The following is a 245,737-nucleotide window of genomic DNA, read 5'->3' on the forward strand; positions in this document are numbered from 1 at the left end:
TTTACGCTGACTACAGAGAACTGTTCAGTCTCTTTTAAAGTTACGTAAAACCTTCCACTTATTTGGACACTATTACCACCACCCTCCTTAGCCTGAGCTGTATTTCAGTTCCTTCATGCTTCCTTATTAGTCTCTTCAACAGTGCTTTCAATGAGACTGTATCTTATACAAAATTTAGTGCCCAAAGCTGGACAAAGGTTTTCAGCTGAAGCCTTACGAGAAATTAACAAACTGATTACTTCACGTTATAGATCATGTACCCATTACTACACACCAAGACAGTATTTATCTCTTCAGAGCAAAATCTGGTTAGCTTATGTTCTGTCCATGATTTGTTTTTACTTTTCTCCTTCAGTCCTCTAATACAGTACTGCTGCTTAGCCTTAGTCTTAACTGCTGTAGACAATTTTTCCACCTGTAAATATAATTTCGTAGATCTTATTTCTGTCCTGTTTTCTGAATCACTAATTTGTCAGTATCTGGGTGAGGTAAAATCCTATCCTCCAGCACACTTGCAACCCCTGCTTGCATGACATCACCTGAAAATATTTTAAGTAGATCTTCTAGGCAAGAAAAAGTAGTATTTGTCAATAATGTTTTTTAGGGAACAGTCATATTTGAAATGGACATCGCTGAGCACCGTATGAAACTTAACTCCCTATAGACAGACTGAGACCTCAGAGATTTGAAGGTGAAGAATGTGCAAGCAGGGAATCACTGCTTTCGTAAGCTTGTTAATTCTAAAGCCATGTAGCTATTTGGGGTAGTAGCCAAAGGAAATAATGTGATCAGATATACTTACCCATATAAACCTTTTCTGTATTTATGTGAATGTTTACTATCATGCCGCAGAAGATATAAAATAAAAAGGATTTTGTGCATCTGGTCTTATTGTATAAATGATGAGGAGCCCTGAGCAACTGTAATCAACCTTTGGTGTCAGGAAAAAGCCTGTATTCCCATCCACGTGCAGGAGAATGTAGAACAAAAAGTATGTTTCCCCGAAGTGTGAATCAAAGTTGCAAAGACTGAAAAGCTACATCTAGGTTTTGTTCAGGTTGCTGGGTCTTGATTTTCCACAACTTAGTATCTCAAAAAAGCCACAGTGACATAATGGTTTGGAGAGTAAACTGCCTTTTAATCTTCTAATTAATATTTTTTACCTAATAAAACTGGATATGCTTACATTGCTACACAGTTGTAGAAACAGTAGATCTCTTTTTAAAATAAAAACTGATTAGAAGACCTGCTATTGTGTACTCGGAATTTTTCTTGGGAATACAGCAGCTGATATAATGGATAATGAAAGTCCCGTTCCGTACTTACTTCAACAATAAAAATGAATATTACCAAAATAAAAATTAGGCATGATTGCTTTTATATTTTGCTGATATTTTTCTTCATTCCATATTAATATTCCTGATGATTTATATACTTACGGAATTGAGCATGCTGAGTTGCACCACACCTTAGTTGAATTTTATAAGTGTCTTTATGATTTTGGGGAGGGAGGGAGAAAAATGAATGAAAACAAGCTTCCCTGTCAGTGTATAATACATTCAAGTTTTTCAGTCAAAACACTCAGATGACACCAAAAAGTCACACCCAAAACATTACAGAACCCAATGTTCCAGGGCATTTAATCTTTCAGCTGTCACAAAGACAAGGCAGTCCAAGTTTAATGAAGCTATATTCAGAGGTATATTGAGCCAGTAAAACTGGCCTATGACTTCCTGTGAAGGTAAGCATTCCCTTCTGCGTTAAATCAACAAGTTCTCTGTACCATCCTTACCACCATTCTGAATCTACCTTAAGCAGTATGGAAGCAAAGGAGAAAAAGCTCCAGGCCACTGCATTCACCCTGTATTTAACTAACCGGCCTATCAGCTAAGCAGCACTTGACAAGATGGGGAAGGGAAAACAGTCAGGATTAAAAAGTACATGTATATCTGGGAGAAGTGATACCAAAGGTATTTGTACATCACCCAGTAACTCAGCAAGGTGGGGGCCTCCTGGCATAGTTGACATTATTAATGGCTTACAATCTACAGGAACACTGTAAAACTACCAGAGAAAAAGGTTCCTTCAATAATACATATTTCTGTTAGCCTTACGCATGAGTAATGACTTGAATCCTAGAAACAGTATTGCTTCTCCTGAGGAAATCTTTTAATTGCTTTGGGGAAAAATTACATCTAACTGAAGACAGATTTACAGAGTTATCTGGTAAAACTGGGCCGAAGTCCAAGGGTCCTTGATCCCTCTACTGCATTAACAAAGCCTTCCCATACAGAAGCATTAGAGAATTTCTGTTTCCAATCCAATGCTATCAATAGACATTTAATATTTTGGGCAGTCGCTTAGAAAAGATATCACACACAAGTTTTTTCTAACACATATGGTATGGTATCAACATTTTACTTCTTGTTCTCCAATCTTCTCTATTTCTGTTCTATCTAAAGCCACATATTATGCTATTAATATGAAAAACCCCCTCACACTTCTGAAAGAAGCAAACCAGCCTCATGCCCCTTGGCAAACTGCCACCTCCAAACCTGCCACTGCTTGTAACTGTGAGTTTACCTAAGGTCAGATTGCAATATTTTAAGATTGACTCAGGTATTTTCTGAAAAGCACATAACCAGGTAAAACAGTGTAACCCAGACAAAGCCAGCAGTCACATTTCAGGAGGCTTATTAAGTAAAATCTAGCTTCACAGTCATGTAAGCAGCAGAGATCCTTATAATGAATGGGCAGAATACGCTACAGCAGATCAGGAATTATAAAACTAAATTAGAAGCCCAAATCTCATTTGCTATAAAAACAAACGGCTCTTAGCTCTTGAAAAGGAAGTTGCTAAGATAATGCAATGAATCACGCTTCTGCAGTCAACTTCTGATGCTTAATCCTTTCTATATTTCTATTAGTTAATTATGCATGCATCATACACTTTAGCATTTTATAAAAAAGAGAGTATGATTAACATCTCATCTCACAACTTTATGAAGTTAAATTACTCAAAACTGCTCTTCCTCAAAATAGTGGACAGTAAGAGTTAAAATTCCATGGCACATTTCAGGAAAGGATAGGGAATGTATTAACTTCTTTCTCTTAAATTAAAACATTCCAAGAATCAGAGTTGTGTGCCAGTGATGACTCTACCTGAATTTGATGAGAACAGATACTGCTGTGGCTTGCTAGAGCACCATGCATTACATACACACACATTATCTCTGCTTGTCATTTTACCTTTACACCTGCTGTACTGGGTCTGTTTAAGATGGTGTTAAACTTCCTTCACATCACCTTTTAAAATGCTGTGTTTTACATCTGTGACAAAAAACACACAGACAACACCCTCATGTTTTAGCCTTCTCTGTTTCTCACTCTGTGCTCTGCCCCCCAGAGGTTAGAAGTTGGTAGGGGACACAACCAGGTCCCCAAACTAACCGAACAGATACTCCATGTCAGATAATGTCATGCTCAGCAATAAAATGGGGAGGAGGGAGTGCTTCATCTGTCACTCAAGTGGAATAAGCAGTGCTCTCTGAACAGAACAACTTGAATTTCAGATAAAACTGATATAAGGCTCTCAGCAGCCCAGTTTGCAGTAAAGAGACAAGAGTTAATTTACTGTTGTGGCAATACAGTTGGTGAAACTGTATGACAGAGCTAGTGCATAAATTTTATCTGCCACTGCAGGTCTTTTTCTGAAGCGTTGCAATATTGATCAGGAAAGAGAAACAAATATTTTTGCACTGAACATCAAAGTCAACAGAACAAAACCTGGGTCTGAGGCTGAGTATTTTGCACAAAGCCCTGCTTTTTTCTAGACAGCACCTCTCTCATCTTTATGAACAGCTAAAGCCTTGAGATTTGACCTTTTCTTCTTTGCAGAGCACCTAGGATTTGCCTGTGAGGCAAAGGAGGAATGTACCCATTGGCATAATGTTCATTGTTCAACTTAGACTTTTTTCTTTTTCTTCATCCTGAGATTTTCAAATAAGCTTCCAAGCCTTACAACTGAAAAAAAAAAAAATATTCAAAACACTGTCACAAGTGGTTCTTATGCCCTAATTACAGAGCATATAAGGGGAGGAGAGCATTTGTGACAGAGTATGATATTATTAACAGGAGAATTTAACTGAGAAACACTTTTGCATCTCACATTAGGTGTGACTTAGTTATGTGATATGTTCATGGATGACAGGAAAATTATGCCTTACACCTGTAGAGATGTGTAAATGCCTCGTGAAGGTTAATAAGTATCTGTTAGGACAGTTCCACAAGATAATCTCTCCTACTGAAAAAATAGAAGCAACAAAATATAACAACATTGCAATTGCATCATCACTGACCTTGCTGAATTAATTCATCTTCAGCAATATTTTTATAAACATATTAATAATGAAATATTGTTAAAAATGCATGGCTGGGAACACCATGAAAAGGCTATCAAGTAGCCCATGAAAATAAGACACTATATTTTCAGATTTGAGCTCAACTCAACCTGAGTTTGTAAGTTAATTCATATATGACAGTAGAAGAAAGCAGAACGTAGCAGAGAAAGGACATTTCCATGAAACATGACACATAAAAGGAAATTTAAGAACAACTTTTAAATCAAAAAGTGTATCATCTTTGACAGACAAAAAACTAGAATATGACTGATTCCACAATGTTCTCGATACATACAAACCCAAAAAAACCCCAAAAGGAACAAACAACAAAAGCAATCAAAACAATCCCACCACAAAAAAGAAAAAGCAACCAAACCAAACTAAAACACTCCCCCCAAAAAAATTCCCCACCGCCTTCCAGTATGTAGCAGAAGGCAAGTTATTCGAACAATAAAAAGCTCTCAAGAAAAGCTATGTTATTCCGTTCATAATGACAGCTCAGTTTTAAAGCTAAACAAAGATTATACAAAGCTGGGAAAGCAACACAGAACGTTATCAACATGTGCTCACAATGAGGCGGTTAGGCAAACGAAGCACTAACTTCATACTAGCCAACAACGCATTTTGACACATCATTAAACAAAAAATTAGCCAGTTTATTATATTTAACATATTTACAAAATACTACAAATTAAAGTACTGTAATTCCATCATTGCATGACAACAAAACCTCCATACAGGCAAAAGCAGCACATGAAAGAGACACTGCAGAATATTTAGGAAGTCTTTGGTACTCAAAATATAGTTTAAGATGCAGCATTAACTCAATCAATACAGGGCATTAAACACAGACAAAGATATGTAGATTTTTGCCAGAAAATAAGTTTAGCTATGGCTTTCATTCTTCTTAAAGGCTGAATTGCTTAAAAGCTTTACAGCAACTTTAGGATGGAGACACTACTCAAAATTATTCCAAAACCAAGCTGTTGAAAATGACTGATATATTTCTGAACTCCAATTAAACTGCCTCTTCCCAGAACTATATGACAGCAAAGCACTAAACACTTCACAGCCTAGAGCCTATTCCTCTCCTCCTTGAGCAGGCAAAAATGTGAAAGAAGCAACTTTGTCTGCTCAAGGAATTTAGGATCAAGCTCACAAGAGACAAGAGTGCATAGCAAAACATGATCAAAGACAGTATACCATAGTCTACACTGCTATACACACATTTACAAAGTATGTTTTATGCATAATCTACATATTTACAAATGTTCTCAATTATTCCATCAAGTAATGTACTCAACACACTCACAGTTTACAAAATTTTGAGGTAAACCTTTGAAAAGTTAGAACATCCGCAGAGTTTCATCTGCAAAGGTGAATCTCACAAGTGGAGGATTTGTAATTAGAAGATCCTCTCTTCACCTGGTCACTCAGCAGTGTATTCTAGGTGTAGCAAACGAGTAAAATGGTTGCAGAGATTAAGGGGATTCTTGTGCTGTGCTTGGCTCCTCCTGATGGCCAGGAGGCCAGGAAGAAGCAAAGAACACAGGGGACAGACAATAAGAATCTGAAATATGTACTGGCAGATTCTGCTCTGTTGGACAAATAGTGATATTATGTTGCTTGTAGAGTGGGAAAAATTGCAGTGTTAAATTGTGCAGTGTCTATGCACACTAATTGCAAGATGCCCATATGAAAAGACAGTGGGGAAAGGGAAAAGAGAGAATGTGAGACAAGATGAATTAGCTTTCTTGATTGGTCAGCACCCTAGAAATTAAATGCATTTAAGACCTTCATTTTTCTTAGAATTTTTAAATTCAGGTCAGACATAATCTAAATATTCAAAACTGCACATCTGAAGACAACACCCATGTTTATTTTAGCTTGTAACTACAGCACCTGACTCAGCATAAATGTATCAAAATGCTATCTCCCAAACGGGTAGACACTACTTTACAAGGCCTGATATTTCAAGCTAGGTAACCTAGACATATTTTTCTTTGGTGATGTTTTCAAGAAGGTAACAAGATCACTCAGTCATTGAAATGCTGTTAACATCGCAGGGAACAAGAGAAAAAAGGGCAAAAAGAAGTCTGAAAGTTCCCTCTGCATTATCTTATAAGAGCACAGATGGTGATAGAAACTCCTTTCTAACTAGGAAAAGACAGTTTGCAGTTGAAAGCATTAAAGTTTATCTGAATCAATCAAGAGGTTAAGATAAACAGTTTTGCTCATGAGAAGTGACATCTTGCATTAGTATGTTCTCTTACAGAACAGGTTTATGGTATTTAATATCAGCACTGAAAATTTTAAAACTGATCTTGTCATGAGTTTTAAAGTCCTCAGTTGCACTTTTAGGGTCAGCTGCTTAAATGAAAAAAACACTCACACAAAAGGACTTGGGATAACAAAGAAAGAATCTAACAGTTCCGCTTTGTGGATGCTTTTTTAAGCAATACTATATCATCACCACATATTTTTAAGATGCTGTCTTTAAACAATTTGGCAGAAGATTTAGGCAGGACCTCAAAGTAGTCAGTCAACTAATTATATATGCATTAATGCTATTCATGTTTACTATGTATTTCCTTCAGAACGTTTTTGTGAGTGTAAAACTGTTTGTAAGATGATAAGTAAAGTAGTTTGATGTTTCAAGACAAGTCTACTGACTATACTTTATACCCACATGGAATGACTGAACTCTGGTTTCTGCATGCAGTGATAAGGAATAATAAGCCTTCATCTTCTTATAGAATCACAGATGTTAGCTAAAAGAAAAGAGACTTATTAAATATTCAGCCACAGCTAGTATTTCATGGTGTAGTACAGGGTGAAATGAAAAGGAGCATAAAAAAAACTTTGTTTTCCAGAGATCTTGCAGGAAGGTAAGGGTTGGACTTTGTACTGATCCCCAGTGATGGCAAACCAGCAGGTTTGTTTCTTGAACAGCTCTGGGCTAGGTAATAATCTGTCAGCACAGACTTCTGTATAAGTCCTAACATTAAGACTGTAAGGTTCAGACAGACAAAAAAATGCTGCTCTTTAAATACTTAACAAGACCAATAATACTTTGAACATATTAAATTTTTACAGTCCCTGAAACTGCTGGTCAGCAGAGGAAAATTTTTAATTCATTCATCCTCTTCTACATAAGTTGATGGAAACCAGCCCACCTAAAAAAAAGAGAAAAACAGAACAAAATAACACATTAGATGCATTTTTTCTTTTCTTTTTACAAAAGTGGCTGAACTAGGCAAAAGGATGGATATGTTAAGTAAATACAGGAATAAGATTACAAAGATAAACTTGACTGACCTGCTACAGGCCAGTACCCTAAATTAAGGAATAACTTGCAGATATAATGATTTGGAGACTAAACACACAACACCCACACCATCTCCTGCCCAAAATATGCCCAAATTGCAAGTCTTAAGCATTCAGATAGACATCTAAAAATGCCAGAAGCAGTAGTTTTACTATAGGAAAGATGCTTCTATTTTTTGAATGAGCAGTTAAATATTTAACAGGCTTCAATCAGGTCCAGGGAACCCTTTTACAAACCGAATAGTGACTAATTTGATTGCATTACTTGAAGTTAAATTCCATTGCCACCAAGAGGAGTTTTAAGTATGAGAAAACTGGAAGACAGAGTGCAGTTTTTTACACTTCATAAGTTATAATATTATCTCCATTCTGAAATTAATTATGTGTCAAATAAGGATTATATGAGACATAAAGGGACACATAGTCATGTATTTCTTCTTGTCTTCTCTACTTGATTTAGGTTTTTCACTCACACTTCTTTATACCTAAATTTAACACTTATGAAAGACCTGAAAACCAAACCTAGACAATTACTGCAAGGAGTAACTGCATAAATTTTGGTTGAGACTTGTTGCCAAAATATCTCCAGAAGCAAGCTTAAGATCTCAAGTCCAGGCTGTGAAAGCTGTCAGGAAGAATGCTGGCATAAAACGGGCATCCTTTAGTATGTGGGTAGCTGCATTAGAATGAGGTGCTCTGTTTTCTTCACATGCAAAATGTATATATAAGATGATCACTGCTTCCCTACTCCTTGTCTAGTTGACTTTCCAGATCATAGCCAGTCTCATGTACATAAAAAAGTTCTTCTAATTGCATAAAGCAGTAAATCCGGACATCTGTTTCAGCAGGACTTTCAACTTTAATTTCCAGCTTCCAGCTTTCTTCCACCTTGCATTCCTTGACCCTGCATCTCTGCCATTTAGACATAGAAACAGTAGCCTCAAATACTTCTGACCAATCTGCATTAAAGAGCAACATACGAAGATTGAAACAGTATAGCCTTTATAAACCAAAACTGAAACCTCACTTCCACACAAGTCTTACAGTGCAGTGTGAAGTGACTTTGTGAAAATACCTGCTAAATATATCACTTCCTATGAGCCACATCCTTTGACACCAAAGAAGCAGCCTCCTATAAAAAGGTGGCTGATTCCAATACATTGTGGTCTGGCAGAAAGGTGTGGAAATCATTCTGTGTTAAAGTGCTAAACAGAATTCCACAACGTGAGAAACCTGAGCTTTTGACCCCAGATACAAAGAAACAGTTCAAAAAAGTTCAGCTGTAGCTGCATTATTAATCCTGGTTATTTTCCAACCATATTATCCTGCCCAAATATTCAGTCTGGTAGTTCATATTAAATAACCAATTAATTTAGATGCTGGGAAAGCTGCCTGGCAAGATTTTGCCTGGCTTGTATGAAAGAAGGATGAGAACATGTTCTATCTTGTGACTTCAAATATACAAAGAGGGTTTATAATTTAGGAGCACACCTTTTTTTTATTATCTTTTTTTTTCCACAAAAATCACTCAGTGAAGGCAGAAATAAGACAAAGGAAAAAAATCAGACAACCTTACCCTTCCATTTACTTCACCTCTCCACCAGCCATTCGCACTCATCTTGGTATAAATTTTTACAACATCCCCTTTTAGCAAGGATAGTTCTCTCATGTCTCTCGCGCAGAAGTCATACCTGGCAATGGCAATGCCTATCACCTTTGGGCTTAGCACTGGAATGAAACAGATGTTGATATTATTAGGGTTTGTAAATTGAAGGCTACCAAAATAAGGTAGAGAGAAGTATTGTAAAATATAAAACAATGATTACACAACAACATACACTGTCGTTATTTTTATGCAAATATGAAAGCATCTGCACTAAATAGATAAAGGTTCAAACATGGGTGAATGACACAAAAGTTGAAGGGATTTTATGTTATTTTTTCAATTGTCTTTTTTGTTTTCAGAGAAGAATCAAACTACATGAACAGGAAATGAAATCTCCTACACCAAAATTGCTGAATATGTTCACAATTATTGTATTTTTTTTGCTTCATAATAAAACTTCTTGCCAGTTACATGCAGCAACGTATTTTACAAGTCACTAGCTTCTTTCCAAAAGAATTATTAGCATTTACAGTTGGTTTAACTTTAAACCTCTAATGAAGCAAAACAAACACAATAAGGTGCTGCTCTTTCAAAAACAACTCCAAGTTAAATATTAATGCACTTATAATTGGAAGCTAACATCAGCATGAGCAAAAAAAGTAAAGAGTTTCCACAAGAAATTTGTATGGATCATTTGCTACAGCCTGAATTAACATTGGCTGATGTAAATCTACTCTTTCCATGAGTTTATTCTGTAAATAAAAAAAATAAAAAAAATATTAATTTCAAAAAAAAACCCGCTATTCCCAATTTTATGGGAAATTATGTTTTCAACTCTGCTACAGAATGTCCAAAATTGCAAAAGAAATCCCTGAATCTTCCAATGAAAGGCAAGTGGGCATGGCACCTCAGAAGTAAAGACCTTGGACTTGAACAGTTAAGATTTTAGTTTTAGCAATGCCTTCAGCGATGTAACACTAAAAGTTTATAGCTAGTTGCCTTTAATTCGAACCAGGAACACAAAACATGGCAAATGAGCTAAAAAAATCTTGACAGTTTCAGCTCTGCTTGTATTTAAGATTTCTTCTGACCCCACTGGGGACATTTCACAGAAACAGAGGCTTTTTGCATAATCATACTGAACATATGAAAATCATATACCCCAATATTTTTATCTTATAGACACAAATAATTTATTTCAAAATGAAAAATATTATGTTCAAAATATTATTAGATATATCACAAAAACAGAATACCTAAAAAACTGGTTTGGAGACAGATTATGCCCTCTTTATATTATGCTATTAAAATTTTATTCTAACATATCAGGCTACTTATGTGGACTGTGCTTATCAATACTTGAAAGGATGTACAGGATGCCATGCAAAAGAAGCAGCATCTCATTGCTTGCATTTGTCATAAAATTTTAGGTGATATAATATTAAAGTTCAAACCTACTTTTTCCCCTCAAAGCAAGTCAGATACAAATGCTACTTGTTTAGATCCTGACATGAATGTTATGTCCTACACCTTTATCAGCATTGCTGTAATCAATTTTACAGGGAAAGAGCACATCATGGACAGCAATTGTTTTGGAGAAAGAAAATAAAACAAAACCACACAAACAAAAAGAGCAGCTATTGATTGCAAGATCAGTAACCATTTATAGGTGTGCAGCAATATCACTGGCAGATTCAGGGAAGCATCAGAGGATGGAAGGAATGATTCTGGGGAGCAGGGTATTATTTCAGATTCTAGAAAGGAAGCCCGAGAAGAAAAGGAGAAAGGAGCAAAATAAATCCAGAAAATTAAGAGATATAATGATAGGAAAAGTATAAAAGGAAGTGGTGGAATACAGGAAAATGAGAGTCTTAATTTTGGAAAAAAATGTCTGGAGACACAGTCGCAAAACCAACTTTAGTAGAGACTGAATTTCCAATCAGAGCTCTCCCAAGATAAATGAAACTTGAGAAACGACAGCATTTGGAAAGGACATCTGTACAGGTGAGAGAGAGAACAAACACTGAGTGAATGAGAAAGAGAAGACAGCTACAGAGAGAATGAGAGAATGGGATTAACAGCAGAGACTGGTGTAAAGAAAGTGCCCAACAGGAGAATGTGAATGAGAAATTAAAGAGGGGAAAAACAGAAAGTGAGAAAAAAAGAGAAAAACATTGAAAAAGCACTAATAAATAAACCTTGTGTATTAGGAGTGAGATACTCAGAGGATTAACAGGAAACAGAGTGAGAAATCTCACAGATGTGAATAAAAAATGCAGTCGGGAATGAGAAAAATACACTTTGGCTTAACCTAGCAGGACAGAAAAAGCTAGCTTTGATTTACACTAGAATATGTTGGAAAAGTTTCTCATTGACAGAGAGATAGATGTGCTGCAAATGAATTTCAATACTAGTTTGGGCCACTGATGAAGGAACTGGGGTGCAAATAAAAGAGACCCCATGTGATCACACAAAGCTGGTCTAGATCAACATTTCTGCCGGTGTTTAAATTCCACAAGGGTCAATGGATCATTTTAAAAGCTGTGAACAGTTTTTTCTTTCTCCCTGTGGTATGGTCTTCTCATAATTCTGCAGCCATATCCCCTAAGAGTTGTTCTTGTGTACTTGTTTCCATGCTCCTTGAAGTAATGTGCATTTACTTGCACTCTTTAACCAAACCTCAGTTCTACTATACATGCATAGGCAGCACCCCCAGTAGTGCTCAGTAATCAGTTTAACCCTTTCTCCTGTGCTACCAAATTCCATATCAGCAGAACTAAGCCAGCTTTGAAGATCCTTCTGAAGAAAGTATCTGGTATCATGAAATAAGAATTTGTTCACTTACATAAGCAAGTTATTTGGCTCTTTAAAAAATAAAACAACCTGGTTTTACTAAGAACATATGAAGTAATGTAGCCTATTAGGTAATGAAATCCCATTAAAAAATGTACATAAGCTCAAATTTAAGTAATTCTTAAGTTAAGAATTACTAATCAACATCTTCCTTTAATATTTTGTACTTGTATAAGGTAATACTTTACACAGTTTATTGTGGAATGCAAGAAATTGAATCCTTGCTTTCTGTTATGGTTACTTCAGAATTTCTGATAAAGCACTTTTTCACAGGAAAAAAAGGAACATAAATATAATTTGTTGACTCCATGTTGGGAATATATGGAATGTGTGATAGGCTTAAAGTAATACTGAGTCTTGTTTGCTGCTCTATTACTGTAGGCCACTTCACCATGGAACAGATGGAACATGTTTTCATGGAATAGAGACCAGTTTCACTAACAATGGCCCTTACAATCAAGTACTGTGAAACTATATGAAAAAGGTCATCTTCTATCCTCACCCAAAAGAATAGAAATACACAGTATTTACCTACAAACAAGAGCCAGTGTTCTTTGATTCAAATGAGATGAGTGCTTCAGAAATTCCACTGAATGTCACGACCACAGAGTGAACAGCTATAACAGTATTCTATTAATCTTTTCTACAGATGTGTCCCTTTATATTGCAACTGGAAGAATGCCTTAAAGCTTGAATTGTCCATCAATGTTTTGACTACTGAAAGGAAGAAAAAGTGTCTCCCCAAAAAAAATCTGTATGTAAAGAGATAGAAATGGAAGAAACATATTCCAAAACAGTGAACTACTGAGGGGCAAAACATACAAGAGCACTATAGGACATTGAGATTTAAATCCCTGGGATAAATTGAGGAAGAGTTCATTAGAGATAATCTCAGCACAAGAACATACACTAGCCATTCTACTACTCAGCTGCTACCTACGTCCTTTTCACTTCGAGAAACCATAGAAAACCTTAAAAAACCATCTCTGAGCACTAAATGGTTTGGACGACTTCTGTGGGGCAAGTGTAAAACTTACTGCCCACTCAGATCTTAATTATGATTATACCCACATTCATGCATACTATAGAGCTCCCTTTACTTAGTGCAAAAGCCAGCCTCAATCCCAATTTGCACAACCTCGTTCCCCACCCCCTGTACAGAGTTGTGTCAGTGTAACCTGAGTAAACGTTGCATTCCCAACAGTGGTTAACTCTTCAATATGATTCTGAAAGGCTTTCACCTTCCTACTAGCAAAATTCTTCTTAAGTTGTCCAGCAGTGCAGTTCACCTCTTTGAACACAGAGCAAGTCATAGACATACTGATGCACCAATCAAGACTACAACTGCTACCACTTGAAGCATTTTATGCAGTCTGTTAATTTAAAATATTTGAATCTATTAAAGCCAAAGATGATTAAATGAGAATAAAGGAAACAGTATTTAGAAAACAGATGGGTAAAATTAGTTAACAGTGTCAGTGCAGAATTTAAACAAAGCATTTTTTACAAAAAAAAAAGAAAAAAAAAAAGAAAAAAAGCTATTGCATTCTAAGATGCCACTGCACTATGGTTCGCTGCAGGGATGGGACGAATATGTTAATTGTCTACAAGCAGTGAAATTTTCAGGTTTGTGCATTTGAGCAAATACATTAAAATACATATAGCTTATAGATGTCAACTACGTAGCAAAGTAACACTATGTGATTAAGTGATCATTAATTAAATCTGCTGTGACTGTTGAGCTTTGCAACACCTATTCAAACTGCTTATTGCAATATACACTTTTCAAAAGTTTAAGAGTTTGATTTTTGTTACACTCCAAGAATAACATGTAATAACTCAGTTTTTGGAGTCTGAGAAGAACTGCAGTATTAGATTCGTCCCTTCCCTCACTTGCTGCACACAGAAACAACAGAAACAAATTTAGAAGAAATATAAAAGCAGTAAAGCAGTACCTGACCAGAAAGGAGTGGAAGAAGGGGGAACAAAGCTGTAGTCTGGAGGAGTTACAAAAGAAAACCCACAGAACAAAGAAGGGGCTTAGAGAAAGAAAGAGAAAAAGAGAAAAGCAAAAGAACATTGAAATATTGGCACAAGATTTAAGTAATAGTTTTTTAACTATATAATTCATTGATAATAAGGAAACTAAGGTTCCCTACTAAGGATGTCTGGAAGGAAACTGACTATTATAACTAGAAAATTTAGATCTATGATTTAATTTTTAACAATTGCATTTTTCAAAGAGTAAACTAGAAAGAAGACACCCACATTCAGGGTTTCAGAGAAGCAAATTAAAACTGCAGACTCCTGTAAATATTTTCAGATCTAATAGATAATTTTTTTTCTTCTTTGATTTTGCGTGTCTCACTTCTTAGCAGTACAAAAGCAGGAACTTGCACATAGGAAAGAATTCCTCCTGAACCCAGGAATATTAATCACACCCCCTTAATTAGGAATATAGTTTAAGTACCAGTTGAACTGGGGTCTCATAACATGCATGGGAAAATCTATTTATTTTGCCCTGGCAATTATTAACGTCAATAGGAATTCCACAACTAAACTACATCCTCTAAGGCTCCAACAGTATTGCTTATCTTTGCCATTTTTGATGACTTGAGAGAAAACCCCTGAGCCAGGAAAAAAAAAAAAGATTAAGTTTGGCCTAGGCAGAGCCAGCACATATCCTATTCCCTGCAACAGCTCCCATAGATGAAAAGTCTGAGGTGGACCCGAGCACCAACAAACCTAGGGTCAACATATTTTTAGAAAACAAAATCAGATCAAATGAACTAAAATAGCTTCAAATGTAACTACAGTTTGTTGACATGTTCTCATATTTTGTCCCTCTTTTGAAGAGGCAACTATGATATGTAATGTACAAACTTTAATAAAGTTGGAATCTTTGCTCCCAGCTAAGATTTGGAAAGGGAAGTCCATCCTCAAACAGAGAAATGATGAAAGTAGCATTTAAATTATGCCTAATAATACCTATAATTACTGACCAAAATGTTTCTTGAAAATTTATCAAGTTATATACATCACATATGGCTGATTGACTGAATTTATTCTTGTGACTACATATGAAACAAAATCACTTTGCTTCAAAATGGCTATTTGCAGGAATGATGACTAGAACTATTTCATGCAAAGAGTTAACAAAGAATCCATTGTGGAAGTAATGATACAGTTTTGTGCCTCTTACCTGGATGGAGATACATTTGTGACAATGAAACTACCAGCATAAATAAAATAAACAGGACCAATGCTGTATTTTAATGTTCATAAGCAATGGGTTAATTATTAAATAATAATAATAATCATCATCATCCTACAACACAAACCAACAGCAGTTTAGGTTAGTATCTCAAAGTACTATGAAAGAAAGGTACTCAAGGGCCTCTTGCGTACTATGAACTCCCTTCTGAACCTTCACAGTTATGCTCTTTTCTCTGCCTGTAATACTAAAAGGATTACCTGAGAATGCATGAGGTAACCTGAGGTACTCCTTTATACTAAGAGTAGTAACCCCAGGTGACAGATGTGAATGGAAACATTAAACAAACCAAAAGGGCAACTTGACTGAAGTAGTGTGCCCATTCTTAGAGACAAGTAACTGTCTGTGTTTCTACAGAAGCATAATGATATAGTGTAAAAGCAGTGTGCAGGTATAAAGACAGCTTATGTGCTATAGAGGGGGTGGCTGATCCTTTCCTGTGTATACATTATCTTAATTTTTTGAGATCTTTCTGTCAGATATAACTGGAGGTTTGGTTTTATGTGTCAAATGCTGGACAACTAAATCTGTCTGGGCAAGGAAATCCTAATAGACTTCTACAGATAACTAGTCTATTTTTAAACATCACTGATAAGGTCTTTGGTATTGGCTTTTAAGGAGAAAGGCTGGAGTCTTTTGGTTCCTTTAAGGTCAGAGTGATATCTTTATTTTTTTTTATTTTACTTTATTAACAGATACTTTTGTAGAGTTCATGCATTAAGTAAAATGACATGAAATAATTAATGTCCCTAGTCCATAGATGATGAAAACCAGCCACTCAGTATTTGGCTTCATGATTTAGGTTACAGTAAAATCTAAATATCATAAAGACTCTGATTTCTCACTATGACTGTGCTCCGCATCAGCAGAATGGAATGAAGTGCCAAAAATTATTCTGTAGAAGAACATCAACTTTTCTTCCATTTTTGTCTTTATTTCATTAAATGGTCGATCACCACTCTAATGTAAGAATTAGTATTTCTCTGTGTAGCAAAACAAAATTTGATGATACTATGTCTAGAAAAGCCTAAGACTGGAAAATTAAGAAGAGCAAATGTACCCATTTCCCAGAATATCTTCATAATTAAATCTCTATATTGAAAAAGCTTAATGTCTGACAGCTTTTACAGCCACATTAAAAATGTACAATAAATATCAGAATAGAGCGGGTGACTTATTCAAGACCAGGAAACTAGAAAGTAAAGTTCTAATTAAAGGCAGAATTCAAGTTAACTATCTTCATAAAATGAATTTTTGTTCTAAGAATACAGTAGCTGCTGAAAGGAGAACCAAATTTACTGAAAATTTAAGAAGTTTCAAGGTGATTTATTAAGATTCATATCAGAAACTACAAGTAAACTTAAATGCTACTTAATTTTCTTTCCTTTGATTGGTAAATGAAAAACATGACTGTTACTAAAGATTAACATAATCCTCGTGTTATTCTAGAAAGTGTATTTTGGTACTGCCGTTCAATTTCACAGCAGTACAAAGATTTTGGCAGTGGAGAATGATACAACTCCGTCAAAGTCTACAGCGGTTCAATTTATGTTTTTTAGAAGTACATTTATTCTGTCAATTATATAGGCTATGTCTTTCTGAAGACGACCTCATTAAAAAAATCCAGATACAGTCATGTGAGCAATATAGTGCAAAAAACTGAGTGGAAACCCAAAAGCTCCTTGAAATCAGCTTCAAGCTGCCCTAATCCATTGCATTCACTGGTTTCAGCCCTGAGCTTGTTAAAGATATGCTGAATGTGACATTGAGTAGTTGCTTAACAGAAAAAAAAGGTAAAGAGTCCCTCTCTCTCATCAGCTGACTTCTCTGGCTTCCTTTCAACAACTGTTTTTCTTGTACTCAGAATAAGCCTGAAGAGGTAAAAGAAACCAGCTGTGTGGCAGTTCTCACTGAGGGCTGTGAAGTCAAATCAGCATCTAACTCTGCCCCATGAGTTGTTTCCTCTACAAAACAAAACTACAGCCTAACATTTACCAACTTCTGTTCAAATTCAGCTCAGCAGGATTCACACAGCCTAGATATATAGTTATTCCAGCATCACCTTGATAAAAAACAAAAGAACAGCTTTAAAACTATGGGGACACACCCACAGGGACACACTAACACTTCAAAAGAAAAACGGTCAAAACCATTAAATGAAAGTGTCATCCAGAGACAATACAGGTAGTCTAACAGAATTGCAGAAATCTATTATTTTATATGAGATACTTGAAAATTGAGAGGCTTTCTGATCAGTTTGGCCTGAGACAAAACCTGCCAGTTCCTACCAGCATAGCTTGTAACATTAAACGACTGATATTTATGGCAGTGGAGAGGCGATTTCTTGTCCCCTTGACTAAAGTAAGAGCATCCCAGACTTATTTCTCTTACTCTCCCATATACTACCTATAAGATCTTGTCAAAGGAGACGTGTTCTTTTCTTTTGTATGTGGACTGAAGGTAATGAAGATGTACTGTAAATCTTGTATCCTGTAAAGCATGAAACAATTGGGCTAATATTCTTAAAGACTAATAAGTTGCTGGACAGTACAGATAGATTCTAACTGGCCTAAGAATGAAAAACACACAAATTGGTTCTGCTTACAGTCAGTAATAATTAAAATAAATGCAAAGCAAACTAAGTGGGGCATATCCTCTCAAGAATTAAGGCCTCACACGCTATGAAGAGGCAAGGGATGAAGAAAGCACGAGAGATGACAAGAGGAGGAAAGAGGCAAAATGAGAGGGCAAGCTAAAGAGAAAAATAAAGATGCAATGGAAAAATTCACCAAGAATGGAGATGTACTGAGGTAAAGCATAGCAGGGAGACAACTGAGAAGTCCTAGGAAGCAGTGAAAGAAAACAGAAATGGAAGGAATAAAGAGGAAATGGGAGATGGAGGCAGAGTAAGTGAAATGCACAGACACACTGGTACCTACAATCATCTGTCCTAAATTACCTTCACTTTAATTAAGAGAGGAAGAATGTCTCCAAAGTTATACAAATGTTATGGAACAGAGGCAAGTGAGTAAACAAAAGCTCACAAACAGCAAATGAAAATAACACATCCAACTTCATCATCACAAAGACTAGACTAGACCCTATGGTCTTTCACATCAGTCTTCGTATCGTTAAAATCACCATTAATTTTTATTTTCCTCTTATTTTATCTGTTGCAGTACAAAGATACAGCCATTGTCTGCAAAACTGCAAATCTATCTGCTCCTTGACAGAAACATTATATACCTTCCAGAGACCAGCCATGTGGTAGTTTTTACCATTAACACTGAACTTGTACATGTCCTAAAAATCATGCTAACATCAACTTAAGTCATAACGTGTTAAGAATAGCATGTGCATTGTAGATCTTCTCAGTTTATTTCTAAACTTCAAAACTTTTTAACTGTTATTTACAGTGTACAGTAGTTCATTAACTGTCGAAGCCTAGAGGCCTGTAATAAACATATAAGGTTAACAGGCAGGCATAGAAATAATCATGATACAGTAAATGTAATGGTGGTTTGGGGAAATTTATGTAATATCATTAAGAAGATACTGCATAAGGCTACACTACATGACTGATTTATTTAAATCCCTTTTTAAGGATTAGAAATTGTCACAGATATTATTAACACTAGTATCTGCATGCATGCAAATGTCTCAAAAAAACCTAGGCAGGATGCAATTTAATCTCTCACCAGCATGCTTAATAGATTTTTGACTATCAGGGAGATATTCAGTTTGGCAGCAAGACAAACCTGCTAGACATGTTTATAAACCTCCTGGCAGATCTAAATCTGCTTAGCTTCAAAAAATCCTAGCTAAAAGCATTACCATATTAATTGGTTATATGTCAAAAATGGAAAATGAAGATGTTCAAAGTACCTTGTCCTTTTAATATTTATACGATAGAAAATAACATAAAACATTTATAACACTCACAGTTGCCACCTGTTCTGTTATTCCTTTGTCCTGCTGAATTTTCAGGTTCTTTGTAGGGAAATTGGAGAGTAGTATCCAAACTTCGAAAGCCTTCTTTGAGAGAGTGGTGCTTGTAATATTCTACAAGTTCCTTTCAGAAAGGAAAAGTACTAGGTCATTGGAAACTGAAATCACATTCTTGTCAACATTCTGGTGTACAGTCAATGAGAGTTTAATCATACCTGTAACCTTATTTTATAATACTATACCCCACAGTACATGTTTATTTTGTTTAAATAGAGTATCCCAAATACTGACTGCTTTTACACTTCCTTAACTGATTTTTTTGGTCTGGGGGTTTGTTGTAGGGAGGGGAGTAAGTAAAACCTTGTTGTCAGAGTCAACACTTACTGCTCCTTTGTGCCAGGCTGAGCAAGTATTTGCTTTTCTGAATTCAGGCAGAAGGCAAGGTCAGCTGCTTGATAAGTATATAATGGTAACTGTCTTAGTTTTCTCAAATCTCTTGTGCAGTGATAAGTGATGCTTATCCACAAACGCATTTGTAAGTATACACAGATCCAAATTCAAGCATAAGGCTTGCATGTAATTCAACAGCAGCTTACTTAACAGATACATGGACCATATAAAACTTTCAAGGCTCTGCCATTAAAATTCAGGGGAGTGGATGGTTGTGGAAGTGTCGTTACCTTTTTGTTGGTGTTCTGGGTTTTTTTTGTGGGGAGTTCTTTTAGATACCGCACACTGACTGAAACATACAGTATTTCACACTCTCCTGGTGCCCAATCCAAAAATTTGTCTGTACGTGTACATATATATAAACATACATATGCACACATAAAAAAATTATATGTATATATCTATACATGCACAAATTTTATATATATGTATGCACACATATATAAAAATATAAAAAAAAAAAACTATCTCAAACAGTTCACGTAACCAGGAAGGTAAGTTACTTCAGTTTCTATTCTAAAACACACCCATTTTAAATAAACTGATAGCTCATGTTTTTTCCTTTGCAATCTTCAACCCCTGCTATTATCTCATACATTTGCATTAGCAAATAATGATAATATTACACAGTTTGTAAACAGAGCAGAATAAAAGTGACCAGACAAAACAAATTGTTTAATTTGATTAATAGTACTTCAACTGTGGAAATTCACTGTTCAGAAATGCAAGCACAAAGCAATGTATTTACTGTGAATCCTTCACTCCTACCAGTAATTCTGTCATTCCATTCTACTTACGTATATTCAGATTTTTGAAACCAAGGTTGACCAAGCCAAGCTTAGGTCAAAATAAAGAAACAGTACTCTGTTCAATCATCCCTTCTAGCTAAAAATTAACAAAATTATAAGCCTACAAGAGACTACATCAGTGACGAATTAATTCCAGCCAAATAAAACTCTCGAATTATGTAGTCCAAGATCTAGTACATACACTGTAAATTCTTGAGAATAGTCTGAAGATTATTTTCTGAACTCTGGAGCATTTCACTCCCCACACTGTAAGCTGTTGCATGTCTCTGAGCCTGCTCCTAAGGCAGAGTCCAAAGATAAGTAAAATCTACATCTGTTTTAACAGTTCATAATCACAGACCCACCAAGCAATTCAAGTGAGCAGAAAGGCCACGAGACTATGAGCTGTTTGGGCTTTGCTGTCTGATATCAGCACAGCATGCAAGCTACAATGTCAGCAACCAAATTTTCTGTCACATATCACCACCAAGTACCCAGACATTCAAATTACCAAGGCAACAGAGAGGGTGATTTGTAAGTAAGCAGCATGCAAAATAGGATTTTTGGATAAATGGAAAAATAACCAGTCTGAACCTTTTGTTACCTTTTTGCACTAAGTCTGTAAGAATTATGCTATTTGGTAAATCTAGTAACAATTTCAACTGGAAAAATCTTAGTTATTGGCAAACTAAGTAAAAAGGTTCCAAACTAAGAAAATTTTTACTTTGGGTCACGAAGATTAAGTTGCTTTTAAAAGCTAGCTTTTAAAGCCATACTTCCACGAAAACAGTAGGCAAACAACTGGCCTCTAAAACACTGATCACACAAATTACAGTAGCAAGCTCACAGGTAAGCAAGGTAAGTAGCCCCTGCCAGTGTGGACGGGGCTCCTCAGGAGTCTGTCACATTACCATGATACACATCAGCAGCAGAGATGACTCATCTCTACACCTTGGCCTGCTTTACACTCAGCACATTTTAGTTACCCATCTGAAAGTTTTTAAAATGTACTAAGAAAACTGTACAAAAGCTGTTCTGTTACCCTCAAAGTAGTACAGAACATTGCGTCACTGCAGATCACTACTTCAGGCTTCCCTGGCTGCTGGCTTTGTCTCTTTTGCTCCCTGTTCTACTCAGACTGCTTTTTAGTTCCGTCTCTTCTTCCAGACTGTTTCTTTTTCTCTTGCATCTATCCAGAGTAAATCAGTTGTTCCACAGCACATGCAAACAGTACTTTCACTACCACTTCCCTACTTAACTCCCAAGGGCAGACTTCATAATACTCTAAAAACTGAGTTAGGAAATTACTTTTTCCTAACTGAATGTTGGCAAGGCTAAGTCAGTAGCGATGAGGCCTTAACACTGGCAATTTCTTTTCTCAATTCTTTAATGCAATGCACATTCTTTTTGTTTCTTTATTGTGCAAGTTTGTGTCTTGTGCTTATATCTCTGATCAGCTCCATTCTGAAACCTGCATCAGTGCATTAAACTGCATCATTGCCATAAACACGTATCTGGCAGCACGCAAATCCAGCTCACATGCTTTGTCAAGAGCCTGACAGTGCTCATATGTCCAATGAATCCATTAATGTTATTTGCAAGAATAAGTAACTGCTTCTTGCATGCATTTGAGGAACGCTGTAATTTCTGTTGCTACCCACAAGATCCCCAGCCCTAACACTAACACTTGCTGGGTTTTAAGTGTCAAATGAAGACATTAGAGTGTGGAAACAGTTTGGTGCATTCTTTATCAGTAAATTTACGTTTTTCCTACTCTAATGAGCACTTATTTCAAAAGGGTCAAGCAAAGTATAGATTTCTGCTTGATTTACCATGACCTGTAGTATGTTCTTGCTTTACAGAGTATCACTGGTTAAATTAAAATAATTTCTAAGGCTTTCTGATTTTAAAGCTTCTTTTCCTGCTATTGTTTTGCACTGTGCTTAAATTTTATTTATGATTTTAGAGTACTCTGATAGGCTGCAGCATACGTTTTAATGCAGCTGACTGCACTAAATACACTGAATGAGCTTCCTTTAACAATCCATCAAAAATTGCTTAAGCAATAATATTTTACAAATGCACTAAGGTAATTTATTCAGACACCTTTTATTTATGAGTCTTGTCTGAGCATAATAAGGTATCAAGAGATAATTTCAAATTAGTTACAAAAAAAAAGAAGAAAAAAAAGAGGAATTTCCTACCAGTAGATCATGACTCTGACATAATATTGAAAACTGATTTCCGGGAATAAATAATTCCTGTAGTTAGAATGAAAGCTAACAAGAGCCTATGTTTTGTGTGTGAGCAGTTTGCTGCCACAGAGTATTAATTTTGAAGTAGTCACACAGTTGCTTTAATTAAACTCACTGATATTGACTCCAGATTACTATCATTCCAACAAGGATTCCTGAGCTATTAGCAGTTTAGACAGCCCCATTCTCTATCTGCTTCTCATTGCCTGGTGCATCAGGACCAGGAAGACTAGTCTCCCCTGAGTTTCTCTGGGGTCTCTGACACAGCTCCACCTTATACCCTTCTCCCTCTGAACTTACACATCTGTAAGCATCATTATGTTCAGCAGTACACATGTACATGTGCTAGGCTAAAAAGGAACCTTCACCTAGCTACTTTTAGGGATCCTTACTTTATAGAGAAAATTGCCAAAGACATCAAATTTTCCTTTCAATATTCAGTCTAACTCCATAATGGGCTGATGCATAGGATTCAAATTCCTCCTGTCTTTCACATCCCTGCAAGGGACACAGTCCAGTAGTATGTAGTTTTAAGCACATTTTACTATCACTTGGATTCATAACTACCAAAAATTATACTATTAGCAGGTATGGACGCAATTCAAATCTCTCACGGCCTTTTGTAATTTCACAAACTAAAGTAGCTCTCACTGACAGCAACATCTACATAGAAAATCACACTTTGTTAGAAACCTAATCAATGCTTACCATTAAATTTTTAAATTTTCTGTTTTCTGCAATGTGGAAAAAGCCATCTCTTGTTAAAATCTTGATGTGCTTCACTTCATTATTGTACCTGTGGGCAATGAATAACTTACGAATATAAATGTGGTTTTAATCAGATGCAATCAATAATTACCTGAGGGCATGCCCCAATAACACCACACAAATAAATTCTTGAGACAAAATGTATATCTGTGCCAAAGCAAAGTTGACATCTAATTAACTAAAAATATTTATTAAAGGACAGCTGAAGAGGTAATTTGCATTCAGAAAAAATCACAACTAACTGCTCATTCTGTTTAGGAATTCCCATATATTTCTTACTTTTATATTCATGGTGAGAAATCACACAAAAGCCAACAGGACCCTCACAATAATTTGCATCCATAGAATTTATGAACCCATATTTTACTGTAACGTCTGAGATGCAAAGGACTTTCACAAGTTCTCACTTAAGTCAACGAAACATTCACTTCAGAGAAGCAGATCACATTACACTCCAAACACTTGCCTACTCTGACCAAATATACAAGATCATTATTTTTGTAGGCCGTTTTCCTACACCAGCATTATAAAACCATTGTTACCTTCCTACTGTAAATCCTGTGTATTTTTGTCAGCAACTTCAGTTTTCGTTTATTAACTCTTAATCCTGTGTATGATTATACAAATTGAAACAGGATTTTCTTTATTTATTTCAAATACTATCTAGACATAGATGTGAACATTAAAACTTGCCGTAGGAGATCTTGTTCCACTTACTTAATACTAATTGCATATTCTCCTGACTCCTTGGTCCTGTGCCGTACCAGGTAAGTGCTATTTACTCTGTTAATAAGTTCACTTTCTGCTTGCAATCTTTCCATTGCTCCTGCGAACCTGTAACAGAGAATAACAAAAACTACTTATAATTTTTAAAAATCTATGAGGAAAGGTCTATCAAATAGGCAATGCAAAGTCCCAGTATACTGCATATGATGGGGACCTAAAAATACATCAGCTGCAACTGAACACCACTTCCAGATCTTTGACTGAAGAATAAAAAGTAAAGAAAAATCTGCACGGCAGGGGGTGGTGGGGTAGAATCCTTAATTAGAAAGGTACTTGTGCACATGTTGAACACAGTGCCTGGTAAGGAAAGTACTTGAGCCTGATCATTAGCTGAATGACTACTACTTTGAATAGCTCAGAAACCCCCAAATGTTCTTCAGAATCATGTGAAACAATAAACACTGGTCCAGAACCTTTGAACCTCCATCAAATCTAGTGGGATTTATCTCAACAGAGTGGAGAATCTGCCTCCAGCAATTTATTAGGTAAAAAAAAAAAAAAAAAAAAAAAGACCCATGCAAAAATTTGGTATTCACACAAACACGCTATTTTATTTGGTTTCCTAATTACTCATAACCTCTAAAGGCTAAGTGCAATGGGTAGACTGCACATCCACAAGGAACAACAACAACAAAAAAGGTCTTAATATATGCAAGTTTGGGAGACCTGATACTAAGAGCTGAAAAGTAAGACAAGTCAATAATTCTGCAACCTGATTGCATAAGCAGATTTGTGCCCTTGCTCTGCTTTGGTGCCTTGGTAGGACTTCATGAGACGTTGTCAGCACATGTTTACTTGCAAAACTAGAGGATAAACTGCTAATTGAAGGAAGTGACCTGGTTTCCAGGAAATTATGCTTATTTTACAATTTTACAAAGTAGTCCAAAGGCAGTCAACATCACAGATGATTACTATGTAAAAGTTCACACTAAGACACCAATTACAAGAGAGCTTTAGTCAAAAAATAGTTATTTTTTGAAACACACCAGGAAACACGCATTTTGAGGCTTAGCACGAAATACGTGATTTGTTACAACATAGCAAGTTTCATCCTAAAGTCACTTTTCAGTAAAGCCCTACAAATTCTTAAAAGATAAAGACTGATCCAAATGATACGCTTTCTTTTAAAAATAATTTAAATAGATCAGATTTAATTTAAAAATACCAATTTTACACATTAAACATTATATCTAGCTTGCTATTAAAAATATAATAAATCTGTAATTTTTTAGTTCCAATTCTGATTTCACTTTTGGCAAACTAAAGGAAATCATAAATCATGTCTAAATGACAAAGCATAAGAAACAGTGAAAGCAGGTGATGCTTCTTCAGCATCACCAACCATGTCTGTTCAAGTGAGCTGAATTCTGGTAAAGAGTTCACACACTATTTAAGCCCCAAACCAACAGTAACAGTTTTGCTACATTCTTCTCCTTTACCTCTACATTTGTATGCCTCACCCCCTTGAAATAAAAGGGAATGCAGAATAATTTACTAGATAAGATGTATTTAACATTATTCTTTCTCTTTAGTCACTTAACATGTAAGATCTACTTGCACATTTCGTATTATACTCATCTCTTATTCTGTTTCAGACCCCTGGGACTTAGGCTGCATATCTACAGACTTGTAAACAAAATGTCAGAATCTTTAAGTACTTAATTGCAACAGAAATGCTTCTAAGCTATTCATGGCGTTGCTTTTAAAAGCCTAAGAAAATTAAACCAATACAAATTAAACTGTAATAAATACAGTTTTCTTTCTGTAACTGCTTCTTTCAAACTGATTCCTGTAAAACTAGACAGGGACTCACCACAGCTGTGAAGAGTAGTCTACTGGTTTAGGAACCTAAGACATAAAAAGATAGAGACAATGAAGAGCAAGATCTTTTTCTAATCAACACAAATTAGAGAGCATTGATTTAATTGTCAATACCCAGATGAAACAAGTTAAAAGAAACAGATATCTAATTAGTCTGCAAGTCTTTTTTCTTCTGAAGGAAGTTATAATAAAGGACAAATATTCCATACATTCTGAAAGCAGTGCAGACTATTTTAACTCTTTTCTGCTCTGACAGGTTGGATTTTTTTGCTTAATAGAACTGTTAAGTTTTTCTGACTGTGTCTACATTCAAAAAATACTCCAGTGGTGGTAGTTGGGCACCTCCATTTCTAATGGCAAGATCTGGAAAAAGTTAACATATGATGAATATACTAACAAAGAATTCCTATGAGAAATGTTTTAGTGAAGCAACCAAATGAGATGTTTCAAGGCCAACTAAGTACTTATGGAGTCATTACACGCTGTGAGATATTTCAATAAAACATTTCATCTACAGAGGAATTGCACCTTTAATGATTTATACTATCCCCCATAGGACTAATTAAATAACATGCACTCTATCAGCAGCAGGAGAAAAAAGAATAGTTAAAAAGAAAAAACAAAAAAACCCTAAAAATAACAAAAAAAAACCCCCCCACTTATTTTTTCAAGTGGTCCTACTATGTTGGAAAGTATATAAAAATTCAAAGATGTTTTAAGTCAATATTCCAGAGCACTTAACCAATAGATGAGTAGCCCTTTTCACCATCAAATGCTGTTTCATTTTCTTGGCTCATACTGTGCTATGTATCCAGTAGCTCTATAGAAATGAGAAAACTGAAGGAAAGCTGAAAGAACCAGATATTACTCAGCTGACGCAGAAAATGTCTGCTGACATATACTACTTATTGCAAAGAGGAAAAAATTGTTTATAGGTACACCTGTGATAAGTCTGGAATATAGATATTCTGAAGCTCAGCAGTTTTACATTCAGTATTCATTCCTAAAGTCTTTTGATGTATGTATTTTATGCTGTTTCTGGGCATTTTTATATCAGCCAGTTGTAAAGACTGTTAGACTTAATAATAACAGTAAGAGTTATAGTATGTTTAAAACCTGATTGATGTTTCAGTATCTTTAACTGCATCATTTATCATAATAACATGTTTATATTTCATCCTTCCACGTTAACAGTGGTGAAGCTTCAATTTATCTTTTTGTTCTGATCATAACACTAGTTGGAAACATTTCATGAATAATATTTTTTCATTCTGTAAAACTGTATTATTTTCAATAGTCCTCTAAATAGTATATTTTAAATTTTGTAGAAAGCTTTATCACTAGAAAGCAGTCTTCACAACACCCTAGTAGTATTTTTCTAGCTTTGGATACCCTGCTTCCTCTACTTTAAAGTATAGTGGTGGTTCCTAAAATGTTGCTGCTGTTGCTCTCAATGACACTACAAAATGACTGACTGGGTGGCTCCAAGAACGTAACAGAAAGACATAGGAGCTACTGCCTGTGTCCAGGACAGTGACACCATGGTACAGGAAATCCACAACTTCTCCAATAACCAAGGGATGGAGAGAGAACAGCTAAGTTCACATGACATTTTTATCCTTATTCTAGACCTGTTCTCATACCCAAACATACAAATACTCTGTGTGTCCCTCTTCAAAATCCTGAAATGACTAAAGATGTCTCAAGATACACCAATGTATTTATAGTGTTTAGGATCACATATATATTTGTTTTAGAAACAAACGCACAACATAAGCCTTAAAGGCATATCAAAATGCAGCCACTAACAGCTGATTCAGCCTACTTAAAAACCATTTAAGTAGCCTATCTTGATGTTGTAATGAAAACAATTCTATTAATAAAGCCAAACTATTGTGAATCAAGTTAAAAGAAGTTAAAGCTGCCTTAAAGCAAAGTAAGGAATATGATTCATCACTAGTTTTATGAGTTTACATCAATTAACCTCAAAGAAGGGACACATAGTGATAGATGCACAGTGTTATAGAGAGAATGAAGGGGCAAGTGTACAGTATATTAAGGCACCATCACATATATACATGAAATTCCTGAGTGTACATGACTAAATAATTTCTCTGATTGTTATATCCTGAACTTTTCTAGATTTCACCCTTGGGTGAAATAAAGGCAGATAAGAACCTAAAGAGGAAAAAATTATTTGAGCCACTTGAATTCAAAGTTTTATATTGGTTTTATGCATTTTTAAACTCATTGTTTATAGTGTAATCCTTCTCTTTAACCCAAAGTGACTGGGGAATAGATTAGAATCACAGCATTCTCACCTTACTGCTTGGGAAAGAAGAAAGTTCGCTTTCACATAAAATGTGTTCTATACTCTGGAAACTCTTCAAACATTTCAATTTATTAATATTCCCAAAAGACAAATCTGCTTCTCAGACATGTTTTCTTGACATGTCCTATTTAAATCTAATAACCAGAAGTTTTGGAATGCTTTATTTTAAGCAATATTGAACGTATCATGAAAACACAGAGTAACTAGAAACAGTAAGATTTTCATAGGGTAAGATTAATAAAGCAACTGTATGAACTAGATATTTTTTCTGCAAGATGACAAACAGAATTAAATAACTGTACTTACACATGGGCTAGGCTTTACTGCATCACTTGGGAAGAATCCAAGCTCTCCTGTTGTTAGATTTCTGCCCTAGAGAAAAAACACACACACACACCAATATTAATTTTTGAAACATAACGAGGGTTAATCATAAATAACTATACATGCACAAGGATTCAGGACAATAAAGGTATAAAGAGTATACAAAACACAATGTTGTTTCAATAAAATGTTACTTAACAGTTGTGTGCGTTTTGTTGCTAGGGGTTTTTTGTTGGTTGTTTGGGTTTTTTTTAAGAGATATACAATTAGGTATTAATTATAGCTGATAAACATGAAAAGTCTGAGACATGGGATTCAAGAAGGGAGCTCAGAGCCTGGTTTGCAATCCCAGTTCTGTCAATGTCTGCCAGTGCCAGGTATCCTCATTAACGTTATCTCCTTTCAAGTTACTTACTCCTCAGTTGTGATCACTCCAGTGAGAGCTGCCACATTGCAACATTACAGATCCCCAAAATGACTACGCCACCATGCAGCAGCAGTTGCAACACCTGAGAAATCATGCTGACTCCAATGGGAATTTACGCTAATAATCCATCAACCAATTCAGGCACAAAGTTCTATAGTTAAGGGTTTCCATAAATGATACAAATCACAGGAAATCACACGGGCACAAGATATTAACAGAATTAAAGATTAAATCCCTGTCTATGAGATATTCACAGCACAGAATCATAGAATGCCAGGTTGGAAGGGATGTCAAGGATCATCTGGTCCAGCCTTTATTGGCAAAGCATGACCTAGACTAGATGTCCCAGTAACTTGCCCAGCCAAACCTTAAAAGTCTCCTGTTGTGAAGAATCCAACACTTCTCTAGGAGATTATTCCAGTGGCTGATTATTTTCATTGTGAAAAATTTTCCTCATGTCCAGTTGGGCTCTCCCCAGGAGTAACTTGCGGCCATCACCACTTATCTTTTCCAAGTGAATCTTTGTAAAAAGGGAGTCTCCATCTTTTTTGTAGCCACCCTTTCAATACTGACGTACGGTGGTGAAATCTGCCCTGAGCCTTCTCTTCCCTAGGCTGAACAAACCACATTCTCTCAGCCTTTCCTCATACGGCAGGCTTCCCAGTGCTTTGATTATTTTATGGCCTTTCTCTGGACCCTGTCCACATCTTTTGCATGGCAGGGAGCAAAACTGAATATGTTTTAACATGTGCCCATAACTGGGAGACCAGCATGGCCTAAACCAAGCCTTTTATGCAACACAACTGCTGCCCAAAGTTGCAGGATCACCAATTTACTCTGGGATTCTAAGGGCCAACAATGACCTCAGAGGCTCACAATTCACCACCTAGGTCCCCTGAAGAGTAGGTCCTCAGACAGACAGACCAGCAAAATCTTTGGCTAAACACGTTTTTCAGAGCAGAGCATATAACTAAAATTTCTGAACACTTACATAAAATGAAGCATCAAAATGTGTATTTTGACAAGAAAAAAGTGCAGCACAGATTTTTAGAAGCACATAAATGCCTAAATTTCATTTATTTCATTTACTAACTGTAAACATAATATTCTATGAGCATTTGGTGATTAGAGCAAGAATGAGTACTTCACAAGCACTGTAACTTTGAAAATTGCTGTTGGGGTTTTTTTTATATGGCATACCTGTAACAAAAAAAAAATTAAAAGGGGAAAAATGCTTCAAGAATAGACATGGAATTTCTTTGGGGTTTTAGTTCATTTTTTTTCCTAGAACACTGTGTAATTGTACTGTAGTGTCACCCCACAAAACAATTCAGTGATTTCAAAGAGTGTGGAGTTGTTGAGGATTTATGAAAGAAAGAAAACCAGCTGTGATTGTGATACCCTAAGTACAATAAATGAGTGCATCGTTTTCCTAGGGAGATCATTATCCAATTTCTCACACACAGCTATTAACCCCAGTAACTGCCATCTTAACCAAATTCACAGAGAAGTGCAGAGAAGGCAGAGGACAGAGAAAAGCAACTAAGCAGTATTTAAGCTATAGTATGTAGAATAGCAATGATATTAAAAAATAAATAAATATGGTCAAACCAGTGAGAGTCTTATAGATCTGAACCTGTATTCAGCAAAACCTCCTTGCCCTCTTTTCCATTATCTGCCCAAATACAGATTACCCTGTGCATCCATATACTCTATTTATTCCCAAAACATGAATTCCTCTGAGGTACAGACACAGCTTATAAGCAGAGCTTTGACACAGTCTCCCAAAGTAATACTTATTTGTAATACTAATTTTACCTGAATAACAAGCAATATCACAGTCTTTAAGACCAGCCTCTAAATGAAATATGTTCAAGTCTCTGAAAATACATTGGTCACACTTAAGCTACAGCTTAAGCCTTCCTTAGTAATTTGTGTGGTTTATTTGATGTAAAGAATGAGAAAATTGTGCTTAAACCACGCATACTTATCTACTACAAGCATCTGATTTTCTAAACTGAGTGATGGTCAACCTAAAAATCCAATCTAGTATTTGTCTTGCAGGTCAGCTGTAAATAAGTTTAAAATGCCTCTTGAATAAAAATTAGATATTTTAATACAAATTGTTTTGCAGGTTTTTTTCTAATATACATTTTAAAAAGCAGATGTCGTTACAAGGCTTAAGCAAATCTGTATTAAGCAGTATGTGACAAGACAGCTTGTGAGAAAACAAAATTTCCCGAATAATGCTAATGGGGATGACAATTTTCATTAAGATTCAAACCTATTACAAAGCTTCTGGGGAGAAAAGCCTCACATGCCTTCTGGTTTCTGCTAGTTAAACACAGTTAAATTCTAGCTAAATTCTTTAGCATGACAGGTACAAATAATATCTAAGACAAATTCCAGTAGATTGAGTTGACAGATGTATATGAACACGGCAATAGAAGATGCCCATAATCCTGGCTTGTACTACATGTATTAGTCAGATGATTACATTCTAGCTAGTCCCAGATCAAGAGTGTGCTTAAATGCCTCTCTGGATCAGAACCCAAGACCTTGCAGGGGGGAGGCTGTTGCTTTGTTTGATTGTTAAGTTTGGAACATTTTGGGTTCTTTTAGGGAGGTCTTCAGGGTGCTATTTACATATTTTTAACTAGATAAAACAAGTCTATTGTTATGTAAAATAAAACATTCATTAACTTATTATAGCCTCAAAGAAAAATGACAAACACATGAACAACAAATCAAAACAACAACAAATGCTTCCCAGTTGTTGTTCTATTACTATCCTGAAAGTTCTTCTATTTAGCTGTTTCCATTTATTCAATAATATCAATAGCATGCAGGACTCTGGTATGAAAAAATCAAGAAAACAATCAAGAAAAATAAGATATGCTTTAGTGCATTTATATTTAAAGTGAATGCAAGACAGCATTTTGTATCTGTTTATAATTGTCTGTTAAAAAGAAATTTCAGTAACAGTGGTAGTGATGTGAATCACTTGGTACTGAATTGTACCATCAACAGAATATAGTTTTCCCATATACATAAAAAACTGCTTAATTGAGCTGAGAGGTTATCACAGCGTTTAGGTGTTGTTTTGTTTTGAGGAGCTATTTCTCTCTCTATAAATCTAATACTTGTAACTGAGTTTTCCAATATAGCTTTTAGTTCTGCTACATTAAAGAAGCAGTGACTGAAAATTCACAGAACTTGGCTCTTTATGTGCCAGATGTTCTCCTTAATTTTTATAATTTCACTAGACAGATTACTACCAGTGCCATGTTCTTGCAGACTTATCACCATGAATTTCATTTAAAGGCTGCAAGAACGAAGTTTTGCACAACATACGAACTACTGGCATTTTAAAAGTCAAAACACCTGTATAAGACATTTATTTTGGGTAAAACACAAAGATATTCTTCTGTTATTCAAAAAGGAAAAAAGTCACAAGAGCAACATATCAGTAAGAATTTAATATCTGGGACTAACGGAATATAGCCATTTGCTAAATGATACAGTACCTGCCAAAATAAGCTATGTGCATCTCCTCTTATTAGTTCAATAGTGTCACCAATCTGAATATGCAGTGGTGGCCCATCTTGCGTCGCTGGCTGTGGTATTCCATTGTAGTTTCGAATTACTTGCATTTTTGGTAAACCTGAACAAACAAACAAAAGTCACCATATATTTTTAATGACAACTTATAAAATCTGAAAACCACAAAAGCAATCAATCAAGAAAGAGACACTATGTCTTCCATATAACTAAGGCACTAAGGCAATGCCTTAATACTACACCGCATACAACTTAATAGGAAAGACCTACCAAAAATAACATCTTTGTCCTCCCCTTCTTCTTGGGGTAAAGTTGACTTCATGTCTACAGAGGCTCTTTCCTCTACACACACAAACACACACACACACACACACGAATCTACATAAAGTTCATTATTAATGCTATCTTTGAAGCTCAAGTCAGAAATTATGATCTAATATTAAAGAAACCAATATGGATAACCTCATAAGCTTTAGACAACTATTACCAAAAAGCCTTCTCTGACATGAAGATGTCCAAGAGAGTAAAGAATAACAATCTTTCTAGGCTGCTCGTAAGACCTTTTTTATATTTTTTATTTTTTACTTTTTAATTTTCATGTTTTGACAGTGTTTCTGGACACACAGAGCAAAGCCTGGGTCAATTTCAGGTTCTGATATGGGATTTTAATTTTTTTTAAACAGCAAACATTCCACAAAATTTTCCCCAAAGACCGTATAAGGAACTAAATCACTGGTTATAACTACTCAAGAGTCCACAAGTATGTATCAAATATGGGGCTGGATTTCAGCTGGAACAGAGAACTGTGGGTGCTATACCTCCATGTTCTTGTAACTATAATGGCATTTTTAAAAACCCACCTAGGCCATTATGGACAGCTAGAGTAGTGCACTTAAAAAATGTACTGTTGTACTGTTCGAATACTTGAAAACAAGCAAAGTATGCACCTACTTCATAACAAACATAGTAGACTTTAAATCTTCTAGAAAATTTTTTTTTCCACTCTTCATACTATGAAGGAAAGCTCTATTTTTTGTTACTCTCCTCTATGTTTAAATAAAACTTCACGTAATCATTTCTGTGGTTTTAATTGCACATGGGATGTTAAAACTGCTACAATTAAGTGGGCATATCCATTTATAATCTTAAATAGAAATTTTTTGGTTAAGTAAGATTGGTAATAATGTATATTAATAAATACAAGTAAGAGTGAAAACATGCAAAGTCAAAGTAGTTGCGATGCCGTATTTAACTAGTTTCTTGCTGGAGGGTCAGGATTAACAACAAAGGATCAGCAGGCCTACAAAAGACATTTCTATTGCAAGATCATTACCGTAGTTTAGGTGGCAAGAAATACAAATGTCCATGATCTCCTTTAAATTGTATGAAACATAAAAGAGATCACTTTCAGTAATTACTAGTCTCTGTATTTAAGAATACTAATCCAAAGTGCTAATGAAACATTAAGCAAAATAATACAGCTCTTACGTTACTCAACCCAAATGACACCATTACTACTTCTTCAAGTTATTTGGCATACTTAAAATGAGCACCTAATTCTTAGTAAGCCTTTATTTCATTTTGGTAAACACTAGACTTTGCTTTATTTCTCAACCGAAGGCTGTCATATTTTCAAATACTGATTCAGCATTAACAAATGTTGCATCTATTGCACAGCAAATAGAAGCAGTGCTGCACACAAATACCTTCTCAAAGCTGCCAGCTTTGGCCTAATGCTAGGAAACGCCCTTATCACAACATAAATGATAGCTCTGTATATGTGGATAAACAAACTGTAGGCATGCACTCATCTTACAGACATACTTGTAAGTCAAAACAAATGTACAAGAAATTATTCCTGCAATGAAACCTTGTAACAGGTGATTTAGTTTATCAATTTTTTATTGTGCAGATACAATATACTTAAAATACCAGAAAAACAATATACTTAAAACATCAAAAGATGATGAAGGAACACTCTCATGCACTTTCCTGTGGAAATCCTGGGGATTTTTTATAGATAACATACGGGTGAAATTAGTAATCATAAAATAACTTCTTCCCCCTATTTCACTACTAATTACAATTACTCACACCAAGAGAACATGAGAAAAATACTGTGCTTTGTCATCTAGCAGAATTTTTCAAGAGGTAATGCAGAATTAATCATGTTAAAACATACCATGCCTAGAATACTTGCGTATAAATCAATATGCTTAATTCTGTACAATCCTATAGCATTTTGATTACAAATTCCCCTCAGTAGATAAAATGTTGGAAGAGTTGATCTAATGCCTCTTGACATCACTAGAAATAATCCTATTCATTTAAACAGGCTTTTGGATTACTCTTAAGAAAGTTCACTACCATACTTCAGATCCATTCTTAAAATTTCTTTGCCATAATGCCTACAGAAACTGGTATATCTACAATGTTGTCATGCTACAGCTGATCTCCACTTTGGTAACAAACAAATCTTATTCTTCCACAGGAATTTTACTATCAACATTTATCCAATTATTTTCTTGGGTCTGCTTAGGAGTTCTTTTTGTTTGGTGATGTCTTTGCTATGAATACACACTGCCTAGCACAATGGATACACACTATCACCAGACCCACATAAATCAGCATCTGGAATAACAAGGATACATGGCTAGAATAACCATACACTGCAATAATTCAGAATAACATTGTGATTTCATTAGTTCACTCACTTTAGTAATGATATGGTGTACTAGCTTCACATCACTGACCAAAGATACATGTATTAACAAGGCAAAATATTTCTGGTGCTAATTATCTAAGCATGCATTAGATTTGACTCAGATTCTGAAAAGTTCTTTGTACCTCGAAGTGTAACAACTGAAAGTAAATTCACTCTCCAACAACAGAAGTGTCTGAGTCACAGAGAATATATTAATTCAACATCAGCAATACAAGACATGCACAGACAGCCTGTATATTGATCAAAGATACAAGAGCAGTGAATGTGCAACTTGTGTGTTTTAGTCATTGTATAAAAATATCATCCAAAGGACCTGTCCTTACATGATTTGAAACATTTCTAAAAAATGAGTTCTTTTCAGGAACAAAAGACTAGATGTCATCACTGAATCAATCAAACAAATACATCCTACACTGGAACAGCTACGTGCATAAGTATTCTTCTTTCCCTTATATCTCCATATAGCACAGAAGATATAACTGGGGGTACAGAAAAGTTAATTAACTGAGTTAGAGTCAAAAAGCTCCAAACAGAATATTCAACTCCCTTTTCACAGTATAATTAGAGATTTTATAATAATAGCTCAGAAACAGTTTAGCAGATTAACAGTGAGATGGTATATATTTAATTAGACAGTGTTTCACCTCCTAACCTATACAAAGCATAGGGGTACGGATGGATGAAATCCCATACATCCTTATCACAGGAATCAGGTCATACAATCTTCCAGCTGTTTAGCAAGCTCTCCTAAAACTATTTTTTTTATTTTAGAACTTTATTCTCTGAGATTTAGAATCTTCTACTTTGTAGTGTAAATTCAATCATGGCTAACTTAAGCCCATCTAGAGGCAGCAGCCTGAATAGTTCTTTTGCTTGTCAGCATTAATTTTTAGAATGCAGTTATAGAGAGCAATCATGCCCCCTTTAGCCTTCATTTTGTTCGGCTAAGTGAGCCAAGTTCTTTCATCCTTCTCTCATAAGAGATGTTTTCTGAGGCAGTATACGAACTGCTTTACTGAAGTCCAGATAGACAAAATCTAGAATACTTTATCTATCCTGAAATATTCATCATTGGCACATGGATCCACCACAAATATACATATTAAGAATCCTGAGTACTTGCTGTAATAGAACAATGTAGACAAAAACAAAAGCAAAACGAACAAAAAAAAAAAAAAGTGGTGTGTTACAGAAACCTGGAATGTTTTAATCATAATTACAGATTTTTCATGACAGAAACAGTATACAAACATTATGCATTAATGACTAAAATGTGCAGTATGATACGCACTAGAGACACTGCCATTACCATGTACACAGCTGCAGTACTGACAACTGCAGAAACCTGGAAACCTATCTGGCACAAAAATGTTATTCATGAGTATATTTGAAAGCAGATAAAATTCCAACACAATGGACAAGGTCAAGATTTCAGTCATACATTATTATAATTAATGATAAAAATCCCATTGACTTCTAGGAGGTCAGATTTTCACATGATTAAAAGCTTTTGTCAGGGAACTACCTAATTTAAAGATGCAAAACCAGCCTGGCAGTTTCCAACCTTGAGATTAAAAAGCAAACTGATCCAGTTATTCCACCATTGAAGGACTGAAATATATTTCATTTGAAAACCAAGAAAAACCCCAGATTCCCAGAAAAGTCTTCATAACTAAGCTCTCGATCACAGACCTAACACAAATTGACGATCTAAACTGTAGCTGTTGAGAAAAACAGAAAGCATACTACGGTCCAGTTTACAAATGCTCAATTTAGTTACATTACAAAAAAACCCTATATATGTATGTGTGTGTGTGTGTATGTATGTATATAACTAACAAAAAACAAAAACAAAACAAAATATAAAAACACCACCAAAAAACCCTACATACACCAAAAAAAACACCGAAGAAATAAACAACTTTTCATAAACCAAGTCATGCATTTGAGTATTTAATCTCATAGCTAAATCAAAGAAGGTTATATTTTAAAATTAGCATAATACATGAGTTAGAACACCCATTACATATGAAATGATAAGAACATACAACTAACTTGTATCCCTTACAGCAGTTCTGCATTTATGAATGGCATTGAATGACCCTCACAGTTTCATGCAGAAATTAAAAAATGTTATTTTTTGCTATTAACATGCAGAATGCATGCCCTATGGTGACTTCTACCTGTCAAAATTTACTCTCGCATCTGTTATTTCCAAGCAATGGGGAACATGGGTTATGCATTGGGCAGGGATTATTTTAACATACAGAATAATGATACAGGCTATAGGAGAGCAGGGTTCAAAGGTGAATTTGTGGATATACTGTATACCATTAGCACATAAATACAAAACAGCTTTGTCTGCATTAAAAATCCATTCCTAGTTAATATGAGACTTGAAGAAAGACTTTCTTTTTCTCTAGGAAAAATATAGTCTAGTCACTAAATATTTGTAACTTGATCTAAAATACACTAACGCAATGGAAGAAAGCCTCCTGACTTCATTTCAATTTGCATCAGAACTTTAGACTATTTGACATGGCCACATTTTACTGTTTCCAGAATCTCAATTCAATAACATTTGCCTTTTTTTTTTTTTTGACATTCAGGCCAAGGACATACAACACAAAATACACAACTGGTGTACATGGAATACGCCAGCAGTTTTTTAAATGCAGTTTTCAGAGTGTCAGTGATTTAAATAATTACTAATGGACAAAATACATAAAAAGAAAAAGTACATTAACATACCTTAAAGAAGATACTTGAACTGAACTTTTAATTTTCCCAGTCTCAAGTCATTATTTTTTTATGTCATCAGAATTTAAATTCTATTTTTAGATATTGCTTGTTAGCCTTACATTCAGGCAAGATGCTGAAGTGCTAACAGTGCCTAAGAATCAGCTATGAATATTTCACTTGTTTGTCTTCTTCTTAGCTGTTTGGTCTTTGAGTACTGTTAAATAAAGTCTCAATATTTTTCAAATCACTAACCACAACCCCTGAGTTTGCTGTTTCACTCAATTTCAAGTCAAAAAGCTTCAGAAGGCTGATTATTAAACCATTTAACAGCTACCATGAGCCTTAACTAGCTGTTTAAGATTCTGCTTTAGATATATAAGTAAAGCAGCCCTGGCAGAGCTTTAATCCATAAACAGACCTAGCAGAGGGAGAGAGAAGAAAGAGGGAGATGTAGAATCTCCCTTATTTCCTTATTTAGTTGACAAAATTATAATGCTCTCCAAACCACATCTGATAAACATGCACATTTATCTTCCACAGAAAAAGAAGATTTAATGACTGTCATCATACAGAACAAATAATACTACTGAAGAGGTCGGGGTTTTTTGTTACAGACCTAGCCCTGCCTTCTGTGACTGTTCTCCTTTAACTGTTCTTACCATTTGTACCTCCTTAAAAAAAAAAAAAAAACCATATTGAAGCAACATTTGGGGTTCCCTCCAGTCCTTTAGTACCTGTCAAATCTTCTATCAGACTCAATTTTTCTACCACTTCTTTTCACTGCTACATATATAAATTGTATTCTTGGCAGAGACCTCTGCAAAAATGGTCAACCATCAACTAAAATGAAGACGAGTGGGAGGAAAAATCTGTCTGCTAACAATCTGATCAACAACTTGTTATCAGAAACAAAAACACCACAATCCAGGAAGTCCTTTTTCTTCTCTGGGTTCTGTAGGCCTGATCATTAGCAAAAAAATCCCAAAACTTGCTAAGTAGCTGTATCTCCATTTCCCAGTTAAGAGCCACAGAAAACTCGGATTTGTAGGAAAATCCTACATGGCAGATCATAGCAGGAGTTCATTACAAGGAAAATAAACAAGTCTAGATATGTTATTCACTTTACATGGTTGCATTTTTGAAATAGTGCGACTTGTGAAATATTTCTATACAGATTATTATTTTTTTTACATTACAGTAGTTTATTTTGCTTGAAGAACAATGTATAGACAAATGGACATCTCCTCCTGCTCTGAACATCATATTTGACTTAACTCAAATGTCTTTTTAACAAAGGTATTTGAGGATAATTTTCTTTTTAAGCTTAGGGACAATATGAGCAGCATTAGTAAAATTAGCATCTTGGGAACAAGACACTCACTTAAGCGAACAGTCCCCTCTCAGCAGCAGCTTTCAGATATTCCAAGTCAAGACGAAAATTAATGATCAGCTTAGTGCTCCTGTAAATACAGCTACCATTTATTTTGATCAGAAATAAGCAATTTAGCTAAGAAAATTCAGAATCCAAACTGAAGTTTCAGAATCAAAATTTTATTTAGAAAAATAACAGAAGGCATTCTCTTAACTCCTAAGCAGGGACATTTGGCACATCATGACATTAATTTTAAGGAATTTGGAAGCTTGCCTCTTTACAAGAAAAAACAGGCACTGCAGAAATGCTTCTCAACAGCCATGTTTTTAAAACTGACAAAGTTATAAGGGCTGCCTTTAGGGAAAAGAATGAATCTATCATTATTTAGATGACCGATGACCATTTGTCTCTCATGCCCTTAAGGGTGGTTCTGCTCACAACACCCTCAGATTCACTGCTCAGGTTTAAATTTCCTTTTGTTCCTCAACAGAACAGAAGGAAAATAAAGATTTTTGGGGAAGTCAGGGGACAAAATGTTACAATAGAACAAAAGCAATCTGAAAATTATTCAAGTACACTGCAGAAACAATCTACTGACATGCACATGCCAACCCATTTCTGTTTGTACAGCAAATGTTTTCAGAAACTGTCCTAGCCATCATTCAAACACTGGAGTCTTCTCTTAAAATACACATACTTGAGTTTGTACATCCATATGTAACTGCAGCAACAAAGGAACCCATTTTCAGAAAGTCAAATACCAAACACTAGAAAGATCAAGTACCACAAGCTCCAGCTGCACTGTCAATTTTGGTTTTTTAAGCGTGACACAGAAACTAGCACATTTATTTAAAAAACCTGGGCATGCCCTAGGTGGAAAACTGGACTGCAAATGTAAGAAAGGATGTTTAAAATACTAGAACTTAAACATGCAATTCCAATATAATGTCTTAACACTTATACTCAAAACCAGGTACTTGGCATTTAAAACTTTGGTGTCTGCAGTTTGTCCTCTCTCAAAGAAGAGGGCTCTCTCCAGCACTGTGCTGAAAAAAGCAGAAGACAGCCATGAAGGTCACTGACTACAATGGTCAGTCACACAATTTTTGTGATAAAGTACAGTGAAAACTATTTTTCTCTTGCACACAGACCTTGGTTTCCCTTTCATAGCATGTCTTCCTCCAAAAAAGTATTAAAGACAAGCTCTTGTGTTCTGGGCAATTTTAATTTCAAATACTTATTCAGGCAACTAGTCCTTACTTGCAGTGACATAGGCAGCTATTATTATAAGAGAGAGGATTTTGGAATATTCTAGACTGAGAATAATCTCAGCACTTGGAACAAGTGTTAGAAATTGCTGAGTGCTGAATGTCTTAATTATGTGAATAAAGATAATTAGGTTTCAAAAACACAGTTTTCATTTATTTTGACAAAGTAGTGAATTCTCATCATTTCAATTTTGTCTATTAGTTGAATGGGAATAAAAATTTTAAAAATAATGTTGCCTCAAAGCTATGAAGCATCATTATTTTCTTTAAAATTGAGCAAACTAGAATTCTGGTTATATGAATTAAATAGTGTAGTACATGAGATGTTGCCTTTTTATAATAGCACACAGTATGAAAATTAACCTGTGTTAATTATCACATCTTTTAATGTGGTGCCATGGCATTCTAAAATGTCTATTTGTTCAAACAAGTACCTGCCCTGAGGAGCTAACAACTTACACTGACTGGGCAGATACTATAGATGAGCTATGAAGGTGTGTCCAAACAGTAGTAGATTACGTGCAGCAAAAGGTTCTGAGAAACAGGGGTGAATCTTGAAAGATAAAAATCCACTATTCCACAGAATTAATTACTTTGAGCTATATTTTTAATACTACCTTCTGTCTGCCCAGGGATGATTTTGCAGCAAGCACTAAGAGGAAAAAGCTGGAAAACAAGAGTACTTGAATTTACTACTTGTGAAACCTTGTATCAGTCTTGTTGAGGACCTAGATATTTTTCTGTTGTTCAGCATTCACAGATTATATAATGTCAAAAAAAACTTGATACATATAAACAAACTTTGTTCTTTCTGAAAAAGAAATATACTGCAGTAAGAATATGATAGTCCAACCTTACCTGCAGCCTGCCTGAAAGCGTGGTGTGACAGAAGGCAGCCCTACCTTTTAACAAGTCTATTCAGCACAAATGGGATTAGTCATGCTACCGAACACACTGAACACTTCAACACGCATACTGTACATTAAAATAATAATAATGTATAGCCAAATGGTAACTGTGCACAATATAACCCATGAAAACACTTATGCTACCTAGAATGTTTCATAGGTCTCAAAATTTTAAAACATACATTACTGAAAATGTGCTGAGATTTTATTCATCAGCCATTGTAAAAATTAAAATTAAATTCTTTCATGCAATTTCTTTTGTGCTCAGTATTAACCAATAGTATCTGCCTCCAAAATAAATAGTTACTTTCCATTTTTGCTACTTAGGAGAAACAAATCCTGTGACAAGGGAAGAATTTTAAATTTTTACATAACGTGAAGGCGAAGTGGCTGATGCCTAGCAAAGCAGGCAGGTTCCAGCAAATGAGAGAATAATCTTGCTTGCACGAACCATCTTTGTAATGCTACATAATCCCTCAGCTTTTCAAGTTAAATGCTCTTGTGATCTTCTTTTTCAAGCAATTTTTCTTTACTGTGACCTCTACCTTTGTTATTGCAGATACCTCTTTTACTTCCCAACTGACAGTTCTTAACTTACATGCAAAGAAAATTCAGGCCATATAGACCTTCTTTGCATGGAAGCATCATAGATAAACATGGCCAAGAATTACGCCATTATATTTAAGCAATGAAAAGACACTTGCTTTGACTGAAACAAATCTGCAAACAAAAAGTATGAATACTGTTTTCTGGTTTGCATATGTTACAATGAATAACTTTTTTGTCTTCTGAAAAAGAGAACAAAACTTGCTTTCATTACAAAATATTTGTGTTAAAAAGGAAAAAGGATAAGTACATATTTCACTGTTACCACAATGTAAGGTTGTTTACCCCTAAATATATTGTTGTACAATTTTATTTTTTTCCTTTGTTTGCTTGTTTTTATATGGCATACTTTGCACATCTGAAGCATCGGCAATCTATGACAATAATGTGTAGGAAATCCAAAAGGCATAAATACTTTCAATTTCTTCATGCATTTGTAGTATCCCTAGCCTCATTCAGTTGATATACACAAATATTCAGAGCACATTTCAAGTATCCACTGAGTACAAAAATGCATGTATTCTAGAATCATAGAATGGTTTGGGTTGGAAGGGACCATGTATGTATTCTAGAATCATAGAATGGTTTGGGTTGGAAGGGACCATCACACATATTACCCCATCTCACTGTATTCCTTTAGAAATTACCCTTCCTTTTCTTTTCTAGGAAGATTGGCATAGCAAAAATTATGTACCATACAGATGCACTAAATTTTCCAGAAACTCCCCTCCATTTTATCAAAGAAAAATATTTTTAATTTTTAGTGCAAATTGTTTTCATTGTTTAAAAATTAAGCAGCTTAATTTCCTATGATTATGTATAAGTCCTTAATGTAAAGATGGATCACGAGAAATAAATAATAAGCAGGAAACAGGTGTTGTTTTAAAGAAAAAAATGAAAACATACAATAAAAACATCCATGATCACTTGATCTTTGGTGCAAAATCAAGAAGTTATTGGTAAATTATCATAGACAATAACAATGGGAATTAAGTCCCGTGTCCTGTTGTCAGTCCTACCAGAACAACCAGGCTTCATCTTAAAACCTTTTTCTATTTTCCCTTTCCCCAGAGAAAACCCTCATATATTCATCTCCACAATAGTGAAAGTTCTCCTTTTAGTTTTCATTTCCAGTCTGAATGTGGATAATATACTACTCTGGCAAGCAGTGGGTAATTTGTTAGGACACAAACCATACCTGAAAGCAATAAAGCATATGGGTTGATGTTCTGTTTAACCCAAGATGCATGTATTCTCTCACACCCACACCAACTGTGCAGCCTCAGGACTGAGCTGGTTCAGCAACCCAGTTAGAAAGATAATCATTTATTTCCCCATTGTCGCCATCACCGCTGCCTCCCATGACCAGTTCTCCGTTATCTTATTGAAGCTATTTAGCCCTGCAACTGGATGATTGCTAGATTCAACAGAAAGAGCAGGGAAGGGACCCCTGGGTGGGAAAAAGCACCCTGTGGCAACAACTTCTAGTTAGCTTGAAGAATGACCAGAGATCAAACTGACACCAGCAGAACACCCGGAGCTGATTCTTTCTCCCAGAAATACTGCCCTGACAAAGAATACCCCTTATGCACTCAAATCCCAGCATCAGCTCCTTGATATCATTTGATCATTCAATGTTTTTCAGATGCCTGAGCCATGCACAGAGCAGGATTTAAATCAATACCAACAGAAATGGACAAATAACAAAACCATCACACAACGCACAAAAGCAGTCAGAGATTTAAGTCTCCATCATTAAGCCTCGTAACTCTTTTCCTTGTTTATCCTTTCTTCTCCCCACAATCAAGCAAAAAAGGGAGAGTGGGAAAATTACAGAGCAGACTTACAGAAAAAAAAAAAAGGAGGAAAAAACAGGAAAAAAACCCATAGAAGATGTAGTGTCATTAAGTGAATTCCACTTACTAAAATGATCATTGCTACTTTGCAAAAAGGTTGATACTGCCAGGGGTAGGATGCTATTCTGGGAAGAAAGCTGTGATCCATACATGCATACTTTTGCTGCTATATCATATTTCACGTGACTTGTCGTTGTCAAACCCAAATAAGGAAAAATCCAAGAAGAGTAAACATGGTGCTTTATCATCTGAACCAAAAGATATAGTGCCTCATGCTTTGTCCTCTCCCCCCTTCTTTTATTCCAAATGTACTGGTTAAAGAATAGCTTCTAATGTTAGTGGAACCAAGGCACAATTTCAAGGTATCAGATAATCAAGTTACTATTTAATTCCCTGTTACACACTAAAGCTTAAGAAATACAAGTTATGAAATGTGCAAGACTGAACATGTCTTCTATTTATTTGCAGGTCAGCAAGAGCAGCAATGAGGGCTGAACTCAAGTGCTTTCTCTGAACCCTTTATATCCCTTATATAATCCCTTATAAAGTTACAATACCTTTTTCCCACCAGATAAACCATGAAAAGGTCAAAACAACGGGGTTGAATGAATTGATTCTGATGAAAATCAATCAGATCAATTTTTATGCTGTCACTTCTTGGAAAGACTAAGCACTAAATAAATTCTAATATGAAATTGCTGAGTTGTTTAATTATGAACTGCAACCTATTTCTTAAAACAGTCTAAGTACCATAGAAATAGGAGGTTAAGTGTCAAAGCAATGTTTTAAAGCAACTCAGCTGTAATCAGTAGACGTCCCAACAGAGATATGGGACATGGATACAAGTTAGGCTGGTAAAGCCTACTCTAAAAACAGAATTTACAAATATATGGATAAAGACTAAAAATACTTTTAAAGGAAAACTGGGGGCACTGCTTTGAATTCTTTACAGTAGAAAAACAACATGAAAATCAAGATTATGCATTAATAAGGATTAGCAAAACAATTTTAACAGGACTCATGATGAGGCTCTCCCACTGTTCACAGTATGAGAGGCAAAGGTTCCCCCGAGAAATAAGCAGAAAAAGGACATGAAGTAAAAGGTTGAAACAGCAATATTTTTTTCAAATCAAAGGTATTTTTCAAAAGGGTGACCCCAAGGAATCAATGCTTGGACTTCCATTGTTCTAAACATTAATAAACAGTATTGAAGTATGGTAAAGGTGGGTTAAGTTTTGCAGAAGGTGCTAAACTGTTGCTTTAAAAACCCCACTACTTTCAAATAATGGCTCTTCAGGCTAGAAGAGAGATCACTGGAGGGGATATGACAAACAAGTCATAAGTAGCATAGAGACAGTGACCAGGGAAAGTATTTATTATTTCTTTATTATTCACTGTCTCAATTACAAAAAAAAAAAAAAGGAGGTGTCAAGGTAGTAGGCAGCAGGTTTAAAACAAACAAAAAGAAGTACTTGATTCACACACAATTAATAATGAAAGTAGCAGTTATATGATGTTGTGAATACCAAGATTTTAGATTGCTTCAAAAAATGGTAGTACAAATATGTGGAAGAAAAATTATGAGCCAAGAACAAAAACATGAGATAGTGGGGAAGTACCACAACATCTTACCCCATATTCTATCCCTAAGCATCCATTCAACTGGCTACTGTTGAAGAAGAGATCGTAGGTAGCTTGAGGTAGCTTGGCCTACAGCCTAACTCAGCCTCATTATTCTCTTCTCTGGGAAGCAAAAAGAGGCAAGCAGATTTAAAACTTTCCTGAAAAGCAGCATCAGTTTCTCAGGCTCTTGCCTCTGGCCCCTTTCACCAAGCTGTAAAACCCTCCTTAGGCAGAAGCAGTTCTGGGAGTTTCTCTTCTGTGGATTTTCAGCACTCTTTTTTCTCCCATGGGATGGCTGCTTTCAGTTTTCCAGTGTTTCCCAAATTCTTTGTGTGAGAATTACTTTGAAGTACTGATCAAATACTGATTAAGTTAAGTGAGTAAGCCACAAAAAAAGAAACCATAGGGTTTAGAGTACTGTTAAAATTCAGTAACTTTTTTACTATATTTAATCATTCATAGCATTATTAACTTTGGTTTACCTTCTGAGCATGACAGTACCCTGAAGATTAAAATCAGGTGTGAAAACAGATGAGTAAATGTAATACTCTTGAAGATGAGTAAGAGATCTATAAGTCCCAATAAACTTAAGCAAAATACTATGGCAACTAAAGGCAACTTTGGCCTATATGCTTTCTGCACACGCTTTTCTATGGGAAATGCTGCACAAGAAGCTGTGCCAGCAGACCTGAATGAGAACACGAACATCCTGACCTTCATCAGCTGCAAACCATGGGAGTCAAGAGAAATTGAAGTTAAAACACTGAGATGATCTCTGATAACTGTAGATATTGAAACAAAGAAGTTACTGGAGACAAAGATGAGATGTTGTACCTGGGACTTTCCCAGTAGCAAATGAAATTCCCCAATGCAGATTGGCGGACAAAAGAGTGTGTGTTCAAGGAAAATGTAAAGAAATAATGTAGCGGAAAGTGGTAACAGAAAAATGTACTTATACATCCGGGTACAAATAAGCTATTCAAACAAAAGTATGTGGACAGTAATGTGACTGGTTGAAAAGGCGCATTATCAGTAATGCCATTGGCTGGAAAAAGTGATGTTGCAAAAAGTACGGAAAAGAAAATAATAGATACTAGCAATTACTAAGCGCTAGGCAGGGGTCTATAAAAAGCCTGTAAGTTCACTCAGTAAATGATTTTGGTTGCACCACAACTGGAGTCCATGCCTCAGTTGCCACATTTCTCTTTTTTTTTTTTTCCTTTTTTATAATAGTTTTTATAATATTTATTTAATAGTGGTGTACTATATTGTGTATGCATAAAATACAAAACAAATAGTAGCCCTGCAGTATCTGAAGGGGACCTATAAGGATGCTGGGGAGGGACTCTTCATTAGGGACTGTAGTTACAGGACAAGAGGTAACGGGTTAGAACTTAAACAGGGGAAGTTTAGATTGGATATAAGGAGGAAGTTGTTTCCTGTTAGGGTGGTGAGGCACTGGAATGAGTTGCCCAGGGAGGTTGTGAATGCTCCATCCCTGGCAGTGCTCAAGGCCAGGTTGGACGAGGCCTTGAGCGATATGGTTTAGAGCAAGGTGTCCCTGCCCATGGTAGGGGGGTTGGAACTTGATGACCTTAAGGTCATTTCCAACTCTAATTATGCTAAGATTCTATGATCATACTTGTGTGCTCATTTTGTCCAATTGTACCTATTTTCCATTTTTCTGCCTGCCAGCTTCCTCATAGTTATCTGTAAACAGTGATGTTTTGTTGTTTAGAACAGTCCATGCTGAGAATGTTTTTATGCAGAAAGAGATACTGTAGGTTTTTTAACTCACCTCTCTTTAAAAATTATGCTAATAGATGCTGAGCATGGATTAAACACCATTGTTTCTCTCAGAGTAAAATAAAATACTAGTTGCTCAAAATATAAAGACACTCCCTAAAACACATCCAATAAGACAAAAGAGCCTAAATTACTTCAACTACGAACTAATCTTGCAATCCAACCAGACAAGGATGAAAGAGTTTGACAAAACAAATATATTTCACCCTTTGGCATCTGGGTCTTCTGATGTTTAATTAAAAAAAAAAAAAAAAAAAAAAGCTAAAGGCTACGTTCTTCTCTGAATGTTAGCTCATTGCTGAGACGCCAAGGGGACAGGCACCTTTCAAAATACCTCTCCCCAACGGGAATGTAAAAATAATTTTAATTTAAAATATAACAACCCAAACAAAAATCATTAAACTGCATTTGAAATGCTTCATTGGAAGACATAACTCTGCTTTGCCTTCCAGAAATGCATTAGTGGAAAAATTCTCAGTGCAAAACATTAGACATGTTCTTTCTTGTAACGCAACAGAGATGAATTCAGTATTTTGGGAAGCAACAACAGCTCAGCACACAGCATTAGCATTGTAGCAAAAAAAAAAAATAGAACCTGAAAGTAATATGTATTTTTAATAAATGTGTGAAATACATTAATTTGATCTCACAAATTAGGTCAGTGTATTTCTGAATGCATTGCAGCTGAAGTCTACCTGGAAGAAGCTGTCCCATTAACTCCCGAGAATGTGGTGACCACGAAAAGTTCACTGACTCATCTCAGACCCCAGCACCCTTCCAGCCACATGCTGTAAAGCATGTCAAAACACATCTATCGATAGTGTAGGTTTTGTAACCAGCTGTAACTGGTCATGTTACAGCTGCTGAGTCCCTGAAGAACTCCAGAACATTCAGTGTTATACAGCACGTCAGCAAGCAGTACTGCCTCTATCCTCCTAAGGAACCTTCCTTTTGCAGCAAGAGGGCTCCTAGCTGCCCTGTTAAACCAGTTCTTCCCTGCAAATAGCCTGGCTCACAGAGATTCCTAGAGACATGCACTCTATACTTCATATGCAGCTTAAACAAAGTGCTCAGGTGCTGCATAGAAAAGGAATAAGCATCCATAACCCAATAAAACCCACACAAAAGTTAAGCTTAAGTATACATACACATATATATATACATATGTATAATCAAAGCTCATTCTCTGTTCTGTAGCTTAATATATTACCGTATAGAGAAGTCTTTAGATACTTAGCGAATCTAATGATCCACAAAATATACAAAATTGCCTCTGGGGAAAACATAAAAAACTATATATACTTCCTTATGATTACTAATTATTAGACGCAATTTACTTCCAATATAAGTAGACATTAGAGTCCTTCAGGTCTCTAAAACTGTAATTTCTCTCTGTTTCTTTTTAAACCATACAGGCTGCCTTTTTTAAGCCATGGGATGTATTTTTATCTGTAATAGGAAATTGCGAAAACTAAATCAGAAGGACATAAATGAGCATGTCATTCTGATTAGTCTGCATGCAGCACGTCTCCAAGTCTCCTGGTCAGTTACAGGATGTGATGGACACTTTGCTAGTATGAACTTTATTCGGGTATCCCATACCAGTGAGGAGTAGGAAAGACCTCAACCTTGTAAAACAAACTCTTTGCTAGAGAAAGTTTTGTTCAGTATTTCTCTTTCCTCCCGTATTCCTTCAGGCTTTCCCTGATTTAATTTTCAGCCAGCTGCTCCTTCCTGTATACATCCGTTTTGACCAGCCATTAAAACCCATGGTTATGCTCAGTGTATCTCAAGCTGAAAAGAATGTCATATATATATTTTAGTATTTCAGATCATGCTGTCACATCAACTCCCCCAAACAATTTTCCTAGATACTTTAACAAAGAAATAAGCCTCTGAGACTCTTAGCAAAATCCTGAAGGAAGATGCAGAAACAAATGGCCTCTAATGGTTTGCTCTACTCAGTCTGAAAGGAAAGACAAGAACTATTAAAAAGGGACTGCTATTCACTCCTACATTATATTGACAGGAAAAATAATTAAATAACACTAACACACACCTCAGCAAAACATTTATCAATATATTTCTTGATTCTATACACAGAAACTCATTTACTAAAGCAAAAAAATATTACTTTGTTTTAAACCATCTTGACGAAAATCACAGTAAGGAGATATTATTAGTCATGTCAGTCATCTCCTCCCTTCTCATCAGAAAACTAAGTACAAGGGTCTTGTTTAGTGCTGGATATTTATTTTTGGCAGACCTTTTTCTGTGGCTTACAGCCAAGATAAATTCTTGTTCTCAACAATGATATTGACTGACAGCAGTGGACCACCAGAGATGCAGCTAGATTCACAGTTAACTGCCCCCACTGATGAAATGGAGAAATAAAGTGCTGAATACCAGATTTTCAGCATGAGGCTTCATCTTGCAGAGGTTATCTTTTCTTATCCATGAAATCGGGTATTGTCTATACTGGGCTGAACAAGACAGACAAAAGTCATTCAAGACTACCAGCAACTTTCCTGGAGAATTCATAAAATGAGACACACAATTCAAACTCTCAGTTAGACAGTAGTTTTATCTATAACAACTACATGCTTGGCAAAGTATTATATGCAGCTTAGGATATCCCAGCACTTGAATTCGGGCCAGATTTTGCTTTTGGCTGGACATATGGTTAGAGTGCACAGAAATGGAAATCAGAGTTAGACTTCCATATCACAGAGCACACTGTGTTAGAATTTGTTGAAATACCTCACAGTCTATTATACCTTATTCTTAAGTTAAAAGGAAATTTAAACTGCCAGTATTCCACTATCCCTTAATTTTTTACTATGAAGATGAGATGCAATCATTACCATGCTACACAAACATCTGAAAATCATTTCTCTTCTTATTAATCAAATACATATACACCAATGACAAAACCTGGTTAAAAGATTCCACAATACAATTTCAACAAAATATGAAGCACACAGTAGCTCATTTCCCACTATGTCTAATTAAACAAATTTTTAATGCTTCAATGCTTTACATGTTCTTGCACAGATTGTTTTTAAAAAGCTATGTTTGAGGCCATCAGCCAGTTATTCTCTCCACATATTTTAATTTTTTTTAATAATCTGCATAAAATCTACACTACAGGGTTGCTTCACAAACCACGTGTGGACCAGACACCAACCAGAAATACAAATACCCCTTTTTAAACCTACCTGAACTTTGAACCCCCAGACTGAAAAGCAGCTTTGCACAAGCTACTATATTGCATACATGACCTGTTAATATTGTCTCTTCCCCCCCCCCCCCAAAAGTCAACATTTCACTTTCTTTGAAGGGAAAAGAGCTGTTGGTTTTGTCCCTCAACTCAGAACTAGGGTTTTCTAAGCTTTAATCCATGCTTATAAAGAAATCAGCTAAGTCAGAACATGCCTAGTGACGTTCTTCACAGATCATATTTTGAGTTTAATCTGCAATGAATCTTGAATATAAGGCTTCTAGTTTTCTATTCTTACCAAGTTTACCCTTGTAATATGAAATAGACTTTCACACCTTATGAGATTAAAGTTCCAATGTTTATATTAGCAAAAGCATTTTGGGTAAAACTAGTTTTAAAAACACTAAGCTGTAAATCTATCACATTTAGACACTTCATACCATTAAAAAAATACGTAGACAGCAAACATACACTGTATTATTTCAACAGCTGCAAAAGAAAATTTTTAGTCTTATTAAAATGTATAAAAATTATTAAAAATATTAAAGGCTTATAAAATTTCAAAGTTGGATTGAATCATCCTTCTCAAGAAAACAAAGCCTTAATTTATGCTTATGAATATACATATGAATTTGTCATTTAAGTCAAGAGTGCAAATAATTTCCTTAATATTAAACACATGCATAAACATTTTCACGACATCTTACACAAGAAATAAAATGTTTTATGACTGTCATTCCATATGCCTATTCTAGGCAAAAAGTGACACCAATCTAATCATTTCTCAAATACTTTTAAGCAGAATCATGTTATTCTACAGTAAAATGCAAACTCTAGACCAAATTTTTCCTGGCTGTCTAGGTGCAAATGCATTTACAGGTTTATTCTCTTAATGGCTTTTATCTGCAGATTAAGCCAAAGAAATGTTATGTAAAACCTCTCTCCCCTGAAACTTACAGATGAACTCAGGAGGGTTTCTACAACTGGAACGCAGGCTGAAGTCACAGTGCCCAGCATACAGAAAAGACAGTCATATATTGTTTGGATTTCCAATTTGTTCTTGCACACCTTCCACACACGTTTCTTTTTGTACAGTTTCTGCATGTATTTCTTTGGACAGTTTCATTTCCCAGGAATTTCTCTGCCTCAACATCCACTAATCAGTTTTCTTTCTACCCTTCCTTTTAATTCATCACAAAGAAAATACTGAGGAGGGAATTATTAATGTCAAAACTTTTAGTCAAACTTCAAAGAGAAACAAATGAAACAGCCATGAACAACTTATTGCTTTTAGGGTACTTCAGCTAGAAAGGATCCTCCATCAGTAAGTTTTACCAGCAGACAGCAAGAGATATTTTAATCCAGTATTCCTCCATTGTTTTGTTTAAAGCATCCTTCCACTTGCAGTACTTCTCAGACTTAAATGAGTTTTTTCATTCAGGTTTAAGCTGTATCAGTAAAAGTTGGATTTGGTTCTAATGAGCATAAAAAGAAAAGCACAACACATCCATTTGACTATGCTATGCCTCCCACATTCATTATTCTTTACTAAAAAAAAAAAAAAAAAAAGAAAAAACAGAGACAAATAAGGACATGAATTTGAAAAGTTTGTGCTAAAATACTAGGAGCTGAAAATCGCAGACTGTGATTCAGATCGTGAAAATAATTGTAATTATTGCTTATATCAAACTTCATCAGTATTTAGACAATGTAGGTGCTGGTTGATGACTCACAGTAATTGCATGCTTTCCTAAACTAGTACCATAACTAGCACCATAACATGCAACAAGGTAGCAGCAGCATATTATACCTCCTAAAGACAAACCAATCTGAGCAGCGAATTTCTTTTTCACCTTTTAAAAACAAAACACCACAAAATCAAAACCAAAAAAACAAACCACACAGCAAACAGCACACACATAGCCCAGTTAAAATTTGAATGATATCTCTGACTGTGACTACCTCTCCAGCAAAAAGAGCACGATGGTGCTAGGATTTCCAGAGCTTTATATGCCTCTGTTCTTGAAAAACTCAGTGCAGTAATATATGCTGGAAAGAACTGATCTTTTACAAGTGCTGCTCTCTGGATAGCATCTTCCATCTCTCAAGGCAATATGCAATCTGATGAACAATGTTACTTAGAATATGCATAGGAGATGACAAGAGTTTACTGAAGGCATCCATGTTTTTAAAAAGTTATCTCCACCAAGCTGCAGCAGGACTGAGAATGCATATGCTGACAAAATGCAAATGAAAAAGCTCATTTAATTTGAAAACTGGCAAAGTGTATGTACAGAGCATGTTCTTATGCAACATCTTTTTTATTATTATTTACTGATTTAAAAAAATCAAATTGTCAGAAGGAATTCTGTAAAACAGTCTGCTGCAAAGCTAACTCCAATAAAGGCACCTAAACATAATGAATACGTTCTGCATTTCTACTGTCTTTCAAAAACACAATGGGGACTAAGACTTTTATTCAGTAAGAACACCCTACCTCCTCAAAGAACTGTAAATGCACGGGTTGGGAAGGGAGCAGAAACGTATTTTAAGCACTGTTTACATACGGCTCTTATACATCTATTTAATTCAATGACTCTGGTGATTTGAATGGTACTTAGTCTTCAATCAAACCTAATTTTAAAGTATCATTGTATATAAAGGTACATATGTACTTCTTTCAGACTTAAACAGCAAGTAAAACTGCCAGTATACTCAAATGGTTCTCAAAGCTGAGTTTCTTAGCCTTTTAGGAGTTTACATGAGACAGCGATGTTTAAAGATCTGGACCTATAAGAACTATTTTGCAAGAACACATTACACTTCACTGCAACATATGCCATTGAACGTGAGGAAATCACAACAGTCCCCTTGGACTGTTGTCATCCTTTTCTGTATTATTTAATTGACGTTCTTGATGTTTTCCACTCTGACTATATTAATTTTCAGAGTTACAGGGTGCTTATTTTTTTTCTTTTTTTTTTCCTGTTATGCCTTCAGTCAACAACACACAGAACAATTTAGAAGCATCATGAAGAAATTTTTTTTGCTACAGGGAACTAAATGACAATATGTGTTCCAAAACATGTCAAAGGTACGTGATTAAGGAAGGTGTGGTCTGCTTCAGCTAGTTACAACATTCAGACTTTCAGACCCAAGGCAGCTGCAACGCTACTGGCACAACCAGCATTCCTACTTTTTGAAAACTGCTTAGCTCTGCCAGGCTGTAATGTGGTATACAGAGCTGCCATTCTGTTTAATGTTTGACTCCAACTATTCTCAGGTGTCCACATCTAGAAATATTTAATAATCCACAGCTGAATTTTATTCTACATATCTGCATAACAAATCTTCAGTAATTAAACTATGTAAGAAACAAAGGACAGAAATGTAATTACTGTAAAAAAATTACACTAAAATCATCACAATTACACTGAAAACCATGGAGTATTTTATACAGAAATACAATAGGTCTCCAGAGAAAATGTTCCCCCACTTGAGTACACAGCATGTACGCAAGCATTTAATTTCTCAAGGGCTGCTCTTACCATGATTCCACAAAAGCGTCTGTTACAAACTAACAAAAAGAATAAAATCACTTTGAAATTATACCTAAAACTGCAATTGCTTTATTTTGGCCTTTTAGAAGAGCAACTTGTGTTCAATACAGCTAAGCACTTAACACCACTACAGTTAAGAGGGTTGAGAGTACCAACAACTTTGCAGATAAGAACTGAAGCCTTATAAGCAACTGTCTGCTTTTCACCATTTAGTTATTTCTTTTAAATAAAAAGCCTGATTGTCCAAGTTCACTGATTAAAAAATGAGTAAATAAAAGAGTTCAACCAGCTGACCTTACCTTTGAAATCACAACCAGTACAGTTGCTTTAGACCTTCACAATTTTAGCAACACAGTTCTCAACATTTCACAGATTAAATAGCATTCACAATGTAACTCGATGAAGTCAATTAAAGCTTTCTCACTCTTTTCCCTTAATGTTTAACTTCTAAAAAGCCATGACACAAACCTGGGTCCACGTGCCTAGAATTTCTCCTAATTCCATTCGCCCGTTTCTGCAGAACAAAAACACAAATGGGGGATAATGAATAAACATGTTTTCATGTAGGCACACTGCACTCCTGAACATTCCCACAGTTTACTAGGCAGAGCTGGTTTTCTTATTTCCCCCCAAACACCACCACAATTATCTTTATCTTGTAGAAAGATCATCCTTTGAAAAATATTCTTAATAATGTAGGTTTTTCATATATTCCATTTTTTCTGATGCTAGACTCAAATGATTCTTAGTCCACAGAAGGTTCGCTCATAGATCCCTGTCTTTTGATATCAAGAACAAAATTATTTTTAATTGTTTATGGATAGGATAGAGGAAAATACAGAGCTTAGCACTACCTGCCCCAGATAATGTCCACAAACACTAAAGTATTAAAGCAATGTAAGCTGCTCTGATAAGGTCAAAACTTTCACTATTCCTACTTTATACTTCAGGTAGCTAAAACTTCCTATGGCATTCTTAATTTTTTCTGGGCAAGTACTTAAATATATTTAGTAACTCCTTTGGATCAATCAAAACTGTGTGAAATCAGAAACTCTCTTACGAGACTAAGACTTTCTTTTTCAATGTATTATATACTCAAAGGCATTTAGTATGGATCCCCGAAAATTTAAATGTGAAATAACACATCTCTGTGAACTACTAATCTGGTTTTGCAAACTTGTTTTAACTGGTAGCTTGCATGAAGATTCATGCATTTATTTATTTTTTAATCAAGCCATGCAGAGAAGAGCATGTTGCATAACAAAGGGAGCAATTAGGTTGCTCTGATTTACTTGCAGTTGATATAAGCCGATGCAGGACACACACTGAGGCAAGCCAGAAAGCAGTAACCTGAGGCACAACCAAACCCTGTAGCAAGCTGGCAAAATCAAAAGCTTCATACAAAAACAGCTTTCAAACTCCCAAGTCTCTGGACACACTCTCTCTGTACCCCACAATCCTAATTTAAGAAAGGATGTAAGTTTTTTCATCTGCACTGGAAAGAAGAAAAATATAAAATTGCTGCTAGAATGAAGGTAATATTGATGAATAAAAACAAAAGGCTCATTTGCATCCTAGATATTTAATTTTATATGTAGGCTGTATTGCTGATAAGGATTGGTGTAGAGTGGTGAGTAACCACAGAATTGCATAGGAGAAGGAAAGGGGCAGGCATAGGAAAAGCTCTCATGAAGGAAGATACAAAAATGTTTAATTGAAATGGAAAAAAAAATATAATAATTCTGTGACAACATAAATCATATACACCAAAGGACCAGACAGAAATAATTCTCACATTGTATGAAAACATGTTAAATACCCTCAAATGTTACTGCAGCAGCAGCAGATTTAATTCCATTACTGGTATGAAAACTAAATAGAGATAGATCCAAATCTACACTCAGGTTTCCTTCTGCACAGAGAGAATTAAAGCAGGCATTTATACAAGAGTCTTGGCAAAAATAGAAACAATCCTGATGTTTTAGATCAACTCAATAGTCAATTGCAAATCAGTAGGTCTAGAAAGGAAGCCATTTTTTTCCTCACAAAAAAAAAATTCCAAATTAAGCTCGGGAGTGAGAAGCCAAGGAGGAAGATAGATTAAATGCAACCAGTATATATATTCTCTTCGTCCAGCCACAGTACGCTCACCACAGTTAGCTTTAGTAGGTCTGGCAACCTCTTCCACAAGACCAAGTAAGCAATATGTTTATGGGTCCCAGCTCTGCCCATCAGCTGCAGTACTGCTGAGAGTTAGGCTGTAGCTTCTGTATTTTAGAATGCCCTAAGCACTCTAAAATAGCAGGTATTTCTAGGCACAAGCATGAAAGGACAGGCAGCACCAGGTAGGACACACAGCTGAGGGAGCCATGAGGAGAGCAGGCAGGCAGCAGCACCTCGGGCAGGGTCAGTGGTGCCAGTGCAGCCCTCTATTGACCCAGAGCTCCTCCTGAGCCACCTCACCCTTCCCCTGGAGGCCTGTGGCCAGGGAGCTTGCCAGGGGTCACAGTGACACCAAAACAGCTCAAGCATCACCGAGCACAGATGTGGTCAGCCCTGCCTACGAATCCCCCTGCACCGGTCATGTCAGCAATAACATCCTTCCGATTCCATCACCTGTTTTAGTGATAGCATCAAATACAGACATGCTTATGGAGAGAAGTAACATACACACTCATATGTTGCTCATAAGCAGCATGTCATTTAAGCAGTTTAAACAACTTATTACCATAAACTTCTCATCTAAAATAGACACTGGAAACTATCATATGTTACTTTTGAAGTGCAGCCTCTCCTTTATCAGAGGTGGCAGACAAAACCCAGCTGCCATGCCCTTCTGTACTACAGTGAAGAGGCACCAAGGGAGAAAACATCCCAGGGTAGCTTAAAGCCTTTTTGGCCCGACTGTAAGGTACACTACGTGCACCATGGTAGCTTCTCTGTACAGTGTCCATTTTATCATTCTCTCCAGATTATAGAAACTCCATAATCACTCATTGGATAGCTTTAAAACAACTAAAGTCTTTTTTAGATGAAGAGGCAAACACTGCCCTGCTGATCTTCCATCACGCTGCGGTCTGGCATGGCAAAGATTGGTATACTAGTATTCCAGCAGGACTCACTAGTATTTAAAAAGGAAAATGAGAGGCTACTTTTAACTCTACTACCAGGTTTGGTCTAGGAACAGTAGGGATCTAGACACCAGTGTATGTTTACCTGTAACTTTAAAAAACAACTCGTCTCTACCCCTTCCAGTGCTCTCAGCACTAAGCCATTTCAACCGAAAATTGACTCGCACTTTTAACGGAATACATTTATATTTCATTATGAATCCACTGGTTTTTAGACAATTTCTATTTGCCACCACCCTAAAGAAATCTGTTGTTGAAAACAAAAGAAAAACATACCTGCTCCAACAGCACGTGCACAACATAAATAAGGAGTTCTTATGTCACTGACAAAATGAACATTATATGCAAAGGAAAAAAAAAAAGTCCTTACCTCGTGTTTCAGGTTCCCGTGTTCTGAAACATAAGTGAAAATTGGCATTATTGGTGATTGTAAATTGTACGCTGTTTATCTAGCAATCTCAGTGCGTGTCTTGCTGTGTTACAGAAACACCACTGCCTGATGCTACCTGATACCTGCAGCCGCCCCGGCAGCCTGGGGCTGTTGTGAAAACCCTGCTGTGCGCTGCTCTGCTCTCCTCTCCTCCCCGCCCATCGGCCCTGTGCTGAGCTGGCCAGGAAGCCTCCTTGCTGCCAGCTCTGCTGCACTTTCCACTGGCGACACAGCAATCCGAAATTCACGAATTTCTACAACTTTTCCAAAGTACTTTTTAAATACCGACTTGTTGGGAATTCAAACGCTATCGTTCACTGCAAGTCGAGCTCACACCTTCTCGTCTCTGTCTTCATAGCATGCCAATGGAGACCAAGATAACAAGTATACCTTTAGCTTCAAAATTGTCTACGTTTTTTAAGATCAGTTCAGCATTGCATTAGTATACCATAAACTCTGAAGCCATTGGTGTTTCATCTGCATCTTTTGCTATGAATTTGCTTGTACTATTTAAAAACGAGGGGAAAATTATACAGTCCTGTGGGCAATAAGGACTGCATCAAGACAACAGCCCATAAACCACTACACATCACACAAGATACAAAATGAGTATTTTCTCAATTTTTCTTTGAATATCTAATCTGGTAACAGGTATTTGGGTGTACACTAGATATAGCTCTGTGCCTTGTCAAAGCATATACAGCTGTATTTACCTGTGTGCGCTCCAGCACTCTGCGTGCTGCTGAGGCTAAGCACAAACTGCACACGCCTAGTCTGTACATCATCATATTTGAAAACTTTTACTGTAATATCTTATAAGCAGTAAGCCATATTCAGAGTAAATGAAGTAAAATGCTTTAACTACAAGTAGATTTTGTTCTACTTCAAAAACAAACAAACAAACAAATAAATAAATAGAAAAAATGGCATCAAAGTGTGGGAAAAAAACCCTTTGGCTTTTAGAATTTTATGCAAAGATGATAAGGCATGCCGAGACTGAACACGCCAGCTGAGGACTCTGGGCAGGGCCGGGGAAGCACAGCCTGTTTACCACTGGCAGAGCTCTCTTCTCACGTAGGCTTTCAATCACTGTTTCCTCTCTCATGCAGCACGCCAAAGACACATCATCATGTCATCGGCAGAAAACACTTTTATGATCACCTTTCCAAAGGCATTAATTAGCATTTGTATAGTGAGCAAAGAGAAGAAAAATAAGCCAGCCCCAGAGGAGATGCAGATACACTATTAAGGCTTCCTAAGGAGCCTGAGGGAATTAATTGCCTAAATGCTGCTCACATTCAATGTAATTTTGATATTTACTTTGGCAATTTGACATGCCTTCCAGAATTTTTGCCAAAATCTGAATAGAAACACCTTTCTGAATGTTTCTTCTCAGCATTATAAATGACTAGACATGAAGGGAAATCATTTAGGGAAGTATCTGAGGGGGGGCATACCTTCAAATCTGTGGGGTTTTCTGTTGGGGCTGGGTTTCTTGTTTCCTTGCTTGTGCCTTTTTTTTTTTATAATGGCCTATATTTAGTACAGCAGATCAATTATCCAAAAAATTAAATGGAAGTGTCATTCTATCCTCCAATGGGAATAAATGAATCTGATTTGTTGATTGAAGCATCCCAAAACTTTTCATAATAAATAATTAGGAAACTGATTAGTTCTCAATAACTGGATTTTATAAATCACTACACAGGCAGCTAATAAATACAGCTGCTAATTTGCATGAAATAAAATTCATTAAAAGGGAGAGACGGGGTGGAAAAAAGCCCCAAACTTTGGTAACTGATGGACCAAAATGTCATTTGTGATTTTGCTATTAAATGCATCAGAAACAGGAAAAATACACATTACCTCTATTTCCACATGGAAGTCTATTCAACAAGTAAAACTTAGGCTTATCTTGTTATTTCATTACAGTTTAAATATTCCTGTATTTCAGAATATTCTTTACTGAATTATGTGAATTGCTTCTTCATGAGAGATCTTCTTTTCAAATCTTATACAAGTGCAAGAGGACAAAATAACAAACCTTATTTCTATTTTTAGGAAAAAAAATGGATGTCTGAGAATATCTACCAACAAATATTTTACACATGACAATTTTAATTCAAGATCCTGCTCATCACCAATGTGCTGGTGAAACTATTGAGTTCTCAGTTCTGACAGCAAGCTACTTTTACTGCCATAGTTCAGCAAAACTTTTATATTTTTTTGTTTATTCACCGAGGCCATGATACCATTGGGTCACATTTGGATAATTCTATTTTACTGCAAAAGCAACAGGAGCAACAGCTGGCCTCAATAAGTGAGGGAACACAGATCGGAAAATGGGAATAAGCTGCTCCTCAGGGATGCAACAGAGCAGCTAGATTTACATGCTAACTAAATGGAGAGTAAATAAAACGGATCTGTTGTGAACTACTCACCTTCCTATTTTAAAAGAAAATTCAAAATATTTAAAATGCAGGAACTATAAAGCAAGCCACTTTGAAGGAGCTGTGGGACTACGTGCTCTTTCCCAGTCATTTAGCCAGTTACTGCACAATCAGAACAAAAGCAAATCATGACATAGAAGTACCATAGTGTAGGACTCTGCAAAAAACATCAAGCCCCCTAAGTGACTTTTGTTCAGGTTGAGCAAGCATGGTGAGTTACACAACATAGCACAACCTTTGTTGAGGTAAAATAAAAAGTGTCATAACTCCAATGAATGTTCCGGGATTTGAGCATTTAGTTGTTGACGTGATAGGTTTGAAGGAGAGCCAGCAATTTTGCAACTACTGATCTAGCCAGCAAAAAGGTAAACAGTGAAAGCTGCTGGTTTCTTTTTACCTGTCAAAAATACATGCTTTTTATAAATAATCTCTAATGTGATGTAGCAAGCAATTATTACATAAACAGCATGAATTATATTATTGGGCAACATTATCATATGAAACAATACCAGTATTATCATATGAAAGCAACGCTAAATTTGACCCAATCATATTTACAAACATATTACACAGCATTTACTTTCAAGTTCATCACACAGTTGAAGAAACGTCTTTTCCAACCAAGGAAGTGTAGCACTTTTTCAAATAGAATTATCCAAAAGAGAAAAGAACCATGCATAAGAGAAGTAAAATTTACTATTAAAATTCCCAGTTAACGTTTTTCTAACCCATTTACTCCTCAGTGAGACATGCTTCTAACATTCCCTGGGAACAGCAATATAAAGAAGAAAATTATGTGGGTTTGGCACGGTACTTAAAATATTCAAAACATTTTCAGATTCTAGACCCATTATTGGAGGCTCAACTAATTGAAATATTCAGTAGTCTGTGGAAACAGGAAATATTTGCCTGAAAATACTTAATTCAATATAATTGGACAGACTTGGAAAAATTACATTCTGACAATAGAAATCAATTGTTAATTCTGCTGATTTAAACTATGAAACAGACTACAGTTCTGTAGCATATTCTGGGCAGAGTGATACTGTTTTATCTATCCTGAGGACCTCTGCAAAAATTGTAAGAGCCCCAGAATAACCTGTACAGTGAAAGTGGGAATTATGGGAGAGACAACTTCTTGCTTTGTCTACTAAAAACATGCCTTAGTCATGCTTATTGAGCTATTTCCATATGTAAACCCTTCCAACTAGAGGAAGAGCTCCACCAGATAAGTATAATAGTGCAGTGCATGGAAATAAGGCATAGGAATGCAGTTGAGATGGCAGAAGAGGTAGAAAGGGAAAAAAGACCTCCACATCAGCCACCAAAGAAAAGAACACCATATATGTCCTCATAAATGCAGCTGTCAAAAAATACGTGCATAAATTTTATAAGCCTTGTGATTAAGGGTTTCATAAGGCCTTGTGTTTAAGGCTGCACAGACTTCATTAGAATACTAGCAGAAAAGAGAGGGCATGGAGGATTTCAAGTCAAAGAAAAATTAAGTGATAGGACATAAAAGTAAAATATGTGAAGATGCAGAGGACTACTTGAGCATGTACAGGGCAGAATTTCAGGGGAAAAATAGTTAAATCATTAATGACAGAAATAAGCTCATAAAATTTCAACCAGCTCTGCTGATTTACAGTGACAGTAACCAAAACATCAAGAGATAAATAGACACTTTCTTCTATTTATTAATTCAACTGATTAATTCTGCATCTATTATCACTGTAACATCTACAGTCTGTTTAACTGTCCTTCTTTGAAGTAAAACATCTGAAAAGCTGACATATGTTTGTGTATAAGGCATAGCATGACAACAGAGCAATTTATTTTCAGATTTTGTCAATGTTTCTCTCATAAGTGTATCATCTAAATCTGACACTTGTTAAATTTGTCATTCTAAAACTTTTATCTGTCTTTGGATGTCTTTTGAATTTTCACAAACTGACTCGGAATGAAAGCAAAAGATAATAAATCCACTCAGGGAGGTTCTAAGGATCATTTCAGGAAGGCTAGCAAAAGTATCTCCTCAGTGGTCTAAAAAGAAAACAAAATCTTAAACAACAAAACCAGAAGACGGTGAGAAAAATGAAAATGCCTTTATGAAACCTAATGGTATATTCTCATTGCAGTGTTTTGAATTTTGATCACCTGTTTTCAAATAGACTTCTAGAAGCAGATCTACAAAATGGGAAAGAAAACTGAGGTACAGAAAAAGTTCCAATTATGAAAACACAATGGGAAAAAAGTTAAGACTAGTCAGTTCACAGAGTATACTAATCTGAAGTCATGACAAGTTATAAAATAATCTATCATAGAGAAGCAGCCTGTCAAGACCTCCCATTGACTCTTCTCACAAAAAGCCACAAAGTCACACATTAAACTAAAAAGGGCAAACATAACCAGGGTGAGATATGCAACCTATGAAAACAAATACCAAAAAATAAAAGCCAAATTAAAAAAATCTACAGAGCTCACTGTTGCAAAACTCCTGAAACACAGCCAGGATTTTCTATCAGCAAAACTTGGGAAGCTATGCAAATCCATTAACAAGATGTAAAAACTCTTAGAACTCCAAAAAGGCAAGAAGAAAACTTAATAGGTTTAAGAAAGTAGTAACATATCTGGGCATTGACTACCACATGGAGAATTCACTCTTTCTTGTGAAGCATCTGGAATCAATCATTGCCAGAATGACAGAACAGCAGATTACACAAACCACATATCTATCGTAGTGTGTGTACACACACATATATATATATATATATATATGTATTCCATGTCTGTGGCTGTAACTAATACCACATGACTGGGGAATAATGATGTCCAGTTTTCTAAAAGGATTACTGTATTTTATGTCCACTCTACCCTGTGAAAAAGGCTATAATAGTCCCCTAGAAACAAAAGAAATATATAGCAATACAATAAATGTCCCAGGCATTTTGCTACTGTAGAAGCATTCTGGCTATGCTCCACAACAGCTTAGATGCTCTCACTCTCAGGCTACCTTTGCTAATTTCACACAGGAGCACCACTAGAAAAAAACGAATTTATCAGAAATTAATTTCTCTAAAGATTTAAAAAGGAAAAAAAATTACAATTAACTCTATTTTAAAATTTTGTGCATGCAGAGCATATTATTTCCACAAATGCAATGAAAATTTTAAATTTTACATAATTTGTGTTGGAAGGCATCTTAAAGATCATGCAGTTCCAACTCTCTGCCATGAGCAAGGACACCTTAAAACATAGCCCCAGAAAATCATTCATACACAGGTTGCAAAGCCAGTATTTAAAAGAACCTGAATTGTCTCATCCCCTTCTGGACCATATGGGGAAGCAGGAACTGGTAAAGCTTCTCCTCCTTAAACCTCCCCTTACCCAGTGCACATTATTAATGGGCAGCACTGCTCAATCACTACTACTTCTTTCTTTGAAAAGACATAGAGATGGAATAAAGACAAGAAAAATGGAAAACAGTAAAGAAAAAACCTCAAGATTTCCTTTCCTACTCTAAATAAGGAGTTATTACTTAACAATGAGGGCCAAAGTCCCTCACCACATGGAAAAAGGACACATTTTCATCAAAGTGTGAAAAAACATTTAACCCTTCCATACTCCACTCACAGAGCAAGGGGGAGAAGAGCAAGAATTGTAATTCCAAGTTTGCTCCTGCAGCTGTGATCTACTCTCAGAGCAGGCTGTAAGAAAGCCATAGCTTAGCATCTCCTGTCATTCTGCTTTATAAGCAGGTGGAAGATACACAAATCTTCGAGTTTGTACTAGAGCTACAGAAAACTGGGAGCCTTTACATAGAAACAAAATAGACCGAAAAGAGAAAGAGAAGTTTGAAGAGATTGCAGAGAGCAGAACACCTGGACATGAGCCCACCCCACAAGACAAAACAGTATCTTAACAGTCCAGTTACTTCCAATTTCACTCAAAGATACAGTACATTATAATTTTACAAAAATCAGAGCAATGATTTAAAGTAAAATTTAAAATAAAATTATGCTCATTTAAAGCTAGAAAATTATAATTTATTCTATTTATGAATTTAAAAAAAAGTTATTTAGTTTTGAGGGGTGTTTTGTTGTTGTTGGGGGGATGGATATCTTAAAAATCTGAACGTGCACAAGTCCATGGGTCCTGATGAAATCCATCCGCGGGGCCTGAAGGAGCCAGCAAATGAAGTTGCTAAGCCACTGGCCATCATATTTGAAAAATCATGGCAGTCAGGTGAAGTTTCCCAGGACTGAAAAAAGGGAAATATAACCCCCATTTTCAAGAAGGGGAGAATGGATGACCCAGGGAATTACAGACCAGTCAGTCTCACCTATGTGCCTGGCAAAATCTTGGAGCAGATTCTCCTGGAAGGCATGCTAAGGCACATGAAAAACAACAAGGTGCTTGGGGACAGCCAGCATGGCTTCACTAAGGGGAAATCCTGCCTGACCAATTTGGTGGCCTTCTATGAGGGGGCTACATAAATGATGGGCGGGGTAGAGCAGTTGATGTCATCTACCTGGATTTGTGTAAAGCCTTCGACAGTGTTCCACACGACTTCCTTGTCTCTAAATTGGAGAGACATCAATTTGATGAAGGGACCACTCGGTGGATAAAGAACTGGCTGGATGGCTGCACACAAAGATTTGTGGTCAATGGCTCAATGTCTGGCTGGAGACCAGTGATGAGTGGTGCCCCTCAGGGATCGGTGTTGGGACCGGTCTTGTTTAACATCTTCGTCGCTGACATGGACAGTGGGATTGAGTGCGCCCTCAGCAAGTTTGCCGATGACACCAAGCTGTATGGTTTGGTTGATACGCTGGAGGGACGGAATGCCATCCAGAGGGACCTTGACACACTTGTGAGGTGGGCTGATGCCAACCTCATGAAGTTTAACCATGCCAAGTGCAAGGTCCTACACCTGGGTCGGAGCAATCCCAGGCACAGCTACAGGCTGGGCAGAGAAGAGATTCCGAGCAGCCCTGCAGAGAAGGACTTGGGGGTGTTGGTCGACGAGAAAATGAACATGAGCCGGCAGTGTGCGCTTGCAGCCCAGAAAGCCAACCGTATCCTGGGCTGCATCAAAAGGAGTGTGACCAGCAGGTCCAAGGAGGTGATCCTGCCCCTTTATTCTGCTCTCGTGAGACCTCACTTGGGAGTACTGTGTGCAGTTCTGGTGTCCTCAACATAAAAAGGACATGGATCTGTTGGAACAAGTCCAGAGAAGGGCCACGAGGATGATCAGGGGACTGGAGCACCTCCCATATGAAGATAGGCTGAGAAAGTTGGGGCTGTTCAGCCTAGAGAAGAGAAGGCTGCGTGGAGACCTCATAGCAGCCTACCAGTATCTAAAGGGGGCATATAGGGATGCTGGGGAGGTACTCTTCATTAGGGACTGTAGTGATAGGACAAGGGGTAATGGGTTAAAAGTTAAACAGGGGAAGTTTAGATCGGATATAAGGAGGAAATTCTTTCCTGTTGGGGTGGTGAGGCACTGGAATAGGTTGCCCAGGGAGGCTGCGAATGTTCCATCCCTGGCAGTGTTCAAGGCCAGGTTGGACGTGGCCTTGGGTGATATGATTTAGAGCGAGGTGTCCCTGCCCATGGTAGGGGGGTTGGAACTTGATGACCTTAAGGTCCTTTCCAACTCTAACTATTCTATGATTCTATGATATGACTGTATTGGGGGTTTTTCTCCCCTTTATTTTTTCCCCTCTAATAAATCCACAACCATACTTACACATATATGCACGAAAACTGCAAGAAATCAGACTTGTGTTATGTGGGCATTTATGGTCATTCTTACTTGGCACCATGTGTTCACTGATCTTTACAAAGGAACAGAAATACAAGCTCCTGCCTCCTGGGGTGCCAGCTATCCAATTAAAATAAATACTACGAAAGCAATTAAAACAAAAGGTACAAAAAAAAAAGAAAAAATAAAAGAAGTACAGGTGGTTTACAGCAGGGAAGATAGTCCTCTTGTGAAGAATACTGCTTTTCCACTCTATTTATTCAAATGTAATTGCTCTAAAATAGTCAAATTTTAATAAAATTTTAAATATTTTATTTAGGCTATCTGTAGGGGGTTATATGAAAAACCTGTGTTTTCAATGAAAAATACTGTGGCTGCTTATACAGTTTTCACATCTGCAAAATATTATTTGTCCAAGTTCTGCACATAAGAGTAAGCTAAGGGCTATGAGAACCATGCAAGCCCATGCACCAAAGATGAGATAAAGGGTGCCAATATCTTTATAGTTAGTTGAGAATAGTCATTGGTTAATGAAGGTCACAGGTAAGATGGCTAAGTGTTGACACATCGGACTGTAGGCATTTTTACAGAGATTTGATTTCTCTTCTTAACTCTGTAGTGAAGTTCAAGTTTAGTTGCAAGCTCATTGGTATGCATTGAGAGTGTATCAGCCTGGTAGGCAGAAGCCTGTTGGTTTAGGCATCTAGCACTTAAGTAGAGTTTTGTGAGATTTAGCCCATCTGTCCAGATCAGATCCTACCTTAATTAAAGCATCTGGATTGCATTCAGGAGATGCAGGTTACTATCCTGTGGATCTTAGCAGAAAATAGGAGTGCTTAATTCTTGTTTAAGGCTTTGAAGGCATTTGGTTTCAGTTATTCAAAGTTTTTATGTGGTGGTAAAGTTTGTAGGAGAGTACGGTAGGAGATAGAGAAGTGAGGATGGCAATTAGGGTGTTAGTTGACTTGTTAACATGTCATTGTTTTATTTGGTTTGAGGAGTTGGGTGGGAGCATAATTGTTGAGCAGTATGTGAGGTGGAGGTAAAAGAATAATTCTAAAACATGGAGATTATTGTGGCTGTTGTGGTTATTTCTTGTTGAGTGAGTTCTTGAATGATAAGCCATTTGGGCAGAGTTGGGGCATAGCATGAATAATCACCAATACAGGAAAGCAACTGAGAAACCAAAGTTCACAGAGTGCACCAGAATGTCAGTACCTGCCATCCTGATGACTTCATGAAAGAATGAGGCAAGCAAATAGCACAGTGAGCTAAAAGGCAACTAGAAGTCCGGAAGTAACACAAACAGGGACAAAGACATGAACAAGCTTAAACCAATTTGAAAGGACCAAAGAGCTAGAGGCAAAACTCTTGAAGCGGCATCTTACTGAAGAGCAGTGAAGGAAGCCATGGCGTAATTCAAGCAGTGGGAGAGAGATTATCTCTGCAACAACATTTTGCAAAGACTGTAGATAGTAATGTCAAAAAATAAAATAACCCAATAGAGGAGGTTGCAGTAGCTTATGTGGGATATGCAAGAAACTTCACAAACTATTATGAAATAATTCTGGAAAGGATTGTGCAGATTTTATAGAAGTCAGAAGGACACCTAATTAGAAACTTTGCCAACAGATACAACTGTGCTTTCCAGAAATCTTCCTTCCTTACAGCTTTTCGCTTTCAAACATATTGAAACAATAGGAATTTAACTGTATTAATGGGGAGGAAAATTCAGGGGTGGGAAGGTATACCTTTGTCAGTTACGGTCCCCTCCCATCATCATCAAATCATCTCTAGAAAGACTAGTTAAGAACCCAGATAGAGGGAAGAGTCAAAAAACACTATGGTTACGTGATTTAGCTGGCTGAAGCATCACAAACTTATTGCCACCAATTGAACAGGAAATAGAAGAGTTAAAAAATGATCCTTAGATGTGGGAAGTAAAGAGCCATCAATCACCTTTTTGTGAGTATTGAGAGTGGACAGAAACCATGGAAACCAAAGAGATGAAAGAGGAAGCTGAGGCACACAAATGAACAGCTTAGGAGCTAAGAGGAAAATATGAAAATTAACATAGACAGAAAGGGAGAACCACAAGGATGATAGATGATATGCCATACAGTAGGCGTTACATATGAACAGTCTATGATTAAAATGGGAGCAATTCTTTGTTATATACGACATTGACGAAGAAATTGGGTTTGACCTATAGCAGTTCTGTCCTGCTTTTGAACATTTCAATTTCGTAGCAATAAAAATCCCTATGAATTCTAAATGCAACTCTAATTGTGCTTATGAATGGTAGTTTCACAAGTGTGTATGTTACAATAAACACAAATTAGAGGTAAATTAAACCTTAATTATATCTAGCAAGTTTTATGTCCTAATTAAAAATGGTATTCTAACAATAAAAATGACTTACCACCTGAATTAGCTCTGCCACAATTGTCTAATCTTCCTAAACATTCTTTGTGTGCTCCAGCTCCACACTTAGAACATAAATAGCCTTGATAAAATGTTCCCCTGTAAAATAAAATTAGGTAGTGATACATTAGAGTGACAAATTCCACACATTAAGGAAATAAGAGACACGGCAGACGGTATTAGAAGTCATTTGCTGTTCTGCATAATAAAAGTCCTTAAAGACTCAAAAAAAGTGACAAGTGACAAGCAGCTCATCTGCTTTTCGTCTGTACTAACCATTTAAAAATCAAAACCAGACAGTTCTTCTGGACTACTTGTAGAATAACAATATCTATTTCAATTTAGCCCAAAGCAACTTTGGCTAAGTATGTCTAGTACACCTGAAATTGCACCATTACATATCTATCCTACTATAGATCTACAGTTCATTTCATTTCAATGGGAATTTGCCTAGATGCCATGAAAAGTAAGATCCATTTCAAGAGATTTGTGAGTTTGAACATGTATTAAATCATTAAGGAGTTTATAGGCTCTATTGCAAATATTCTTAACTTTAAATCTGTTCATAAAGAAAGCGGGGGGATAGAAAAAAAGCCGCTAAATAAGGAGTCACTTTCCTTATTCTAAGTGTTCTCTAATTCCCCTTAATGAATTGGAATCTGAATTTGAGTCTGAGCAAATGGATTTGTTTTCAGATTTGTGCATGCGGTTTTCTCTTAGCTATGATTCACTGAACAGCTAACAGAGAAGCTGTTTTTTACATGCACCTCTGAGCAATTCTATGAATTCCATCAGTTGATCTGCTTACTATTCACACTAGACTTGTCTGTCTCCAAGATTATCCTGACCAGTTTGGAGTGATTATGCATCCTAGTCTAACACGACGCCTTCATCTTCAAAGGAAAATAGAGTTCCTCAAACGGAACACCAGACTGAACATAGTAGACCTATAATGTACAGCAACTGCTATTTACTACAGTAGAAAGTATAAAAATCTTTTAACACAGTCTTCCATTTTTATCTTTTTCCTTAATGCTACCCAGGAAGGCAAGATTCTTTAGATGATAATTCATAATGACCTAATTGTGTTCTATAGGACATAAGAGTATCCTTCACTACAGAAGCTCTCAAGACAAGGATCTTATCTCTACATAAAGATTAGACACTAACATTCACATTTATTTTGTTTTCCCCACAATATTTACACATTAGTTCATGTTTGAAGCTTAAAACAACAATCGTTTAAAAAGTGATTTAGGCACTTTATGAGGCTAAGTCCAATAGGCTTTCAGTACAACTTAGATATTCAGAGACATGTCTATATAACACAAGGTAGCACTTTGGGATACCCAAGCTATCTTCAAGCAGCTGGCTTGCCTACGTAGAACAATGCATTTTTTCGCCTGTACTGAAAGAAAGGCAGCTGTTTCTCAGCAAGAGCTGTTAGCGAAGTATCAGAGACACAGTGACTCAAATACACTGCTTCAAATTCAGAAATTATCCCTGCCAACAGAGAAATCCTACAACTTGAAAATCTTACCTCAGAAGCATCTGACAGACTTTGCAAGACGTCACACGGCTGAAGGTATGCATTTTGAAATCATGAAAGCTTGTATCTGCGTAGTCTGGCCGTATATTTGACCTAAAACAAAAATTGCCAATCTGCTTTAAAGCAATGAAATATAGAACACAGCACAGCATTCACAGCAGGAAAACTGAATCCAGGAGCAACTGGCTTTATTTATATTTTGATGTTTTTCACAGAGTTAAAACAGAAATATGGATTCTATCACACTTTATTTTATTATTTTATTTATTTATTTATTTTTATTTTATCACATTTATTTTATTACTTGAAAGAAAAATCTAAATTATGATATTATGCAGACCTGGTCCTTAAAATACGCCCTGTAACTACTTTAGCTGTCACAATAATTGGAAAACACATCAAAACAAACATCATCTGTTTTTTATTGCTGTTTGAGTAATTAGGATCATTTTACAGACCTTAAGAACACTCTCTTCTTCATTCTCAAATATTTTGTATGTGGATGTACAAGGAAGAGCAGCTCATACTGAGAACTACCTCATTTGAAGACATGATCAGGAAATTCAGAACAGTTAAATCACAGTTATGCAGGAGTACAGTGAACAACACAAGTGATTTCAAAAGCAACTAGAAAATACTTACCTGGTTTGGCTAGTCTTTCTTAAATGCATTGCCCAGTGCCTACAGCTGTTGCTACACACACATAAATAAAATAGAAGAGCACTATTCACACTGCTAAGATACCACCCACACCACTGGCAAGCTTATTTCCAATGCTCAAATTTATATATAAAGCACTGGCCCATTACTGTACTGTTTATCCTCCCTACTGATCCTTTTTAAAAGCAGGACTATAATTTAAAAATGACCCACTCATTATTTTGTTGCACTGGTGACTGTTTGCAAGTTTATTTTATTAAGTAATCCCTCCAATTTTTCCTGTCATTTTCATAATTTCCTGGACTGGGGGGGGGGGGGGTGTTCCATTGGTTTTTGTTATTGTTGTTGTTGTTCAATTATAGCTTCAAACTAGCTTCACACTTTCAAAAACAGTAACATTAAAATGCTAGGGGCATTATTTAATGTTAAATTAAACAAACAGATAACAAAAAAAAATATACATGGATTTTTAAATATTGATATAGGATTACATAAATTTCTGGTATTTTTCTATGAAAAAACATAGGAATATACGATACACAGGAATTAGAGCAGGAAAAATTCCTGAGGGTAAGAATTCAAGAATCTATGGTGCTCAAAGGAAAGACCAATAGCATTTTTTTCCAACACACAAAACTACAAATTTATGCATTAGAGATACTTAATAGATAAGTTTCATTTATGTGTGTTATAAATAACTTCTAGACTAAAACACAGACCAGCCTGAAATCGCAATGAAACATAAACATTGGTAACCATGCAATCCTCAGTCTCTCCTCAACTGAATGAAAATGCTCATGGAAAAAAAAAAAAAAAAAAAGAAGAACACATTCAAACGAATGTATTTAAGTACCTAGTGTCAGAAAGGTCAGTCCTCTAATCCACCAGCTGAAAATCAATGTGCTGAAAATGAAACTGTACTCAAAAAGCAAATGGGATTTCACTTTTATGCTTGAGAATAACCTTATGCTCGGTACTGGTTTAAGTACATCATTTGTGTTTCTCCTTCAGCTGTGATACACAAGATGTCAGTATCAAAACTCCTGCTAACTGAAATGAGCATAGATACTACCATTACAGCAAGACAGTACAGGTATCAAGAGAAACAATCTCAGGAAAGTAAAGAATGTTTTAAGCCAGGAGAAAAATGTATTATACATTTTGGGGCTGTTAACTCTTCAGAGCAAATCCTGTATTTTGCAACATCTTTGTCAAGGGGCTGCTAAAACCTCTTAAGCTGCATAATTAACTATGGTCAATCCTAAAAATCCCCTGGAACAAATTACAGTACTTACACTCCCATTTAGTTGACCATTTGGTTCAGACCAGGATAACTTGCAAAACCATGTCAAAAAAGTCAGCCTATTGTGCAGTCTCATCAGATCTTAATTCATATCAAATTAATCCTAACCACCTGAAAAATTTTCAAGAAAAATCAAAGAAAAAAATCCATTTGTTTAATTAAAGCAGGATCAACCTTCAAAAATAAGCATAATGGATGAAAAAATTGACAACTGCATACAGACAGCTGTTTAACTGTCTTGTTAAACACAAGCATATTGCTATATAACTTTTGTATATAAAAATTCTCTTCTATTCTTCTTTCAAGCTATCTTCCACAAAGACAAAATATACCTCCTATTAGCAGAACAAAGATGATACACTGTGTTCATTCTTCTTTACATTAAAAGTAATATTCAAGTTTCTTTATATTTAATAAAGCTTTCGGTTTCATTTTACAGTACTTAATAGGAAAAAGTATTCTTGAGAGGAAAAAAAGCATAGTGCTAAAACAGCAAAGAATGAAGCTCTGCCTCACGAAAGAGCTTCACAAGACCTTCTGCTTTTCAACATAAGTTGTTTCATTGCACCTAAAGGCTAAACTACTGGATTACATTGCCCTAAACAAGACAGAAGATTTATCTAGATAAAGACTTACAACTTCAGCTCTCTACTGTATGCTAAAACTTGGATACATGCATCCTAATTGCCTAAGTAGAGGAATACAAAACTGAAAATGTAATACAAGATAAACTTTGGAAACAGTCCCCACAGTGTTGGTATGAAAATTCACACTTTATGAAGCAACTTCTGTAGCTAACATTAGGAAAAACTAATTTAGGACTTAAACTGCATCCCTTCCCCACCACAGGTGAACAATCACCAGTCAAGCACTCACAGGCCCCTCAGCCTTGGTTCCACAAAAATTTTTACTACAGGGTGCATGAGGCTCACTGTAAATGAAATGTTTTATCTATTTCTGCTGTTGAACAATCTTGATGAATGGCTGGAGCAGGAAGATACACATATAAAGGGAATACTTAATCTGAGCTAAATAACGACAGAGAACATGTTCTTCATTTCATGGTAAAACTCTTTTATTTTTACAAGCAGTGTGGGGAGTCAAAAGTAGTTTCCCTTCCTCTCTTCTACTTTTTCCTCAGGCTGCTTTAACTCCTACACTCTACCAGAGACAAAATGTCAGGATACAGGAACAGAGTGAATCTGTAATTAGAATTTTTTTTACAATTTTCTCCTCAATTCAGCAGCTGAGTTTTTGCAAGGGGCAGCCACGAGTGCCCTCTTCTCCACAGTGCTATTTCCCCATAGCCTGGTTTACTCCAGTTGCTACAGCAACGTCCTTGGGCTGCCCCTGAGCCTTTTGAGTAAAGCTTTCTCTTTCCAAGGTACTTGTAGAATATTAGTCACACTGGGACCAATTCACTGGTACACCACCAACCCAGACACCTACAGATGCTTGTCCTGCTAATCTCCATCATTTGTACACGCAATTCTCATCTCTGCACCAGTCATTTGATCTACCATTCAAGAAGAATGACCATTTTCTTCAGTCAATCCTGCATCTCTGAACAGATCTTTTGTCTGTAAAGACTGCGGAGTCCAGCATAGAAAAAGTTATCCAAATATCTTACTTGATAGCCCTTGATATCATCAGACTTCAGAGCACTCCATTTTTGCTGACCTTGTGCACATGAAATACAACCCTTTTACAAATGCTTCTCCACATTTGCAGTTCCACTTCACTTTATTGACTTACTTCTAAGAATAATAAATTGATCATAGACCAGCTCTGCCTTCAGCTACCCACATAATGCAACACCTTCATAAACGGTGTCAGAAAGTGTCATGCTATCAAGTCCCCCACAAGCTTTTTCAGTCTGAATTTATTCTAGTAATAATCTTCGTCTAGATTAATGGCAGAGTTGGCCCGAGAGTAATGGTACAGATTGCCCAAAATTATCTTGTCAGACAAGACATCTAGGTGCCTATTCCCACACCTATAGAATAGGGAATAAACTCTCTCTACTATCCTGCCCAAAAATACCAAAATAATTGTGTAGATAAATAAAAATGAAACTGTTTAAGCTAGTTTCCTAACAATCCTATAGCAGTTGGAGTAATCTGCTTAATTCTTAGCCTTCAGGGCACAAATATGTCACAATCAAAATACTAATACTCAAGTAAAATAAACCAGTGAACCCTGGCGATCTTTACATATCCAGTTTAAGTTCTGTACATCATCTTACAAAACTGAGCTTTAATCATCTTGGGTCTAAAGAATTTCCAGGATGCATACTGCAATGAAAAGTGAAGATCATTAACATCAAGCAGCTTAGATGGGATGTGATACTATCATTTCCTTAATCAAAGCCATATTCTGATGAGAAAACATTAAGATTAGAATGTGCCTGGTATAGCAATATCATACAACAGGCATTTGATTACCTTATAGCAACAATTTAATTTTTTATCAACATTCTTACATGCACATTTGTTTCCAAGAAAAACTGTATGAAGCACCTCTCAGAAGAGGTTGGACAAAACAAATTGTAATTTCTTCAGTGGGCCAGATACAAATACGATTTCTTGTACTGCTGGTTTAAACTTCTTCTACACAGTTGTGGCTTCCAAAAATAAAATGAACCAGGAAAACTACTAAACTTTCAGCCCCAAAACTCCATGTTAATTCTCTACTAAATAGGTAATTACTAAAGATAATGTGATGCAAGGAAATAAATAACAGGCTAAAAGACAGATTACTATAGCTCTCTAACTCCTCCAATTTTCACATGTGAAGAGTAAGTGCATTAAAGTGCAAGTCTTCATTTCCAAAAAGGCCACATTTCTAAAGATACCAGCACTGAAAAAACCCTTCTTTCACAAATGTTAACATAACAAGTACATCTTCCCTTGCTTACTTTGCCTTTCAGATGTTTCTGAATAGCTTTTAAGAACTATTGCCTCAAGTTTGTTTTGCATTGACATATTACTGGAAGACTACTGACCGCCAAATCTAACAAAAATATAAAGTATTGCATTGATTAAATTCTTATGGCAAGTTTCAATTTTAACAGGAAATTAATGTAACAAAAGCACACTTCCTCTACTGTAAAAGAGTACACAAATGAGAAGAGGCGATATTATAAAAATATAGAGTAAAAGCAACTAGGATCTGCTGTCTTTGGCCCCTGATTACAGGTGTCAACCTCATAGGGCAGCACTAGCAATAAGAATGTATCCAGCAGCAGAGAGCACTGAACATCTCCCATCCTGTGGCTTCACATTCAAGGAGTTAAAGAAAGTAAACTTTGTAACACAGCACAAAGAAAAATTCTCCTCCTTTTTTTATTCTAAATCTATTTACTATTACCTTTAATGCTACCAGTTAGAAACTTCAGTTTAAACAACCTGCCTGAAAGGTCCAGTGCTCTTCTCCACTAGTGATCACTTCTGTCTTTCTTGCTGTATTTTGAGTGCCATTTCTTTCAATTGTTTCCTTGGCAGCTCTTCCATACTAGCTTGACTTGAGCAATAAGACCTGTACAGATTCCCCCCTTCCCTTGGTCTCAGTCACTGGAAAGGTGTTGCTTATACCCACTATAAACATTCCAATTTATGCTGAGAAAGTGTTTCTGTGCAGAACTTAATTAAAAATTTGGCTTCTTCCTAGACATCAAGTATCTTTAAACTAAATTTTTTCTTCAAGTGGAAGGAAAAATTTATTACAGAAGAACAGGGGGGAAAAAATGTTCTCTATTCCTCAAATATATGCACAATAAATAATGAATACATCACCCAAAGAGAAATGCAAAAGTAACCCATTGCAAATGGATTAAGGGGGCTTCTTTCAAAAGTCAGTTGGCTGCAAAGCAAGACAGGGTATCAACAAGAGCAGGTGCTGATTTAACACTGTTGAGTAGATCCTTGCTTCTGTTAGATACTGAGAAAGCAGAAGTATTGTAAACACTAACTGAATCAAGTCATTCCTCTCAGGGGATGATAAACCTCACAGGTGTCATTTAAGCCCAGAGACGTTCTGACAGATTGTCATAACTCAGTGGGACTGTAAATTTGGTTATAAGAGGAACCTTGTCTTCCCCCAGGAGCAATCCCACAATAATGTTTTTCTGAGTGACCTGGAATGGCAGCAAGAGCCCAGGTATGGATACTCTTGGGTGGAAACAGGCTGTCCAGCAGAGAGACACAGCTTCTGCAAAACAGCACAGTGATACAGCTGTCCTTCCTTTGGGGTTAATAGGGGAAAAACATGCTAGGAAGATCTACTGACTTCTTATTTTTGGTTCTGACTCATTTTTGATTAAATGGTACATAGGCCAGGTTTTTAAGATCTTTTCCCCATACCAGTCTCTTCAAGAAATGCAATCACGTCACAAGAAATTACACATGGTTCCACTGTATGTAAATGCTTGCAAAATATCCCATAATTTAAAAAGTGCATTTCATTTGAAACTGAGTAGCCATTTCACTTGATTGAAACTTGGATTTAGATAAGCGTTAATGTATGTATGCCCACCTGTGAGCCCAGAGGCATAACAAATAAGCAGATGCATGAAGTATCGGATAAGGAGCCTGCAGTGAATTGCAACTGTTTTAAGTATTAAAGCAAGAAATACTACAGAGAGCTCAGATAAAAATCAATACCTTGAACTCAACTCTCAACCCCAAGTTAGACCTTTGCATTTTAGAGCTGTTATTATTCTGCACTTCATGTTATGCTTATAATAATTTAAAATGCTCCATACAGAACTGTTCAGAATTCTGGAAACCCTGAGCACAAACTGCTGAAGAACGTTTTAAAGTGTATCTGACATGAATTCTGATGCTGTCTTCATGCAGCATAGCCTATAAAAGAAAATGGTACAGGTTGATACCCAATGACACTAAAAATAGTCATTCCAGGTTTACTTATTGAATTTATATTTTACATCATCACAAAAAATTCATCAATAAATGTAGAACTGCCATAAGTATTTCTAAATTTTTAACTGCTAACACAAATTATTTATGAAGATATCTGAAGTTAAAATTCCTGGTTTGTGCCAAAGTGACCTCCTTGCGAAATTGTAAGCACTGCAGAAGTTAGCCATGACAAATGGTACTAAGCATCACAAATTTTTGGGAAATCTAATCAGGCAATAGCATATAGCTAACATTTGTCACATGTTCAAATGTTTTCAATAATAACTTGGACAGCAGAAGTTAGGAAACAGAAAACCATACATGTTACTCTCATCATTTGACAAAAAGCTTTCCACCAAACCTCATATGAAAAGTTACATGCAAAGTCAGTCCTGAAAGATGTTCAACCTCACTTACTGCAGCAGACTTCCCTTAGAACCCTATTCCCCACAAAGAGCACAACCAGCCTTAGATATGCACTATCCTTTTCACTCAAAACATTTTGGCTCAGTGCAACTATTTTCAAGGGATCACTTCGTACAACATGCTGTCATCTAATATAAAGGCATTTGTGCAAAAAAGTAATGTAAGCATGAAGAGACAACCACTAATAAATAATGCTTTTTCAATCTTTACAATAATTTTATTATTTACTGATAAAACTTGGAGAAAATGGCATTCTTAATAGAATTAGTCTCACTAAATGTGAGAAATGCCATTCCACAAAGGATGATTTTCAGCTTCTTTTCTACCTTCTCCTCTCAGAAGCAATGGTGATTACTTACAGCTAATTTATTTTCTCTGTTCCAGCTAGGCTGTTATATTTTGGAATCATCTTTGAAGATGCTATTTACTACATTAATCAATCAATCAATTCTCCATATGCTAACACTCAAGCATTCTGAGTTGTCACATCAAAGAGTCTCCATCAAGAAGACAAGTTATACAATTAAATTAACCGTATCACAAGTAAATTGTACTTTTAATGAAGAACACACAACTTCTAAGACTCTGCTAGAAAATTTGCTTATTTGATCATATGATGAGTGGCTTTTTTGAGATCAAGGAAATTATCTTGTTAACTTTTTGGAAATGTACTGCATTGTTTCAAACAAGATAATGGCTTTCCTTTTTTCCTACCAGTCTACTCCCTGAAAAGGATGGGAGACAGACTGCTTTGAGCACATCTATTCCTACATAACATTTTTAAACACTGCCTGATAGGAACGAGGCTCTGTCACACATCAGTATTTGTAAATCAAAAGCATCAATACCTTATATACCTTAATACATGACTGAAAGTTCTAAGTCTTTCAAATACAAATTTACAAAGTCACTTGTCTTGATAAGCTTTAAGTATTTCATCCCATACTTACACTTAACTGAAGACAAATGTCAATGTTTTGGAGTAAAAAAAAAAAAAAATGTAAAAATATAGGATTTATATAGCCATAACTTGCAAATTACTGGACAAACACCTAAATCTCCTGAGAAAAAAGGCAGCATTGGATTGCAGGGAGAAACTAGGGCATCTGTTTATATAGCCAAAGCAGGAGGACATGCATGCAATGCCAGCAGTCTGTGTTTGAAGACTGGAAAAAACTAGCACCTTGCACAAAAAACAATATTTAGATGTTGATATTCTATTTTTATGATGCAGTGTCACTACAAATTTATTTCACTGAATTTTAAGAAACATACATTTTCATTGTAATATACCTCACATGTTGTAAGGTTAAGTTGCAAATACATAAGGACTGGGAAATCTTTTTACACATTCTTTACATAAATTGTTTTGCTTTCACATTCTACACTGTCCTTAGACTGTGCTTTTAATCATGTACACATACAGTTCTTGCTGTGTCTGGAATAACCTAAAGGAATGCATGACTGTAAATGTGTTGTGAATGGTTGCTTACAACCCTGATAAACATTCGACCAAAACCAACTGGAGTCATAGCAAACAACAGGCAACTTTTCTTCTTTGGCAGGCATCAACTTGGCATTCATTTCTGCAGTACTGAAGTATTTTTACTGATGGAGAAGCCCAGCAGACATATTTGTTCATTGCTTTGGTAACCTGTGTGAGGCTGGTACAAGTGAAACATCTTTCCAAGCTATTTGAAAAATGCATCAGATATCTAAAGCTTTTAAAGTGCTGTGATAAGAAAGCTTTAATTTGTCAGTGTTCAATATGTCAGAGCTCAAATATTCTCTCAGAAGAAGTCTTAATGCATATGCATTATTAATGCACTGTCTGAGGGAACAGATCTATTTGAGCTGAATCTGACCAATGTCATTAGTCACAGAGTGCAAACCAAATCTGGAAATAGGTAAAGCAATAGGGAAGAGAACACTTTTCACCTACCTGCTTTCTTGTACTACTTTTCTTTAAAATTTAGAAAACCAATGAGCTCTATCTACAATTCATCTAGCTTGCCTAACCTAAAATGTTGCACACATACCTATCAGGTTTGAGAATCAATATTTCCTTATAGTCAGATGTGTTCTGCACCCCTTGAGTTACAGGTCTTGAATTAATGTCTAACTTAAATGATAATTTTTTCAAAAACATGACACACTGTACCCAAGCTGCTGCACAGAGTCTTTAGTGACCTAAAACTTAAATACAGTATGATTAAAATTAAAACCACTAATTATTTTTTTTAGGGCTTTCATGCCTGAAATACCTTTTACTTGGATATTAAGAAAAAAAAAGAAAATCATTCTCATTAAGTCCATGTAGTTAATGCATACTCTAATCACTGTAAAGATCATGTGTTTCCCACTGATTTTTCAGGCATTGCTAATTAGACATGACGCTAATATTGCAACTTCAGTAACAATGTCAAAGCAGAACTACAATTGTAGCACTTCTGAAGGTGAATTTTTAACTAAGTACTTTAAAAAAACTGCTCCTCTGCCTTCAAGAGGTTTTCATGCACTTCTTAGTTTGTGAAAGATGTTGAGTAAAGCCTAATTAAAAGGTGTGCTAAAAAAACTGTTGCAAGAACCTTGCAATATTTGTTTTGTGCATCTTGAAATCCAGTAGTACTGAATTGAGCAACTTAAGCCCTGCAGAACACTGAAGCAGACAACCTCCACAGACCCTTTCCAACCTAAATTCTTCTGTGATTACTTTTTAAAATACATTTCTGTCTAAGATGTTACCAGCTAAGAATATATACTGAAGCCAAGTTTGCTGATGGCCATTTTTAGAGTGAATTAAAATGCTCAGTTGAGAAACCAGAGAAAGACTTAATTAAATTGGCAAACTGGCCATCATGATGACAAACTAAATTTGGCACAAACCTGCATAAGATATTGCATGCCATATTACACTAATGGATTCAGCTATTAAGTCAGTGGGAAATTATAATATGTGGCCTTTCATGGAAAAGTTCTCTGCCACTGTGAGTAAGACAAGACACACCTGACTCCATGCTGTGATCAAGAAACAAACTGCATGAGAAGAAATATAAAGAGACCTGGGCATCCTGGTGGACAACAAGCTCAATATGACTGAACAGAGTGCAGCTGAAGCAGAAAAATACAGCAGGATGTCCTCAACAAAGGCATAACCAGCAGAAATAAAGATGTCATTGTCTCACTCTACTCAGCACTTACCAGGCCATACCTGGAATACTGAGTTCAGTACTGGTGCCCACTCTACAAAAAAAGATGTGAAAACGCTCAGAAGAGTCCACAGAAGGACCACAAAGATGATCAAAGGACTGGGAAACCTGCTGTATGAGGAAAGGCTGAGAGAATGGGGGCTGTTCAGCCTTGAGAAAAAAAGGCTCAGGGGAGACCTCACCACCATGTTGTTCCAGTATTTAAGAGCCTCCTTTTTTACAAGGATTCACATGGAAAAGACCAGTGGTAATGGTCACAAGTTACTCCTGGGGAGAGCCTAACTAGATGTAAGCAATTTTTTTCACAGTTTTCACAATTCTTTTGAGGACAATCAGCCACTGGAATAATTTCCCTAAGAAAATGGTGTCCAAGGCTGGGCAGGGTGCTGAGACATCTAGTCTAGGTCATGCTTTGCCTAGAAAGGTTGGACCAGATGTTCCTTTATATTCCTTCCAACCTGGTATTCTATGGTTCTATGAAATATTTAGTGGACTGAAGCAAATGCTTAGTGTTAACATGAGACAGTTGTAGTAATAATCAACATGGGTTTTTTCAGCATTTATTCTATCATCTCATGATGAAATAAGAGAATTAAATTCATCACATTAATGACAAGGAAAGCAATTGCCACATAATAAGAAATTAAGTCTGATAATTAGTGAGCTAAGTAGTTCCAGAGTAATATAACTGAGGCAAATACATGAATACAATAGAGAACAACTACAAGAGTTCTGTCTTTTAATAAAGAATAGTTAGTACAGATCCATTGAAACATATGTTAGCTAACTATTTTTAAAAGCAAGCATTTTTTAAAATAGAAAAAGTATCTGTAGGAGATATTTGGGGGGGGGGGGGAAGGGTGTGGAGTAAGGATGGGTAGGGGAAGCAAATACCAGTCAATGCTACCTTTTAAATTAAGTGTCAAATATTTTCTGTAATTTGTAGGTATATTATGAAACATTACATATTTTTTCTGATTCTTCTGGTTATTTTTAACACAGAAGAACAGAGATTAGACAGGATATGCTACTAGAGATCTAACAAAATTGTCTCTCACACTCCCAGTTTTTGAGATTTTTAATATCTTAGTCACAGCAAATAAGCCATGCACATTAACACATTGCTGACAAACTTCACGTAATACATGATGTCTCTAATTTGGCTGAGTAATTTGGCTATACACTTCTATTAATATTATCTTGAATATGGAATGATTTTGCATTTAAACCAGTGTTATTTGATATGCTAGATTAAATTTAAACATTCTGTGTCTACTACAGCAACGTATTTGTACTACTATCTTTTGTAGAAGTACTTATTTACCCATACAGCTATAGGCTCATCCATTACCATGAGCAGAATTCCAAGAACAAATCAGCAACTACTTAAATAAACCACTGTTGCTGTTAAGCACTGCACCTCTTCGTGGAAATATTCAGTTACACTCCCCTGTGCATGCAAAGCTTCCACTCACATCAGTGAGGGAACAGGCACACCAAGAAAGAACTCGACCCTTTCTGGTATGACGGCTCCCATTGAAACATCCTCCACTGGTCTCTGTCTGCTAGCTTTACAAAAAGCTCTCAAATTCAAATTCACCAGATTTATGAGTTCAGTCACAGTTTCAGCTTCAGGAGCTTAAGTGTAATGTTAACCATTTTTCCCCAGCATCTTACTTCATTTCATCATCCTGTAGAAAATCCAATGCTCCCAAATTATCAGCAATTTTGAAAAAACACACACACACAAAAAAAAAGGGAGTAGGAGGATGGAAATCAGAGATGACACAGCCTCAACTGTAGTGATTACTGTGAATAGGTCAATAGCATCAAATTCGGTGCAGCTGAGCCACAACATCGTTGCTGCTGAGCATGTAAAATATGAAAGATCTTCATCAGTAAGCCTCATGAAATTCTTGGGAAAAGTAAGAATTTAGGTATTTTAATATTATATATTTACTAAATAAAGCAATACTCTCAGGAAAACAGCAAGCACATACTGTAGCAACAGAACTGCCATATAAATAAAAACTATTTACTCCATTTCTTATGACCAGTAACCCATCGTTCCTAATCTCCCTCATTAAAAAAAAAAACAAAAAACACCCAAAAAAAAAAAAAAAACCAACCCCAAAAAACTTGCCATATACCACGGTAACAGAGCTGACAAACAGGTAGAGTATTTTCACACACTTGCAAAACTAGTTTTCTACCAGTAATTTCCTAGTGTGCAAAACACCACTTTGGAAATTGCACTGGGATTTCATCCTTCCTTCTTCTAAAGATTTTCCATCTAACATATTCCTGCCCTCCAAACATAAACCAAGTCCAGCCACCAAAGCAGTTTTCTCCTCTATTTCATATTTCACCAGTAACATAAGGTTCCCACAACTGGAAACAAAAATCTCTTCTCAAGACCGTCAGCATCTCAACAGAAGATGCGTTTTCAGCAATATAACTATCACTATTATTCATATACTGGTATAAATACCCAAGCTCCAAAAAAAAAAGGGGGGGGGGGGGGGAGAAAAAATTATAGCCTAGCTAATGTAGTTATGCCAACAAAACTGTTCTAGTGGCACCAAGGTTAATGTTATGTTCTTATCACTTGCACAGAGGTGACTTCATACAGATTGATATCCCAAAGGCAACAAAAACTGCATTGAAATTTCTGTCTGGAACTCAGTAAACATCATTATTTCTGATAGTCAAAAAAGAATGCAATTCACCCCTACAACTGTGCTGTTTTTGCAGTCTCAGAAAAATTTTCAAGTAATGAGAGGTATTCTGCCCATACAGGTAGCAATTATAATTGAGTATGATGAATAATAGCATAATTTCAGTCACAGCTACTTTTCAAAGTAGATTCACACACAATCTACACAGCAGACACCAAGACCTATGGAAACAACAAATCAAACCAACCCACCAATTGCTCAAAATACTTGACTTAGTATATTCCCCAATACAAACTCTTGTGCCTCAGCATGCGTAATTATTTGTACATACACCAAGACATGTTTTAGAAGAGCTGCTGAGGGAAATATGAAGTCAAACCTATGTAACAAATCTGGGGAAAAGCTATGAAAGCTTCAGAAAACACAAAAGCTCCCCGTTGTTTTCAATCCTAGTGGTTATAAAAGTATAAGACAGCAAAAGCATTGCCCAATAAAAATAACACCACTATGTCATGTTGCATCTCAGCCCTGACCTGCAGCAACCCTGCTACTCCAGCTCCCATACCTTTGTGCTATAGCATTTAATCACACAGGAAGAGATTAAACCAGAGGTATGGTTTCACGAGAACATGCAAGACAAGGCTGACACCACCACTCATTTTCAATGAACAACTCCATCTACTCTGAAGGAGAACATTAATTTGTCAACACTTGAGGTCCTGTTTGTTCTGATCACATAGGGCAGCACCAGTAAACCCTTGTTCTCAAAGGCACGCTCAAGAACAGCTCATGAGCACTGGGTGGTGCCCAACACTTCGTAAGGCTATGTAGTGGCACTTACTATGCATACAGTGGTGGCAGGGGTGGAGAATCCTGCACAGAACCATAAAAATATTTGGGAAGAACTAAGGATATGCTCGTGGGAAAAATCATAGTTCTCCTACTGCTCTCTCTACCTCCTCAGCTGACTTTTGCTTTGTTTGGTTGGCTGTTTTGTGCACTAGGACAGGATGACCAGAGTGATCAAAAAATGCAGTGCTAAAACTAATAGATCTGAGTTGACATTACAGGAAGTTCAGCAGGGAAAGTACAGGGGCAGAAAAAGGCGAAGTACTCAGCTCTCTACACACAAACAAACACCTCTTCCTACCTCCCACTATGCAAACCCAAAATTTTTGCTAAAACACAGGCCATTTTTGTAATCAGTAAAAATCAACAAGATGGGAACCCTAGCCAACACATCTTAGATATCTATCCAGCCAGACTCTCTTCCCTTCTGTTTTCTTTTAAATCATTAGCACCCATCATACTATGGTTTTAAAAACATATAAGTTTCACTCAAACAGAATCATAAAATCATATGATAGTTAGGGTTGGAAAGGGCCTTAAGATCATCTAGTTCCAACCCCCCTGCCATGGGCAGGGACACCTCACTCTAAACGATGTCACCCAAGGCCTCGTCCAACCTGGCCTTGAACACTGCCAGGGATGGGGCATTCACAACCTCCCTGGGCAACCCATTCCAGTGCCTCATCACCCTAACAGGAAAGAGCTTTTTCCTTATATCCAATCTAAACCTCCCGCTGTTTAAGTTTTAACCCCTTACCCCTTGTCCTATCACTACAGTCCCTAATGAATAGTCCCTCCCCAGCATCCCTATAGGCCCCCTTCAGATACTGGAAGGCTGCTATAAGGTCATAATAGCCTTTTTCCCCAAATTCACATAACTTTACAGTCACATCCAAAACAATCTTTACTAATGCTTTCTCCATTTCCACTGGGAATATCTCACTCCTCCTCACTCTTTGTTTTTTTGTTTAACCATAAAGCAAGCATCACCCTGTAATCTGATTCCCTTGTTCACACATTTTAAATTTAATCAGAATACCAGAGGTGTCAATAATCATGTTGGTCTTTGTGACAGGAATCAGAAATGGAAATAAAGCTCATGCTACAGAACAATGTAATCTGCAGCGCTGCACTGAACAGCTTTCTTTTCAAGAGGTCTAAAGTAGTCTGCTCTTTTAGTTGAAAACATATAAGGGAAGTTTTGAAACTAAATTTAAGAAGCCAAGCAACTTTTTCCAAGTACTGAACAATAAATTGGTTACAAACCATCTGGAAAGATGGCATGGCACCCTTCAAAATAATCAGCATCACCTTTCAAAACCATATTTTAATTAATCAACATAAAAATGGTAGGGGAAAATGTCACCATTAAGTTATATATTTATTGCTAAATTGGTTGCTTAAGACAATATTCTTAAAACAGTCTTAACAGCAAAGTTGTAAAGTAATTCATAGCCTAGAGTGCCCTCTTTCTTTCCCAAGAAGAGTTTCAAGGAAATATTCTGCTCTGAAGATGTTAGTTATTTTTCAGAAAGTCAAATAAAATAGATAACTAGTCTGTATTTAAAAAAACTATACATGAAAGCAGTTCAGCATAATTTAAGTGATATCCTTCCACTGGTGAGGAGCATAATTCTACCTTAGTAAAAATATACTTACAGAGCCATCTGAAACTGCTCAAGCCATTTTTTCTTCAAGTCTTTGGTTTTGCAATAAACTTCCAAACCATTTTCACCTTGGATATGAATGAGGTAGAATCCGTAAGACCACTGCATAAATAGATTGACAATACAAAAATCATCAGTTATAAAAAAAAAAGGAAAAGCAAGACGGAAAAAAAACAACCGATCAACAAAAAAAAAAAAGCAAACCCACAAACCACTAAAGGATTTGTATGTTCCTTAATTCCGTGATTTAGGAACAGAAATACCACATTATTGTGTTCACTTAGGTATGGCTAACTCAAATATTTTAATTACAAATAAACAAAGTTTAAATCCCTAAATATTCGCGCTTCCGTTTACATTTGAAACACAATAAATTGTGTATATATTCTTAACTCCTGCAAAATTGCTGCAAAAAATATACATTTTTATATGAATCAGCAACAAATATTTACCTTCTTATTTTCTTTATCAGTAGTGGGGTTATTTGTAATTTTGTATTTCTGAAGATCTATTATTTCCTTCATTTCATAATTATCACCTCTCCGTTTGCAGACAATTACAGCTAGATCAAACAAGAAGATGTGCCTATAAAAATTCAATATAAAGACGGTTAAAACCACTTCAGAAATCCAATACCTAAAGCATTATTTTACACATCTTTGCTTGTGGCACTTAAAATTTTGAAGGTGAAAAACTAAATTACGGCATAATGAAAAAAAAAAAAACCAAACTCAAAGTACGTTTGCTAGAGATCTAGTATTTACAAGGGACTTAGGTGATCTTAGATCTTCACATAATAGCTAACTTGCCATGAATCACTTTGTAAATTCACTCGGTAAACAGTGGATAGGTTCTGTGAATACACAGTGAAATGGAAAGTACTCTCAAGAATCACTGGGCTGACCTCAAATTTAAATAGAGTTACTTCAAATGCTTTTTAGTAGCAAACACTAGATGTCATATCACCTGTCTTGCCTCGCACGTTTGTCTAATGTAGTTATCCTTATTTCCCCATCACCTTGAGGTCTTCCATACTGTAAGAGGGAATGATTCTGAAACAGAAGCAATACACACAATTCAATAGAGCAAAAGTGTCAAGATGATGACATGTTCAAGTGTTGGATCACTTACTCCTTTTACTTCAAAAAAAAAAGGACTTCTAGGGCCTGAAAATGTATTTTCCTCACTATCATCTAAACTAGATACAATAAAAAAAAAAAAATCAGTCCATTCCATTTCAGTCTTCAAATGGGAAAACTCCCATTACAAAACCACCTGAGTTACTGTACAAATACAAACCTTTAACTATGTAAACATATTTATCTACAGACTGACCCCCAAAATAGCAATCTCTGCACTTAAATATTCATGTTTTTCTAAACCAAGCAAAGCATATTTGTACTTAAATGTTACCAAGAGTACTATAATATTATATTAAATGGGGAAGAAAATACATCAATATATTTGATCAAAAACGATTTTAAGACTACATATGAATGAAAATAAAAAAAAAATCACATACCAGATTCTCTATTGATAGTTGAAACTGTCTAATTTCACGGAGTGTTTCATTATCTCTCTTCACTTCATTTACATATTGAGCCAAATCCTACAGCATAAACAGATAAAGGGAGCAAAACCTTTCCCATAAGAGGCCACTTTAATACACTATTTTGGCAAATTTATTTCTGATTTTGCCTTTGAATTATATGTTTATTTAGCACATTTAAAAAATATATATCTCTTTACTGTTTGAGAATCCCAATATATATGCCTAAATAAAGAAGGAAAAAAGCCTCCGCATGTCTTCAATCTATTTACAACTTTCTTCATATCTATTGAAACAAAAATCTAGCAGCAACAAAGAGGAAAACATGATAACTGTAAAAAGGGGCTGATTTATTCTGAATTTCATTAACGTCTTATTTTCAAGATTAAAGATGGAAATGTAATTTATGCAACGCACTACCAAAAGAGTCAACAACATCCAGTATCTGAGAATAAGACAGAAGGTAAATTAAGCATATAGTACAAAACATGTAAGGCAGCTCAAAAGCACCGTGTAAGGTCACAAACATCTCATAAGCATGTATCACATTGCACGCAGATCATATTACATATGGTAAACCTGGCTGCATATTATGAGAGAAGAAGCTACTGCCCCAGGGGAAGGATCTTGCTCTTACTGTTGCACAGCAGAGAGAAGCCATTACACATCAATCTTTTAAAGAGGCTTTTAATGGGATATATTACCTGAAGTCATAGGTTGAGATCACTATTGCCCCCTTTACCAGAACATGTACTGTACACACTTCACTAAAGCCTGTAAAATGCTCTGAACATGTTTGAGTAATAGTAACAATTTTCTGGGGCTTCTCTGTTTATGGCTAGAGATGAGGAATGAGCAATAATGACAACTGGTAGGGCCAGGAGTGCTGAGAGCAGCAGCTGGAAAAGGCATTCTGATCTCACAACTTGCTTTTACAGTACTCCTTCAGTATGGTCACTTATTTGGAGGGTGGAAGAAAGATACATCTTCCTAGGACATTTTTTATCCAAGTCTAATAGCTGTAATCATTATGCTAAGCATCCCAAATGAATCTCTGCAGGATAGATTCAAATCAGTCTTTAAAGAGTTAGTGTAGAAATTAAATAACCTCTTTCCTTGCTACTAAAAGAAATCTGACAGCATAATCCTGCCGAGAATTTTCTTTCTTTGGGAGCAGTACCACTTAGCTGGCAATTTTTCCAAAGACATTTTCATTTTCAAGCAGACACACCAGGATTTTTAGAAGCAACATACCAATGTTGCACAGTTATATCTACTAGAAGGATATACTAAATCAGGAGGGAAGCAATGCTGCACCCTTAAGGAGAGCTGCTCATACCTTCAGAGAGCAGGGGTATTAGGGTTGTGGAGCGGAGGGAGGTGAGGTGTTGGGTTAATCAACCCAATGGTTATGGTCTGCCTGCCAGCACATAACTGCCACAGCCACCCTGGCAAAGAGATTTCTTAACTGGTCTTTTATTTGCAGTCCAACTGCCACCAAAAACAATGAAGCAAACCAGGAAAGAAAAAGGGGGGCAGGAGTAAATAAAAACCAGGGTTACTTTACTAGCCAATTAGAAGCAGTTGGTGCATGGCTTGCTACTAGGTGGAAGCAACAGTGTGCCATCCCATTTCAGGCATCTCTCCCTGGGAGATTATTGTCATGGCATGCTCTGCATTCACTGCACAAAAGGGATGACAAAAAAATGAGAGCCAAAATTCTCATTAGTGGGTTGATCTGTATTCCAGGCATTCAAGGCAGACAATTGCATAATACAAGACAACTATGTGACCCAAAACTAACTTAGTCTGACTTCAGCATCTTCTGTTGACCATATAGATTACAACAGGAAATATGACCTATGTCATGTTGACTTCTTTCCCCTTTTCCCCCACAAAAGACAGACAAAAAAAAAATCACAATACAGCACAAGAATGTCACAATTCATGCTGTGAAGCGAACTGCAGCAGAACTGTTTCATTTTTGAAGCTGTGCAAAAGAACACATATTACCTTATACATAAGGCAGAACACCTCTTCTATAAAGCATTTGTTTGTACCAATATACAGCGACAGATATTCTATCTCCAGACACTACTGCTTTCTAAAGTAAAGCTACAGAGCTCATATTAAGGGAAAGGAAAAAAAAAAAACAACTTGTGAAGAAAGAGAACTGTGTTCATCTCACTAGAAGTCTACTCACCTTGATTAGAATTGACTTACAGTGATAGAAATATGCCTAAATTTTGGAAGCGAGACCCATTATTGAAACACCTGCTTTTCACCACAAAAATGACAGCAAAATGATGTAGAAGTAAACTTAAGTAAGGAAGTTCCATCTTATACACCCTCCACTTCATTAAACTACTGAGCTTGTTTCCAGACTTGAGCAAAGCCCTCAACTATATACTTACCCTGATACATAGGTCATTGTGACCTGTGAAAACATGCTTCATCTGCTGTGAAAAACATTATCTCCCACAAGAAACTGTTCTAATATTTTAACTGCCAACAAAGACAAATACTTAATTGCCATGAATACCTACCTTCATTGCATCAAGTGCCAGTTTTAGATTTGCCTTCTCCATGGGATCAGTAGTGTGCTTTACAAGCTCCTGTGAACAGTTAAAACTTTTCACTCACTGTCAGAATTTATAAATTGACATTGTCATTGCTCATCCCCACCCCAAAAAAAAAAGAGGCCAAAAAACATAAAATACAACCTTAGAATTCACACGTTCACCCCCATAGTGATCCCCCTATTCACATATTTCATCCCCATAGTGAGCACCTTAGAACTGACTGGGGACCACTGCAAACTTATAACTGACAAGTGTTAAAGAATGATAGCTATATAGCTTAAACACTGACTTTAGCTGCTAATGAACCATCATTAGAAGCTAATTTGGTCAGTCTGGCACTTAAAATTTGCCAAATCAGATCATTAATGTATGTGTGTGCTGAAAGCACAGGTAAACACTTAAGTTCATTTGCACATTAGTGTGTATCATCCCATTTCACAGCAAGCACTTTTCTGCAGAAGGGGATGTACACTGGCAATAAAATCTCTGCTAAACGGTGTACTGCTTAAAAGAAGTCACTGTCTCATTACACTTGACTCAGCATGCTGCCTCAGAAGACATATTTAAATCAAATGTAAATGTTTAAAGAACTTTTTTAGCCACTTCCATATGGAAAATAAAGGGGCTGGTTTAGTTTTTATGAAGTGAAGAAGTAACCTCTTGGGGAAATGGGCTATTTCTTCTTTATAATTTGAGAAGAGAATTAAACTTATCAAGAAACATAAACTGCTAAAATCATAGGAAATGCAGAAATAACTATTTATACTTCATATTACAATGTTAATAATTTACTGTTTTTTTCTTTCAAAGTCCATTAAAATATTTTTCTTGTACAACGTACAATATCGTTTCACACAGAGCCCAGTGACATACTGTATATCATCTTTTCACAATATACAGATTGATTATAAAATCATGACTCAGCTCTCTTTAAAAAGCAGCTGTACCATTCATTTTGTTTTTTTCCAATTTTCCACTGATCAAAATATTGATGAGTCATAAAAAATAATTCAAAAAATTTAATATTACATAATGCATGTTGCTCTGCAGAGTCAAAATTGTGCTTCACATACAAGTAGTAGATCTTTTTAAAATGACATTTTACAAGCATCAGCAGGGTTGACACTCTAATAAAGTAATATATTTCTTTGCAGCTGAACTAATGAGTCTCCTGGCACAGCTATCAAATTAAATTTATAAGACTCTCCAACCTTATTACAGAACTGCAAAAGCTAATGCTTTGTGGGTTATAACAAGTAGCATTTCAAAGTTAGTATGGCTTTATTGTAACTCATGACAGCAAAGCATCTTAAAAGTATGTTGTAAGTACGGCCCAGCTTCCTCTTTCTGGGGGTGATGGTTCACATTTCAAAATACCATGATTATACTTTGGTACTACTAACCATGTTAAACATACCAAGAACGAAACATTCAGATACTGAGGAAAAAATTATGGTTTATTCTTTTTCCCCAGATGTTTCAGCTCTGAGGAATGATCTTTGGAAGAAAACCCACACTTGACTGTATTTTATTTTGCAGCAAATCAGCCTCAAATCTATGGAAACATGAATCACCTCCCTTTGATAAAGACCTTTAACTCTCATTGTTACAATCCACTGATGATACTCAGCCCCCTTCAATTTCAAAAATAAAATACCTGGAGCAGTAGGTGGTATTTTAGCACTCTCTGCATTGGAACCACTAAAAGATCCCGTAATGTAAATTTCCCGTTATTTGCCCTCTTTGAACATTCCTAGTTCAAAGGAGAAGAAAGAATAAGACAAGAGAGTTAGAAAATAAAAATATTCATGGCCGTAAGAGCTAAGCAAAAAAAAAAAAGGACTGGACCTGGACACTTGTTCTTAGACATTTCAACAGCATGAGAAAGAATAGAATAAACATCACAAAGACAACAACTTGCTGAGGGTACACTCCATCCCTTCATCCAAGTCATTGACAGCAATCTTTAGCAATGATCTGGAGGCAAAGACACGACACCCACAGCAAATCTTAAGCCACCAGCAGATTAGAGGTGCAGGAGACACTCTTCAGGGCATGTCCAACAGGATCCTCATATTAAGGCAACAATGTGAAGGCAATGTCTACCTGCTGTGCACTACCTAGGGACACACTAACCCTCAGGGCTGACCAGCTAAGGAGCAGCTCTGCTTCAAAGGGGGTCATGCCAGATAGCTAGCCCTGTGAGGATGTGGGACCAGAGCTTGTTTAGCCTTGAGCCTGTGTTCTCAGCTGAGATATTATCAAGATAAACAGAAGGGTATCACTGATGATCACTTCCCACACCCTCACCAAAAAAACAAAAAACAAAACAAAAAAAAGGATAACCTAGCCCTATCAATGTCAGGGGCAGAACTTTCACTTCAGTGTCAGGACATGTACTGCAGGAGTTCACATATTCATTTGATTAGGGCTCCAAAACAATGAAAAGGAAGAGAAACACATTCAAGTTTCACTTAAGCTAGTTTCTTATCATAAAGTTTTTACTTGGATGAAAGTGAGGCATATTCACAGAAACACATGCTTTTTATATATATGTATATATACATGTTAATACTAATACCTCCAACTTCAATTTAACATCTTCTTTGGTTTTAGAGATGTTGTCTAAGCATGATATTGCTATCTCCACTTGACTGCAGTACTGTCCATAAATAACCAATCTAAATCAAAGCAAGAGATAATGAATAAGAGTAATGTTTCAATATATAAGAACAATAATTTTTGTCATAAATACATTGGTAACAATCCTCCTTTCAAAAGGAGCAGTGCCTAAATAACCCAGGATAGTATTTAGCCATAGACTTCGATGAGCAGCATGAAGGATATTGAGAGGAATACAATTTTTGTCTGCCTTCAAAATGCTGTAAAAGCATTGCAACATCCTTTAATATTCACATACGCATGTGAATATGAAAGGACTTATTGAAAAGGAGCGTAACTGCTATTTAACTGATCAACAGTCTTCAATATTGAGAACATCAGATTTTCAAGGTTGTGATGTATAAATTCTGTAACAGACTCAAGAGGATTTTTTACAGCTATCCATTAAAGAACTTACAGGTTGCCCAAACTGATCCATCTCCAACAGTTTCTACCAGAAGCCTTCAGATCAAAATAATAGTGTGCAGAAACTCAAGAAATTTTTGATAGCTGTCAAGGGCATCAATGCTTCTTGAAGGAGCTTAGGTTTACAACAGAAGTTTCTTGTCCCTCTTTGGAGTGCTTCTTTCTACTAGTCCCATTGCAAAGAGTGCTGTTTCCTTTAATCTGTTCTTACATTTCTTGAGGCAATTACTTCTGTATGCTTAAAATCCTTTTTTGGGGGGTTCCTGTGAGCCTTCCACAGGGGTCTCCCAGATTCTTTTTTCTCTCACCTAATATTTACCATTTTTTTCCCCTCATTCTTTTTTCACAGTTGAAGTGATTAAAGTGATTTAACACCACTTCTGATTAATTACTACATGGTTAAGACACTAAGTCTACCTCCTTCTGTTTCACTGTTCTATAATAAAGTTTCCTCTCAGTGTCCTTTGTTCCCCTTTTAGCACACATTTCAGAACCAGTTTTGAAAGATAAGTGTTTCCCAGAACAACTTCTTGTCCCCTAAATCTCTCCTACAAAAGCAGAATGTCTAGCAGCCTGGGAAATAAATATGTCCTGCTCCGATATAAAAGCTGGACAGAGGGTCTCTGAAGGCAAGACTGTTTGTGGGCAGCCTGGGACACCCTCCATGCTTAGAAAACAGCTCTAATGTTTTCTGGATGCTGCTGTCCAGTTTGTCACAAGAATATTATTACTGCAATGATCTTGCTTCCCCGTCACCCTTGAGCAAACCCAATTTGCTCCCAGAGGTCTTTCCTGCTCCAGTCCCAGAAGGAACTGACTTTTAACCACAACCTAAGGGTTACTTCAAGGTAGATCAACACTGTAGCCCACAGTTACAAGTGTTTTCCACCACATACATATGCCACAGGCATGTAAGTTCATCTATACAGTCTAAAAGCTGTTCAATGCTGGCAGGAAAAAATAAATCCGAAAAGGTGAGTAAAAAAATGGCAATTAACCTACAGGACATGGCATGCTGCCACAGTTATCCTGTGAAAACCTTGGCTGGTTTTCAGTTTGAAGGTAGAACGTTAGCTTTACTGTCACACCTTTGACTGCAGGGTAGGCTAAGTCCCTAGTCTCTCTTGTCTGCAGTCCCTTCTGCTTTCTCTTCTTCCAAATTGTGGCTATTTCTGTTTTACTTAACCTGGAATAGCCTTTATATATATCCTTACATTACTTTGCCCCTTCTTCCATTTTTATAACATTTTAACTGTTAAAAAAAAACTGGGACATGCTATAAAATACCCAGGATTTTTTTGTATGAAAAAATGTTATACAGAATAAGCTATTTTTGTCCAAAATATAGATGTTACTTGCCTATGTAACAATATTGCCAAAACTGAGCATAAGAAGAGAGAGGGCTCAATACATCAATTAGTTACATTTTGACTTCCAGGCTCAAAATAACAAATACCAGCTTAGTAATTATACTGACATAAAATGTAACCCAGTTTCAAAAAAATCTACCAAAAAAAAAAAAAGGTAAAATATCAAATTGATCATAAATTATCACGATTAATAAGAGTGCATAAATCTTACCTTTCTTTGTAGCTAATAAAAATTTGATATAGGTTCTGATCATTTTTGTTTACAATGGAATCATTGATGTCCTGTGTTAGGTTCCTGTGGATTTTCACCAAATCCTTAAAAAAAAGTAAATCGGGAGAAGAAAAGGTTTTTGAAAACAGAAATTTAAATATAAAAATGAATTATTTCATGTTAGATCCACTAATTTCAATAAATTGTAAAACAGATAATTTGAGTACAACCTGGTTTGCCACAACTTCCCTATCACGCAACAAGGACTACCTATTACAGGCTAATTTATTCTAGGTTAGAACGTGCACTGTTAATTCATCTTCATTTTATAATAATTTTCAAATTAAGCAAGTGAAGTAAATGCTTTAGTGACAAGATAAAGTAATGATTCACATCCCTGAGCTGTGAAAAATTAGTTTTGTACATTACATTGGTCAATTACTGACGCTCTAGTATTAACTGCAATCATAATGGATTTCCTAATTCAGCTGGCAACTAACGGCTGACAGAAAGGCACAGCTATTGCAGAAAGATTTGCTCTCTGAGTACAGTTGCAACTCACCTTGTCTGTTCACTGCCATACAAAAATCTGTAAGCAACTATGGAAAACTACATCAGCCTTAATACCAGATAGATACTGTCAGAGGATTCACTAGAAATTAACTCAAAACAAGTTAAAATGTTTGGAAATCAAGAACTGTGCACAGACTGTTAGCAAAAAAAAAAAAAGAGAAAAACAAAAAAAAACAAAAAAAAAAGAGACATTGAAGACAGATTTGAAAACACTTGAGGCTGGCATTGTTTAACTTCTTTGTCATCAACACTATCACCAAGTCTGCCAGCATGGCATGGTGAAAGGAGAGGATGCCATTTAGATGGACTTAGACATGGCTGAGAGGTGGGTCCCTGCAAATCTTGAAGTTCAACAAGGCCAAGAGCAAGTTCCTGCACCTGGGTGAGGGCAATCCCAAGCAGCATTGAGAATACAGACTTGGGTGCACTGGTGAGTAAGAAGGTTAACATGAGCTGGCAATGTGCACTTGCAAGCCAGAAAGCCAGATATAAACTGGGCTGTATCAAAACGTAGTGTGACCAGCAGGTTGAGAGAGGAGATGCCCCACTCTCTGCTCTTGTGTGACCCCATCTGGAGTACTGCGTCCCAGCTCTGGGGCCCCCAACATAAGCAAATCCGCATGAGGGCCACGTAGATGATCAGAGGGCTGAAGCAACTTTACTATAGAGACAGGCTGAGAGAGTTAGGGTTGCTCATTCTGGAGAAAAGAAGGCTCCACAGAGACCTTATAACAGCCTTCCAGTACCTAAACAGGTCCTACAAGAAAACTGGAGAGAGACTTTTTACAAGGGCCTGTGGTGACAGGACTAGGGGAATGGATTTAAACTTTAAACAAGGTAGATCTAGTTTATATATTAGGAAGAAATTCTTTACTATGAGGGTGGTGAGACACTGGAACAGTTTGCCCAGAGAAGCTGTGGATGCTGTAACTGGCAGTGTTCCAGGTCAGGTTGGACAGGGCTTGGTGCAATCTGCTCTAGTGAAAGGTACCCTTGCCCATAGCAAGGTAGTTGGACCTAGATGATCTTTAAGGCCCCTTCCAACTCAAACCATTCTATGATTTGATGATTAAGATGTTGTGGCACAGTGCTCCACTCCTCCAACCTGGCCTTTATTTCCCATATCTCTGCTCAAGCAAGAACCACCAGTGCGGTGAGTGATGGTTAGACATAGTGGAGTTGTCTGTTGGCTGCATCCAGCTTGAAGTGGATTCAGGAGAGGGAGATAAGAAAAATAGCCAAGAGCTAATCTGAGCAACATAAGTGCCTGCTACCCATAGTCCTAGTCAAGTTCCAACTCAAGCCAAGTTTGGAAAAAAAATAACTTCTGTAGTCGATATGCAAATGTGGCTATGAGTCAATTATCTTACTCCATAAATAGTGGGCAGCCCAGGGCCCATTGAGCTTCCGTGCATGGCAGTGGACAGCACACAGGATCTCCCCCTGAGTTAGGATGCCTCTCAAGGTTACTCTTCAAGGTTGAAAGATTCCTTACCACAATAGATTATTGGTAAGTGAATAATACAATGCTAACCTTTGAAATCTTAGCTCATATAAATAATTGGGTTTTGCATTTATAATCCATTAGACATAAAGTGTTAGGCCAAGTCTGGGACTAAGTCTGAACCCAGCCACACCTAAACTACCCACTGAGAAGTTCAACAGACCAGAGGGTCCTTTCTGAACCTTGTGACTCAACGTGACTCTCCCTGACATTTCTGCCTGACCCTGCCCTAGCTGCAGTAAAACAAATGTACCTTGCCATAAAATGTTAAATCATTGTCCTATTAGCTATCAAACTTTGTTAAATTGCTGGTTTATATCAATAAACATATTGTTACTTCTCTCTTATGAGCAAACTGCGTTGCTTCATCTGCAACAGCTGGTTTCATGCAGTAAATGATACACGACAAAAATAAAACACAATATTGAGTAGTGAACTAAGTGAACTTCACTCATCAGAGGTGAGGGAGCAAAAACTTAAAACAGATCAAATTCAGCTGCTAGCAACCATATGGCCATATCCTCAGAATCTTAAATTGCAGCAGAGGTATTAACATAGAAATGTTTCCCTACTAACATATTACAGAAGCACATTTTCTCAGAAACACACAGACTCAACTAAGAAACATTCTCGAAAAACAGCTTAATGCTAAGGGGACAAAATGTCTTTTTGAGCTTCTATTTCCAATTCAAAGTCAAGCTTTAACTGATATTAACATCTGCCATGGTTTGAGTCCAACTGGCAACTAAGTACCACACAGCCGCTTACCCACTCCCCCACCCCTCCTCAGTGGGGTGGAGAGGAGAACTGGCAAAAAGGTAAAAAAAAACACAGGTTGGGATAAGAATAGTTTAATAAATGAAATAAAAGTAAAATGTCATATTTATTACTATTATGACTAAGATGACATGATTATGGGGGGAATAAATAGCCCCTTTTATCCCCCTGACTGACAGAACGTGGGACACTGAAAAGTCATTGAATTAGGGTAAAGGACTACTTAGCAACAACTAAAACATTGGTGTGTTATCAACATTATTCAGACTAAAAGCAAAACACAGCACTGTACTAGCTGGGTAAAAAAAAAAAAACTAGGGAAAAAAAACCTAGCTCTGTATACAGCATCACCCTAAGCACTGATCCTTTATCAAAACCCTTTAACAAAGACAAATTCATCCTGTTCTGAGAACACTGCACTTGCTTTCCATGTCACAGTTTGCTGTAGAGCTCTGTGTAACAGCTGGTTTTAGTCTAAAACAAGCTTCCAGTGCCCTCCAGCCTTCCTGCTGAGGAATTGCTGCAGAGACAAGGTCTGAGCAGACAAAGCTTTTGCACATATTTTTAGCTTAGACAAATTTCGTATTTCTTTCAATGTTTTTAGATGTCTATGAAGTATTACTGGAATCAGAAATAAGCATCATCTCGTGACAACAGAATACTGAATGCTGATAGAGAAAAGCAAAGTAAAACAACAGAAATAATTTATAACGTGTCTTCCTAGTTTCAAACAAACATGTTTTATTCTGTTCACTCCTCTTACCTGATCCCCTTATATTTCTTTAATGAGTAGTGATCAGGCCAGCCCCTGAGTTTGTGCTTGAACTGTGTAAGCCCTTTTTATACCCCTGTGCAGTGTTTCACATTGGCTGGCTTTAGGTCTTTCAATGGATGTAAGTCAACTAGCCTGGGCCCACAGAGCCTTAGGAAAGAGGTTTACACTAACTTATGTAGGGCACATCATGGCCTTATTTGCAAAGAATAAGGAACATTTATGTAGGACAGAATATAAATATGTTTTCAAAAGCAAAGGGGTCTCTACAGGCAGCTGACATACTTCAAGAAGTATGGTCAAGTTAAGTTAGTGATATCTGGCAATATTTTGGACTAATACTCAAATAGAAAGAAATTACAGCAACTGAGATTCAGAGTAAAAACTTCAATAGTGAGAGCAATATGGCCACACTCTGGGGACTCTTTCTTTACAGTGTGCCTCATAAAAGAAGATTCTTTTCATTTGTCTCTTGAGAGAGGCTTCAGACCATGTCTGATATCTTTCTCTGAAGCCAAATAAAGACATCTACTGAATATTTACACCAACTAAAAATACATGTAAATTGTCATACTATTATTTTTAGGCCAAAAATATGTGCAACAAACTAATAATCACAGAAATCTTTATGTTTTCAGTCAAGCATAAAAAAAAGCGTGCATATTCTTTTTTTATCAACTACCTTAATATCTACATACATACATTGTGCACCATATCTCAAATAATAATTTTGTGCAGTAACGTACAACACAAATGTATCAAACCCATTAAACATGCAATTACTTACAGGAATATTGATGAAAACAGTATCAAACTCTGACGCAGACAGAAACCTTTTCAGTGGCACCATGAAAAACTGCAAGAAAAAGTTTTTATACATCAATTATGACATATTTTCTAGACTGTTATAAAAATACATAAGTTAAAATGCTATAAGTAGCATCTTACTTTCTCTATAGATTCCAGAGTTTCAGTGTATTTCTCTTCAGTTTGCTTTATTTCAGCAAGGCAACAGCTTCTTATATCATTTTCAGTATATTTCTGCAATTACAATAAAGTCAAGTTTAAGTCATTAACAGGCACATAATGGATAACAAATGTATTTATTTGTTTAGAATTAAGCAATTAGGATAGCTGCTTCCTGAAATTCTCAGTACTGCAGCCTCCAAATATGAAAGAAATAACCAAGATTATTTTAATGTGAAATGAGCTGATGAGTTCCAGAGTTTTACTAAAATTCAGCTTTAAAGGAATATTATGAAAAGTTCATGTTTGGACCTAAAACATCAAACTTTCTGCATGTGCATTGAAAGCTGAAATACAAGGTCACATTTAATTTACATCCAGACTTAGAAATCTTATTTAAAATACTCAGCAGTTAATAATTCCATTAAACTTAATGGCACTAAATCATCTAAGTAACTTTCAATGCCATAAATATTGGATTCAGTCTAATCCCTGCTCTTGTTTAGGGTTTTCCCTTGTGGTTCTCAAGGGGAGCTTTCTCTTCAGACACAATATATGTCCTTCAATTGGGAAGCGCGGTGACCTCTAAGTTCAGCTCTTACATATGTATGCGTGGGTCTTCAATGAGATCCCAGGATTTTTCCATGTAAACCACCAGATTCATAGTTAATTGAAACCATTATCAGCACAGGACTCGAAAAATAGATTACAAGCACTCTTGCTGAAGATCAGATTTACAGTCACAGCTTCAATAACTTGGAAATCTGCCTTCAAATAAGAGTAAATACCTGGAAGAAGGTACACAAGCACTGTGTCAAGCAAGGCTTAAAACATCTGGAGACATACAGGTCAGCTTGGAGACCAGATAGAGTAGGTTGCTCTTACAATTAAAAGCAGTAATTGATGCAAAATGTTTTCTCCAAGACCAGCAAAAACAGTGGCTTAATAAGCGAAGTACTACTACATCCTTTCTGAGGCCTACTTATCCTTGGAAGGATGCATAACATCCTTCCAAGGCCTCTTTCAGTATATCCCTGACTGTATCTTAAATTTTTTCACCCAGTGTAGGGCATCCACATACTCCACATAATAGACCTGATGACTATGCATTACTCAAATAGAGGGAGAGTCGGGACTAGAAATCTAGCACTAATGTTCTTCCCATTCAGAAGAAGACTTAGCTTTCAAACAAAAGACTTTTCTGTTCCAGGAATAGCAAAATTTTTAGATTGAAATTTTAACAATTAGCTCTTAGTGTGTCTAAGAGCTACACTCCTTCCACTCCCCTCTCTTTGCTAGCAGTCCACTTGAGACAACCATTATACATACCACAGCAAACAGCAAGCTGCACTTATTAAATTGTCTACAAGCCACATTAAGCACCTATAATATTGTTTGGCCAGCTGTGAAGAGCAGAAAACATATTCCTACCACCTAAACTAGATGCAGATTTGCAAATCAGACAGGCACAAAAATTTTGTCACTGTTCAGACTTTTTTTTGTTGTTTGGACATATCTCCTTTACCCTTCCCTCTGTTTTTCCCCACGTGACTCTACAAGCAGCTCCTGCAACTGGAATATGGCTTCTCACTCGTATCTACCATGTACTGCATTATCTCAGAAATTACTCTTCAAAAGGCAAATTTTCATTATTGAATGAAATAATTGAGTAACACGGTTATTCATTTTCCCACAACAAGCATTAAAGTGCCATTCTTATCAGCTGCAGACAGAAGTAACCATTTTGCAAAACTACAGTCTGTCATTACAATTAGCAATGTACTTTGTGAGCATCATCTGATGACCAGCATCATCTCATAATCTATCATTTCTTCCTGAATTCCATGGCAGGGGGAAACAGGCACTGTCACGGTTAACTACAGCTAATTATCATCTCAATAAAATACTAGAATTTTACATTACTCAGGCTTCTAGTTATTTTTCACCTTTACCTTTGTGAAGGTGCATAGTACTTTTCTAAGTGCTTGCAGTATTTGCACCTAGTTGTTGTACCCAATAGGAGTTCACACCAATTTGTAATAAGTGGGGATTTGTTTCACCAACTCTGGCATAACCAAGGCAAACAAATTGTTGGAATTCCGCTTAAAATCATTCCCTTCAGTTTTGTGCTCACCTAACCAAAACAAAACATTCACAGAGGTACTTTTGGCACAAATTTACATATCCATTTCCTAGCTTTACTACAGACTTCCAGAATTTAAGTGCAGTAATGAAAAGGAGAGAGGAAATAAGAAATAATGTGTGAATACCAGTACAAGTGAGAAAAATTCCCTTTGAAGGTCAGGTACTGCTAGAGATAATTTAGTGCAACAGTTTACTTCAGAAAATAATAACAATAAATCAAAGACGAGGAGACGCAAAGCATTCTGGCTGCTATGGGAGACTCTGAAAAGTATTTGGCAATTCAAAAAATCTACTTGGAGATTGTTCTGTGCTAGTGTTTACATGTACAAGGAATTCTCACGTAGGATTCAAATCAAAGTACTGCGCAAAATAGTTACGTTAGCATGCAGTGTATTTATAAACCTGAGAGGAAATTATTACAAACCACAAATAATTACCACATTCAAGAAAGCTGTCACAGCAAAACAACTGTAATCTCTCCATTCATTACATGTTGTGGAAAAATATTTTGCTGTACTAATGTTTTCAATTTTCATCTATTTTCCATGAGAAGCAAAGGCGAGTCTGCTCAATCTGAAGTATCTAGCCTAAGATGCAACTAAAATTATAATGTGAGAGTCCCAATCACTATATTAATCATTTGCTAAACACACGGATATGCAAGAGTGACATTTACAACAGGAAAGAATCAGAGAAAGTTTACATGCTACTAAACTGGCAGAGATTACTAACTGCTACAGTTGAAGAAAAAAAAGCCACCTACACTCGTTATGTGAAACCCTGAACTTAACGCATTTTGAGTTTCAGCATAAAATGAAAACTCAAAACAAGATCACAATAAAGATTTCCCACAATTCAAAGACTTTTGCCAAGCATCCTGTCTGCAAGTGAATGCTACTTCACTTAGATATAAAGAAGTGGGGTTTTCCAGCTCTTTCTTTTTTGGTTTTCACTGAATAACCTAAACATTAGAGGGTAAATAAAATTATGCAAAATGTGAACAACTAACATAGCTTTCTGCTTATCTTACCATTGATTTGCATACATTACCTGCAAGATTTTGTAGTAGAAGAAAAACAGGCTTGAAAACAATACTGTTATACTCAATAATGATTAAAACAAGGCAGTAACCTTCCCAAAGACAAAATAATGGTAACTTTAGGGAATTGCTGTAAAAGCTAAGAACACAAATCACATTAGCTGTTGTCTTTCAATTAAAAATGACATTTCTTTAAAAGAATTACCATAGTTAACAATCTTTGCCAAAACAGACTGCAAAGCCTTACACAGGAGATTATGCACTGAACAGGACAGCTCTGGATGCAAGTGAGTGAAGTTTCAATGAAAAAAAGCTATAAAGAGACAATTTCACAAATATTAATTTCAAAAAATAAGTGTTATTGTTCAAAAATAGATAGGAACTGGAAAACGTACAGGTTGCTGTGCTGCTTCATCTTTCATTAGGTCTTCATAAACCTCCCCACCTTCATCTTCTCCATAGACACAATCATACAACTCCTCATCTTCATCAACACCAGTTTCACTGAAAGTTAAAGACAAAATAAAAAGAAGCTGTGAAGCACTAGTAAATTACCATCAGCTCTGCAAGGGACCATTCCTCAGGGGAAAAGATTTCTCCAGTAACCAAACGGATCAACTAGCAGAACTATCTAATGAAAAGAATTCATTATGGAAATTAAGTTAATTAATTTTCTTTCTTCAACACATTTAAAAAAAACAATAACTGTACTAAATCAACACAACACTGAAGACTGTGTGAATTCAGAATCACATGAACACTAAACCAGGCACTGAAAGCAGCTTGTGAGGACAGTTCGGTCATGAGATACCATCCAGTTACCTTCTTCCATCCCTTTTCTCACCACATCCAGTGAAGAGGAGCTGCCTTTCCTTATTGCCTGGCATCCTACTGCACTAGGATGTGAGACACTGGTAGGTATTTCTCTCCTGCCTAAAAAAAGAATTATCTAGGGTAAAATACATTAAACTATTTTGATAACCTCAGCTACCCAACAATGAGAAAAACAACCTTTCAAACAAAAAAAAAAAATCAGTTCAACAAAACTGAGTATGCACAAGTATCCTCCTATTACCCAGTCTACAGAAACACCTCAGCATAAAGTCAGCACCTAACTCTACAATCAGTTAATTCAGTTTCATAAGGGTAAGTCCTACTCGAGTTTTGCTTACTTTGCACTAAGACAGTACCAAGCCCACAATACCTCTTTTCACCCACATTTATTAGGGTATGTCTACAGAACTCTAAAAGATATTGAAAGTAGTCTGGCCATCTTAATACAGGAACTTGATTACATGCGCTGATAACTGAGATTTTTACTGTTGGAAGACAATACTGAAATCCTTCAGAGTAAAAAACAAATAAAGGATCAGTCCACCAGCCTAGGAAGGACAGCCATTTCTATATGTGGATCATCACTACTCAAGAACAAGACATCAGAAGCACTACTGGCAAAAACTGATGATTTCAAAGAAAGCAAAATTAATGAGAACTGCTATCACCACAGTCGCCACATGGACTATTTGGAAATGCCAGACAAAAATCACTATGTTTATAATCAGGATTTTATACAAAAGCCAAGTCAATTTTTTATTTCTTATTAAATATATTTTGTTTCTTTTGTTCTTTTTAAGTCAAGGACATCAGAAGGATAAAGCAAGCAAGCATTAGAAGTTTCAGTAGATGGAACTATTAAAAACATGTATTTGGGAGGTTCAACAGAAGACACAAATTGCTCACATCCCTTCCTTTTCCAACAGATACAATGCCCCGGGACAGCTAGAAAGCTCAGGTGCTCCAGGTTAGTCTAGCATTTGAGCTTGCACCAGTGATGATGATGTGCTACGATTTCACATTTAACACTAGCAGCCACGTCAGATGCAGCACAGACACATTGCACTTTACCACATCTGCTCCAGGAAACAAAAGCTGGCAAAAAGGCAGAGTAAAGGTTGAAATATTTAACTACTACAGCCCTTTCTGACAGAAAGCTTTAAAGTCATTCTAAACTGTTAAGACACCATTTAAACTCAGGGACAATTACTTTCAGTCAAATCCATACTAATTCAGAGAAGCTAAAAGATGTGGGCCATTTGCATCGTTCACTGACACTTTTATTTCTTTTGAAAAGAGTAATCCTTGAATTGTTTCCTCCACAACTAAGACAGCATCTAACTATCAAATTTCATCGACTAATAGTTGTAATTTAACAAAAAAAAAAAAGCTATGAATCTCAATTTGTTTGGTATGACTTGTTACCTTTTTTTTTAATGAAATTGTGACTCCCAGCACTGAATTTGCATACCTGCATACATGCAAGGACTGATAGAAATATTCTTTTCAAACAGTGCTTATGACAATACACCTAAGACATAAAAACACAACCTCTAGCCCATGTGGGTCTCAGGAGTCTACAACTTCTACCTTCTGCGCACTCACCTACACGCAGGAAAAAGCAGTTAGCTATGAAACAGCCAGTGTGCTGCAAAGACAAGCTCTGCAGGGAAGGCACTAAATTGAGCAGTGCCAGCCATGGTGGCGTTTCCCTTCTATGTAGGCAGTAAAGAAATAAATTCCACTGTGTGAACAGCAGCTACTTGATCACATCACAGCAAGTGACATACAGTGTGGCCAGAGCCAAGATAGAGCCAAGTGAGTACTAATGAGTTGAGCTTTGGGACAGTGAGTTCTGATCCCCGGTCTAGCCAAACAGGATTCCTAACGAGTCTTGAGAGATCCTAGCCATAGCATGCAAATGTAGTTCTCCCAAACAGTTTTATGCCCAGATATATTTATCTCACCTGCGTCTGCAAAATAAAGCTGCAGTTTATCATTCACTACTATGTAATAAGTTCATATGTCTGTCTAACTTGTACCTCAAAGCCAACACGATAATTGGCAATAATTAATAATGCTGCAAACACTTACCCAGAGAGGTAAATACAGTCATAAAAAGAATTTCATTGACTTTAGGAAATAACCCTCTTGAATTATGATCCAAATATGCATTTTCTTTGCAAGTTCTAGACAATTTCCTTGGGTGCCTTACAACTGATACTGTAATTCTATGAAAGCATTCTTACAGTTCAGGCAATTAAACACATTCATTGCTTACTTTGCTACCAACCCCTCCATGAAACATGCTTCCTTACATAGGTAAATGGATTACAATCATTCAGATAAGCTTCCTTAATTGCTTGTTCCAGGTCAGCATAATGGCTAACAAAATCTTTTAAAATCAAATAAATATCCAGCTCTCATTAAAACTATGTGCTCCTTAACATTATATAAATAATATCATGTAAACGAAGGCCAACATCTTCAACTAAATATTTACAACATACTCTATTAAATCAGGAAGACATTTGTAGATATCTTCATCATCAACGCTTTCTTCTGTAGGGAATGGCCTATAGAAAGAAATATAGCATGAATTATAGATAGCACTAGTCTAGTCTTGTTTGGTTTCTAAACTTTTCACACAGACTGATGTATGTTAATGTGGTTCTGTGTTCCTCTCTCTCTGATTAACATTATATGTGTTTTTAGACATATATATGAATCAATACTCATTGTAAATTAAAAAAAAAAAAATAGATGGTGGTGTTGTAAAACACCACTAATATACATCATTGTCAGTTTTTCAACTAGAATATTAGTTATACTTTTTAGCACAGGACATGTATTAAAGGACTGACTAGGGAATTTTGTCCATTTTAAAAGCCATTGTTCATTCATATGTAATATGATTGCCAAATCAAACCATTCAAAAAAAATGAAGAACACCAAAGCATGAAGTCCTTCACATTCACTCACATCCCATAAACATAATTCATGAGGTTAGGTTTGGTTGGGATACTTTGGTTTCTTTCTGAAAATACAAATCTCACAAACTTGGCAGCTCCACTGATTTTTAGAAGAGAGAAGGAAGAGAAAGCCCATTTCTACTTACATACCTCAGCACTGCACCAGCCTGACTTTATGATCAACGTGTCATAATTATCATACAACTTCTGTAATACTGTTTGTTCACTTCATGCTTCAGCACAAGAAGTAAACACAGTTCAAGGCACTTCAGTAAGCATATCAGAGGTAGAAAACACCTTCTGGGCTCCTCAGAGGTCCAAAGCCTTAGCTAGCCAGAGAAGTTCTTACTGGGGAACACTGCCTGCACTGCCTCTAACAATTTTTCTGAGGAGCATCATCCAAGAAGCATTATTCCCACCATTCCCTGGGGCAATAACATACCTTATTCCTGTGCCTAATGCAATAGGAGTGCGAGAAAGTTTTGAAAGTGTTTCTATCACCTGGAGAAAAAGGAAACAGAAGCCATGATTAGTTGTAGAACAGAAGCAATAAAACATTTTGTTCTCAATTTCTTCATTATCAACAACAGCGTTTCACACCAAACTAAATAAAACAGACACAGAATATGGCTGTGTCAAAAACTGAGTGCACTGAATTTTCACGTATTTCCAATGACCTGGTCTTCAGTGTTTTTGTGCTGGGTGATGTGATGGAAGCACTAAGAGAGGAAAAAGGAAATTCTCTTACTTCAAGTTTCAGCATAATTAAAAGCCAATTTATGCGGATTTTAAACGAGATATTTTTGTCACAAATCAAGCATACAATTTTCAACTGGAGCTAGATGGAATTGTTATAAAATTTTATCTTACAGATTGTTCTGAAGACTTATTTTTTTATTGTACCTCCAGAAAGAAAATCCGAAAGTATTAATTTGAGGCTTTTCCAAACAATAGCCAGAAGAGGGAGCCAAATGCCAAATCAGCAGAAAACTACCTCTCCAGGACTGCCTGTCGAAGGAAGGCAATGTTTGATTAACCGAAGAGTTAAAGAAGATGCACATTTGATCCCATAAGCTTTGTATGTTTTTAGAGGGCAGTAGTAGTCTGGAAGATCTTATTTTAAGAAAACACCTTTTGTAAGTGCTCAAGGTTATATAGTAAGAGAGGGAGAACATTAAGGAGGGTAGAATACATGTACATATGATCACACATATGGAGTTAATTTTGCCATCAGCTATAGTAATATAAGACCAATTCGTACTATGCCTACCAAATCATCATTGTCACGAGTATTTTCTATTATTTTGAGTACTATCACATAGTCAAGTCTTATTTGCTAGAAAGAGAAGAAGTGTTAAAATTACACCCCTTCTGAATTCCATATTCCCAATGATAAGGTTCCCATGAACTCCCCAGAAGTTTCAGATTGGGTCTTCACAACTTAAAATCCATATTAAGCTGAAGTGAGATCTCATTTCAGTAGTACCAAAATTCATTATAGAAATTCTATATTCCATGGGCATTTGGGAATAACCTCTGCAATTCAAAACGTTTATTTTTGAAGTTCTAAAGAGAAGACTAACGTGACCATAAAACACAGAGTTAACAGTACATCTCTGAAAGGAAGGACAACGTAGTTCTTACACAGGAAAATGAAAAAGTAAAACCCACAGAGAATAACTGCCAGCTACAGAGCTTAAACTGCAGTTACAAAATCTCTAAAGTGAACAGACTTCGTGCAAAAAAGGAAAGAAAATTAGAATGAACTAAGTTATACTGCTTCTGTGAAAGGAACATTTTGGGTTTGTTTAAGCTGCTGTAAAAATTATTGTCACACAAAATCTGGTTTTGCCTTACAGAAAATTCGAATAATAAAAGCAAATGAATACAATATGAGCATAATCAAAGTTGCAGACACATAAGTTCCTTATGAACAGAACTGCAAAACAGCCTAGAATAAGTTTTGGAAATTGTGGAAAAAAAGATGATTGAATAAACCATAAAATTAAAAACTATTTTCTGTAAGTCAAAAGGTCAAAAAGGGAAAAAAAAAGACTCCTGTAAAGAGCCTTGGTTTTGCAGGGGAATTCTGGTTTCTGCACCAGAAAAGAACCTGCCTCTGCACACCTGTAAATATCCCAGTGCAGGACTGCAAGGACTGCTAAACAGCATGAGACAAGTATGGGAAGTTAACTGAAAATTCAGTAGCTGGCAAAAAAAAAAAAAAGATCTGACTGGACATACAGGTGAAGACCGATTGGCAAAATCATAGGAGAAGACGTTTAATGATTATTGCGACAGAGGTGGGCGAGTCTGATGAACTAAACATCCCCTTCTTGTTCCAGCATGTTACTTTCCAGCACACAGAAAATCTTTTGCAAACTATTCCACCCACACAAACCCTTTTCCTTAAAGGGATTCGCACTTGTCTAGCACAATCAAACCCAGTGGAATTATTTCTTACTCTTCACATGCTTCAAGACAACACAAAAAAAAAAAGGTCTTTGCCAAAAACCAGAACATTCATTTTAGGAAGATGACTTAGCAGTGTACCTCTAAATTACATGCTACAGCTACAATTTGAACACAAACAAAAGCAAGACTTATAAATAAAACAGAATATAAAAACCATTTCAGAAACTGATATGACAGCTTTGGGAGGGGGGTGGATGGGACTCCACACGCAGAGAAAGCCAAAGAAGTGTTTATGTGAGCATGCACACACAGAAAGGACCTATAGGACTAGAGACATCAGAAGACTACTAAGAATTTTAACTGCTCTTACAATAGGGACCTTCTGGCACTGCAGGAAGAGCAAACTAGTACGCTAAGAAGCCAGCAGGAAAAAAAGAAACACTGGATAATCTACAAGGAAGAAAATGGCAACCACCATGACAACTGTCAGTACCTCATCAGAGACACATAGCGAGCGTTCTGCAGAAGTACTAAAGCATGGCTATGCTGACATCACAATAGAGAAAAGGTAACGGGCAGAGATCACTATTCTTCTATTTCAAAACAGAACAGTCAAGAACCTAAGACCAATAACCACCACAGTGTGTATTTAAGACTAAAATACGTAACTGAAAACAGACATAACTTCCACAAAATAAAAGGTAATGCTTACTCATTGATGAGTCCTATTAAAGCAGAACAGTGCTCTGTCAAGAAACAGAAGTTTCTACTGAGGGGGACTTTATCTGGCTTTTTAGTTTCCTTAAAGAATGCTGAGAAAACGTCAGGAACGCTCACACAAGTAATTGCATGTGAAACTATTACTTCTGGTCACCACACTACTTCAGCATCACAGATGTGTAAATATATTTGCTCCAACATGAATTACAGCAAATTTCTTCCACATGGAACTGAAGTTCTCAGATTCTGACCCACTGCAGGAAGTCTTAAAGAGTTTCCAAACTTCTAAGTCAATGGGGAAGGTCACAGTCATGTTTGTAGTTGCCAGAAAAACAAACAGAGTTTCAGTAAACATTCAGCAAAACAATCAAACTAACCCCAGCAAAATATCTGGTTTTGAACAAACTGACTTGGGAGTTTTTCAGAACAGTACTGGTTTGAAGCCCTATGCAGTTTATGTGAAGGAAGCTACAATATAGCATGATTCTGAGCTCCAAAATTGCAGTGCACCATACAGGGCAGTCCATAACATTCTATTTAGGACTTTCCATGTGCATTGTTTTTTGGGGTTTTTTTTCTTTTTTTTTTTTTTGTTTTGCTCTTTTCCTTTCAGTGGAGCCTTAAATCATTTTACCCGTTTAAGCCTAAATGACCTATCAGTTCTATTCCACAGCAAGGATTCTGACAGATGCTCCTGTACCTCTGAACGAGGCTAAATTTGATCTTTAGTGCAGAAGAGAGCTCTTTGCTTATTCAAAGTCCAAAACAACTGGGCTTCTGTGGCTGCCTCTGCTCTCCAACCAACAGATGCACAAAAGGCTGTAGGGCCTTTGCACACACACTCTGAACAGAAGCAGGCATTGAAACTATATACCAAGTAAAGACTCGTATTTATGGTCCGTCCAGCTACCACATGTGAAAAAAAGAAACATTTATATTCCAAAACATCCTGCAACAACTACATTTCTTCACAACTGAAAACTCACTAACTGTATGACTCTCTTACAACACAGCTCAAACTCGGAGATGTTAGCAAGAGACTTTTAGACATAAAAGGAAGATGCACCTGCATCCACCTCAATATAGCTCTTTTGCACTAATGCCATCAGACAGAGGTTAAGCAAGCCTTTAGAAGTCACATCAAAGCCACACTCACTTCAGGATAATGTGAACATCCAAGTTGTTTTTTCAGTATATAGCCAGTTTATGCAAAATGTGACATGAAATTCAAGTCTACTGCCCTGCAAGAGGAACCACAATTCAGCCCACACCCTGGCAAATGGCTCTGCTCCTCACTCGTGCATCAGGCAAGACAAGAGTCTTGCACTATACTAACTTCTTACTTCATGAATTACTCCTACAGCAAAATTTCATTTGCTTGGCATTTATTGTTCCTTCACTTCATTTTGTAGGTTAGACTGTTCAGTTCATGTAAGCACTTTCATTTCCCTGGTCAAAATGCTACTTTGCTATTTTCTGCAGCCATAATCTTCAATCACATCAGATAGTTTTACGCATACTTACAGCAGCAGTACACTAGAGGGACTATTTTACTTCTTTCCATAGCAATGGTGTGTCTGAGTTTGAAAACTTGCAAATCATTCCATTCAAGAACAAAGTTATTTTAAACATACTTTTCCACTTTTAGAAGAAACAAAAAGTACATCATTTTGCAACTCCCTGTCTCCCCAAATAGGCAACATTTCCTTGCTATTGACAGCTGCTGTCATATTTATATTTCAGATGCTTATCTAAACTGAAAACTTGAAGAGATCAACAATACTGATGGCATCATCGATTTCCTAGTTTATGCCAATAAAACCTAGAAAGACTCACTTGTGGGTTAGATCCTCAAAGCAATTTGCATACACGCACCAAAATCAGGGTATGTTTTTCTGATACACAGTAGAAGTCACCAAGAATACATATACGATATGTCAAGTCAGCTTTCAAAATCTGGGCATCTAGCTTAGTAATTGAGAATTGCATTTTGTTGAAAACTTCAATTCCTCCCTTGAAGTGAATTTTTTAGCAGGTACATAGAAACAGATTTCACAAATAGGTAGAAACAGATTAGCATAGCATAGATCAATTATTTGCCAATAAAAAATATTTCCAATACCAACCTACATGCTACTTTGTTGATACATGCACATAGGTTTCTTCCTAAACAGGTGTTTTACTTCATTAATTTAATTTTTTTTTTTTGGGGGGGGGGAAGTGGGAGGAAATAGTCATTAATCATAAAGGAAAACTAATCCTTCAGAGAACTGGTAACATCCTTGGCTATGGTCTGCCTCCACTCCAGTCTCTGTGGTTAAAGGACTCATCTTAAGCACTCAAGTTCAAGAAAACTTTAGATCTTTAATGACATGCCTAACATGCCTCCTCACCAACTGACTTTGGCTGAATTTCAATAATTTTAAAAGTCTATCAGTATAAACAGCATTTAAAAATTACACCTGGCTTACATGTAGCTGTTAACTTCTTTCAAGCTAAGGTCTATGTGTGAAGCTAAGGTATATGTGTGATGAGAACCTAATGGCTGCATGAGACTGGTTTAGGTACCACCATCTCAAAAGAAACTACAGACTTGCTATTTGCTTTCTCAGAGAAGTGAGTCTACCTGTATTTTGTTATTCAGAAGGGATGTTGTTCCTTGCTTGCCAAAACCCTAACATCCTCCACTTTTGCATATAATATCAATACCATTAACCATTATAATTTCAAGAATTAATTCCTTCAAAAGACATTCTGAAGGACACCCAGATATCGTACTAGAAAAGAGGGCATATGTTCATTTAATACATGATGTCTTACACAAAAGAAATACTACATTCCATTTCACCTGAACTTCCAAGAGGTTTCAAAGTAAAGCTTATCATAGAATCATAGTATAGTTAGGGTTGGAAAGGACCTTAAGATCATCTAGTTCCAACCCCCCTGCCATGGGCAGGGACACCTCACACTAAACCATATCACCCAAGACCTCGTCCAACCTGGTCTTGAACACTGCTAGGGATGGAGCATTCACAACCTCCCTGGACAACCTATTCCAGTGCCTCACCACCCCAACAGGAAAGAATTTCCTCCTTATAGCCAATCTAAATGTCCCCTGTTTAGGCTTTAACCCATTACCCGTTGTCCTATCACTACAGTCTCTAATGAAGATTCCATCCCCAGCACCCCTATAGGGCCCCTTCAGATACTGGAAGGCTGCTATGAGGTCTCCACGCACCCTTCTCTTCTCCAGGCTGAACAGCCACAACTTTCTCAGCCGATCTTCATATGGGAGGTGCTCCAGTCCCCTGATCATTCTTGTGGCCCTTCTCTGGACTTGTTCCAACAGATCCATGTCCTTTTTATGTTGAGGACACCAGAACTGCACACAATACTCCAAGGGAGGTCTCACGAGAGCAGAATAGAGGGCAGGATCACCTCCTTCGACCTGCTGGTCACACTCCTTTTGATGCAGCCCAGGATACGGTTGGCTTTCTGGGCTGCAAGCGCACACTGCTGGCTCATGTTCATTTTCTCATCGACCAGCACCCCCAAGTCCTTCTCCACAGGGCTGCTCTGAATCTCTTCTCTGCCCAGCCTGTAGCTGTGCCTGGGATTGCTCCGACCCAGGTGCAGGACCTTGCACTTTGCATGGCTAAACTTCATGAGGTTGGCATCAGCCCAGCTCACAAGTGTGTCAAGGTCCCTCTGGATGGCATTCCTTCCCTCCAGCTTATCAACTGAACCACACAGCTTGGTGTCATCAGCAAACTTGCTGAGGGCATACTCAATCCCAGTGTCCATGTCAGCGATGAAGATGTTAAACAAGACCGGTCCCAACACCGATCCCTGAGGGAAACCACTCATTACAGGTCTCCAGCCGGACATTGAGCCATTGACCATAACTCTTTGTGTGCGGCCATCCAGCCAGTTCTTTATCCACTGAGTGGTCCCTTCCTCAAACTGATGTCTCTCCAATTTAGAGACAAGGATGTCGTGTGGGACAGTGTCGAAGGCTTTACACAAGTCCAGGTAGATGACATCAACTGCTCTACCGCTGTCCATCAGTTCTGTAGCTCCATCATAGAAGGCCACCAAACTGGTCAGCGTCCTGGGTTCAGCAGTAGCAGTCCTTTTTCTCCTTAGTAGCTGGTGCAATGGTATGGTTTTGACTTTCAGCCTTGGAACAGCGCTGATAACACTGATGTTCTTAGTTGCTGCTCAGTAATGTTTAGTCTGACCAAAGACTTCCTGAGTCTCATGCTCTGCCAGGGAGGAAGTGAAGCCGGGAGGAAGCAGAGACAGGACACCTGACCCAAACTAAATAAGAGGTGTTCCATACCACAGCGTGTCTTGCCCACCATATAAAGAGTGGGCAGCTACCCAGAAGGGCTAGATCACTGCTGGGGTCGGGCTGGGTATCAGTCAGCAGGTGGTGAGGTGTTATATTCTCTTCCCTTGTTATTTCCGGTATCATTATTATTATTGGTGGTAGCAGTAGTGGTTTGTGTTATACCTTAGTTACTGGACTGCTCTTATCTCAACCTGTGGGAGTTACATTCTTTCGATTCTCCTCCCCATCCCTCCAGGAGCGGGGAAAGGAAGCAGGGGGAGTGAGTGAACGGCTGCGTGGCACTGAGTTACCGACTGCGCTTAAACCACAACAATCAGCAAGACAACCATGAATACAAAATGGTTACACATACTTACATATAAGACTACTTATCAAGGCTACATTACATTTTGCGTGGTTTTCCCCACTTCATAACCTGAAAACTTTGATTGGAAGAAAAGCATATTGATTTTGATATAACAAATACCCAATGGCTTAATTTAGTAGGAGAAATTAACTCCAGAACTTTTAGAGACTCGGACTGAGAGTATTGAAAAATAGAGTCTTGAGATATCTGTGTGCACATATTAATCATCTGCATATACAAAACGCTGCCCAGAGTTCAAGGCAAATTATGAAAAACAAACAGCTAATGCAAACAGAAATCCAGTGTTCCTAGAGAAAACAAAGACATAGATGCTCTGCATCACTGGGTAAGGCTCTTATGAAGCCATTCGAAGTGTCTCACATTCAGGATACTTCAAAGACACAACTGCTACTCATGCCAAGGTGCTGAATGAGTTTTCATTAAGCTGTTTTCACTCATACCTCAGATTGGAGAAGAGTAGGGGAAATAGAAAAAGATAAACCATTATTGTGTGTCTCTGTCATTTAGAGATAAGATAAAATTGCTATACTTAAATGTATCTTCAAATGACTTGCTTATGCAAGAAGGTTTATCATTTGGTACTGTGTACCTCACCAGGCCCCAGACAACCCTGGATCAATACTTGACTTGTCATGGGGTGGAGGACAAAGAGAACATATCTGAATATTTTACTGTAATCCGTTATTAACTTTTGAACCAAAAGACCTCTAGGAACAGTTACGTTTAAATGTAACTTGGCTGACAGACACAAAAAAAAAGACATGTAGCCAGACAACTCCAGGATGATTACACTGCTGCCGATCTAATGAGCATAGTATTCCAGGTAAAGGGTGTTCCCAAGTTAAATCAAACATTTTCTCTCCATGTGCCTTGTTCTGGTATCATGTCAGTACTCTGTGTTGGTTCAGGTTAGCTTTAATCAAATCACAAGCCTCTGGGGAAAGAGAAAAGATGAGGCCTTTTCAAGAAAGGCAGAATGAATGAAAACTCATTAAAAAGAAGGGGGTGAACGGGGAGGGCTAAAGCAAACCCTGAATTTCACATAATGGCGCCTCTAAAAAACCCCTAAAACCAAAAAGCAAATTTCAAATACCAGCTCTGCAAATATGCCTCTAATAAATACTGCTATGGCATACATTGAAGTGTCCAGGTCATACAGACACAAACACATCAAAGAGAATATACAGCCTTGGCATGCACACCACATTTCCTTGGAAACACAACAGTCTGCAGACCTCCAGCAGAAGGAATTATCTAATAGTCTGGTTTTGATTACACAAACTTTCACATATAGTTGCATAGTGATGTCCTGATTTTCATTTCAGTCAAATAACAAAATCCAAGCTTTAGGTGTAGGACACGGGCAGCTGCAATTCAAAGGATAGTCATAAACTTACTTTCCACAGGGGTAATCACGACCTGCAGGATGCTTCCTGTTTCCTCACTGGTGTCACCTTCACCTACCCCGATCCTGGCATCTCTCGCTATCCACGCCCATTCTTCCATTTCCACTGAACTACATCCTCAGGAAATACACCTGAGGACTACTCCAGCCTTCTTTACCATCAAGGCTTAGCTCTGGCATAGTGGCAGTAAGGAAAACAGTCCAACTGTCCATTAAAACCACAGCAGAAAAATTCACACCCCCGAGCCAAGTTTTTTTGTGACCCACAGGAGCCTGCTAGCAACTCCAAAGCACAGTCTGAAACCAGGTGCCAAATGCTTTCATGCAGAGGCAGCAAGGGTAACATCACTGCTGCACAAGCTGGTTTTGGCAGTCCAATGCCCTTCCTCCTTACAGAGAGCCCCAGCTCCCAGCTGAGACAGGAGGGAGACCACAGAGGTGCTGCTGGGGGAAAGCCTGCCTGGCTCCGACCATGCAAAACCCTTGCCATGCATACATTGCCCTAGGGAGGTCTCATTTGCATCCATTTTCTCCAGTGTCTCTCCACAGTGCCTTCACGCATAAAGTGTCAGGAATGTTTTTCTCCAGACTTAAAAAAAAAAAATAAATAGCCAAGACAAAAAAAACCTCCTGGGTGTTGCCTCTTTCAGTCTGTAGATAAGCTAACTACAGCGATGCAAACTGCTGGCACATCAAAAGCCCTGGGGAATCAACAACTACAAAAGATGCTACATTTTCTCCAAAGCCTGGAAAGGAGAGCTGAGGCAGGAAGAGGGCAGTTTGGCACCGGGAAGTCAAGCAAAGCCACTTTGGAAGATTTAAGAAGACAGGTTATTTTCCCCCTTACTAAAAGTGAAACACCTGACATTAAGAAACATCCAAAACTAAAGAGTTCTGTTGTTTTCTTTTCACATCTATAGCACTTTTCTCTAGGACAGTAGTTATAACAAAAGCATAAACGTAGTTTCCAACTAAGGGCAGGTTGGATCCCTCATTAGCCAAACCCCTCCTCCACCCTTTTTGCACACTGAACATTTTGAACATTTTACCTGAGTGATACCTCCGATCATACAAACTCCTGAACTGGAATAATGGGGCTGTCAGACCTAACTACGCAGGACTGCACACACAACTCCTAAGCATTACTCACAGACAAACAAAGGAGAGAGAAGCAAAACTGAATGCTGTCCTGGACTTTGTAAAACTCAGTGCTGTATTACTAGGACTATAATGAGCAGGTCTTTAATCATCAGTATCCAATTATGGACATAAATGTGTATGCATTAAACAAAAGTTGTGCTTGTAATCCCACTTTTTAAACTTCAGGTCAGTAGCGATGCTACAGTTGATAGTCCAAGATCATAAAGGGCTCCCTAGACAGTTCTGCTCTTAGGAGGAACTGCAAAGTCCCAACGGCATAGACAGCACAGTCCTGTTAATCTCTTGGTTCATTTTGTTCAAAAGGCCAAGCACCTCACCAAAGCAAGAACTGGGGGAGGGAGTGTTAGCAGCCTCTTCCTGTCTGCAGCTCTGTGGTTTTGGTTCTGTGAATACCTTCCAGCCCTCACCGTCCCTTCTGGGGGGCTGGGTTTGGAAGTTTAGTTTCTTTTTAGGGTTTGTTGGGTTCTTTTTAGATATTGCTTAAGGAATGAAACCTAACTTCAAGCACTGCCATGGTATAAGCAGAGCACTTGAACACTGTGTCTTAAAGTGTAGTATCCTTTTGAAAGACTGAAAACTAAACAGGAGTTTTTCTGGTACATTTATTACATTTTAGATAGGAATAGACACAAATGAACGCTGTGTCGTTTTCAAAGTTACATTTCTTTTGCCACTGTCCTTTACTAGACTTTAAAAGATTTTTTTTTACATGTTTTTACATAAGTTTTTACATGTTTGACAAGAACAGGCAAATTCTCTAAACTTCCACCATCAGTCTGTACACTATGCATACATTTTGGGTGTTCTTGACCTTGGATGTTTAAATTAGCATGTGAATGTTTTAGAAGGAAACGAGTGTTTTAGTACTCATTATTGATTGCACCTCAAAAATATTGCTTTAGGTATGCATCCAGGAGTTTAAGTGAAATGTGGTTTCTTCACTCCCACTATTATTTCACTTCAATATTTAAACAGATTCCTTGTCAATTTTGATATTAACAAAAATGATACTTAAAGGACACTGCACAATGGAGCTTTCCTTCCTCTTTTCTGCTAAAAACAGAGGGAGATCTTCCTCTTCCTGTCTTGAGTGAAGTAGTCACTGCCACACTTCTCCCTTTTCTAAATTTACTTTAACCATTGTCTATATAAATTCAGCTAGATCTTTGCTCTAGCTTTGCTGAGTGGTACCAAGTCACACTTTAACTATAAAATCAATTTATTCCAAAGCACAATATATATTAGGGGTAAACACATGCTGCTATGCCCCCTTGCTCTCTGAGAGAAATTTCCCTTGCTACAGTGGGTAGCGTGAAGGGAAGTGAGCTGTTCTCTTTGGTGCAATTACCCTCCAACTCTCTTAGGGCTTACAAAAGCCCTAGGCTATCTTCAAGCTTCTAACTCTACAGGGAATGGATCAATCCATCGGAAAAGCATTGCACTTACCTTCAGCCCTACAACAGATACACAGTACACAGGGTGGCATGACTCACTTTCACTATCTGCCACTCTTATCTTAAAGATCGTCATCTTTGATACAGAATAAAAAAGTCTTCTCAACTTGAGAAGACATCATGCAATGGGAATGGCAATACTATCATCTTCCTTTATAGAATCCTGATAAGAACAGGTGTTTTGTTTTCTCCACAACCATCTGTTCATTTACATAAAAAAATACAGCTACACTTACAGTAGCAAAAGAAAATAGAGAGATTTACATTTTCATTATGTTTGTACCTAATTCTCCTTGAGCTAGAACCTTATACAGAAAAGTACAAAATGAACAAAACTAATTTTAACTAATGAACAAAATTTATTTTGTTACTGCTTAATTATTCTTTTGCTTTACTCCCTTGAACGTGTAGTAACTTTCAAATTTTATTAACTATATTTACAGTTTTCCCCTCAGAAAGAGGACTGCACTGCCATAATGCCACTGCAGAGCTGCACAAAGGAAATGAGGATTTCTTTTTTTATGTTTCTAATACATTTGTGCTTAACAGCAACAACCTAAAAAATACAACTTCCCTACTAGACAGTGTCTGACATCATATCCTCCTTTGCGCTGACACTGTTGCTGCCTATGATAAAATTAATCTAGACAGACCTCAGAGAGCTTACCATCTAAAAGATGAGTTAGAACACAGAAAACAAGCAGAACACGTAAGGATAGGTCTTTTAAATTTGTTTTTTTTTTTAATTTTTGCTTTTATCTAAAATACACATCTATCTAGGTCAGTGTTTCTTTCCAAACCAGCTACCTATTACCATTGTAAAACAAAGTACAAAAGTATTTGAATACAAGCAAAACAAAAGTATTTGAATATGAGAATCATTGCAGAAGATCAAAAAGTCCTCATCCCCATACCAGGCATAACATTGTATTGGGTGTTATGCCTATAATATTGAAAAACAGAGAGTCAGAATCGGATCTTTTAACAACTCTATGTCCAAAGTCCTCCCCCCAGATAGAAAATAGAGGTACAACTTAGGCACTTCACACTCTATGACATGATGTCATCTCTAGTTAAGATAAGCAGTATTTGCTCTAACTTTTGCTGTTATTTTTCAGGGGAAGTGGGGGGGATTCAGGGATGCTTTATTACAACTACTGGGTTTCAGGCACTGTTTAAATTTCATGGAAAAGAAAATAAAAAATCTTTAAGTACTACTTTGACGAAAGCTTTATTCTTCTGCTGCATCAATATCTGAAGATGCAAGGCAGCCAACCAGTCTGATACTAATCCAAGAACTGCAGCACCAGACCCTAAATTGCAGAGAGGAATCAAATTTCTTTTTAATGCATCTAACAATGTTAAGTAGCTCATATGAGATACCCTTCAGATAGGGACTTGCTCCTCAGTTTTCACCTCTCTGGAGATCTGAAAGATTTTAAGTTCAAGTATATGATAGGGATCATAGTAGGTGCTTTAGATGTAGATACTGTGATAAATAAGAGCTAACCACAGATACCTATCATTTTCCATTTAGTTACATGTAACTTTAAGATGTTTCTTACTGTTTCACTATTGACTTCAGAAATTTCTGTCTTCTGCCTCATGCTCTTCATCTACTTGTTTCTGCCCTGCACTTCAGTTTCCTACTGTCTTAGCTGTGCTAACCCAACTGTTAGCATGGTCATGTCATAAATTACATCAGAGAATTGATATGCAGAAACAGAGGGAGAGACTAATTTCTTGAAAAAGCAGATGATCTCTGCCTATTTCCGAGCTCAGGTGCACCAACAAGTACGATGGCATGACAATGAAAGCACAGCAAAGGAGCAGTAACTTCTGACATTAATATTGCCTCTTAGAGTGCCTAAGACTGTACCCCACTTTTACTCTGCAGGGTTCATAAGCATTTCTAAATAATTTGTTTGAAATTGTGCTTAAAAGCATTTGTGAAAAGGCACATGACTGAACACATCCCAGATTGGTAACGGATTATATAACATCTTCTAAGGCCAACTTCAGTGCTAATTATTCATGACAAAAACACCAGTAGCACATAGGAGTTCAATAAAACTCTTGGGCATTTCATTCCAATACACTGTGTCCAAATCAAGCACAATATCCACCCTGTTATTTAGTACCTTACAGTCAATCTTGGTAAAGGCTTAACAGTGAGTAAACACAAGATCAACTGCAGGTGAGCAGATGCACCTAGATAACACACCTTGAGTGATGCCGAAAACTATTCTCTGTCCTAAACAAGAATAAACTACCAGAAGCAGCCATGCCTTACAAACAACAGGCTCCCACATCTTTTGTGGTCAACGCGTAAAATCATTCTGGAGAGATAAAACTGGATTAAAGTATACTGCAACCAAAAAAACCTTGCATAAGTGCTCTGGTTCAAACTAACATACAATATGAAAGAAAAATTTATTGTGATACCATTATGCTCCTAGTAGTTTGTCACAGGTGCTATGGCCTCATTGCAAAGCAACAGCTGTGGTAAAGAGAAGTAAATTTTTATGGGTCAACTGCCCAGGGGCAGTGGGGGGACAATTCCAATAGCTAAACCTTTCTTCAGGTCAGCAACAAAATTCATGAGCTTCACTATAAGCACAGGTTGGGAGCAAATATCTTCAAGATGTAGTCCATGTCCAGTAGCAACCTATCTAGAGTTACACCTCCACCTTCTACATTTTTTAATATCAAACTTGAAAACTAAAACAGAGATCAGTTAAAATGTACACAAGTTGATAAATGCTAAGCAACGTGACCAAAACAGCCTCAATACCAACATTTCAAAGAAGCTGTTAAGAGCAAGTGCTTACAGTTTATTCAATGTTAACGGTAATGTTTCTTCAAATTGTGTCCCTCAATATGTTTTCCTTTTTACCTGACAAGAACTAATTCTACTGTTCACACTATGTCGAACAGCACAGAAATTCCCTTGCTGAACTCATACCAAAAATAGAGGCTTCAGGGATGAAACAGCATAAAAAAAAGTACAATAAAGCAATGCTAAACTGAGGCAGATGCATGAAATGTAATCTTCAGACAGCAGTGGAGTCAGAAGAATTAGGGAGAAATTTGGAGAAAGAGGAGAGGTGTCAGAAGGTGAGAGATGTGAAAAAGAATGCTGGTGGAGGGAGAGTGAAGCAATGGAAAAGGAGAAATCTCGTTCTAGGAAAGGAATATTGTCTGCTTCTGAAATGGTTTGGGATGACAATAACATAATCTCAAAAACTAGGAAACAAGATAAATAAGCTGAAACCAACCCTGGAAAGCAAGTGAAATATAAAATAAGAATAAAGAAAGTCACAGTTCCTTCAATGTTAATTTGTTTCCAAAAAAGATGCTTCAATTTTTCCACAGAAAGGAACCAAAATGTTAACGTATGACTCTTCATTAGCTATATTAACATTGTTCCTGTAGCTCACCATGTGCAGCACACACAACATAGATTTTGTGATGTGTGTGGATCAGCTCAGGACAAGGTATAGTATTTGTTCTCAAGTTAGATTTAACTTTGGAAGTTTTAATTAATGATGTTCAAGAATGACACAACTATTAAAATCACTCTAATATAGCACTTTTTGGTATTGCTTGTACCATAGACTATGGAGAAAAGTTTTTAAACTTTTAAGAAAAAGATTTTAAGGTTTAAGACCATTGCAACAAATTGTACCTATTTTGTATTAAGAGGAAGGTCTAGCTCTCAGTCAAAATTTTAGTTTTACATATGTAACAAACAGGCCAGGCTACTGCAGTACAAGTTGAATTTTTCAGTGGATTTTTGATTACTGATGTAATTAGGTTCCTCCTCTCTGTAACACTTTGAACATGCACCACCACATGGTCTCCATCCTCAGAAACCTACTACAATTTATTAACATCTGACAGAGCAGCCACGAAAAAGGGCTTCTGACAGGATTAACTGCCTTGCTAGCTAAAGGCTCCTCTGGCTATATGAGAAGCTTCACAAGGGGATTTGTCCCTTAAGAAATTAGTCCACCAAGTGAACCAACATAGATCAATCGTAAGGTTTGAGACACAACTGACAGACAGATTCTTCACTACCAGCTGAGCAGCTTTGATGCAATGGTACCAAGTCACAACACTTGCTGAGAATGCTGACCTTTAACATTTCACTTAGCATTATGAAACAAAATTGTAGCAGGGTTCCCCTAGGTACCCAGACCTTTGCATTGTAAACATGGAAGGACAAGCAAGTCACTTTGATACCATACCAACATGAATGACCAATTTCACTGAGCAAACTGCTTTCAACATGCACACAAATAGCAGAACAAGATCCAGTATTAGTAACTTTACTTAAGTAGCTTCATCTACTAGCTACTACGTATTAATGAATATATTTGTCATTATATTAGGGGACTGAAAAAGTTATTCAAATAATCTCATGATTTAGCATAAAAAACTGCTCAACTTCTACATAAGCGTACATTATTTTTACTTGGCAAAATAATACTTCCTCTCAAATGCTTGTGAAAACAGCTGCCTCTAAGCCAGCACCTGGATTCATCTTCACTTCCCTCTTCTGGGAAACCACTTGTTAAATAACATCTTGGATTTTCTTTGTCAACAGAGTAATGCAATAAAGCATCTTTCATGCCTCCCAGAAAAATATATCTAAGCAGAAAAAAAGCTTATGCTCACTAATTCTTATTCACTCTCCTAAATAGGACACATCTTTTCTCTTAGCCATAACTAGGAACATCCAGATACATTCCCAGTTGGCTTACCTCCACATACTGCATCTACTTCAGCAGTAGGAGCTGAAGACCTGCCTTTTAGTATCAGGCTGTGCCTATGTTATTAGGCACGGGTGCCCAAATTAAACAACAAACCAATGCATCATCATCCAGATTAACTTCTACACAAATGAATGAATATCATTAGCTTAAGCATTCTATTTGTCCTAACCCCCAAAAACTAGGCAGAGATTTAAAATCATACTAGACCTGAACAGTAACACACTTAACCTTGATCACAGAATGTGATCACAGAATGTGAACCCAATAAATGTCCCATACTTCTGAGTTTGTACCATGGGGAGAGACATGCTCTTCTACCTGGTATGATCATTGCTTTGTTAGCGTGACCTTTATACCTGCTGGAAAGTAGCGAGGGGAAAGGGACCTGGGGGTCTTGGTGGATAGGAGGATGAACATGAGCCAGCAATGTGCCCTTGTGGCCAAGAGGGCAAATGGCATCCTAGGGTGGATTAGAAAGGGTGTGGTTAGTAGGTCAAGAGAGGTTCTCCTCCCCCTCTATTCTGCCTTGGTTAGGCCGCATCTGGAATATTGCATCCAGTTCTGGGCCCCTCAGTTCAAGAAGGACAGGGAACTGCTTGAAAGAGTCCAGCGCAGAGCCACAAAGATGATTAAGGGAGTGGAACACCTCCCTTATGAGGAGAGGCTGAAGGAGCTGGGTCTCTTCAGCTTGGAGAAGAGGAGACTGAGGGGTGACCTCATCAGTGTTTACAAATATGTAACGGGTGGGAGTCAGGAGGGTGGAGCTAGGCTTTTTTCAGTGATATCCAGTGATAGGACAAGGGGCAATGGGTGTGAACTGGAGCATAGAAAGTTCCACATTAACATCAGGAAGAACTTCTTTACTGTGAGAGTGACAGAGCACTGGAACAGGTTGCCCGGGGGGTTGTGGAGTCTCCTACATTGGAGGTATTCAAGGCCCGCCTGGACAAGTTCCTGTGTGACAAACTCTAGGTTACCCTGCTCTTCCGGGGGGGGTTGGACTAGATGATCTTTTGAGGTCCCTTCCAACCCTTGGGATTCTGTGATTCTGTGATAAGTAGCACCTACTGTTTAGGAGACTGTTCAAGGCACAGGTGGACTACTCATTTCCACAAAGGAAAGACATGAGGAAATACCTGAAAGCTCTACAATGTGAACAGATATGTTCTCATAAACTCCCATTTAACTCCACATACAGCATCAGCATGCTTAGTGCTGCTGAGCCAATGGTTAATCTAATTAATACATACAAAGACAAGATTTAAAATCAGTCTGGTTGTGGATCCTACAGATTCCAAATTTATGCCACCCACATGTGGGTGGCAAATCTCCATTAAAAAAAGAAAATGTAAATGAGAATTACTCTGTAAAAGTTTAAAATCATGTTATGCTTAACTTCCCAGTATCTGAGCTCTTCTGCTGAGTTTTAGATGATATTATCTAATACTTGCTAGACATGAGAAAATTACTGTGCCTTTCCCATGTTCTGAAAAAAATAATTCGTATTCCATTTTGTTTAATTTTAAAATGAAAATGAATATATAAAGTGAGACAATTTTGTGATTTTCATTTATTGAGAATCAGATGCTTGGTCTAGAATCCACTTTTTCAAATCACAAATTACATCCTAAAGTGTGTTAATAGTATTATATAAATAAAAATATTTATCTAGTTTAAACTAACCTTGTAAACCAGGAAAAAAACTTGCTCATTTTCTAATTAAGGTGCAATCATGCTTTAAACAAACACTTTTGTCACCAATCATGCAACTGAGAAACACCATCTTATAATGCAGTCTATATCCAGCCCCCAAGTTCACGTATGCAAAAATGTAGACCTCACCACTTCGGTATGATGACATTTCTAATCAGATTATTTCCCACAAATCACACAGACTGTGTCCATCTGCCATGCAGTGTACCCAGGTTGTCCAAATTTTCTTTTTAGCTAGCCGAAAAACTTTCAGGTAGGTTCTCATCCACTCCAAATAAAAACACATTGAAACTCAGTCTCAGAGTAAACCCAGAACAGCATTGCTCAACAATGTTTAGTATACCAGATTAAGCTGTAAAAGACGTCACCATATACACAAATGCTTAAATCTCAAAAGACGTGATATACTGTACTTTTTAAATAAACCAGCAGTGACCGAGAGATGAGATAAAACAAGAAATCACAACAGACAAGTAAATATCTTAAGCATGAAAGAAAGTGATCAAGAAAAACATGCACAACTATTCCTGCTGTATGTTTGTTTCAAATAGTTATGAAATGTCCTATTTCACTGCTTATCCAAGGAGGGAAACATTTAAAAGAAAACTTAAAAGTTAAAAATAAAACTTAAGAAACTTGTTCTTACCCCGCATTCCACTGCTTTTGAAAGGACAGCTTTTGAACGCAAGGATACATCTTATAACATCCTTACACCACTGCAAGCTAGTCTCTTACCAGGATTTTGACAGTGATAATATTTAGGAAACATGCAGAGACCACTGTCTGGAGAGTAGCTGCCACAAGCTTGGCATTATTTCCTTTCCTAATTCCATGCTTTAGTTTGCAAATCTTCTGTGAAGTACTGAGTGATGTCACCTCCTAGTCACCTGCTCAAGCCCAGACACATTCCCAAGGTATATTCAAGTACACCAGTCAGAGGGCAATATAGCTACTTCTATGCCTCCTAAACATTCAGGAAGATTATTCTATTTTTACCTAGAACTGAGGGAGGAAAAAGCTACATAATGTACTACTGAGTCACTCTGAAATCAACAGCACCTCTACTTGACACATTAAACTACACTGAGTGTTGGACAACAGCATACCCCAGTGAAGGCTGAAAGGGAAATTATGGAAATCTCCCCATCAGTGACCTACGTTCAATTTTTGTCTCTATATTCCTTCACATGCACAGGCAGTAAATCATCCCACCATATTCATATACTTTGGGAGAAAAATGGATTGTATTGTGCACTGAATTACTCAGCTAGTATCAACTAGCCACTGCAGGAAACACATCTGCTTGCCCAATGTCACTGACATTTTTGCTGAAATCAGTTCTTCTTTAGAAACACTTGAAACATTTCAGGATTTTTAATACATTTAATTCTCCTAAAATACATTTCATGAGAATTAGCCCTCAATTGGTTTTCTTAAGCAATTCCACCAAGTATCCTTTAGATATTCACAGATCAAAATGGTTTTCAGCTGAAGATATATTCAGAGCTATACATAACTCTGTCTGGGTAATTCTATTTTGTTAAGCTTAAAATTTGCATATAAACATACTCTGAATAGCACTTTCCAAAAATTCAAAAAGCGTACTTCTGTCAGCTTCTTTAGCACCACCCTGTGTTATGCAGAGTACCAATGCTGTTACTTCATATATAAAGCTCTTTACAGGCAGTTTTCAACTGTAATTTGAACTGATTTACTTGCAGAGCTTAGCAGTAGCTCAAGTATGTAATTTCACTTTCGTTAATCATTTTATTTGACAATACTTTTAATTTCTTCCACAATACCACTTTCTGTAGAGCAACTGTCATTATTTATAACTGGTTTTAAAGAGGTTCCTAAGATTATCAGTTATTACATTCATCATTATACTGAATGATTTAGTTATTGAATTGTTATTTTGGAAATTAAATCCTCAATTTTCAACTACTAATTCCTACAATTTTCACCTTTGAAATCCCATGAAGCCATGAAAATACAACCCATTTAATAAAACTTTTCCAAATAAATCTCATCCCATGCTTCACAGTTAAAAACATGTATGATCCAATACCTAAGATCTAGCATTTCTGCTGTAATATTTTTTGACCAAAAGAAAAAGCTATCTCCCTCAATAGCTTCATTTTTGCATACAAAGATGCATTAATTTTCACAGCAAGGTTGTCTTAATGATTTCAATCACCTATAAATGACAGAAGCTTTTCAGATTTACAAGTTAACTATTCTGGAATACACTGTTTGGATTTGTTTCCTCATTAGCAAGCTGGTTAAGTACCTATCCTTTTTAAAGGCCTGGAGTAGCCGTGCTGAAATTAACACAACTGGGTCAGAAAGGAAAACACAAGGACACAATTGTTCATTAGCAAATACCTCTCTAGCCCTGTTACCAACAGTTCAAGTAAAAACCCTCCAACACATTTTGCAAACATTTCTCGTTAATTTGTACCTATTTCCTTTTCATGAAATATACAAACGTTTCCTGCTGCAAGCCATTCACTGCAGGTTTCACTTTCTATTGAAATTGGACAGAAAAAAACAGTGAATGAGATTCCAACCAGCCTCACTACCAGAGCATTCTTCAGGCTAACAAACCCTGATTTTTTAATACTTACAAAAAAAACAAGAAGTAACTTTCAAATGCCTTTGAAAATACATTATTACTTGGGACTTTTCACTCAAGTACACTTCTGCTTCAGACATGAACAGCTGCCAGGTGGTCATTCACTTGCCTGCACTAAGAGAGGGACTCTACAGACTAAGTAGAAAAATCACAGTCCTGCTTTCCACCAACATACTAACAGCCCCTGGGTTCGACCCCACGACAAACCCCACCAGTCATTAGCAGCTAGTCTTGGAGAATGTTTAGACACCCTTAACTAGCTCTTCACAAGAAATCCCAACACTGCATGTAAGACAGTTTAAGCCACTATCTCCCTAGCTTGCAATTTGTACCTCTTGGGTATAGTTCAAGAGTGGCCTAAATCTCTTTGGTGCATGTTTAGCACAGACACCCTTCAATAATATTTTAAGCTAAATACTTATATTTTTAAATTTTATATCTATATATATATAAATATATATAATATAAATTTATATAAATACTTATATTTATAAATATTATATATATATTATATATATAAAACATATATAGACTAGAAGGCATCTTTCAGTGAAAGAGAAATTTATCTATTTCAAATCATTCCAACAGAAAAATATGAGAAAAAAAATAAACTTGGTAATTACAGTTTCTGTAACTTTCTTATATTGGAACAGAGCAAAGAAAGTCCCTGAATTTATTATTTTTAAACTAGCAAAGATAATGTCTCAAGTTAATCTGCTATTGTCATTAAGTGAGGAAAAACTGTAAATCATTTCACTCTACAACTGTGCCCTACTTCAGTCTATGAGTTGAATATTTAATTTGCACAACTGATGATGAAAATAGAAGTGCATTGGTCCAAAAATCAAGGACTAAACCTTTATAAGTTCTGTGGGAAAAAATAAACCAATCTTACATCTTAATGAGATGTGAAATGCAAGCACAATTTGCAACAGGCTTTTTAGGCTGATGTCAAGCCTGTTTCATGTAACTGGAAATATCAGAATGACCAAGAGATCCAGGTAACTGCAGCAGCCATGTTCTATTGGTTTCTTACATTGTGATATGCCTATGTCATTTGAATCTTAATTGAGATTCAAAATCTCTGTCCCAGAGCAGACAGAGAACAAGAAGCAGAGAACCCAGGCAGCATGCAGGAGATCTAGGTCAAAGTGGGAGAGGGATTCTCTTAGAAATTATTGCAAGCATGAGAGAGCACAGAACAGGTTATATAAACTGTACTTCATGTTCTCTTCCCACTTCTTCCAGCTATCTGTGGGACTAACAGAAAACTGTCATGTTTTTCCTCTTTGGAAGCCTCCAGGCTTTTCAAAAGAGGGAAAGAAAAAAATGTGAACAAATTTAGTATCATAGGAAAAAAGATATACACAAAACACCTCAAAATTCATATGAACTTCATCTGCAAGTCACTCATTTATTGCCTTCTCATTTTATTTCTAGTTTATATTTCTGTTACCTTGACCAATATCTATAAATTCAAGAAGTTTTGTGTTTCATTGTCACCTTCACTGTCAGCTTTTGGTTACTAAATGCTTGTATGGCAAGTACTGCAGGGAATTAATTCCCTGTTTAAAAATAACCTTTGAAACACATCTATAAACAAATGTCTAAGAAGACAGAAATCTTAAGCCCTGTTTAACCTACTCAAGATGCCACTTTCTTCCTCCAAAACTGCTTCCACCTTAACGAGAAATGGATTCTACCAGAATTCAATGCTACAAGTTCAGCATCACCAGGATATGTGAATCAGGTACACCTACCATTTGGGCAAGGTCATCATAACAACAGAAAAATGTGCTCTGAAACTCAGTTTTATTCTTTCAGATTAGTGGTTTCTCATTAATCTTCAATTTCCAACCTCAGTCACATTTGCCAAAAAGCTGAACAGAAAAGTCTGCTACTTACAAAATATTCCAAGAACTCCCTGGGTGAGAATTTCTCATTAATGATCAAATACTTGAGATATGTTCAACAGTTTGTGATGTAGTCAAAAATTATGATTATCATTACTTTCCATTACATGGAAGCAATTACAACTTGAAACATTATGACAAACCTGTGAGAAATTCATGAAGATACATTTGGAAAGACTAGAGAGGTGACAGTCTGAACGTATGCTGTCATAAGAACATTCAAGACCAAATCCTGAAATATTGAGGCCTAAGTGCATAAGCTCATGTAGAAGCTCTAAGTTCATGCTGTCTTTATTTCATTACATGTTATATATTATAGTTATATGCCTAAGAATTTGTACAGACTCTTTGCTGGTCATCACTGCAACAAATTATTACAGATAAGTAGATTAAATTTATCTAGTGCTTGTAATGGTTTTCACTGTCACACAATGTCTTCTGTAAACTTTCAAAGACTTTTCAGAATGGTGGTTAAGAGCTACATACACCCTTTTCATTCCACTTGCTCACCCACCTCATCACTTTGCCCAAAACTGTGATTTACGTTCTTTGGGGCTCAAAGACATTTTTTGTTATGATTTAAGGGAGGCTCTTTTAGGGAGGCTTAACCTTTATGTAACTCTACACAGATAGAAATAATATCTAACAATTAAAATCTTCCACATATGCCAATCATTTTAGCAGTCTTGCAACAGCCTAGTGTTTTGTGTTTTCTTGCTCATTTTTTTTTTCAATGCTCATTTTTTTCCAAAGCATTTCCACAGAGAAGGAAGCTGGAACCTGTCTGTATCTTCCATACTTTCATTCTTCCACATTCACAAGTACACTTTGAAAGAGTTCCAGTAACATTCATCCCAAACGAGTCCATCTCGGTGACGCACCTGAAAACATTGAAATCCTACTCCTAAAAGCAACTGTACAGCTTAGTTTCTTGAGCAAATCACTAAGCTCTTTCTGCCACTAAAAAAGCTCAGAAAATGAAGATAGATCTGTTAATAATTAAAGCTTTGTTTTTACCTGTTCATTTCTCTTTCTTCATTTTAATTTTCTTTTAAAAAAAAAATATGGTATAATGTCTTGGCATGTTCCCCAATGTTCTCTAGTTTTCACATGACTTTATTAGTGAAAGTGCTCATATTTTGCTCTATTACCTCACTCATTAAATTCACTAAATAAAACATCTAACAACAGAGGTTAATCTCAACGGCTTCAGTTTTATTGATTATTTCCTAAGCATTTTTCCTCCTCACTCTTTCCTTAATGGTATATAATTTTTTATAATAACTGTTGTTCTTTGTTGGGTTGATTTTGGTGTGTATAATTCACGCACATCTGCCTGACCTTCCTGGAATCTGTTAAACCGAAGGGAATACTAACACACCAGGATCTTCAATTTCAGCATGAATTTCTGCTTCATCACAGCCTGGATTTCCTTTACACTAAGAGAGTGACTAAAATGATCAACAAGCTTCATGACCTTAGTATATGCATTCGATATTTTCACAGTAGTTTCTTGCTTTTACATAAACTATTCTTTTAAGTGCAACTGGATAGTTAGCTACATTAGACATTATGGTATATGCTTTTAAACAATTAGGTATTTGTTAGATTGGTATTATTTGATATTTGATCATCCCTCATACCCCCCCCCCCCCGTTTTATAATCAGGATTGAATGCTCTATGTTATTTCTAGACAACTGTTGCAAGATCTCTACTAGGAGAGTTTATGGCTGTGTTCATGTTAGATCAGTTATGTCATAAAAAAACCACTGTGTTCAGTTATATGTTGCTTAGAATATTTAAAAGCAGAGTACACAAAGTTCTTTTTCTGACAATATCTGGACACTATTTTCCCCCATGAGACCTCAAACACAGCTCTGAGGCCAGGGAGCATCTATCAACACCGACATGCACTAGAACTAATCCTCAGATTCCCATTTCTGCAACACATTAGTTGCAAACTTCCTTCAGAGAATAGGGATAGCAACAATTTGTTGTGGCATACCAAACAGCAAAGGCTGCTGTTGGCTGTGCAGGGCTCAGAGAGCTGAAAGAACAAGTATCAACATTACTTGTTGATTCTGGCACACAGGTAGAAAGGAAGAACCTGACAACCCTGTGGTAGTGAAAAATGACTCTCCAACGTGGAATTCATAATGAAAACACTGTCTGGCACCCCATGGGCGTGGGAGGGCATTTCATGCTCTGTCAGGAACTTAATGCAGTAACAATGAAATTTACTGATAGAAATGTGACTGAGAATGGGTGAATACTGTAGAACCCCAGGAAAAACAAGTTTTATGTCATTTTAGAAAGTATGATTTAAGAACCCTCCTATTTCTGTCTAATGCACCCGCTCTTTTTTAAGCCCAGTCTCAAAAATAAGAAAATCATTGCTGTTATACATGAAAGGGAAGAAAACCCTCATCTTGTAGCAGCTGATATCAATATTCATCAAGAATATAGGCATTAAAAAACATACTCATGAGGTTATCGGCTTTCTTGTTTCTTTACATATTCTCTGACTATTTACATGTTGCCTCTTCATGCCTGATCCCTACCCCCCACCATATACACGCTTCTTTTTCCTCTGATCACAGAAAGATCAAAGAGTCTCTGCATAGTGAAGCACAAAGTTCAAGTCACATTTTCATACATTATGTCAAAGCATCTGAAAACAGCTCATTTAGCCCTAACTATTAGCTGTAAGTTTCACCATTACAGCAAACATTTTGTAATCCGTATTTCACAGAGCTGTCAAAAGTCTTAAAATTCTACAGGCAGCGTACAGCTGCTACTTCTAAGAGAAACAGGGGTTTGCTGCCATTTTCTTCAGCATTGAAAAACATCAGAATATGACAGTTTCCATCACCTGGCCTCTCATCTCATTTTTCCTGTCAATCTTATCTTCTGAAGGTTCTTTGTTCCTTTACATATTGCTCCAATTCCCTCCATTAGCATGCTTAAAAGTCACTGAAATCTGTTATATTAAGCAGAATACTCCATCATCCAATGACAAATTCAGTAATCATTTCTTCATAAATCCAACTGAAGCATTTAAAAGTACCAAATACATACGGCTTATGGAGTCATTTCAGTTACAGTTTATTTACATCTCACCACTTATGAGTAGCTGCCAACTTCTGACATTGCAAGACAACTTTCAGTATATTCAAATGTGTTAGAGGCTGTAGACATTGCGCATGCTCATTCCATCACCTATTTGGTCAGCAATTGGAAAACAGAGCATTTCTAAACTTTATTATACTTTTTTTTGTGCCTATAATCAATTTAAGATCATTCATATTTTGTATTAAGGAATGCAATTCACAGAACTCTTAGAAACAGCACAATGACTTGGCTGCAGTAGCAGGAAAAATCTTCAGTACCTGTTTTTTGGCCTTTTGCATATAAGCAATTTCAATTCAAGAACACTACAGATTCAGGACTACATTAAGGTTGTTATTCTTAGAAGAAAAAAAAAGGGGGGGGAGAAGTTTACAAACAAATATCAGCTTGAAAAATACAAGCTTTTTCTCACTGCTGCTACTAGCAAGCAGAATTTCCAAAGTACATTATCAGACATGAGATTTAAAACCCATGCCACTTTACAGATATACAAACAATATACTTAAAACTACAGAATTAACTCAGCAAAGGTCTGACCATACATTTTAATCAAGTTGTAATTTCACCCTTCACTATCTTAATGCCCCAAACTTGACCAACTTCTTTAGGAAGCTTAACAACTCATTTGCAGAGGCTGGTAAAACATACAGATCAGCCTATCTAAATACAGTATACTGCTACCTCCAGTTGTGTGTGGCAAGCTTCCACATAAGCACACAGTGGAAACAGCTGAACAGCAGAGCCATTATGAACCTAAAATCATGCCCATTTCAGCTATTGCAATGATTGCACGGGCTTGTTCAGTTTAGCACCTCCACCTCTGCACAAGCAGATGTTACTATGCACATAGTCAGCCACATTAAAGGAGCCCACACACAAGTCTTGTTCAAATTTGTCACTCTATTTTTATTTGGTAGCTTTCCAAGAAAGGTGACAAAGGCCATTAAATTGTCCAAGACTAGAGAAACTTTTGCTTACAAGCACTATCACCATTGCTAGCACTCAAATACCACCACCGGGAATAATCAGTACATTTCTGCTATACTGTGGCAACAAACATGGCCAAAAAAATAAAATCTCTGCATTTAACTTTACTTTGGAAGAGAAAAAATAATACTAATATCATGAATGGAAAATGCTTGGGTTTTTTAAAGCAAATAATTCTATGTACATGAAATTGTATTCCAAAATCAATTTTGTTAAAATGAGTGCCAGAAACATTTGTTGGGTTAAATTCAGCTTTAATTCTGAACTTGTTTACTGGGTATTCAGTGATGCTGCAATAATGATTTGCCCTGCAAAAGACTTCAAAACTAGACTGTGTTAAACAAGCTGGTTATGTTTATATGGCACACAATTTGAAACTTTCAGCAATTAACTAGAAGATACAATTGTTAAAAAATTCTATGCATTAAATTTATGTATTAAAGATTTGAAACAAGCATTAAGATACGTGACTTTACTAAGGTCACATATCTTAAGATACATGATTAAATAGGAGACACCATAAGTAAGACATTTCTAGCACACCAAAAATGTCAAAACCAACAATTTTAATGCCTCTGCTATTTGCACAAAAAAAAATAAAATCTCATTTTTAATAAGCAATACAGTGCATTTGCAAAAAAAAAAAAAGGTCATGTTTTAACAAAAGCTTTATCTTAAGTGTAATTTATAAGGACAAAATATGTTCAGCATGACTAAAGAACAAGTGGATTTAATTGTCTAATTATATACTCAAAAGGACTTAAAACCAGACAAAAGATTCAGAAAAATAATTAGACATTTTGGTTAACAGTAATCACTGAACCATTCCAAATAGTCATACTGCAGCCCTGATTCATGCTTCCACTCTTACATCATCTTTACCTCTATGTCTACTTATAAGAAGAGCAGCACATAAAAATTTGATAGTAAAATTATGATCTCTTTTAAAAAGCAATAATACTTGAAATACACTAAATTTGAGTAAGTCAATATTGGTGCTGCTTCAGGTAATTTTTAGATCTCTCCTATGAAATTAGGGTAACAATACCCTATGACTCAAAAGCAGAAACCAAAGCAGAACTGAACATATGCTGGCAATGACAGATCAAACAGGTATGTAGGAGGTTGCGAACAATGAACTGGAAAAAGCTTTTACATGCAGAATAACTAATCATAGACTTACAGAATATATTTCAGGCTGTGTAAATGAGGGTAGTCACATTAACCCACCATAGTTATGTCTGAGCTTTACAGCAGGTTAGAAAAACCATCAGATTTTAAACCTAACTGCCAAAAAAGAAAACTTACAAGGGCTAAATTTACATAGGTGAATTCTGAGCACTTGAGACAATGGAAAATTGTGCTGTGCCATGTGTCTACATTGTGTAGGCCCAGCACCCCTGATTCCACACTACTTATGTAAAAAATTATTCCACTAGACAGCACTTGCCCATCTTCACACGTTTCACGTATCTTTAACTCAGCAGGTTTCAATCAGGGTTGGTGGTTTTTTTTGCAGGGAGGGGTTTGGGTTTTGTAGGAATTTTTTTCTGTTTGGTTGGTTTTGGTTCTGGGGCATTTTCTAGGGGGGGTTGTTTTGTTTTTTAATTTAATGCTTTTCACACCTTCAGAGCTTCCCTACCAGTGATATTTCTCTGCCCTCAATTAGCCTTTCTAATGTAACTCCGATTTTTCTGCTTTCTTATTTCTCCCACACTGCATTTTTACTAGTGAATGCACATCCATTACTCACAGCTTCTTAACTCCCACACCACATATACCATGTGGAGTTCTATACTCAAGCACTCAAGCAGTAGACCACAGGCATCACTCAGGATATAATTAAAAGGATCCTTACCTTCCCAAAATCTCTCACATCGAACAAATCGAATGCTTCAAAAAGTTCACTTTTCTTCATCCCAAATATTTCACAACACGCCGAAAGAAAAGTCCTTATATTCTTCAAGCAAAGAAACTACGGGAAAGAAAACAGAAATACTAAGCATCAAGTATCAACTAACAGCATGTATGCTCCCTTTGGTAACAAATATTCACTGATATAAAGCATGAAGTGTCCTTAGCAACTTGTATGCTTGCTTTTGTAACAAATATTCACTGCTACTAAATATCAACTGTCCATTAACAACTTGTGTTCTCTTTTGGTAACCAATATCCACCCACGCAATTATTTTTAAGTCATCGCTTTCACTATGCTATGATCCTCCACGGGTTCTAGTTCAGCCATAAAAGTTACCTTCAGGTTCAAAAGCATTAACCAAATTCTGAGAAGACACTTTGTGAACAGAACCTATTTTCTCTCTTTTGACATAAACAGTAAGAAAGGAGGTTATTCAGAAGCTGTGGCTCTCCCATCCTTGGCAGTGTTCAAGGCCAGGTTGGATAGGGCTTGAAGCAACTTGGTCCAGTGGAAGGTGTCCCTGCCCATGGCAGGGGGGTTGGAATTGGATGAGCTTTGAGGTCTCTTCAACTCGAATCATTCTATTAATCTATGACAAATGACAATATGCTACTAGATACAAATTATTCTAAATACAGACCTACTTTTCAGGTCTCTACAGACAGTGTAGAACAAAACTAATAAATAATATAAATAAATAAATACTAAGGTGAGAAAGTTATTCTTCATACATCAAGCTCTTAACATAAAAGTCTAGACTGAATGCTTACTGAACATATATGCACTATTTTAACACACTAAAGCCATTACGAATACATATTTTCCATCTGGAGCACAAAAGCAGATTATATACGCAATCAAGAAATCATTTACAATTTATCTAGTGGAGATTAAAGATTCCCAAGCCACCTTGATTTCTGTACTGAATCGAAGTACAGAAGTTAAGCAACCTTCACTTGAATTTATCCACATAAATCAATGATCATCCAAGTCTTGAAAAGCACAACGCTTCTGCCATAGTGCTCTCCTTACAAGAATTTTAATGCATTTTCCTGTAGACATTCATTAAAAATAAATAAATAAATAAATAAATAGATAAATAGATACCTCACCAGTACAAAAGACAATACCTATTAATAGCATTGCAATAACTAGAGGCATAGCTAAAAGGTGCAATATCCACTCTGGATAATGATTAGCACTGTAGGGTACTAGTACCTTACGAAGACACTAGCTCCATAAAGGTGCTGCTCAGGAGTCTTACAACCCACTATGCAGTACAGCACAGAAGCAAACATAACATTTATAAACAACAAATTACCCAGCACTGGGATTTGGATGTGCATTTTGAAAGTACGGATATAGCAACTCAATATTAAAACTGAGTTGATAGATTTCTGCCTCTTATAACAGATTTATAAGAATGAGGATCATTTACATTAGGAGAGATCACAGAATTGCTATATGGTCCAATTTAATGTTGTTTATAAAAGCACTATTTTTCACCTTAATACTGACCAAATGTCACAGACATATGTCTTCTGAGCACCAAGTAACCCAGACTGCTCGCTCAGATGTAATGTCACTGCTTTACCTTCAACATGAGACAACAAAATATCAATTCAACAGGGAGCCCTAATTCCTGTCTTACATAGAACTAAGCAGCCAGACACAAAAAAAGACAGAGCACCTGATAGATCCGATTTAGAGATAGGTTGCACATGTAAGGCTCATATTCAACAAGAGTAGCTTCAAGAGTAGACAACTCTAGTAGACAGTTGTTGACATCAAGAAAACAGCCAACAGACTCAGCACAAATGCAATCTCTGTACAAGGTGTAGCTCACAGGAAGGCATCTGTAACTGACAACTGCCACATCAAGTGTAAGGGGCCACAGATGTACCAGGCAGAGGTGTAGCCTCCAACCCTCCCTCCACTCCCAAAACCCCCATCTGCATATGCTCCCAGCTCAGATGGGGCAGTCAGTGCCATGTTATATACTGGGCTGCTCTAGGACAGGCCTATATTTACACCAGACTGCTTTTATACCTGGCAAAATGTGAAAAATGAGTCTAGCTTGCTCAGTCAAAATCACAAGCTTCTCTGTTTTGTGATTATAATTTTCAAGTCTAAAGTGCAAGGTTAGAAGACTAAGAAATGAGAAACATATATGCCATTTCCTCCATGATATCAGCAGAAAGAACCAGACCATTGCCTGGTTTGTAAGTCTGCAGCTTTTAAAACAAGATGGCACATACAGAGTGATTACTGTTTTCCAATATAGTTTTTCCCCACTGCGTTTACTGTTTTTCTTAAAAGCCTTCAAGGGCCAGCAGCTTGGTCCAATCCAGAATACCAGTTCAACTTGAATACCAATTAACTTTCTTCAACTGAAATTTCCACCTCCACTCAATTTTTTTTCCTCATTGTAAAATTCAGCTGCCTCTTTAAAACCTACATTTTTAATTTACGTTTTGAGCTTAGATTTGTTGGCCTGCCAGTGCAAAGAAAGTTTACAGCTGCATTGTTTATCTCTAAAGACAGCAAAAACTTAAGGGAGAGACAGGAGCTGTCATGGGCATAAAATCTGGCCTAGATTTGCTAGAGAACATATCAGCAAGTTGCATGCAGCTTCTTAATACAGCTGAAAGAAGTGTTTAATCTATTAGCAGTTATGCACACAGTCTGCTTTTGCTTCTCATTCCATGAAATTCTTCCAATTATTCTTAACAGATGTTTCCTACAAAAAAGCTGGCAGCATTTAGTCAAGATTTACTGGTTACTTCAAATTTGGAGGGAATTTTGTGACATCAGCCTTTTGTGTTTAAATTATTATGAATTTTATGCAAATAAATGGGAAAGAGTATTAATGAGAAATTAGGTTTCTCTTAGCACATGGGTTTCAAAGGAAATACAGTGCCTACACTGCAAGCAGTAAATTAAATTCTTTGGAATATGCTAACAGAGAGACGAAAGAAGAACCTAATCCCCCACCCTCTCACCCCTTTTTTCTTTCTTTAAATTCTCGCTAACTTATTAAGCAACAAAGTGCACTTAACATGTATCGTATGTTAAAGAGACCTGACACAATTATAACCTCATATTCAATAGCCATATGGCAATAGAGCAGTTATATTGCGTTATTTTGTAGATTCTAGAAACCACAGACAAGCATTTGCCAAAACTACTTGCACCTGATATGGGACATCACCAATTATCAGTGGAAAAAACCTCCTGACAAAACAGTCTAAACCCCCACTAGTTCAAAGACTGCTTAGTGAGTTTAGTTGGACATCTAGTGTTCTGGTATCCATTAATTTTCTCTTGTAAAATGAAAGGCTCATTATTAAATTGTTAAGCTAAACACAGTAGTTGCAAGGATAATGCTGTGAGACTACTAAAACTGAAAATATGTTCACATTTATATGCACTCGTTTGGCAATAAATTATATGACCAAATGACAGAAAAACAAAACCAAACTAACAAACAAAAAAACCCTACCACTTCATTATATGCTACTCATGTTTTGGAGAAGTTATTTGATTACATTACCAAGAAAACTTTCAGAAATATTTCCAAAACTTCATATTGTAATCATCTAAATAAACGATTTTCTCAGTGAAACCAAAGATTTTTATCCTTGTGGTTATTGTATGAAGAAGTACAAATTTGTAAGAGAAACCTTCAAATTAAAAAAGAGCACACACCTAAAATCTAGGAAGTTCCATAAAAGACAATTTTCCTCTCTGGCAATAACAAAAAGGCACCATTAGTCTGCAGTCTCTCATTAGTAAGTACAGTCCTCAGGATATTTGGAAACCAACTACATTATTGTGTTTCTTTTTCAAAGTAAAACATTATACTTTGGTACACCGCAAGGGAGATCATTAAAAGCATAAAGAGCAGTTGGATACTCAGTTCTCAGAGATGCAAGGAGATCTAGACATCCCTCAACTTGGTCTAATCTCCAAATGTCTCCTCCACAGGAAATGTTGTCTTTCAGTACAAGAAAAAAATTCTCTTCTTTAAAAAATAACCTAGCTAGAAAACTGTCTCTTGAAAAAGTTAATGCTGCCCTTTCCCCTGCCCCTTTTTTATTTACATGGCAGTATTAGTAGATGGCAGTCTGAAATTCTTACTACACAGACCACTAAAAATATTGCAGTAGTGTAGTATAACCCACAAGTCCAAAAATGTTTACACTACTGGAAAATACATCTTGTGCTTCACTCATCTCCAGATGTACCATGAGAGGACAGCATACTCAGCACCCAGAGAAAGATCAACAATATCACAACCTGTTGGGGATCAAGGTCCATTTTGAAGATGAATACCTATGGATTATCAAGACATTTCTCAAGCACCTTAATGTTTCAGAGCATAAGTAGTTACACATACTACAAACCAACAACGCTGTCATCATCAGAGCTGATGAAACCCTAAATCTCTTGTGATAAACCACTATATTTTTTGGAACAGACTAGAATTTTAGTGGCCTCTGGCCCATTCTGCATTGAATTTCATTTTATAAAAAGCATTAACACAACATTTATTGAAATAAAAAGCATGTTTGAAAAGAAAAAAAAAAACAACTACCACCTAAAACAAGTACGCTTTATTTAATTGGGAGTGCATCTGTCTGAACTTGAAGGGAAAAATACTGAGAAAACCTGATTATACTAAGTTCCACAGAAAAATCATGCTGTTTTCTACCATAACATTTGCCACTTCACACAAAAAGCAACATTGATTTGAGGGTTTTTCAACACAGTACCTGGTTATATGTGCTGACAGAAATGTATAGAAATATTTTACAAAGGGTACTGAATAGAAATTACTAATTAGACACAAAAAGCACAGACAGGACTATAGCTGCCCACAGGGAAGACGGATTTCTCTAACCAGGCCTCTAATGAGGTGAAAGATGAAATGCCAAAGAAAAAGAGAAAAATAATTTTCATATATACTCTATTCATATAACCTTACAAGTATTTCTCAGAAAATGTTTTAGCATTGAATTACTTCAATGGAATAAAGATCTGTTCGGTACAGACTAATATGCAGTATCTAAATGTATCTTTTCTACTAAAAGCACTCCTAAGGGTGTTCAGAGATCAACACAAAGAGCTCTAAAGATCAAATTCTGCCGTGAGATATTTATATGAAATTCCAGCATAGCAACACCAGTCAGGCAAGTGAAAATTTAAAGGCCAAGAAATAACTCGTATTTAGGAAAGACAGAGTTTTAATCCACTTTCAACTTACTTATTCTTATTATCATCATTGTAGAATAAACCAGCTATTTGTATTTGTTTTAACCTCAACATCCTTTTTTATTATGGTTGTTTAGTCACAAGCAAGGAAGACCACTTGGGTACTTGGCAGTTTCCTGGTCTTTGTATCTGCATCAACACACAATCATTCGGCATTTAGGACAAACCAGAGAACACACTGAACACCTGAGATAGTCTAAATAGATGCCAAGATATAAAGGGGTATTAAAAACAATATGAATCACTGTCACTATGTCAGGGAAGGTGGCTTTTTCCCCTCAGTATGATTCACTTTTACTGACATTGTATACCCATTCCTTCATCATCATACTTCCCAGGCATTTTTGCCTGTTGCATTCATAGCCCAGCACAGACTTCAGGAGGCTCCCAGTAACTGCACAAGAACTGAGGCCAGGCACTCCTAGCCACCATCACTAGGAAACTATGATGAAAGAGTAAAAACGTAGGAAAAAAAAAAAAAAAAAAGAGGACTTTGCTCAGCCAATTGTTCACTAAATCTGCTTTTCCTCTTGTGGGAGAAACAAGGCACATCAATCAAAACTATTCCAGAAATCTTCCTCTTCTATTCTTTTTCTAAACTGCACTACTTTCTAAACTACACAGCTGCAGCCATTTGTCTTTAAACAGCCTTATAGGCATAAAAAGAAAATGGTAGGATTTTATGTAACAGCAAGCATTTTATGACAAAAATAATTGAGGAAAGGCCAGACATTCAAAACAAGTACGTAAAAGGAAAATAATCAGATGGTCAAGTTTGGCTTCAATTTATGCATCTCAGAAGTCACACTTTCTTTTTAATTTGTGAAATACTGATGTTATATGCAAGGAGGCACATACAGACTTGTGACAATGGGAGATTCCTTTATTAGTTATTTATGGTCTTAGAAAAATACACCAGAACAGAAGGCAGAAGAACAGATCACTGCCGTAACACCTACATGCTCTTCCTAAACCTCAGCGCTTCCTGCAAAATGTGGAGTCCTGAACTTCCCTGTCCATTTCTGGGATGCTGATGAGAACAGATTAGCTGGGAGTATTTCATTTTGATTTCCACCCTGCTCCTGAGAATATATATAAAAAGGAAAGTAATGCAGTTATATCTCTTGAGTGTGAGAAGAAATGTGAACATTGTCATAGTGGATTTAACTGGAAGAATCGCTTTTCTACATTTTGTCACAACTATTAATATGTGCAAGTTGTTTTGGTGAAAGAGAGCACTGAAACAGAACTTGTCTCCTAAATGTTTCCTTCAAAGACGATGGTTAATGCCCTGAGGGTTGAAGATTTTTCTCTTCTTGCTTGTTTCAAAATTGCAAAATCTGTGTTGATAGGAGTAACATAACTTCCACACTGATGCTTGAATCCTGCTAAGTCTAAATCTAAGAAAGAGATTGCTACTGTGGCCAAACAGCACCATTACCTCTTCTAGCCATGAAGTCAAGATACTGTGACTATAGCGAAGCTATACAGCAGAAAGACCAAAATTGCACCTTTATCCTATATGCATAAAAAAGCAACAGTAACTAGAGGGACCGACCTCAGGGTTTCACCAGCTCTTACATAAAACATGCGCACAGGAAATATCTAGCTTCCTTTAAATTCTTTCAGCCACACCCAATAAGGAAAGAATATTAGGTACTTACAGACACAGCTGCTCCTATATATCAAGGGCTCATTTATGTAAACCAGGCTGGACTATTCCCCAGTGCATGACAATTCAGACAAACCAATCCCAAAAGAGTACATACCAAAACAGGAGGATGTTATACTTCTATTAGATGACATGTTTATTTTAATTTTTTGTTTTAGTATCTTTATGTCCATTAAAACAAAATTACTAGGTACTCAGACCAAGCAAGGGCCCATTGTGGTACTGACAGTATTGTACACTCAGGGTTAACAATTCAACAGAGAAATCATGCTTGGCACCTTCACAAATTTCAGCAGCCAAAGCAGATTAGATTAGTTCTGCTCTGCCAACAGAGTAATTATCACTATATGCAGTAAAAAATAGTTGTAACGATTTCTAAATGAATGAAGTACAAACCTGCTGATGAAGTCTTAATTCAACATCTATTAACATCTTTTCCTAAGCCAGCAAGAAGGGAAAGAGTCAAGAAGGTGTGTATGTCACTTTTCTTGTAAAGATCTTTAAATCCAGAGTCTTACTGAGGGTAGGCAATGCAAAAGTCCCATAATGAATTTAGAGACCAAGTCAAAGCAAGAGGATGAGTGCTCTTATTTTCAGTAAGCTAGTTAAACATACAAGGCTGTCTCCAGAGATCTTTTGGGGGGTTTTAAGTGTCACAACACCACAAGCAACCATTACCTTTCCTCACTCTTTAGATGAAACCTATTAACTTTCAAATTACATTTTCGAAAGAAGCTAGGGCACACAGGAAGAAGATATCCCTCAAAACAAAGAAATTCAGTTTTAGTTTCTGCTGTTGGCCTCTTGTTCTGTGAACCATCTCTGTCACTTAGATGATCAATATTCTTAAAGCTCTAAACAGCAGCAATCAAACCAAATATTAAATACCTCCTAACTCTCCAGCAGGTTACAAAGCAGATACACTAATAAGGATGAAAGAGACACCATACTAAGTTCTGGAAGAGGCAGGCTCATTATTAACATCTCAGCAGATTACAGTCAATGCCTTAGCTCTTTCCATAGCCACTTAAGAACCATTTTTGGGTAACAAAACACGCAAGACTAGTACCATCACATAACTGTGAGGAGTTTTGCTGAGAAGTGTGCTATGCAAAGAACAAAAGACATTCCTTAATTCAAAGAATTAAGGAATAGCTAGGGAGATCTGGACTTTTATTAGCCCACTAAATGTGATCATTCTTTGAAGGCCTACACAACGCCTAAGATGCTCTATGAACTGTAAAACATATTAAATTCCTTTGAACCACTGCTAACACCATATGAATATTAATAGCATGCTCTTTATTTGCTCTGTTACTGTAGAAATTAAATATTCATAAAAAGCTCTTCTTAAAATTCCTCACTGACTACTATTCAATTGTGTCTACTACATTTTGGCTTGAGTAGGAAGATTTGTTTATGTATATTTGCTCTTCTCTGAGCTTCAAAGACAGAAAATGGAAATTGAAACCTGAGAAAAAGCTGAGGAAGAACAAAGGATGCTCAGCTTTTATTTAGTACTGATAGAGTGAACAGAGGGCAATGGGGGAAAATAAAGCTCCTGACTTGTTATGCATTCCTGACTATCTCCTTGACTATGCTGGCAGTAGAGCATTGGTTAAGCAAGTGAGGATAAAGAAGCATTTGAATTCTGTGTTTCTTAAGTGCTCCTACAAGCCATGAAACTGCAGCTTCTACTCAATGATCACTGAAACACATCTGGCAAGCACCTTCCTCATCCTAATATGTGCATCAGGAGTCACTAGGCTGCTAGAAGAAGCAAGAAACCTTTTATCTTTACTTATTACAAGATGAAAATTAAGAGAGCATTTCAGAAAAGCACAGAAAAGAGAGCATTTCAAAAAAGTCACTAAACAAATGAGAGCTCCAACTACAGTAATTCCTCAAGAGTAACTGGCAAGAGGCCTGGGTCCGAGCTCAGGACATCTCTTGCAAACGGCAATTTTTTGAGTAGTCTTTTGCTCCCTGCTAGCACGACTCAACAGTCTGCTCTGCAGTACTTTTGTCAAAAAGAACAGCAATCGGAACACAGTACTAAGTATGCAGAGCACACAGATTAGCTAGGGGGTTCCTGTGCTTAATTACCTTTTCCAATGACCAGCTCTATCTGTCTTACATCCTGAAGCTGAATCCCTAAAATGTCTTTCACTAAGGATCTTGGTGTATTCCAACCAAATCCAAAAAAAAGAAGGAAGACAAAGGGAATGCGGAAATCAGTCCTGCCTGAGGAGAACAAGAATAGGAGGAAGACAGCAGCAAGGAAATTAAAGAGGACTACAGGAAAAGAAACAGGAAAGCAACAGACACACAGTGAAACAAAAGAAAGATCCAGTGAGAAAGACCACTGAAGTAAAAAAAAGACTTGACTTCCTAGACTGTGGGAGAACATGAAAGTCAAGCACAAAAAAAAGGTGTTAAAATGCTTCAGGCAAAACTACTTATGAAACTGCCATTTAAAGTAAGACAGCAGTCAACGTGCTGCAAACTGTGTTTACAATTGTGACATGGTAAACTGCTTCTGTAAGAAGAAGCACTGTAAGAGACTGGTTTTTTTACCCAAACGCATTGTCATTGGTCCTAACAGGTTTTCTCACCACTCACATTTGAACTTAGTTGATGAAATATTAGCACTTGCATTAAACCATTTTATAGATAGACAGAGAAACGTCAAAACCTATGCCTATTTTACATACTTTAACAAGCGGGACAGTGAAACAATCCTAAAACCTACAGCCTGTTACAATTAAACAGCAAAATGAATGAGAAACCTCAAACAAATTAACATTCAATGTTTTCATTATCAGAGGAAAAAAAAATAAATCATACACATGCTCAAACCAAGACAAAAAGCTTACAGATATAGTATGAAATACAGATCTTTACATCAGTGTTAAAGAGAACACCCAATGCATCTGTTTCATGTTGCTACTTTGGCATACTGAGATGTTGCTTCCATTGTATCTTGGTATCTGACTGTGCTTGATTTTTACAAGTTAGTGTAACAACATGAGAAGAAATATTACTTTGCCTATAACTATGCAAGGGAAATTAATTTGATGGTGTAAGGAGCCCTATGGATGTGTGGCAAAAAAATACCTGCCTTATAAGCTAAAGGAACAGAATTCACCTGAAGGATCCACACTTGTCTTCAATTCCATTAGAGAAACACAAAGCCCTTTCACTATTTCTGCAAGCACCATTTAATATATCATCTGAACTGGATCTCCTTGATCCATAAGCTATGACCCTACTGATCTGAACACAGGCCCTACAAGGCCAGACCTGGATCTCAACTATGCAATTCCTTTACAACGACCTACCGTGTGGATTAAGATAATTTAAGTTAGCATGTACTAGCTTGTTCTCTTCTAAACACTTTTTAAAAGTCTCAAAAGCTGTCAACGCTGAATCCTGTATGGAAATTCAACACACCAAAGGAAAACAACATATCCTCACAGAGCTAGGTAATGCTTTTAAAGGTGAACCTAACCCAAGTAACTCCCATGTTCTTCTATTTCTTACCAGAAGATCATATAGATCACGTACTAGGTATATGATTTCCAAAAGGAAGGAGCAATATTCTTAGTAACATTCATTAGTGTTTACATACATGATTCATTGGCTATTTTAAATGTTTTCTTGACCATTTGACTAGTTGTCCTGGGTTCAACTGTAACAGTTATTTTTCTCCTTCCTAGTAGCTGGTGCAGTGCTTTGTTTCAGCTTCAGCCTGAGAAGAACTCTGATAACACACCGGTGTTGGGTACTGCTCAGTACTGCTTACTCTGATCAAGGACTTTTCAGTTTCTCATGCTATGCCAGTGAGGAGGGGCACAAGAAGCTGAGAGGAAGCAAAGACACCTGACCTGATCATGGAATATACTTCTGGCAAGACCTTAAGAATTTAAGTACAGCTCTTGACAAATTGCCAAATATGAATATGGCTGTCCTCAAGTTACCTACTGTAAAAATCCACTGTTCTATTTTTGCTGGTGTGTCACTTCAGGTTTGCAGTTTATTAGACCATGCTCTCTGTGGCAAGGACAGGGATTTCTGATATACTCAGAGAACACTTCAAGGATTGCAAGTGAAGTAAGTAGAACAGCTAAGTCCAGAAGCACAAACCACAGACCAGTGGGAATAGCCATGAATGAAAAACAAACCCTACCAATATATTTGCAGGATTGGAAGCTAAAACTCAGTGGTCACAGAGTATACAGTCTACATTTTTACATGTTGTGATATTCTGTGGTGCTTCAACATATTGACTTGGCACCAAATGTCATATTTCACGCGTTGAGTGCCATACAAGTCAGATCGCAAAAGTCGAGAAAGGAAGACAAACTCTTTTAACTGCTAAAACTTATCATACACTTATTTGCACAGAGCTCCGTCTTATCAGGCTGATAAAGGTAAACGATTCTGCAATCTTTATTACCACATATACTGCATCTGAGCGTTTCACAGTCGCAATGAGTAATCTATTAAAAGCATATTCAGAGATTGCTTTACTGGTCCCATATGCACACGCCATTTTAAGTAGAGCAGTAGGTACCAGACACATCACCATTTTCTGCTCAGTAGTAAAATGAAATAAAATGACACAGGCCAGTGTGTGGCAGAAAACTCACCTTCATTCACAGAGCAAGCACCTGGTGTTCCACCTGCATTTGTCTTCAGTGAAGTCAAGGCTCAGACCAAATGCTGAGCTCTTCTGACAGCCAAATAGTCAAACTGTGACAGAAGGAGATTTAGCAAGCTCTCATTTTTTCTCCCCACTCTGTAGGAGGGGCTTGCTCTCCCACTGCTTCATATTAAAGAAAATGAAGAACAGACAGGCTCAACACTAGCCAAAATAAAGACAAAAGACCATACTTGGTGCAAAATCCTCCAGGGCCCCAGCAAGCCTCATACTTCAGAGGTTTATGAAACAACTTCTAAGTAGCTGATAAAATTGGCTGTGATGAGACAGGCCATCCCAAACATCCATAAACCGGTTTTCCAAAACACCTGGCTTTGTGACCAGAACCACAGGGCTTTTCTTCCCTCTTACCATTTGGCCTCAACCCAAAAGTTTTATACAAGTTCAGGAGACCTTGCTACCAGGGTCACCTACCCCTTAGGAGATTTTGTTGATCACACCAGGAGAATGGGAAGCCCAAGGCAATACAACTCCATAAATGTCTCATGCTTCCAGATAACAGAGACTAGGTAAAGCAGTACTGAAATCAGATTGGTACTATACTACAATTGGTTTTGTCAATGAGATTTAAATACACAACTCTGCACAGACCATGTTTTCAACCAGCACACACCTCCCCTCCAAGAATATGCTCTCAAACAGATGGAATCATCCCAGGACCTGAAGGATCCACACTTCTTATGGAAACCTAGATATTTCAAATAAAATATATATGTATTTCAACCTACAGCAAGGAAAAATATTTAATATCATTTATTCCTTAATTACAAAAATGTATTATAACTCTGATGCTATACACTACAAGTCTTTCAAAGGAAAAATGTATTTGGATGAGTTCTAAGACTGATTTTTATTTAGCCCAATCTTTTGTAGTACTATGTCACCTTAAACAAGAGTTAAAAACAACTGCACTGTTAATGGCACAGCTTTTCAAAAATACTTAAAAGCCATGACATAGACTATGCACAATTTGAAGTTTTGTTTAAATAAATAAATAGAGAAATCAATCAGTCAGTCTAGCAGACTTTGCAAGTCAGTTTAGTGAAGTATCCCCTCTTGCTTGCTTTGAATACACTACCTGCTATTTACATTGAATACCCCTCTGTTTCCACAGTGGGAAGGACAGCAAATAATTCTCTCTTTTCCAGGGTTTTACAGTCTCCCCCTATGGTGCCTCTTTCCAAAGCTGACAACCTTTCTTATGGAGCTGTTCCTTATTTTTTCATACCTTTGAAAAATCTCTTATGCTCTTCTCTGCACCTTTCTCATTTTATTACATCCTTTTTAAAACAGGAGACCACAACTACATAATACAGAAGCACTGTGGCTTATGCAGTAGACTGCAGTGGCATAATGAGCCATAACACATAATAGCATAATGAATGTTTTGGGCACAAAGCAAACCTCTGAAAATGCACTTTGAAAAAACCCTTGGGTGCTACATCCTCCACAGAAGTCTACCAGAACAGATTACTGTTCTGAAGAATCTGGTCTGGATGATGACGAGATATGGAAGAAGATAAAACACTAGTTTGATCCACAACTTCAATTCCTGTGATAAACATGGCAAACATGCTAATAGTTCTCAACTTAAAAAAAAAAAAAATCTCTGAGGGAAAAATCAATTAAAATACAACTCTAAAAAAGTAGAAGCTAAAGTCTTTGTACCCACAACTGTTTTCCACAGAGTCACTCTTAAACCCATCCAGAGTTAGGCAAACCACCCCATTTCTTCAGTGACCTTCTTATCTACGGAATTTGAAGTGAAATATTGGTATAAGGCAGGAATCAGTAAGTTTTAGAATAAATTCTACCATTAGCAACATTAATTTACACAATCGCCTTAAAGTCAGGTGACTTCTTATGAAGCTGCAGTAGGTTTCCTTCCTTAAGAAGGCTGACAAACAATAAAAGGTAAACCTGACATTAACTGTTTCAGCTGTCCATCATCATAGGTCCTTGCTGTCTGAAAGGCTTCATTCACTCACCCCAGCTGTCTGCTGAAATGAAACACATCATTGAAGACAACCCAAATTTATTCGGGATATACATCAAAATCACATAAACACTTACTTGCACTAGTATGGATTAACAGCTGTGATCATCTTGGCAGAGGGAAATGAGTGCATGCTCATGGAAATTCAAGTGTCCCCTCTATATGCAGACCGTCTGATGTCACAAATATGTTTTGATGAATCATATTGTTTCTTTGCTTTACAGTAACATTTGAAGTATGCCAGTGAATGGTTGAAAACTGCATTTCAAAGGGTTACAATTTAGCACCTCACAACGTGAAACATGAGTGCGGTATCATGAGAAAGAAGGATATTTATGAAAAGAAGAAAACCATTTAAAATCCTAGAGTACAAATCAGTATTTTATTATACAGCTTAAACAATCAAATGGTGAATAAACCAAATATTATGAAAGCTCTGCAGCAGGGTATAATTTAGATTTATCTGGACTTCCAGTCTGCTGAGCAATTTGCAACAGTACAATCGGTTTCAAATGGAGTACATGGGCGCCAGGGTTAAGTCTGCAGTACTGAACCATACTATGTGCTAAGTCTTAAAATACTAATATTGCGTTTTTTCCCAATTCAATTAAGAAAATTATTCTTAAGTTACCATAACATAGATGGCTGTTTCAAACAGCTCATTATAATGACATCAAAGCACATTCAGTGAAGAACCCAACATAACTGTTAAAAGACCTTGTCCTGTCTTCAGCAGGTAAAGTTCATGGGAGATTGTATGAGACCACATATGAAAGCTGCCTTGTCAAGGAGAGAGCAGCATGGAGCCCAAGATGGGATGTAAGCTCAATACCTCCACACAGACTCCAGTATGTTGTCTCAGATCCCATAACAATTAAGTCCATCAGCAGTGCAAAAGGCAACCAACACACTGCAAAAAAAGGTTTGTTTTTACTTTGACAGTTCTGGCAATAGAGATTGTAAAGTCAATCACCCCTGAAAGAGGGCTGCATAAACTGTTACCATTAATTTCATGCTCATATTTTCATCTCTCAAATTTACAGATTATAGACACATCAGTGCCAGAAATGTTCTACCACAGAGGGTACCTGAGAAACACTAGCATAGGAATTCCTCACACAGTGCTCTGCTGGTCTTCTGAACTTAGTGAAGAGGGCTGGATCCTGTCTATTTTATTCATAAAACTAATTCTACTACAAATCATAAGGTGCTTATACACATGGCACAAATTAATTAAATATTTACTATTTTAGCAACATTGTACGCTAGCAGGACACAATTTACCTTGGTTTCATAAATACCTCCTTATCATCTTGAACGTTACAGAATTAGCAAAACTAGATTAAAAAAAGGCATGCTAACAGCACAGCAAGATACTGGCTATTTGCATTAGTCTACATTAAAAAAAAAAAATAACAGCTGTCATTCTTGTCATGGCTAAAAAATATTCCGCATGAGCAGTAACCTGTTACTGGTTTTGGCACTAATGCATACGTAAAGAAAAACATAGCAACATAATGTAGGGACATGAGAGCATCTGGCTACAAGCTGTAGGCAAATATTTTTTAAACCTATTATACAAAAGAACACATACAAAAGCAATACAAACAGCTGCTAAAACAGACTTTCAGACTTTTGAACACACGTCAGTTTACTGAATTGCCTAACAGAACATCACTGCCACACAAATGATTCCTTGGATGGTTTTTTAAGTAATATATTGAATGCAAACATTGGAGCTAAGCTGCAAGAATATCTAGGAAGCCTAGGCTTTGTCTAGAAAGCCTAGTTTTATGTCTGAATTTGTTTGGTATTATTTAGTTCTACAGACTATTCAACTAAATACAATGATATATAAATAAAACACAATATGATTCTGGATGAGTTCCTGTCTTCTAAAATACACAAAAGCTTGGTGAGACAACAAAGCAGGTGGAGAGTAAAAAGAATAACAAAATCAATATATATGCAACTAGTAACTGAGAATTTGTAACAACAGATCTTCCTCTGCCTCTCTGTGAAGGTGGTTCTCAGCACAGGAGAGTGATTTTCAGACAAGTAGACATGATAGTACTGCAAGACTGATTCTTGCCTGTAAGTCAGATAAGCAGAATAGCAGCATGGAGTCCCTGTAGCAAAAGACAAACTTGTTTCATTTGCTGAAAGAAGATAATATAGTGTGAACAACTACACAGGAAAAATTTCTCAGCAGCAGCAGTTTTTTTAATGGATGAAAATGAGGCTATGTTAAATAAGGGCAGGAGATTAAATAGGCAAAACAGTCAGAACAGACCCTTGCAAGCAGCTTTGTGGCTATATTATGCAGGAAATATTTATATTAAGATCCTGTTTACTTTTCTCAGAAACAAGCATTTTTCCATTTGTGGCAATATGATGCTACTTTTCAATACGTGAAAAATACCAGCAGTCGTCATACAGTGGGTATCTGAAATATACAGCACGGATCTGAAATATACAGCCAAATGACTTAACTTTTGCACAGCTCATTTATTTCTGAATGAAACCACAAGAGCAGCTACATGGGTATTTTCTATACCAAGGATGGAAACTCACAAGTTTATGACTCACTGTTCCCCAGCTGATAAAGGCTGTGCCACATTACAACTGACCGAACTGACTTATCCTCTGAACGTGACTCACAGCTCTACCAAAAGCCGTGGTGAGATCTGCTACCAGCCATAGGCCACCCCATCGGAAGGCAAGCCTGTATGTGTTCTTGGCAAACCCCTCCCAGTTTCTCTGTCCAAGCCTTCCCACCTGCTTCAAAAGACTCCTCAGGGCAGCATGGAGCAGCAGTCTAACTCATGGAGACGGAAGTTATCCACATGTGCTGAAAGCCTGTTAAATGTATTCACTGTCAACAATAAGCAATGCAAACTGAAGTTTGCAGAAGGCTGTTCTCTGTAATTCACAAAGAAAATTACTCTGTAAACATGGCAGGGTAAATAACAAACTGTCCACCATATATGTTATTTATTACTATGTCCACCCTAGGCATTTAGAACAGCAAAACCGGAGTTAAGAGTCACTTTCTCTACGTGGAATTTATTAAGTAAAAATGAAGCAAAATCATCAGTTGGATATCAGGGGTAGAATCTATCAGTCTACATAAGCAATAAATGATAAATGCAATAACAGATCATTTTACTTCATTTTCTTACATCACTAGGTCTAAGCAACAGGAAATAGTTTCATCCTCAACAGAATTTAGACTTTCAAAACCTTTGAGATAAGTTCAAAGCATATTTTTGGGGAGAGATCAATTAGCACAATTGCTACTGAAAGTAGACTGAAAATAACAGTTTTGAGTTCAGACCTGTAATGTCATCAGAGAGCTAGAGCAGAAAATCACTCTTGGATGCTCCAGTTCAAATGAAATTCCCTTTTTAACACCAGTAGGCCTCCCACTGGAGAGCTTTTCTGATTATTTTTTTTTGGACAGCTGCAAATAACTACTAAAAAGCAAGTTGTCCTGTCTCCGCTTCTGTCAAAGCAAGTCAAGTTACTGCCCAGCCTGTCTGCTAAACGTGGTAATTTCTTGAATGCAATAAAGGACATAGAAGAACATGCATAAGAAATTCCAAAGACTTCCTAACAACTGCATGGAAATCACTTCTCCATTTTGTTGACCATTACTGTTTTTAAAACTTGAAGTTTGATGATTAAAAAAAAAAATCATACCCATTTCAAAGCCAGCTGGGGGGCAAGGGGGAGGAAAAGGAAACATCTGCCATTCATTTATCTGCTCCTTTTCATTCTTGGAAGAGTTCTATCTCCAAAGAAGGTTTTAGTCACCCTAAGGCAGCCACCAGTGCACTATGATTAATACTAAGGGAATAGACACAACTGAAATAATTTTTCAAATGTTGATGAAAAACCCATGCAATATTTCGTCATCATGTGCCCTTACATTGAATCTGTAGCTTCTCAAGATCCCTAAGTAGAACACTGCAAAAACTGAAGCCAAAACTGCACATGTATTCAAGGGATGAAATGAAAAGTATTGAAATAAATTCTTCACTACCAGGGTGATGAGGCGCTGGAATAGTTTGCCCAGAGAAGTTGTGGATGCCTCATCCCCGGAAGTGCTCAAGGCCAGGTTGGATGCGGCTTTAAGCAACCTAGTCTAGTGAAAGGTGCCTCTGCCCGTGGCAGGGGGATTGGAACTAGATGATCTTTAAGGTTCCATGTAACCCAAATCATTCTATGATTCTATGATCTTTAGTTCACTTTGCCCTTGGGACATGAACAAACTTCCAATCCGTAATATTTAAAAAAAAAAAAAAAAAAAACAACAACCTCAGACATAGACTAGAGTACATCACTTTCCAAAACACATAAGTACTATCACAACATCGTAGCCCACACCTACCATGTTTGTTTACAGGAAAAGGGAATCCTACTGAAAATGAGTCAACGCCACAGAAGCAAGCATCTCAAAGTCAGTAAAACAGACCAAAGGTGTACATGATACAGGAGGAACAGCATCCCAGTGACAGAAGGAAAACAGTACAGACACTCCTGCCTGCACAGAGACTTACAAGACTAAGCACACAAATAATTGTGCACATTCTCGTGAATACAGAAACGTGATAATGGTTGGAAAAGAATATGACTAAATTAAAGAATACAACAAATTTTTAAAGTAATTTCCCTAGTTAAAAATCACTCTCACAACTACAAGAAGTGAATAAAGTTGATGGAAGCATAACAGGGTGGGACAGACTTTACAGTGGAAAACTTTCATGATGGAAAGCACTGATGCAACTGGAAAACTAAGCAAAAGCCACCGCTCCCCCAGCAGTATATACCAGTTCTGAATGGGTATGTGAGGAAAACAATTCTTAAGTTAGGAAGGATCTAATATTAAAATAAAAAATAAAAACAATTAAAAAAAAAAAATCACTGACCTGGATTAAGTTCTCATAGGTATCTCTCCATGAAACAAATAGAGCTGTTCTAGTATTTCAAATGATATGAAACAATAAAATCAGATGGCATAGTAGTATGAATATCACTAATTATTTTGCAAACACATGTCCTCCATTAAACCAAGAACTGCATGACAAAATTTTAATTTATTCCCATGAGAACTTTTATAAAAACAACTCTCAAATGGTACTATTGAACTGCTTCACTCTGACAAGGGAAGAAACGCTGTGAAAAAAATCAAGACAAGAGGTATTTATTACAGGACAGTTACCATCCATTTATGCCTTGACCCTACAAAGCTTTCTCAATTACAGCACATCCAGAGACTTAAGTGCAACAACCAGGTGGGCATTACCTCCTTCTCTGCCTGTAACACCTAGAGTTATACCAAGTTTATAAAGACTGTGTCTGTTTACAGACAGCAAGAATGCAGAAACCTGAAGAAACAGATTGTAATCTGAATTAAATAAAAAGAGAATTTATAAGTAATCTCTGATAAAGTTATTCTTAAATTTCCATCTAACCTGATTTATAGCTGCCATTAGCTATCAAGACAATCCCTCAGGGACACTAAGTTGCAAATTCTTTTATCTCACAATGCAGATATTTAGTTGTAGTGGTTGTTTCACCTTGAGTGTAAATAAACATCTCACCTTTAGCCTGCTAAGCAGTAATAAAATTATCATGCCTATCAGCCCCTGAAGAGTAAGTGGAGTTCACTGGGAAAACGGAGAAAGAAACCATGGAGATTGATGCCCAACACTAAGAAGCTGCATGATGAGCATGCTGGCTGGCAGGACTGGCTATTTCTGCCTTGTAAGCAACACAGATAATCAATCTGAAAAGAGGTTAAAAATAACTACTGATCTCATCCGCACCTGATTCCTCAGGATACAATCCCAGAATAATATTTTTTAAGCACGGCCACAGTGGCACAAACCTCCAGATTGGGGGGAAGGGCAGGAATCAAGTGATGCTGCCTTTGAAAAGGACAACTTTTCAGCATCAGCAACTGATTCACCCTGCAGACTCCCAGCACTAGCTCTCATCCTCACTGGTCCCCACAAGAGTGGTTTGCCCCCAGCAGCAAAACAATTTTGGGGACATGCTCCCATGTGTTGGAAACCACTGACTGCCATGGAAAGGATGTAGAAGATTTTTTAATAATGGGTTAAAAAATAAAAAAAAAAAAAAAATAAATAAAAGCAATCACCAGTTACAAAAAGTAGCCACTGAAAAGCAGCTAAAAACAGCCCAACATGCATTTGCTGTTCAAGCACTGCCTGGTCCCTTGAAACCCCTGCGTTTGCTGGCCCTAAAAGCCTAACGTCCACTCGAGTTTTCCTGTCCAGTGCTGTCACCTACATTGGAAGTAGCTTCCAGAGGAGACGCGCTCTCATCCATGTAGGAAACACATTTCAGAGGATCTGCAGAGGGATGAGGCCAACAGGAACAGTGAAGACAACAGGGCAGGGAAAACAGCTGAAAGGAAGAAAGAGCATCAGGAAAGAAGCAAAAGAGGAAACAGATGCACTGGAGAGAGAAGAAAATACCAGAGGGAGGCAGAAAGCAAATGGAAAAGGTGAAAGTAGTAAAGTCTAGATTGAGAAGAGAGAGCACAAGCACAGAACAAACTGCAGGACTGAAATGAATCAAAATCAGGGAGAAGTAGAAACAAGAAGTGTGGAGGAAGGGAGCCCAGACCTGTCAGAGCAGTACCTCTTACTAATCACAGAGCAATCTGGGTTTCCAATAAATAAGATCACAGCACCTGAGTCAAGGTAGAAAAATGTGAGAAACAAAAAAACAGAAAAGACATTGCCACTCGAAGAGCTGAGAGGAAAATGCGATAACCTACAGAAAACCTGAAATTTCAAGATCTGGTGCTTGTTCAAATCACAGTAAAAGGCATTTTAAGTTCATTAAACTTTAACATGACTTTACTGAAGCACAGGATTTTGAGGTCAAACACTAATGATATTCAGCACAAAACAGGAAAAGCTAAATACTACCGCATTTTTTTTTCCAAACATTTTAAAGAACATCTCCCAAGAATGGCATTCCTGCAAAACCTTTTGCAGACTAATTTTCCTGTATAACTGCTGCACCACAAATTTTACAATCATTAGATGGAATCACTGTTCCTTACTGGAACGAAACAGATACATCACTTAGGAGTCTTGTTTCCAAACATAAATGGTGTAGAAAAACATATATGTGGCCCTGCATGTTGAGCCACAAATTTTGAAATGCATTTTTGAGACTTAGAAAGCCATTCCCCATGCCTGCCCTCATATAACATGGAAATGACCACGGATTCTGAGCCACAGAGACCAATTCCTTAATTAATATGACAACAACCATCAGTTCTGCCTCAAAAGAGTACATCTCAGCCTTTCTTCACTGCTAATCACAGTCCACATGAGTTCACGGCCACTGTTATATTACTGATGGAGCAAGGATCTATTCCTCAGGCCTGTTCCTAGCAAGGTGTGCTAAGAGACATTATAAAACACATACCCCCTCCTTCTCTCAGAAGTTTTTAATTAGCAGCTCTTTTCTTAGTTTTTCCCATTGCTTATGGCAAATAACATTTCTTCACAGAAAGAAAAAAACCTCAAAAAAAAAATCAAATACACACCTCCAGGAATACTTGTCATCGTAACTGGGGATCCCACACTCAACTCCAAGAGGGTTTTTTAATATTATTATTTCATAATAGGCATTTTTAGCACTACAGAAATAACCCCATTACATTTATTACTGCTAGAGCTTTGTGCTCTTGAAATAACGTGATGTGCTATGGGGTTTACAAGCTACAAAAACCTAAATTCTCAGAAAATAGAATGCAGATATTTTAAATTAAGCAGATTCCCCAGGGGTCCATGAATCTGAGCAATTATAGCTGGGAAGACACACAGTTTGAAATATGCTCTAGTCTGCTACTCAGGAGCTTCTCATGAACAGCAGCCCCCCTGTTCTGTGGTTCATCCATTCCTACACCTGCACCCTCTCTCATCACCATGTCAGCATTAGCATGCAAATCACATGGGTCTCAGTCAACAAAGGCTTTCATCTTGGCTAATCAATTTACCAGGGTCTTCCACAGGAAGGGAAATCTATAGGACTCCAATACAACTGTAGAGGCATTCCAATAGGATTACTGGAGTAATTTCCATAACACTTCATAAAATCTACAACAGCACAGAAACAGTAGCTACAAGCATTTTCTAAGGCACAATCCATTTAACCAACAATATCACTTAAAGGCACCACTGAGAGCAACAAATGTGGAGTTAAACCTCAGCTTTCACCAAGATTGCCATCTGTTCAGTATACTATACAGTGAAATCAGTGGCCTCAACACTATCCACAGAGAAGATGCATCACCATATTCAGTGCTGCCAGCCGCAACTGCAAACTGAATGAACACAGACCCTGAATAACTTACCTATGATAACTTGCAGTGATTCATATCTAGGCACAGTGGTAGGCAAATTCACACTGCCTTCTTTGTGATGGATAAAAACTATCACGGCACAACAAGGATAGGCAGAACTCAAAACAAAATGGCTCAGCTGGACCCCATTTAGGACTCCCACAAAATCTCAGGACATTTACACACCTATGAAAAGACCACTGAAGCTTTTAATACATTCTCTGCTATTCTTAAGTGTTCTGGGAATTCTCTAGAACTAACAACTCTAATAGGACACACATCCCAAATGAGCCCTCCGGATAAGGCCCAAAAATTATTACTTCATACCAAACATCCCAAAACCTAAGCAAGATCCACAAAATAAAGTAAGACAAAAAAAGAAGGCTGGGAAACCAAAACTCAGCAGGAATTTTCAGCAATATTTAAAGATAAGCAATTGCAAATTTAGAGAAGTATCTGATACAACATGAAATCCTGTCTCACTTTGAGCACTCGCATGGAGGGTAAACCACTAAGAGAAAGTGAAACTTAAATGTTTCCTCACACAACTTGGTGCAATTTAGCAAAACTGTTCTGAAATGTGAAACTTGAGCTGCAAAGTAACATGAAGAGGCTTTCAAAATATCTGCCTAAATATAAGTTAGGTTTTTAAAGCTTAGCAGAAATCTCTTTCCAACCAACCAGACATGAACTGACCATAAGCCCAAAGACAGCAGCCTGCAAGGGCACTCCGGGGAGTTTTGATCTTTCTATTTTGAGAGTAAAAGAAGCTACAGGCAATAGCAATAGTTTGAACATTCTCTCTGGTCTTTCCAACTTTCTACCTGTTCTCCAGGTAAAAAATAAATTAAGAGCTTGATCTAAATCCTGCAGAGATCAGTAGGATTAATGAGTGTTTACCCTAGGCTAGGGTAATTCATCCTTCCAGAGACACCTAAAATCTGAAGAGTACACTAATGCAGTGAAGGTGTGATTTTCCATCTACCTTTAACCATGTCTGCACTGATATGAGACATATTTATGCATTAAGCCCGAGGGATTCAGAGGGGAATATAACATAGCCCTCATGGACTTTCATCAGCTGACATAAGGCATCACTGCTACATGAGGTAGCAGTTAGTAGGAATTTGAAGTCAATCACTGGAGCATAACTTAAGTCTTGACTGCTAACATGCAAGCAGAACACAAGGAATTACACAGGCTGTAATAATACTGTCATTATACGATGAATTTAGAGTGCAGGAGGATAATATAATGCATTAACTTTTTTAGCCTATACAACAGTGAAGTGAGGCTGCTTTGAACATCAAAATTTTCAAGGGTCAAACTCTAATCCTTTTGTTTTAGTTGATTATAAGGCTTGTTTCCATGTAGAAACAGTGTGAATATAGGAACAAGCAATGGTACAAAGTAACTTAAATATGGATTTTACAGCACATGCCCTTGTGTAACTCAGAAATAAATGGGTAAATTTGATTGTATAGAAGATTAAAGGGCATATCTAAGGATTTTGGAAATAATCTTGTCCTCCTAAGCTTTAAGTTAAAAATAGACTTTAAAAATATTTTAATTCTGAGGTTTGATCATAGCAACAATGGCAAATATATATTTTGTTTGTTTCTGTAAGGCAATCACACCACATTCTTGATCACTTAAAATAACCTTCAAGCGATTTTTAGAGAGCTAAGACTAGTGAAAAACAGGTAATAACACATTAACTGAATCCCTACTAATCAATTACAAAATAAAATTATTATTGAAAGTAAAGGCAATTTACAGACCCAAGATATTTTGGACTGTAATACAAGGCAGATGAACTTAGTTTTCCCAGTTACTTTAGTTTATACCTGTAGGTCTGCAAGGGCGTTTTAAATGAGCAGCTGTAATACAAATTGCTACAATACCACTATATTACACAATTTGTGACTAAGGTTTCATGTTCTGAATATACAAAGAATCAAATATCCTGTTAATACTCCTTCAGTTTCACATTACCAACACATTCACTGTTGTCATTTAATACAGGATGAAAGAAAGGGTCATTGACTGGCATCTTTCTAAAAGATATATCACATTTGACAATGTGTTCAGCTGCAGCCAGAAGCATTCACTGAGCTCTGAGGGGACATCTTTCTCCTAAACATAAAAGTTCAATATGTTACTATAAAGATGGCATTTTGGATTATATTTTACACATGGCAGCTCTTAGCAACCAGCTGGTATTTCACAATGCCCAAAGTCTTGGCTTGTCAAAGTAAGATAAGAGGAAAGAACAAGGTAGCTCCACATGCTACTGAGTAAACTGGAAAGTGCAGAAAAAACATTTGAAAACATAGCCCATTTGACAAAAGACACATCAACTATTAAGTTTTGAAATACTGACATAACACTGTTTTAGGTAGTACAAGATATTGCTACAAGAATAATACGGAAGTACTGCAACACCATTTTGAAGCAACAGAAAGAATAAAATCAAAGGGGTTTGATGGTGTTGTTTTTTTGTTTTGGGTTTTTTTTAGAGAACTACAGGTGCAATTTTAGTACAGGAGGAACAAGTTAAAAACCTTACACACCTATATCAAGCAAAACTTATGATAAATAAAACTGTCGGGGTCCTAACAAAACAATACGTCTCCCTTCATGCTCAGAGACACCCACACAGCGCAGGGCACAAGCCGTAACTTCCCTACCTGCAATAAGCAGTGACACTTTTTGTTCTGGAGGTGAGCTCCCCTCTCCCCCCAGACAGTGTATAGAAGGGAGCACACTTGATACTTTTGCAGGCACTCATCTTATTCCCATATGGGCCAGCACTTGTCAGGGAGACAATATCACATCAGCAGATAACAGCCTTTCCCCCACCTCTGTTTTACCAATATCAAACTGTGTTCCAGAAGTCCACTCTCTGCCCCTGCTTAGCCCTCCTTCCCAGTACCTACACCAGTGAAGCCCTGGCTCAGCTATGCCATGTCTCCACTGACATGGCCACAATGGATGCATGCTCCCTGTGGGCTCCTCCTCATCACCCCTTGCCCACCAGCAGCCGCCTTGCATCCCTTTCCTTCCGCACCCTCTGTATTTCCTTCTTTACATCTATGACTTAGTCTTCACACCTACACTTGATCAATTCTTTTCACCTTCAAAGGAGAGGAGGAAAAGGATGTAGGCGAGAAATCCAAGATCCTCTATCTCACAAACTGTAGCAACATATTGTACTGACCCATCTGGATGTGCTGCAGCCTCGTAAATAACCTCCTGGACATCACAGTCCTAAGACAGGTGTTATAACAGAGACAAGGATGTCACCATTAAACGGTAACACCATTACCATTAAGGAAAAACAGCATATCCAACACTGGGTTTCTGTACTTATGCTGGGATAAATCTTACATGGTTTTTCCTGTCCTCTCTCAAAACCCTTAAGTGGCTTTCTTGCTTACACCTCCTTTAGTCCAGCTTCCCAACTTTTCCTGAACATTCTCTCTAGTTTGTATTTGTTTCTTTTGATTGTTTTGTTCCACTTCTTAGATATTATTCTTCCTTATTTTTGTCTCTCTGCTTGAGCCCTTTTGATTTATTAGCTTCTTCTCATAATCAACTTGTCACTATCACAGGTCTCCCACCTATGTCAGACTAGGCTCAGAAAATAACAGCTTCTCCTACATAACACAGCAGCATGAAATACATAGACATTCACTTAAATTATCCACTGGTGGCACACACTATAGCCTCTGTAAGAGGCCAGTACTAATATTTTTCCTGTAAATGCATTAGAAGGCTTCCAGGGCACTAAAATCTTGTGCAGGAGGGGACATTTGAGACAATTCCCTGTAAGATGCATACATTGTATTTAATACCTGAATGATAAATATAGCATGTAAAATAAGATTTACAATACAACTGCACTTTTCCCTCCCCCCAACCCAACCAAAAAGAACCACTGTGAATCAATAACAAAAAAATAAATTATAAACAAAAAAAATCACTACATCAGCTTTCAAGTACTATTTTTTCCATCTTCTTAAGGTAAGAAAATTACCTAGAAAAACTGGGTCACTGCTTCTTTGTCAGCTGCTTTTCTTAGCACAAAACATAGAGGACATATAAAGGTTTTGCTTTGAATAAATATTTGTTCAAAATATTTTATCAAGTCCAACATGTATAAGATACACATACGTATACACAACATACCTGGATATATATATTTTACTTATAGTGCATCTTATGGCCAATACAGTTTTCATTTAGATGAATCATGGATATCAAGTTAAATGTGCTAAAGACCTTTAGTCTACCAAAGGACCAAGAAGTAAGCAAAGAGACTGAAAAAAAAATCTAGAAAGTTAAAAAAAAATATTTTTTAAAGAATTACATCAATTGCTCACAGTCAGTTTTAAATAATTTAAAAAAATGGGGTATTTGAACACATCTTTCTACACATGCATAAAAATTGAACCAGTTCCCAGTCTTGGTACAAACCCCAAAAGTATAGCAGTTTCAGATAAACTATTAATGTAAATGTATCTTTGTAGTACTTCCTTAACTCAATAAGCTAGCACCTAACATAACAAGCAAACATGGAATAAGAGCTATTTTGTACACTAGTTCCCTCACATAACTCTCTGCCCAAGGAAAACAGGTTATTACTGATATCCCGTGGCTCCCGGGAAGTGCCACCCCTCCAAGTCCCTTTTATTTTCTCATTCAGCTCACCTGGTCCCAGGCCTAAAGCACATTCTTATACATAAAGGGTCAGCACATCCACTCACATATCGCTTTTTCTCTTTAAGACAACATGCAGAGTCAAAAGTCAATTTCCATTTCCACATTTGTAGAGCTACGTGGCGCACAAAGTTGGGTACCCTGGCATTTGGCATGCTCTCCTTGGCTAAAATTTGGAAGGGAAAAAAAAAAAAAAAAAAGGCAAAACCAAGCAGTGTGTCTGCAGGGAGGCAGGCAGGCATCAGTGAAAGCATGCCTGAGTGTACCCACCTGAGGGAAACTTTCAGAGTTGGGATACACACTCACTGATTTCGGGGCAGGAGATCATGGTTATCATTTGTGAGAGTGTGGAAGCCCTAAGCCAAAGGCAGGATCAAAGCAAAATCAGAGGTATGTCACTCTGTACACCCACATCCTGAGGCTACCTGATATCACTGTAAACAAGAAAAATAAAGTCCTGCTCAAATGCTCAGTTGCCACAGTAAGATATAACATGGATGACAAAGATAATGAACTTCCTTTGGACTACTTGGTCACCACCAAAAAAAGCAACTCCCTAAAATTAGAACGTATTTGGACTTTTAATACAAAGTGAGGGATATTTATTTTTATTAGAATAATAGGAAATAGTTATTTTTAATATTTAATCTATGTCAACATCCCTTTCAGTAAACTCCCAGTATTGCATTAAATGTACTTCTCCTGTTTAGCAATCTCTCATAAGTTAACTAAATGCCTTGCAAAAAACATTTCAAAACTAGTTTGCAAAGTATTAAAGATGAAAGATAAGCATTAAACAGATGACATCATCTGCAAATCTATCATAATCCATTGGTTTAAATTTTATATTTCTGGTGATAAATTATTAAAGTTCTTGTATGATTATGACTAAACATTAGGATTAGTAGTCTCTGTTATGGATCACTTTTATTTGTATTATTTTCACCAGCCTACATCAGCCAAGAGGCAGCATCTGAGAAAAATGAATTGCTACAGTGAAGAGCTCCTATGGAAGACTTAGATGCTGAGCTGCAGTGCTCCATCATCCATCTCTGTCACCAGGCACTGGTGGCACACTTCGGGGGAAACCCAACAACACACTAGCATGCCAGTCACATCTCTGTGATTCAGTTAGCACATTCCCTCTTCCAGCAACAATCCCAGTTGCTGCAAAGTTTAACATTTTTTCACATGGTGGCTGCTGCAAGACAGCTTTCACAACACCAGCTCTCAAGTCTGTCTCAATCAGGCAGACTCCTCTGTAGTTAAAGAGCCAAAAGACATTAGTTTAGCCTTCATCTAAATTTTCTTTTCTGATGTCACATGTGCTGCTTCAAAATAGCAAGTGATGTTGCTAGCTCACGGGATTTCAAACAGAAAAGCTATTTGTGGCCTTGACACAAGACCTCTTAACAAAGCCAAGAATCTGCTGTTCTGTTCAGTCACTGAGAAGAAAAGCCTAGACATAAACGTCCCTGACACCAAAAGTTTCCAATCTCATACAAAGCCCATGTGTCATTTTTCACATGGGACTTCGCACTGAGACATACAGACTTCTCAGACAGGAGCTAGGCAACATTCAGCTGGCAACCCAGAGATGGAGCACTCACTGGCAAAGCAAGAACACTGCTTGTCCTTTATATATGCAAGGTTTACACTTTCACATCCGAGGCTTACTTTCTGGAAAGTGTAACTGACTGAATCAGCTTCTGTTCTTCAAAGGACAACTTCCACTAACCAAATATAAATATTTTCATAAAAGTAAGAAACACAGACAAAACCAGATAGCATTCAAATAAATCTCTAAACCCAACGTTTTGCAATCTAAAACCACTGAGGCATTTCTCTTACACAGCCATTGTTAACTCCAAAGAGGTAGGGAGGCCAAATCCGCAGGTTTCAAATGCATGAAACAGCCTACCCACAACAGCTGTGACACAAGGTGCATGGCTGGTGGTGGGACAAAGGCATTCAGTTCCCTGTGCTAGCCAGCCCATAAAAGAGAACATATCCACTGCCATTTGGTAAAGCACGTGTTTTTGTTGCAATGCTGAGCATCACCAGTCTCAATTTCTATTCCTGCCCCACAAGCCAGCAGCAGTTGAGTGCTTAAAAGCAAAGCAACAGTCCTCCTCATTCGACTGAACGAGGTTCCACCAAAAAGCAGCATCTGAAGCAGTAGCACCAGTCATGGTCCCTCTACACTTCTGATGCAGCTTATAAGGGCTACACCAAGGTCTACTGAGCAAAGCTGATGAACACCACTGATGTCTCATCTGCCACACTGATTCTGAAAAAAGTATGTAGTGTAATGGAAGAGACTTGAATCTTTTCTGTCAGAGGCCTGACATCTACTTCCACGTCTGCCTGAGGCATCATGTCTCATACTTCTATTCTTTGGCACTGCTGAATTTATAACTAGTCCCCAAGAAACTAAAACTTGGTTCTCAGACAAAAGCCTGACAACTGTCAACAGCAGTAAGAGACAAGGCTAAAATTATACAAGACCCATTCATGAAGCCCTCATCCATCCTTCTCATTCTCTGTGTTAATTGCTCAAAAACTGTGTGTGATAAGAATCCTCCAAGCCATTCCAAGGTTTTGCAGCAGAAAACACCATCAGGGAGACCAGGAAGCTTTTCAGTAAACCCTACAGAGCCTCGCTAAGATAGCCAAATCTTGATCTCACAGCAAGCAAATGTAACATTCCTTGTAGTGCTGCATAGAGTTATCTATTATCAGTTTTGATCCACCAAAAATACCCCCTAATTCAAGGGTGAAATCGCTGTAAGGCAGAAACATACTACTGGAGAAAGCAGTCCGTAGCACCATGGGGTGCAGGTTCCTCAGTCAAAATGCAGACACACAGACAAGGAGGCAACTATCACAGCTGTGAAACAACTCCAGTAGCTACATTATACATACACAAAGCTCAAGTTCAAAATATTCATTATAAATCATTCAAAATATACAGTTATAATCCATAGCTCAAATGCACTTGGAGAAATAAATACTCACCTAAAATCCCAATGCTGTTATAAGAAAGAAGACAGCAGTGCATTTTGATATTTATTTTTAGGAAACAGGAGGAGACCACTATGGTTTCAGTTCATCAAAAATAAAAGTAATACTGGTCCAAGCAAGCAACATCACTCATCTCTAACTGAAGTTGATTCAGTGAGTTAGCTACCCAGAAGGTAGTGTAGTATCATGAGAGAATTTGGTTCCATACATTTATCCCTTATCCCTTCTAAGCAAGGCAAGAAACCACTTCCAACAGTTCATATGCAAAATATTTCTCATTCTGCAAGCTAAGGTGAAAAAGGGTCCGTTTGGAAGCAATCAAACTGGAATGAAATACCAACCAGGGCTCTGGTACAGACCAGCAAGTCCGGAAACTCTCACAGAGTTTGTACACTGCAACAAGAGAACTTGTCTGGATTGATTCCATTTGGAGGAGTCCACCCTCTGGGTCTCTCAGTTGCTCAGATAAAGCATTGCCTCTGCGTATGCAGTTCAAGCAGGCACTTGGGCTCTCAAGTGCATGGGGACAGCCTTTATACCATTCACACCCAGCTCATCTATGGTCTGGGAGTTTGTATTCTGACCAGCTGAAACACACCCAATAGGTTTTTCCCTTTCTGTACTGCGGGCTTATGGAAAACGTCCTCTTGGTAGTAAAACATAGCTGCTAAAAAAAGGAATTAAACCATAGAAAATAACTGGCTTTGAGAGTAAATGTGTACAAAGAATGTTCCTCCCAAAAGTGTAATTCACTACCATTGCTTTTTGCCAATGTCCTAAACAGGAACAGTAGTTTTTATTCCTCCAGATCTAAAACAGAATCGTAACACTGATGTGTTACAACGTGTCCATTTCTCAATGATTTCAAACACACAAAACACTCAGAAGTTAAGCTTCCTTTCAGACGACATCTGCTTGGGTGCTACTGTCTCTGCGGAGCCATAGCTGCATATGAAACAGTGACAGGAAGTCGTGTATCTAGAGAACCTCTTCTCATTGAATTATTGATATAATCTTATCTCAATACCTATAACTAGCTTTATAAGGCACAGTAGCAAAACATCAGTCCCCACTAAAAAAAATGCGCTTAAAAGGGGATGAGTTTGGAAAACATTGCGTTACAATTTAACCAAAATACTAATTTACAAATCTACATACCAAAGGGTCTTAAGAAAAAAGAAATGCCACTCTAACACAGGCAACCAGCTGCCAAGAACACGGTTTCTCATCACTGATCATTCCTTAACGGTCAGCTTCACAGGTACCAAAAAGATGCAGAGGCCTCTGGTGAGCGCTGCCCCCGCTTCTCTTGCCCAGGTCCCCGCAACGTGATCAGGGCAGGCCCCTCTCCCCCGGCCACCCCACCCACCCTCCGGCGCCAGCACCACCTCCCCGCTCCCTCGTCCTCCCTTCCCAAGCTCCCAGGTATATACAGAACAGCTAGAAGCAAGAGATCACTTTCTACTATAAGGTGTTCATACAGATTATTAACATACATAGACACGTTATATAGCTGACGCTGGGACTACCGCAGGGAACTTCCCAGCGCAGCCACCCCGACCGGTGGAGGGGACGGGAGGGCTCCCACCAAAAACCGCCCCAGCTGCAGGAAACAGTCCCTTACGGGGGATTTGGGGGGAGCCGCCGGCCCGGAGCGTCGGTCACGCACTCTCCCACCACCCGGGATGCGCCGAGCCCGCGGGCCGGCCGCACTGCACGGCGCAGGGAGGGGAGAAAGGGAAAAGGAGCCCTAGGTTAGACCTGCCGCAGCGGCAGGAGCTGCTCCGGGCTGCAGCCGCAGGCGCGTCCGACCTCCCCTGCCCCGCGGTTCCCCCTCCGAGCGGGCAGAAGCCTCAAGACAAAGCACGCGGAGACCCGCGGTCGCACCTGGGACATCTGCGGGCGCAAGTTGATCTCCTTGAGGTTGATGGAGTGGCTGCGCAGGTTATTGAGGAGCTGGCAGAGCAGGACGCCGTCGCGCAGCGCCTGCGCCAGGTCGAAGACCTGGGCCGTATCCCAGGTGACCCGGTGGTTGGGCGGCAGCACCTTGCAGCTGATCAGCCACTGCCCGCACTGCTTCCACGGCTCCATCCCTGCCACCGCACCGCGATGCTGTGGCCGCGGCGGCCCCTGCTGCTCCCTGCCGCCGCCACCGCGGCCGACCTCGCCCGCCTCGCGTCTGTGTCCGCCCCGCTCCGCCCCGGGAGGCGGGCCAGGCCCATCTCGCCCGCCCCCCGCATCTGCTGGCGGGGAAACCTGTCCTGCGGCTCCTTCCTCGGGCACCTTCAGGCCGCCTCGCTTGAGGGGCGAGAGTAGATGCAGCCCCGACGGGCAGCTCTGGAGGGCAGATCGTGAAGGTGCTCTTTTGCTTGCTCTCTGAGATGGCAAAATCGGAGCACCTGTGGCAGACAAGAGGCAGCTGTAACGGGTAAGTCTATAGAAGGGCATAATGTTATTAATTAACATTCAGTCTTCTATCCATGCCCTAAGAAAACAGGCAAGTGCCCAGGAGAGGTCAAATCAGTCACCTGTTGGGTGTTCTGAAAGATGCTCTCAGCTACTACTAGGAATTATAGAGAACACATCATGTCATTGCATTGTTTTCCCCTCAGTCCACCCCTTAAGTATTTTGCACTGACTTGAATTTTATTTGCAGTTTAAATAGTGTTAAAAAAAAATGCAATAGCCTTCAATGTGCATACAGGTAACTTCAAACAAAAAGACATATACAAGTGATGTTACTGAAGGCAGCATACTCAAAAAATAGACTATACAAAAGTTCACTGTATCTTCTGTACCTCAGAAACTATTTCCCTTAGTTTCTAAAGCTCATTGAAGAGAAACTCACTTTCTCAAAAAAAAAAAAAAGTAAACAACAACACCAAAAATACCAAAACTGGTTCTCTCCTCTATTAAAACTTTTTTCTTTTTTAAAACCAGAGAAGACTTTTAGAGTACTATTAATGTATAATTTACAAAGGGAAAAAACACAGCTCAGGGTGAGAAAGCTTTCTAGCAGCAAAACACTAATATGATTATTGCAGATAGGCCAGAACTATCTGTGTTTTTCACATCTTTGTTAAAAGCCTGACACTTACTGCTTTCTGAGCTCAGAATAATCCCACAAATATTTTTAGTAATTTCTGAAAGAATTACTATAGAAGTTCTGGGAATTTATTTCAGAAACAGAGGCTTAGCCAGTGATTTGAAGGTTTTGCTAAGCTTAAAATGCTGCTTTACTCTCTTTTTAAACAGGTGATATATCAGCTATTCCAGGCATTTTCCTGAGCAGACAGTGAATGCAGAACATGCCACAGTCCAGCTCACAGCTTCGCATTGTATTCACCCAAAAAGAAAAAACATGGCCCTCAAAAAATAAGTAGGCTTCAGCTCCATCATCTGTAGCACCTGTGCCACCACCCGGCAGACAATGGGATGGGAGAGGTGCGATTTATCGCCTAATTAAAAGGGTTGATCAAGGTCATCTGGAAATAGCACTTGGTTCCACTTGTAAAGATACACGAAGCTGCGAGCACCTGGATTGCTTTTCAGACCTCTGCCTAACTTATCCGGTCTCACAAAATAAAGAGGATTCCAGCTTTGACCCAGCACAGGTGGAGACCACAAAGCTGCTCTCAGCCTGTCAAAGCAGAAGCACATTTTAACTTAATATAAACTCCAATTAGCGGTAAATGGTTTTGCATGACTAAAAGGAGGGATTGATTGGCAGCACAACTGAGCTTAAACTCTCCACAATAATTCACCTGGGAGAGCCCAACTTCAGGTTGAATTGCCTCGGCAAGGCTTCCTTTCCTGCATTCAGCAGGTCCCTCCTGCCCCAGGCAGCTCCCATATCTCAGGAGAGATGCGAATTCTCTGACCACCTCAGCCCAAACTGTCACCAGTATAGGTATATCTGCCTGCTCAGGACAACACTTGGATTGTTTTATGTGTGAGCAGCTGGAGGAGAGGTAAGACTGCAACATAAACATACTGTCAAAATATTGGACTGCCAGATTGAATTAGAGATAATTTAATACCTCATCTAAATCAAAAGGGAATTAACAGCCTGCCCTGTAATCATTTGGATATCATCGTCCATCAAAATTAACATCAGAGCAGTTTGATCAGGAGTACAATAAAACAGTCTTGTAGAAACATACTTTTATCTGTGACTTCAACATTAAGTAATTCAGTTGTACCCATAAGCCATCCACTCTCAGACTGACAACCACCATAACACTGAAGCAAATGCAGAAGGCAGAAAATATTAGATAAAAGAAACAGAAAAGCATCTGCACTACATTATCCACATCCCCACTTAAACTGCCTCCAGCCAGGATCAGTGAATGGTACACCACCCTGAAAGCAGCGTACACTGTCAGGATGCCTTTGCAGAGATACAGAAAAACAAGCATTGTTCCAATTCACAAATACCAATAAAAAAGAACTTCAGGCTAGTTGCTCAAATGGATCTAATCTTTTTTTTTTATTGTTTAATAGGAGCAATCAAACACTCCTTAATCTAAACTTTATATCCAAAGAATGTGTATGCTTTATGGTGGTCGTTAGAATTCTAAGTATCTGAAAAAAAAACTACACTGTAGCTCATAAAACTTTTTATAATTGCTTATGAAAGTCATAGTCTGTTCTACTGCAACATAAGAAGTAAATTTCATTCAGAATACATGGGTTTGTTTCTCTGCTGTATCTCATGTAATCAACTGACATTCCTCCAAAAGGAAGGGAATCCACATAAATTCCAGAAAATTACCTGTGAAAAGTTACATGGTTGAGAGAAAAGACAAATGGATTCATAGCTGAAATTCATGGTCAGAAGAACCTTGATAAAGCAAAAGGCTGCTTACTGCTGGGGTTGAAGACTATCTACACGCTCCCTCTCCCTCTCTCTTGCCATACTCTTCACAACCTTCAGCTTCCTACTTTGTCCACGGTCATTTATTGGAAGGGAATTAAGGGAACATTTCCCCTTATACTAATTTTGTTTGAGCTAGTTTTACAAGGACTTCCTTTTTGCTGTTGATAAATACAAAATGCAGAAAACCTATAGCTCAAACATCAAGTACTTGAAGTGAACCAGATGCTGAAAAACATACTGAAAGTTTGACCTATTTTCATTCTCCTCATAGTCCAAAAATTGCTTATAGATCATTCTGGTTGCAGGATCCTCTGGATTCAAATAGGGACTGCATTAAAAGTCAATTCAGTCTGTCTCCCTCAGTTTCAATAGCACAGACAGACATTCATGAACCTGGCAGACAGATCTCAGTTTAAATTGCTCAAAAGATTCAATGTATAACATGCTCTTTTTTTCCTAATGCATAATTGAGCCTGTCAGTGAAACAGTTTTATCTGCAAGATTTTTTAATAAAGACACCGGTAACATTTCAGACATACCTTCCTACTTCCAAAATAGTGCAAAGCACCAGCATAAATACAAAAAAAAGTAATCTCTATTAAAAGAACAGCAAGCCTGAAGGGGAAGTGTTCACCAAAAGGCACCCAAAAATAGCTTCTGCATGGTTTTTCTCTCCTTCCAGGAGACAACCGTCTCCTTACTGGAGACATCATAATAAATTTCTTTTCTTCGCTTCTTCTCTGTGCTGCATCTCTGAAGGTGGCAACTTTCCAATCATTTTCTTGTTGCTTTATTTCAAACAAGAAACTAGATTACTTTTATAAGGACACATTCGGAAACTTTCTGAAACAATTATTTCCCCACTGTCACACTTTCTGGGTTTAAATTATTTACATTGCTCAGGTTGGGGAAAAACAAGTAAATAGATTTTTACAATTAATAAAACCATAAATGTACACACATTTCCTCTTTTTCAATTAGTCTTTTGCAGCACTTGCCCATGTAGCCTAGGCAAAGATCCCCTTTGTACTAGGTGCCAAACAAAGTTAACAAAATGGTAGATCTCTTCCCAAAGAGCATGGTACCTCACTTCCTTTTCCTACTTCTTCCCTTAATCACCAGCGTGTTCATCAGTCCTTAAGAGGTGCTTTAAGTTTTCCTGCCTCCTGACAATTGGTGCTTGCAGGCATTTTTGGATGCAAAAGGGAGAAAGCAGCACAAACCCAAGCAAAGAACTTCCCTCATTTGCATGGACTAAAGGCCCATGCCTTGGCAAAGCCAGTACTGAGCTCATGCTCAGTGTGTCTCAATTAGACCTACTTAATTATACCAGTAACAAAATTCAGTTACACATGGTCTGCAAGTGAGTGGGAACATGCAGTCTTGTGTCTTGGCCATTTATATCCTCTTCCCTTTTGGAAAAGCATTGGGCTATCATGGCTCCTGGCCAGAAGCCTCCTTCGAACCACTCTCTTTTCAGTTGGATGGGAATAACAGGGAGGTGGCCAGAATCCAGCATTTCTTAAGTAGCCTTTTTATCTTGCAGTAAAAGTAAATAAGGCTAAGATTGCTGACCAGAATTCTTCAGTAATTGCTGTCTGCTGCTGAAAATTAGTATCAACACGGATCAAGATCTTTCAGATGCATCTGAGTGTACCCTATAGGTATAGGCTCTACTTTCAGACTTTGGGAAATTTGTGACAGAAAGTGAAAAAGTAGTGCTACTTTTAATTGATTAATTATTAATTATTTATTAGTGTTATCATGAAAGGTTTTATACTACAAATCAGATACTTTTTGAACATAAACATATACATTTAAGGTCAGAAAAAAATAAATAGTTATGCACTGCTTTACATATATTAATAAAAATATAAAAAGGATGGTTTCTTAGGAATTCAAGCAACTTGAAACAGTAAATAAAATCATAGCCTTCCTCATGCCTTAGTAGGTCCTGTTCAATTTTCCTTGACACCTCTAAGGAATATACATGTTTCTTACCACTTTCCTCCAGCTCATCTCCATTCATTATGTTTCATAGGTTGTTCTCAACAGTTTGATGGTGACTTTTAATGCAAAACCAGGTCAGATGACAGGCTTATAGGAAAGCAAAAACTCCCCTCTTCACTCAAAATGGAAGCAAAGGGAAATGCTGACAAAAAGAAAAAACAAACCTAAACAAACCCTTTTTATGGTCCCAGCTGACAAGAAAGTGATATTTTTATGAAAAGTCAAGGTGTTCAGGAGCATATAACAGAGACATGAAAAGCTAGAAATTGGCACAAGTCAGCTGGGTTTGTGTTTTCGTAGTCCATTCAGGACCCTGAACAGAGAATCTAGAAAGATTTTCCTGCGTTGCTGCAAGAAGAGATCAATTGCTAAAATTGTGACACTTGCAGGAAACACTGTGCACTGGATGAGGTCTGAAAATACAGAAATCCATGAAAAAAACCACACGTTATAGTAAAAGAAATCACTACCTAAAGTTTGAGAAAACTGTAAAGTGCCATGCATGAAGCGTCTATGTGAAGATTGAAACTGAAGTAACATTTATATTATAACCATTTATAACATAACATTTATAACTGTTTATGAAATTTATAACTATTACTAATAAATTATTTCAAAATTAATAGTAGTAGGCAATACAGTTTTTCATATTCTAAAGGCAAATTTCATTCTCAATCTCTAGGCTTATGCTGTGTTAATTTATAACAAATAGGACAGTCACATATAACCTATGAGACAATTTCCAGTTATTCACTTACAATGTTAGATCTGTATTTACATGCTAATCAGAGTTTGGTAAATAAAAGTTTTACTTGTAAGCATGAAAGGAAAAATATTAATAATTTTTATAACAAAACATTCAGATTTATTTTTAGAGAAGTAAGCAATCAAAATATCTCTAAACACTTCAGCAGGCAGTGCAGTTCCTCTCTAATGTTTCCCGTGCTTGTCACACCTCAAGAATAAAGATCATAAATATTTTAGAACATTCTGCTGCCTGCTTCTTTTTTTTTCCCCCTCCTCAACTTTTATGAGTGTACTTGGGTACTGCTTGACTAATGAGGCTGGACAAATGCTAGACTGTGGATCAGCAGAGGCTGAAGAGTTAGGGGACCCATTGTTCATTCCATTGGGATTGAATTTGGAGCAGGGACAACAATGTTAGATTAGGGCCTGAAAGTAGTAGGGACCATGAACCCTGCCTTCAGTTCAGAACAATAAACCATCACAGGCTCAGGAGACCAATTTTCAGAGCTGCCCTCTGAATGTTGTGCACTTCTATTTCTGCAGGCTGAGTTTCAGACACGGTGAGATCCCATTCCCCTGGGTGCCAAGAACATTTATTTTATTCTGGTGTGTGTGGGTGTTAAAAAAGAAACAACAAACCCCACACAGATCTCACCCCTAACCTTTAATTTTAATGCTTATGATCCCCACTTCAGTTGAAGTCAGTGGTATCTGTGGCTACCAACCAGTAATCTGGATTATAAACTATATTAGAGACCCCGTTAAAATAATGCCTAGTAGTGTCTTGAGTCATACCAGAGATAATTGACAAGCAAGACAATGACAGACAGAAATTATGTTCTATCTCAAGACATCAAATCACATTCACTATGCTGATAAAAAAACTTCCCCAATACTGCTGAGAAATGTTACTCTCAAGATAAAATTATCAGAGTGAAATGATGACTTAGAAATAAAATAAATGAGGTTCAGATCTACCATGTAGATTAATGTCAGAAACAACATATGCTGCTCTCACTATATTAGAAACTATGGTAAGCATCTGCCTGTGTAAGGCATTAGTGATCTACCTCTCTGGTGAACATAGGGTGCCACACACACAAGCAATACAACCTTAGTTAGCTCTCTCTCAATACGTAGCAGTGGAAAGCTGACTTAGTAACATCTGAATAAAGACAAAGCACCACACAAATAAGTTCCTCAGTGATTCATTTAAAGGCATGTTACACCTTAAAAGAAAACAAAACTGCTAATATAACAATTATGAAGAAGACAGAAGTTGCTTCACTGACAAGGTGCATTTACAGTCTAGGTATATGTTCAGCCAAGATCAGAGTGAATCATGTGGCAAACCCACATTCTAGAACTAATTCACACTCTCATCTTTTGTCTTCCAGCACTGTATTAGAACTAAAATAGAAATAAGGGTCCATTACTGTCTGCATAAATTCCAACAGCTACCTCTTGCTTATATACAAATTTGTATTGTGCTCTGTGAGACATCTCACCTACAGGAAACTGGCTACTGGCATACATCAGCAAAGAAGCAATACTCTCTGATCAGATGCACATTATGTTGAAACACAGGAAAAACATAAACACAACTTGCCTCAAGGAGTTTACTGAAATAATATTAATTTCAGCCCAGTAGTATTACTGTAAGCTAAAGATATGACCACCCAAACATAAAAGCATAACAGATATGCCTACTAAAGGGCTGATTTTGCAGACAAAACAGAGAAAATGCACTGCTCAGGGATCATTTAACCTTCCTCTCCTTTTTCTTCCTCCACGTTTCTTGCAATCAAGCCTGCTTATATTACAGCAACTTGTACTCAAGATTCAACCAAAGAAAACAAACCTGAAAACACCTGTGTACCATGTTACAGCACTTGCCTCATCCTCTGTAAACCATCTTACAAAGGAGCCTGAAAATGCAAATACCATAGACATTATATAAATGACTATATTATCAAAAGGTTTCAGATGCAAACTAGATAAATAGATACAAAGCATTTTTTAAAGGAGTAAAAATATGCCAGTAAGTAACAGAAAGACACCAGTATGACCAGCACATATTCATCCCCAGCAGAACCAGCATGTCAGCATGAACTGCAGCAGAATCTGGCACTGCAAACATAAACAAGATACTTTCCCTTACTCCAAGGGATATTTGTTCTTACCAATTCCTTTTAAAGACCTGCAATTCTATTGGCTCCTTCACTGGATTTACAAGTAAGATGTACAAATAAACACAGGAATTAATTACAGAGGTTGATTTCTTGGCTTTTACTTCTTTTTCTCTGAGGGAGGTACTGAAGGGCAGATGAAGTGTGGGTAGGGGCCAGGCAAAAACCTGGCAGCAGAAAAGCTGTGCTAGGAATCCAGGTCCTGAAGCAGGAACAATACCAGAGCAGGCAGAAATACCAAGCACCAGGCTGACCACCAAGCAGCCCCTAAGGCAAAGCAAACAACCAGCCAAGGCCAAAAGCCAATCTTTAATCTCCTGGGAAACTAATGGTGACCAAGTGGCCCAGCCAGAGCTTAACTGCTCTTGAAACAGTCCCAGCCAGCTGTGCTAAATCAAACCTCCTCAAACAGGATTGACGTGGGCTCACAGAGATCCCCACTGGGTGTCTGGGGCAATATAAATTGAGTTAAACTTGTCTGAAGGCTGCTCTTGGAATCATTTGGGCTGCATAAAGCATGGAAATACTGTAAACAAAAGAAAGGTGTACATATATATAAAGGGAGACTTCACTGATCTCACACATTAATTGCATTAACCAAGGTGATTGGAAAGTCTTCTACAAATGTATCTGCCCTGCTAGTTTGTCATCATCTTCATATGCAAATAAAGGTTTTAATTTTTTTTCTTCATAGAATCACAGATACTTTTTGCATAATAAATGCAATTACACAAAGATTTGTACTAATCCAGAATTACTCAGAATGACGAGCACTACATTGGTAATCAATGCCTTTAACTTTATCACCTGTGACATTCCCTGCAGCAGGAGACAGCAGAAAGAGGGACAGCAATCACTATGGGGATGTTGTTTGCAGGTGCTGCATATGCAAAGAGTCTGCCATGAATCTGAAAAGACAGAAGGGTAGTTCAGCCCCGGGATGGTGAAATGTACTGTGTTTCAGCACAGTTGATAAGGTGCTATTCAGCTGTTGTTAAACTGTCTAAACCCTGCCTTGCATGACAATTTCTGAAGATCCCACCCTGTAGCTCAGAAACCCAGCCAGGTCTTTCAAGGGTGAGAGATCTTAAAAACTCACTAATCTGAGAGGAAAGGATGTAAAATAAATGGATATGCACAATGATATGCTTACAGCATCCTCTTAATTAAAAATTGAATAAATATTTTCAGTAGTATGAGCAGTGTACCAACATTTTCTCCAAACTTGAGTGTTGAGTCGTGTGGATCTAAGCTCCCTTTCTGGATATGAACAGTGTTGGAAATGCTTGGCATAGCCATTCACCCCTTCTTTAAATCATCTCCTTTGGAACTGCAGAGTCAAAACTCTGCAGCACAGACTGCAGCCTGATGAATCTGCAACTGCACTGGAGCATGGCTCCTTGCTGCCAGCTCTCTGCCTGATCCGAGACAGACAGTAGAAGCCTTTTGGGAGAGTTTAGCAGATGTCAGCCTCCGGTTGTGCAGGATTATATTCTGAAGATGGCCTTGTCCTTGCCTTGCCTGCATGCTGGGATGGTATTCAGAGTGATGAGAGACTAGCTGACTGCATATTGGCCTCCTGCATGTTGTGTTTGTCAACAGTGAACACTCCAAAAATACAGGACTGGAGTGGTGGGTAGTCCTCTGCTGCAACAGTCACCATACAAGAGGCCCAAATTTCTGTTTAATTTACAATTAACGAGACTTTAAAAAAATAAAAGATGTCCATTTAAATTTGTGTTGGAATTTCAGTGTCCATTACAGGAAGCATCTGGGCTTTTATTTCAGGATAAGCTGCTCTTAGAATTTAGCATAAATCTCAGTTCCCCTTCAACAACCTCAGCCAACACGTGGGGTTGCAAGGGTTTGTTTTGGGTTTTTTTCCTACGAGAAGGGAGGAGAGCACCCCAAAAAACTCCTCATGTAAATGACAACTTCAAAGCCAGGTGGTCAGAAGTCTGACTGGTCATCCATGTAATTGTGTTATGGTCAGGGCCCACTGCTAATGATCCCTTTGTATGCACTAAAGGCACTTCTAGATGCTGAGATAAATTCATCCCTGGTGGAAAGCACTAATTTCAGTAGTGTTATCCTAGGCATGGATTTGAGTCACTGTGTCCTTTTAAAATGAATCTACTGGGATTAGTTACAGGAATGCAGTTAGACTGTTAGAAAGATCAAGGCCACTGTTGGTTCACAATTACAACCGAGAAAAAACAAGTGTATTAATCAGATGCCAATCAAACATATGAAAATGAATAGCAATTATAAGTATTAGCTATTTGTAACAGCACACCCATACTTGGATCTCAGATATCTTAAACAACCTGGAAGCTCAGCATAATGACTACTCTAAAAGGGCAAAAAAAAACCCATGTTGATACTAGTTGTTCAGAGACAGTAAGGTTTTAAGCAGCTGGTAAAAGGTGTCAGTCTCAGGCAAAATATAGATCTCCCTGCTGTTGAATAATTAATGAAAAACTCCTCCATTATAGCCATTGTAACTGTGTGACTGAATAGTCTGCATTTAATGAGGCCTCATGCATATGAGCTCAAGTCACCTATTACAATCAGATTTTTTTTCCAGGGCTGATTTCTGTTGTGCTCTCTCCCTCTCCTTATCCCTTTTCACAGTACAAATTCTGTTGTGCCTAATCAAGCAGAGCTTCCAGTAAAAGCAATCAAAGCAGTTTGATTTAGCAGTTCAGCCTTTATTAGAGAAATCCTGACCACACTAAAGTCAGTTGGAGCCTTGACATTGACTTCAGCCATGCAGACATGCCATATTCTCAGTTTAATTGGATCGTATCTTCCCTCTGGCTTACACCAAAGCAAATGGGATTTTTCTCGGAAAAATAATTATTTTTGGTATAGCAAGATATTAATTGGAAATATTCAAATATGCCTGAACTAAAAAAAAAAATTCATCATGCAACCAGCTCTAATTTCAGGAATATTCTAACATGTAGATTTTCTTATCATACCAACTGCCATGAACTCCTGCCATTATGTTCTTGCATGAATTTCATAACAGAAGGAGCTGGGAGCCTCAGAAGCCAGAAAAAAAAAATTGGAAAGTAAGATAAAAAAAGGCTTTCCAAAAAATGATAAGGAAATGGAGGTGGTCAGAGATAGGCACAAGATATTTTCCCTAACTTACCACAAGCTGAAAGACACTGATGTAGATAATGATGGGGCAGGTTATGAAAGGACATTTGAAACCAGCAGGTCAAAGCCTAGCTGCAGTGCAAGTAGGAGCAGAGCCCGGAGCAGAGTACCATAGCGCAGTCAGGATCCCTGCCTTACCTCTGAAAGCTGCTCCTTCATCTCTCTTAACGAATGCACTTAGCTATGCTATTTGTCACGAAGTACTGAGTTTTGTTCAGCCCCAGTGCTAATAGAAACTCAGAGCAGTTGTCAAATTCTCCAAGTACTCAGAGATTTAAGACCCAAAAGTCTCCTTTATTTCCACAGGCAGGGAAGGCAAACACACAGAGCAGAGCAGGGAGCTGCCAGCTAGGCAAAGCCTCTCTAATACATTTAGCCTGTGACTCTCAGTCTCCATCACAGCCACAGCTTGCATCCCCATCAGCTACAGCCCTTGGGATCTCAGTAAATGTAGATGTTTTCTGGGAAAAGATAATGTTGATGATGGCAGACGACTGCAAGTGGTGAGGACTGCTCTCATTTCTTACTACAGCTGAAGTGACGACTAAGGGATTTCTAATGCAAACTTGCTGGGTTTTTTTTAAACAGGGTGTTACTGCTTTTCATCACCAGTGAAGGATGGCTCTGGTAGCCAGAAGGAATGCATCATTTACAGTGTCAGATCAATGCTAAAACAGAAATGAAGGCAACAGCCATTGTCATTCACTTCTTGTGACTTTGCTGGTCTACATGAATTTAGCAGTGTAGCTCAGGATACTACATTAAGTGTATGCTCTTGTTACGTTAAAGGTTTGTACCAGAGAAAATAGAAGTTAAATTCACTTGGGTTCATGCAGGGTGGGCAGATGGACACCAGACCTCTCTCCTTTCTGCTGCCTTTCAGCTCTGGGGTGAGACCCCGATGCCATGGGGTCTTACACTCACCTTAGCTTCTACAACAAATGACAAAAAATGATTTCACATCAGTGGGTATTTCATTCAGTCCACACATGCAAATCCTTGTCACCATGGCAGAAATGTAACATGGAAATATAAGCATTATTAAGCACACTACATTTTTAGTATGGCTGTCAAATTATTGTAAGAGTTCTTCCTATTAGCTGCTGAGAGCCAGATCCTGCCTGATATTAAATCTTAAATCTTCTCTTGGAGACAGTATGCTAGCAGCTTTCTTTGCATAATACTCACAGCTTGCCTTCAAACGTGTGCTGCATAAATAGCTCAGGGAAAGGAAACAAACTCAGAGTCACACTTGTAAATGATTTGATCGTGCTATTCACTGTTTGCCAAATTCTCTCATCTTTTCACAAAAAAAAAAAAAGGAAAAAAAAGAAAAAAAAGAGGTTTCCTGATGCCCTACAATTACAGCAAGTTCTTTCCAGAGAGATCCTGAAGCTGACAATCTGCATTCCCTTGCAAGGCACAGCCAGGCGAAGTGAAGGCATGTAACTTTGACCAATGCCAACACAAAACACATGGCTGTATCAGTCTCAGGGAAATGCTGGCGTATTTCTTGCAGGTTGACTCACTTTAACTTTTTAAGAAAGAAAAGCCTCTCATGTAATGTTGCTGCAGTTTACAGAAATAAGACACATTATTTAAAGACAGTGTTTCTAAGCGTAAGGTTTTTTTGGCATTTTGTCTGTTTCCCCTGGCCTGGAGGTTCCAGCACCATTCCTGGAATGGAAATGGCCAGCCAGGCCCTACATCCCAATGTGGCAGATATGGGGTCAAAACAAGGTTTGGTCAGGACCAAGCTGCAGAGGCAGAAATTACACCAGAAACTATCCTGGTCCCTGTGTGCTGCACTTTGGGTGTGAGTCTGCAGTAATCCTGGCTTTCATCACATGAGCTAGCAGCAAGGGTTCTTCAGCTTTACAGGAATGTTACAGGAAAGAGTTTGGCTTATGAAACAAAGTTTTAACAGGGATCATGTGGAAAATAGAGAAAGATTATTTGAATCCTTTCAGTGATCACATTTTATGTCTAAGAACACTATTAGTTGAGTTGCTACGTAACTCATATTAGTGAAGTGTGTGCTGTCTTGAAGTCAATCAGTGTTCAATGATGAATGATCTCACTTCATCAATATTGACCCTGAGTCCTAAACACAGTGGTTGATAACCACTAGGTACTTACTTAAAACTGAAAGAGCAAAGATCAACCCAGGACTTCTCAAAAATCAAAAGGTACAGAAACTGCTGGAAAAGGCTGTGGAGGACAAAGCCTTTGAAGTGCCATGCAAGTGTACTCCATTCAAGCAAAATGCCATTTGGATAGTCATAAACTAAAAAAAAAAAAAATATTATAACAAAAGGTAAATTAATGAATATTCAAAATATTTAAATGCAAGTCCAGACAATGAGCTCAAAGATAAAGGTTTGTCCATTATCTGTTATGGCACAAGCAATTTTTACTGATGCGTGACAGCATCCTTCCTCATCTGAATTCGCAAGGGAGCCAGGGATGCTGCTTTTGTCTTTTAGCATGCAAGCTGACTGCATGATCTGCCCAAAGCATGAGTGATGACCTGTTTCCAACCATTGCTCTTCATGTGCATTAGGTACCTTCCCGACATTGTTCAATTCTTACAAGTATAATGTTGGGTATGAAACAGAGATCACTTTCTCTTTTCTTGGTGCTATCTTCGGCTCTAAAAGCCCTTCTATTCAGTAGGAACAACAATAACAAACTCAGGTAGTAGCCTACAACCAAATATGCAGACAACACCAAATTTCACATGGAATTTTCAGCTACAGTGCTAGGGATTGCTCAATGATATATAGCTAAAAGCTGCCCTTTGTGTTGACCATGCAATTTTAAAGTGCTGTTCAATAAGGCAAGTGGGGTTTTTCTTGACCACTTTTTTCTGCCAAAGTTCGTTAATGTTTTAAAACAAGAGCCACAAATTCTCAAACTAATTTAATTCCTACCCCATCTGACCCTAAAAGCTTATCCCTTTGGTTACCACTGGACACCTCACCAGCTGCTGAAGCAGAATGGGTGTACACAGCTCTCACAGAAACACACAGAGCTACACAAAACACTCATTGGAAGAGAATCAGCCTCTTTGATAAAGGAGTGCTCAAAACATTAGGAATAAAATGTTCTTGGTCTGAATTTAGGGAGATAATTAGTTTTACTATCATTGCAAGTATTTTTGGATATTTAAATGAACTGATGAAGATAAAGGAAGTGCTTTTTGGGAGATACCAGCTTGTACTTTATGTTCATTATCATAAGAAGCTGTAAGAATAAGTGGTTGCAGGTATGACTACAAAGGAAATGAATGTTACACTTGTTTATTTTCCACAGAAAAATAACCTGAAAGCCTGCAGTGAACAGAGGAGAGAGGCATGATGACCTATTGTAAGATATTGTGATGATTTTCCTAGCTAAAATTCTTCCCAGACCCAGTAGATTATGTTAAATAAGCATATAAATATGCAATTTACCATTTTATACTGCATTGTTTTCCTTTTACTGACTTGGACTCGATCGTGTTTGCAAACAGGCATTATAGTTTGAATCTCTTGTGGTGGATGTAGAAGATGAAGAAGTGACAACTTGAGAATGTGTTTATTAAGCAATGTGAAACATCTGCTTCTGTCTTTCAACACACACTCTGCTCTGTACAGTGACTTTAGCAAAACTCTTGTATATATTATTATTAGTCTTTGAGCTCTGAGGTATCTTTTTACTCACCTGCTCAGTTATTGCACATAGATATTTACCCTTTTTATGGCTGAAATAGCTTACAGCGATCTGCTTTTGTCACTGACAAGAATGGAAGCTTAATATTATTAATATCAGTTCGATACAACACAATGCATGAAAGGGTGGAGAATTCACTACCTGAATTATTTTCATTGATCATCGCATTACTTTTACATCAATGATATAATGTCATAATGTTACAACATAGCAACAATTCTGCTTTCAATGCCTTCATTGATTTCCAGTGCTCAGTTCCACTGTGGATGCATTTATAGAAATTCCTTGAGTCTTAGCATTAGGTATAATAGAAATGTCCACCACAGAAAGGTCACTCACACATCTTTCACACAGAGAGAAAGCCTCTGCTTCAGCATAAGGCTGGTGCAGCTCCTGCCCTTGCAGAGGGCATGAGGCTGGCACACAGCACTGCTTTGTGCAGTGCAGTTGATAGCAACAAGGGTGGCACTGCACTTCTGCATAAGCTCCTATTACCTTCCAGGCATTCAAACTGCTGTCTTGCTCCTGGTGCAATTCTAATGAGTGGTTACATAGCAATACCTGCCTGTGGTCTAATTGTACTCCTCACTTTGGAAAACAAAGAAAGAAAACCCACACCCCACAATCCCCATTTTATCCTGTGTTAACTCTGACAAATAGACAGCTAGGGTTAAATGGTCTCTAGAGTTTGACAGTCGGTAGAAAAAAGCAAACAATGACGTGTAAATGTAATAAAAAAGACAAGCTAAAAACACATATACTAATGATTTCTTACAGTACAGAAACCCTTTTCAATCACGAAATAACATTAATTTAAATTATTTGGGAAGCAACCATCTTCTAATAGACAGATTGCATATTTAGGATTTAAAACAGATAGAAAGTTAAAACTATGCCAAAATCGTTGGGGAATGTAAATCCTTGTTTAATTGACACTGTATGAGCTGCCAGGAATAATTAATAAGGCTAAATTTAACTGCTCTGGCAGTATTTCCCTTTCAGATGCAGATCATTTGGCTACATCCCAGGCAATCTAAGGCAGATTCATCTTTCTAGTGCTGCTGGAGAGGACCAGAGCTGGGGTTTAGGTGAGCTGGGTTTCTTGCTTTGGAAGAGCTGCAACCATTCGCTGTACAGGGGTGCTGAAAAGTAACTCCTCTGCTACAAGGTGTTTTTTTTAGACTGAAAACTCTTCTCAGCCCAGCTGCAAACCGGTGAAACCAGATGAAACCAAACAGGCAGGTTTGCTGCTCTCTGTTGTGCTTTGGTGTGTGAGCTCTCACCGAACTCGGGTTTAGCTCAGGAAGGAAAGCAAAGCAAGACACCCCATAGGCGAGCACTGGAGGGCAAGCAGTGCTATCCTGCTTTGGGTGTGAGGGAACTTGGTTTTGTGAGATGCAAAGAGGCAAGTGACCTTTTCAGTCCAGCCCAAAGGTTTGTCTCGCTCAGTTTCCTGTCTCTTACAGCCATGTGGGGGAAAGAACAGAATAAACAAGTATAAACTTGTTACCCCCTAATTTCATTTTAACACTCTCTTCCCAACGCTTTCCCTGCGAGAAGTTCAGGTACCCATAATAATACTGGTATTAAGAAATAAGAAATAAATTGCTGAAAAAGCACTGGGATCCAGGCAATCTAACCCAATGCCTTCTGCTAGTAAAAATAGCGGCCCCTACTAAAATCTGCCCAAGATGCTGCTTTCAGCTCTCAAGGTGCAAATAGCACATTCCTAAATTTGAAGGCAAATCAGGCTCCCAGCAGGACATGAGCATGGCAATCCAGATGGCTCAGCAGCACCTTCAGCATGGCAGCATCTCAGAAAAAAGCTCAGCTCCAGCAGCAACTCAGAGGAGAGAACTGACCCATCAGTCATGGCAGCAGGACCTAAGCTGGGTATTAGGTCATCAACTTCTTTTGTGTTCTACAACAGGAAAAGGTCACTCCAAGATTCCTCCTTTCAGCTGGCAACTGGCAGCTCTGTTCCATGCACAACCTCAGCTTCTTCTCTCCCTCCTGTGTAATTAAAGAGAAATAAAAAGATCACAAGAATGACCCATAAAAGCCAACGGAGTGCCAGTTAACGAGTAAGTGCATTCACATTAATTACCACAGTGGTTGTCTGCAGGAGGAAAAGCCAGGCATTTTTATTACTGTTGCTTTACCACCGAAATAGTGCAAAGCTCATATTTGGATGATGCATGCAACCGTTCTTCAAGCTACAATGAAGAAAAGTGCTTGCACCAAAGACTCTGTTGTACAAGGCAAGAAAATGTATATTTTGATGCGCAGCAGGAGAAGAAAAGACTGCAGCCATAAAGCTGATTACCTGGGCATTTAGGGAGCAACCATTACACAGCAAGAGTTGTAAATTATTTTAGCGCTCCATTTAAGAAATATTTTAAAATCCAGAATGAACCATATCTACTCAGACAGAAAATTTGTTTTTGTGGTTAAGATGAAACTGGAAATTCAAGAGGCATGTTAATTCCTAGCCTGCATGACATGGGAGTAATTTGATTCTCTGTGTCCCAGTTTCTCACCTATAAAATGAAGCCGGAAATATTACCTTTTTTTTTGAAAAGACGTTGCCTTTTAGACTATCAGCTCCCAGGGCAGGTATTACATCTTGTTTTGTATTAGGTACAGCATTCAGAATAAAGTTGCTATAATCTCAGATGGGCAAGCCTACAAAACACTTAAATTTATATGGTAAGATTTTAATTTTAACTCACTTCCATGTCTTGCATTGTCTTACTTGTGAGATACTGGCTTAAAAGACAATAATAGCATCATACCCATGTTTCACACATTGTAGTAACACTTGGAAGAAAAACTTATCAAAAATACTAGCTGTGAAAGAGAACAAGAGTTGCCATATGATTGTACACCTTGCATGGACACAGCAAATGCTTCAGCTACCCATACAAGCTGTAATTTGAAGAGCTGAGCCTTTTAATTTCAGTTGCTCCCTCAGTGACTGCTATTGACATTATCAGCAGCCTGTTGTTGCGCCCTCACCCATTTCTCAACTGTCACACCTTTACCACCTTTCATACCCAATGTGCTGTAGTACCATCAAGGGAGCAAAAAGCCAGAGGTGAATGAAGAAGGGGTCTGGGAGGGAAGGGGAACATCCCTGCATAACCCCCAGCAGAAGAACTGGTTTGCTGCCTGCCTCCCATCAAGAGCACAGACTCTCACAGGATCTTACTCTTCTCCACTCCACACCATCCTTCCAGTGTGGATATACCTCCCAATATACCCTTCAAACTGCTGCTCTAAACCCTATAGTCTACAAAACCTCAGTCCTGCATGTCTGGGAACTCAGTTATAAGCCTGACAACAGAGTTTCCAGGCATTCACACATTTCAAGCCAAGATCCCACAAAACCAGCACCATCTCTCCAGATCCTACTGCTTGAGCAACCACTCTCAGCTCCACAGGCAGCTCCATACACTCACCCCAGCCCTGAGCATCCCACCTGCTCCAGCACAGCCCCATCCCTCATCCGCTGAACTGGCAGGGAGCAACTCCCTGCGAACTCTCCTGCCCTGCACAAACCAGATGGGCTGGTTCCCCTTCTGAGCCTCTTCCCTTCAGGTCCCAGTTTCTTTTTCGCACCTCTTCCCCATCCTGACGCACGCTGTACAGCACCCCACCCTCTCTTCAGACACACTTTTGTTCTTCAGGCAAATGTAGGCAAAAACTCAGCCCACCACAGCTCATCACCTCTTCCCATCAGTCCGAGCTGGCTTTGGGTTGGTGTCACCTCAAAGGGAATGCCTGGCTCCTCTCTAGTGGGTTTCACTTGCTAACCTTGGCTTTAATGGGGTTGACTACCAAACTAGCCTCAAGCTGTTGAATTCCCCATCAGCCACTCTAGGGACAATCTTGCTTCTACCTTGAAATTGATTTGTCTGTTCAGAGCTCCAGACTGGATCTCAAACTCAGATTTCATATATATACACAATAGGCTAATCAGTTGATTTATAAGAGCGACCACAGAGGCCTGATGGCTGGCAGTACACGCTAAATAGTAATTCAGACAAATACTCCCTGCTTATGATGATAAAGGACAATTGCACAGCACAGGCAAACACATCCCATATAGATTGCAGTGCAATCTGTCTCCATGCAGCCCCATGAGTCATGCTGAGTTGGAAAATACTTTATAAACGCTAGCAATGGAAGGCAATAATTTTAATTAGGTATGGCCTAATTAAACAAGAATAGAGGCTTTTATAGTTCATGCCTCCCCAGTGTGCACTAGGGATCCCCACTGTTTGGCAAACAGGAAAAAATATTTGTATTATTTAATAAGCATAATGCTATCAACAGAGCTTTAATGCAGGATTTAATGCATATGGTCTGGCTCACCAGACTGAATGTTGACTGGTCAGTGTGCAGTCTAGATGGAGGAAGGTCACAGGCATTTCACATCGCTAAAGGAGATCTCAAAATACCTCAAAATGATAAAGTACTCATGAGGAATTGTCTCCTGCGTGTTTATTAAGATGTATGTGGGTGCTGAGCAGACTCATCCAGATACAGTAAAAATTGGCCTAAAGCTATTGCCAAAGTGACAGACACCTCAGGTCAATCTGCTTCTCTGCAGGCATCAAGTAACAAGAAGTGATGCCAGTGTCCTCCTGCCAGCCTTGTGCCTGCCCTCAGCCCACCCTCCTGCTCCCCTACAGCCCTCTCTAAAGGGGACCAGGCATTCCCAGCTGCAGAGAGTGGGAGAGCATTGCCATATCAACCCTCAGCTCTCTGCTCCTGAGCTGGGAACAGCCACAGAAAGGAGAAATCCAGCGCTCCCATGACCTGGCCCACCAGCAGCATGGGTCTCTCTCATTTTCACATGTTGTTGTGTAATGCTTCCACTCTGCTGGGGGAGGAAGCAAAAATACCACAAGAAAAAGCACTTCCTGCAGTGTTTCTGAGCTAATCAAACCCAGGAAATAATGGAAGTTACAGTGATGCACAGGCTATTAAGTTCCTTGAGTTTATTTTGCATCTGTTATTTCCTGTGTTTTTCACAGGAATATTTAAAGGCATAAAGAATTTAAGCCTATAGCATATCTGCCATAAGCATATATGATCCCAATAGCGTTAAAGTAGTAACACCTTCCCTTCTCCATGTCCATCTTTAAAGTAATAGAGAGCAATAACCTTTAGTGAATGATGTCTGTACATCGTGCTCAATGCACCACCAAGCCAGACTGCTGAGCCTGTAATCTGCTGGAATATAGTGATGCTGCAGACAAACCAAAGCTCAGAGGGTCCCAGTGAGAGTGTCTCACACAACAGGCCTGAAATCTGAAGATCAGCAGCATCTCCCCAAAAGCCTGCTGCTTTGGTACAACTGAAGAACCTCCATGGGTTCACATCACCGTCCACATTACCTGGTTGCATAGGAGGGTGCTGGGAGCTGGTGGCTCCATGGGGCAGAGCAGGGCTGCCATGGGGCTGTGGTTGATGGGTGCTGCCCAGCTCTGGCGCTGGTATTCCTGCTGAGAACGAGCACTGCTTTCAGCAGTCCTGTATTGATTTGCCTCACCCAAGGTCAACATAGAAGATGATTTACATTAAGAAAAGAAATCTTTTAAAAAGTCACTGCTAAGAGCAGTGCTCGATTTCTAAATTCAGAGCACAACCAGGCACTGTCTGAGTTCAAAGAGCCACCAAATTCTTATTAAAGGCATCAGGAAATCTGCCCGCTCCATAGTGTTACACTGGAAACATACACAATAAAATTTCTATCACTATCTCACTATCATAACTTCAGAAGACTTAAAAGCAAAACACTGCTTTCTTATCGCTTCGGCTTTTTCCAACCCTGCATGAAGTTGTTAACAGCAACTCCTTTGCCTTGAAAAGGAAAAAGGGGTTTTGAAATGGAGCTCTTTCCAAGTATGTCACTCCAATTTCATCATTTCCTTCCTTAGTGAAACACACACATTCACCTACTTTTTAATAACAGAAAATCAGATGATACTTAGTCATCTATTGCTCAAGGCTCTACACAGATGACATGCAATGTGCGCTGTAACTCATCAGTGTAATGTAGGGAATATTGCCCTGCTATCAAAGCTCATTCATGTTTTTTTCCTAATGGATAGCTAGGTACTGTACACACATAAATGTTTTGCATCACTCCCTATGGAGGCCCCCAAACCTTTTACCATGTTTATTTCAGGTCTGAGGGTCACTCTCTGAGATGTCTGTTAGGACCCCCCCCAAAGTGCCAGAGTCCTGGCAGCAAATCCATGTGCCATCCCTGGTGGTGCGCTGGGTGCTACCCAGTTTGCTCCCAGCCTTAGGCAAGGGGCAAACACCAACCAAAACACAGATGTTGCAGGAGACAAAACTGGAAGAGAGCTCAGCAGGGCAGAGGCTGTGGCTGGCTCTAGCCTGCCTGTGGCTGCATTAGACAACTAGGGCAAGTTTCCAAGGAAAGTGTAAAAGTTGTAATGATGGTTAAGGCATCTTGACATGGGATTTTTCTTCTCCTCATAGTGGAGCAATGTGAAGAATGGCTGAAGGACCTGGGAAGAAGAGAGAGCTGAGCCATGAGCAGAAGAGTAGAGGCAGGAGCTGATGTCTCTGCAAACCCAATGCTCAGCATTCTCCTAAAGGTCCTGAAGGAACCAATTTATACACAGAGATTTTTGTCAGACTTTGTTTTGGAAACCTGTGCTCTCAGCCAGAGCTGTATTTATAGCAGCTAGCTGTGTGCTTGCCTCCCCTCGGAACCAGGTCAGGTGCTTTTCCTCTGACAGGTCACCAGCCAGGCCAGGCTGATCTGCTTCATGGGTGGCTGCAGATCATGCAGTGCTGGGAACTAACAGCCTCCACCTATACTTTCACTACAGGAGAGCTCAAGCAACATGATATTTGTGCAGACATAGCCTAGTACTGACAGCAAAGGGTCTGCATATCCTGTCTATGCATCCACACTTGAGCTGGGTAAGGCTAAGCTTGCAATGTTACGTGACTATTGCTAGCATCTCTCCCCAGGCTTTGTCTCCTTAGATGGTCAGGAACCATCAGTCCCTTCCTTCCTTTACTCTCACCTTTCCCCAGCTCTCAAGGGAGTCACATAACTCCTGGTTGTGTCCAGGGGTCTCTTCCTGTTCCAGTTTGCTAAATTGCCCCTCTGTGGGCAGAGGACACCATGCTGGTCTCCTGTTACAAAGAAGATAGCAATCGAAGAAGTGATAACTTTCCAGTCAGCCTGCACAGCTCCTCTGCCTCACCATGAGTACCTTCAAAGTCTAAACTATCATCCTAAAAAGTACTATATACATAAAGTACTTTAAAAATTATTTACAATACAAAAGTTTCGTAAATAATACATTACTCTGTGATAGAAGGTAATTTTTTGAAGTCTTCACTAATTCACATATTTATGCACATAACAATGTAATTATATGCTTTTTATAGTCGTTTATCCTCTTTTCAGTCCACTGTGACTGTCAGGATGCTGTCAGCACTCTGAAGTGCTGACTGCACACAATGCCTGCTCGCTGCATCCACACACTTACAGAATGCACGTGTCAAGTGCTGCGCATTTCCTCGTGTCAGCACCATTTGCTCCACACATGACAGGCAAAAGGATGGATTTTGGCTTTTCTGCTATCTTTTCTTTATGGAGAAAAAAAAGGTGTCTGTTCCTGAATCTATTAAGTGAGATACAGATAAAGCATGAAGATTACTGTTAAAAACCAAAGGTGCTATTGCAAACCTACAATACACTGCCTTTGGAATTACACAAGGATAATACATGGTTGTCTGAGTCTACAGTAATTGGGAAGCATCATTGAGACACTGCTACCAACACAGCTGGGCCTGGAGCAAACATTTATTAAAGCTCCTTCATCTGGGCTACTTAGCCATCCTTAACCAGGCTGAGTGTTACCGCGATTTGCACTAAAACCAGTGAGATGAGCTACATGCACACCAGCTAAAAGAAAAATGGCAGATTATGAATCCCAACACCTGCAAGAATAATCAGACAAATATACCCCCATTCTCTTTTTGTCTGACAGTAAGCTTGGTGACTGCTTGCCAGGGTTATTCAGTGTATTAAGAGCTTCCTATTCACAGAAGTCTCCTTTGGCTCAGAAGGACCTTCAGCTTTGAATTTTATATTAAGCAGTCCTGACTAGCCAAAGATGTGTTGTGATGGTTTATTGGAGCTATTAGCATCTAGGTATTTTCATCTTCTATTTTCAGCCGTCTCTGAGCACAGTGTCAGGCTCTTCTGTCCATGACTGGATTACATTAATTCAATTACACGCTCCAGACATCTTTTTCTTAAGCATTTTCTGTCCTTATCTGTAGGACAACGCTCTGAACTAACTTTGTGGTTTCTTTTTCCTTCACACATTTAATTGCCCTATTTTAAAAGTGCATGCAGACATCAGGACCAATTTGCCTCTAATTTAAAATGTGAACGTTGAAGCTTATGATTTATCCATTTTACAATGGATAAAATGAGAAGAGAATTAGGTAATTGCGGGGGGGGGCTGATGGAGAGGAATGAAATACATCTTTGTGTATGTATTTATTAAAATAAAAATACAGAATAGTGTTCCCTGATGTGTTTTAAGCTTAATAGAGTTAACATTTCTTTTCTTGTCAGACATCAGTATTCTTCAGAGGTCTATAGTATTTTAGGTTCAACTGTTTTTATTCATTATGCTGCTAAGAAAAGAGGTGAATCCTGATAACCAAATTCAAAACCAAATTTGTGTGTGCTGCCGTCCAAAATCAAGGAGGAAGCAGGGGTGGAAGGATATAGTATTATTTAAATATCAGAACAACTCAGATAAAACTGCATGCAACTCTACTAAAGGGAAACAGCACCTCTTTGCAAACACCAAAATAAGGTCTTCAGTCCTTTCTGACTCTTGTAATTAGATTCCAGGCTCTCCTGCCTCCTGTAATGGTGTTGTAAATCCTCACCATCAGAAGGATTTTTCTCTTGATTTGAAATGCTGAAGCTGTGATTTGAAATGCTGAAGCTGTGTGAACACAACAGGAAGAAGAAATTTAACCAATGCTTACTAGAATCAGGTGGAACAAGGAAGGAATTTTCCAGTCCTATAGGTTTCACAGAGGCATTAATGTTGCAGACTTTTGCTATGTAAATCATCCAAAACCAAAATTCAGCTAGGAAATGCCCTGCTATAACTGGGAAAATAGGTCACTGTATGGCAGGGGTACAGACTTGCACATCCTTCCGAAACTGGCAGCTTCAGCACATGGATGATGAGCCTGCATGTTGTGAAATGTGACTGCCAGACATGGCCCAATAATCCCACGAGTACAGTTATGTCAAAACTACATAATTCTACCAAAAATTAGGGGTGGAAGCAAAGAAGTTAAATGTTAAAGGTCCCCAGAAGACACTACAGAAAGAGGTCTGTGGCTTTCATAGCAGGGCCCAAGACTACCTCCAAAAAAATCAGCCAGTTTCTCTGTGATAAAAATCTGTTTGCCTGAAGTAAATGGACAGGGAATCATATCAATATAAAGGGAAATTAGGTCAGTTTTATCACAGCTCTGTCATGCAGCTGCTTTCTATGATAAAGATTTCTGGTGAGGCAATCTTAATCCCTGCATAGTACACCTTATGCTCCTACTCATTCATTTACTTTTTAAGATGAAAGACCTGACTGACTGCAGTGGATTTGATATTTTAATTAATGCATAGCACTCCAATGTTGAATGGTCTAACCACATGATAATCAAAACTGCTAAATGATTATGCCTAAGCAAGTAATAATGTTCTTTCTAGAGAAGTCCAAGAAAGCATGGCATCAAAGATTTAAATGTATGAGCCCAAGGGACAAATGAAGAGTAAGAGGGAAAAGAATTCAAAATATATTTATTTATTTGTTTGTTTGTTTTAATGAGAAACCCCAAAACTGCGTTGCTCTCTACCACTCAACATGTAAAGGCTGGGAGAGCTGCAGACAGTGAATACTTTATCCACAGTGAACATGATTTCCCTTGCTTCTTAGCAGCTGGCTGGGAGGAACTAAACTTAGCAGGCCTGAGGTGTAGGAAACCAGATAGCACAGTGTATGGCTGGATAGGAAATACAGGGCTCAATGTGTTTGAGGTTAAGATTAAGCCCTGACTTCCTTTGGGTCTATTTTAAATGGTGGCAAATGATGGCATGCTTTCTTACAACAAAATGACAGATGATCAAAGGTTGAATATGATCTGTATGTCAAGCATTTGTGCAAAGACCTTTCTTTGAGGGACTGGACAGGAAGTATTTTAGCGTGGTGTCTCATACTTCCCCTCATCTGTGTTTGTTCAAAACATACCAGTAACTGGGGAAAGCTAGATGACTGGCTGCGGATAATCACCTAAATAGTGTGTGTCTGCAAAAGGAGACCAGTTGGGCTTGAACAGTGAAAAAAAAGTTACCACAGCCCCAGCCACTGCTTATGTGAGGAAAATCATAAGGCAGCGCTCACCATGATCACACTTTCATGTGCTACAGCTGGGAAACCCAAGCAAAATGGGGAGGGCACATTTCTGGAGGCACTCAGGAGCCAAGGCAGAAAAAGTGAAAAACACATTTTGGAAACTCTGCACTTTCCAGTTGTCATTTTAAATACAGTTTTGCGGCACCTGTGGCAAACAGGATTCGAGTCTCACTGTGTCATCACGACTACAGATTGCACACGTTAAATTTGCTGTCATTATGTACTACCCATGATTGGTGCTGATGCAGCCAAAGGAGGACTTCACCTTCAAGGAGACTGAAAAGCACACGAGGAGGTACCTGAATACCACAGCCGTGCCTTCTATCATAAGGCTCACATCCCTCCTACTGCCCTTCCCATACCTAGAAATCTGCAGGACAAAAACCTGTGTTTGAAAATTCCTTTTAATCAAATTTTTTGCCTTGCCTCAGGCACTGCTGCAACATTCTGGGGCTTCCCAGCTCCAGCTCTGACCTGGAGCCCACCAGCAGCTCTGTAGCTGCCCCTGCCAAATACTTGTCCTACTTCACTAGAGCGAAAGAACAGCTTGCTAAAAAAGATAGCTGGAATTACTTTGCTCCTGTGAAATCCCACAAAAGACAATTCATTAGTTACAGCAAGAGCTGAACTAAGCTGAAAATAAAGCGATCTGTTCAGGTCACAGTTTCTGAGGTTCCTGCTGGCAGCACCTACTCTCATGAAAAATCATGTCATTTATAAGTGCAGCAGTATAAAGCCTGCTTCTACTGGGATTTGACACTGGCTTAACAGAGCAGGGAGAATTTTTAAATAGAGAGTATTAAATATGTATTTGAAACTGAAAATCATTTTCTGATGTTAGGTGGGTAGAAAATCAAGACAGCGTTTTGTAAAAAGCCGTTGTGTTTTCTCTATACCCTGTCCTTCTACCTTTGGCATCATAGACCATTCCATTTGTTGTCAGGATTTCAGTGGGAGTCACGGGAATGGGAAAACTTCAGTACAGTTTTACAATGCAAGAGGTGGATATCCTCTTGAACCTCTCTGCATTGTATGAGGGAGCACAGGTACCATTTCCACATGACCTTTCTAGGCTTCGTTGGTGTTCCAGGTGTTTCTATGAGCAATACTGGACTATAGCCAGCTCTGAGTGAAAGTGTGTCCCCATGGAGAAGACAGTGGGTATGTCATGCTACAGACATGCTGTATGTCCCAGTCCTCCTGTGGACAGCAAGAGGGAACTACACTGCCCTTCTGCCTCTCACCTATCTCTTGACAGGTGTGTCCAAGCTCCTAAAACACAAGCCAGGGATGCAGCCTAAAGCTTGCTCACCAGCCTTCACATAGAAACAATTTGGCACAAGCAGTAGATCAGTATTTTTACTGCTCTGAATAAAAAAGGTTATCAGCAGGGCAACCATTAGGTGCAGAAGATGGGAATAATTCCACCCAAACGCATATGATAAATGAACTTAGAACTGGACTAAGAGCCAAGATGTACAAACTTTTGAAATAGTGGCTGAACTACCAAAAAGTTGGGATCAATGCAAAGATCCAAAGCAATCTCATTCAATGCAAAGTATTCTTACTATCAGAAGAACAAGAAAACATATCCAAAATGCCATTTTTTATTTTATATAAAGTTAAAGAAAACATGGTTTCTCAACAAACTTTAAGATTTGGATTTCACAAAAAATACCCTGTAAGTTGCTTCTTACAGCAAGGTAGTTACTTTCAAAACAAAAACATTATTTTCAGGGTTGAATTTTCAGTGTTTTTGAAATTGTGTGTTATGTTTAGAACCATAGAATTGTTTAGGTTGGGAAAGACCTTTTAAAATGATCAAGTCCAACCATAAACCTAACACTGACAAGTCCACCACTAAACCACGTTCCTAAGTGCCACATCTACACATCTTTTAAATGCCTCCAGGGACAGTGAGTCTACTGTTTCCCTGAGCAGCCTGTTCCAGTGCTTGACAGCTCTTTTGGTAAAGAATTTTTTCCTATTATCTGACCTAAACTAAACTCGGCACAACTTGATAGCATTTTCTCCTATCCTATCACTTGTTACTTGGGATAAGAGACCATCTAGTTCCTTCTACCGTTTCTCATCAGACTTGTGCTCCAGGCCCTTCACCAGCTTCTTTGACCTTCTTTGGACACACTCTAGCACCTCAAAGTCTTTCTTGTAGTGAGAGGGCCAAAACTGAATAGAGTATTCAAGGCATAGCCTTACCAGTGCCAAGTACAGGGGGAAAGTGTTTAGAAGATGTTTAGGAAACACTAAAACATTTCCCAAGTAACCTAACTCTACCTTGTGTCTCTGGCAGAAAGCTTTTGCTAAATTCAAGACAAAAACACTTATGCTTCTAGTCTCTGTAACACATTTTCTGGCAGATAACTCCGCTCTCATGGGCAATTAACAAGTGTGAAATAGGGATAACATCTCAACAAAATATTGAGCTCAGTTCTGGCCCATTCCTCTCACAAATGACAAAACAACAAGTGGGAGCAATTTGGATAAAGGGAGGCTGTAGTGACCAGGATAAGCTGACACAGGAGGACATAAGAATCCTTGACCTGGCACCTCCTCTTCCTACAGCTTGGGGTCTTGCTATGTCAGCTACTAATGTGTCAGCATGTACACTAAAGATCGGTATGAACAGGGAGGCCACAGGGAATAAAAGACAAAAATATCTCTGTCTTCAGGTGTAAAAGCTCAGCAAAATAAAGCTATTCATTCTCTCAGCTGTGAAAGAGCCCCCAAGATGACTCTCAGAGTAGATGGAAAGAAGAGATCAAATGCTGTCACAGTGAAAGGTATGAAGGTTGACAGGGCCACATTTCTTCATTCATTGTACCCACGTTAGATCAATTGCCAGTAAAGAGGATCACACTCCAGCTTTATCACTGGCACAGTTTTCCGTGTGTGGCAGAGAAAGGCATGCCATTGCCAAGCCTTCACCACATCCAAAGTGTGCAGCGTAGGGAATGCAGAGAAAGACATCTCAGGGTAGGAAGGGCTACAACTGAGCTGTGTGAACTCTTTGCAGCTGCTCAAGTAGATGCCAGAGCACATCCTCATGCTCCACCTGACACTGTGTGGCCAAAGCTATTCCCAAGGCATTTCATCCTTCCTGTAACCCCCCTTCTTCTGATAAAAGGGTGGAAATAATTCTTCCAGCAGATGAGACTGACAAGGCAGAAGCTGAGCTTTGAACTACATATCCATTAAAAATGGCATTCTTTATGTTCACTAACATTAATATTTTTTAGTATTTAGAACATACACGCTTTTGCTTGTAGGCTTTGTCAATGTAAAAACTTACCCAGAGCCTTCTGGAGTCATTTAAGATGTGATCTCCATGCAGAACACGGAAGCTTCAAGGAAAGCATAGGGCTATAGTTTAAGGAAAAATCCTTTATGCTGCTTAAAATAATTGACAGTCTTTTAAAATTCATGATATTTAAGCATATCAGGTAGAATTCCCATAGGTTCATGTATGTTCCTTGAAGACTGAGAGCATCAGAACTGTCTCCACAGCAAGACTTACCATTTTCAGGTGCTCCAGGTTTGTTCTAGCACCAACTGAAACAGAACTAATATTATTCTGTAAAAGCAATGGCCAGGTGTTACATATATTTTAATAAGGCCTGGTGAGGAGGCTGAGGATTTTTCTTCTGAACAGTCCCATTCTTAATATAGGCCTGGCTTGGATTTATGGAGAGAAGTACATGAGAGTTGCAGCCTCTGTCTTGGTATTCCCCACATTTTGTGTGGTGGGACATGGAAAGGTCTGCACCTCTGGCAAGCAGCATCCTCCAGTATGATAGTTACGACCACAGATGTGACATAAAACTTGTATCTGAAAAGGTAGTAAAGTACTTACAAAAGCTATACAGGATAATTACAAAGGCTTTAATTCACACTGAGTCAGCATGGCTGGAAAGATAAACCCAAGCACTAAAGCATAGAAGTTCTCTTAAGACCTCTGCCACTAAAACCACGCAAATCACTTAATCTTCCTATTTGGTTCTCCCTTTGCTAAAAGGGGAATGTTAATATTTACTTACCATCCAAGTTACAGGCATGTTGTGAGGATTAATTAGTTAATAACTGTTAAGTGCTCTGAAGGTACAAGTGACTGTGCAAAACACTAAGTATCATTAACATAAGGCTAATGATGCAGATGGGAGTGGCAAGTTTCATTAGCTGTACCAAAGCAGAGCCCAGGGTTCAGCCCCGAGATACATGCTAGCTAGTGAAACATAAACAAGGTTATGAGAAAGATTAAAAGAATTAAGTAAATTTATTTCCATTGGTTCACAAGTAAGAATAAACATCTGTGCCATTCCTGACCTAGCATAACCGTGGCTCTATTAATAACTCAAGATCACAGTCTGAAAGCTGTTGCTTTGCGCCTTGGTTAGTCATTTCCACCAATGTGCAAAGCCTTACAGTTCTGAGTTGGTGGCAGTTTCCACTCCTATATCTTGCTCTGCTCCTGGAAGAGCAATGGCACACTGTTTATGGCAAGCAAGAACCAAACCCAGCTTGTACATGGGAGCCACTACAATTCTGCAATGCACCAGCTTGGTATTAATGTCTGTGAATCTTGTGTGAGAAATTCAGTTATGGCACACCTTCACAAGAAGGCTGGTTTTGTATGCAGGTAGCTCTTCTAATACAAAGGAAGACATGATACAGATGGCCAGCTGAAGGTTTGTGAGCACCAGCTGCATGGGAACAGCACGCACTGCTGCCGCCTTTACATTACTATTACAATTCTATAAAGGATAGATGGTAAAGACACAGCCTGGAAAGCTGAGACAACAACTAAAATAACTTCAGAAGATGCTTCCTCAGAGCAGCTGTCCACATAGCTCTGCTGAGGAAGCTAGCCGCAGCCCTAGGAGCCATCAGCAACTTACACCTGTGGACCTAAATCACTTGTTGCTTATAGGAAAAGACCAGGAATTCCCCAATTTCAATTGCAATGAAGTTTTCTGTTTACACTTGCAAATAACTTGCAATTAATGTCTATAACAATATCTATCTCTATCCTAGTGTCTCTGTGGTTCTCAGTACTGTAGCTCCAAGTGCACAAGACATTTCCTCAACTTACATCTACGCCTGATCTGGCCAAGTTGGTTCTGGTTCTTTCTTGTTTTAATTACTTTAGTGGTGGCAGAGGTGGGTGAACAAGCAGATAATTTTATGAGAGAAAGAAGATCATGTTGTATTGGCCTCTATTTTAGTAACTCTTCATACAGCTGTTCTGATCCTGGCCAAAATTTTTCACTTCTATCATCTCACAAATTCATTGTGTGAAACAAAGATTAAAATAAGCCTTATGGGACAGAGAAACATAGAAGTAGAAAAAGCTGAGGAAAGAGAAGGATTCCAATCACTGCCAAAAATCCTCAAAGCTTTTGTTTTTCTTTAGAGTGACACAGAAATACTTTAAGCCCTGATGCTGTGAATGTTTGTTGGCAGATATAGGACTCAACTGTGAGTCAAAGATGACCTACAATACCACACAGACCTGAAGACACAGGCTCTCAGGCAGAAGGATGATTAAGAACACAGTACAGCCAGCCTCTGCTGCACTCAATTGACCCAGTTGCAATGAAGGAGGCAATTCCCCTACTCTCACTTCCAGATTACAAAGCTCAGAGGCACAACTCGATTCTCAGATATAAAGGTTTGTCACCAGCACAAGAAGCCTCATTTTTCTCTGCATTACAATGTGCTAAGCCCTCTGGGGATCCCTACCCTGTGTTCAGAGACACCCAGGTACTCTCCTCCTGGGGAGGGTGGGACACAGTCCTTTGTTTCTTAAACTCCTTTGCCATCTCCTCAACAATTTTTTTGCCAGAAGAGAGGCAGCTGCTGCAATTAAAATAGGCTGGGAAAAGAATTCCTGATGAGCCCAGTGAAAGCTCCTTAAGTCTGATGTTCAGCTACAAGGCCTTGTACACGGTTGCAGCAGGGAGGCAAAATGTAATTAGCAATTAGGTACATGGAGTTATTGTTGTAAAATTTAAATACAGTAAATATCTTCAGCACAGGAAAAATGAGGTTGAATTTCATGCTTCAGCTTAAGGCTCAGAGTAGCGGCTACTGTTGAGAATGCCTGACATTTTAACAGTATTCTAATTATGAAGCTCTGCTTTCAGATACTTATAACACGACTAAACAATAATGATTTGAAGTTAAGTTTTATGTAACTCAACACTGACTTTCATCTATTTATCCTGACAATATGTGGGTTTTTTGTTTCTAAAATTCAATGGAAAAAATCTATTTTTCGTGTTAAAAATATATCCATTGTGATAGATCTCTTCCTGCATCTTTATTAAATAAGCTCTATTATTAGCTCAAGATTTCTGTTTGACTGCAAATACTGATGCACATTATAAATATATCTACAATCCACTTAGAACACCGGAAAGGTTAAAAACATTTAAGCAAGGACAAAAGCCAACTACTTACTCAAAATACCTTGTCCCCTGGACATATTATTGCTTAATCATCTTACATGGGTTGTACTTTTGCAGCTGAAATTACTGGCTGGTTTTTGACACCCTGTGTTGGACCAGAAATACTATAAATCTGAAATGCTAATGTGCTTTCCACTAGATGTGATTCCAACTAATCGAGTCATGATCCACAGTTACTTTTATCTCAAGCCAAGAGTTGTAAGGGCAAAACACAGTCTTTTATTGACCTTAGAGCTTAGCCTGTTAAATTCTCTGCTTTTTCAACCCCAAAGCTGATGGCAGCATCCTGGATTTTATTTTGTGATATTATGAGCCCAGCTTCCACACACACGGAGCATCGTGGGGGCTGGGAGCCTTCTCCAAGGCAAGGAGTCACATTATTCACCGGCTGCTTGACAACAGGGGTAATTGCCTTTTATTTTTTAAACATATGGTGAAGGGTACGCTTAGCCAGTGCAGAAGCTTCTGCAGAGCCTCCAGGGAAGAGGAGGAAAAACACTTCATGCTCTTTGCCAAGACGTTTTAGATGCAAAGTGGGGCATCAGCAAACCTGAACCAAGTGACTGAGGCCCTCACAAACCAGCTATGCAAACAAGGAAAACAACCCTGCATGAACAGATTTTTTTAACCAACTCATAGAAAAGCATGCAAATTACATTGTTAAAAATAATATTACTTCTTTATCATATGTGAACCAGAGATGCTATTGTTTAAAGGGTGAAAAAACATAGGCTCTTGCAAGTGCTTCAAAATCTGCCTAATTACCAATGCATCTTCTGTATTTTGCAGGAAAGGAAGACAGTCAGCTTCATCGCTGTTCACACACAGTACAAATGAGCAAATCTAGCACGCTTTAAACTATCTGAGCAGATCTGGCACAATCATTTTTGTTGTAACCCTTCAAAAGAAGCTGCTGCAGCATCCGTAGAAGGTCACTCTGTTCACTCCACAGTGTCCTGGGCACAGAGACACTGTGGACACAGTACAGTCAGTGCAAGCATCTCATAAATCTTGCTGACACTAAAACAGCTCCCAAGGCCAAAAAGAGGAACACCGTGATTCCTATTCATGTTGCTCACAGTCCAAAGAAAGATAGTCTCACTCTGAGGGCAAAGACCTTTTTCAGTTTTCTTGCATAACTGATTTCATATATAAAAGTTAATATTGAATACCTGATCAGAACTGATCAGAAAACACCATCCTTTCCTCAGCAGAAAAACGGAGTTGTAGCATCCACCATGTCTACAACGCAAAGTAATGTCAAAGCGCTGTTGTATCCAGGGCAGTGGAAAAAGATCCAGCAGAATTCAAGACACCGGACAAAGGACTGCCACATTAGACTGCCAAGTACCCTGCCTACCAATTCCTATGCAGAAAGTTTGTTGTATGGCCCACAGTCCAACATGAGTCCTCATCACTGTAACTGTAAATAACGGAGAGGACTGTGAGTAATGATAGTGCTGATACACCTAATGAATTAAAGGCTAATAGTTTCAATGCTAGTGTTTTTGTCCCATAAACAACGGCCTACCTTGAACTTCATTACTGTGTAACATGAAGTGTATCTGATATTGTGAAGAATGCAGGTTTAAAAACTGTTACAGGAGCAGTATTGAAAGTTTAAGTCAGGAAATCTTCCCCCAGGTTCATTTTCTCTCAAATTCCTGGAGAGATTGCACATAGACTACATGGAGCTTTCTTAACATTTTTCTGACTTTTGCTAACTCCCTGCTGGCATAGAATATAGTCTTGGGTTCGTTAGGAATCAGTTTCATCAAGTAGTAGCTAAGCACTTGGAAAATGAGACAGCAGCTGCAGCGATAGCTGTTTACAGCAGGATCACTAGATAAATACAATGTTGTAACAGCTGTATTCGGTTTTGTTGGTACAGAGGTCATTAATAAGATTGAATCATGTTAATAAACCTTGAAAACAATTTAACTGGTCCATTTTTTTATTACTGAGTCCACATATTTAGCATTTGTTCCAGTTGGCAAGACTGCAACCTATTAGTTAAGAGGAGCTTGTTTGCTTTGTTAGTCCAAACATACATATTGTTATATAAATTATATGTTTAAAATCAAAGTGTTTCTTGATGGCATCATATAAATTAACAGAATATAGGGATTTTTTTTCAGCTAAATTTTAAATGCAATGTTACATAAATGAGAAAGACTTTCAAACATTGCAAATCCACATCAACATGCTGAATTTATTACAGAACAGCTCACTGGAAATTAACTGGGTACTAATCTTTTAATACTGCAGCTGATCCTTGGTCAACCTGTTACAAGAGTAAATTGCCATTCCCAGCTGTGCCATGCTGTAAGAGGATATACATCGGAGTGGCCCTTAGGAATAACCTATTTCAAGAATATCTCCTCAATCTTTTACAGCTAATCAGAGCAACATTAGCAGAAGAAAAGCAGTCAGAAGGATATGTATGAGAATATGAATCCAATGCTGCAGTGTTTTACAGAGCTTTTGTTATTTTTCAATCTAGTAAGACACTGACAACTCAGTATTAGAAGGCTGAAGAACTGAGAGAACGACGAAATTATTTCAGCCCAAGAATTCATTTCAGTAATACTCAGGGATCTAACACTCAAAAAAATCCAGGTCTAGGTACTTAAGAGAGTCTCTTTTCTCTCATTTCAATAAAGCAAGAAACCTCTCTGCACACACAGAAAGTCTTGCTTTAAAAAAGACTTTAAGATTTTAAAGGCAGAAACTGTTATTTGCTGTTTGCCCAACACCTAAAGCTATGGGACCTCCCACCTAGCTAAGGCCTTTGATCACTACTGCAATAATGATTTTAAATTAGATTGGTTTTGCCTTCTGTTGCATATACAAGAAAAGCATGCTCGTGTTAACTGGCAGATTACTAAATACTACTACCTTATCATCCCCATCTCACTCCAAGATGACAATATAGAATTGCAGAATCCCGCTATTTAATAACATGGCCATTAACCACCTCCTCCTCCCAGAGCATTTTTCTGGATTTTTCCTTCTAGGGAAAGCTATTTTACTATTGTCTGTCCATTACTTACAGAAATATGAACTGGGCAATTTTTAATATTGATAAAACCTAGCATACCGCTGTGGCTCTGCAGAAGCCACCTTGATGCTTCCACAGTCTATTACAGTTCTTGAGAAATCATCAGAAGAAGGAAAAGCTGTTTTTCCACAACCATCCCAGCCAAGGGCAGCACCCGTTCCATAGTGGGTGGCAAAAGAGGGACTGTATTCCCTGCCTTTTCCCTCCCCATCCCAAATAGTTCAGCTGCATCCACTCAGTATTACCCAGGCTAGGGGGCAGCTGACTCTTCTCAAACTACTGCTGTTAAGTGTTACTTGCTATTTCTCTACTCTTGCTTACATGATGTTATTACTTAGTCTGTTGGTGCAGGCTTAAGGGAGAGTGGGGGGAGGCAAGATGGTTTGCCAGATGACTACTGAAAATTGGGAAGTGGTGTTAACCATGGAACAAATGAGTGCATTTGAGAATTGCTGGTAAGAGAGATTGCTGAACATAGCAATACTTTCCATGATTTACGCCAGAGCTAAATTAGTGGGCACTAAAGAACATTTCCTCTTACCAGTATTATAAGTCCATGTACTCTGCTCAAGAGTGTTTGGCATGACATGAACCAAAGGGCTAGACTCCTCCATCCACTAGGATTGATAGGCATTATAAGGATTTTCTCTTTTTTAAACACATTCACAGCTCCTTAAACAGTTACCTTCCCTCCAAAAGGTACATTCATCTTTGGCTTTCTTCATTCCTCCTGCATGGAGGAAGGAAGAATATTTGGCCAACCCTTGGAGGAAAAGAAGTAAAGTTTGAGAGCAGCTGAAACTGCAAAATAATTACAGGAAGAGCCATGCAGCCAGCCCAGCGAGTAAAAATCTTGTGTCCTGCTGCTGATAACGTCAGAATCAGCGGAACAGCCTCTCCAAAACCACACAAAGTACTTCCCTTTTGTGCCAAGGCTTCTCTGTGTGCAGGAGGAAGGATGGTCTTGTGGCTCACACAGACATGGCTGTCAGCATGTGTGGCTTCTATTCCTGGTGGTCATTAACTTCTCTTGTGACTGTGGGAGAGTTACCTAACTTCTCCATCCACCAAAATGTTCATCTGCTATACAACATAGAATCATAGAATGGTTTGGGTTGGAAAGGACCTTAAAGGTCATCCAATTGCAACTCCCCTGCCATGGACAAGGACACCTTCCACTGGATCAGGTTGCTCAAAGCTGCATCCAACATAACAACTAAATTCAATTTTGCCCTTTAATGTAAATACCATTGGAAAATTTAATGGGTTGAGGTATATGGTAAGCAGTATAAGAATTCAAAATGTTATTATTTTCATGGTGTTATATTTTAGTGACATTTTTGTTTTTTCCTCACCAAGCAGATTTTCATCAGATGTAGTTATCTCTGAATATCGTCTACAGTGTCAAAATACAGAGGGAGAACTATTTATATGCATCTATTTTCTATCACCTGAGGGAGAGATGTGGCAAACAATTAGAGGAAGCATGTCTTGAACTTAGTCCTGCTTCACCTTCATAGTGAAGGTAATTTTCAAGAAGAAAGAGAGCAATATAATTTCTTGTAAACTCCTTTCCAAGCAACTGCTATCAGGTGAATAGTCCAAACAACCACTGAAAGTTTTCAGTGTCTGGCTCGTTTAGTTCCAACAGGCATATCTCGAGATACTGTCAGCACTGTGCAGTGTCATAGTTACCCAAGAGGCACAAGTTACATGGCTCAAATGGAAACAGTTATGCTGGTACACTTACCTTTATTCCAAATTCCCAGCAATGATGTTGACTTTGACAGAAAGCCAACTGATGTGCAGGAACTTTGTAATGGGGCTCACCTGCAAAGCTGACTGGAAAGACGATGCACAAGGAGGTAGCACACTGCCCATGTTTTAAAATATTTTATATATTTATAAAAATATATAAAACATATTTTTAAATATATATCAAATCTATTTAAAATATTTTTTTTTATTTTATTTTTTTTTAGAAAAGTTTGAATTCCACAGATCAACTGAAGCATCAGGGGGGCTTTCACTGATAGTCTTCAAACTCCATGTATTTGATATAAAGTTGAAGGCAGCTGCAATGGGAACCAGGAGTAATTAAATTTCTTCAATCTTGACATTAAAGAATAAAATGCTACTGTGAATAATTAACCAGGCAACCTTGAATTGGAACTTGCAATTAAATCCACTTCACATGCTAACTCACTAGAACAAACCTGAACCCAGAGACTGAAACAAACTCAGTCTTAAACACTAAGTTGGGGGTTATTTTTTTTTCCAAGTTAGAAATATAATTCCATTTCCTTACATCATGCCTTTTTTATCTTCAGTTCTGGCACTGCCTAGCTTAAGGGCTGTTATAACAATGCAAGAGGTGATGTCATCCCAGTGGATCGTGGAGTCTATTTTTTGCCATCAAAAATACTGTATTGATCACCATTATCTATGACTTGCCTTCCAGCTTCAAAAACAGTTCATATTAAATTAAGCTACTGAGTGGCATTACAGGGCTTTTCTCATTTTAATTTCTCAGACAGAAGAGCAAAGTGGAATTGCCACCTAAACCATTCTGCTGCCTTGCATTATTCAGAGCTTTCTACTGAAATCATTCCAGATCTGTTGCAAAAACAGTAATTCTGGTTTTGTTCACAGATCTACCATGCAAAGCTTTTGCTCCTACAAGCCCACTATGTACAGCATTATCTGGGAGTCCCGGGTGCACAGCTAGCATGATTATACTGGGTGTGCAGAAGTTTGTGTGATTCATTCTGCCATCATTAAATATTGATGCAATTAGAATAAGTCTCACATGTGAACAAGCTACTAAGGCCTGCTTCTTTGAAACTGTAACACAGTTTCAACATTATTTGGTTATTTAGCATTTCCTAACTAATGGCATATGTGCACACAGTTTTGTGCTTTCTTTTCATGCTAAGATATAAATAGGCAAGTCAAGCTGTCATGTTGTTTGACTCAAAATACAGACTATGTAAACAATTAAGTTCTTTCTCACCCAAACTGGTACTAACAACATTGCTTTCAAGTTAGTCACTCCTTCTAGTGAAAACGGGTTTGTTCAACATTTTACCATCTTTCCTGCAGCATCTATGTCAAGAGTCATCTCTGCACAGAAAAATTTTGGAAGCTGTTAATGGGACCAGTCTGTTGATTTCCACTGTCTGAGCTCCCAGAAGCTCCAAGAGCAAACATGGAGGCTAGAAGAGAAGATTAGCTTTCCCAAAGTATTTCAATGCAATATGAGCCATTGTTACTGAATGAAGAGCTGTTTTCACAACACAATTTCAGATGTTATGGTGGCCTCCCTTTTGAGTCAGTTAACATGGAAATCAGAACCAGAAGCAATTAATCTATTTTTTCCCCCACATGCATTAAATTTCTATTGACACTTGCTTTTTTCAGATCCTCATTCCAGAGCTTCACATATTCTGTGTGAGCACGAATACAAGAAGGGCTGCATGTATCTTTATCCCCCACAATCTCTAGGCTCGTTAGTACTGTCCTGAGGGAAACACTTTGTTCTAAATTTTCATTCTCCTCTTTTAACTTTCCCAGTAAAGGTCATAGAATCCTGCTGTTTGCTGATGACATGAGTTATCAAAAGCCATATTTAAAGTATGATCAAACGGGTGCTGTTCAAGCTTCTCTTCTTCACCATTACACTACTAAACCCCTATAAATTAGAAAACAGGGACTCAATTATTGTGAACAGAAATCAACAATTCCCCTACTTTACACTCAGCTAAACAAAGGGTTCCCCATTACAAAGGTACAGTGCACTCACAGGCATACAGTAAGAAAGGAAAAAAAGTTTTCAGCCAGGCACTTTAGGACTGTGGCTGAATAATAGATATAAGGAGTATGTTTGAGTACAGCCTGAGAACCTTTTGATTTCTTACTTGAAGTTCTCAATAACTAAGAACCGCATTAATTAACACCTGAGGGAACATTCATGCATTTTTCATACACAAAAACAATCTGCATGCAGAAGCCATCCAGACCTTCCCAAAGTGACTCAATCTGAGGAGAGTTAGTCTGGAAAGAAAGGACTTTCCAGCCAATAGACTCGTCCCCAGAGAGAACACACAAGAGGCACTGGGGAAGATGAGTTTTAGTGGGCTGAAGTTGCTTCATACAACCAGTGCCTACTGGAGGACAAATTAGGTGCTGAACATGTTTCTCTTCAGAGCTTGAAATCTATTCCAAAGGTCCCAAATGTTTTAAAACACAGCAAATGAAAATTACCCTTTTCACTAGAAAGGGAAAACACCTGACGTGTTCTTAGGCAATAAAATACTAGAAATTAACAGGAGGTAAGTAGTCTAAAGACAGATACTGAAATGGCTGCATTTACACAGATACAAGAGAAAAGCTGCTTTAGTCTCTCAGCTCTGGTATGTGCTGGTAGATGTTCATTCTCTCTTCCTTAAAATTAGCAGTTTTTAGAGGAGATTTCATATAGAACCATATAGAAAATAAGCATAAGACGTTATTGAAAACACCAGAATGTTTACATCTTCATGTCTCCATTGCAGGTTTTATCCACTAGGATTTTAAGACCTTAAACTTTATTATTCCTATTTAGGTATGGATAAACAACTGCAAACTGAGGCTCAGCAACATGGGCTATGAGTTTAATCTTGAACACTAAATTTCCTCACTGTGTCAGTTTAAGATAATTTAATGAAATATTTATTACAGAGTTAAACTCTTGAAAGCTCTTAAAAGCTGAACTACACTTACGTCTCAATTCTGTAATCAGATGGTGATGCACCCAACTATGCAATCTCCAAAAAAGGAAAAAAAAAACACCACTCTCTGGCAGATTTACAGCTTTAAAAGTATAAAAGTACAATCTCATTACAAACTGTTTCTCTTATTTTGTACTGGATAGGTCACTGTACACGTACAATATGCACCAACCCCTGCCCTTAAGTACCAAATGGAAGGAGCACACTGCAATCCTATGTAAGCAACTTAACATATGGCTCAAGAAATCAGGAGCATGGGCAGTTGCTTCATGTGACAGCCTGCAATGGGGGATAAACTGCTTCGAGAATACAGGTTAATAACCCCTATTCCCATGCTGGCTACTCGTGCTTTACATCCTCCTGAACACTCTAGTCAGGTTCTTGAGCTTTAGCCTAGAGCAAACAGCCATAACCATGAAGAAGCAGCTCCTGCTCTAGCTCTGTTCCCACCAAGGCTCTGAACCAGCACTTGTGGGGATAGTTTGGAGTGCAGAGGAATGCTTTTCACATGATATCTTCTCCCTAAGGAAGCACTTGAATGGATTTTGTACAAGCAGTTGAAAGCCACTAAGACACTAAGGATTTCAAAATTGAGTCTTAGAGATATAAGACAACTTTGTCCCATCTGGAAAACAACTTTGAGGCAGGACCACTGGGGCAAGGCCCTCACCTGCAGGAACCCATGAGCACCACTGAAAGGTTTTTGTTGAGCTTTGGTCATTTTTTAAGTAAGGCCCATACACAACAGTTGCATTATAAATCCCTTGAGTGTTTATATTTTAGTATTAGTAAGATATACTTGAAAGTTAAACAAAAAGCCTGTAATTACAAGTTTCAAATAGTTCCACAGAGCAACACGTCTGTGGATAGAGACGCCTAGAGCATTGGCTCCTTACCACCCAGCTTTCATGGCAAACTCCAGCCCTTATGTCTTTATATGGAACAAACCACATGAAAGTCAGCTTCTAGCATCTCGGAAACTTCCAGAACTTTGGGGATCTTAGATGCTACTTGATTTATTTCTTATAGTACAATGGAGAAATTAAAGGAGACAAACATACAGAATTACTAAAAAATAATTTACATAGGTTTGGGGGTTTTAATATTAACACTTCACTAACAAGAATGAAATAGTAAATTATTCACTGAAACTTTCTCATGAGAAGTCACTGTGGTCAGCCATGAACATCAGATTTAAGCCTGGAATGCTTATTTGAGCCTTTATGTTTGCCTACACACTTCATTTAGGCTCTGGCCTGTGTAGCTCAGGCATCCCAGGTGCTCCAGCTCCAGCAGGAAATTGAAATAGAATCAAGATTCCAGTGATGAAATATGCTGTCCTGCTGATTGCTAAAGGACAATTAAAACCCTTTTGTCTTTGTGATTATTTCAGTCCCAGGTGACCTACAGCAGTGTCTGTGGTACATGTTGCAATAGATTTGATTTACTCTATTTTTAATTAGTGTCTCAAGCAATAGGAATCCCTTGGGGAGATTTCTGCACTGTCAGGAAAAGGTTTCTGACCTTCAGCCTCAGATTTCATTTGTTCACTTTGATCCCATCCGCCCCTCAACTCACCTCCCCACCTCCACTTCTTGTCCACTTCCTATCCTGGTGGTACAGCCAGGATACCCTCAGAGCTTAATAACTACAGACTGCCGCATTGGCTGTTGTGGAGCCAGACATCTTGTGACTCAAAGCTTTTCTCCAAGCCATGTACAATTAGCATCTTCCTGAATTGTTTTGGGCTTTTTATCCTTTCCTTCAGGTTTTCTTGATTTCCTCACCTCACTCTGTCAGTGGAAGTACTGTTCCGGCCATAGGACAAGGGGCACCTTGTTCAAGGGTTCCCAGAACTCGAGTGGAGCAGTCTGCGTGAGGCAGATCATCCATCCATCCCTTCATTCCTCCATCCCTCCCTCCGCACCAGCCCGGCTCCCTCTCGAGGCCGGCCGACTCGATGGCGCCCTCTGCTGGGCAGCGCGGTGCGTGCCGGCCCTGCCCATCCCTGGGGAGAACAAAAAACATGCAGTAAAAAAACAGCAAAAAAGGCCGAGGAGCGGGTGCTGTAGGCGCTGCCAGCTCGCCTCAGCCTGGGGGGGGGGGGGAGGGGGCCTGCATGGAAAGCCTTGTGTAAACCCGGATCATTATTATTATTTGTAATTCGCAGAGTGCACCAAAACCTCTCCATCCACATGTGTTCCCCAAAGGCAGAGAGCACTTCCAGTAAGGGAAGACACATGTAAAAGTAACCAAAATACATGCTCTGTAGTTTTGTGCTTCTCTTACTTTACAAGCAGAACTTAGTCCTGCAGCTCAGTGGATTCTCTGTGTTCTCCAAGAGAAACAGATGTACACACTCTTACCTTGCAGTGTTAGCCATTGCTGTAGAATGACCCCAGTCACCGCTGCCAATTAAACCATGAAATGGCTTAAAACAATAATCAAGCAGGAAGACAAATTTATTTTCAGAAATTAAAGACTACTTTAAGATTAATATAAATTTATCCCAGCTGGCGACTTTGGCAATCAACTTTTTCAGAATATGACTGCTTCCCTGCTTCCATCAGGTTTCTTGAACTTAGCAGCATTACCTGAAAAACCAGATTAAGAGAAAATCTCTGTAGGCAAAGTTTGCATTAGGTTAACAACTGTCATTGCAGGGTGAAGTCTTTATTTTTTTATCAGAATATTATTTGTATCATAGCGCAACCCCAGGCTACACACTGAACTATCACAACATGACAGCAATCCCAGGAAGTTTAACACCTGCCAGATAAACTGTAAGGACCAGAGATGCTGAGAAAGAATGCATGTAAGATCAGTAGCAGGCCAAGGTTAAAATCTCCATCTGCCAGAATCTTATCTACAAGATCACATTGTTTCCTATCAAAATGTCACACTGTGGAAATGATAAGTGCCATTAAATTACAGCCCAGCAAATGCCTCACAACAAGGCACAGACATTAAGTACCAGTCCACAGGAACAAGTGAGAATACCAAATAAATCTGCTCCTTTATCCCTTTTTTCCCTAGGATAGAGAAAGCACAGACTAGAGAAGCAAACCAAAACCAGATACTCCTTAAGGGACTAGTGAGCAACATTTGATGTCTAAGCCAGAACAACTTCAAGGGGATGGCAGTGTCATGACTGACTCAGAAGTGCTCCTGCTCCAGTTCCAATTCCCTGTGGAGAAATGCAACACCACACTTCCATCTCTTGCCCTGCTACACAGAAACCAATCCTTCCCCAGCCTCTGGCTGACTGGTAAAAGCAAAATTAAACATTTATGTGTCAGATGAGCACTGTCACTCATTCATTAGCACAGACACTTTAATGAGGATGGGTTACAATTAGATGGCCCATTATTGATGTCACCCCAGGGGCACAAGGCTTTGTGTGAGCCAAATCCACCAGTTTTGGGGAACCCAGGCATTTTCCACCCATAAAGGACACCCTTTTCCTAACCCACAGAGACTAACATTATCTTCTTCATAACAGAAGTAGCTGTGTGATGGGTGAGTCAGAATTTTATATACTTCCTCAAAACTTGCAATTATTTCTCATTCTTTCTTCCCTAGCATAACCTTTGCAAAATCTGTTCAGCTCTTGAGAAATAAGCAGCTACAAACTTGGGAAAGGAATTCTTAACCATCACTCTTCCCTATACTGCAGACAGCCTTTTGAGCTGAGAGTAGAAACTTTTATATCTGACATTTTGCATCTGCACATCCAAGTGCAAATTGCTAGCTTCAGTATTTACAGGACAAAGGTGACACAGTATATACATCTATTTTCAGCAGGATAGCTTCAGAGATACTGCCAGGTTTGAGACAGTAACCTGTACAACCAAGATTACTACGAAATCCTGTTTGCAAACCAAGTCCTATTAAAATACCCCTGCAATGACCCCGCCTTTGAACTTCTGCTCCTTTAGACCCTTATTGCCGGGCCCAAACTATTTTGAAGGTTTGCTTAGCATTTTTACACTGGAAGAACCATGAGAAACAGAGACACAACACAGTAACCTGATGAAGCTATTTAGCCTGCAATTATCCAAGGAGGTCATAATAAGCTAAGACTACTGACTTTAAAATCCATGCTATGCTAACATAGCAGGGGCCTAGCTAGGGCAGTGCAAACACTCACAAATCTGTAGTTAAACAAATATCAGTGCAATGAATGGAACAGCTGGATGAGACAGAGGCTGTTGTATTGCGACGGCAAGCCAGCTGTAGTTATTTGGTAAAGCCAAATGCCCCATTACCAGCCTGCATCACACACAGTACTGAAGCACGGAGAAGGCTGCAGGAATATGCCATCAAAGACCCTTCGCTGGCAGAAACAGCAATTCAATAGTTCCCATAGCAAAGTGTTATGTAAATCCTGCTCAAGAAAATGTCTACTTTACCAAAATAACTGAAGATACTGAAAAGAACAAAGAAATAATCCCAAAATAGAACATGGAAGTCAAGGTGCTAAGCACAAATGTGTTCAAAATCTGAGGTGCTCAGAGAAAGCTGAGCCTGTGCAAACTGGCCAGCTGCCACTGGTATTACACACAAATCACTGCTTCCACAGACTACCATGAACATACATAAACTGAACTTCCAGATCTTCCAAGGGACCTGACAAGACTCGCTCTGATTTGGGAATTGGTCTCCAGGACCTTTTCCAGGGGGTGGTGAAACCCATGATGATCACCAATTTGTAAAATATTCTCCAATGTACTGATGAAGGTGTATCTGGTTGTACAGCAAGAAAGGCACAAACCTAATTCTTACAACAAGACAGAATTAGAACATTAGATTGGGTTGAGAGCAGAGGACAAGGAGCCTGGAGGGGTGTCAAACACACAGTTAGGTTGTAGGGTAAACAGAAGGGCATCTGTTAAGGAGTTTAAGGGCAAAAATGAATGGGGCAGGGCTGAAGCTAGCTGTACTATTTCCAGAGTGGCTTAACATGGAAAAGCATAGCAAGTGTGTCCACAAAACAGATCACTGGCTGCACCATGATGTACCGTGGCTGCACCATGTTTTTAATCTTCAAAAAGAATCAGTTTCACACCAACCATTCTTTTAGTAATATGGTGGTAAGAATGGTTCAAGAAAATTTACCCTCCGTGCTAGCATAAAGGATCTTGACACATATATTATTTTATGAAAGCAAAAAGAAAATAACATTATAGAGACTCTATATTCAAATAGTTTTTATTAAAAGAAAAAATAGCCGTGTCGATACACAGTATAGATTCTTCCAGTAACTTACCCAAAGCAGAGATGATGTTCCTTGCTTTCTGTAATTCCCACGTGAGTCCACTGCTCCCACACATCGCATTAGCTCACACTGCCACCACCGCCACTAAAAATACAGATGGGTTTATCCTGCACTGTTAAAAACATTTTCCTTTGCTGTAAAGGTAACTCCGAGGAATGAACCCAAACAGCCTAGAAAAGCTATGCCCCCTTACAAATCAGTGTTACAGCATGACAGCAGATGGCACTGCTGGAATTCAAGCTGCACATTTCCTCCTCACACAGCCAAGACACAAGCTGCTAAGGCTCTCCCGGGAGAGACTGGTTCATGCACGACACAAGCTAGTAACGATCACAACACATATGCCATTTGCTTTAGACAGAGGCGCTTCCATATCAGTGCTTTAGCAAGAGCTAAACTACAGGTCAAATATGTTAGCAAAAGGCTTTTAAGACTGCAAGAGTACCCATTCCAAAGTTCATCTACCCTTACTCCCACCCACCTTTCAGCTCCATGCCTTTTGCCTACTTCAACGGGATGGACACCAAATCTTCTGTTTCTTACAAGGCTAGAGGGGACAAAAACATTCTGGATTTATTCTGCAAAGCAGAATCAGTGACTAAGAGCTTAGATGCAGAAAACTCACATTTAGTTAGTTGCCAGAACACAAAAAATTTTTACCCTGAACTGCACAAATACTGACAAAAATTAATTTTTCTAAACATTTTCAGACACCAGAAGGGCTTAGAAGCTAGATGCAATTCAGGCTGCAAGACTGCTGTTATTCCAAAAAATCACTTTTTTGTGTTGAATATCCAGTTCTCACTAATTATGTTCTCTACAACACGCACTTTAGACCAGTATTTTAATGTAAGCCTGAAAAGTCATTCCCAAGACCACTCATATATCAGAAGGGAAAACATTTAAAAAACACACTTTCTTACATGGCAAATAGTCTGCAGGTAAAGACAACCTTGATATTTTAACAGTTCATACATAGCAACATCACATACTGCAACACACTTATTGCTGTACCTTATCTAACCTCAAAATATTAGCAGCTAGCTCAGGGGTTTGAAACAAGACAGTGAAGAATAGAAGTCCTGTCAGCCTGGGCCTCTGAAGACTGATTTGGCCATCAAACAGGTCCACACCCAGGCTCACCTGGGTAGTGCAGCAACACCCAGTGTTCTTTTACAGAAGGAAAGCTGCCAAGTGGGTTTTCTAGTATGAATGCTGCTGAATAGCAGTCACACCCCACATATCTTGAAGGGAAAACAAAAAAGGTTTTTCTTTCCCTTCTGGGCCTCTTACATATACTGTTTGCTGAAGGAACACCCCAGAAAAGCTAACCGCTATTAGTGATCAGTTTGGATGTGGACGCACAGTTCTGAACCTCTAAACAACTTACTGGTCATGCTACATGATTTACATCCTCTACATGTCTCAGTTTCTTTAACTAAAGAGGCAGTAGTCAGTGGTATGTCAGTGTTTGTCACATGTTCTATAGGCACCATCTTTGCACACATTCTGAAAAATATGAAACACCTAGCAAAAGGTAAGATACAGAATAAATGTGAAAGATTTCTCTGAATTGTAGAATTGCACAAGTCTCAGACTGAACTTTTTAAGGTAAGGGACAAAAGTAGTCAGCAGCCTATAAATCCATCACTACTAATTGAAGGACTCAGAGTATGCTACGGAAACACACTGTTTCAACAATTTATGAAAATACCTTGGTGGAATACACTAAAAACTAAATGAACTTGAAGAAAGAGTTGAGATACTTGTTTAGCATTCTGTTTCCCTGACCAACACACAATAAACTTCAAAATGATAGTAAAAATATTTTTATAAGGGAGAGAAGTATGCTGTCCTAAATAGGCTGACTGTCCATATGTTTTTGCTGCACATAACTGCAAGCAGTTAGAAATACTAGTACTACATGCATTACAGACCTGAGCTGTTTCAGAAGACAAACTTCATACACACTGCCTCTGTAATAACTCCTATTCATCAAAAAAGTATCTTAGCAGGACCAGGTTTTGATAAAAAGACTGCAAAATTCAGTTCCCCAACAGGCTAACTTGAAAGCAATATTTAAATACCTGTGCTAAACTCTGTAGCAGTTTCTTTATGAAGGGATGGGGGGAACCACCTAACTCTGACATCTTCGAGAGCACATCTTACCATGTGGTCACTGTAAGAAAGATCATTCACAGTCCAGCCTTTCCAACCGCAGAGATTTTCCAGTTACAAGTATCTGTGCCTCAAGTAGAATTGCATGTCAGATTGCTCATTCAGTCAGCAGTCATACACTGAGCATCTACTTCTTAATTTCTTTAAAAGGAACTTCTAAATGTTATGTTCAAGAACTGTATTTGCAGGAATCAGAGACAAGAAAAGCCTCCCTAATTTATTTACAATTATATTTAACATTTGAAGGATTGATATGAAAAACTCCTAAAGAGTTGTCAGAGCTGGCTACTTGAGCATGCTTTCAGTAGGATAACTATGCCATACATGCAGAGTAAATTAAGTCAATTACCTAGAAAAGATTTTATATTGATCCTTCAACTAACAAGAAAGATGAACATCAAAGCAAGATAAACATTAGGAATATAGGCAAGCCTGTTGGTCCTGCTTATTAAAAGACCTGTTATGCAGCATACACAGAAGCAAATCACGCTGTAATACTGTTCAATGAACAATCAAAAATATTAACTATTATGTGATCTTCCATTAAGTGAAGAGACAGCTGGAGTTTTAAACAGGATGACAATCAACTAATGTCAAACTATGTCTTCAAGTACCAATGTAACAGCAAAGCACAGGCCTGTCTCAAACTTATTTTTAGATAAATTACCTTCTTTAGTGACACTATTATGTATATATACTCATAGTGCATAAGGCCATGAAAAAAAAAAATCAGTACACTCCAGCCAGATAAGGAAACAAAGATTTATTAGAAACAGTAGTTGTATAGAGCTAAAAAGGTAAACATATGTTTAAGAGACCAAGAGTACACAATTGATCACAGTCATTATAAAGGCACATAATAAAAACTAAATTTGAAAGACCCCATCTTTTCAACATTTGAAAACATCATTACCATGATTTTCAATACTCATAATGGCACTTGCACACTAGAAACAAAATGGACCCAATCTAGAAGATAGACACCGCTGAGGTCATCTTCACATCACACACACAATACATTTGCTCATTGGTCACAGTCAAACAAAATGGATTGGGAACTGATCTCACAAATCACACAAATATACAAGAATGCTGGCAAAACCAAGAAATATTTAGGTCACAAAGGCATTGTACACATGGATGATTTGGATAGAATGACCTTTTGTTTTGTTTTTAGAAAAGTGCAAAGTTTAGAAAAGTGCAAAGCTAAAGCTGCCCTTTTCTGAAATCTGATAAAACAACATTTTATAATACAATTTTTTCTGGAGTTGTTAAATATCAGTTTATGGAGAATAAATACCAGCCGTGGAAGCACTAAACACAGATCGATACCCGACTGCTGTCTGGAAAATCTGGCCCAAATAGCATGTGTAACAAGGGTGGTTCAGTCAGTTAGTTATGTTTGCTTGCTTATTTGGTTGTTTAATTACAAAAAAAAAGGGGGAGTGAAGGGGATCCCTTAATCGCCTTACAGGAAAAAAGTTCTTCCTTCAGTAATCCAATTTCACAGATGTGGTCTATGGGCAGTTGCTTTTAGAAGGTCAAGGTAAGCATAAAGATAATCTTGAATTTACAAAGATTAAGACACCACACATAGCAGAAATTAGAAAAAAGTGTAACAAATGACTTTGGCAATGATTGGTACTCTGTTTTCAGTGTTCAGGCCTGAAGACAACTGAAATGTGCCCATCCCCACCCCAAAGGAAGTACATAGAAAAACCTACTGCTCTGCACTGAGGAAGTGCTGCTTTGTTTTTTTAAGGAGCTGTTTCTCAAGCAATAACAAGTTCTCCGTGTGAGCTTTGCTTGCTTTGTTAACATCAACCTGATGGGCACCTGAGATCAGCAGCCCCATTTGGTCACTTGGACAAAATACCTCAGTATTTCACTGCCTGAATTTCACACATACAGCCAGCACAGAAGATTGTGAGAGAAAAGGATTTCTCTTGCATGACAAACCTATAAACCCTTTACATAATAATGCAATCCTCTAGAGGCTAAAAGCACATAACAGACAGTAGCCCTCTGAGTAGCGGAGGGAAAGAATGGATAGCCCAGAATGAGAAGAATTTCTCTCCCCAGGGGAGCTATGATTAGCTCCACCATGGGCTGTACTACAATCATTATCAGCTTAATACTGGATCCTCCACTCCATTTTTAAATGGAGACTTGCACTTGTATGGAATGGATCTAGTAACAGAACTTTTCCTGCTCTTATATATTCTGATCCTATAAAACGTGCAGCTGAAACCCAAAGCTTGTCATGGTTAATGGTGCTAACATTTACAGGTGCAATGAAAAGCAGGTCCAGCAAAGCAAACTATGAAAATCACTGACTGTATTATAAAAATACCGTGTAAATCCATTTGAGGTATTCTGATACCGTGGAACAGCAGTTTCTCAGGCTCTTATTCTTTAAACAAAAACATTTAAAAAAACCCCAAAAAGGTTCACCTGAAGATAAAGGTGATGGGATACATTTTAATGTGTTACTCCACCCTCATCTGTATCTAAGATGCTGTTTCTTACAAACTTGACATTAAGTCTTCAAAAATAGCAATAGTAAATGCTTACTTCTAGGCATGTAAAATTTTGCCTGTGAATTGCTTAAGTATAGGCAGCATGACAAAACAAGAAGTCACTTTCATATATTCAGTATCAAGGCAGTATAAACTTCTCCTACCTTTGGTTTGATCCAAGTCAAATACACATTTAAAGAAGACAAATAAAAAAAAAAAAGCCAATGAGTAAAATACACACAATTTCTTGAAAATAAAAACGAATTGCTGATTTAAAGATAGTTTCTCAATTCTTTTTTGTTTTTTAAACTCAGTGACATTTAAAGTGCAATATAGGTATCTGTTTAGAAATGGTGAACTAGAATTTAATAAAGTTTCTTCCCACTTCATGGCAAAAGTAGGAGTGGCAGTATCTCTCCGCAAAGATCCGTCTCTCTTGTGAGAGCAGATGACTTGAGAAATCATTTTTGTTCTGGTGTTTCCAGCAACATTAGAAGCATCTCACCTTTTTCCTTCATTTCATGCTATTCCCAAATTCTGCTTCATTTTTTCATATACAACATAGCTGATGCTGACGGCTGGAAGCACTTTCATAAAATTAGGGGCTATGCCCCTATAAAGTCCTCGGATTCCTTCCGTAGCAACAATTCTTTGAAACAGACTGACCATGTTTAGTTGTGGAGCTCCTTCCACAGAGGCTAGAACAAAAAGATAATGCGTTATACAACCATTCTAGTAATATTAACATTCTTAATCTTAAGCAAGTATCAAACACCTGGGTAGAGACTACTACCACCTCTAGGGCCATTGATTAAAAGTTGAGTCCTCACAGAGGGGGACATGAATCCTAGACATCTGAGAGATATCCATGTGTCTACATCCCACTGAAAAGCATTATCCGCCTACATTCCTTTGGAAATCTAAGCTCCAACCCTTAAGTCTGTGCACAAATATATCTAGCAAAGACTCAGCTATGAAACTCTCTTTATGAAATGTCCTCTAGAGCAAACATTGTTGTCTACCTTCACAGGATGCTGCAAGTCTCTTCTTAAATTTTAAGAGATCAAATGAAAATATTCTAGATTTTAGAAGTGTTCCCAGACTATGACAGGAGCTCTATGCCTGGCAGAGCCTTGTATAGCAAACGGTGCTCAGAGAACACAGAGCACCACTGTCTGAAATGTAACATTTGGATCAAGTATGATGAACAACAATGCTGGTGGTAACAGGGAGAAGGGACCAATGTTACGAAGGATTTACCAGATAAGGCCTTGATTTTCCAGGTTAGGTTTTCTTTTCCCTATGTCTCTGCTACAGCTATTCCAAATGATGCAATTTTGACACAACAACACAGAAACATTTTCAGTACAATAGGACTCACCTTGAGCCTGCATGCGTGTTCTGATGAGAGCAAGAGGGTAACTGGCTAACTGCCCACATGTGCTGGAAACAGTACCACATCCCAACAGTACAAAAACACCTGGGTTAGCAGAGCTTGACGCATAGTGTTCTAGCCACGTACTCTTTAAGAGCTGCCAAGGTATAAATTTAAGTAATAAGACAGAGAGCTGCATTCAACAAAGTAAACAAATAGATCTTTATTCATTAGAAAACTTAGGGGATCAATCCTGAGAAGCACCAATCTTGCTACACCAGTGCTACATGTTTACGTTTAAAGTGCACAAGTAAAAACACCTTAGAACACGGTCAAGGACTTTACCCAGACTACAGTAGTTAGTGATTGGAAGAGAAATGCTTCAGAGTTGTAGCATCAGGAACAGTGCCCGTGTTCTAGACCTGTTAATACTTTGGACAAGGAGAGGTGAAACACAACTCTCACAGGGTGCAACAAAAGCTTGCACGGCTGTGCACGTCACCCCATGCAGAAGCAAAGATGCAAACCGTAGAAAAGAGCTTCCATTCTGCCTTGAAAATGTTTGCTCAAGCAATTCTGGTGGTTACTGCTGTAGTAGGAAAAAAAAAGAGTGTGTGCATCTGAGTTATATCACACTTTGATGCAACACCTAACATGTAAGGTACATAAAACATTTTAGTTGTTGCTGATGGGTGTAAAAGGTGTCAGTTCTTCTTGAAGGGAAAGACAATGGTGTTTCAAACTCCTGAGACCAACTATATGTCAACCACAAAGTATTCTGGTGACATGCACAGATACACAGGGAATTCAGGTTACTATAATCCAATGAAAAATGAGACAAAATGGCGAAAAATTTTACGTATTATATTTGATAAATGCAGGACAAGTGACATAATATGAATACCATTTCAGGTTTTTAAGGCCCGTATTTGCTATTGAACAGCTATATTAAAGTCCAAAAGGCTTAGTTGAGTATGCAAGCATGTTGCATTGCCACGGTCTAAATAATCCTGCCTTATGAGTAGATTTCTTGCTTAGTACTGTTGCAGATAAGGGCCCATTGGCACAGGCACTCCTCCAAAAAGGGCAAAGAAAAACCTTACAGTCTAGAAAGATTAGTGGAAATTCATTTGTGTATTTTAAATTGAAGACAACAGAAATACCACAAGCATATTACAAATCTAACTAATGATAAAGCATTCTAAATAATATCTACCCTTTCCATAAATTAACTAATGAAAGCTACATGTATTTGGTGATCAAAACTCACCTCATAAACAGCAAGGTCAATGCCAGCATAGGGAATTATACCCAGAATATTAGGAACATAGCCTTTGTAGAAGGCCTTTACACCTTCTCTTTTCAAGATCTTCTTAGCACAGTCAAACATCCCAGAATATTGTCCTGTTTTGCCCACAGCTAGTCTTGTCTTTAAAACCTAAAAATGAGAAAAGCAGTTACCTGAAATACATACGTATTTATTAATGTTTTTTATAAACACAGGAAAACACAGTATCTCTCTGCTCATTGAATCGTCTAGAACTGCTTTGCATTTTGGTACTTCAAATCTCCTTTGTGATGACTACTGTTAAGGCTTTGTTAGCAGTAGGCTTCTTCAGACTTTATCCTTACTGCAGAGCAGCACACACACTATCACACATCAGCTTACAAATTATTAGCCTTTTTGAATTTCATTTTATCTTTCTTTCCTTGATTCAAACAGGCATATTTTTTCTATCAACTTAAAGGCAACAGTGTGAGCAATATTTAATAGAAGCATTAGCTGAAGGACAAGTGAAAGCATTAACATACTAGCAGATCACATTTCAGATCTGGGAAAAGCAAAGCATAGTAAGAAAATAGGCTTTCAAGAAGCGCAACATAGAGGTAGCTAGAAGGTATAAGGTTTGTGTCTCAACTGAAACACAACATCTGATTAATAATGGAGATAAGCCTACACAGCATCTTAGGACAAAAACTAAAAATAACAACAGAATCCAAAAGAAACTATAAAGGAAATTTCCTGAGCAGGAATTTAGCCTACTTTAAAGCCTCCCAAATCTATAGCTTCCTCAGGAATTTCCTGGCACTTTACTTTTCTCTTTTGCTTAGAAACACCCTAAAACATCCACAATTCTAGAATAGTATTATACCTTTGTTAGGAAGATTGAGCATCTTATTGCAGAAGAGTTCACCTGTCTCCACTGATCTGCGTAATCCAGATGATCTACATAACATTTCAGTTGTTCTATAACTTAACCCATCTCTGTACTCAGGCTAGCTGTGATTCAGAGGCTCTAATAGCAAGGATGGTATTCAAAAAGACATTATTACTGTCAGCAATGAAAACAGCTGAATTCTATTCCTGTTGACAGCCCTCCCAATGCAAAAGGTATTTAAGTTACATTTTCCATTTCTTCCAAATCTGGATGTTAGTACTGGTTTAATCCCAGACCCAATACGTATTCCAGCTATTCACACAAGATAAACTTTCTGGGGAACCAGCAGTAAAGGAAGTTAATCCTACTTCTATTAAAAAACACCCAACAAAAAAAACCCATCAGGATATTAAATAGCTACCCTAGAGCAGTGAACATATTAAGACTAGTTAAATTACAACATGTGTAGTACCACATTCATGTACTACAGAAGAAAAAGCAGTTAATCCACCCAGCCTCAAATGTAGCCATCATATTCCTCTTCCACACTGATCAAATCAGACCCAGCTCCCAGTCATAATGCAGCATAACTTCATAAGTTCAGAAATACATGAGACCATTCCTTGCTTACATACAGTGTGAAGAAGGTTAATGCCCAATTCAGAAAACACTTGAACATGTACTGAATTTTAAATGCATTCTTGGATGATTTTTTTCCCTGAGCTACGGCTTTACCTAAACCTTGCCTTAGACAGTATTATACAGCCAAATATATAGAAAAATGGCAAATATCAAATAGAACACAGTATACTCAAAAATGCCTGGTACTGAAATTCTAAAAGGAAGCCCAAAGTGAAAATAAATTGGGATCTAAGAATACAGAGAAGTTCCTACAGTATTTTCAAGAGCAAAATAGGTTTTATCTTGGAAATGAACCCTACATTTGGCAGTCTCCAATGGACACAGATTTTCTATTACTTACCTCCATGGGATATATAGAAGTTTGTGCTGTTGCTCCAGCCAAAGAACCAGATACAAATCTTTCAACAGTGCCTAACTTTCCATCATCCTTAGTGAGTATCCTCTTATACTGTAGTTAAAACACATAAAATAAACATCACATGGTTTTTAGGAGAGGCAAGAGTTACTACAAGAGGCAGTAGTACAGCAGAAAAAGTCTTTTCAAGCTTTACTTCCTCTTTCATGTATTTACAGTTATGTTTACTAACCAAATTTAGTGCTATGCTTACTGCAACTCTGTGGACAAAGATTCTAAAGAACAGAGTAAATATTCCAGCCTGCAGAAATCCTCTACATTGAATGCCTCTACCACACACAGTACAGTCAGGTATTCCAAACAGCCAACACAAGGGTACCCAAAAATGGCTTCTAGATGGCAAAAGTGCAACCCAAATCCCTTGCAGATCCAGTTCTCCAATTAAAGAATGAAAGATGAACTAGCATGTTCACAGAGACAGAGGCATACATATCATGTCAAAGACAGAGACACCGCCATGCAAGAAAGCCCCACAAGACCCCCAAAAGCAGAGCAAGAGTAAGGTATAATGTGCTCAAGGTTACTCCAAGGCATCAAAAGCTACTGCTGTCTGTCTTGCAATATACCAAAGTTTACTTTATGTTCCATTGCTTTTATTTCACAGTTGTACAGAGATGTTCAATATGTTTATTTTGTCTTACCTGATGTACTAGCAAGCCCCACAGAGAAAAAAAAATAAAGCTCCTTTAACTACAACAGAATGGGAGTTCATTTTCCAAAGGAGGATTAGACCTTAACATGATGCTTAAAGCTGATTCAGAGGTAAATATAACTCTGAAATCCAGGATGAAGGCATCTTACATAGCACCATTATATCTGATTCAAAAAAAAATCCTGTATAAGTTCAGCTAGCATAACATTCTAAATTTTGGTTGTTATCACTTCAAAGCAACAAACTAAATATTATTGCACTACTACACATAAAGCTATGCAGCCTGGAGAACAGCATGACAGGCACCGCTTATAATACAATAGCAAAATCTGCCTAATATCCAATATTCTATTAACAAAATAGACTATTTTAAAATGTGAAAGTCATTCTAAAATTACTTTGACAAAATCCACAACCATGCTAAGAACTCCTATATAATATAGGACGGCAAATAATGAACAGTGAGAGTGATATAATGTTATTTTCATTCCTGATTGATCATCCTACCTGTTCATAAGCCCAGAACTTAATAGCTGTTTCAGGAGCTATTTTCACAACATTTACACCATTTCCCCTCCAGAGGGATCGGACACCACCTTCTTTCAACATTTGCTTAAAACCGCTGGCTATATTCATTTTGTTTGATTTTGAACCATGAACCTAAAAATAAAAACCACAAAGTCATAGTAAAGAACACTGCTCTGATTAGATTGTAGAACTCATCACCCAAGTATTACATTGCTTAAATACATCAACCAGCAAAAAACACAGCCACTACTGAAAAAAATAATCTTAGTGGCACAAGTATTATAATATTTGATTACAATTTTACCAATTATGGCTTTGAAAAATAATTTTTATGAACAAATTATGGAAATTGTCAAAATATAACTAGACTTACAGAATTTAGATATTGTATTTGGCTATCAGTTTTCTGTAACAGCTTTCTAAATATTGAAGTGATACTAGAAACTAAAAAGTTCTTGAACATTGCACCTACCTGCATCATCACTTTAAGGCGATCTAATGGTGCTGTGCCTGTTCGAGAGACAGCACCAGCCACTCCTCCAGCCAACAGCTGTTTCCACCACTGTCCAGTCTTTTTCTCTTCCTCTGTGAACTCATCTGGAACAGTCAAACTATCTCCTATATCCAACACCTATTAGAATCCAAAGCAAAGATGTGCAAATAACTTTCTCACTCCATCATCTCAATTCTACTAAGAGCTCTAATTCCAAATTACCCTACCATGTGAGAACATGTTAATAAAACGCTAGTGAAAAATATTTCTTTAGTGTACGTTCTATAATTAACTTGCTATGGAAAGCTATTACTATTCAATCAATAGCAACTTTTAGTGACTTCTACATAGATACTGAGCAATACCACCACAGACCCACCATTTCAAAGACTGCACCATCATCATTAAAAATTATGCTGAATTCCCGCCTTGAGTGTGGCCCAAACGGCATTCTCTCATGAACAGTAGTCCTTCATAGTCAGCACTAAAGCTCAAATCCTTATATGCTGCCTATAACCTTTCACCGGACAACCTTCTAGGATTAGTTTAGTAATCTCCTAAGGATGCTAACAAGAGATTTCTCTCTCACGGTAATTTATTCACACAAATGTGGGATCTTACCACCACCACCACCATTTTAAAGTAGCCTTTTTATAGGTGATGTATTAGAATATTCTATTTCTGGTAACTGTGGTATATTACCGCACAAAACGACAAGTTGAAATAATGCTTTATACATTATTTTATCCTCAGTTACACTGAAAGACACATGAATGACTTTTTTCAATTATATAAGTTTGCAATTTGATCAAAGAACACTACTGTAGGCTTTAGCAATAAAGCTGTTCGAGACATAGGACTATGGAATTCCGCATATCACTTAAACATAGTCTGCTCTTCATGTATTTATAACCATGACATATGAGGAAAAAATACATTGTAGACAATGCAAAACCAGTATTATGCATAAATTAAACCTTTAAACAAGCAAGAATGTTTTCATAACTGATAAGTAGCTGACCAGAAAGCATGTTAACTGATAAACTTTTTTAACAACTGTTGATTTTAATTGTAGACACCACATTCCTAACTTATGCTGCATTCCCTATCTGTTAAGTAGGCAGAACAATGTCTTGATCATGTGGAACACAAGAAATGCAGAATACGGATTATAGATACAGTCACTGGACAAGCAAGATAAGCACCAACTATTCTGGGTAATTAACATAGTATAATTGGAAAATTCTTTCATCTTTCTGACATTCATGGTTTCCAAGTAAGGTATCATCAGTTGCTCAACTGCATGGAAACGTAAAAGATCAATCAGAACTCTTACAATATGAAATCGGTGTTCTTAGAGAAATTATGTATATCTACCAGCAGTAGATAAACCTTGCATCTACCAAACCCTAAACACAATTAAGAAAAAAAGCTAAATTTTAGGGTGTTTATAACAGAAAAGCCACATCCAGCAATTCATAATAATTCTATCCCAATGCAGCCATTTGCTTGGAAGATCTGACAGCAATTAAAGTTTTACAATAAAAACAGAATTGGAAGAGCTGTCAATGCCAGCCAGGCGTGCAAGGTGTCACATCTGCTCTTATCTGAAACACCAGCTGTGCTGTCGTAGAGCTGGATTTTGCTTGCTGAGATAACTGGGTCATCAGCTGACTGCAACACAGTAAGATTACGTGAGACTTCTAAAATTGTTTCTTAGGAGTGACTAATGACATTCCATAATTAAAAAAAAACCAAACTCTTATGTTAAGTAGTATTAATATGAAACATTTTATTAAAGCAAAGGCATTTTTTTTTTCCACTAAGTAAACTGGGACTAGGACTACTTGATCTCACAGCAGCACTTCAACTGTTTTCAGCAGCAAACAGGGAGATAAATCCCTTCTGGCAAGCATTTCTGAACTGAGGCTGCAGCGTGAAACACTCAAAGCTTTCAGGTCTCATAAACTGTTTTTTTTTATTACAGAAATGCTGACTAATCCCTGAAGATATAAATGGTCTCACTCATATTCAAAGGATTCTGTCTTTACCTAACTTTATGGATTACTCCAATAATTCCTCAGCAAACAGGATTACTGTTGGTTTACTTACCTTATTATTTGTTCTAAAAAGTCTGTCACTGAGGTGGAAAGAGCTCCATTCAGTAGAAACTTAAAAAAACTTTATCTGCTCAGTGGATAACCTATTGCTGTATATTTTGTCATTCTTAAATGAAATTCTGTAGCACAAGAGTGTGAGAACATGTGCACAGATAATCACCAATGACACAAGTGATTTTAATATAGTAATAATATTACTATAGAAATACAACTACTCGACTAATTTCAACATAACAAACAGTTAAAATGTTTCTATTATTTGTTTCAACACATCAAAAGCGCTGAATGTAAAATGTATTGTAATGCGAAAAGAAAATCATTTAATATTGTAATTATGAACTTCCTGTAGAATATCTGCAAAGGAAAAAGGGATTCCTTCCTAAAAATTACTGATCATTACTAGCAAGGTTTAGATGAAATTCTCTGCTCAAAAGAACCTCATGTGACACTACTGTACTTATAAATGACAGCATGAAGTTAAAAGGAAATCAAAACAATCTCAAATACAGGTATGCTTGAAATTTAACAACTGTGAAGTTGTTATACTCAATATTGCAAATTAACAGAGCAGAGATGAACTTTTGAGCTGCACTAAGCTAAAAGGAAAGTTGAACTTACAGTGGAATGTTTCCAGTATCGAATTATTTCCTCAATGTCTGTAGCTGGGTTAAACATAAAATGATCTCTCCACTCATTCCAGTCTACTGTCATCGTCCCATCAGCATCAATACTAGAAAGAAATTGAACAGAACTGGATAAGGAAATAGTAACAGAGATGGAGTTTTGCTCTGTTAGAACTGCCTTACTCCCAACCCCTTCTTTTTATTTAATACTGGCCATCACATCAGTGACAACTGACTGTAAATTCCATATGGAGACTTCAAGGCTGAATCTGCTATGGCCTTCCCATACCATGCTTTTCTTATCCAAATGCATCCGGCATATTCCATTTAAAAACATATTATAGCACGTTGTTCTATGAACAGCATTTACAGGGAAATAAGGTAACATTCTTCTCCCAGAAGCAGATGCTCAAATAGCAACTAAAGTTACTATCAACTGAGAACAGATGGCATATATAAGGTTTTCTGTAAAGGCACCACTGAAGGTACCAACGTTTTTCAAAATTATAATTCCATTTAACCTGTTCTTTGAATTATAATAATTAACAGCACAAAGTTTCACATACTTAAAAACATAATAATTCCTGACCTTTGCAGGATCTTTTGTGCCTGTTTTTCTGAAATGTTTATACCCAATATCTTGAGAGACTGGACAACCTCTGATGCTTCAATTTTCCCTTGAAACATTAAAAGAAAGATTATACATGTTTAAAACATGGAACTTAATACACTTCGCACCTTGGAGCCCACTAAGTTCTATTGTAAAACCTACACAATAGCAAAGATCATTTAAAATCAATTTAAACACAAATTATATATTTTGATTGTCTAGTACAAAGACTGAGTGAAGTACAGTAAAAACATACAAACAAATGAGATGCAAATATCCATTTACTTAAAAAGTATTTTATCTTTCATAGATACTTAGAAACTTCCTTAGAGTTTCCATCTGGGAATAAAGAGCCCCAGATGAACAGACCTGGAAGATAATAAAAAGGAAAGAAAAAAAGACTAAAATTATTTACTATTTCAATCTATAGTAAATTCTTACTATGACAATTTTAAGGAAAAGTAGTAGGGGTTCCATATTCACAAATTTTTGTCTCCAGTTTAGACAAAGCATATAAATGAAGATAACTTTTAATTCACAGCATTTGAACAGATAAAATAAATCAAGGAATACCATCATTGTTTTTGTCCAGGCTCTTAAATGCCAGTTTCATCTTCTTCTCATGATCTTTAAGATACTGCATAAATTCTTCAAAATCCAGCTGTCCATCCTGGTTGGTATCTCCAGCTCTAAAAATTTTCTGTTGAGAGAAAACTCAACATTTGACTTTTCCAAGTTACAGCAGGTCACAAAGCAACAGCAGCATGACACAACCCTAGTTTGAAGGAAAACTTCATATTGGTCACTTTGGGAGTCAAACCAGGAGAACACATAAGCATAACCTTCAGAGCTATATTTTGGTTTTGGAGTTTAACACGCTCAGTATTATCCCAGGGAGGTTGTGAATGCTCCATCCCTGGTGGTGCTCAAGGCCAGGCTGGACAAAGCCTTGGGTGAGATGGTTTGGCGTGAGGTGTCCCTGCCCATGGCAGGGGGGTTGGAACTAGTTAATCTTAAGGTCCTTTCCAACCCTAACTATTCTATGATTCTATTTTCATGAATAATGATTTTTTAAATCTATCTTTGCTGCCAAGTGCTTTCTCTTTTATTTACATAGCTTTCCTACTCAAAGGATTTTTAAAGTTTCTTACCAGCACTGGCACATTATACCTATAAGCATCAAATAAGTTGCGGAGGAGGAGGTGAGAGACAGGACAAAATCATGAAAAAGAACAACTCTAATCCTGTGACTTTCCTGGTTACACATGAAATTTGTCAATATGCCAGTAAGATAAAATAAAAAAGTAAAATTAAAAAATAAAATAAATAAATAATACTGGTCTATTAATTGCAAATTATAAAGATAAAGATAGCAATTAATTATTTAACTGCTGACCAGGAAAAATAGAAAGATCTTGCCTGCAACCACCTAGGGTCTATGAAGGCAGGGCTTTCTACTTCAAACTGAAGCCCTGACAAAAACATAAAATAAACAAGCAACAACAGACTTGGCAAACTTAGTGTTGGCAAACAAACAGAAGCACAGTAATCTTCCATTTTTGTATGTGTTTTCTGGTAATTGTCCCACAGGTAAGAAACATATGCAAAATTAACCATGAGTTAAATGCATGGTATACAATTGCCAGCACCGCAGGAAACAAGTCTGAAACACAGCCTAAGAGTAGATGTCTCCACTAGCAAAGGGCCAGAATACCATCCTTGTGTGTCAAAACATAGTTTTTAATAACGGGAAATTACAGCAGCCCCCTCCAAGCATCAGCCTGTAACTGCTGAGGCTTGTCTCCAAAGGCAAAGCCCTGAGAAGAATGAAGCTCTGGCTAACAAGCACTGCAGGATTTATGAGCTTGGGCTTCATGCCACAGCAAGGGCTGCAGAGAACACAGTGGGGCAGAGGAGAGGCAAGGCCCACAGCTCACTGCTTTCACCCACTCTCGCACTTCCAAAGCACTGCTGTCTCCTCTGGCATGATGAGCAGGAAGCAGGCTGGGAAATCCACCCCTAAACCCTACTCCAGAACACAAGATTTAAGGGGAACGTAGAATTATAGAATAGTTAGGGTTGGAAAGGACCTTAAGACCATCAAGCTCCAACCCCCCTGCCATGGGCAGGGACACCTCACACTAAACCATGTCACCCAAGGCTCTGTCCAACCTTATGCCTCATCTTTTGATTTGGGCATCAGTGCCCATGGTTTCCCCTCAAAGTGTGAAATCCTACAGGAGCAGCACTTTCTACAGGATGGACGGGAGACCAAACTGATAGCACAATATCTTAATTAACTTGCAGTAAGTTTAAGAGTACTTCAGGGTACATCTAAAGCATATGCCAAAAATTCTTCCAAATTCCTATTCTGCGGACTGCCTTGTGCAACTATAGTTTCTAAATCAACTAACACAACAAGATTTGTATGGCTGCTCTAATCTGCAAAATCTGGTTTTAATCATTTTGTTTACTCCATTATAATAAGTCCTCAAAGGACCAAAGTCCAGAAAGCTCTAGCCTACAGAAATTAAGCATAAAGGAAGTTGAGAACTCTGGAGTATTTGCTGCAGGCGTCTGAAAAAAAATGGAAAAGATTTTATTGCATTTACGTTGCCTCCTTTATCTTCCCTATCCCACAACAAAAACAAATGTATTTTAATATTTAATCTCAAAAAAAAAAACACAAAAAAACCCCAACACCCAAATTCCTAAGATTATCATAGATTTCCCAATGGAAGGGGAGGAATTCAATATGGTATGATACAGTGCAATAAGGAAATTATTTACCTCCTACAATACAGCAAGTTATGCACAATAAAACTGAGTCAAGTTGTCATATACTTAGAGAAAAGTGTCTGGTATCATCTTAGAAAAATAATATTCTTAGTATACTTGCAAATTCAGCTTGATTGTAATATCTATTTCAAATATCTTTTTCAAACCAATATGGTTAAGGCTGTGCAGAATTTCCCATTATGAAAAAAAACAAAGCAGTTTATACTTATTGAAGTCTATGGATACATTGCTGACCATGACCTTCTAACAAGATATTAAGAAAGGCCTCCCCTTCAAAGACACTGCAATCTCATTTTACCTTGTACTCCACACATGGCATCTCATACTGCAGGATCTGAGCATCCTGCTAGTCTCCCACAAGCTACTGAGACGAGGTAATTTACATGTCAGTCATACACACACTGAGTGAATTCTAATCAACATTAATTGCTACTATTCCCTACTGCTATCTGAACTACACAAACAAGAATGTAGAACAATGGAAGAGTTGTTCTGGCTCACAGATAGGACAAAACTTGAACAAAATTACAGTTACAAAACCTCCACTGCTGAGGATGATGTGAGCCCAAGAAAACTGAAATTCCTAGGAGGTTTAGAGCACTGGCAGTTAACAGTGTGTGAAGGGGCCACCTTCCATTTCATCTGCCAAATAAACAGATTTTATACTGCAACAGCTAGAAAAGGATAAGCGCAAACATACTCTCCATTCCCTACTTTTGTTTTTACAGTTATTGTCCAGACTTCAAGCCAGCCTCAGCCACTCTCAGTGCAGCAGAACAGAAGCAACAGGGAACAAAAGCGTATGCTTTCACTGAGCAGCCACATGCATTTTTCTCACATTACAAATCCAAAAGTTCGTAGGAACAAAAGCCTCTTGTGTCTAGGAAATATACTAATCATGCAGGTGTTAAAGTTTCAAGATTAAAACCAGTAATTTGTGAGTTTGTGTAACAAAGAGAACACTGAAAGGAGCTTGCCTTCCACTGGCAGGGCAGAAATTCCCGCATAGAGGGTGGCATACTCCATGGGCATAGCCAGCAGGAAGAACACGTACTTGATTCTGTGGGAAGCCTGGCATAATCCCAGGTATAAACTGCCCATTCACAACATCAAATAATTGAGGCTGGAAGGAACCTCTGGAGGCCATCAAGCAAAACCCCAGCTAAAAGCACAACCAATTAGATCAGTTTGAGCAGGACCACATCCAATTAGTCTTGGACATCTCCAAGGATGAAGATTCCACAGCCTCCTCAGGCAACCTGTTTCACTCACCTTCACTTCAGACCAACAGAGAACCCAACTCTGCTGTTCTGCATTTAATATACTACCAGATTCTGCATAGTTACAACCACTTGTCACTGAGCCACTTCCTGGTTCACCAGCTTCTCTGATGGAGAACTGGGCGCACTTTAAAATAGGCATGCTTACAACAATGGAGCAGAAACCAATCCAGATGCTAATCCTCATTTGGAAGTCCTGGGAAACAATGTTCAGTGTGCCTGCCACATTAAACCTGCCATTTCTTGTTCCTGACTTACTGTGGGATCACTTCATCTTTATGTAAGCCCAGCCCCAAGAGAAAAATGTTTATTTTTCAGGGTATGCCATTTCTTCTCTCATTATATGAAACTTTAACCCCAGGCAATAAATATAATTCATTAGATAAAATTAAATGGTGACCACATAAAGATTTGCTGATAGAAGACGACTTAGATGATCTTTCCTTTTAATGCCTTTACATATACTGACTACAATGCTCCAGTGGTGACCTGTTTGGCCATGACATTGCTACCTTTTTTTTTTTCTCCTCACACCGCTTTTTTCTTTTCCATTCTACTACGTTTGTTTTTTTCCTGCTGTAGGTTTTGTTAATACAGTTGCTTTCAAAGTCCTGCACAGTGCAGCAACACCAGTGTGAAAGGCCACAAGGAGGCCGAAACACTGAGTAAGTTTTATTTTTATATTTCTGAATTATACAAAGCATGTTGAACTCCTGCTCCTCCATAAGACCTCTGTATTTGATGTGGAAACACAAGCCACAACACAGTAAAGTTACAGACAGGCTTTATACACACCTAAAAATCCCAGTCCTGTGTAAGCAGCCTAATGAATTATTACATTAGTCTGTGCCAAAGTTATGACCTTCAGCACATTCATAGTTACAGTGTAAAGACAGAACACAAAACACTGCAAATATTAATGACTTAATGTAGACTTTTTTTTTTAGATTCATAGTTTGATTTTACTTAATACCATTATTCGTGTATTGTGTATAAGGCTTCACATTCTGGTTACAAAACTGAATTGGGCATGAAAAGTGGGACTGCTCAGCCCAAATGATTACCAATCATTATTCATTAGCTTGCTACTTCAGCTAATTATTTCAACATAAAGAATATCTAAAAGGAAGTGACCCACTAAGAAGTTACTGGGTGTTTCTAGCTTCCTATCATGCCATTTACAAGACAAGTAAAAAAGACACTTAAAGATATATAATCCGTGCAATTAGCAATTCATTGTTTGAAGTCTATGACTAGAGCTCCCAAGGGCACAATTACAAATACTGCACAGAAAAAACAGAAGCATCAAAGTAAGAAAAGCATCGTGTCTTTGGACATTCAGAAATTTCACATTTTCTCTTAAAATTTCACATTTTCTTACAAAACCAAACACAATATTCCCTTCTACTTTTCTCCCCTTTTTCTATTCTTTCCGTCTTCACCTCCAAAGTCATTAGTGCCACTCACTCATATAGTTTGCATTCTACAACTTTAAGTTATTAGACTGTAATCTTATTGGAAGCCAAATCAAGTCACAACTTAACTATATGCAACTCTTGTCTCTTTACAAAATGCATACCCTACAATAGTAAAAACTCATGTCATCCTTTTTCTATCTCTATCTGCCAAGACTACACAAGTTATGACACACAATGATAACCTAAAACTCAGTAGTAGTAGAGTTACTAAAGTCAGTCTTGTCAAACAGCATCAGTTGGGAGATAAATCCAGCATGAAAGGAGAGGGCCTGAGGATGTGTCCAGGAAGCATTATACCCCAAGGAGTCCACATAACACAGTAACAAACTAGAATGCCACTTAGCCTCCAGAAATCCAACACAACATAGCTTTTTTGAGCAGTTTGAGTAATTTGCACTGCCTCCAAACACCTCCCAACTTCAATGCTGCTCAAATGCCATATTCATATTTGTTTCCTTCCCTCCCAAAGGATACTAGCTAATATGTAAGCAGTACTCCAGCAGGCTCTTTAAACCTGCCACACACAGACTTTAATAGAGTCCCCCACTCCAGTACAGGAGACTTGAATCCCTGGCAGTAGCAGAGATGTTGCTATCAGCTGCAGAGCTTCACCTTCCTGTTCTTTGTCCTGAGCACCAAACTTCCCTGCAACAGGAAAACACTAACAGCTGTCTTTGCACTGGTCCATTTCAGGTAAAGAATCTCTATAAAAAGAGCCTAAAAAGAAAGAGATGCAAGTTGTAATATGTTCTCCAATAGGCCCTGCGGAAGCTGCTCCCTCAGGATCTGGATAAACTCGTAACTCACAGCTATGAATTAGATTCCAAGAATCTGAAATGGCATTAACGGGACATGCAGACTATCCCTAGCAATTTCACTCAACATTCCTTGCAAGTTACACTGGTATTTTGGCTTTGAACATACTTGGTAGACTGACTTTTTTTCCATTAAATAAGATTGTTTTGCTGCAGAGGCATCCCCACCTTACAGTCAAAAGGTTTACAAAAGGTTTACCAGTTTACCTTGTTTATTTACCTGGAACACACTACTGCCTTAAGACAGGGATTTAGCAAAGCATTTCAACATGCACTTGAGAGATCTTCCAGAGGTGGGGTTTCCCATATTTGGTGCCTGGAATTCTTGCACTTTGCAGCAACAAGAGGAACAATTAATCATTCACTGTACCCTGTCACTGTTCAGGAAAAAAACTATCAAGTTAGCATTATAAAAATTTATTTTATCTCCTTGGATGCTTAAAGTGTTATGAAAACAAACTCAAATTCACCTTGCTCTTTCATATGGAGACTTGGAGACTACAGCACAGATCAGTTAAAAGCTTCTGAAGTTGTACATGTTGAAATGAAATGACAACTTACATGTTTGCTTACAACTTTAGTCAAGATACACTACTAAAAATTTTTGTGGTATTTTACAAGTAAGTCCCTATAATCAGACATAATCATAAGCCCTATTATGAACTGAAAAACAAAGTTTAAAGGAACTGAGTGGTTCACATGAGGTGACATCTGCTTTGGTAAAAAGCTGAAAATGACCATGTACTCTAAATCTGTAGTACCAGTTTTTGGCATACTGTTAAGGCGAGAGAAAGCTTCATTTCACATAAAGAATTGCCTATAGACATGAAAGTGCTGAAGCTTGTAGGACTGTGAAACTGCATACCATGCATGATAATAATTTCTAAAAGTAGGTGTCGTGTAATTTGAAATGCCGATGTTTCTTCTAAGAATCTGTCAAATTAACTAGTGTTTTTAGAGCTGCAACATAATAAAAAAGCTTCAGTTAACTTGGTCTACTAGCCTTCTAATCTTGCCATACAGAGGAAGTTCCCAAAAGTACGAAAAGCCCATAAGTCTTAATAAAATGCTGGAGAAACACTCAATGACACATTTAGCTCAGTCACTAAACAAGTATGTGATTTCTGGGCTAAGAACAGCTATGACAAGTTCAAGCTCTGAAGCACAACCTAGCTGTAGTTTCTAGATGCCATAAAATAGCACCAAAGAAAACAATGCTCACATAGGTCTATCCTCACCCATCCTCTCACACAGAGACACAGCACTGTAATGCAGCACTGTGGCCTGCCTCACTGATGGAATTACGAATTTTCAGCGACACAAAAATGTTCTGAGTATTTTTATACTTTGTTGAAATTAAATCTTCATAAACAGTCAATTACTCTAAACATACCATATTCTGATTGCTGAGAATTTAGTCTTCTTGTCTCTACTACACAGAAGTGTCTCATCACACTCTTTATCTAAAGAAGCCTTAATGTAGCCAAAGATTTATGTCAAAACCTGACAGTCAGTCCAAATAAGATCATTACACTGTTTCCAGAATGTAGCTATTCCTTTCAGTAACATCTTTCTACTCCTAGCTCCAGGACTCAATGTATAAATAGCACCACAATTTGAATGCTTGGCTATTCCTACCCCACACTGAAGATTGAAACAAGGGGTTCACCTCCTACAGTTTTACTGTAAGGATTGATTGCAACAGAAGGAAAGGGTGAACAAAAATAGTACTTTATATAACCATTCACACCATGTACGGCACTCCTGCCTAAGAGGCTCACAGCATTCTCTAGACAGAGGATGAGATCATTTGAGATCTGATCCCAGCATCTATTTTGTGTCTCTACTGGACAACTCCACTAATCAAAGTGACTGTACAACAGCTTTTAATACTGCTTGGGGAGCACCATTTGATACTGTCACAACACTGAATTCCTTCTGCATCGGTCTTGACATATTATGTCAGGAATCTTTCATGAAGCTTTGCAAAGTCCTTCATTCCTGGCGGGTAATATACTACATTATAAAACAGGAATCATCTGGCAGCCTCTAAGCAGCATATATTTCAGATTTTCCAGTGGTTTACTTTTGTCTGTCAGATACTGACAGAAGGCAGGTCAAGTAGAACACAAATTCAGGGGCTCATGTCATGTTGTGCTACAATGTCTTGCTATGGGGAAAAGTTATTCTTCCTTAGAGGGACACGCAACCTACCTCCAAAGCTTACCACATGGTTTTACATCAGTTCCCGTATCTACAATGTTTCTTCACTTAAGAGGGTTTTATCATACATTAAACATTAATAAAACTGCCAAGACAACTGTGAAAGGTAAAATAAAAAGAGCGTAACAGTAGTCTATTACTCAAATGGATAGCACCTTTGCATCTTTTAAAGACATGCATATTCCTTCCAGAGGACTTACATTTTAAGAGAAGAAGACAGTAATACTTGTAGCACAAGCACTGACTTATACTATGAAAAATAGGATGAACCAACTGACTTAGCAGTGAAACACAGTAACACTCACATGGTCCCTTACCCCGGGTTATAATCAGGAAGCAGCTGTGCTCCTAGAAGTACAGTGACCAACATCCCATGCAAACGAATCCAGCCCTGCAAGAGTACTTTTGTAAATGTAACCCAGACCTGCATTTAGAACAGAACAATAGCACAAAGCCTGAGACCCCAACCCAACTATGAGGCACTGAAGCCTACTCAGCTTTAGGGTACCCCAAGGCCTGCCCATCCCATAGTGCCACGAAGTTGGCAGGGCTGAGCAGTTCACTGGCTAATCCTTTGCCATGTTATTCAATATTCCCTCGTCTGATTTACTTACTCATTTGTTGTTAGTAATAATAAAACTACTTTTCCCTCTCCAAACACAAATATGATGATGCAGTATCTGACTTCATTAATAAAATACCTGTTCACCAAGTAGTGAAAAGGCATTTTACTGAACTTATCATCATTCAGAGCTTCAAGCAAAGTAAGAGGGAGAAGACAAGTTCCAACTGCAAGAAAGTACAGGTATCAGATTAGCTACATAAAGACAGGAAAGAAGCTGGAGTCAAGTCTTACTGAGGCTCTCTTATAACAAGTCTAGTTATTAGCAGCTCAGTTTCTAGTTTGAACTGTGTGCACCATTAACTTTAAAATAGTGAGCTTATAGAAGTTTCAGTGTACTCCAACAATTCTTCCACCCCCTCAAACATGCAACATGACTCACAGCTTATTTTGTTTACTCTGTGTTTCTTAAGCAACTAAGGCAGGCAGTTCCGGCTGTCCATTACATCCAAGTAAGTCCAGCTTATCTTAGTTAATTTCATGCATTTTGCTTCCAGTTTATGCTGTGGCAACTAAGAATTTGACAGATATTCAGATGTGCACTATTAATGAAGCATCACACTGATCCTGAGAAAGAACTTGGAAATTCGATTCTAAGTTGCTCAAAACTTAATTCAGTTCTAAGCTGCTCAAAAGTAAGCAGCACACTACTTGTATCCCAGGGCTCTCTGAATTATGTGGGAAGACCACCCTTGTTAAATGCCAGAAAATTAACCGATCAACTGATCACCAGGTCCCCTGTTGTTCAATTTAAGTAAAACCCCAAATCCTTACAGTCAAACTCATACAACAGTTTTTCAACAACGTGTATACAATGTGCAACTTAAGTTCATAACTAGCATGCTCTTAATATCGCAATTTCCATGGATAAGCAAACAGAACAAACTATCCCTCCTTTATACCAAAAACTGATAACACAAAATATAATTCTTGTAAAGATGATTTTGACCAGAAGCAGTATTGAAATGAAAGTATGCTTTCATCTATACTCAGCATCATCCAACTAAAGAGGCCTGCTGCATACTTTTCCGTTAGGTATATGAAACAGAGAATTAAATACCAAGTAAAATAGACACCAAATAACACGACCATGGGGAAAAATTGGCAGTGTGTCCCACAATTAGTATAAGGTCACTGAAACTGAATTACTGACATAACACTGCAGTCAGAATTTAAGTTCACTTTCCTGAACCTCTTTCAGAAAACATGCAACAGGCAGTACAGGGACAGCATTGGAATGCCACCCAACCATTCTTTACACTGAAACAAAGACCAGCACTGTTATGGTAACAGTTGTAGCAGGTCTCAGCTGTACCTGTACAGCCTAGGTGAACCTATATGTGCCTTGTTGGAGCAGATCTGCCTTACCCCACAAATACTTATGCCTACAGAGTTGTGCATTTACTGATTTTTTATTCTTCTCTCGGGGGATTACTGAAAACAACAGGTCAGATTTGCTAGTATAACTTGGCACTGCACTGGAATGCTTGATGACTCAATTTTACTGATTTTTGAGGTCACAACATTGACAAAAGGGAACAAAGGAATGTAATAGTCCAACTCGACCACAGCAGAATCCACAGCACAGAGCATGTCCTGTCTGTTTCGTGGTTTGACAACCACTGCTACAAGTCTACATTATTAAACAGAAATTACCCAACACAGCCTTTGCCAAGAAGAATCATTTCCATGTCTGAGCGCTCATGGAAACCTACCATCAATAACTAGTTCTGATATTGCAACCTACTATTACACAGATTTACTTACCTACTGCACAAAGCAAGTCTTAATTTATTCTGACCTAGATCATGCAAAGGTGGAATGTCAGACAAAAGATATAAACTACAATCCTTTATCATGCTTGAGGAGGAATACTCTATCAAACATCAAGCTACAAAGAATCGAAGTCAGAAGTCAACACACGATGAATAAAGCTGGCAATAGAACCGCCGACAGCCGCACTGTTAACATCCTTCGCACTCGGGATCCTTCACTTCATCCCCGAGGAGCTGCCCGCACAACGCATCCCTGCAGCAGTCACGGCGTTCCCGCGAACGGAAAAGCAGGCCCGAGGCCGACTTCACTCAGGAGCAGCCCAAAACCTCCGATGCGGCTCGCTGTCTGGAGCAGCCCCGGACGCGCCGCCTCGGCTCCGGGACCATCACGGCGAGCCCCGGCAGGGCAGCGCCCCATCCCTCAGGGGCTGGGTGGGTGGCCAGGCCGCGCCTTACCCTCCCCATGGTTGCAGGGTGCCGGGGGAAGACCGCTCGCCAGCGGCTGCTCCTCTGGGAAGCAGCGCCCGAGGGCAAGTGGATGAATACCGGGGAAGTGCCACCGCCGAGCGCCCGGCCCGCTCTTACCTCCTCCGCCTCTTTTCCCAGGGGGATGCCCATGGCCCGGAGGCCCGTCTGCAGCTCGGCGATATCCACCCTCCCGTCTTCGTTGAGGTCTAGCTTCCTGAAGAGGTTGGCGTACCGGGAGTCCCCATCCCTGTTCCCGTCGCAGGCGGCCGCCGGCAAGACGAAACCTCGTATGAGCTGGAACATGGCAAGGCCGTGCGGTCGGGCAGCGGGACGCTCGCCCCTTGCTCCCCGCGGGCTGGGCGCGGCAGGAGGCACCGCCTGTGCTGCCGCTGCCGCCACCGCCCGCAGCTGGCGGAGAAGGAACCGTCCCAGCCCCGCCTCGGCGGCGCAGGGAGGAGCAATCTACGGCTCTGCCCGCTCTCCCTCCTCCCCGCGCCGCTGAGCGGGAAACGGGAAACGGGAAACGGGAAACAAGAAACAAGAAACAAGCAACAAGCACCAGCCGCTAAGGGAAGCCGGCGGGCCGCAGCTTCTCAGGCTCGCCTCGGCTTTCCGTCCCGCACCGACACGGTCGTATCCAGCTAACGTTTCCCATACAAGTAGGGAAATACCAACAAACTGCAAAACACCTAATCTGGGTACTTTGGTTCATTCTAGTGACAATGGTTGAGGTCTGGGTTGAAGCTCTATGAAGACTACCGAGTCTAGGAGCAGTCTGAAAGAGCTTGGCTTGCTTGACTTAAGAGAACAAAGACCAGAAGAGGAAACTTGTACTGCTTGTTTTCTCTTCATAATTGCTTCATAAATAAATCAGTAGAGTGAATGTGAATGGGCACAGCTGGTACAAGAACAAATGGACAGAAAATGTCAGCAAGCAGGCTCTCCATGAGAAAGATGCAGTGAAAACGAGCTGCTGCTGAGTCTTGCTTTCCTAGTGCACAGTCAGTACACAACCACAGAAAGTGCTCTTCAGCCTTATAGCAGGAACTTAGTAGCCTTGCTCAATGAGTGATTAATAAATCTAATGTGATATATTGTCTCACCAGAGGCTAATTGGTGCTTGAAAATGACTAGACACTAATACGGGTTGCATATGTAAAGACAGTAGTTCTTTGAATCACAGATTAAGTGCGGTGGGAATGGACCTCAAAGAGTCTGTAGTCCAACCTCCTGCTCAAAGCAAGTTTAGCCATGAACTCAGACCAGGTTACTGGGTCTTCATTCAGTCTTGAAGATATCCAAGGATGGAGACTTGGACTGCCTGATTCTCCTTACAGAGAAGAAGTTTTTCCTTTTTAATCCACTCTGAGCTGTTCTAATTTCAATTTGTGCCTGGTGTTCCTTAGCATCCCACCATGTCCCACTACAAGAAGCCTGATCCTATTTTCCTTATAAACTCTCTGTGGGTATAGAGAAAGTGGAGGCCACCTTTCAGGTCCCCATAAAGCCTTCTTTTCTCCCAGTTGGAGAAAAGGAATCAGGAAAGGAAAAGGAAATCAGGAAACTGATCTCCTCAGCTACTCCTCATGGAGCAAGTGCTCCAGCCCCAGACATATTGTTGGCTCATTCTCCTGTTTATCCATCTCTTTCAGATTTTGGGGAGCCCAGAACTAGACTACAGTTTCTAAATACAGTCTAGCTTGTGCAGAGAAGGAGATAATCACTTTTCTCCATCTGCTGGCCGTGCTTATGTTAATACAGCCCAGGATGGTGCTGGCCTCGTTTGCTACCAGGAGATAGTGTTGGCCCATGCTTAGGTTGCTCTCTACCAAGACCCCCACATCCTTCTCAGCAGGCCCTCCCTCGTGTGGACTGTTGCAAGGGGCTATTCCTTCCTACATGCAGTACTTCACATTTGTCCTTGTTGAATTTCATTCAACATGTGCTCCATTCCTCCAGCCTCTCTGAATGACAGCCCTGCACTCAAGCACACCAGCTGGCTCATGACAGTTTGGGGTTATCTGGAAATTTGATGAGAGTGTACTCTGCTGCCTCCACCTAACTGATAAATACACTGTACAAGAACTGTCCAAATAGAAACATGTTACTTTGTTAGTACAGCTAAGGTTGTGTATTGGAATAGGCAGAGTCTGAATATACTTTACCCCTCTCTGGAATAAAGAAAGGGAATATTGCAGAGGTCGCTGCATTGCAGCAATATAATATTGCTAAGCAGTATTTGGTTCTGGTTTTCTACTCATACAATCATCCTTATGTCTTTATCTAACAAAGTAACAGTGACAGCAACATTCCATCTCTAATCAGAACATTCAAGTAATAACTATCCATACTAGTTATTGAATACAATACACAGAAATATGATGCAAGTGGGAATAAAACAGTGCTACCCTAAGCTCCTGTTGTTTATCGCTAGCTTTCTAATATCTGGAATTGTCATTGTCTGAGAACTTGAGGAAGTACAGTTATTTTCTTGTATGATGATACTAAATACTGTACTTGTATACTAACACCGTGTAGGAACTAGAACCAAAAATTAACACTGAATACCTGAAGCATACACTTAAACTGATCTCAAGCAGTTTTGCCCTGTGTTGTGTGCTAATATCATTTAGATGTTCAACATCAGCTAATCATTTCCACATGATCAATAAAACACTATGCAAGCACTTACTGGAACCTGCAAGCATTGAGTGTTAATACTTTTCCTACCAGCATGACAGGCACCACATTTGGTAGCCACTTCAGAGTGAATATGTATGTAATATATATACACATGCCTAAAAAATATTTTTATCAATTAACTACGACTATTAATTTAGTGGCAATATATACAAGTTTTTTTGATGATTGAGTATCTGCTGTAAAGTACTTGCAGTATGGGTTAAAGATAGTGTCTGCTGGGGGATTGACTAAAGTAAAAAGTAGCATAAATAAAAGATCAAGACAAAAAGAGAACCTTAATGGAACACTCATATTTTTCTCTAAAAGCTCAGTTGCTGTTATTAAAATGTGTGAAGCACATCAATAGGCCAAAATTCAAGGTAAAAGAGGAAGAGATGCACTTGCTCTTTATGAAGCAAGAAGGAAGAAAAGCTAGTTTTTAACAGCTTTAGCTTTCATAAGCACATCCTCCATACTTATGATTTATATAGTGTGTGTCATACTATTAGGAGTTGTGCAGGAAAAGTAGGCCACAGAAAACAGGCAGGTAATAGAGCTTGAAGGTTAGACAATTCGTATTTGCAAATAGATTCTGCTTTGACTTTTGTGCGTGGCAGAAAGTTGGAAGCACAGGTTGTATTTATTCATCCAACTGTTTATCCACAGTGTGACACAACAGGGAAATCACTTATTTTTCTGTGAGTGATTCCAGATTTGCACTGGTCTCCCTGAAAATGGAGTATCAGAGCTGTGCAGAAGGTTTAAATGCTTTGACTTTAGTATGACTGGCTGAGACAAATAAGAAAAGCAGGTAGTAACTAAGAGTCTCAGGTATTTTGCATATGTTTCTAGATAAACTATTAGACACACATCTGAGGAAGCTATTGCCGTTGTTGAAAGACACAGACACTAGTTCAGCCTAGTTAATCTACTCAGTGACATCTGAGACAGTGACCACAAATGCAATGCAATGCCTCATTTACATCTCTAATAAGAAAATGAATCTTTCCTATTATTTGAAGCTAGCACTATCAAAACTATCATTTCTTCTACAAATGGTCTTGGATGCCTGAGAGGGACTCTTCATCAGGGACTGTAGCAATAGGACAAGGAGTTCAAACTTTAACAGGGGAAGTTTAGATTGGATATAAGGAGGAAGTTCTTTAGTGTGGAGGTGGTGAGGCACTGGAACAGGCTGCCCAAAAAAGCTGTAAATGTTCCATCCCTGGTGGTGTTCAGGGCCAGGCTGGACAGAGCTTGGAGCAATACAGCCTAGTATGAGGCGTCCCTGCCCATGGCAGGGGGGTTGGAACTACATGATCTTAATGTCCTTTCCAACCCTAACCATTCTGTAATTCTACGATCTATACGATGGGTTTGGGGCTGTATTGTTCACAGAGTCCTTGTTAGTTAAAAAGGAGTTCTGAATAGTCCATCATCTTGCATTCTAGTTTTTACCTTGCTTGAAAGAACTGCATATCCACAAAGGACATCTGAGTCAAGAAATGTCTTTGCCCAAGACGTGCATCTAAAATAAGATTTTTTAAAACTCAGCAATATTTATATTATGTATATTCTTATAAGGCTTTCTGAGATCATCACACATTAGTATTAGAACATCAAAAATTCATCAGAAAAATATATGCATTTAACTTAATAAAACAGAGCTTTTAATTAGTATATATATCAATTCATGTACAATAAATGTTTAAATTACATCAATACTATCCACTTAGAGGAAGTGCTATAAATATCACAAAACCTCAGAGGCTAGAGGAAGATGATGTATTTTATTAACAGACTAAAAGATAACTCAGCTGAATTGCATGATTCAGTGCCTGCCCTAGATACTGTAGCTCTTTATCTGTGATCAAAGAAACACTTCATAATAATCTTCAAATTGTAAAAACAGTCTACTTCGTGGGCCAAGAGTCGATTCTGGCTTAACCCCAGGGACTACAGTCAAGTTGAGTAATTTTTAAATTAAGAGATCAAGCCTAGTCCTGCTACACAGCTAAAAAGTTTGATAAGTACATTCAAAATTTTGTGTCAGCTGAAGGAGCAATCTCCAGGACACACACAGGAGGGCATAGTTAAACAACACAAAGGCAACTAATAACAGACAAAGTGCAGTGGTTTTTCTTGTTTCAGGGCAAAATGAATACTTCATCCGTTACACAGATGTAATCAGCTTGGTTTTAAGCTATCATTATAAAATAATTCTTCAAAATAAACACATTTTGGAATCCTACTATCATAGAACAACAAGCTGTGATAAATTCAGATTCTTTTGTTATTGTTCACATTCTTCTTTGCTGGTACTTGTCCTTTTTAGCATACAGCATTGGACTGGTTTAGCATGAAAAAAGATTTCTGCCTTCATTCAGAAAGATTGGTGCCATAGTACAGGTAAACACAGTTTACAAATGAAGAAACCATGATTTAATGCCAGTAGAGGTCAAGCTGAGTATACTGTATTCTGACTTTCCCTGCAACACATCACCATTTTGGAGGGCACAGAACACCTTGTGGAATTGGGACTGTTACCTGAGCTTTATTTACAGCACAGCTGTAAATAGCCACACCACATAAAGGCAGTGATCATTCAGAAGGTGATCAGAGAGACCGCTCATGTGGGTTTGTACTAAACGCATGCAAACCTGTTTGGAAGACTGAGGCTTCACCATATATTTCTTAAAGCAGCATGAGAAGTGCCATGATTACAGAGTTTACTTACCTACACTGCATTTAGCTCCCACTGAGATTGCTTTTCAGTTTAATTTAGTTTCAGACACCCAAATTAATCTCATTCATGACCAAGACAGAGTGCTTACAATTGACAGCTGCTGGAAGCACTGATCTGGATACAAGTGGTAGCCCAGCTCTTAGGTCACAACAAGAGTAGATGTCCAGCTAAAGCCAAACCTAGGAAAGGTTTCAGTGTTTTTCTGATGCCACTAGTCTCAGGAAAAAAGAGCTAGAGGTCAGAAGTACAAGTGCCAGTGGGGAAATGGTGCTGTAGATAACAAATAGGCCAAGAGGATGAACACAGATCACATTAGTACCACCTCCAACAATATTTACATTGGTGCTCTGGAGGATTTTAAAATCTCAGATACCTGGCCTTCATTTGTCCATGGAATCACTGGTTCATAAAGGAAGTTCCCTATTAGCTCCTGCAATTTTGTGACTGTAATCTTGTATTCTCTGGGAGAGGAAGCAGCTTTTGAATAATTTGTTTTCTCCTGGCGTAACTCTGCTATTTTGAAAAACACTGATTTTTCTTGAATCTTTGATGTTTTGCACCTGCTTGAGTAACATTCAACTTCTTTAAAGATTTATGAATTTCTCCTAAAATAAAACTCCAGTGCTTTAAACTTGCAGAAGCTTTACATCAGTGACAACATAGGATTGTTACATTACCCACAGTATTTATCCTTTTTCGCAAAACTCCTCTGCTATTTAGAGAACCATTTGATTAAAGATTCTAAATATATTTAAAAATCTATACTTGTGACACTTTTGACTTTGACTCTCTCTTATCAAGAAGGTTATTCTCAATATAGAAGACATTTTCAAGCCACCAGCTTCTGAATGCAAATTTAGCTTCTGAGTAGAGTTGGATTTTTTTAAGATAAGGATAGCATTTGAAGCAAACCTCCTGAAGTCATTGGGCAACCAGCATTTTCTTTGTTTTAGCAGCTAGCACCGCGGGATGGCACGGCACAGCAAGGGCCAGCTCCCTCCCCAACAGCAGGGAGTGCAAGAACAGAAGTAGTACCTGGTCAGGAGAGGAGGTATACACAGCCAAGAGGTAGGGCTGAGGTCTCACTGGGAACACATCTCGGAGTCCAGTCCCACAACAGCAACCACGGTCAGGCACACCTACAATGAAAAGACAGGTCTGAGATCAACCTAGAAATCATTCTGCACATCAGGGTCCACACCAAGGTGCAGGCAGTTCTGCAACACACCCCCCCAACAGACAGAGCTGCAACAGGGCTCAAACCAGGGCTGAGGGCTTAGAGCTGGGCTTCAATGGGTCCCGTGGGCAGGGTGGGGTAAGGGCTTGAGTGGGGCTGTACAGGGCTCTTATGGCTCGTCTGTGTATACAGTGTATCAACTCCTATATCTTTCAGGTAAATTCAGTTGTACAGAGGACCTACTCAGAGAGCCTGTAATAACCTATAGGCTTTAATCATTTATTAATGTTGCCCCTTCTACCTCTTCTCTGACAAGGTGTAAATCAGTTCAGGTTTTCTTTAAGGTGCTATATAATTGCTGGACCACCTGTATTTGTCAGACTGCTGATATATAATTCATGTGGTATGCAACCCTATTTTTTATTCAGCTCTGCTTTTCTTCCTAGATCTTAATAAACAGGACCTTCCAGCTACATGTGGTAATCTCTTCCATCAAACAGAAACATCTGCTTCTAACGGAACTCCAGAACTGGCTCTTTAGCTCTGAGAGAAAGGAGCCTCTTGGTATAACTTGATACCATGTTACTAGTGATTCACTCCTTTTAGGTGCTGAAAACCTTTCACCTTCCTTTCCTTTGAACAGATTGCTGATGGATACAGTACCTAGAGCATTGCCCTGTGCAATCCACTGTAGGCTGTTGCAGTCTATTGAAGAGAGGAGACTTTCCAAATAATTTTAGAGCAGACTGGAGAGATGTTCTCAAGGGAGGAATTCTTAGGTCAAGGAGGCCAAATGCCTGGACCTCCTCTCAAAGGTCTCTTAAGTTTGTTCCAGTTACACAGCTTCCTTCCAAGCCAGTGATTACTTGACATGTGGAAGTTTCAGAGGAAAGTTTTTGTTAATAACATGAAAATCATGGAGTCAGAACTACCCTTGTAGTTCTTTTTACGGAAAAATTCTGTGTAGAAATACTTGTTATGTCCTGGATGTTGTCAGACAGAAAAGGCAAGAGCATTTCTTCTTCAGGCGCTCCGTTTTTATGTTTTTGTTTTGGGTTGGTTTTTTTTACTGTTTACTACTTTTTCTCTACCATTATTCTATGGCACAGTTGCTGATGGTTTGGTATACTTTGCCACACACACCATAGCTGATGTCTGTATTCACCAGGTATGTGTTCCATACAAAAATTATTTTTCCATGTTTCTCCTGAAGGAGGGGCAGCAGTATTTTTGCAACAAGATTCCAGGGCCTCAGCATCATGCTTACATGCCTATCTTACAAATTCTTCTTCCAATCGTGTGAGTAAATGCTCCGTTGCAGGAAGACATGGTGTGTGTTATAGTTTTC

General features: G+C 38.0%; 2 protein-coding genes across 4 annotated transcripts; both read right to left on the reverse strand.

Moving 5' to 3' along the window:
* Positions 1-5,035: 5,035 nt before the first annotated feature.
* Positions 5,036-167,356, reverse strand: VAV3 (vav guanine nucleotide exchange factor 3). Of its 3 annotated transcripts, XM_061345980.1 has the most exons (28): positions 167,090-167,356; positions 135,340-135,456; positions 106,892-106,950; positions 105,988-106,053; positions 103,039-103,147; positions 99,442-99,534; positions 99,281-99,349; positions 94,868-94,971; positions 92,781-92,880; positions 91,857-91,952; positions 90,164-90,232; positions 87,591-87,677; positions 87,035-87,120; positions 86,521-86,653; positions 86,061-86,170; positions 70,349-70,450; positions 68,807-68,907; positions 58,108-58,130; positions 55,075-55,120; positions 32,887-33,023; positions 28,915-28,980; positions 26,269-26,303; positions 24,387-24,503; positions 23,610-23,697; positions 19,403-19,532; positions 14,142-14,225; positions 9,304-9,455; positions 5,036-7,576 (listed from the first exon to the last, which is right to left on the reverse strand). In XM_061345980.1, exons 1-28 carry the CDS (start codon positions 167,291-167,293, stop codon positions 7,535-7,537), a joined length of 2,625 nt encoding a protein of 874 aa, XP_061201964.1. In that variant the 5' UTR covers positions 167,294-167,356; the 3' UTR covers positions 5,036-7,534. The 3 variants fall into 3 exon arrangements, with proteins under 3 accessions (XP_061201964.1, XP_061201966.1, XP_061201965.1); XM_061345982.1 differs by lacking the exon at positions 14,142-14,225; XM_061345981.1 differs by lacking the exons at positions 55,075-55,120; positions 58,108-58,130.
* A 49,622-nt stretch (positions 167,357-216,978) lies between these two features.
* On the reverse strand, positions 216,979-238,188 carry SLC25A24 (solute carrier family 25 member 24). The gene is made up of 10 exons (XM_061345979.1): positions 237,902-238,188; positions 226,898-227,024; positions 226,304-226,391; positions 225,710-225,821; positions 222,951-223,109; positions 222,458-222,610; positions 221,224-221,331; positions 219,353-219,520; positions 218,089-218,239; positions 216,979-217,405 (listed from the first exon to the last, which is right to left on the reverse strand). The coding sequence occupies exons 1-10, from the start codon at positions 238,085-238,087 to the stop codon at positions 217,227-217,229; spliced, it is 1,431 nt and encodes a 476-aa protein (XP_061201963.1). The 5' UTR covers positions 238,088-238,188; the 3' UTR covers positions 216,979-217,226.
* Positions 238,189-245,737: the final 7,549 nt, after the last annotated feature.

Source organism: Neopsephotus bourkii, unplaced genomic scaffold, assembly GCF_033783945.1.
Source record: "Neopsephotus bourkii isolate Nb327-2 ecotype Australia unplaced genomic scaffold, CSIRO-AGI_Nbou_v1 NB_250, whole genome shotgun sequence".
Lineage (NCBI taxonomy): Eukaryota > Metazoa > Chordata > Aves > Psittaciformes > Psittacidae > Neopsephotus > Neopsephotus bourkii.

What these genes read in the sequence shown, in the direction of transcription:
- VAV3 (XM_061345980.1), bottom strand. Translation starts at nt 167,293, where the DNA reads ATGGAGCCGTGGAAGCAGTGCGGGCAGTGGCTGATCAGCTGCAAGGTG. An exon ending in CAGTAAAGCCTAGCCCATGT is followed by an intron (nt 26,304 to 28,914) that starts GTAAGTACAGTT and finishes TTTATGTCTTAG; the next exon opens with GTTCCTAAACCAGTAGACTA. An exon ending in GAATATGCAATTAGTATTAA is followed by an intron (nt 23,698 to 24,386) that starts GTAAGTGGAACA and finishes CATTGCCCACAG; the next exon opens with GTACAATAATGAAGTGAAGC.
- SLC25A24 (XM_061345979.1), bottom strand. Translation starts at nt 238,087, where the DNA reads ATGTTCCAGCTCATACGAGGTTTCGTCTTGCCGGCGGCCGCCTGCGAC. An exon ending in CCTGGACAAAAACAATGATG is followed by an intron (nt 226,392 to 226,897) that starts GTATTCCTTGAT and finishes TAATGTTTCAAG; the next exon opens with GGAAAATTGAAGCATCAGAG. An exon ending in GCCTTAAAGTGATGATGCAG is followed by an intron (nt 222,611 to 222,950) that starts GTAGGTGCAATG and finishes TTTTATTTTTAG; the next exon opens with GTTCATGGTTCAAAATCAAA.